Source organism: Brachionichthys hirsutus, chromosome 5 (genome assembly GCF_040956055.1).
Source record: "Brachionichthys hirsutus isolate HB-005 chromosome 5, CSIRO-AGI_Bhir_v1, whole genome shotgun sequence".
NCBI classification, from domain to species: domain Eukaryota; kingdom Metazoa; phylum Chordata; class Actinopteri; order Lophiiformes; family Brachionichthyidae; genus Brachionichthys; species Brachionichthys hirsutus.
In genome coordinates, this window is record NC_090901.1 from 13,974,194 (window position 1) to 14,246,612 (window position 272,419).

A 272,419-nucleotide genomic window follows, 5' to 3' on the forward strand; every position below is an offset into this window, starting at 1 on the left:
TTCATCCTCTCCTCTTCGTTGGTATTAAAGGGTAAACTATCCGTCCATCCGTCCATCCATCCATCCATCCGTCCATCCATCCATCCGTCCATCCATCCATCCATCCATCCATCCAACCACTATATGTTTTGATGCAGCAAAGCAGTTTAAACAATGTCATTACTTATACCTGATCCTAATATTAAATTCAAGCCCGTTTAGGTTGGCAGAAAGAAATTGGACCAATTAAGGGTTGAAAGCGGGCCGAACCCGGGCAGCGCGTCCGGGTGCAGCTCGGCGCCTTTCTGCCTGTGAAAGGAGACAAAGAGTCGGAGGAGCGGCCCGCGGCTCGGCCCGCATCACCCGCATCACCCGCATCACCCGCAGGCTTTGTGGGTCGACTGCCTGCCTCGTTAGCAGCGGCTCGTTAAAAACATCGCGACACAAAACCGCGGCGGGGAGTCCAGTTTGACATAAAGGACAAGAGACATAAAGGACTCTGTGGAACACACCGACGACAATAGGACACTTTCATTCACTCCTTCGGCGGGCTGAGAAGACGAGCGCTGCAGCCGGACACGGCGGAGGACACGGCGGAGGACACGGCGGAGGACACGGCGGAGGACACGATGGAGGACACGGCGGAGGACACGGCGGAGGACACGATGGAGGACACGGCGGAGGACACGGCGGAGGACACGATGGAGGACACGGCGGAGGACACGATGGAGGACACGATGGAGGACACGGCGGAGGACACGGCGGAGGACACGGCGGAGGACACGGCATCTGATTGAGGTTGTTTACAAAGCATAGCTCTCCTCCTCCGACAACAACAACAACATAATAAGATAACAATAAAATAACAGAGATAATCTTAAAATAATAATAATTATTATTATTATTTTAATAAGTAATATAGAAAATATAATAGTTACTGTTATTTATTAATTAACAAAAAATAAGAATTGACAGTTAATTAAAAGGTTACTATTATAATATTATGTATATTATTTATATTATTATTATTATTATTATTATTATTATTATTATTATTATTATTATTATTACTACTACAATTAATAATACGACTTAAAAAAATAAGGGTGCTTTTCGTAACAAAAATAATTACATTAAACAATAAGCAACCTATATAGTTAATAATAACAACAACAACAATAATAATAACATTAACAGTAATATTAGCTGCTCTAGAAATTGGCCTGAGTTGAGGCTTAATTCATCTAAACGGGAGTCGAACTCGTAACCTCCTGACTTTAGGAGGACGGTGGGAAGCAGTGAATTTATTCTGTGAGCATTATGATTTTGTCTTTGTCCTAAATGATGAGTTTACAGGAAGTGCATTTAAACAGCAGGCAGGACACACACAGAAAAACAAAAAGGTAACTTCAGGAAACACAACCCGCTGGTTCCGACGGCGGTCCAGCACCAACCCTTCAGGTGGATCATCGGGAGACGCGCACGCACGCTCACACACACACATACACACACACACACACACACACTGAAACGGTAAAAAATCGCATGTTGTGCTGAATTTATTGTGAGCTGATTAATCATGCAGTTAATTGGCTTCGACCTAATTAAGATGTTAATTATCATCCGATTTAATGAGCTCATCCATTAAAGCGGGCGTCATCGTCCCGTACACACCGGCCGTGCGTTAAAACAACACACTCTGAGACGCGTCCTCTTTTTGTCACGCAGGTTTGGACGTAAATCCACGGCCTCCACGAGGACGCGCAGAGGCAGACAGAAGGCCTTCCTGAAACGTCTCACTTTAATCAGATCCTAATTTTGCAAATTACCTCACAAACATATTTTAATCTATCACTAATAAAAATAAAAAAGGGACATCCCTAAATGACTAATGAACTAAAGATGATTGAAGTTATTCATTGTTTAGTCCGGGCTGAACTTTAACGTGAAGGACGCGGGACCCGTCTCGGGGCAGATGGGGTAAATAAAAAGGCGCGCAGACTGTTTTCAGTGATGTGTGACGTCACTAACTCCTGGATGAGACACGTGTATTCACTCCGCAGCTCCGCGTCCGTCACGCTGCCCTTCCTTCGGTTTCACGTGGAGACTCGAACCGCCGTTCTCTCCCGGTAACAACGCACGCGTCCGGACACGGAGACGCGTCCACGCAGCAGCCAGCAGGTGCGTGTCCCTCAGTCAACCCTGCCGCTTCAGACACGAACAGCATCTGATTTTACAATCTATCAGGATGATTTTGGAAGCGTTATAAGATATTAATTACTGATCAATAATTACAATAAAGGAGCCGGAAGGCTGACGTCACTTCTCATACAATGGAAATCTATACCTGCTTAAATCCAAAGGAAATCCAAAGTTCCTGTCCTCTTTCTGTTTGAGCAGCAGCTTCATGTCTGAGGAAGGACTGATGTTGTCCCAACTCACTCTCAAGCCTGTCTTCAGTCCTTTCCGCTTGTCCTCCTGTTTGCTATTTTGTTGTTGTGTCCAATCATGTCTTTAGAAACCTTTTCCATCTTTCTAAGCCAGGTTCAGCATCACCCTTTTCATTTAGCCCTTGTCTGCTCTACAAACTATGTTTTAACGTCATACTCAAGCTGATGGAGAGAGAGAGGGAGAGAGAGAGCAAGAGAAAGGGAGAGGGGAGACAAAGACAGGCAGAGAGAAGACGCGGTTACCTTTTTGTGGCATGCTGAAGAGAAAGTTTTGGTTAGTTTAGTTTCCCAACAGCTCCTTTCTTCTATTCTTTCTTCCAATTAGTTTCTCCTTGACTGAGAAGACAAGTGCAGAGAGACGGAGCTGCTCCTCTGAGGAGGAGGGAAAGTGGGAGGTCCGAGAGAGGAGGAGACGATGGGGAGAGTGGGAGCAGAGGAGGGGAAAGGATGGAGGGTTTGAGCTAATGGTGAGAGCTGAGTCTGATTGTGTGCGTGTGTGTGTGCGTGTGTGTCTGTGAGAGAGAGCGAGAGTGAGAGAGACCCTCTCTGTGATCACTCTCCCACACTTGATCTCTTTCAGCTTTGGTTCAGTTCACTTTTCCTTGGCATGAAAATGGCAAACATTGACGATAAGATGAATGGATGGATGATGGTTGGATGGTTGCATGGGTGGATGGGTGAATGATAATAATAATAATAATAATAATAATAAACATCATCATCATCAATAAGTCCCAATTTAATCTAAATGTATTTTAATATGGTCCCTAAAGACATTTGAATTTGAATCTATTTTAATTTTTAATCACCTCTTTTTTTCAGCATCACTTAGTTCTTGTTTGGGAATAAATGTCACGAACTGTTGAACCTTATAGAGAGTTCTGTTTCATTCTTCTTCTTGTTGTTGTTTTTTACTTTAATTTAACTTATATTTTACCAAGAAACTGTTATTGAAGTAAAAAAATAAAAACTCAAAAGCATCCTGGATGAAATGGTAAATGGACTGCACGTATACATGTATAGCGCTTTTCCACCGCTTTGCGGTGCTCAAAGCGCTTCACATTCACCCATTCACACATTCACACTCCAGTGGGCGACTGCTTCCATGCAAGGTGCTGCCAGACCCACTGGGAGCAATTCGGGGTTCAGTGTCTTGCCCAAGGACACTTTGACATGCAGACAGTCAGACGAACCACCGACTTTCTGATCACTGGACGACCCACTCTACCAACTGAGCCACAGCTGCACCAGGCAAAACAGCCTGGGGCGGCTGAAACAGGCAATAGCAAACAAAAAGAGGAGTAAACAAACAGAGTGGTAAACAAACAGAGAGGTTAACAAACATAAACAATATAGAAACATAAAAAATATATTTTTCTTTTCTAACCGCTTATTCCGCTATCGGGTCGCGGGCCAAGCTGGAGCTAATCCCAGCAGTCAATGGGCGAGAGGCGGGGTACACCCTGGACAAGCCGCCAGTTCATCGCAGACATAAAAAATATTAATTCCACATTTGTGAAAAACCTCTGCATTCAAACAACCACAGCCGCGTTTCTCGCTCAATGTCAGGGGTGTCAAACTCATTTTCTACAAGGGCCACACAAGGGCCACGACTGCTCTGTCATCCACTCCACAAACATGGTTGTGAAGTTTGCGGCGACACCACCGTGGTGGGTCACATCTCCAACAACGATGAGACCCACTACAGAGAGGAGGTCCAGAACCTGATGCTGTGGTGCTCGAGGAACAGCCTTGTTCTGAACACCAGCAAGACCAAGGAGGTCATAGTGGACTACAGGAGGTCCAGGAAGACTTAACACGCCCCCCTGTGCATACGAGGGGAAGCAGTGGAGCGTGTGGAGAACATTCCTGGGCATCCACATCTCCTCTGACCTCTCCTGGACACTCAACACCAGACACCTGGTGAAGAAGGCCCAGCAACGGCTCTTCTTCCTCAGGAAGCTGAAGCGGGCTGGACTCTCCTCTGTGCTGCTTGAGAACTTCTACCGGGCCACGATAGAGAGCATCCTGTGTCTCAGTGCGACCGTGTGGTACGGCAGCTGCACGGCGCAGGACAGGAAGGACCCATCACGGGTGGTGAGGACAGCTCAGGGGATTGTGGGTCACCGTCTGCCTGATTTGGACTCAGTTTACACCTCCAGAGTCCAGAGGAGGGCCAGACGCATCGCCACAGACCCCACCCACCCGGGCCACAAACTGTTTGTCCCGCTTCCATCGGGGAAGCGGTTCAGGACAATAAGAAGCAGCACTGCAAGGCTCAGGAACAGCTTCTTCCCCCGAGCTGTGAAAGCAGTCGTTCCCTCGTAGCGATTGCTGCTGTTGCTATTTTGCACTACTGCCTGTGATTCTCACTCTCTCTGTGTGTATATATTTTGTTTCTTTAAGAGAGAGAATTTAGTTTTTAGTATGATGTGTGCCTTAAGCCGTGGGCCTTCTCACGATTGTTCGCATAATGACAATAAGGTATCTTGAATCTTGAATCTTGAATTTTGAATCTTAGCCAAATGTAAACCGTAACACGGTAAAAAATGTAACTACCGTATTTTTTGGATTATACGTCGCTCCGGATTGTAGGTCGCACCAGCCAGAAAATGCATAATTAAGAAGAAAAAACCATATATAGGTCGCACTGGAGTATAAGTCGCATTTTTGGGGAAAATTGATTTGATAAAATCCAACACCAAACAACATATAGCACAAAGAACATGCTAACACGTTTACCAAAATATCAGGTTTTATTCCGAATCACGAAATCCAAGGAAATCTTCATCCTCGGTGTCACTTTTGAACAACTCCCCCAACTCGGCAGGTAGACAAGACGCTGCTTCCTCTTCTACGTCGCTTACATCAGACTCGTCGTCAGTTGCAGTTCCAATTATTCCAGCCTTTCTGAATCCCGACAGGATGGTTGCGGTTGTCACTGAAGCCCATGCTTTGTCGATCCATTCAATGACTTCCAGGAAAGTTGCATGGCGCAATCTCCCGGTTGCCGTGAAGCTGTGCTCTCCATCCGTCATCCACTGCTCCCACAGGTTACGCAAAACTGACTTAAAGCTCCTATTCACGGAGATATCAAGTGGCTGGAGTATTTTGGTTAAGCCTCCAGGGATGATGGCAGGTATGGAGTTGAAAATTTTTTATTTATTTTTTAACTGTGGTGTGATGTGCGCTCTCATGCTATCCATCACAAGCAGAGCTTTGCGTGCTCTAAAGAAGCCATCCGGTCGCTTATTGTAGCACTTTGTAAGCCACAAGTTCATCATTTCTTGATCAATCCACCCTTTCTCGTTCACGGCGATTTCAACTGAGGAGGATTGGATTTTTGGCATGGTTTTTCGTTTGAAAATGACCATCGGTGGCAGTTTTGATCCGTCTCCACAACATGCCAGCACCACTGTGAAGTGTGATCTCTCATGACCAGTTGTAACGATATTCACACTTTTTTGCCCTTTCTCTGCAACACTTCGGCCCATGGGGATGTCAAAAGTGAGGGGGACCTCGTCCATGTTAATAATATGATCCGGTGTCACGTTGTGATCACTTACATGCTTGTCAATGAACGTGCGGAAACTGTCAACCTTGGCTTGGAAGTCCGCTGGCAGTTTTTGGGACAGTGTCGTCCTAGCTCTGATAGAGAGGCGTTTGCGCTGCATGAAGCGGTAACACCAAGAAGGTCCTCCCGCAAAGCCGTTTATATTCACCTCCCTGGCAACCACCTGGGCGTGGAGACGCAACTGCACCGTTGACAAACCTCTTCCAGCAGCACGTTGTTCAAGCACCCATGCGTGAACTCGTTCCTCCAACTGTGGCCACCTAGCTTGTCGCCCGCGATTAGCTTTCTTTGTTTTCTTCATTTCAGTAAGCATAACCTCCGCTTTTTGCCAGTCCCTTACAAGTTTTTCGCTCACTCCAAACTTTCTTTCTGCTGCTCGATTGCCGTTTTCGGCTCCATATTTCACTATCTGAAGCTTGTAAGCCGCAGAATATGACTTTCTTTTCGGCGCCATTTTCAATCAGCCCTTCTAATTGGTGTTTTTAGATAACAGGTGTGACAGATAAATATGAACCTCCAGAAACCGCGACAGATTCTGACGGGTCACAGAGTTCCCTGTAACACCTGTTATAGAAATGTGTAGGCTACTGTCTCTGCGCTCACAGATTTTGTAAAAAAAAACATATATAAGTCGCTCCGATTTATAAGTCGCACCCCCGACCAAACTATGACAAAAACCGCGACTTATAATCCGGAAAATACGGTAAATGTAAAAAAAATGTAACTACTCCTTAACATGCTGTTAAATAACTATTATTTTTTTTATTTAAGTATTTAGCCACCACAGTAATTACAATAAAATATTCAGTTTTGATATCACTTTTTTAAAAGGTTGTAACTTAAAAATTGTTAGAGATAAAGCCATACTGTAAATGAGAAAAATCATAAGTATGAACCAAAGTTTGTGATGGGAATAAATTAACACATCTAATTATGTGGAAAAGTTCCATTCAAATGCAATCATCACGCAGGAACAAAGATAATCAATACAAAATCAAAGAAAAACCAAAAAGCCACCACCTTGTCTTGTCATGGACATGCTGAAACCAAAAAAACCAACTAAAGTGGGCAAGATAAAGAACATTCCCCGAGTCAAAGAAAGAAAAGACGGCACTTTCAGGATCAGCACTGTACAGCTCCATAGGTAGCCGACTACCTATGGAGCTGTCCAGTGCTGATCCTGAGTGCCATATGTAGCCGGGATCAACATTTCAGCACATGCTGGAAAAAACAAAAAAGTTCAAATAACTTTCAATAGTCACCTCCAGCAGATTATTGATTTCCTGACTGCAGCGTGTTGCTATTGTTATTGCTATGTTGCTGAATTTTTCCGTTTGATCAGTTCACTAATTAAATTACAAAGATTGCATATTCAATTGTATAGTTGTAAAAATATATGGATAGATTATTGCTGTAACATAAATCATTTCAATTGATCAGGTTAAGAAAACCACACTACTCCACCGATCAATAATCAAACTTATTCAAGTAAATAATATAAAATAATGAAGAAAGAAAAATATCATCCAACACAAGTTATGACATTAACTTTGTCACATTTGAACAAATGTGGGCTGTTAAGAACATGTGTGAGAGATGCAGCATTTTACAAAAACAAATCTCTGCACACAGCTCTCCCAGGCCACAAAAAATGCCTTGGGGGGCCCACATTTGGCCCCCGGGCCTTGAGTTTGACACATGTGCATATGTGGAGCGGAAAGAAGGAAGCAGACCCAGAATGAATAAGCGCAGTGGACAGGGCAGTCCATCCAACCCAGACATGCCACACTCATTGATAGGCAAGTGCTTTCAGATTCCTGAGCGACGGTGTGGACCGAGTCCAACGTGGACAACGACTAAGACTCATGTGTCACCTAGTAGGAAACGGCATTCTCTTCCGTCACGTCACACGAGGGCACACCAAACTCGTCTGTGCACTTCAGGGACAGCGCAGAGGACGTTCGAGCTCTGTCACTGCCATGAGCGCGACCTGCTGTTTTCTTAGAAGTGACTGCTCTCAGCATCTGCTAAATATATTATTAAGTGATGTACATTTGGTTGATGTTTCTCAGACATGGACCGGTTGTGCTATCGTAGATCCTCAACAGATGACGGATGTAAAATAACCTTTTATTTGTAGCTTGCCGTCTTTTTTCACTCACATTCCACCAGCCTACATATGAATAAGACATGCCCATTGTCTTACATAAACGTAAAGGTGGCTGCAACACGCCAGGAATTCAACGTCAGCTGATCAACAGTCTGAGGTCTCCGTGCTTTTATTGAGCACCGGGACTCTGTGACGCTGCTGGGAGGCAGAAGGATGTGGCTTCTTCGTCTTCTTCATCTTCACCTGCTGGAAACAATAGGACACCCTGAAGAAGATGTCACAATTCAATTCAATTCAGTTTTATTTATATAGCGCCAGATCACAACATAAAGTCATCTCAAGGCACTTTACAGGATTAGCAGGGAAAGACCTGCAGGGAAACACAGAACCCAACTTGACCCACAAGAGCAACGGAGGCAAGGAAAAACTTCCCTTTAACGGGCAGAAACCTTGGACAGAACCTAGGCTCATGGTGGACGGCCATCTGTCTGGCCGGCTGGGTTGAGAGAGAGAGAAAGAGAGAGAGAGAGAATGGCAGGTCGGAGACGAGTCAAGGAGATGGATAGGGAAGTGATAGTGAGACAGAGCAGGAGCAGACAAAAACTAAATGCTAATGCTAGCGACGTGGACTTCAGTGTTGAGGGACACAGGTCCAGGTTCTGCAGCACCACGGACAGAAGGACCTGAAAGAGAGAGAGGGACAAACAGCGGGAGAGAGCGAACAAGACTACGGGGAATAGAGACATATTGCACACATCTATTTATAACATAAATAATCAGATAAAGGGGGAGGAGCTCAGTGTGTCATGATGTTAAGCCACCAATGCTGCCTAATGACAGCAGATTGATTATACTGATTACTGCATTGATTAGTTATAAGCTTTGTTGAAAAGGAAAGTCTTTAATCTACTCTTGAACATAGAGATGGTGTCTGTCTCACGAACCAAAACGGGGAGCCGATTCCACAATAAAGGAGCTTGATAACTGAACGCTCTGCCCCCCTGTCTGCTCTTGGAAATTTTTGGAACCACGAGCAGGCCAGCGTTTTGGGACCACAGGGTCCTAGTGGGGCAATACGGGATAATCATCTCTGTAAAGTATGGAGGGGCCTGGCCAGTGAGGGCTTTAAAAGTAAGTAGAAGGATTTTATATTCAATCCGTTCCCTAACAGGAAGCCAATGCAGAGACGCCAGAACAGGGGAAATGTGTTCTCTCAGTCTGGTCCCCGTCAAAACACGAGCTGCTGCATTCTGGATTAGCTGGAGATGTTTAATAGACTTTTTTGGGCAGCCGGACAGTAAGGAGTTGCAGTAGTCCAGTCTGGAAGTCACAAAAGCATGGACTATTTTTTCTGCATCTTTTCGGGTTAGTAGGTGCCTGACTTTTGAAATATTCCGAAGGTGAAAGAACGCAGTCCTTGAAATATGCTTTATCTGGGACTGAAATGACAGGTCCTGATCAAAGATTACACCCAGATTCTTGGCAGTGGTGCTGGTGGACACTGAGACGCCATCTAGTTCAACTACAACACTAGAACAGACATTTCTGAGATGCTTTGGCCCAAGAACCAGAACCTCAGTTTTATTTAGATTTAATAACAGGAAGTTCTCGGTCATCCAGGAGTTAATGTCCTTAAGGCACGTCTGAAGTCTAACTAACTGATTGACTTTGTCTGGCTGGACTGACAGGTACAATTGAGTATCGTCCGCATAGCAGTGGAAATTTATGCTATGTTTCTTAATAATGTTACCTAAGGGTAGCATATACAGCGTGAACAGAATAGGTCCAAGCACTGAACCCTGTGGAACTCCATATTTAACTTCAGTGTACGTAGAAGATTCATCATGAACACGTACAAACTGAAATCTATCAGATAAATATGATCTAAACCAGTTTAATGCAGATCCTCTAACACCAACAGACTGTTCCAGCCTCTGTAACAGAATCTGATGATCTATTGTGTCAAAGGCTGCACTGAGATCTAATAAAATAAGCACGGAGACAAGTCCATTATCAGACGCTAGTAAAAGGTCATTGGTGACTTTAACTAATGCTGTCTCTGTGCTATGATGAGCTCTGAAACCCGACTGGAAAACCTCAAATAACTGATTGTCTTGTAAGAATTCACACAGCTGACTGGAAACTGCTTTCTCTAAAAGCTTTGACAGGAATGGAAGGTTTGAAATTGGCCGATAGTTAGCCAAGACATCAGCATCTAATGTTGGTTTTTTGAGAAGCGGTTTGATGACTGCTGTTTTAAAGGACTTGGGTACATAGCCTGTGAGTAGGGATAGATTAATTATATTTAGCAAAGCAATACTGATTGAGGGGAAGACTTCTTTAAGTAGCTTAGTTGGGACCGGGTCTAAGAGACAAGAGCACGGTTTAGATGAGGCAATAGCTGCACTCATTTGCTGCAAGTTAATGGGGGTGAAGCTATCCAAGTAACCATCAAGAGTAACAGTCGTATCTCTACTTCCATTGCTCAGGGAGGGGTCAATGCCACACGAAGGCAGACGCTGATGAATGACGTCCCTAATCGATTCGATTTTGGTACTGAAGAAGTTCATGAAATCTTCACTACTGAGACCTATCGGGACAAAAGGGTCAACAGAGCTGGCGCTTTGTGTCAGCCTAGCTACGGTGTCAAAGAGAAACCTCGGATTAGATCTGTTCTCTTCTATTAGAGATGAGTAATATGCACCTCTTGCCTTGCGGAGCGTCTTCCTGTACATTTTCAGGCTGTTTTTCCAGATTAAGCAAGACTCCTCCAATTTAGTTGAGCGCCACCTTCTCTCCAGTCTTCGGGATGTTTGTTTTAACAATCTAATTTCAGAATTGAACCACGGAGCTTTCCTTTTTGGTTTTAGTTTTTTAATTCTTAAGGGGGCGATGGAGTCAAGCGTCGTGCGCATCAAGTCCCCAGCACCACCTACAAGATGATCTATGTGGGAGGGGCTAAAGTTACCACACGACTCCTCAGTAATGTTAAGGCTTGATAAAGAGTTTAATGCTGACGGGATCACTTCTTTGAATTTAGCAATAGCACCATCAGACAGACATCTAGTCAAGGCAGTTCTGTTTGATGGAACGTAGTCCAATAATACAAACGTAAAAGTGATGAACTTGTGGTCTGATAAAAAAGGGTTCAGTGGAAATACGATTAATTGATCAATATCAATACCATACGTGAGAACCAGATCCAAGGTGTGATTAAAGCTGTGGGTGGGTTCGTTCACTATCTGGGAGAAGCCAATTGAGTCCAGTAATGAGAGGAAGGCAGTAGCAAGGCAGTCGTCACTGACATCTACATGAATGTTAAAATCTCCCACAACAAGTATCTGTTCTGCTTTCAGAACTAAACTTGTTAAAAATTCTGAAAATTCTGACATGAAATCAGAGTATGGGCCTGGAGGGCGGTAGACTATAACAATCAGGACTGGCTGGCTTGATTTCCATGTTGGGAGTGACAGACTAAGAATAAGACTCTCAAAGGAGGTATAGTTTAATTTAGGTTTAGTGTTAATCTGGAGCTCAGAGTTATAGATGGCTCCAACTCCACCTCCTCGGCCGGCGTCTCGAGAAATGTGAGAGTTAACATAACTGGGAGGCGTGGCTTCATTTAAACTGAAATAATCTTCAGGACCCAGCCAGGTTTCTGTCAAAGAGAAAATATCAACATGCTGATCTGAGATCAGATCATTTATTAAAAATGCCTTTGACGCCAAAGAGCGAATATTCAAAAGTCCACATTTAATGGTTTTACTATTATTAATTTCTGTGGCAGCAGTTTTTATTTTTATAAGGTTTCCAGGAGTAACACGTCTCCTGTACAATTTAACAACCTTAGGGGGTCGGGGAACAGACACCATCTCTATAGACACCATCTCTATGGGGTTCCGTGTGGGGTTCTGGATGGGGTTCTGGGTGGGTGACTGATCCAGAGGACGCTCAGAGATGGGTGTAGGACTACATCTCTGACTCCTGGTCCCGACTCTGGATTGTCAGGGTTTTGGTTGTCTAACAAACTCGGTCAGATTGCTAGAAATGAGAGCTGCGCCAGCAAACGTAGGATGGACACCGTCTCTCCTAATAAGACCAGGTGTTCCCCAGAATGTCTGCCAGTTATTTACGAAGCCCACGTTGTTTTCCGGACACCACCTAGACAGCCAGCGGTTGAATGACGACATGCGGCTAAACATATCGTCAGCAGAGCTGTCCATGTAGCGTTAGCTTTAACGGAGCCTTCACAGAGGTGCAGGTCATCAGTGGACGCTCTTACCGCCTACGCATCAACAATGTGCAGGACGCCCATGTCCGTCTCTGTCAGGACAGAGTAGTGGTGAAATGCAAAGACACATTTCATGACATTTCTCTTTCTCTCTCTCTCTCTCTCTTTCCTCTGTCTCTGTCTCTGTTTTTCTCTGTCTCTCTCCCTCTCTCCCCTGTCGTCTCTTTCTGTCTGTCTGTCTCACTCTCATTAAGAAATATTTTTTTAATGAAAGCCTACAATTTTAACAAATGATAAATGGCAAAAAGTAAAATTATTTTTCTAAAGGTCATCATGCTCTGATTTTTGTGTATTCATAAAGTCTACAAGTTATATAATACTTTGGTCTAAGTTTAGATCGGGGTCGGCAACCTTTTTCATGACGCGAGCCACTTTACAATAGACTCTACCCCAACGTGCCAGTGGCGTTCCACTTTGGGACTCAAAAGGTGTGAACCCCAAAATGTGGAGACGGAGGTGAGAGAGTCAGGTTGTCAACCCCTGGTTTAGATGCTGCAAAAATAATTGCACACGCAAGATATTTTGCTGTTGTAGAAGTGGACATTTCTGTACAATCGGCTGACTATAAGCAACTAATTGTAATAAAGAACCGGTGCATCGGCGGACGTTAGACGCTCATGGGCTAAAGTCAAGGTCTGCTCCTTAAATGAAGTCACATCGAAAGGCTGGACACGCGTCTCTCGTCTTTCACTGCGTGCTGAAAACACACATTACATGTCTTTCAAAGCAGCAGTTCTGTGAAGCATCAATAGCTGATTAGTAAAGATTAACGAGGTGATTATTACATTAGCCTGAGACAATGTGATTGTGTGTGTGTGTGTGTGTGTGTGTGTGTGTGTGTGGCAGCCAATAAGACAATAGGGCAGAGGTTTGATTCTTAGCCAAAACAATGCATTGATTATTGTTAATGTTATGATTAAATTTAGGGAGTTTGCTGTGTCCTCTAACTGCGTGCATCTTGTCTCAGTCAGTTGCTAGAATGTAATTTTCTTAAATAAACACAATTGTAAATCCTCACAAATGTTTCGATAATGAGAATTAATAGGAAATTACATTAAATTAAAAATTGTATGTGTTTAAATGTGTCAAATATGGTTGGGTATCAGACCCATTGTCCAAAGATAATATAATTCTTATTTCCGAAACATTGATCCTCATTACCGACATGGCCTTCTCATTACCGCAACCTGGTCTTGTTTTACAAATTAAGTAATAATTATATTATCATATTTTGTTTTAAAATATACAGAAAAGTTATACAACACTAGTTATTTAGTGACCGAAACATACAAAATGTGTATGTTATCTTTTACAAAAGTAATTAAATAAACACAATTGTAAATCCTCACAAATGTTTCGGTAATGAGAATTAATACGAAATTACATTAAATTAAAAATGGCATGTGTTTAAATGTGTCAAATATTGTTGGTGTCAGACCCATTGTCCAAAGTTGTGTTTTTAATATAATTTATATTAAAAATAATAATTTAATATTTATATAATTATAAATTAAAAAACGTTTCCATTGTTATCAGCATTGATTTGAGTGTTTTTAGATGCTGGAACGGATTCAATTGTTTTTAGTTATAATATATGGGAACATTGATTTGAGTTACGAGCTCCGTCCAGCGATTTCTACTCGTATGTCAAGGTATTACTGTACCAGCAGTTATATGAGAAATCATTTCTCTAATTACATCACAGGAATGACTGAACATAACAACAAAAGCGATGTAAGTGGGCCTCTAAACATTACCACCTGACTCGAGAGAGGGGGGGGAGGCAGCATCACTGTCATCAGAAAGTAGCTCCGTAGCAATTACTGCTGCTGCATCTCTGCAAATGAAGGGGAGATGAATTCAATGCCATGTCTGATGGACAGCAGCTGAAAGAAGAGACTTGACCCCGTCTGACGGAAACACATACCAACACTCTGCCCTTTGTCGTCTGATCCATCATCTCCATCTCCGTCGACCCCCTGCTAATCCTCCCACCTCCTCTTCTGTCATCTTCACCACTCCAACCTCTTCCACCCATTTTCCTTCCTCCACCCCGACATCCTACCCCCCCCCCCCCTCTCCTGTGTCACAAGCTTAGTTTCTGTCTGTTCGTGACAGCTAACCAGTAATTACAGGTAATCATCTAAATGGACAGTAATTACTTCAAGGAGGGCGGGGCCTCAGATTGTCTTTACAATATTGTGAGTTGAAGTTTAGCCCACTACTTGCTTCTGTAACCCCCCCCCCCCCCAAGCACCATAAACCCGCACACAAACACACACAGAGCTTGATTGATTAGGAACAAAGTCACTTTATAGGAACAACTTTAAATACATTCACTGACTGAATATTGGGGACCCTGCATTAAGGGTTGTATGCTGCCTCCAGGCCGTCAGGAAGTCAGTGATCCACCTGCAGAGGGAGTCAAGCTGGAGCAGCTTGTCCTGGAGCAGTCCTGAGAGGATGGTGTTGAACGCAGAGCCGAAGTCCACAAACAGGGTCCTGGCGTAGGTTCCTGGGGAGTCCAGATGCTGCAGGGTGAAGTGGAGGGCCAGATTGACTGCGTCATCTACAGACCTGTTGGCTCGGTATGCGAACTGCAGTGGGTCCAGGAGGGGGGCGGTGAGGGTCTTCAGGTGGTGGAGAACCAGGCGCTCCAAAGACTTCATGACCACAGATGTCAGCGCCAACGGTCTGTAGTCATCGAGTCCTGTGACTTGGAGGACTTGAAGCAGGTTGGCACATGACAGGACTCCAGGGAGGTGTTAAAGATGTCTGTGAAGACAGGAGTCAGCTTACTGGCACAATGTTTCGGGGTGGAGGGGGAAACATTGTCCGGCCCCGCAGCTTTACGGGGGTTCAGCTTCATGAACTGTCTGTGCACATCTTGCTCGTGGATGCAGAGGACAGGGGGGTGGGGGGGGAGTGTCTGTGGAGGCCTTTGATGGAGTGCCCTCCGTGTTGTGGGGGGTTACTTGAGAGTCCAGGGGGGGCTTGTAGTTGGTAATTGTCCTCAGACCCCTCCATACCGCTGCTGGAGTCTGCGCGAATATGCTCATTTAGCATTCTTCAGCTCCCTGCTAAGCCTGTATTTCACCTCCTTATAGCTGAGCCTGTCGCCGCTCACAGTATCACACTATCCTCACACTCTCCTCACACTCTCCTCACACTCTCCTCACACTATCCTCACACTCTCTTCACACTCTCTTCACACTCTCCTCACACTCTCCTCACACTATCCTCACACTCTCCTTACACTCTCCTCACACTCTCCTCACACTCTCCTCACACTCTCCTCACACTCTCCTCACACTAGCCTCACACTATCCTCACACTATCCTCACACTATCCTCACACTGGCCCAGACATGGGCAAACTAAGGCCCGGGGGCCATATACGGCCCGTTAGGCTTTATAATACGGCCTGCCGAAGTTGTCCAAATAATATCATTAAATAAAATGTTATTATAAACCTCATTCATTTAACATTTTTCCCTGTAATGCTACCTGGAAAAGGCCAACTCCTTTCATGTAATGGCTTCTACATGTAATTTATATTAGTTCACACAAACACTCCATCCATCTGTTCCTGGCCCGGCCCCTCTGTCAAATATTAGGACCCATTGTGGCCCATGAGTAAAAAGGTTTGCCCACCCCTGCACTAGCCTCACACTAGCCTCACACTAGCCTCACCCTAGCCTCACCCTAGCCTCACACTAGCCTCACACTAGCCTCACACTAGCCTCACACTAGCCTCATTTGTCAGCAGATTTCAATCTATGCTATCTATCAACCCAACCTCTCGCGCATTCTTTCAAGCTTGGTTCCCATGTCAATTGGGCGCACACACGCACACACAGACTACCGGTACAAGCCCCTTTTTTGCCTATGTGTATTCCATGATGTTGATGATGATTCAGTCACATCAAAACTTGCAGCTCTGTTTGATCTGAACTTGTCTGGAGTGGAGGAGGAGATTTTGATTTTGGCTACCAGCAGCTACTGTCTGGACTCTGCAACCCTGGCTGATTCCATTCAGTTCATCAGATTAGGTAACGGCCAAAAATTGTTGTGCCTTAGGGTTCAAGCTGTTAGGGAGGATACACCAACATATTTTTTTTTACATAAACACTGAGTTCACCTTATATTTACAATATATATGTTTAGCATGTTTGATGGTCGATCATTTTTAGTTTATCATTTTGAAAGTAGCTCTCAATCCAGAAAGTGTGGGCACCTCTGCTCTACATAATATCAATCAGGTACATTTTATTTAGATTTAAATTAATTTTCCTATTGATAATTATTTTACTGGCAAAGAGATCAATAAAGGTGTATAAATCATGTCCTCCCTTCAAGCTCGAGCCATCGTGCTCTTGACACTGAGAGCCATTAGTCTCCTTTAGAGCTGAGCTGTCTCCTGTCTCGGTGTGACGGGTGATCTCTCTCCTCACTCTAATGACGATTATCTTTAATTCGCAGCGTCTCAATTAACAGCTTACTGCAGGTCAGTGATTAACAATTAGCTGATAAAGACCCTGACAGGCTAACAGGCCAGGAGACGGAGGATAATGGGCCACATCACAGGACATTTTCAAAGTTATGCAGGATGTTTATATTGAGAGAAATCAAGAGCACATTATTATTAGCATTTACAGAATTGTATTTCTTTTTCAACAGCTCAATTCTGGATGCATAATGTAAATAATGTGCCCAAACCTTGCTGCTCATCTTGATGCCTCCACCATCTCCCCTCTAACGAATAGGAAGCCAATCAAAAGGCGAGATACAATGGATAGCGGCCGCTTGTGGCCGAGGGTACGAAAAAGCTCCCACTTGCTGTTGCATCGGAAAAGGATGTCAAACGAAAGAAATAAAGAATGATTGTGTTGCAATTATTGTGTTATATGAATGTGTTCTAAGTACATCAAGTTGGGATCAAGCCATGGGTGGCTTGCGATGCCAAATCAAGCTATGCTATGCAGAGAGGAACCAGGGGATGTGTGTTGTCTTCACCTCTTATGAACGCAGACAGCAGCTCCTGAAGAAGAAGATCACCATGGTTGGCACAGTTAGAAAGAACAAGCCTGAGCTCCCACATGCACTAATTTGCATCAAAGGAGAGAGAGGTCTTTGTAAAACACGTACTGTGTGCTGCAGCTGGAATAAATAGATTTGCATACTACCCTACATGGGCTAATTAGTTGAATGAGTTATGTTGTTTGGTTCATGTGTTCACATTTTTCTATTGTATATTTTTCTTAAACTGACTCAATAAAAAATCATTCAAAACTCCTTTTAGCACATTTCTATTCTTTCTTAAGATATAGAAATACTATACTATACTATCTTTCTTCCCACCAATACAGGAAACAATAATACAATTGACAGTGTCTTAGCAACGAGTGGTGTCTTGAATAAATGCTGTCTTTCTGCCAGGTGGAGAGGGAAAGCTCAGGCATTCACACAATCTGTGGTGAATGACAAGCAAAATAAGATTTGGTGTTTCAAATTCAATTAAGCTGCTTATATTGGGGTTTTAATGAAGATAGGTCATTTACACCCGGGTGTATACAGAATATGAGGACATATTTCAAAATACGTAATCCAGAATCCAGGATGTCTTCTGGATCATCACCAAAAATGGAGTACGGTAGTCTTCTCCTGGTAACATTCTCAACATTTCCTGGGTATTTCATCAAAATCTGTCTGAAACTTTTAGAGTTGTATTGCTAACAGACAGACAGACAGACAGATTTTTGTTGCCTACACGTTTTTACACATTTGACATAAACTAAAAAAATAACAATAATAATGTACACGGTAATTAGTGGACTGTAAATATGGTAGCATTTTACTGACCCACCCCCCATCACCACTAACACACATGCATATACATGGTCATGCAAATGTTCATGGGGAGATGGAGAGCACAGAAATCAGCCCCCCCCCCACCCGCCCTGTCACAACGTGTTCACCCACACACTCTTAATAGCTGTTCAGAAATCACATTTGGTAAATTGCATTGTGGCACTAACCTTTTCTCTAGTAATTAAATGAGTGAGGAGAGGAAGCCTGCATTAATGAAGTCAGCAGTTTACTGTCTCTCTTGCTCACACACACACACACACTAATCCATGCCAGTCGATTGGTTTTGATCAGCTCATGAAGTTTCATGTCAGGATACTTTTATTTCTTGTAATCACATTTGTAGAATATTTACTGGATTACTGAGAACGTTGGACATCTGCTGGAAGACACGGGATAGGAGAGGACCGTGAGGACTGTGGTGCCACCATCAGACAGGGGTCACCCTTGTCAGGTGTGTGTGAACGCCATCAGGACAGGGTCACTACAATTAACAACAGCGCTGTTCAGTATTGTTGCGTCTGTGCTCAGTGTTGTTTGTTAAGGAAGAATTGGAGTTATACAAAATGAGTTTCATTTTGAGACTGTTAAATGTTGGTTTGGCTTCTTCAGGTGTGCTCCTTACTTTACATAGTTGTTTGGAGAGTCTATTTCCGACTCTAATAGAGCTGTGTGAGTCGATGTCCCATAGAGCCTGTGAGAGCTGTGTGCAGACATTTGTTTTTGTAAGATGCTGCATCTCTCACATGTTCTTAACAGCCCACATTTGTTGGTTGTTCTGCAGTTCTGCCCCTCTCAACTGTGATAAAAGAGTTTTGAACAAAGTTAATGTCATAACTTGTGTTGGATGATATTTTTCTTTATTTATTATTTAATATTATTTATTTGAATACGTTTGATTGTTGATCGATGGATTAGTGTGGTTTTCTTAACCTGATCAATTGAAAGGATTTATGTTATAATAACAGCAATAATATATACATATATTTTTACAACTATACAATTGAATATGCAATGTTTGTAACTGTGAATGTTTGTGAACTGATCAAATGGAAACATTCAGCAACATGGCAATAACAATAGCAACACGCTGCAGTCAGGAATTAATAATCTGCTGGCGGTGACGATTGAAATTTATTTGAACTTTTTTGTTTTTTCCAGGATGTGCTGACATGTTGATCCCGGCTACATATGGCACTCTGGTTCAGCACTGGACAGCTCCATAGGTAGTCGGCTACATATGGAGCTGTCCAGTGCTGATCCTGAAAGTGACGTCTTTTCTTTCTTTGACTCGGGGAATGTTCTTTATCTTGCCCACTTTGGTTGGTTTTTTTGGTTTGTGCATGTCCATGACAAGACAAGGTGGTGGTTTTTTGGTTTTGTTTTGATTTTGTATCGATTATCTTTGTTCCTGCGTGATGATTGCATTTGAATGGAACTTTTCCACATAATTAGATGTTAATTTATTCCCATCACAAACTTTGGTTCATACTTATGATTTCTCTCATTTACAGTATGGCTTTATCTCTAACAATTTTTAAGTTACAACCTTTTAAAAAAGTGATATCAAAACTGAATATGTTATTGTAATTACTGTAGCGGCTAAAGACTTAAATGAAAAAAAAATAGTTATTTAACAGTATGTTAAGGAGTAGTTACATTTATTTTACATTAACTGACATTACATTTAGTTACATTTTTTATTGTGTTACGCTTTACATTTGGCATTTGGAGGGCAAAGATAATGCTAATGTGGCCCTTGGAGAAAATGAGTTTGACACCCCTGGTGTGGATAGATAGATAGATAGATAGATAGATAGATAGATAACGTGACAGGAATGAACTTGTAGTAAGAACATATCCTACTGTATTGTGACCCTACTGTAACGTGTGGGGTTTTATATCATGTTTATGGGGGGACAGGTGTCTCCTTTCCAGTGAGGGGTGCTGATGCATGAATGTAACATGATGTTGGTAAGTAGGTTATATTAGACAAAATGGGCCTTTCCAGAACCCCTGGATGCAAGTACAACACTAACTCTGAGACCCCAAATCCCCAAATACATCTTTTTGTTTTCACAGGCCTCACAAATGACTTTTCCCTTTTGATTTTGTTTGCTTCAAAACATGAATAAGCCGCATTTAGACACATTTGGCCCGTTCATCAATTTGCAGTTATTTTTGTTCCTATCTTGCTTTAATCTGTTGTACTTATTAAATTATATTACATTTCTGGACCAACACAAATTATTTCCTCTCTGTAAATTATTCACCATTCCTGCTTCTGCTTCTAAAAGACCATTTCATTAACTTTATCCATTTAGTTCAAATTTATAAATGTAATTGGGTTGTGATATCTGTGCATGTACATATTTGTCAGACTTTTTGTGTGTGTGTGTGTGTAGATGTCCGGTGTAAAAAGAAAGCTTTTAATTGCACTGTTCTTTGATCAAGGCATGTTTATTAGCGTGTGAAAGTCACATTAACCTTTCCATCGGCCCTGACATTTCCACTCCCCCTAAATGGAGAATTAAAGACCATTGGAAAGTCATTAGTGAAATTTACGACTTCTGTTGGCTGGTCAGCCATTTGTGAAGATGCAGGACCACAAGAGGACTGTTCACAATCTTCTGCCAAGTCACTTTTTATTCCGTAAAGGAGATGTCTGCAATGATGAAATGCTTTTCCTCCAATGGAGGAGTCTAACATAGTTGATAATTACAGTTTGATGGGGGGAGAAGAACAACACAAATTTATTTTTTACATTTCTGATGTAGGGATTTCACCTACTTTTTAGGAGAGCTAGCAGCATCAGAGGAGCTGAACAAATATCATTTTCTACCAAGTTTAAAAATCCTTCTCATCCTTGCACTGAAATATATGGATCAGCAGATCAGGACTGTATTTAACCCTTTAAAACCAAGTGTCAAGGCCTAAGGCAGGTAAGAATGCGAGGCGGTTTGAGTGGGAGTCCAAAGTCAGAGCTTTATTCTTTCATTACCAGGTAGTCTGTCCAGAGCAGCAGACAGATCAGGTTTGGGGCGGGCAGAAACAGGTCCAAGGGGCAGGCGAAGGTCATACACCAGGCGGTCAGGCAGGTCAGGCAGACAGGTCCGAGGTGGGATTCCGGGATCAGGCAAGGTCGGTACACGGGGAGGCAGGCGCTGGAAGGGTGCTGGAAGGAGTGGTAACATGACATTACAATCTGGCGGGGTTTTGTTGTCCGGGCTGGGGTTATGTAACGTCAGGGCTGATGAGGGATGCGTTGCAGGTGGTGATGGGAGCACAGGTGCCAGGAATTAGCTGATGGCAGGGCGGATCTGTGGAGGCGGGGAAGTGGGTGTGGAGAGTGGCACAGGCTGTGACACCAAGTGCATCATATTTAATACACTTGGCCTTTCAGGATTTTGAGACTTATTTTTTTGCCTTGAAAACCCTTATGTATACATTCAGATACGTGCATGTATTTCCCATGCAAACATTTTAAATATATTCCATTTAAGCACAAATATACAAAAGTATGCTAATTATTATTATTTATTTTTTACAAATTTGAAAAAAGCTTCCATTAAGACCTTATTTTCCAAATTTTCTTTTTTTCTGGCAATTATTACACTGTTCAGGTTTTTAATGGTTAATGGTTAAAGCTAAACCCTTACACTTTCATTTCCACATTAATTAAAAGCTAGGTCCATCTCACCGTGAGGAAACAATAAGTTGGTTAGTGGGAGAAGATCATAGAAGAGGACTTGTATGCTGGTTTGAGCATTCCCTGCATGTATAACGGGCCATTCCTAGTGTTGAAGGAAAGCACGAGTTCCTATATCAGAATGTAACGGATGCTGATAAGTCAGTCTTGTTTGGGAGAACCGCAGGAGAGAAAGCAAGGAAGAATGAGCCCTGAACAGAGCCTTGTGGGATACCATGTCAAACGCTACCACTACAAAGTACAGCATGAGGATAACATCTTGTGTTTTTTAATGCAGAAGGAGCACCTTAGTCAAGTGGTCTGCCTTGAAATAAACTTGTGGGGATAATGGTGGCTGCTCTGGAGCTATGCAGGCAGATGAGGGATGTGTTTATAGTTCTTATCATCTGAATGGTTACATTTATCTCAACTAGGTTACAGTCTTGATGCTTTTCAAGTATTTAGGACATGACCAGTTTGACATAGAGGTGCCAGCAAAGGTGGTGAGGACAGACCACAAAGCCAACTTTTTTCAAAAAGCAGGTTCACTCTTGTTGGAATCTGAGTCACAATGTAAACCCATTAAAGAGCTTCGAGGTCGTCAACTGCCATCTTGATTATAGCTGTTAACTGGGAGGAGCATGCGCATAAGAAAAATGTGTGACTTGCCAACTTCCCACGGGTGGATGCCTTTCCACCATGTCCACCCCGGTCATTTATGTATTTGTTTGTGTATGTGTGGCCCTGCAATGAGCCGGCGACTCCTCCTTCGGTTAACGGATGAAGATGAGACGATGGCAACCGTCTCATTTTCAACAAGATGAATTATCAGTAGATTAATGCTTGTTTCAAGGATCCTTGAATTTAAAATAAGTATTTGATTAAGTCCTGGTTATCCCCAATCAAGGGGAGCATGGAAGAGAAAATCCACAATTTACTGAACTGAGATATTTTACAAATAACATTTTCCTGATCTGAAAAAACTGACGAAGGTGGTGCCTTTATTTTCAAGGTAAATCAAGCCTGAGTAAAAATGCATTAATTAAACCCTATTAAACAAGTTATCTGTTTCTGAACTGTTGAATTCAAACAGTTAAACTAGAGTCCGTCTGTCCAGCCATCCATCGATCCGTCCAGCCATCCATCGATCTGTCCATCCATCCGTCTGTCCATCCATCGATCTGTCCATCCATCCGTCTGTCCATCCATCATTCATCCATCCATCATCCGTCCGTCCATCCATCCACTTTCTTGTAGATGACATCAATCATCCCTTCTCCACTTGCTTTATCCACCTTGCGGGTCACAGTCTGAGCGAGAGGTGGGGTACACCCCGGACGAGTCACCAGCACATCACGGGACACTACAGAATCTAAGAATAAATGAATCTAAGTGTAACGAACCATCACACAATGTATAACATATAAAAAATATATAAAGTTATATTTACAACGACATGAAGTCTCCTTTATCGTGATCCGATCTTAATGATCACTGACGGAGGAAAACAGATCTGTGGCCACCCACAGATCTGTTTATCCTCCTGCTAAACTGATCAGCTGTTTTTGACCAGGAAGAGATTCTGGCTATAACAAGTCAGTCTGACCCCGCAGGTTTCCAGTCAGGTTTAGTCTGAACATCTGCCTCTCTGAAACTGTTAATCCTGATAAAGCTCCACGACAGTGGGTGGCATGTCATCTATAAGAATGCCAGTTGCACACAACTGTCCCACTGGGACTGAGCTGCCTTCCACTGGGTTGGTACTTCTACTCCGTTGATGATAGTATTTATAGTATTGTACTTCCCTCCAGTGGACTAACATTGAAATGGCCTCCATCACTTATACTTTTAAGTATAACAACAATGTAAGAGGCAATTTTTTTCTTTGAAATATTCAAATGCTTGCTGTAATATTTGTGTGTGTGTGTGGGGGGGGGGTCTCTTAGTACATCGAGTCTAACAGAGACCCATCATTTCTAACATAAGAAAGCACATGGCGACAGTGGCGAGTAAACGCAGTACAAATGTAAACTCATGGTTGTAGCACTCTGCTGCCACCAAGTGTGCACTTCTATCAAGTACAGTCAACACAACCCCAACATAAGATAGGTAAGATATATTTAGAACAATTTTTTTGTCATCACATAAAGTAAGTATCGACAAAGGCGTGTATTTTGGCAAGCTCTCTTGATAGCAGCAAATTCTCAGTCCTTCAATCAATCAACAATCAATCAGCATTTATTGTCATTGTCAAATGAATAACAACGAAAATAGGTTGGAGCGGCACACACTGCATAGTTCTACGAACGTGCATAATATACAGATAATAAATAGTTAAAAGTAAAGTACAAACGTAGACATAGAATGATAATAATAATAATTATCTCAAAAAGCACTCAGAGAGCGCACGCAGACCTTCACCATGCAGCCCATTCCCAATGTTGGCACAGCCATCTTAAGAAGCACTAGTTCCACGGGACGGAGGGAAAAGAAGCAACACAGTCTTTGGTGGGTTTGATCGGCAGCACAGCTCCTCAGAGCAAGCGGCAGTTATTTATTGCCAATCTGCAACACCTGCGTGAGTATAACTCCTCCCACCTCAGGTCAATTGGTTCAATGCAAGAACACTCCCAGCACCTGAATAGCAAAGCTCAACCCCCACTTGTTCAGTACAATTCTTTACAAATATTTATACTTTTTGTTTCTTTTTTCTTATATACACACCAAAAACATGACACACATATTTGTCCAATCTGACTCGAGTTACAGGCTTTGTTAGAATATCCGCCACCAAGTCGGCTGTTGGACAATATTCAATTGTTATTTTTCCATCACCATGTGCAGATCAAACAGTGATATCTAATATCAATGTGTTCACACCTTTGACAGCATACAGGATTCTTTAACAGGGAAATTGTGCCTTGATTGTCTTCATAAATTGTCACTGATGCATATTGTATTCTGCTTCACATGTGGACAAAGCAACAGCGGAGCGTGTCTGAGACTTCCAGGAAATTATAGGCCCAGCCTTAGTTAAAGTCTATAACAGTGACACTTATTTTGTCATTCTGATCTGCTGCCCAGTCTGCATCACTATATGCCACACGTTTGAGGCTATACTAAGGAGAAGTAAGTATTTGTGAGCAGCAGTATGGCTTTATCCCGAGGAACACTACCACAGACGCAATGTTTGCGTTGATGCCAGCAATGGAGAAGTACAGGAAAGGTCAGAAGGAGCTGCATTGTGTCTTTGTATCTAGAGAAAGCCTATGACAGGGTACCCAGAGAGGAACTGTGGTACTGCATGAGGAAGACTGGAGTGGCAGAGAAGTACATCAGAGTAGTTCAGGACATGTATGACAGTTGTACGACAGAAGTGAAGTGTGTAGTAGGAGTAACAGGGGAGTTTAGTGTCGAGGTGGGATGCACCAGGGATCAGCTCTGAGCCCCTTTTTGTTTGCCACGGTGATGGATAGACTAACAGATGAGCTGAGACAGGAAGCTCCTTGGAATATGATGTTTGCAGATGACACTGATCTGCAGTGAGAGCAGGTAGAGAAAAATCTAGAGAAGTGGATGTCTGCTCTAGAAAAGAGAGGAGTGAAGGTGAGAAGGAGTAAAACAGAGTACATGTGTGTAAATGTAAATGAGAAGACAAGAATGAGACAATGAGAGGGACAGTGAAGGTTAGACGTTTTGGAGACAAGGTCAGAGAGACCAGACTTTGATGGTTTGGACATGTCCAGAGGAGAGACAGGGACTATATCGGTAGAAGGATGCTGAGGATGGAGCTGCCAGGGAACAGAGCTAAAGGTCGACCCAGGAGAAGATACATGGACGTAGTGAGGGAGGACATGAGAGTGGCTGGTGTTGGGGAGGACGATGCAAAGGACAGGGTGAAGTGGAGATTGATTTACTGTCTGGTGATCCCTCACGGGACCAGCCGACAGTACAGTCTCTGAGTTCTGGCTCTCATCATCATGATGATGAATATATTTATTAGATAGAATGTTAAAGCAGTACAAATACAGTCAAACAATAGTATGTATTACTGTACAAGTACAGTCAAACACCCTGCCTAACAGGAGCATTTCAAAAAAGCCCTTGCGGTTTTGTTTCCGTTGAAGGTCCTTCGTGCATAAATCATCGACATGTAACAATACCAATAAAAATACAATGAATTACTCCAATGATGCAAAATAACAATAAATAATAAAAGACACATAATATGTACAACGTAGGTGGACAAAAAGAGGGGGGGGGGGGGGGGGGGGGTGATTGATCTGGAGAGAGTCGTGATGACTATCTCCGTTTCTGCCCCCCTGAAAGGTGTATTTTTAGGGCCGTTTTGAAGGAGGCCAAAGAGGTGCATGTTTTGAGGGCAGGAGTCAAACAGTTCCACCCTTGGGGGGCAGTATTGTAAAACGATGATTTCCCCATGTTTGTCTTAGAGGAGGGTGTAACCAGGTTGTTGTTTGAGCTCCCTCTAGTATTGTGGCTGTGGGTGTCACTAAATCTTTGAAGGTGTTTATTCAGGTATGCAGGGATCATCTGGACTAGCGAGAAACTCCTTGGCCGGAACCTCATTTGACGGCGCACACAACAGTTTGGGGATTGTTTTTGGAAAAGCTGAGTTACAGTATGTGAACAGAAACACCACTTCCTTCTGTTTCCTGCGAGAACTGACCTCCAACCCCTGCATCTTGCTCCCAGCATCGAGTCAGACACATGGCGTCCCCCAGGGAGTTGGACAGCATGTGCTCTGCAGGGTCCCTGCTTTCCTTTGCCCGATTCTCTGTGTATTTTTTAACTCTTAAATTCTAAAAATAGAGCTGAGTGCGGATGTTGCTGCTGGGTTACATAAGCCTGGGGGGGCTGAAGTGTCAAGAATAAGAGGTTGTACAGAAAGTTTCAGGATCTTCGTTCTCACAAAGTAAACAATCATGGAAGAAAAGACAGTTTCCTGGAACAGCTTCACGCATGGAAATCTGCACAGAATTCACTTCAAGTGTCAAGATTTGGTCACTTTTTAATAATAAACTCAAGAAGAAGTTTTTGTTTACTTTACCGCACTGTAAAATCTGAGAGCAATGACGTCAGTATCTCAAAACATATTTAGTCTTATCTTAGTATATTTCCACATTTATTGATGTATTTTAACCGTGATACTGCTTCCACATGCAAGTACTGTCTCCTCAAATACATCTTGGCGAATGTATTTGTATAAACACTGCTATTAGTAATAATAAAGATGATAATGTATCTAAGTATGTGAAATCATAGGTTGTTGTTTATCGCACAGTTTTATTTATTTATACCATATTATACACATATAAAATCAATAACCATGTGATAACAGGAGGAGAGGAAAGACTTCTGACAAGAAGAAAGGACGAGACACAATGGAGCAATGAAGACACACTACTGTATAAAAAACAAAGAAACAGTATACAAATATTCTAATTGGTCACTCTTAACACATAAATATGTACAGATAAAAACTAGTGACCTAATTTCCACTAGATTTTTTGGTGGGGGAGTTTCAGCAAAGCCGGGACTCGTCTGTCCTCTTTGAGAGAAGATATTTATACCGTCTCTCTCATTGATGTTAAAACAGTAGCATTAGCTTGATGTGATTTTTTTATTTGAGAAATATCAGAGCTCCATGTTTTCGTTTGTTTTAATGTTGGTTTTTCTCAGCGGTCTTCTCGTCTGTTTACTTGTTTTGGTCAGCAGAATTATGGAAACAAACAAAATACGACGGAAGGATAAAGTGTGGAACAGACAAGAAGCTTTGCACTCTGTTGCAGATGTGTGAACGTTTTACTCTGGTTTATAACATCAAGGTCAGGAACCTTCACATTTTTTGTCACATGACACAAAAGGTACGACACTGTTAATGTTCGTATGATATTTTCATCTGTATTTAGTGCACATCATGAAAGGCGAGGGTACAGCTTCCTGTCTAGCGTCTTCGGAACTAAAATAGGATGAGAAATGAGTAACTGGAGAGAGGAAGCGAGGGAGAGAGGGGGAGGCTGGCTGTGCATTGGGGTGCTTGATCTTGTACTGATTACAGTGGAGTCGGGGGCCGAGGTTGTGAAGGAGGCCAACTCGTGTTCATCACAGTTTTTTCTTCGTTGTCTAAGTTTAGATCTTGGCTCGCAGTCAACTTCTCAAGTAACCAGACTGGAGACTCACTTCAGCTGCTGCCGACTGAGACAGAACTCCACACGGCGCTTTAAAGGGCGACACGCACGGACAGGAAAGTGGTGACAAAAGTCACAGGAACCCAGGCGAGGACGCAGAAGAGCTACTCATGGTAGATGCTCTCAAGTGATGCGACACTTGAAACAGGAGACGCATTTGAAAGCAGAAAACGCAGCGATTCCAACTCTTCTGTTCGTCTCTGCTTTCGTCTACTGAGACAGGGCAATGACAGAAGAGGCGTCCGGGGGAGTTGACTCACCTGCCGGCTCCGGGTCTGAGCAGCAGGCTCCACATTTCCTACAAGACGTCATCTTCCACGGCAAGTTTAAGGTCAGTTTCTCCGAGACAAACGAGTAGCAGACAAGGATGATGATGATGATGACGAGGAAGGATGATGCAGACCGTTGGTTGTATTCGTCTTTACATAGTCATTATTTTATTGTACGAGATATTATAATCACATCAAATACATTTTGGTAAAAATATGCAACCAAAGCAACAACATGGTTTGTTCTGTTCAAGAGCAAAACAGTAACGTTTAACTCTTTGAGTGCCATTCACGTCTAAAGACGTTTTCTGAAACCAAAACGTTCACTGCCATTTCTGACATTGAAATCTGCCTCTCTTCAATGGCCAATAACTCCAGAACAAAAATGAGTTATGAAAGAAGAGACTTTAATCTTTCATTTGCTACGTTCGGGCTTGGAAAATCGGGAAAATGCGCAAAAACTGGGGCACTCAGAGCCGAGCTGAGAATGGTTTGCGATGGTGAGTTAATGGTGTGTTTCTGGTTTAAAATGTTCTTGACTCTGGACATGTTGATGAACTACATATAGAAGATGAAAATCACTCTGCAGCTAACGCGCCCCCTTCTCCGGTGGTCGAAGCAGCAAAGAGCCCATAAAAGCGTCGGACAGTCATAAAGCAACGGAGCCTCTTTCACCAAACACATATTTAAACCAAACTTACGCACAAACACATAAATGACTCTTTTCTTAGGATGTACCCATAAACTGTGACGTCGCCCGAGTGTAATAGACCTCAAGCAAATCATGCCACATGTTCATTTTAGCATTCTAGTTGCCCAGTAGTCATTTTAAGGACTTGTTTTCAAAGAGCAGAGCAGAACGGTGACTTCAGACACGACAGGAGACAAAAGACTCCAATTTAATATCAGTAATGGCCATGTAGCGGCTCATCGTTGCAACATTCTCAAATGTTTTGCATGTATTTCCCGTGTCCTGGTCTCATGATCTTTGCTTGGCAGCTGATGATGTGTTTTCAGGTTGCTAATTTTATATAATGCTGCCATTTTCATGTGAATGCATGTGTGGAATGGTGTCAGCACTAAACAGAGTCAAGACTCCAACGTATGAATTATATTTATAAGGATGCTGCAGTTCGACACCCGTGGGCGGGTGAGAGGCGGGGTTCCACCCCTGAAGCGTTGTCAGAGCATCGCGGCGCAACACCCAGACAGAGAACCAGTTACGCATGCGCTACGGACAATTTTACTTTTTCATCGGTGTTAAATTTAAATTTATATTGAAAACATGTTCGAAAAATGTTTTGTATGAGATCAGCGGCAGCTGACGACGACCCCTGCTGATATTTGTTGCGTAAAGATCAGTTTGCGGGTGCAGTGAAGGAGAAGACCCCCGAAAACATTGCTGAAAAAAGACAAAAACCACGTCACTTTCACAGTGAACGGGAGAAGGAGTTCTTTTTTCTTTTTTTTACCACTGTGAAAGATTCCTGTGTGCTTCATTTGCGGGGCAACTGTGGCGATGACAAAGCGGCTCAATGTTTAGAGACATTTCTGACTGGGTCGAAACATTTTACCCCGCTAACTCCCCGCCGTGCCGTGTTTTATTTCAGAAGTGTGTATCAAACTGGTAGCCCTTTGCATGAATCGGTAGCCAGAAAGTAGCCCTCGGTTTCAAAAAGGTTGGTGACTCCTGATTTAGCTCCTTAGCTTACTTTACTGGTGCAGATTGTTCTTATTTAGATAGAGTTATTGCCTTCGTTAAAGCAGCCTCTCGGACGTAGACCAGTATAAAGTAAATTGATGTAAAAACTATAAATGTATCTAGAATGTGGAAAAATATTAACTTTTAACATTAACACCTGTTTATGGATTCAATAATCTGTTAAAAAGTACACACCAACCCTGATTCACCTTTATCTAGAACCTTTTTGTGATGATCCAGATCACCATGTGAATGGTGTAAATCCAGTCAGGAGGGGAGTGAGCTGATTGGAGGAGGTCTGTGCTCTCCCAGTGCTTTTCTAGTTCATTCATTCATTCATTATTATTATTTATCCACTTTTGCTCGGTGTAAAACAAACACACCACAGCAGAAGATAATGCTCACTGCACGCTCTCATAATTAAAGTTAAAAGCACACTACATATCGCCATGAAAGCAGCACTGCCACCTACTGTAGCGGACGTGTAATTACATTATATATATAGTATGGCAATTACGAAGCAAACCGTAGTTTGACCATGCATGTTCCCCGGGGTCACACATGTCCACCTCCCGGGCATTTCACCACCACACCAATTGAAAACCACTGATATAATGTACATGCTACATAAGCAAAATAAACAGTATATTCCTGATGACAACAGAGACGTATTAGCGCTCTAAAAATCAACATTCCGTGGATTAGAGCAGGAATTTCACACAAAAAAATCCAGCTAAGTGCATGTGGCAGAGGATTGCAAGTAGAACACTTGTGTTGCACCGATGAAAGGATATACCACATTTTCAGCTGTTTATGAGGTGCTTTTCTAACAATATCATCGATTATAAGTTTGCCTGTAGTAGGAGCCCTCCTGATCAAGTCAATATTCATGGCATGACCATCGGGAGGTGTGTGTGTGTGTGTGTGTGTGTGTGTGTGTGTGTGGATGAGGTTGTTGTGATGAGGAATAAGTAAAACATATAAATATATATAAATTAGCTATTTACGGCATTACTGTTTTTTCCTTAGACCAAAGCAGAATTAGTTGATTGTGAGAAGATTGGAAACAAACATATGTACGTTTTAAAGCATCACAGCGTATTTATATTGACATTGGATTTGGTTATTATTTAACTGTAAGCGTTTAATAATACTTTGTCTTGTTTTGTGTTTCATTTCTTCTGTTTGTCTCTTCCTGAATGTTTCTATCTATGTTTAGTGTCACCTGTGTGGTGACGTGGGTCCGGTGTAGCTACAGGGCATCGGTGCAAGGCTTCACCCCCGTAGAGCATCGTGGCGGCGCTGCTGTCGCAGGCAGTGATCCAGCCGGGCCGGATACTGAAAACAAGATAGACTCCTTCAAGAATTTAATTTAATGTCAAATCCAGTCGGTTTTCATTCCTTGTGGAGACGTCTCTATACTGATCTCGGTGATAGGTAAAGCCCACAATGGCAATGTGGGCTTTAACGAAACCCAATGCTGGGATGTTGTTTCCCGCTTCCTTAATGATCTCTGCTTTCTTTCTTTGTGCTCAGCTGCTGAAGTCTATCACCCCAGAGGAAAACACCAACTGCCAGCATGGCCTCTACTTTGAGGACGGGCATCGGCGTGTTGACTATGTCCTCACCTACCCAGTGAAAAAGCCAGCAGGGGGCCGCTCCAGTCAGCAGCCTTCACACTTACTGACTGAAAATGCAGTAGCGCGCCGCCTACGCCGCAGCCCCCAGAGGCAGGGGCCCCAGAGCCAAGATAAAAGCCATTTAAGACATCATCATCATCCAGAAAGTGGGAGAGACTTATCATCACCGGCCATCGACATGGAGCTGGGCCTTCCGGGAGAGACCCTCAGCAGCCACGAGGACCACAAATCCTTTAGGAGAGAGGAGTTTGAGAGGAAGCTGCTCGACGTGGGCCTTGAACTGGAGAAAGATGAAGATGTGAGTTCACATTCATGTACTGTTCTAGAAACGCATGCGGTTCCAACGTGAAGCTCTTCTTAAAGCTCTTCTTAAAGCTCTTCTTAAAGCTCAAAGCTATCTATTTTATGAACAAGCAACATGGTGAGTGCAAAAATACACAAGCTCAATCCGCAAGGCTGAACTGAGTCGGCTCCACAGCTGGAATGATTCTGATCGGGAACATGCACTGCTGTATTACAAACCACACACGCATGCACGCACGCACACACATGCACAGACACACAAATACACAGAGTTTATGATCTTTTTTCTGACCTAAAGCATGAACTGCTGTGTGTAGCAGAAACAGAACTTGGTGCGTGTGAAACACCAGCGGCTCTGAACCAGGGTTATAATAGTTTTGGATTTTTAATTATAGTTTAGTTTTAGTTAGTTTTGAATTTGTTTTCTCTAATTCAGTTAGTTTTAGTTAGTTTTTAGAGTAGATTTGTTAGTTTTTATTAGTTTTAGTTTTGTTTTTATTAGTTTAATTTAGTTATTATTAGTTTTAGTTTTTCATCCTTTCAGTTATTTGTCAGATGCAGGATTAAAATATAATAAAATAATACAACTCAACAAAAGATAACATATAAAACATTTATTCAGTAATTTTAAACAACCAACTGTAACAGTCCGCAGCATAGCTGCTAACGTGCTACAATCTCAGACTTAATACTTCATTTGCCGCTAATGATTTGCTCTCAGCGTGGACGAGCTTTCTTGCTCTTGATATCAGTGAGTCAGTATTTGGCTACTTCAGGCAGCGTTCAGGGTGAGCTGAAGGGGGAGAGCCAGACATGGATCCTCTGGAACTTGTTGTTTTCTCCATCTGGCAGGTCAAGTTCTGAGCAAAAAGAACAAACAAATGTAAAACACGCAAAGAATAGTACAGTTTAATAATTATTTATGAATTAGGACTGTCTGTAATAACCCTTGTTTTTACAGCAGGGATAATAACGTTACTTGTTTCATGATATTTAATTTCTTACACTGTTAGCACCCTAAATTAGTTTCCACAGGATAACCCATTTAATATTGTATATTTATAATGAAGCCCAATATTAGATATGAAATCATGACATGACAATAACGATGATTTCAGTGTGACAATTATACATTTCAGGTTTTAGCAGATGGAGGCTCTAACATTTGTGATTGGCATTTTAGGTTTTGGATCCGAATGAGTAAAATAAATAATTTATTTCCTCTCCTTTTGGGGCTTTATGGGGTTTTAATATCAATTAAAGTTTACAACACTAATTAGTTACATTTTATATCAGCATAAAAGGTCAACAAGACTAATGTATTTGGGACTAGAACCACTCACCAGGTGTTCAGTGTCCTCGTCGTCTGTCTCTAATCCAATCCACGGTTCACGCAGACCATCTCCAGGGCCTCCTGGCTGAGGGGGGCTCCATCAGGGGGCTCCATCAGGGGGGCTCCATCAGGGGACTCCATCAGGGGGGCTCCATCAGGGGGCTCCTCACTTTGGGCTTGGCTCCAAGCAGCTCGTCTTCTTCTCATGTCTCATTAATGCAGCGAGCCATGCCCCCCCCCCCCCAGTGTGTGTGTGGGGTGCTCCAGTCGGTGCAGGTTAAACGCAGTCCCTTATTGTTGTCTCCTTCGCGGTGCTAACTGCTAGCCGGGGGGCTGCTTCTCTTACGGGGGGGCTAATCGCAGTTAGCTTTCTTGTTTCTCTCCGTCGTAATAAACAAATCCCACATGGGGCTGGAGCGCTCGGCGCTTCCTGCCGGCTTCCGTCGCTAGTGACGTCACCAACCCGATTCTCAACGAGCAGTGACGGGAACAGCCGGACGGAGCCGCCGGCTCACGTAACTCCGAGCAAAATAAATCAATTTCAAAATCGATAAAGACGAAAACGAAGGGATTAGTGTCTTTAATTTTTATTAGTTTTAGTTAGTTTTGTGAACGGACAATACCGTTTTAGTTAGTTTTCGTTCTCTCTTTTAATTCTAGTTTTTATTTAGTTCTAGTTAACGAAAATGTTTTTTCAATTCTAGTTTTCGTTTTTTCGTTAGTTTTTGTTAACTATAATAACCCTGCTCTGAACACTGAATAAATGCTACCTGTAGCCACGTTGAAGTGTTGTCAACAGCCCAACAGCGCTCTGCCCAGGAACAAGCCTCTTACCGGGAATAAAATGGTAGCGGGCAAGGATGATTTTCCTTCTTTGTAACGACGTCTTCCCTCGGGTTGCAGGTTCTGATGGGATGTTATGTCATTTTATTGCTGTTAAAGGGCAGCTGGTGGGGCAGCAGGGGCATATTTTGCTGGCTCTCAGTTTTGTTGAGGGAAGTAACTTGGCTGATGTGGCTGAAGAAGCAAAGGCAGCTCATTTCAGCATGAAGAGTGGTCGACAGCTCTAAGCTTTTCCATGTCTTGCTTGCTGTTGGGACAAGAAGGGTTGCTCCAGATGAATTGTTCGATTGGTCACACCAAATCGATGGGATGGGATAGAACAGACACCCTGTCGCTTCCAGTGGGTCTTCTGCAACGGCAGCCGAGAACTCGGTAGAAGGAGCTCACCATTTAGAGATGTGATCTCTTGTGTGTCAGTTTGTTTGGAAGTTGTTATGATGTCGGTTTTTATAAGGTTTCCAAAGATAGGCTTCAGTCAGACCTAATGTAGCGCCCAGGCCATTCTTTGCTTCAGGGTCCAAACCATGCAAATGAAGCGCATCACAGATGCACTGGTGCTGAGCCGGTGAGGAGTCGGTGGTTCCTGAATGCTCCAGCGATCTGTCTGGTGCTTCACATGGCCGAGTCTTAACTTGCATCTATAACTGCAGCGATTAACTGAGTTTACCGCCAATGGTTTCAACGTGTTTGTGAACCCACGCAGGAAGATCGTTCAGAGTCAGGCAGTAGCGTTGCAAGGGCCTCTTAGGGCTCCAAGCAAGAAATCCCTGGGGCCCCCACCATGTTGTGGGGTTGGGTGGGGGCCCGGTGTGGAAGTATTCTGAAGTGGAAGACAAAAACCTTGCGATTGAGCTGCTGTTCTTTTTATTTAAAATATTCGTATTTAATGTTTCCTGATGCACTAGTCCAATCCAAAGTAAAAAAAGTATTTTATATGTATATTTATTATTTTATGTATTACATGACATTTATTTTGGTATTGCTATGACTGATTTCCATGAACGTCTCATTAGTGACGTCGGTAACACAGATAATCAGGGGTTTAAGATTGCCCGGGGCGAAGCCCCACCTTCGGGGGGATGGACTGAAATGATGACGAAACAGGAAGAGTCTTCATTCGAAGCATGGGGACCACTCGAACCATTCGAAGACACGAGAAGCAGGTCGAATCTCAGCGCTGATATCTGAACCAACATGTAACTGATCTGCTGATTATATAAGTCTCTAAATCTTAACCCACATTCTCCTCATTGACTACGCACCCACGAAGGGTGACGAAGAACCGGTAGAGGGCTTAGAAAAACCCTATCAAAATAAAAAATACGGGACATCCTGGATCCGTTTTTCACTCGTCTTTATTTTTTTATGTCCTCAAACATTAACTGTGACTAAACTTTGCTTATAGATGTAACATAGATATCCCTGTCATCTGAGCCTGGCTTATAATAGCTGTCGTTAATATCGTCACTAAGGTGTGCACTTAGTGAGCATGTTATAGTCAGTCCTTACTTCGGACATGCTCACTGACCTTGTATAAATTGTTTTTACTAAACCTCGAGCACTAAAATCAAGAGGAGCATGGACTACAGGACAAGAGACAACCACGTCTCTATAGAGAGGAGCATGGACTACAGGACAGGGGACAACCACGTCTCTATAGAGGAGCATGGACTACAGGACAGGAGACAGCCACGTCTCTATAGAGGAGCATGGACTACAGGACAGGGGCCAGCCACGTCTCTATAGAGGAGCATGGACTACAGGACAGGGGACAACCACGTCTCTACAGAGGAGCATGGACTACGGGATAGGAGACAGCCACGTCTCTATAGAGGAGCATGGACTACAGGACAGGAGACAGCCACGTCTCGATAGAGGAGCATGGACTACAGGACAGGAGACAGCCACGTCTCTATAGAGGACATGGACAACAGGACAGGAGACAGCCACGTCTCTATAGAAGAGCATGGACTACAGGACAAGAGACAACCACGTCTCTACAGAGGAGCATGGACTACGGGACAGGGGACAACCACGTCTCTACAGAGGAGCATGGACTACAGGACAGGGGACAACCACGTCTCTACAGAGGAGCATGGACTACAGGACAGGGGACAACCACGTCTCTATGGAGGAGCATGGACTACGGGACAGGAGACAACCACGTATCTATGGAGGAGCATGGACAACAGGACAGGGGACAACCACGTCTCTACAGATGAGCATGGACTACAGGACAGGGGACAGCCACGTCTCTATAGAGGAGCATGGACTACAGGACAGGGGACAGCCACGTCTCTACAGATGAGCATGGACTACAGGACAGGGGACAGCCACGTCTCTATAGAGGAGCATGGACAACAGGACAGGAGACAGCCACGTCTCTATAGAGGAGCATGGACAACAGGACAGGAGACAGCCACATCTCTACAGAGGAGCATGGACTACAGGACAGGAGACAGTTACGTCTCTATAGAGAGGAGCATGGACTACAGGACAGGGGACAGCCATGTCTCTACAGAGGAGCATGGACTACAGGACAGGAGACAACCACGTCTCTACAGAGGAGCATGGACTACGGGACAAGAGACAACCACGTCTCGATAGAGGAGCATGGACTACAGGACAGGAGACAACCACGTCTCTACAGAGGAGCATGGACTACGGGACAGGAGACAACCACGTCTCTACAGAGGAGCATGGACTACAGGACAAGGGACAACCACGTCTCTATGGAGGAGCATGGACTACGGGACAGGAGACAGCCACGTCTCGATAGAGGAGCATGGACTACAGGACAGGAGACAGCCACGTCTCTATAGAGGAGCATGGACAACAGGACAAGAGACAACCATGTCTCTACAGAGGAGCATGGACTACAGGACAGGAGACAGCCACGTCTCTATAGAAGAGCATGGACTACAGGACAAGAGACAACCACGTCTCTACAGAGGAGCATGGACTACGGGACAGGAGACAACCACGTCTCTACAGAGGAGCATGGACTACAGGACAGGGGACAACCACGTCTCTATGGAGGAGCATGTACTACGGGACAGGAGACAGCCACGTCTCTACAGAGGAGCATGGACTACGGGACAGGAGACAGCCACGTCTCGATAGAGGAGCATGGACTACAGGACAGGAGACAACCACGTCTCTATAGAGGAGCATGGACTACGGGACAGGAGACAACCACGTCTCTATGGAGGAGCATGGACTACGGGACAGGGGACAGCCACGTCTCTACAGAGGAGCACAACTTAACAGACGACCCGTTTGTGTAAAGCGACTTGCAAGGTTGCTCCTATTTGTTTGTTCATCAGCCGTGTAAACGCGATAACTGATATTCTGCCTGTGTATGACATGTCCTCATGCCAGCATATAAATAGAAAATTAGCTCTCCACCGCAGTGACGTGAGGACATGACCCAGGATCACGCATTCACACCTTACTCCTAGTCTGACTGGCATTTCTGTGTGTGAGAGAGAGAGACAGAGACATGTCTCACACTTCCTCCTCTCTCACGCAGATGAGCCTGAAGTCGTGGTATAGTTTACAACACGAATCCTTTGAAAATACTAAAATGATTCTAAAATGATTTTCTCTTTGTTCTTTGTTTTCTGCATCACTTCTTTCTCAGCTGCTTCTGGTTGTGCAGCGGCTTTACTGAGGACAATATCAAAATCCAGACTGAGTGATTCTGACTATTATTCAGCCATTTCACTCCTGGAATGTGGGACAGGTAGATCAAGAGTCCTACCACCCCCATGACCCTCTACCAAAAGAATGATCAGGTCGAACCAGTGCCGTCCAGAGTCTCCATTTTGCACTGAGGCGATTTCTCTACGACTGCGAGAGAAGCTCAGCTCGTCTAAGACTTCAAAAATTGAATGGCCAAATATGAATTGTTGTGCTACCTGTCATTGAATACAAACGCATTAGAACACTTTCATCTTGAAGACCCATTTTGGATTTTACAAGTGAAGTAAAAGACAAACTGAAAACCGTTTCTTGGTATTTGCTTCTATTTGTTAATTTATTACTACTGTACTTTGGGCTTATCCTTGTTTGATTTTCGTGCCCCTTTAGTTTTTTCAATCATTTATTCTGTTGTCTCGGTCGACAGTGAAAAGGAACGGGCAGAATTTACTTATAAATAAATTGACAGGTTTTATGATGTAGTGCAATGTCCATCTCCTCTTGGAAACATCAGAGGACTTTTTAGATGAATAGAGTCTGCATCGGAGGATTTTGATTGTATCATGTCCAGCTTCAGGTTTCACCTGGAACACTACTTGGGATCTGAAGGTTTTAAAGCAATCTGCCTGTTAAAACTAGTTTTAATTCAAGAGTTCTATTGTCATACCGCCGCTTATTGCCATAAATTTGCTTTGATGATGATGAATATATTTATTAGATAGAATGTTAGAGCAGTACAGTCAAACAGTAGTATGTATTACAGTATAAGTACAGTCAAACACCCTGTCTAAGAGGAGCATTTCAAAAACTGTATCACAACATCACTGCATCACAACATCACTTTATCACAAGATCACTGTATCACAAGATCACTGTATCACAAGATCACTTTATCACAAGATCACTGTATCACAACATCACTGTATCACAACTTCACTGTATCACAACTTCACTGGATCACAACATTACTATATCACAACATCACTTTATCACAACATCACTATATCATAACATCACTATATCATAACATCACTGTATCACAACATCACTGTATCACAACATTACTATATCACAAGATCACTGTATCACAACATCACTTTATCACAAGATCACTGTATCACAACATCACTGTATCACAAGATCACTGTATCACAACTTCACTGTATCACAAGATCACTGTATCACAACATCACTGTATCACAAGATCACTGTATCACAAGATCACTGTATCACAACTTCACTGTATCACAACTTCACTGTATCACAACATTACTATATCACAACATTACTGTATCACAACATCACTTTATCACAACATCACTGTATCACAACATCACTGTATCACAACTTCACTGTATCACAACTTCACTGTATCACAAGATCACTGTATCACAAGATCACTGTATCACAAGATCACTGTATCACAAGATCACTGTATCATAACATTACTGTATCACAACTTCACTGTATCACAACATCACTGTATCACAACATCACGGTATCACAACGGACAAGCGCGGGACATTGTTGACGTCTCACATATTCATCAACAGCCACACTGAAATCCGGAGTGTCTTTGAGCCTTGATGTTTGATGCTGAGATATCTTTTCTGACATTTGTCTCCTTGAAACTCGAAGTAGACAGATTTGCAATAATGGGAGAATCTGTGCGGGAGGGCACAAGTGGCCAATGGCTCTTCCAGTGTCTCAGTTCAGTTACAACAGGCATTTGGTTCATGGCTCTCACACCTGTAGCAGGTTTTTTGATTCGTTTTGGGTGTTTTGGGTGAAAGATAAAGAATCCGCATCATTGTTCTGAACCCGGACTTCAAACTGAAGTAAGAGACAACACAGCAAGCCAGTGGTGACCCAAAGCATCCAACTTGGCTGATGTAAACACGTTTTAGGTTTGTCTGTCCTCACCTCAAAATTTCCCTCTCTCTCGGGTCTGGGTCATTATCTGTTTTTCAGACTTTTCACCTTTTAGTGTTTTAGTGTAATCACTGCTTTATCACATTTAATAACATATAATGACATCAATTTATTATTATTTTTTTTTATATTTGAAGACTTTCACATAATATTTTTTATGCACAACTGAGCAAAACATGAGTCCTTTGTCTCGCAGGCCAAAATTCCAGGCGTGGGCTTTCTCAAGATTCATGCTCCATGGACCGTTCTCTGCCGAGAGGCTGAGCTGATGAAGCTGAAGATGCCCACTAAGAAGGTAGGATTTCCTTGCACTGTCAGCCAATCGGTCTGCTGCAGACACATGCACAAGAATCAAGATAAAACAGAAACAGGGATGAGGGAGGAGAAACAGAAGAATGCATAACACAAAATCAAGACATCGACACAACGTAGGCATCACATTCTGATCCGGCGTGAACCTTGACCTTTACCCGTAGCCAGCTGAGATAGGCTCCAGCAACACGCGTGACCTGCAAGGCAAATAAGTGGCTGAAGACGAGATGATTACGATCACTGTCATAAATGCTAATTCACTAAACATTGCTGTTACCTGTGGTGTCTAAAAGCAAAATATATCGATTAACTACAACAAAATGGTTTAGGCCTACTGGAGAAACAGCTGGTCGCGAGCTTCAATGTTTAACTGATCGTTTTATTGTTGTCATGGAAACAGCTTAATAATGTTAAACATCAAATTACTTGCATAGATTTAAAAACCATGAGCTTTTCTTCTGATATCCAAGCAGTAAAGAGTAACTAGCAGTTCTGTGACACAGCCATAAAAAGTGAAATGTTGAAGTGCTGCTGTGGTGTTAAGCCTAGTTTTTATTTTGATCAAAGTCATGTCACAGATATCTCACAGGCACCACAGTGAACTGTGTTTACACAGGAAATATGATGTCATGTTTTAAAATGAGTCCAAGTCACAAATTAGAATATCCATCCATTTTCTTGTAGATGAGACAATCATCTCGTCTACAGCTGCTTTTCCACTTCGCAGGTCACGGGAGTTGCTGGAGTCTATCCCAGCTTGCTATGGGTGAGAGGCGGGGTTCACCTTGGACACGTCTCCAGCTTGGACATCGCGGGGCCACACAGAGACAGACAGCCATTCACGCACACACTCATATATACTAGAGACAATTTGGAGTAATCAATTCACCTAAATTGCATGTTTTTGGAGGAAACCGCAGAAAACGGACACGGGAGAAAAAGGATTTCCTCCACACAGATAGGATTTGAACCTGGAACCTTCTTCCTGTGATAGGGCAGCGCCAACCACTGCGCTACTGGGCCGCCAAGTCCAAGTCACAAATAAGAATATGACACGGGCCAAACGCACTTCATAAAGAAAACTACTTAAAATACGTGGCCGACACGGCCGAGAAGGGCCAAACACACTTCAGAAAGGAAACTTTAATTATAAAAATGATGCAACCTCAAACACAAGTCTAAGCAAGGTACAAAAACAGGAACATGGTGCAAATGAAAAAACGTGCTGAAGTGATGAAGAATAGAGATGATAAGGTGTTGAAGCTAGTAGTGTGCTAGGAAGATGGAAGAATTATTTTAGAAGGGCAATGAAGAGGATGAAGAATGTTAAGGCAGTTGGACCGAAAGACATACCTGTGGAGGTGTGGAAGTGTCTAGGAGAGGTAGCTGTAGAGTGCTTAACGGGGTTATTTAATACGATCCTAGAGGGGAAGAAGATGCCAGAGGAATGGAGGAGAAGTGTGCTGGTGCCCATTTTCAAGATGAAGGGAAACATACAGAGTTGTGGAAACTACAAGGGGATAAAGCTGATGAGTCATATGATGAAGTTATGGGAAAAGGTGGTTGAGGCTAGACTAAGGACAGAAGCAAGTATTTGTAAGCTGCAGTATGGCTTTATGCTGAGGAAGAGTACCACAGATGCAATGTTGGCATTGAAATAGAAATAGAAAGCCTTTATTGTCCTTGCATAGCGGCTACACAATGAGATTAGGAGCGCAGCTCCGTCTGGTGTTTAGTAACAACCTAAAATGCAAGTAATACTGACTAAAACAACACAAATTTAAAGTGATAAAACAGTGCATATAGAGAGATTGTCCAGTACTTTGCATACAGTAATAGCATACATTTGTTATTGCACATGGTGAGTAGTTGTCCTGTTTAGTCCTGGTTGTTGTTGAGAGCTCTGGTGGCTCTCGGGAAAAACTGTCCCTGAGTCTGTTAGTCCTGCTCTTGTGCAACCTGTAGCGCCGTCCTGAGGGCAACAGGTTGAACAAGGGTGGGAGGAGTCTCTGGAAATGAAGGTGAACAGCAGTAAAACGGAGTACATGTATCCTCCTACCTGTCATTCTCTCTCTCTCTCTCTCTCTCTCTCTCTCTCAACCCAGACAGATGTCCGTCCACCATGAGCCTTAGGTTCTGTTCATGGTTTCTGCCTGTTAAAGGGAAGTTTTTCCTTGCTTCCGTTGCCAAAGTACTTGCTCCTGTGGGTCAAGTTGGGAGTGACCAGGTTGGATAGGATTAGAAATGAGGCAATAAGAGGGACAGTGAAGGTTAGACGTTTTGGAGACTTTGATGGTTTGGACATGTCCAGAGGAGAGACAGGGACTAGATCGGTAGAAGGATGCTGAGGATGGAACTGCCAGGGAACAGGGCTAGAGGACGACCCAGGAGAAGAGACATGGACGTAGTGAGGGAGGACATGAGAGTGGCTGGTGTTGGGGAGGACGATGCAAAGGACAGGGTGAAGTGGAGAAGGTTGATTTGCTGTGGGGACCGCTGAGGGGACAAGAAGAAAGTAGACGAAAAGAAGTTCACAATGCAGTAATGAGAATGATGTTTATAATTTTGTATTCTATGACATCCTCACAAATGAAATGAATGTTAGGCCGTTAGCATGTCTCTCTCACTGTGTGTGTGTGTGTGTGTAGGTTTACGAAGTAAAGCAGTCCCGCAGTGTAATGGAGAAGATCACTTGTCTGGTCAACAAAGTCCTGGAGCCTCTCCATCCTCACGTTGAGGAGAATCAACACAGTTTTATCAAGCGCCTCTCACACACTTTCTCCCGGGAGAAGCAGCACCTGTAAGTACCTGCTAGCTGTTGTTTAAATGTTGAAGTACAAGTTTGTGTTTCACAAGGAGTAAGAAGAATGCCAACCATGGCTTCAGGTTTTAATCACATTGTCTCAATAAATGGATGTTACAAGTGACTAATATTTATTTACATCGGAGCAAATACGTAGATATTTAACTGAGGAGGCGACTGTGTGTGTGATAAGTGTCTGAGGTCACATCAGCCTTATTCTGCTCGCTGGTCCAGTCACTATAAGCAGCATCAGAGTCTGTCTGTTTGTAGAATCACATTTCTGTTGTTTTAATCTGACACTTTCTGTTCAAATCAAACTAAAATATAAATCAGTCAATCAGACCTAAGTTCAAACATGCTCTGAACTGTCAGTCCAATGCTTCACTTACATTCAATTGATGGAACATATTTTATATTTCACTGATGTAAATCTAACTCGCTATTCCATGGAAGACCGATGAGACTTTTTCTTGTATCTTAACTAAACACTAATTGTGATTCGTAAACTTGTTAGCGGTAAAGCAGGAAGTAGCCGTGAAGTTTGATTCGTTGCCGACACATCCAGACGGCCAGTGGAGATATGAGACCAGTGGAACAGAGAGAAGTCAGTGCTCTTGAATTATCTATATTTTAGGGTCATTGCTGATGATTTGGAGAAAAATATTCAAGCCACAATCTATTATTTTCTCCTGAATCGGTCCCGTTAACTGTCGCCTGTTTGCTCAGGCATGCTCTGGTATTTATTTGCAGTAGAGACACAGTGAGGTGGGACCCAGCCTTGGAGTGAACTGATGAGGTTTGATTCAAATAAACAGCATCAAATAGGTTGGGGGTTTCAGCCCCAGTGCCTCAAGTCTACATGCTGATGTATCCTTGAGCAAGATGTAAGACTAATATGGTCAAAAAACTTTATTTCATAGGAAAAAAGGAGAATAGACTAATGGGACAAAAGCCTTCATGGCCTTATTTTGATGCTTTGTTCATTTATATTTCTTTAAAATCCTCTTTTTCTAATCCTGAATCATTTTCAGGATTAGTTACAACATTGAAAAAGAAATAAATTATGGTTTGCATGACACATATCAAAGGCAGGACAGGGTCTAAATAGCAAGCAGTAATGAGCTGAAAATGAATGACAGGTGAGCCTCCAGGTGTTTCGCCGACGGCCCCACAGCCACGGCGACACTGCTAAACAAGGAAGCAGGATCAGAATGACAAATCAAATGGGAGACCATGGCAACGCATCCCTTATGTAACTCCAGTCTGACTTATTATCTGCTGTGTTCTGATCATCAAGACATTTAATTTAAGGTTGAACCACCTGGCATTTTATACAATAGTCCTTTAAAAAGGTATTTCAGGTCAAACTATTAAAATGTTGAGTCAAATAATAATAATAAGCAAATGTCAGAAACAAAAAACCTTTAAGCCATAATCAAAACATGGTACCTCTCTCTCATGGTGTGTGTGTGTGTGTGTTTTAACAGGTTTGACCTTTCAGACAAAGACTACTTCTTTGACAGTAAAACCAGGAGTTCCATAGTAAGTCCATAAACCAGTGTGTGTGTGTGTCATATACTGTATTCACCAATAGTCAAGCATCAGAAATATACTTAGAATAGAAAGCCTTTATTGTCATTGCATAGTGGCTACACAATGAGATTAGGAGACTGGAGAGCATGGAGCCGCTGCACGCACGGGCGCCGCCATCTTGAGGAAACGATAAGCGCTATTGCCTCACAGAAAGGAGAACTTCAGCACTGGATCAGGATCAGCACTGGACAGCTCCATAGGTAGTCGGCTACATATGGAGCTGTCCAGTGCTGATCCTGAAAGTGACGTCTTTTCCGCGGCATTGACTCGGGGAATGTTCTTTATCTTGCCCACTTCGGTTGTTTTTTTTTGGTTTGCGCATGTCCATGACAAGACAAGGTGGTGGCTTTTTGGTTTTGCTTTGATTTTGTATCGATTATCTTTGTTCCTGCGTGATGATTGCATTTGAATGGAACTTTTCCACATTATTAGATGTGTTAATTTATTCCCATCACAAACTTTGGTTCATGCTTATGATTTCTCTCATTTACAGTATGGCTTTATCTCTAACAATTTTTAAGTTACAACCTTTTAAAAAAGTGATATCAAAACTGAATATTTTATTGTAATCACTGTGCTGGCTAAAGAGTTAAATAAAAACATTTATAGTTATTTAACAGCATTTTAAGGAGTAGTTAAATTTATTTTACATTAAATGACATTACATTTAGTTACATTTTTAACTGTGTTACAATTTACATTTGGCCTTTGGAGGGAAAACATAATGCTAATGTGGCCCTTGGAGAAAATGAGTTTGACACCCCTGATCTAGAACCTTTTGGTGATGATCCAGATCAGCATGTGGACGGGGCGGATCCATTTAGGAGGGGAATGAGCTGCTTGGAGGAGGTCTGCGCTCTCTGAGTGCTATTTTATTGGAATGTTGATTATTAAATATGCCATTTGACCCTTATCTTTTCATAGTAATGTTGACTTTAATTCATTTCCTCTGTGTTTGTTTCCTTTTAAGGTTTTTGAAGTACTAAAAAGGACAAAATGCAAAGCCAAGTACAGCATGGGTAAGCGTGTTAAAAATACTGATGAGATATTGAAGTTCTATAAATATATATACCGGTATATATATTTTTTACAGTGTTTCTTAATCATAATGCAGTCCACATGTGTCTGCTTCTCATCACTAAGAGAAGTAGTTCTATACAGTGTGTTACATGAATAGGAAGTCTAGACAGTCGCCACCGTTCATGTCCTCAGACCTCATCTACTGGCTCTCGGGACGCCGCCATGCTCAGTGACAAATCCGTTTCCTCCACATCGAGCCATTCATGTTGAACCAGCACAATAAATCAGTCAACAAAGAAATGATATGAAAGTGTCTTAGTTTTTGATGCAAATCAATCTGTTTCTGGTGCAGATAGAACTTCTGACTCGTTACAGATTCATCGAGCCATTGAATTACTGTAACTCTCCTACCTATAGGAGCAGTGTCTCCTGTCCCCTCCTCTCTATTACTGTGGCCCAAGTTAACACATATTGACCCTCTAGAATAGGTCATTGTGCTGATCTTAATCCATTGTGGTTCATCGTGTTTAATTAATCGTGTTTAATTAATCTCCTGCTCAGTTATCGATAATGTCAATGAAATGCTGACTAACTAGCTCAATTACAACAATTAAGCTTTCAACACGACACTGTAGAGCCATCATTCTGTCATCACCCCCTCTGCACTTCATCAATCCATTGATCATCCCTTCATTCACCCATCCATTATCTGTCTGTTCATTCAGCACGGCATCCATCTACCTATCAATCACTCTTTCCAGCCATCAATTCTTGAGTCCATCCATCCATCCATTCTATCGAAAGGATCCAGCACTCCTCTTCTTCTTCATGTTTAGCTCAGCAACGCTTTCCAGCTCATCATATTGAGACATGAGCTCTCTAATCCCTCCTCCCAATTCTGAAACTGCCCCAGGTTCTCCTCCAAGGTGGCATTCTGACCAGATGATGAACGCCATCGCCTGTGTCCTTCAGACACGAATGAGCAGATGCTTTACCCCAAGCTGTCCGATGTCTTAGCTCCTGACCCCATCTTTAGCGCTGAGTCCAGCAGCTCCAGCGACAGACTGTGTTCTGACTAATCCTGCTGCAGTGCTCATAACCATGGCCTGTTTTCCCTCTGCAGGCATCACCAGTCTCCTTGGGAGTGGTGCATATACAGCAGCGTACCCGCTCCATGATGTAAGTTTTGCAACAGAAATAGATTAAACGTTAATCAAGCAGGTGATGGTATTGTAGTTTACAACTTTACTTATTGTGCACTAACTTACTTTTCTATTTAAATTTTAGGGAGATAATGAGGAGGGTGCAGAGTCCAATGACAGAAAGGTGAGAATACATTATCAAAACTTATAGAATACAGAACAGAATTATAGTGATTGCAGTGTTTTTTTCTGCATACATACATTTGGGCTTCCTGAATATTATGATGATGTCTCCAACACAAAGATCTATGGATAGCTGCTGCTGAGTTGCATTGTTGTTCAAAACAATCAAAGGCGAATCATTGTGTCATCATGAGTCACACACACAGTGTGTTTTAGTGTGCCACTGAAAATAACCATATATTCAATTCAAGTCATTTTTTATTTCTGTAGCACCAGATCACAACAGGAAGTTATCTCAAGGCACTTCACATGTGTAGCAGGGAAAGACAGAACTTGTCACACAAGAGCAAGCACAAGAGCAAGCACAAGACTGAGGCAAGGAAAAACTTCCTTTAACAGGCAGAAATCTTTGACAGAACCTTAGACTCATAGTGGACAGCCATCTGTCTGGACAGGTTGAGAGAGAGAGAGAGAGAGAGAGAGAGAGAGAGAGAGAAAGCAAGAGAGAGAGAGGCAAGGAAAAACTTCCTTAAACAGGCAGGCCCCTTTGAAAGAACCTAAAACTCATAGTGGACGGCCATCTGTCCGGACCGGCTAGGCTGAGAAGAAGTGAGAGAGACAGTAGAAAGACAGAGAGACCACGAAAGAGAGGGCGAGACAGAGCAGGACAGGTCGGAGGAGAGTAAAAAAGAGAGGGCGAGAGAGAGATAGAGACAGAGAGCAGAAGCTGACGAAAGAATTATGAACATACAATGCGACCGGTGGTTCACAACATGCAGATTAAGCTGCTGAGCAAATCAATTACTAAAGAGCTGCTCTACAGGAAATACTGAAACTAAAACGATAGCTGCTAATGCTAGCAATGAAGGTATGACAGCCACAGGTCCATGTTCTGCAGCACCACGGACAGAAGGACCTGCAGCCAGAGACAGAAAGAGGGACTAACAGAGGGCGAGAGAGCACAAGACTACAGGGAAGAGAGAGAGATTACTGACATATATTTATAACATGAATAACCAGATAGAGAGGGAGGAGGTTAAGCCACCAGTGCTGGCCTGTGACAGCATATTGATTATTGCATTGATTAACTATAAGCGCTGTTAAAAAGGAAAGTCTTTAGTCTACTCGTGAACATAGAGATGGTGTCTGCAAAATGCAGAGGGAAAGGTGCCGATGGAGTGGGAAGCGTTGATCATACGACTGGTCGCCGGGGTGATGGTGGGAGCTATTGTCTGTAGGAGGCTGGTTGCGAGGGGTACAGTGGGCATGAAGTAGGATGGCTACATGTGAGGAGTTTACATACTTTGCCCTCAGTGAGAGGGGTAAATGGACAGACCAAGAACCGAAGGAGACTGAGAGCATGCAGTAGGGTGGCTGCTGGTTGGTGCAACTAATAACGAGGGGCAACTCACAGAGACAAGAACCGTGGTGAAATGGCCTGATGTATGTTAGCTCTGAGAGAACTGCAACCATCTGCCAGAGAATGATAGCCGGGGTATTTATGCTGAGTGGAGGATTTGATGACGAGATCCAGGTGTGCATCCTGCAGCCGCTGCCTGCACCTGGAGCCGAAAGAAGGTGTGGATGTGACAGTATTTATAGATGGAGTCCTTGTTTTCTCATGGGAGGGGGAACCCCAACTATTAATAGTCGATAGGGTGTGTGCTACAACTAAAAAAATGACAAATTAAATAACAAAATACTTTTTGTTGTCTTCATCAGCTGTTGTATGAGGAGTGGGCAAACTACAGTGTTTTCTACAAATACCAGCCAATTGGACTTGTGCGGTAAGAACATGTTGTGCACGCAATCAAGCCTTCCTGTTAGCGCATGGCAGTAAGAATAAAAACATCCATTGCAAAATAATGAAAGATGGGTTTATAGACACATACTTAGTATTGCACTGGACCCATTGCTAAGGTTCAGCGGGCCTGCAGCCCTTATGGTGCATGGGATTTAAGTGTCTGGCTCAAAGATACATTGGCATTTAGACTGGGAAATTTGGGCTTGGAACTAAATGGGGTGCCAGTATCTCTGTCCACAAGGACTTGGCTTGGGGACCAGAGATTGGCCGGTTCAAGTCCAGCGTGGACTAAAGTCTGGAGTGTGGTTTAGGGTTAGGGTTTAAACCCCAAAGCAGGTTTAAAAAAGGTCATAAACTATATGTGTGTGTGTGTGTTGAATAAATCAAGTGTAAAAATAATTTACTCACGGGGATTAATAAAGAACATTAAATCTTGAATCCTAAAATCTTAACCGTCCAACAAAGGGACATGGCTCTAAACATGCTCCTGTAGAAAAGATATTTGTGTTTTAAAGTTGCCTTTGACTTGTATAATAACATTTTGTGTTCTTTAGGAAATACTTTGGTGAAAAGATTGGCCTCTACTTTGCCTGGTTGGGTCTATATACCCAAATGCTGATACCTGCCTCACTAGTGGGGGTCATTGTCTTCCTGTATGGGTGTGCAACAGTTGATGACAACATCCCAAGGTAAGCACACAATGGTGCTCATTGTTGGTGCTCATCGTAAGGTAAAACCAGCTGTAACAGTAAATGTAATTGTTGTTTAGGTGTTCTGGAGTGAGTACTGAGCCTCAGGAGGAAGTGACAACACAAAAATAACTGCTTCTGTACATGAGTATCTGAAGTGGCAGTGCTCATTATTAGTAATTAGGGGTGTAACGGTACGCTAAAATGTAATTTCGGTTCGGTTAATTTTCGGTACAAAAAAATACAGAAAGAATTTAAAGTAGATCAATTTGTCAGAATTCTTTTATTCTGGCGAACTAAATGGCTATAATGTTCTAATGATACTGTGAACAAACTTACCTCAGTGAACAAGTCTGGAAGCTTTCTAGGTGTTACAGTGCAAGAAAAAAAGCAAAGTTAGGTTAACTTTAGCGGAATTTATGCTTTCAGACAACAGCTATATTTCTTAAATATTAACATATAATATATATCATTTATCAGTTTGAGTCCTAAAAATACGGTAGTAACCTGGACAGGGGTAGATGAGCCCAGAATGAATAAAGATTAATCAAAAGAGGAAGATACAAAAAAGGAAACTGCTTGATGAATGACAGGAACGCCAAAATCCTCCTGTCCTTCCTCTATCTGCTTCGCATCATCCTTAGAATATTATGACACGTGCCGCCGGCTCAGGTTCAGACAGCATCCATGCTCAGTAGGAGTGTCGTGCTGTTCCCTGCCCATACATTGAAACAAAGCAGACCCTCCATCTTTTAGAAAATGGTGTCCTTACCAAGGTTGTGTCAGGAAGTTGCTTCAATGAGACAATCTGACTGTGTGACAATGGAAATTCAAATATCTCATCAAGGCTTCTTATTACTATTGCACAAAAAAGCTCTACATTTGATGGGGTGTGCCAATCAATCATATTCTTATCAATTTTCAAGACAAGACTACAGGAATATAACATGAAGATCTGACACCCTGAATCCAGCCAGAGAGAATTACATTTTATAGCTGGTATTCTGGTTTGACTAATTTAAGGAATGAGAATGAAAAGCATGCGTATTTTCATGCTAACTAACAGGGCGAAAAGGTAATGTTCTTTTATTCATTAAAAGTTGGTGATACAGTTATCCTGAAAGCTAAAATAAAATAATACCAATTCTTGTAACCATCAATAATAAGTATAGGCAACAAAGAGCACAGACCTGCACTAGGAGTAGTTCAATACAACTATGGCAACGCCACGCCTTCCCTACTTTCATCAAGATCCAACGCCGGTGATTACATCACCCCTGCTTTGGTGGCGGTAATAACACTCAGGACCATGACGGTTATGATGATGATGTTTTTCATGTTCATTCATTCATCTTCTGAACCGCTTTGTTTGTTACCGGGTCGAGCTGGAGCCTATCCCAGCAGGCGAGAGGCGGGGTCCACCCTGGCCACACACACGCAAACCTAAGGATAATTCACCTAATTAGCATGTTTTTGGTGGTGGGAGAAAGCCGGAGAACCCGGAGAGAACCCACTCAGACACGGGGAGAACAAGCAAAATCCTCACAGAAAGGCCGTGAGTCGGATTTGAACCTGTGACCTAACTTCTTGCTTACCAACTGTGCCACCGTTCATTCAGAGTGTATAAATCCTGGATCATGGATAGTCAGAGAATATCTTTGCTATGACATGAACCAGAGCTGCACGAGAAACCAAAAGCACCTCCTGCTTCTCCAGGACAGTCTCTAGATTGGTGCAGTTTCTGTTGTAAGCATAACTCAGTCCGCAACAGTAGCATCATGTGACTTCCAGACAATGATCAGCAGAACGTTTAGCTGCAGAGTCCGGAGCGGACGTACATGCGAAAGAGAGTTATGAAGTGCAGGATCCGTATTTTTACTTCAGTAACTTAAAGCCTAGCGTTGTTATGCTTGACAGACAAATGTACACTTGCATAAGTGCATTGCAAAGAAAACTACTGAAGTGATAGACAAACTGTAACACTTGTTAAGCCATTTCCTCACATGCAATTTGACTATTGTTACATTATTTTTTCTTATTTAGTCATTTTTGCACTTCCATCTAGGATCTCCCTCTCTCTCTCTCTCTCTCTCTCTCTCTCTCTCTCTCTGTTCTCCAGCATGGAGATCTGTCACCCCAGGAACAACATCACCATGTGTCCTCTCTGTGACACAGTGTGCAGCTACTGGAAGCTGAGCACCGCCTGTGGAACGGCCCGGGCCAGTCACCTGTTTGACAACCCAACCACTGTTTTCTTCTCCATATTCATGGCTCTCTGGGGTGAGTAGAAGGTTTACGCCTAAAATTATTTCGGATAATTGTTCATCGATAACATCAGGTCTGAAACGACTACCGGTAAATGTAGTGGTTATCCAGAATTAAAAACATTCATATCTCTACAACTTGATTGGATGTCAGCAGAAGCATGTAGTCTATCACAACACGAACACAGTAGCAGTGAGATTGTATAAATCACACGGACACTCTGTATGTCTCTGTATGTCATGTAATGCTTTACAGTGAATATAACTCATTCTAACAGTGAATGATGTCTGATTTAAAGTGGGACAAGAGCCCAAAGAGGCTGCTGGTGTCCCTGCTGGTTATGATGGTGGTGATGATGATGATGATGATGATGACTCCCTCTTCAATTCATCCACTATGGTGGAGGGACATTGTTCTCCAGTCTGGGAACTGGGGAATAGGATAGGGTTTATTCCACTAGGACAGGGGTATTCAACTAAAATGTAAAGATGTCCAGTTAGAGAACATTTCCTCAATCAAAGGTCCAGAAGATCATGTTGTCTAATTATTTAGTATGATATATATATACATTTAAGTAGCCTCGTTGTAGGATTATGGTGAATATATTTATGAGATAGAATGTTAGAGTACAAGTACAGTCAAACAGTAGTATGTATTACAGTACAAATACAGTCAAACACTCTGTCTATGAGGAGCATTTCAAAAAAGCCCTTGCGGTCTCTAGTCCATCCGGTTTGCTGTAGTGTGCTGGGGCAGCAGACTGAGGGTTGTAGACGCAAAGAGACTCAACAAACTAATCCGTAAAGCAGGTGATGTTCTGGGGGTGAAGCTGGACTCCTTAGAGACATTGATGGAGAGAAGGATGTTTCAGAAGCTATGAAGCATCCTAGACAACACAACCCACCCACTCCATCAGCTCCTGGTACAACAAGGGAGCACTCGGACAATGAGACTGAGACCACCACTCTCAAAAATTGAACACCATAGAAGGTCTTTTCTTCCTGTGGCAATTCAATTATACAAGGCATCAGTGTAACCTTCTATTGCATTTTTAATATTTCTTAATATTATAGTTTTCTATTTATATTAATGCACTATGTTGCATACTGTCAATTTCGTATTCCTGATTTGGTTGAGTCGAGCACTGTCGATGATAGAATTTCCTCCTGGAATCAATGAAGTATTCTGATTCTTATTCAATTCACCTTCACTGTGTTTACTTGTTGACTCTGTCATTCTTAGCTGCCATGTTCATGGAGCATTGGAAGAGGAGGCAGATGAGACTGAACTATGAATGGGACCTGACTGGGTTTGAAGAGGAGGAGGTAAGGAAGGGACATATCAAAAGAGCGTCTTTTATTTTACACTCCAATCAAAGCTGAAGTACCACCTATTGATTTGTGGGAGGGCTAACAACAGTGGGCTGAACTCACTCATGGTCACCTGAACTATACTCAGCTCTAAATAATCCCCAAGAAGTGCTATTAGCTATTAGAAATTTTGAAGGACAAGTGTTAAACCAGAAATAAATATTTTACCATTCATCCTATGTGGGGGTGCGAGGGGCTCTCACTGCTAATTTAGGCTCAAGGGGGGGTTTGCCCAGGACAAATCAGCAGTTCATCCCGTTAGATAGAGAGAACAACCATTCATGTTGACATGACCAACAGAGAGAACATGGAACTTAGTACAGAAAAGCATTCTTGTGCATTTCAATCACTTCCGGTCCAAATAGAATGTCCTTCAGAATTTTCCCAGATAAAAACTCAGAATAAGGATGATGATTGTGAATGAAATGTTTCCGGCTACTAGGAAGTCTTCCTCTTGACTGTTTGACATAAATAATGGGGCATGTACATTTACATTCATGTAAATGATTGAAAGGAGTTGACTTTTTCAATGACACTCCCACTTCTGTGTGCTCCCTTTTTTCTCCATCTATTTTTTCAAAGGAAGCGCTCAAGGTTTGGATGAATTCTTATTACTAGATAATTTCCTTATTTTCTCTTTGTGACCTTCCTCCTGCTTCCTGCTACCAACTCTTCATCACGTCACACAGATGTGTGTCCGTGTGTGTGTGTGTCTGTCACATTCTATCTCATACTCCAATCTTCTATCATAAATGTTCAAACAAACTTACAGAGCAGATTCAAAACTATAACCCAAGTCGGATAATCAAGAATGATTAAATAAAAACAAATCAGTTATTTCCTGAAATGGAAAATAAATACAAAGTGAAATTCTTATACGTTTTGTCATGCTCAGGCTGGTGTGACTGAAGAGACTGGATGATTGGCTGAGGGAAGTCTGGGTTGATGGTCTGAGCTTTGGTGGGTGACACAGAGAAACAGGAAGTGACTTTACAATGGAAAGTGCAGATAAAAAGACAAAATATATATTGTTGGGAGCCTAAAATGCAGCACTGAATGATGAGTTTGGTTTTGCATTATTAGTAGAGAACACAAACTACACAAACATTCACCACAGATGCAAAAAAAACAAGAATGTATTTTGACACTGTTAAGTCAAAGCTCATCAGTTTTCAGAAAGTTAAAAGGGAATTAGCGATTGACAAACTGATCACCACTCTGTTGCTACTGTTTCTCTGTCTGACAGTAGATGGCGCGATAAACTACAACCAACAGGGCAGACACAACCATTAACGTTTGTCCACACAATAATAATATAGACAGAGATGCACACATGGAATCCTTTTTACTTCAGACTGCATGATATACCTGCTGGAAAAGTGACCTCACACAGTATCATCAGTCAGACGTCACCACAGGTTGCAGAGACTCGGGCCGGCGATTCTTCCTCACCTTGCACCTCAAACGTTTCCCTCCTGTTCACTTTTCTTTCTTTGAATGCATCTGATTTAAAAATGTGTCCAGCGGTCCAGACGCGAAGTACAACCATCATCTATTAAATGCTGTGTCTACTTGTTCTCACCTCTGACATCGCAGGACCACCCGAGGGCCGAATATGAGTTCAGGGTAATGCAAAAGTCTCTGCGCAAAGAGCCGAAATCCCAGCACAAGGTAACTCCGCGGTTGGGTTCACACGGTTCTGGCTATGTTTGCGAAGTGGCGGTAAATGCTTCTGCGCATGTGTTGACGACCACAACAGAAGCGTAAAGTGAAAAGTGCGTCTGCTAACTACTAATTTCCTTTCGCGGCTTTGTTTTTCATTTTGCCCTGGTATTTTCAGAGTCCCTGCTTTAGTTTTAATTTTCCTGTATGCACAGATTTCCCCTGTACTAATTTCCACGGTATGCCGTACTGCTCAAAAATCCGGTTTTCCCACACGGAAATACGGGAAAACCGTATTAGTTGACAGGTACGGAATAAGATTCAACACAACTGATGATGTTAGTCCTTTCTCTAGCACGTTAGCATCTAAACAAAAATTTGCATCCCAAAATGCAGCGAATGTGTTTCATTTTCAGATGGAGAAGCTCACATGTCGAGACCGCCTCCCTGCCTACATGACTAATATTGTCATGATGCTATTAATGGTAAGAAGAGCCTGATTTCCACACGCAACACATTACTGCAGACTTTTTTATTCCACTCTCTCTGTGAAACTTCCCATTTTCAGATTGGTGTTACCTTTGCCATCGTGTTTGGTGTGATACTCTACCGTATCTCCACTAAAGCTGCTCTTCACATGAGCTCCAGTCCAATCACGAGGAGCCATGTACAACTGACCGTTAAAACCACTGCAGCCATCATCAACCTCGTGGTCATCCTCATACTGGACGAGGTGTATGGAGCTGTGGCACGCTGGCTCACTGTGCTGGGTAAGTCTGGTCTGGTAAAGTCACGAGACTTCCTGTCAGTGTAACATTCAGGCCTAGCAGAGCGGCTGAGTCATTCATTCATTCATTCATTCATTCATTCATTCGGATTGTTTTGTCTTCAGTCGCTTATCCAAATCCGTGTTGCAGATTTACGCTGACATTGGGTGAGCGGCGAGGTACACCCAGGACAATTCACCAGTTCATCACAGACATGAAAACAAGAAAACACAGCAGGCTCATGTTGAGCATTTATTGTCTCAGCCTGGCTTTAGTAATTGTCATCGTCCAATCAGGAGAGGTTCAGCCTCCATCACACATCATCATCGTCAAATTTTAGAACCCATTGTGGCCCGTGAGTCAAATAGTTTGCCCGCCCCTGATCTATAGTTTCACACCTCCCAGGTGCTGTTTGTTTAGTGTGTTCAAATGCTGACACGTTCTGGAATACAAGGCCGTTTTGTATCAATGTTGTCACCATCTTGAAATGTACAGATGCGGAAGCACTTCTTTGAGCAACAGACCCGGCTGATAACCAGCTTTGAGAGACGTCTCGTTCATACCGCCAGTGCCTGACATATCAATAACTCACATACTGAAATCAATGTGTTGCATTAATGCTCAGTTGTTCATTCAGAGGTTCCTAAAACAGACAAGAGTTTTGAGGAACGTCTCATCTTCAAGACCTTCATTCTAAAGTTCGTCAATGCGTTCAGCCCCATCATCTACATCGCCTTCTTCAGGGGAAGGTTTGTAGCCCCATAATATCTGTTCTTTTTGAGGCTTTCATTTATAAGGATGTTCAGGTACATTTTTTTAAATCATACTGTATTTATCCAGTCCTCTAAATTATTAAAACCTATGAATGATGAATAATTTAAGCTGCCGTTTTTCCTCTAGACTGGTGGGAAGGCCAGGCAGCTACCTGTATGTGTTTGAATCCTACAGAATGGAAGAGGTGAGCTTTACATCGTTTACCGACAAGAGAAACCTTTTGTCTGACCATATCATAATTGTATGCATATTTCCAGCTCTAAGCTGTATAAACCTGAGTGCTTAGTTGATTTAAGCATATCAGTTGATGTGTATCTGTGTAACGATGGAGGGTTTGGCTTAAGGAGATTGTCGCCCTATATCAAGTTGACTCTGAAAAGACAAACATTGTAAAAGGTATTTCAGAGGGATACCTTTTACCTTCAAGACTGAAGAAGCCTCGGATGAGATGTGAGGAGATCCAACCTTAAGCAAGTCCAACTAGCACCTAGATCCGCTTCGACTCAGACGCCAGCAAGGTGGATTTCTGATATGGGCTGGTGTTATTAAAGATGTCCTAGTTGGACCGTTTTGGGTGGAAGATGGACTGAAGCAGTGGTATAGGAAAAAGTATTTCAAGAAGACCATGATTTTTATGCAGGACAATGTTCCATCACATGCATCGAAATACTTCTGTTAGGTTCCACGAAGGAACTAAGGAAAGAGGACCCCAAAATCCAGAGTTTTTCATAATATGGGACCTTTAATGAAAATACTGAAATGTTATATGGAAGTTACTGAAAGAAAATGCTTTTGTGTGATTGATTAAGTTGATGTTTATGTAATAAAATGTATCTTGTCTCTGGTTGCTGGAGTTGGTCCTTCCGTCCTGACAGTTTGCCGACTGTTGCTGTGGATTGTTTTACAGTGTGTTGCTGTGGATTGTTTTACAGTGCACTCATGGAGGCTGTCTGATGGAACTGTGTATCCAGCTGAGCATCACCATGTTGGGAAAGCAGCTGATCCAGAACAACCTTTTTGAGATTGGGATTCCGTAAGTATGCACCACTTTCAATGTAGTATTACACATCGTCAGTGTTTAGTGATCAACAAGTAAACAGATGTGTTCTACCCACTGCCATATATTATTATTATTATTATTATTATCCATCTATTTTCTTGTAGCTGAGACGACCTCGATCGTTTCATCGACAGCCGCTTTACCTACTTTATGGGTGACGGGTGTTGCTAGTCTGTCCCAGCTGACTACGGGCTAAAGGCGGGGTACACCCAGGACATGTCACCAGGACATGTCACCAGCACATCGTGGCGATTATTGTTACTATTATTATCATCATCCTTATTATTATGAAAGCTAAAAGATGGCTCCATATGATGAGTTTGTGGCTCCCGTTCATATGTGTGTGTGTGTGTGTGTGTTCCTCAGCAAGCTGAAGAAGCTGATTCGATATATTCAGTCAGCGCACGGGACATTTCAAGAGGAAGAGAGACAGAAGAAGCTGCGGAGATATGAAACCGACCACTTCCTGGAGCCATTTGCCGGGTTAACTCCTGAATATATGGAAATGAGTCAGTGCCATCCACAACATCTCAACATGCACGTGTTCACTGTGTCTCTAGCAAAGCCAAGCCATCATTAATCCGATCAGGAATTACAGTGTATTTACTGACATAAATAAAGAAGACAGTGCTCTTATGTCACATCATTAAAATACAACCGTTAATGGGGGGGAAAGCCACGGCAGCAAGGACAGAAAGTAAAATCTGGGTCAACTAAAAATCCAATATAAAGCGTTCGTCAACATGCACTTCTTCTGTTGTTGTTGTTGTTTCTGTGCTCTCTTGCCATTATGTCTTAATTAACCAGTAAACAGGCGAGTTGTAAAAGAAAAGATTCAAATGTGTCGCGATGTTGTGCAATTTGTGTAAAAATAATAATAGGAAAAAATTGTCAAAAAGCCATATTTTGATAAATTACTGAAATAAATATATATATATATATATATATATAAATTCAACTAAATCTAATTTTGTCACATCAATAAATACCAGTGTTCCCAGAACCACTGGAAACTGACCCAGCGGCTCCACCACATTCTAAAGATCATAAATTTCTCTCAGGATCAATAAGAATACTTTTCTCTCTATACGTGTCAAGGTTTGATCATAAGTCTTTTCATAAGACGCCTCATTAATAAATGACATGCAGTAATTCACTGACAGCAGAAATACTGCATGCTCATGCCTAGTCAAAATCTGATATAATATTATTTGTCCTACAAGGCCTGTAGCACCGCATTATGTGAAAATGTATTAAATTTTCACATCATTATGTAATAACGTGCCGCATTTTGTAATAACTTCCCACAATTTGTTACAAAATGTTTTAATGCAATATGTAATAAAGTTTGCTGCATTTTGTAATGCGTTGTTACGTATTGCACAGGTTATTACAAAATGCAGATGATGCATTATGTACCAAAATGACATATCTGCTGCATTAACACATTTATTTATTTATTTTTGTCTTTTCTCTGCTTTTTAATCACATAATATTTCTTTAACATATTCCAGATGTGTGCATGTCTCCTGACATTACAGTGCACTGATGTTTGTGTCCGTAATGTGCATTTTGTGCACTTTTTGTCTTAACTTTCAAACACACTGTATTATTATAATAAACAGTTACATTTGAATACGTTTAGACTAATGAAACATCTCACTAGTTATTAAAACAAACTCTCAGTGATGAGTCATGATAGAATGCTTAAAATCAATGTTCTAACATTATTGTGTTTTTCTCAAATTAAGACATCAATTTTGGTGGTTATTACATAATGCACCAAATTATTACATTTTCTTCATAATATTTTTTAACATCTGCCTTTTGTAATAACCGGTGCAATATGTAACAACGTATTACATAATGATGTGATAATTAATTATATTTTCACATAATGCAGCATTATTACATTATGTGGCGTTATTACATAATGCAGAATTATTACATTATGCGGCGTTATTACATAATGCAGCATTATTACATTATGCGGCGTTATTACATAATGCAGCGTTATTACATAATGCAGCGTTATTACATAATGCGATGCTACAAGGTCCCACACATTGTTGTTTCACACATTGAAAACAGACTGTGTGGTGAGTAAACCAGCAATCCTCCTGATAAATCCTGAGCAACCAGTAGATGTAACATCTAAGCCAGATCAATAGTGTGCAACATAGTAACATATACAAGAGTTTGTGTGTGGTGTGAAGTCACAGACGCACATTCCTCTGCAGAGCTGCTGCTGAGTGTAGCTCAGGAACACCGACATGAACACACAGAGCTCCAACCTCATCCCCACGGAAAACGACTCCTGCTTTGGTGGAACATAGCAACAAGGCTTGAATTGCACTTCCCCCGGGTTTAGCATAGAGGCCATTTAACATTACAGTATTCCATTTTTAAGCATGTGGAACGACTTCTAGTTAATGTGTTGGAAAATACCTTTTCACTTTTTCTTGAAGGACTGCACAGGACTTCAGTATGGACAGTATGCCGCTATTTACATCAGTGTCGACTGAATGTCTCCCTTCTGCTTTCAGTCATCCAGTTTGGTTTCGTGACTCTGTTCGTGGCATCCTTCCCTCTTGCTCCTCTCTTCGCTCTGCTCAACAACATCATTGAAATCCGACTAGATGCCAAAAAATTTGTCGCTGAGTTGAGAAGACCAGTGGCAGCAAGAGCCAAAGACATTGGTGGGTGATATTCAACATGCAACAGAAAAAAGTCATACTTGGTTATTTCACATTGATGATGGTCATGATTCATGAAAACATATTCCTTAAATGCAGATGAAAGAAAATGTATAGTATCTGTTCTTTATGTACAGGTATATGGTACAACATACTGAGAGGGGTGGCTAAAGTAGCCGTCATCATTAATGTAAGTAAAAAAAAAAGAATAATCTCTAATGTACTACGTCACATCACATTGTCCCCCTTCCAGTGGCTTTATATCGCTAGTTCTCGTGAATAAACCTGAAGGACATCCAGGGTTTGGATCCTGGTACTTGTTCAGTGTGTCAAAGACATACACTTGGTGTAAGTTACATCGGGCACATGTTGCCTGTGTGGACAAGACAACAGGAATCCAGGAAACATATTGTTGTGTTTTGATTCATTTATACTCGAATGTGGGTAGCAGATCAAAGTCTATGCTGTACCTCAAGAGATCTACTACTGTCCTTTCTTCTTGTCCCCTGAGGGGTCGCCTCAGCAAATCAACCTTCTCCACTTCACCATGTCCTTTGCATTGTCCTCCCCAACACCAGCCACTCTCATGTCCTCCCTCACTGCGTCCATGTATCTTCTCCTGGGTCGACCTCTAGTCCTGTTCCCTGGCAGTTCCATCCTCAGCATCCTTCTACCGATAGAGTCCCTGTCTCTCCTCTGGACATGTCCAAACCATCACCTCCTTCACCTCCTTTCCACATTCTCTCCATCACTCTGGGTACTAGCACACTTCTCCTCCATTCCTCTGGCATCTTCTTCCCCTCTAGGATCATATTGAACAACCCCATTAAAAACTCTACAGCTACCTCTCCTAGACTTCCATACCTCCACAGGTATGTCGTCCGGTTGAACTGCCTTCCCATTCTTCATCCTCTTCATCGCCTTTCTAACTTCACTCATGCTAATCTTTGTCACTTCCTGCTCCACAAGAGGTTCCTCTACTCCCCTTTGTTCTCTCTCATTTTCCTCATTTTTCAAAATAATTCTTCCATATTTCTAGCATCTTCCTCCTCTTCTTCATCTCTGTCTTTGACCCACAGTCATTTCCAGCAGTGTTTCGTGGGTTAACAACGCTGCTGCCAGTCTTTAACCCCGGCCTCGACCGATCCAGTATTTCTTTCTTATTTACGGTGATTTGCATTTTGTATATTGGCAGATTTTTATGCCGGATGCCATTCCTGACTCAACCCTCTCTATTTATAGTGCTATGTTAGCTCCTGCTAACCGCACTACCCGTACAACCCATGAGGCTGCATTAGTCCCTCTAGTCTAGATCATATGTGTCAAACTCAAGGCCCGGGGGCCAATGTGGCCCGCCACGTCATTTTTTGTGGCCCGCAAAAGCTTTGTGCAGACATTTGTTCTTGTAAAATGCTGAAGAACAAAAGTGAATCAGAGTTGATGTGTATTTGTAACTGATTTTTAATCTGTAAATGGGGTTTTAATGTTAAAATTAAATATTTGTTGCTGACTCCATTCTGGATCCAACCCAGATGATATTCAGTGGTGAGATAGAGGCCCCCACCCTACATGACTATGTTAAATTCCCTAATTATCGGTCAATAATCAATGGAGATATTGAAGAACAAATTACAGACAGACACCGGCGATTACATAACCTCGGCGGATATTTTTACAGCAGTAAGGTATTGATATATTTTTATAATTTAATTAAGTATGTAGTAGTAAATACAGTTATTTAGCAGCATGTTAAGGAGTAGTTACATTTTATTTACATTACATTACATTTAGTTACATTTACACGATGCTACATTTACAACTGGCCCTTTGAGGGCAACCATAATGCTGATGTGGCCCTCAGAGAAAATCAGTTTAACACCCCTGCTCTAGATCTTGATCATCTAACGAATCTTCCTCAAAAAATAGTAAACAGAGAGGCATCCCTATATTATTTGGTCATTAGGAGCTGTTGTTGTAATCATAAAGTCCTCAAGGGTTCAACGAAAGAAGCTAAACAGTCTTGAAATTAAAATGTGCACAACTTACAGATCATCATCATCTTCATCACAGTGATCATCAACTTGTGACATAAGTATTTCATTACTCGTAGCTGACAAACTGACTGACTGATTGATTGAAAGTTAAGGAGGGAAGAGCAGAAATCATGGTAGATCTTGAGTTAGGCTGTAGCATCTAATGGCATGTGTCCCTGGGTGGTGTTGGTGGCTGGATGTAAAATGAGTCAGTGCTTTTGATCCAGGCGCTTACGTAAGCGGATTCTGGCAGAGGATGACATTTCCTGTACTGCTCTCTAGGTTTCATGACTGTAGAGTCAGTTGCATTGCATGAGAGCAATTTGTTCATTCGAATTGTGGCTTTTTCTGATTTCCCTACGGGCAAAATTAAAGCTCTCTCTCAACTCAAAGAAAGCTATCTTAGCTTTCTTTGTGATGTTTAGGATTGTGGGTTGTGGGGAAAACAGAATCATACAAAATTAGATCTAGGTCAAAGACTGTGTAGAAAGTTGAATGACATAGCAGAAAGAATGAGGGAGTGTTGAATCTGTGAAAATACACGAGTTCTAACCTGCATAAGAAATGAATGATAAAAAAAGACAAAAAAATACAATGGAAAATAAGCAGTATTTAAAAAAATACTACAAACATTCTGGCATCCATTGTGAATAGATGCCAGAATGTCCTGAAGTTTCTGCACAATCTGAACTTGTAGGAACATTTCTATAATGAAGTGGGAATATCCATCCGATTGCAATCATCTACAGCCGCTTATCCGCCTTGCAGGTCAGGAATCAGCCAGAGCCTATCCCAGTTGGCTATTGGCAATAGGCGTTATACTCATACATACAGCTCATACTTACACCTACGGACAATATGAAGTGAACAGGAAACCCGAGAACCCATGCCGACATTAGAGAATATATAAACTCCACACAGGAAGGAATCAAACCCAGAACCTGCTTGGTTTGAGGCAACAGCGCTGCCTGCTGCACCACTTTGCCACATGTATATGGGACGTGTTCATGGTAACAAAAGGTCAACGGAATAATAGAAATAAATGAATAAAGACCTTCAAGAAGAACTTCGGGTTGTTTGTCTTGTGTCCTCACCTGCTGCAGTTCAGAGATTTGTTTCACTCCACCTACACATTGTACGTTTTATCATTCCACACCATCTTGTTTACATTATATAAGATATTGATTCCCACCAGCCTTACTCCCATTTCTGTCTCTAATCTCTCACCCTCTCACCACACTTTGTAGGCATTTGTCATCTCCTTCACCTCAGACTTCATCCCTCGCATGGTGTACCAGTACATGTACAGCCCTGATGGCTCCATGCATGGATTTGTCAACCACACGCTGTCTTATTTTAATGTCAGCCACTTCCAGGAAGGCAAAGAACCCATGGATCCTCTGCACCTCGGCTACCACGTTGAGACCTGCAGGTGTGCCATCAGAGTAACTCTTTATTCTAACTTAGAGCTATCCTAAAGCCACTCTATGAAATGTATCCTGCATGAAATTTGGCAGTTTTGCTTTTGGCAGTATGTGAATAGCCTTGAACATTAACATCACCTCCCAATCATCAATTTGGTCCCACTAGACGTGAATATTATTAGTTTAATAAATGTGTTTAAATGATCTACATTATTAAACGAATATGTTCGTAATGTTTTGAGATAGCATTTACACCAACAGACACAACAACAGGTGGGTGAACACATGAATCCACCTTAACTGCCCTCCACTTTATATCAAAAGTGAGACGTAAAGTGTGTCTGCCCTGTGGCTTGAATCAGCTCATGGCTTGTCGGCCTTTAACAAAACCGTCCATCAGGTTTCCGTGTAATACGTTTTCACATCATTCTGCTGACAAACAGAAAAAACAGTGGTTGTGATCTTCAGATGCGGCTCAGACAGTTGGTGCATCAGAAAGTTAGTGGCACCTTAATTAAAAACCTCCCATTGGTTGTGTGACGTACCCTGCATGTTCGTCTCTGCCACTAATGTGTGAAAGACTAAAGACAGTAGAGTCGACTGTTGACTCAATAGTCCATTTATCATTGACATTTCCAAGTAATGCTTTTATACTTTTTGATGTATTTTATAAAAACACATCCTGCTCTGGTGCACAGTACATAAAAAAAACATAAAACACAATCAGACACTGTAACCATTGGGATTATGAATGCATGTGCAACCTTGATGCTCCATTATCTTTCATGTTACATACGTTTTGTATTTTCTTGACTTGTATTACTAAGCAAGAAGACAATCAATACGAGTTCCTGATAAGCTTAACTCAAGCAAACATACATTTTCATTTCTTAATTACAAAGATTGAACAAAATAAATCACAACGAGCAAGACGGAAAAAGAGACAACATTAAAAGTTTCAAAATGAAGCACTTTCTGCAAACTGATCATAATACGACATAAAAACATGAAACTTAGAGACTCAAGTTACATTCAAAAAAGTTTTTTTTTTAAGTTTCCAAATCTCCAACATCACCTCAACAGAATCAGTTTGCGCTTCTATAGAAGGATGCAAAGCTACGTGGCGGACGGAACCTAACCGAGCTTCTTACAGAAGTGATTCAGCTTCAAATTTGTTTGGCATCTGCAGCAGAAAGGATGAGATTATGAAAGCATGACATAAATGAATACCACACAATAAACAGGTGTTTGTGTTTCTGAAGGTATAAGGACTACAGGGACCCTCCTTCATCAGCCGCTCCATACGAGATCTCCAAGGAGTTCTGGACAGTGCTGGCAGTCCGACTGGCCTTCGTCATCGTCTTCCAGGTATGTGTTCATACATGCAGAAAGTAGATGCTGCTGTTTCTCTAATCAAATGCTCCTGAATTATTTGAAGCATTTAATTTTGCACTCATGTTGGATTTCACAGTTAATGCAACTTCATGGGTGGCACGGGTAGTGCAGTTAGCAGGAGCTAATGTAGCATTGGCAGTTTCTCCCGTGTGCCGGTCTCAAACCTGGATAAATGCAGAGAGTTGCGTCAGGAATGGCATCTGGCATAAAAATCTGCCAAATTTAACATGCAGATCAATGTAAATAAATTCATACCGGATCGGTCGAGGTCCGGATTAACAACGACCGCCAGCAGCGTTGTTAACCCACAGGATGCTGCTGGACATTGGATTACTGTGGGTTGAAGACAGAGACAAAAAAGAGGTTGAAGACTGGTGCATCAGCAGTGAGAGAAGAGGGAATGGAAGAGTTTAGGAGTGACTGTAGGGACTTTGAATGTCGGGACGATGACTGGAAAAGCTAGAGAGCTGGTGGACATGATGATGAGGAGAAAAGGTTGATGGGTTGTGTGTCCAGGAGACCAGGCTAGCAAGGCTAGAAGCTTAGAAGCAGGATTAAAGTTGTTTTATAACGGAGGAGATGGAAAAGGGAATGGAGTAGGGGAAGAGGACAAAGTGGTGGAGGCTAAAGAACAAAGACTGTTGTGTGGCTTTCAGGGAGGAACAGAGGTTAGCTAAGAAGAAGTGGGACATTGAGAGGACAGAATAGAGTAAACAGGAGTACAGGGAGATGAGACGCAAGGCAAAGGTAGAGGTGGTAAAGGTCAAACAGAGGTCGAATGATGACCTGTATGCCAGGTTAGATAGTAAAGAGGGAGAGAAGGATCTTTACTGGCTGGCCAGACAGAGACAGAGATGGGAAGGATGTTCAGCATGTTAGAGTGATGAAGGGTAGAGATGGGAAGGTGTTGACAGAGAGCAGGAGTGTGTAGGAAGATGGAAGAAGTATTTAGAGGAATTAATGATTGAGGAAAATGAGAGAAAACAAAGTGGAGTAGAGGAACCTGTTGTGGAGCAGGAAGTGACAAAGATTAGCATGAGGGAAGTTAGAAAGGCGATAAAGAGCATGAAGAATGGGAAGGCAGTTGGACCGGATTACATACCTGTGGAGGTGTGGAAGTGTCTAGGAGAGGTGGCTGTAGAGTGTTTAACGGGGTTGTTTAATACAATCGCAGAGGGGAGGAAGATGCCAGAGGAATGGAGGAGAAGGGTGCTGGTGCCCATTTTCAAGATGAAGGGAGACATACAGAGTTGTGGAAGCTATAGGGGGATAAAGCTGATGAGTCCTACGATGAAGTTATGGGAAACAGTAGTTGAGGCTAGACTAAGGACAGAAGTAAGTATTTGTGAGCAGCAGTATGGCTTTATGCCGAGGAAGAGTACCACGGACACAATGTTTGCGTTGACGCTAGCAATGGAGAAGTGCAGGGAAGGTCAGAAGGTGCTGCATGAAATGCAAGTCGTCACATGAAGTCATTTCATTCCATTGACTTTGTATATATTACCGTTACATTTGTTGTAATCAGTTATAATTCAGTTATTTAGTGCCAAAAACACGCTCGTGATGAGACGAATGATAATAGTGGATACAAACAGACTGTAGATTTGAGGCCCTTATTGATGAGAAGGGTCAGGATTTCTTCATGTATTCCTGTGATATCATTTTCCCCTGTCACTCAACATGGCAACATTGTTCACAATTAATTAATTAAATTGCATTTCTCTTCACTAGAATGTTGTGATGCTGATGAGCGATATTGTGGACTGGCTAATTCCAGACATCCCCAAAGACATCAGCCTCCAGATTCACAAGGAGAAGATTATGTTGGTCGACCTTTTCATGAAAGAAGAGCAAGGCAAGATCCATATATTTGAGAGAAGGTTGTCTACAGGGGGCAAGGAGCCCTGCAGCAGGGGCAACAACAACACAATGGCTCACCCACGTTCTGTACTGATGACCAACAGCGATAAACATGTCTAAGGCTAAAGGCCATTCATTATTAGGCCAGTCTCTGTTGTCACTCAGGCCAACCTCAACTTTTGTTCTTGTTGAAATCATTCCAACAGCAGAGAGTGAGCTGGCTGATGAGGAGTAAAGGTGAATGTCTGGGTCCAAATCCGATGTGCTGATTGGTCGGGAACCTATATCTAAATATATATGGTCAGTCGGGCCATACCATCCAAATGTCCTACCTTTACATCGATGTCGGGTTTCAAATTAAGCTATGGATATTTGTAGTCTGACATCATCAGTAAAAGTTAAAAATAATAATAATAATGTGAATTTAATTATATATCTAATTAAATAATGCACCAATCACATGCAGGGGCAAAATACATGAGGTGATTGAGACGTCTGAGGGCTCCCCTGGTGTCACCACCAAGGTTGCCACTGTAAATATGTCGAACTTATTAAAGATGGGATACAATAAATCTATAGATCTGAATAATCTTGCATTTCTGAAATCATTAGCAATTTTAAGGTTTTGCACTCATGCCGGATTTGACAGTTGAATTTGTTCATGAATAAAGATTAACACTGAGAGACAAGGGGAGGAGAGATGGAGTGTGTCCATCAACATACATGTTACAATTCTCTATGTTACATTAGGGACTGTTTGGTATTAACGAGGAGGGCGGGGCCTGATGTGAAATATGGGTGATAATTCAAGTCCTTGTTTGACCAATGCGAGTGCAGTTTGTTGTTTGTTGTTGTGGCTTTTTTTGGTGCAGGGGAGGAAAAAAAACTGATTGTGTTCTGTATTTTTTAAACATGTTTTTGTTTTGTTTTTTTCAAAATATGTGGATTTGGTTTCTCCACATATACAAGTGATAGAGATTAGCCTCCACCCCAACATTTTAACTGATAGGACATTCAACCCTTACTCCCCCTAGATTTGTAGATGCACATATATATATATATATATTTGAGACTACCGGTATGTATAATAACACATGCTCAGATTTATTAAGTATACACAAATCACCTGCATACGATTAATACATGTGTATAAGCAGTACAAAATAATACAAATATGTATTCAAGCATCCAAGTGTAAATGGCTTAATAATAAAAGAGTTTAAAGTCTGATCATTCATGAATCCCAGATAAAGCATATTTCAAGGACTGCGTTCATTCACCTTTGCAATATTTAAAAAATCAGGCACCTATTAACCCAAAAAGATGCAGGAAAAAGTTGTCCATGTTTTTATAACTTCCAGACTGGACTACTGCAACTCATTACTGTCCGGCTGCCCCAAAAGGTCTATTAAACATCTCCAGCTGATCCAGAACGCAGCAGCTCGTGTTTTGACAGAAACCAGACTGAGAGAACACATTTCCCCTGTTCTGGCGTCTCTGCTTGAGAACAAATTGACTATAAAATCCTTCTGCTCACTTTTAAAGCCCTCAACAACCAGGCCCCTCCTTACCTTACAGAGCTCATTATGTCATATTGCCCCACTAGAACCATGCGATCCCAAAATGCTGGCCTGCTCTTGTTTCCAAAAATGTCCAAGAGCAGACTGGGGGGGGGGGGGGGGGGGGGGCAATGGAACTGAGAGCGTCATACCTGCTGGCTAACGTGTTTATAAGGCTAAGAAACCATTCACTATTGGTGAAGAATCAAGCCTTCCCCCGACTAAAGACATTGGCTGTGAGCTTTTCGGAGATGCTGCGGATCACAATGCATCAGGAAAACTGAAATGGTCTTTTAGTGTCGGCACATGCAGACAGAGCTGTTGCCATGACCGGACGCCTCTCTGCTTTCACTCCTCGGGTTAAGGTTGCACCTGAAAGTGCACAGAGAATGACGGCATAGCCCAGGAATGGCACCAGAACTTAACAGCGGATTGAATTATGTTGTTAAAAGTTATTGTCAGGAGGACGCTGCTAATAAAGTTACATACAAGTACACAGTGGATTCACGTTTATTATTACATTTACAAAATACCACAGTTTTTGTGTTGGTCGCATCCTTTCATTTTGTTGTAATTATCCGCCACACCTTCAAGGCCGGACTGTGAACCTATTGTCTGACATTAAACCGGTTCGTGGCTCTCGACTCGAAACCAGTGAGTTTCATGTCAAAGCAACAACATCCATCCAACTTCGAACCACTTATCCAGGGTCGGGTCATGGGGGCAGCAGCCTAAGCAGGGAAGCACCGACTTTCCATTCCTCTGCAACCTCTTCCAGCTCTTCCGGGAGGATCCCGAGGCGTTCCCAGGTCAGCCGAGAGACAAAGTCTCTGCAGCGTGTCCTGGGTCTTCCCCGTGGTCTCCTACTGGTGTGCCCTGAACACCTCACCAGGGAGGCGTCCAGGAGGCATCCTGAATAGATGCCTGAGCCACCTCATCTGTCTCCTCTCAACGCGGAGGAGCAACGGCTCTACTCCGAGCTCCTCCCGGATGACTGAGCTTCTCACCCGATCTCTAAGGGAGAGCCCAGCTCCCCAACAGAGGAAGCTCATTTCGGCTGCTTGTACCCGCGATCTTGTTCTTCGGTCACTACCCAAAGCTTGTGACCACAGGTGAGGATAGGAACAGAGATCGACCGGAAAATGGAGAGCTTCACCTTTCAGCTCAGCTTCCTCTTCACCATGACGGATCTGTGAAGAGTCCGCATTACTGCAGACGCTTCACCGATCCGTCTGTCAATCTCACGCTCCATCTCAACTCCTCCACTTGGGGTAGGATCTCCTCCCCGACACAGAATATATGTAATTACACTAACAAAGGTTTACAGTAACAATTTGTTGTTTACAAGAGAAAGAGGGGAAAAAATCAAGTTATAAACACGACAACTCATTACGATAGTTTTTCATTATTAAAATGTGACATTGAGAAAAGTTTGTTACAGGGGCAGCAATATGCAACCAAACAAGTCAGAATCCAGAGTGTAAAATATGGTGGACTAGGAGAAGGGAGCAGGAAAAGAGCTTTTACTGCATCCCCTCCGCTCCGTAAACAACTGTCGGTACGTTCTGATGGCTTCCAGAGCCGTCGCCTGAATGACCCGTCATCAGTGAGTTAAAAAAATGGCAGGAACGTCCTGTCTTCCACTAAAGAGCGTGAGAGGTTCCTCAGTTCCCGAGCGTGGTAGACTGTCTTGTATCCAAGGAGATCAAGAATCTGTTGGCAGGCGGTCTGAGTGTAGACCACCATGTCAAAGGAAAGCTTCACCCTCCAGTTCTCTGCATTCGCAGCAGAATCCCGAACTGTGGTGAACTTCTGCCGGGATGAGAGGTCGCTGCTGCCCCGAGTGTTGTTCAGGATCCAGTCCTCCACACTCTGATCCAGAGCCAGACCGAGGAAACGATAGAGCTCCCTGGTCTTCTGGAGCGGAAACCTGGCCAGGTCTTCATACCTGAAGGACAAGAGCTCCTTAATAAGTGTGTTTTTTTGTCTACATTTGTGCTCAAGAGTGACAACATAGATGACGTTATTCACTGCTAGAGTTTTATGCAAAAAAAATGTTTCCTACTGATTTCCTTAATCAGTACCAACATTTGAATGAATGAGCAATTAAATATACTATTATTAGCCATGTACTGTGTGTGTGTGTGTGTGTGTTGTGTCTCTTTCTCTTGTCATGGCTACACCGCCTGATTTGTGACAGGAGATTTAAAAAGTCGACAACAGAGTCAATCAGTACGAATCCAGAGCTGGAAGAAAGCCCGGTTCCTCGGGATCAGAGTGGTTCATCAGTGTCTCCTGTAAGTACTGCCCCTGTCCTTCTCACCTGAGCAGAAGGTAGCGCCCTCTGAGCCAGGCAGGCTTGGCAAGGCCTGTGGACACAGACCTGAGGAAGTCCTCACACACTGTGTTGATCTGCCCCAGGTCCAGGTTGTGGGGTCGACGTCCCGTCGCTCTCCAAAGACGCCACAGCCGGTAAGTGTCTCGAAAGGTCTCAATACGAGAAGCGAGGATACCACGTGGATCTCGGACAAGCTGGACAACCTGATGAGACATCAGGAAGACAGCTTGCGTTTAAAGCTTCCATGGGAGCGCCCAGTAAAAAACTAACAAGACGAGGGTAATTGACAGCAGCAGCTGGTACTTAAAGTACAGCTGGTACATCAACTACAGTGGTACTTAAAGTACAACTAGTACATAAACTACAGTGATACTTAAAATACAGCTGGTACATAAACTACAGTGTTACTTAAAATACAGCTGGTACATAAACTACAGTGTTACTTAAAGTAGAGCTGGTACTTAAAATACAGGTGGTACATAAACTACAGTGGTACTTAAAATACAGCTGGTACATAAACTACAGTGTTACTTAAAGTAGAGCTGGTACTTAAAATACAGGTGGTACATAAACTACAGTGGTACTTAAAATACAGCTGGTACTTAAAGTACAGCTGGTACATAAACTACAGTGGTACTTAAAATACAGCTGGTACATAAACTACAGTGTTACTTAAAGTAGAGCTGGTACTTAAAATACAGGTGGTACATAAACTACAGTGGTACTTAAAATACAGCTGGTACATAAACTACAGTGGTACTTAAAGTACAGCTGGTACTTAAAATACAGCTGGTACATAAACTTCACCTGGTGCATAAACTACAACGATACATAAACTACAGTTGGTACATAAACTACAGCTGGTACTTGAAGTACAGGTGATACATAAACTACAACAATACATAAACTACAGTCGGTACATAAACTACAGGTGGTACATAAGCTCCAACTGGTACTTAAAGTACAGATGGCAGATTATAATATACAATCAATAGGGGTGGGACGCGACACAAATTCCACGAGATTGAGTTTACGAGATCGAGACGAGACGAGATTTAAAATCAATTTGAATAATATGACATGAAACTAAAGTGCAGCGATGCTAAAGGGACACGCCAGACTAGCTAAATAGCTGAAGCTTTATTATTCCACTTGCACTGAATAAAGACGTCCTTTTCACTGGCTACCTCTCGCACACATCTATCCCCGCTCTGCGCATTCAGCCCCCCCCTCTCTCACACGGGGGAGGGGCGCACACCTTAGCAAGCTGCACGCGCACTCACACAATGAGCTACCTATCCTAACACAGGATAAGGTTAAAAATAAATGACGCACACATTGGTGGCTCCTGACAAATATTCTGAGTGCAATCTAATCTTTATTACCTTTATTGCACCACTCAACAGTAAACTATATACTGAATGCGACCAAGTAAAACAATATCTAAATAACTAAATATCGTGACGAGAAATCTTGCGGCATTTTGATCTCGCGAGCTCTGGTGGCACACTTAAATAGACGCTCAGTTGAATCACAGCCGATCATAAGTCGGCACCGTGTCTCTACCTTCAGATTGAGCTTTGGGTCCTCAATCAGGGCTCTGAGGTCGCTGACTTGTGGAATCCGGACAGTCTTGATGGCTGTGTGGCGCTTTGCTCTGCATGCGTCAGCAGCGAGCGAAACATTGAGTGGCCCACATCTCCTGGCACACTCGCCCTCATCAGCCAGCGCCAAGCTCTGGGCCTCTGGGCCCAGCGAAGCCTCACACACAGGGGGGGAGCACAGAGATCGGCCTGCGAACAGAACACGTACAGCCAAAGTCACTGAAGCGGAGAGTAACCAGAGGCCAGCAGGTTGGATGGCATGTCTCTTACTCGCGCCTCGTCTGAACAGCTTGTCGGTGGAGTGGTTGGCGGGACGGGGTCTGATGTAACTCTCCAGACTGTTGAGTTGACAGTGGCACAGGGAGCGCAGCAGGTCTCTCGCCGCCCCCAGCATCGCCCGCCTCTCAGCCAGGTTCCGGCTCTGCGCCAGACGAGGAAGCAGCGCCAGCTGGACGTGGTAAAGTGGCTCAAACAGGTAGAAGACCTGGGACAAGAGCAAGTCTAAGCACGAAGCAAGAGGTGCAACTTCTGCCAGCAAAACATTCTGTGGATCATCTTTTTGGAAACCAAATGTTTTTTTTCTGACGCATTTAATCATGTCCTAAAACCTTTGAAGTATATTTAACAGCTTTCAGATTAATTTAAATGAGTAACTTGTAGTTTTGCTTTCATTTATAACCAGATTTAGTGTCCAGAATGTCCAGACGGTCTGAAGTATCCAAACTTTTTTTTTTCCTCAACAAATGTTGAAAAAGTTTCCATTTCAAATGTAACTTTTTATTCCAAAATTAAGATTAAGATAATCTTTATGTTATTGGAGTAGGGACATTATAGCCTCCATCTGTGATCAGACGTTTCCATTAAGGCCAGTTTTCATTCCTGCCTTTCAATTTACTTTATTGAAATACTCTTCTGTGTCTTTTGGTTTTATTGTATGTAGTATTTCTGTCTGTTTCTACCGCAGAGGGGAATTCCCCCTTGAGTCAGTGAGTTTGGTTGTATTTTAATTTCAGGTTTCTTTTCACCATTGACTGAGAGGGAAGGACGCTGGTAGCTCGTAGGCGTGACTAATCATGGCATCCTGGCAAGTTGTCATATTCAGGCTGTTGCTGCTTAGTGTTCAAAGTTTACAGTTTTAACTTGTTTATTTATAATTGTATTAAGATTTTTAAATTGTTACAATAGTTTATAAAACTCAGTCTCATTTATTTGAAATATTTTTCAGCATTTTTTCATTTTCTAACCGCTTATTCCGTTATCGGGTCTTGGGCCAAGCTGGAGCCAATCCCAGCAGTCAATGGGCGAGAGGCAGGGGACACCCTGGACAAGCCACCAGTTCATCGCAGGGCAACACAGAGACAGACAACCAGCCACACACACACTCACACCTACGGACAATTTAGCGTCACCAATCAGCCTGGGCCGCATGTTTTTGGTGGTGGGAGGAAGCCGGAGAACCCGGTGAGAACCCACGCAGACACGGGGGGAACATGCAAACTCCTCACAGAATGGCCACAAGCCGGAGACGAACCTGCGACCATCTCGCTGTGAGGCAACAGTGCTTACCACTGCGCCACCGAGCCGCCCCTTACTTGAAATATCACCCAAGTTATTTACACGAATTAAATTGTTTTCATTTTTTTTTTAAATGAAAGCATTTTAAATTGTTTTTTTTCTGTCTTTTTTGTACCGAAAATTAGCGAACCGAACCGAAATGACATTTCAGTGTTTCGTTCCACCCCGAGAAAGTAGCATCATAATTCGTCTCACCTCAGGGTGCTGGTTGAACAGCTGACCGACAAACGAGGATCCACTTCGTGTCGTGGCCAGAATGATGATGTGGGTTCTCTTGTTGGCATCGTAGGATGGGACGGGGGCAGAAGAAAACGAGGGGGCGTTGGTGAGACTCTCATCACAGCCTTGTTCCGAGGCGGTGAGTTGGGTGCAGTTGACAGCGTGACCCGGGGGCGCCGGGCCCACAGAGCACCGCAGACTCACGGGTTTGGGGGAGAAGGTGCGGATGGCTGTGTATTGGATGGCTATGGAGGCTAACGCCAGCAGCACCACGGACTTCCAGGAGCACTGCATGGTGGGTGGACAGGTGCATCAGGAGGTCCCAGGACTGCATGCAGACAAGGTGAGAAAGGCAGGAGACAGGGAGGACAGGGGACCGTTAAGACCAGTATGAGACAGGGAGGACAGGGGACCGTTAAGACCAGGATGAGACAGGGAGGACAGGGGACCGTTAAGACCAGGATGAGACAGGGAGGACAGGGGACCGTTAGGACCAGAATGAGACAGGGAACACAGGGGACCGTTAAGACCAGGATGTGACAGGGAGGACAGGGGACCGTTAGGACCAGGATGAGACAGGGAGGACAGGGGACCGTTAGGACCAGGATGAGACAGGGAGGACAGGGGACCGTTAAGACCAGGATGAGACAGGGAGGACAGGGGACCGTTAGGACCAGGATGAGACAGGGAGGACAGGGGACCATTAAGACCAGGATGAGACAGTGAGGACAAGGGACCGTAGGATGAGAATGAGACAGGGAGGACAGGGGACCGCTAGGACCAGTATGAGACAGGGAGGACAGGGGACCGTTAGGACCAGTATGAGGCAGGGAGGACAGGGGACCATTAAGACCAGGATGAGACAGGGAGGACAGGGGACCATTAAGACCAGGATGAGACAGTGATTAATGGACTCAGTATTGATCAATAACTGTCACATGATGAAGTAAAAAAAAGAAGAAAACATATTAAATTGATAAACATCACGTGACCCCCCCCCCCCCCCCCCCGCCTGTCTGTCCGACCCTCCATCCTTCTGTCTGTCTGTCCAGACGCGGTTTCAGTCCGACATTGACCGTCACCATTCAGTCCTTTCTCTCGGTACCGATGCTGCCGGTAACGGGAGCTGCGTCCGTCATACCCACCGCATCCACCGAGCCGCTTCATCCGCGTGGATCATCAGCGGGGGGGGGGGGCGATCCATCGGTCTGACGTCCACACGGGCAGGACAAGGACAACGACGTTACAGGCACAAACATGACATCAACGACCGTGCGAGATCCCGTCAGCACCGGCGGGCGCGTTCGGCTGCATCATGGCGCGTCTTCATCGCCACGGACTGTGCGCGTCTCTCATCTCTGCCCGCCCCGTCCTCAACGCGTGCGTGTCAATCACACGCAGGAGCCATCACGACTGCTGTAATGCGTCTCTCGACGGCGGATGTGACGTTTCAGCCGCTCAAAGGTGTGAATCAGTCAAACGGGCCGGTCTCCTCCTCCGTGATGCGTCTTTACATCAGCACCCTCCGCCAGGGGCGTGCCTAGATTGCAGCACTGGGGTGGCCAAAGCGGCTCACTGACTGATGCCGTGGTGGCACACAGATCATCCATCCATCCATCCATCCAGCCATCCATCCATCCATCCATCCATCCATCCATCCATCCATCCATCTTCTCGTAGACAACCTCTATCGTCTGTTCTCCAGCAGTTCCATCATAACCTGCGACTTTTAAAATCCTTCATAGAACGCAGGTGGCTCCACTCGAGGTGAAACTATTAGAACTCAATTTTCAGTCAAGTTAAAGTTTAGTGTGTGATCCATGTTCCATTTGATCTTTAACTTGCTACACTGTTCAAAAATAAAACTATAGTTCCCATAATAAATAATGTAAATTATATGAATCTGTTCCTACGTAGCAGATAAATGGTCATTTACATACCTACAATTATATTTATATGTAATTACATGCATCTAAACAACAGATAAACACATAAAAGGATAAATAGTAAGAAAAACAAAAGCATAATAAAAGTTAATTTAACACAATTCTGTATCATTTACATTCCATTTCGGCTGCGGTGTCGGGAGGGAGGGGGGAGGGACAGAAGGAAGGGTTATTCCTTTGAAAGGGAGTCCTCCTCCATAAAATGACTGGGTAACTGTCCTACCAGGTTTTATTCCTTCTCTTTCTCTTTAGCTCAGTTTTCTTAATAAAAGTGTAAATCATTGATTTCTCCATCCCGTACTGCAGCAAGATTCCAGACGCGGACACCGTTTTCATATTTGTCGATTATTTCCTTGTTGTTCTCACTGCTTTTATCTTTTCTCTTCCCGTAATTTTACTGCTGGCTTTCTTTGGATCTGTGATTAAGAGCTAAAGAGAACAAAGTGAGAAATCAGCACCGTCTTTATCCTACCTACTCAGGTAGACTCCGCCTTCGGTTCGCCTCGGCTCCACTCGTTTGTTCGAACTCCGAAAATATGTTCGACTTCTGAAGCATTTTAAACAAAAAAAAAATTGTTCAAAAAACGGAGTTGTTCGAGAACCGAGGTTTCACTTTATTAAAAAATAAATAAACATTGATATATAGATATTTTAGATATTTTGTTGTTTAATTGGTAATTGTTGTTATTTTATTTACACCATTGCAGAACAACAAAGAGACTAGTTCGATATAAATGTCTGTGCTCTCTTCAGGTGGATCCATGCTCGTTTCAGCAGGCTGCACCTTCCTCCTGTTCCTGAGCTTCAGCCAATCAGCTATCATTGCCCTGCAGTGTCTGTTCTGTGGATGTCACAATTCAAACGTAGCTGCGTTTATATGGACATATTTACCGGTAATCCGATTAAAAGCCTGATTGGAATAAAAATAATTTATGTATACACACCCAAATCAGATTACTCTGATCGAGGGGTGGTTTATACTGATTGATAATCCGATCAGGGTGCATCAAAACACTTATTCCGATGTTTTGGTACAAGCCGTCCTTACTGCGCATGTCTGTGACGTCAGATAAACGCGCTTCTGTTACTCCCGGAAGCGAGTTGGAGCAGAGCGAGCGAAAGACAGAACTGGTTAATATCTGAGACTCACACTTTGCCGGAGAAATTAAAGGAGGAAACTAACAGCGCAAACGGGACAAATGCACGAATTAACGCTGACGTTTCAAGCAGAAAAGGGCTTGAAAAATATTTCTTCCTTTATTTATTTATTGCTTGCACACTTTGTTAATTACAGATGCATGAAAGTGTGTGTTTATTACCTTTCCGTTGTGTTTTAATGTTGTATTTATCACTAAACAAAGACAAAGCAACTCTTGATTGCTTTTTGATGTACTATAAATCTAAGAATATATCTACGGTTTCCTCCCTTTTCAAAAACATGCAGCTTAGGTGAATTGTTTGCTCCAAACTGTTTGTTTGCACAAGTGTGTTTGTGATTGCGTGTGTTTCGTGTGGCCCTACGATGCATTGGAGACGCACACCGGTAGTCGGCTGGGATAGGCTCCAGCAAAAACCTGTGGCCCGCAAGGAGGATAAAGCAGAGAGACGATTGAGGCAGTGTACAAGAAAACGGATGGAACTGCTCGTATTTATTTATCCAAATGTCATTTTTCAGGAAAACTGTTTGATAAAGAATTTGACATTTCTGGTGGCAAAGGATGTAATGCATGAAAAGGTGTCATGTACAATCAGAATCAGAATACTTTATTGATCCCTAAGGGGAAATCCCTTAAGAAGACAAGCAGACAAATTTAAGTAACAAGGTCTTCAATGAAATAAAACCACTTCCTGGAAGTAATTACAATCTTCCATCGGACTTGATTTAAATTGGAATCAACTCCACTAATGACAAAAGCAGAGCTTCTAGATCGCGGCGGATGAAATAGCTGCGATTACATTAGGTTTCTTGTTTCACCCCAGAGGACAGAGTCAGTTCATCAAACTCTTTTCCTACACACCCATCTATGAGTGTTCATTTTAATGTGTTGATGTTTGTTACAATAAGAGCAGCGACCTGGAGTTTGGCAACAGTGTGATTTTATTTGTTCACATCTGTGCACATTATGTGTCTGAAAATGCTGTGAATAATTCAAGACAAGAAGCCATAGCTTGTTCTTTGTTTGATCATTCACTATTTTGAATGGTCTTTTGTGCAGAATGTTTTGTTGGTCTTCATCTCAGTGTATTTGTGGCTCTGATCGTTCACGCAAATAATATGACACCATCAATGCACATTGAGCAGCTGCATTTAGACAGCAACTAAATGCTTCGTAATCAGATCTGATAGTGACATGAAAATCAATTTAGAAACATCTATCTGGTTAGAGATTTATATTCATGCAAACATGTCAGAATGCTGCAGGAAACAAAAGGTTTCCATCGTTTTCCATTTGTCTGCTGCCAAGGGAAAAACCAGGGCAGTCAGTTGCTCACGCAATAAAGTATCCCTATGAAGTATATATTTGACTTTCGAAATTAAGTATTTTTCGGGCAACTCGGCCGATTTTCTCCAATCTATTTCACGATACGAATTGTATGTGGGGATCTTCAATCAAACAATGAAACAAAATGTTAATGTGCAGAATAGTTTCAATGTAGCTTCATCAAAATCACAAAAATTGAATCAACAGATCTAATGTACGGGTATAATAGCTTTCTTAAGGTTGACATATAACTGTTAAAGATGAGGTGGAATATTAATAGATTGTGCCTGTCAGCACAACCAACTTAAAAAAAGTCTGATTTATTTTATGGCAGTTGCAGGAAATGAGTGTCAGTGATATACAGAAGATTGTTTATTGCTTGTCGGGAACTGTAAGATGATAAAGCGGATTTTGAAAAGTCTTTCACTGCTGAGTTATCTGTGATGAGAGCAGACTGGTGTCATATCTTCATACGCGTGCTGACTCAAATGTCTGACTGAGAAACCAATTAAAGATCTCCTGCTGGTTCTGTAGCCTCCACCTGATGTTAGCTCTGGTCCGCTCCATGGCCTGTTCCACTGCGATTGTGGCTGAACCAAACCCTGCTGCTTTATGCTCCTCCACAAACGCTTCCAGCTGGCAGAGAAACATTGAAACGGGTCAAAGGCTAGTATTATTATTTAACCATGGCCTGGCTGACGAGTGCATACCTGTTGTAGTTCAGTAGGTGTGGAGAACCTTGCTGTTACCCCACTTATCAGTGTGGCAAAGGAAAAAGAGCCCACACCATATCTGTATAAACACAAGTAACATACGATCAGATGCTAGCGTTTAGCTTTAGCATGTTAAGTTCAGATAATATGATGAATAATGACAGCATTAATTATTGGCAAACCAAAAGGTAAGGGTAAATTCAGGAGCACATATTATTGACTGGGGAAGCAGTGGTTAGCGCGGTTGCTTCACAGCAAGGTCACAGCTTTGGATCTGACTTGGGCCATTTCTGTGAGGAGTTTGCATGTTCTCCCCGTGTCTACGTGGGTTCTCTCTGGGTTCACTGACAGTACAGGTAGGAAGTACTTCCAGCTGTTCAGCGAGTGGGATGAGGATGTTTCTTAATCGGAAAAAGGTGGTCTGCTCTCTCCGAGTCGGCGGGGAGTCTTTGCCCCAAATGGAGGAGTTCAAGTGTGTTGGGGTCTTGTTCACGAGTGAGAGAAGGACACAGTGATGGCTAGGTCTTCCCCGAAACCTCATCTCAATGGGACGTGCCTGGAACACCTCCCGAGGGATGCATCCGGAAAACCTCCTCAGCTGACCCCTCTCGATGTGGAGGAGAATCAGCTGTACTGCGAGTTCTTCCCTTGTGACTGAGACCTGTCAATCGAGAGTGTTGCCTTTCGGCTCAGCTCCTTCTTCACCACGACAGACTGATACGAACAAGACCCCAAGATACTTGAACTCCTCCACTTGAGACAAAGACTCCCCACCGACCCGGAGAGGGCAAACCACCTGTTTCCTGTTGAGAACCATGGCCTGGGATTTGGAGGGGCTGATCCTCATTTCATTCATTTAGCACTTGCTGCAAACCGCCCCAGGACACGCTGCAGGTCCAGGTTCAATGAGGCCAACAACATCGTCTGCAAAAAAACAGAGTAATTTGATATCCTTTGGTCCCCAAACCAGACCCCCTTCAATGCCTGGCTGCACCTAGAAATTCAGGACATAAATTTTATGAGCAGTACCGGTGATAATGGGCAGCCCTGCAGGAGTCCAGCATGCACCTGTAACAGGTTTGACTTGCTGCCGGCAATGCGAATCACGCTCCTGCTTTGATCATACAGGTACTGGACAGCTCTCAGCAAAGGGCCCCGGACCCGAAACACCCCCCTCCCCACAAAATACTACAAGAAACACTGTCAAACGCCTTCTCCAAATCCACAAAACACATGTGAACTGGTGTGGCGAACTCCCATGAACCCTCGAGCACCCGATAGCGAGTGTAGAATTGGTCCAGTGTTCCCCTATGGTTCCCTTGGCAGGTAGTAAGTCCGCCAGAGATCGGGCCCATGTCGCCCTTTCGAGCTGATCCCGATCGGGTCCTGTGTGCAGAGGCTTGGCCACCGGGCTCTCGTAATCAAGCCCCCGAACCCCAGGTTTGGCTCCAGGGTAGCAGTGATTCTTTTTTTTTTTGCATGCAGATCTATGGACAATCGTTAAAGACTTTTGGCTTTTCATTGGTTGATCAAGTGAAAAGCCATCATGATCATCAGAAATAACTGGGATACTGTGCCTAACATACTCAGGATGGATGCTAAGGTTATGGATCAGTACTTTGGCTGGAGGAGTCTTGTTAAATTCAATTCAATTTTATTTATATAGCACTAGATCACAACAGAAAGGAGGTTTTTCCTTGCCTCCATTGCCAAAGTTCTTGCTCTTGTGGGTCAAGTTGGGTTCTGTCTTTCCCTGCTACTCCTGTAAAGTGCCTTGAGATAACATTCTGTTGTGATCTGGCGCTATATAAATAAAACTGAATTGAAGTGAATTTGGCTGCCATAAACTGACATGTCTCCTCACTTGCATTTATTTACTTGTTGTGTAGTACTCACTGTAAAAACATGTATTCCCAATGCTCCCTGACAAAGTCCCAGGCAAGAGTGTGCCCCACTCTGTTGCTGGCAACAGACGTTATGACAAAGGTGGCGTCCTGCTTACGGATCAGAGTTGCGTTCAAGGTGTAAGAGAGATACCTGCGAGAAAGAAGACAATATCTGTATTGTCATATGCATGCATCACGCGTAGTACACACACACACAATGAAATTACTTTTCCACCCTACAACGGGCCCTCTAAACAAACCACACATGCATATGCATATACAGTATGTCGGGGCAAAGACAGATGTAGAGCCAGATGAAGCACCTTTGATGCTAAATTGATTATTTTAGTTGTCAGTTATTTGGTGTCTGCTATATGCAGAATAGTACACAATTGAGATTTGAAATCTTACAAATAATACTTGTGTGAGTTTAAAGCTATGGGGTAAATACTGGTGAAGTGCATTGTCCCTACTTAATGAAAAACAACTACAACAACAATAATTACAATCTAGAAATGTCAAGCTCATAAAACTGCATGACTATTAGATTTTACTAAGATCATTTGATGACCAAATAACCAACAACAAACAATCATTTTACCTTCCTCTGAAGCCATCTCCATTAGATTAGATTATATTAGATATGGCCACTCAGAGAGACATCCTGGATCAGCTGAAAGTGAGGATGACCTTTTGACACTACTACGGGACCCTCCTTATGTCTTTGAAGGATTGGCGGCTGCTCACCTCGCCAACAACGGTTTCTTGTGAGTACAAGCCAGAGCAGACATGAGCCTTTTGGTCTCACTAGCTGCTGTGGCATTCCTAAACTGTGACCAGCCAAACTCCCACACAGTCTCGTCACCTGCAGCCATAGAACTGCAGTAAACCGGTGAACGCAGATTGGGATGGATCCTGAACATAACAGAACGCCTTAGTTATCTATAAAACAACAGAGATTGGTGGGTTAGACAATGTTTTAATTGGACCAACATGTTGTGCTGCGGATTGTCCATCCATTGTTTGAACCAGATGTAGGTCAGGTCCTGGCATTCTGTTACTCCCGTCCTACACGCTGTGTAGATAGCATTCACCTGACTCAACCTGCACAAAACAAAAAATAATAACAACATTAAAGGAAAATTGTCACCTATGGAATGTTTTATAACATATTTATGACCAAAGTGTTTTTTCTTTCTACATGTCCACCCATCTCTCGATGTTTCTGCTTCCAACAAGGTGGTGGTAGCCACCTTCCTAATATGAAACCTTTATTAAATTAAATCTCTAGTCCATGTTCCAGAAGAATTGGGAGCCTCATTCTACAGACATCGAGACTTGCTGTGAATTTAACCCCGAAAAGGTGGTTTTATATGTTTATAGCAAAGATGAAGGTGTCACCAAGGCAAGATCACAAAATCCTTGTGTTTCTAGATCAGATAGACATAGCTGGCAAACACTTCAGCCATCTGACATTATTTGATTCAGCTAGTTAAGTAGCTGGTGGGCTAAAGTAATATGACAAATATGATGCAGGCAGAGCCTCACCTGCATCATGGAGAGTCAAATATGAACAAATGATGAAATAAATGATGGAACGTAACAGAACATATTTTTAAATTTCATAAAGCCCATCGTAACTCTGAGTTGTCGTTAAACGAGTACATTGTTAAGTGAGGACCATCTGTAATCTAAAAAAAAACTTAGATGCAGCATAGCTCTATGATGTATAAATTTAGTTAAAGTTATCAAAATATATTGTTAAAACGTTTTTGATATTTCATTATTGATAAAACTTTACAATGCCTTAAAATATTACTGTCTATTAAACTTGTTTGTCTGACTCGCCGATTTTCCCTCCAGATCAATCAAAGTACATATATTGCAATTTGAATTTAATATTTTGCCTACAGAAACATCTCATGAAAAGTAAAATTGATTTGTGTGCAAAAAAAGGAAGGTTGTGTGTGTGTGGGTGTGTGTGTGCGTACTCACTGGTCAGTGTGTCTCTCAGGAACATGAGTCCAGTCTGATGTTATGTTCTTGAAGTACAGGAAAAGTGGAGTAACCGTCTTCTTCATGTAATCCTAAACAATTCTAGATAGGTGAATCCAGGATGCTTCGCTTTCTGTAGGTACTCTTAATGACTACTTCTAAAGACTTGCAGTAGTAGATCGATAGTAACACCTGCATAGGCTGGTAGACCTCGGTCCGGTCCAGCATAAGGTCATAATAGTGCAGATTATCCAGCGCTGACTGCCAGGGCATGTATTCTGTCTCCATAGGCAAATAGGACGTTGTCCTCAGTGCCAGAGTGGTGGAAATCAGCTGAGCCCTGCAGAGTAAAGCTGTTTTACCTGTTTTGAAATATGAAATTTGAAGTTAGGATGTTTATGATGACTATGCACTTAGCTGGACCAGTCCAGGGTTCTGGCTCATACATACTGAGAACAATGGAAAGAGGGTAGGAAAGAGAAAAAAAAAAGGTGAAGACATACCTGGCCAGATTGAAAGCATCATCTACAAGCTGAGCTCTGTTTATTAGTGGTAAAACCTGCACGGTAGAGAGAAATACATGCCCGATTAGACATGGATGATACCTGAAGAACAATTAAACGGCAACAACAGTTTAAAAACTAGGAAGGCACTCGAAGAACGCAAACCATCGGCAAGCAGCTGAAATTGGATTTTCACTGTCCACATGATGATCCAGGTCATCATCAAAAGGTTACAAAATGTTCTTACTTTCTTTATACACCAACCATGAAAAGTAAAAATGATTCATAGTTGATGTGTTGATTTTTTAACCCATAAATTGTTGTTCAATTTTAAAAATGTATATTTTTTCCAGACCACATTCTGGATCAAATCCAGAAGAAATTTTGCATGATAGTGCATATTCCGGACTCCCTTTGTCTGAAGCCACTGAAGGTAAGAACCCAAAAGCATGACAGGAAATGGAAATGCGGTAACAGAGCTTTAACTCTTTTGAGGCCACAATTGCTTCAATAAAATATTCTGTAACATTCCATGTTCCAAAACCAGTTTCTGTAGCTGAGGATGACACTGTCAAGGCCCCTGCCTTGGTCTACTGCCCTATCCGCATTGCACAGGACCCTTCTGCCTCCTCCTGTGGGTGGTGGGCCTATGGAACAATGAGCCATTATCACCATTTTGGGTGATGGTTTGAGGAGGAGGTTTTTCCATAAACCTGCTAACAAATGCGCAAATAGACAAATGCTGTAAAATCATAACCTACTTGGCGAAGGTAAAAATTATTCTGAGTGAGTACCTGGTGATCTGAGTGAAGTTGGGAGAGGAGTCGTTCCCAGTTTCCAAGGTCATAGTTCACCCGGTAAAAGCCAGTTACATTAATGTTTGCCAGAAGCCAAGAAGCACCAGTCTTCATCTTCATGTTCACATCTGTCACAGAAAGAGTGAAAGAAGTTTGATGATTAATGAACTTAGAAACATTAAGAGAAGATCAGGTTTTTATTTTATATGTGTTAACATTATTTCTACAAAGGTTTTTATCAGCATTACATGTTGGTAGGATTATTATAATACACCTTTCTTCTCCATCAGCCACCAGATGTCTGTCTGAACCTCATCAGACTTCATCCACCTCACAGGAACCAGCCACTTGTAGCTAGTGGAGAGAATAAATTATCAAAAGGTAGCAGTCCAGTGATGATCTCTACATCACAATGACAGGGTCAGGTGATCTTACTCCACCAGGCATCTATGGAGGTTCAAAGTGAAACAGCATTCTGCCAAACAGCTGAGACGAGTTTAACAAATACAACAGGCTTTCAGAAATGTAAGAGTATGTATTTAGTGAGAAGGAATCTCTGTTACGACGAGCTGGACGCACTGACTGTGTACCGGTAGATGTGAGTCAGTATGTGCATATGTACAGTATAAATGGATTCACATATGTAAATATAAAAAAAATGAGACACACAAAAAGTCGGGCAACGTGGGTTTAATTTAATGACAAAATCGTTTCGTGACAGGGTCTTCGGAATGTAACTCCATTGTTAAGAGAGGACCAACTGTATAAAATGTGTGACGCTTACTTATAAGGTGATTCCACTGTGACTTTAGACTCTGGGTCCAGGAGAAAGTGCTTCTGGGACACCTGTCCTGTGGCAGTATCTATGGTAACCACAGGGAATCCCATTTGGAGCACCCAGTGGTTCATGATCTCATGAACTGAACTTGGAAGTGAAACATTATTGGATGCCACTGCCTGTGGGGGAGGCACACAGAATGCATTTCAATAATAATGAACCAGTAGCCAAACACTTTCTTTCTTTTTCATATTTCTTTTTATGTTAATAAGGATACAAGAGTGGTATTTTTTTGGGGGGGTCGCAAAATGTTTGTTTCTTCCTTGGGGGGTTGTAACAGAAAATAATTGAGAAGCACTGCATTATAGTAAGCTCACACAGGGCTATGAATTAGATCTTAAATGACTCGCTGTAACACGGGGACTTGGTTTGGGAATTGGAGGGCGGCCATTTCAAAAAATCAGTGCGGATCACAGTATGGAGATTGGACTGGTAGCTGGAGAGGTGCCAGTTCACCTCCTGGGCAATGCCAAGTTGCCCTTGAGCAAGACCCCAAACTGATAAGCATAGTTCTATTGAACTTACCATTTGCAGATGTTGCCACAAGTCATTCCCTATGGTGTTACTGTAGGCAAAATGATGGAGGTAACTCTACACACCAGAGATAAGCACAAATTAAAATGAGCATGCTGTCAGAAATAATACAATTACACTGTGCTGCAACAGAATGAGGGATGATTCTAAAAGACGTTCACATTAAGATATAATATTTAGGTTGTTATTATTATACACATACATTTAGTCCCTGGACAAAGACAGGCTCTGAGAGGACATCAGACATCATCCTCAACACTGCGGCACCCTGATGGCCGACACACACATATATAGGTCAATTTATAACACAAGGAAGCATAGCACAGAATCATAAAAATTAAGAAACAAAATACTGCAGGATTGCTAGTCCTGTTTTTAAGGAGTTCACTAAATTCTGCCACGTTAACCTGAGGCAGACGGGTTTATTCTATCAGATGTTTCGGTACCTTGCTGTATGAGATGGGGTCAAACTGCTCAGTGATCTGGTCAGGGAGGACAATACTGGCTTCATCAGAAGACAGAGGATGAGAGGAGGCCAGAGAATCTACGGCAAACACTCGATGGACATCATGAAGTACTATCAGGTCTTTCTAGAACAAACAGGGATTTCACATTTTGAGCTGATGTTGATGGCAGCCAAATTCCTCAATCATTAAATTTGGTTTCCAATACCATTTGGAGGTCATTTGCAAAACGACATGTACACCCACGGCCAGACGTTTTGGGACATCCAATGCAGTCCCATAGCTTTTCTAACCAGCTAAACTGTGTTCAGCTCTGCTAACATGATTGCACAGGGTTTTCTAATCGTCCATTAGCATTCTGATGCAATGAGCAAACACATTGTAGCATTAGAACACTGGAGTGATAGTTTCTGGAAATGAGCCTCTATACACCTATCTAATGTACCGTATTTTTCAGACCATAAGGCGCACTTAAAATCCTTACATTTTCTCAAAAAAACGACTGCGCCTTATGTATTAATTCTGGTTGTGCTTACTGAACTCGAACCGATTCTATGTGGTACACGGCGCTCAAAAATCAGTCCAAATGTTTTAGTACGAATGCTTGTGAATGAGTTGAATAAAGTTTGACTTATCTGACGATTAATGTGCCTTAAATCCCAGTGTGCCTATTGTATGAAGATAGAACCGTCCGTTGATATTGCGCCTTATAATAAGGTGCACTTTATAGTAGGAAAAATATGTTATATTGCACCAAAAACCAGACATCTGCAGCTAGAATAGTAATTTGCCACAATAGCAATGTAGAGAGAGTATTTCAGATTAGTTTAAAGTTATCTTCATTGAAAAACAGTGCTTCTCTTTCAAAATCAGGACATTCCAAAGTGACCCAAAACTTCTGGCAGCAGGTGTAAGCGAAGACACTTTGCAATGTGTAAATTCTGCGGTGCACTATATTACTCACCGAAACTGCTGGCACAACGTCAAACTCTTATCGACACATTGAGAGGAAGCATAAAGACAGGTAAAGTAACTGCTAATCGGCTACGCTGGGAAAGTTACAATCAGAACATTTCAACACATCATTTTAAGACAATGAGCGAAAATAAGCTATTTTCTTCCCGTGGTCATTTTTTGACCTTCCCTGATGGAAGCGGTACAAACAGTTTGTTGCCTGGGTGGGTGTCCGTGGTGATGCGTCTGGACTATGGGAGTTGTAAACTGAGTCCAAGTCAGGCAGACGGTGACCCACAATCCCCTGTGCTGTCCTCACCACCCAGGATAAGTCCTTCCTGTCCTGTGCCGTGCAGCTTCCATACCACAAGGTCGCACTGAGACATGCTCTCAGTGCTCACAATAGAGAGACAGATGCTCTCTATTGTGGCCCGCTAGAAGTTTTGAAGCGGCACAGAGATATTGTAGCCACAGCTGCCCTGGTGCAGACCGACAGAAACAGGGCTGCGAATGTGCGCCATCGGCCCTCCTGACCACCACCTACATTCAGTCGCTCACTACATTCACACAGAAAATGTAGGTGAAGTGTCTTGCCCAAGTACACAACACCAGTGTACACTGTACACACGTGCAGGAACCGGGAATTGAACCGCCAACCTCTCGATCATAGGCCGACCCACTCAACCCACCTTTGCCACAGTCACAATCTCTCTCTCTTCCCTGTAGTCTTGTACTCTCTCTCTCCCTCGGTTTGTCCCTCTTTCTGTCTCTCAGTCTGCAGCTCCCTCTGTCCGTGGTGCTGAACCTGGACCTGTGTCCCTCAACACTGATGTCCATATCGCTAGCATTAGCATTTATAGTTTTATGTAGCAGCTCTTTAGTCAGTATCTTGTTTAGCCGCCTATATGCTACATTTTGTTTTTGTCTGCTCCTGCTCTCTGTCTCTCTATCACTCTCTCTGCCTCTCTTTGTTTTTGACTCTCCTCTTACCTGTCCTTGTCTCTCCCGCTCTTTCATTGTCTCTGTCTTTCAACCACTGTCTCTCTTTTTGTCCTTTTCAACCCAACCGGTCAAGACAGATGGCCGCCCACTATTTTCGTTAATTCCTTCTCCAAAGTGGTTGCTCTTGTGGTACAAGTTGGATTATCTCTTTTCCTGCAGGTATTTCCCTGCTACACATGTGAAGTGCCTCGAGATAACGATCTGATATGATCTGGCGCTATAGAAATACATTTTAATTGAATTAAAGCATTAAAAGATAGATGATTAACATTTCACAACACAAAATGGAACTCGGATTTTATTGGATTTTCTTGCATCTTTCCTAAAGACAGTATGGTGAATACTGTTGTAATTTAGCATCCATGTTTGTCTGCATTAACAGGGAACGTGTTCTCACCACGTTCCATGAAGGCTCAGCATTGTCCGCTCCCAGGTAGGACACATATGTCGCAAAGCCTTCGTTCAGCCAGACCTCGTTCCACCAGCGCAGAGTCACCAGGTTCCCAAACCACTGTGACATACATGGGTTCAGTGAGTTAAATGACTAATCCGTGAGTATTCAGCTAATACTAATAATACAAACTAAGGGGCTCACCATGTGGGCTAGTTCATGAGCTATGATTGTGGCGGTGGTCTCCTTATTTCTGTTGGACGAAGTCACAGGATCATAGAGAAGGTTGGTTTCTCTGTATGTCACCAAACCCCAGTTTTCCATAGCACCAAAGAAGAAGTCAGGTAGAGCAATTTGATCTGTGAGGTAATTCATCCATGAAAAAGGCATGAGAATCAAGTGATCAACAATAACAATATCACAACATAAACTAATGATGTGCATGTTTTGTTATCTAAACCTCCAGCACTTAAGCCAAACGCAAGAGAAATATTTTTTTCTAATATAATAAATGGGCACCCAGGAAATGCAATAGGGCTCTACATAACATAGGCACTCCAAACTGCCAGAAACTGAAGAGTTGCACAAAGGAGTTTGAGGCCAGGAAAATAAACTCCATGGAACCAGCCAAGGTGTTCTCTCAGTGGCAGGTAAATAACAGCAGATCTGCCAAGAGTTGAGGTAGAAAAATACTGGAAGGACACATCAGAAAGAGAAGTATCAAACAGCACCGATACCCAATGGCTAGTGGACTGGAAAATTGACCACAGCTACTTCCCAGCACAACCATTACCCACCTCAAGGCAGACATCCATGAAAGAGTGTCACAGCACTGGGCCCTGATATGATCCATGATCACTGGCTGAAGAAGCTAACAGCTTGAGCAGCTGACGGTACTGCACAAAGGCTGAGCAGCACAAATGAACCAACTGTTAAGGGTTGGGAACCACCTAGAGTGGCTACCAAGACCAGGAGTGTCCTAATCATGAAGAACCTACAGAAGGGACAAATCCCATTCAAATACCAGCTGATAACCTGTCTCTGCACAATATGAAAGCTATCCAGTATCATGGCAGCTAAGATGGCTTGGCACATGAGCAAGGCACAGAAAGGGATTGGCAGTAACGACAGAGAAGCCAAGCCCATTGGGATCCTGAAGAGTAATGGAAACTATGAGGACGTCAACCACAATAAAATACCTCCAGTTAGTATAAGGTAAGTCCTGTAAAGTCAATTGAATTTGTAACAACAAAGTCAGAGCCATCAGTAAGAGAGAAAGAGAGCAAGAGAGAGACCACAAACTTGTAGTAACGTGCTCACCTGATTTGCTGAGTGGGTAGGAGATGTTATAGTACAACTGGAAGAAGTCCAGTATGGATCCAGTCACGTTAAGCGCATATTTCCCCTGATCCATGGCCATCCTGCGAGTCCAAATACGAATCTGAACACAAAAAAAGAAACTTGGGGAAAGTTCAGTTAGGAAAGATATTTTGTGCAGGTTCTCTGAATCACAGGTACTGGTACTTTTCTGCTATTCTAGAGTATTTCCTAAAAACTCCTTCTCCTCTAATCCAATTACAACCTGTTACTTTTTCGTGTTAGCCAATCATAAACCAGCTGTCAAAATTTTAAAATGCGTTGTGTGTCTTTCTGCTTTCATTTCATTTATTTTGGCATAGCAAGTTCCACAACGCACCTCCACCCCTGCAACACCTCAACCCGTGTTACCTGGCCACCTGCAACTGAATCCTCCCATCAAGAAATCTCATTCATTCATTCATTCATTGATTCATTTTCTTCACCAATTATCCTATTTTGGGTTAGAGGACGCTGCAGCCTGTCCCAGCTGACAATGGACAGGAGGCAGGGTACACCCTGAGCAAGTCGCCAGTTTATCACAGGGCCACATAAAAGACAAACCACCTTTGACCTTTGCATACTAACACTAACAATGATGTTAACAATTGCTATTGTTTTTTTATTTTTTATAAATTGATGCTTTTAAGTTTGACCCATGTTTCTGATTAGGTTCCTGATAAAAATACGGCTTAATCTTTTACTTCCAAGCCCCCAAATATGGTACAATGATGAAGTTGTGCATTTTACATTCAAAGTAAAATGCCATAAGAGGAATTAATAACGATACAAAATATCAGTAATCTCAGAGACAGTTACCACAGTGTCTCCTTGGTTAGCACTGATGTGAGTATAGTCAGAGATGATGACAGCCAGTAAGTAGGTGGACATTTTCTTTGTGGGCTCAAACCTGGTCAGAGTCACAGTTTCTCCATCAATAGTAATGTCAAGAATATCTGAAAAGACATGAACAGCAGTATGTCACCCACTTATCAGACCGTTGGGAGTTCAATCCATAGCCCATGAATTGTAAATAACAAGCTGTCCATGATATATATATATATATGTTCTAGTGTTAGAGCCGAAAAGTTGAGAGCTGCTTTTGGGTACAGGAAAAATATAGTGGATATACAGATAGGCCGAGACACAGACAAAAATACATGTGGGAAGTGCTAACCTGTTTCCATGCCATTGGACAGGGCTACGGTTCCACGGGGGTGGATGAGAGTCACGTAGAAAACAGCTTTCATGGCGGGCTCATCAAAACAAGGGAAGGTCTTTCTGGCATGAGTTGGATGCATCTGAGAGGTGGCGACAATCCTAAAGAAATATCCTATATATGTGTGAACACATATTTTATATTCAGTCCCAGAAATGTGTACTGTAGAAGGATGTAGACAACTGACTTTGTGACTCCGTCTTCTTCGTATTCACTCCTGTAAAAGCCTGCTAGGTCGTCAGCCAGTTCTCCGGTGAATTCAGTGTACAGCTCATAATGGTGTCCTTGGGTCAGTTCACTATTCAGTTGGACCACCAGGTACTGGGTCTGAGACTGGAGCCAGGATGATGTAATTTTGGGAGCAGGTCCACCACCTGAGAGAGAAACCGAACTCATGAGAGAAAAGTTGGTCTATGAAGCCCAGACCTGACACACACAAAAGGACCACTTTGGGCTATGGATACTGTCACCAGTGGTGACCTTTGTGCTTTTGTTGGTTATTAAGAGCTGTTTATGTAGAAAATGGTTACTGATGTGTGACAATTTGCACAATGAGTTAAATTTGTCACAGGTTGATGACATCATGCTTGGATTGGACAGTTGTGTCCCCCTGTTACACTAATACACTTTGCAGCATAATGAGAGTGAACATGTCAAACAGTGCAATAATAACAAGAAAACTGAGTTGTGCCCACCATTTACCGATATACTTCTCTGATTCTGTCACATAGCTGACATACTACCTGGTACTTGCACTATACTGTGGCATTGTACTGTACTACTGTCCTGTACCTGCAGTGCTGAGCCTGACGAAGCATTCATGGTCCAGTTTAGTGTAGTTGAGTTTGTTGGAGTGAATCAGGATCACATCAGTTTGTTTCACACACTGAAATGTCACAGTGGACTGACCTGATGGACACATGAACAAATACATCGTCTGTACATATATACCATACCACCATAGTCTATTTGGCTCATTTATTATGTCTATATGTGAATCATACCATTATTATTAAGGGAATAATTAAAACACACATTGGATCTTCATAAAAGAACTTTCAGGTTCATGTGATTCTAATTTCAACTCATAATGTGCCTCTGTAGCCTGTCCGGCCCCTGACTGTCTGTATATATTCCAAACATCTGGGAAGGGGTGGATGGTGGTCTAGTAGATTTCCTCTCAGGCTTGGATCAGTTCATCAGTGAGGATTTGGGTCTGGGGAACAAGCATCAACGCCTTACTTCACCCAGGAAGTCTACACAATCGGACCACATAAAGCTTGGCATCCGCTTGCACCAGGGGGAACCCAAGAGGAACCCAGGAGGTATCCATGGTCCACTACACCAATGTAAGGTCTAACAGCTGCTCTGAAGATTTCATCCTGATTCCAAAGAGCAATCAGGGTATGACTCACCTGGGAAGGATAGCAGGTTTAACTAGATTAACTAATACATCAACTTTTTAACCTTTTTTAATTTGAATTGTGTTAAAACTTGAATATATTACTTAAAGTATTCACTGTGATCATACTGTATATTGTTTTACCACGAATTTTCCATCTGCGAGACTGGGCTGTTTTCATCATATAAATGTATTCCATAAAAAGATACATGAAGGTTGGGAATCGTTTTAATTCAGCATTTAAACACTGTTAGGTTTAATCAAACCTGAATAAAAAAAATTCACTCACAACTAGAAAGTCCCCCGCAAGAAATGTACCATACATAACACTTTTTATCACCTGTAAAGATGTAGAGGCCAGTGATTGGTTCAGGGCTGAGGCGGGGCCACAGGGTGATGTTGTACACATCAGGGACCAAATCAGTTGAAAGACGATATCTAAAGGGAATAAAAAAGTATCATGTGCAAGGTTAAATGATTGGCTTGAGCTACTTAACTAACTAATTTGGTGCTGTGTGTATTGTATACATCCTGTCCCTTGTGCCGGTCTCAATCCCGGAAAAATGCAGAGATTTGCACCAGGAATGGTTTCCAGCGTAAAGAAATTAAGCAAACCAATTTAAATAAGAAAGACACACCGGATCGGTCGCGGCCCGGGTTAACAACGACATCCAGCAGCATTGCTAACCCCTGGGACGCTGCTGGAAATTGGATTACTGTTGGTCAAAAGACAAAGACAAAGAAGAGGAGGAAGATGGGTGCATCAGCAGCGAGAGAAGAAGGAATGGAAGAGTTTAGGACTGTGAGTAGGGACTGAATGTTGGGACAATGAGGGGAAAAGCTAGAAAGCTGGTGGATGAAATGCAGCCTCATGGGTAGTACCGGTAGTTTTCTTTTTCTTTCCATTAGAAAAGAAGAGAAAAAAAGCAGGAAGTAACGTAGCATTGGCAGTTTCTCTCTTGTGTTTGAGACCGCCAGAAAAATGCAGAAAGCTGGGTCAGGAATCGCTGGCATCCGACGTAAACGGAGATAGTCATCACGACTCTCTCCGGATCAAACCCCCCCTCCTTTTTTTTGTCCACCTACGTTGCACGTATTAATTGCTTTAGTAATTTATTGTAATTTATGTAAGTTATTTATTGTCATTTTGCATCAGTGGTGTAATTTATTTTAGATTAATTGTTAGTTTGCACTGGCGGTGTAAAAACATTTTATTTTTGTTTTTCTAATGTTACGTTGCATCAATTGTGTAATTTAATATTGGTTTTATTTTTATTTGTATTGTTAATTGTGGATGATTTATGCACTAAGAGGACTTTCAACGGAAACAAGCCCGCAAGGGCTTTTTTGAAATGCTCCTCTTAGACAGGATGTTTGACGTTATTTGTACTGTAATACATGCTACTGTGTGACTGTACTTGTACTCTAACATTCTATCTAATAAATATATTCATCATCATCATCAAACATTTCCAAATCTAACATGAGGATCATTGTAAATAAGAAAGTCATACTGGATCGGTCGAGACCCAGGTAAACACCAACGAGGTGGAAGACGGGTGCATGAGCAGCGAGAGTAGAAGGAATGGAAGAGTTTAGGACTGAGAAGAGGGACTTTGAATGTTGGGAATGATGATGGGGAAAGCCAAAGCTCTGGTGCACATTATGGAGAAAGGTGGATGTTTTGTGTGTCCAGGAGACCAGGTGGAAAGGAAGCAAGGCTAGAAGCTGAGGAGCAGGATTCAATTTGTTTTATAACAGAGGAGAGGAATGGTTATCTTGAAGGAAGAGTTGGTGCAGAGTGTTCTAGAGGTGAAGTACATGGATGGTCAGAAGGAGCTGCATTGTGTCTTTGTAGATCTATAAAAAGCTTATGCCAGGTTGTCCAGAGAGGAACTGTGGTACTGCATGAGGAAGTCTGGAGTAGCAGAGAAGTATGTCAGAGTAGTTCAGGACATGTATGAGAGTTGTACGACAGCAGTGAAGTGTGTAGTAGGAGTAACAGGGGAGTTTAGTGTAGAGGTGGGATGCACCAGGGATCAGCTCTGAGCCCCTTTTTGTTTGTCATGGTGATGGATAGACTAACAGAAGAGCTGAGACAGGAAGCTCCTTGAAATATAATGTTTGCAGATGACATTGTGATCTGCAGTGAGAGCAGGTAAAGGTGAATCTAGAGAAGTGGAGGTCTGCTCTAGAAAAGAGAGGAATGAAGGTGAGCAGGAGTAAAACAGAGTACATGTGTGTAAATGAGAAGGTCCCAGGGGGGACAGTGAAGTCACAAGGAATAGACGTAAAGAAGGTAGAGGACTTCAGGTACCTCGGGTCAACAGAGCAGAGTGATGGAGAGAATGTGGAAAGGAGGTGAATAATTGTGTGCAGGCAGGCTGGAACGGGTGGAGGAAAGTATCAGGTGTGCTCTGTGATAGGAGAGTGTCAGCAAGGATGAAGGGAAAGGTCTACAAGACAGTGGTGAGGCCAGCCATGATGGATGGCTTAGAGACAGTGTATCTGAGGAAAAGACAGGAGGTGGAGCTAGAAGTGGAGGAGATGAAGACGCTGAGGTTCTTGGGAGTGACCAGGTTGGATAGGATTAGAAATGAGACAATAAGAGGGACAGTGAAGGTTAGACGTTTTGGAGACAAGGTCAGAGAGACCAGACTTTGATGGTTTGGACATGTCCAGAGGAGAGACGGGGACTAGATCGGTAGAAGGATGCTGAGGATGGAACTGCCAGGGAACAGGGCTAGAGGACGACCCAGGAGAAGATACATGGACGCAGTGAGGGAGGACATGAGAGTGGCTGGTGTTGGGGAGGACGATGCAAAGGACAGGGGGAATTGGAGAAAGTTGACTTAAGATCACAATTGGTTCCGAAGCTAACAATAAAAATAAAATTGCATGAAACTCTAGCAGTGACTAACATCATGTATGTTGTCACTCTTGAGCACAAATGCAGACAAGAAAAAAAGTAAAAAAGGAGAGAGAAAAAAAAGGGATTCTCCTGTTGGATCTGAAGACAGGTGCAACGCGAAAAGTAAATGCCAGAAAAAAAGCGAAGGACAGGGTGAAGTAGAACATTGATTTGCTGTGGCGACCCCTCACGGGACAAGCCAAAAGTACAGTAGTAGTAGTAGTAGTACTCTATGCATATGTAACCCACACATACACATGAACTCTTTCAATTGTTTAGACAGGAGGATGATTCTAGACTAACTGGCCAATCATCACTCCAACAAACATTCTTACAGGGGTGACAAGGAACCGCCTGCTCAGTAAGAGCAGTAACCCTTCACGCCAGTGACACACACACACACACACACACACCCCAGTGGAACAGATACTTGGAGCAGTTTACGGTTCAATATCACTGAACTTTGACATGAACACTGCAGGAATGAACCATCAACTGTCTGATAAGAAGCTGACCACTGAGCCACAGCAGCAGTCTGTTACCGGAACATGAATGTTAATGAGACTCAAATCATGCCTCCAGTTAAGAGTTACAGTCTGTGGTGAAGTCATGACATCTTAATCCTGTTGTGCTGCACCTTTTTACCATCAACGGAGGGTTAGGGTTAGGCACAATTGCACGATTTTCCTACCTACCTGTCCCATGGAGCTGTGACATCACCACCACCATCTCCTCCTGTCAGGGCAGCAGTCCACAGCAAAACAATGGTTAACACAGAGGTCAAAGCTAAGACTACACACAGAATGCATAGTTTGCTGAGCCTGCAGCTTATCCCCATGGTCGAACAGAAAGATCCACAGATGACAGGTCCACAAATATATCCAAGCTGTGATGCTGAGAGGAAAACTAAAACACCTTTATCCTATGTTTTACGGCTTTTAATACAGATGCTATGAGACTGAGTGAATCTAGGTAGTTCAGTCTGACACTCAGATTGTAAGAACAAACAACAGTAACTGCCAATATTTAACTGCACTCCCCACCCCCACCCCGCCTCCTTGAAACCCGTAGAGAGGAAGTGCGTAATAAGAACAATAAATAATCTAGTTGTCCTGGACATTTACGCAGATGTCATAAAACACTGCTGAGAATTCTATTGGAAAAATGTTATAGTCTTGTGTCTCATTAGGCAATCCTGTTCGGGAGTTGTCTCAGAAAATAACACACATAATGCAGTTGAAACCAGAAGTTGACTATATAAAACACACAAATGATTCTTTTTCTCATGGTCTGACATAAAATCAGAATAAACTTTTCCTGTTTCAGCTCTTTGGCCGCCAGAGTTTTTACAATAAAATAGTCAGTTTTGACCTCACTTTTTTAAAAGGTTGTAACTTGATAAAGCCATACTGTAAATGAGAATAATCAGCCCGGCCGCCACCTTCCCCTTCTCCCCCTTCTACGCTCATTCTCCATCTATCCACAGCGCACAGCCGGAGCTCACAGCGTGGCAGAGAAGTGTCTAGGGGGGGGGGGGGGGGGGGGGGGTAGATGGGCAAAAAGGAAAAACATTTAGATGTAATTGTTACGTATATTTTAAGTTGAAAACTTACGTTTAATGTAATAGTCAGCGATTTCATTAAAAATAATGGGCAAATATTAGTTAAAGTAAATTAAGTGTCACTCATACGTGGTTTGTTTTCTCTCGCTAAAATGTGCTCCCTTGCTGTCTTACTCCAAACACTATAATTTCTCGTCTCCTCTCCTCGACCGGGCGGCAGATCCGTGCACTCTATAACCTAGTAACTATGTACATATGTGGCTCAGGTTGAAGTGGCAGATGTCTGCCATCTACTACATGAGGCCCCATATTTTGCTTGTCGTAATTTTGCGACTTTGGTGCTGAAGGCAGTTATTTTCTTTTATTTTTTTTATTTCCAAATGATTTATGATTGCTAAATGCCACAATAATGAGAAGATAATTTAAAAAAAAAAGAAATGTATCACTTTTTTCAAAGTCAGAAGTCTACATACACTAAGATCGCTATGCCTTCAAACAATTTGGGAAAGCCCAGATGATGATATCCTCTCTTTGGAAGCTTCTGATCATTTATTTTTTTTAAAGGCACCCCTGAAACAAACTGCTTCATTGTGTAACATCATGGGGAAATCAAAAGAAATCTGTCAAGACATCAGGAGGAGAATTGTGGACTTGCACATGTCTGGTTCATCCTTGGGTGCAATTTCCAAATGCCTAAAGGTGCCACGTTCATCTGATCAGACAATTATACGCAAGTATAAACATCATGAGAACGGAGGAAGATGCCCCCTATGGTGGCTTGGAGCTGGTACGGATGCACCTGCCACCTGCAGAGAGGGAGCGTAGATCATGGCAGAACTGCTGTCTGTATTGTGACCAGTCCGGGCCAGAGTCAAGCCCCTTCACGAGAGCCCACTAATGGCATTCCCCATGTCTTTGCCAGATCGGTAACGGCGTGTTCCTACCTCCAGCACTCCAATTCTGATTCATGTGTACTTAGCCTGTCCTTTTTTGGATTTTGTCTGATTGTCTGCCCCTGTTCGGACTAGTCTGCCTGATTGGATTGATTACCTGGTTTTTGAACTCTGCCTGTCTCCTGAAATGTGTCTAATTGTCTGCGCCCCATCCTGATTTGTCTGCTGGTTTGGACTGACCACCTGTGTATATACATTAAACTTTCACTACTGGATTGCCTTCTCCTGTTCTGCTTTTGGGTTATCACCTTCAGGGAATCGTGACAGTGTTTGATTTTATGGTGTATGTGTATATATTCTTACTGCCAGAAGCGAGACAAAGAAGCATTAATAAATGCGTTTATTCTGCTTTCCATTATAGAGTACACTGTCATATTTAAATATAAAACATTTCCAGTGTCAGCAGATGATGGGAATGAAGTGTGGATTTGTCCAAATACGCTTGAAGCGTGTTATTTTTGAAGTAGTAAAACCAGATACCACAGCATATCCTTCCATCTTAATCATTCTGCTTTTTAAACCAAAAATAACACTCAAGGACATTTATAAAATAATGTTATTCTGAGTTGTGAGAGACAAACTCAGCTCTCTCAGCTCTGAGCTTTAACTTTGAGCATGAGCAAATGCTTTTTTAGGATCACCTAAAGTTTCTCCATCATATGCTGTCCGAAGAAATTGTGAGAAATCCATGTGTGAGGCAAAGTTTTCATTTTAAAGCATTTTAAATTATATGAACTTCAAGTACAAAGCTAGTGGAAGGAGGGTTTTGTTTCATCCTGGAACCAAGTCAGAACGTTCTCTTTGTTGTCTGCAATCCATTTAATATTGGCAATGGTTCTTTCGATGGACTGATCCAATGCCAGTGTCCCAGAGCCGAAACCAACCTCGCTGTTGTCTTCCTTAAACTGCCTCAGCTGTAATGACAAACGAAACAGAAATTAGGCTCTTGTCTTAACGAGGTAATTTTGAGGAGCAGCAGCAACAAATATATTAAAACACAGGAACAAAATCAAATGTGCCACTGGATTAAATTCAATACGTTTTAAATATATGAACTCATTTCTGTTTGTTTTTATTTAAGTATAAACAGGGTTGTGTGCTATGAAGGGCCGAGACGATGCAGGATTTACGTCCAGCCGGTCACTAAAGCAAGGGATATTAATTGTCAACACCTCCTTCAATTTGAGAGAAGGAGCTCATTAGTGCAATCAGCTGCTGGAGAGATGGTTGGAAAGAAAACCTGGAGTGTTTCGGCCCTCCATGGCACGGCTTGGACACCTCTGGTATAAGACAAGACATGATAAATATATATATATATATATATTGTCTTGCCCACCCGGACGGTATGGTGTCTCCTTCAAGTTCGGGTCCTCCACCAGAGGCCTGGGAGTTGAGGGTTCTGCACAGTATCTTAGCTGTTCCTAGGACTGCGCTCTTCTGGACTGATATGTCGGACATGTTTCCTGGTATCTGCTGGAGCCATGCACCCAGCTGGGGCTTACTGCCCCGAGTGCCCTGATCACTACTGGCACCACTGTTGCCTTCACTCACCATATTTTCTCCAGCTCTTACTTCGGCCCTTGGTATTTCTCGAGCTTCTCGTGTTCTTTCTTCCTGATGTTGCTATCGCTCGGGATTGCTACATATATCACTACCGCTGTCTCCTGATGTTTATCCACCATGTCTATGTCAGGCTGGTTGTCCGTGACCAGTTTGTCTGTCTGGATCTGGAAGTCCCACAGGATCTCAACCAGCTTTGGAGGTGTCCTCCATCTTGACTCTGGGGTCTCCAGTCTGTACTCGGTAGAGTGGTTCCTGTACACTATGCCTGCTACCTGGTTATGTCATTCCATGTATGCCTTGCCTGCCAGCATCTCACACCCTGCTGTGATGTGCTGCACTGTCTCAGGGGCTTCTTTGCACAGCCTGCACCTGGGGTCCTGTCTGGTGTGGTAGAACCCTGCCTCGATTGATCTTGTGTTAGAGCCTGTTCTTGTGCTGCCATGATTAGTGCTTCCGTGCTGTCTTTCAGTCCTGCCTTTTCCAGCCACTGGTATGTTGGGGAGGTTTAGGCTTACGCAGAACAGCAGGGGGGGATAGAGCATCTCTTGGTAGATGCCGTACTTGATGCTCTGTGCAACTGGCTTTGACTTAGCTTCTAGAGTTGTCGTCAATAGCCTCATTGAGTTCTGGAGGAAGGCTCTTCGCATCCTGCTGATGTTTTATAGTTTCAGGCATTCTAGTATCCATGTGTGTGGCATTGAGTCATAGGCTTTCTTGTAGTCAATCCAGGATGTGCACAGGTTGGTGATTCTGGCCTTGCAATCTCTGGCGACTGCCTTGTCAACCAATAGCTGGTGCTTGGCTCACCTGGTGTTTTTGATCATCCCTTTCTGTGCCCTGCTCATTTATTGCCATCTCATTTTGGCTGCTATGATGCCTGACAGGAACCATTGATGTTGTCCTATTGGCTTCTTCGAGCCTGGATCTTCAGCGTCCACTGGGGTGGTTTGCAGCTGAGTGTGAAGCAAATTAGGTCAGCACCTCCAAACCCGAGGCCATGGTTCTCAACCGGTGGGGAGTCTTTATCTCAAGTGGAGGAGTTCAATAATTTTGGGGTCTTGTTCAGGAGTGAGGGAAGGACGGAGCGTGAGATTGACAGATGGATCAGTGCAACAGCTGTAGTGATGCAGTTGTTGTATTGGTCTATTGTGGTGAAGTAGGAGCTGAGCCAAAAGGCAAAGCTGTCGATTTACCGGTCAGTCTACATTCCTACTCTCACATGACCAAAAGGACAATATCTTGGAAACAAGCGGTTGAAATTAGTTTCCTCCACAGGTTTTCTGGGTGCACCCTTAGAGACAGGGTGGGAAGCTTCGTCACCAGGGAGGAATTTGGAGTAGACAGGAGTCAGCTCAGGTGGCTGGGGCATCCGTTTCGGATGTCCCCTGGACACCTCCCTGGGGAGGTATTCCGGGCATGTGCCACTGGTAGGAGACCTCGGGGAAGATCTAGGACACTCTGGATAGACTATGTCTCTCGGCCAGCCTGGGAACACCTCGGGATCCCCCCTGGAAGGGCTGGACGAGGTGGCTGGGAAGAGGGACGTTTTTAAATCCCTGCCTAAAGTGTTACCTCCTGGAACCAAGTTAGAACTTTTTCATTGCTGTCTGCAAACCATTTAATATTGTCAATGGTTTTTTTTGATGGACTAATCCAATGCCAGTATCCCAGAGCCAAAACCAAACCCCAGATAAGTGGTGGATGGACGGATAGATGGATGGATGGAAGCTATTAATAACAACACATTGGGATGCCTTCTAATACTGGCTTTTTAGGATTTGTAAAGGCAATAAAAGTGGTATCCTGTTCTACTTCCTCTCTTTGTAAAATACCATTGAGAGTTTATTATATAAAAACAAAAAACTGTAACAAAACTGTTGGCCTCCAGTATCTCACCTGCTGAAGCTCAAATTCAGTGGAAAAGCGTTCTGTGACGCCATTGATGAGGTTGGAGAAGGAGAAGGATCCACCACCATACCTGTGAATGAAACAAACCAATATACGGAAATCAAGTACTGGTTCCTGTTCCTAGGCAGGCCGATCTATACAAAGACTGGATTTGGTTTCAGCAGCAGAGGTTTACCGGCTACTGCAACCAAAGCAGCAACTGCGTGAAGATGAGGCACAAAGGCAAGATTTGATTACATATTGTGTTGTAGCCACTGTTAAAGGTTAACTAAAAGAGGAAGAAAATTAAAATCGTTGGAAATCCATCACCATGTGACGGGGGCGCTTTTGATTTATGGACTAACTGTTTCTGCCACTGTTAATCTGTCTATCCCAGTTCAGGTTTCATGTTCATGTGACTATTGTCGAGAGCAGAAAACAGGAACTGAAGGGGATTTCTAATCAATCGTGACAATATTTTCTTCTCCGGTCATTTTGCTTGTTTCAAGCTGGGTTCTTCTTCATAATATTAACAAATCAAAGAAAACTATTGCTGTAACTATTAAAGAACAGGACTTGGTATGATCCAAGAAGCAATCACACTGAATATATTTCTGTTACTGCCTGAGATTCTTTATGGCAAACCAATCTGTCCAACCATATTAGTACCTTAATATGCTGTTTTATCATTACATCAGTTCATTCCAGGGTTAGGGTTAGTTACAACCATTGTGGAAAGTTATATCAGACACCTTGTTTGGTTCTATTTAGAAAAGATGATTACCAGACACCCCCGCTGCTTTACAACAGCTATAAGACACAGCATTCTTGTCCTGTTCTGTGCTCAGTCAGAGTGCATCCTTCAGGGCCAAAGGTAATATAAGCAATTTAAGAAATGCTGAGCATGCTCAGCTCATAAAATATGTCACTGATTATAAACCTTCATCTTTTAGTGGCTGACTCTCTTAATAATGTGGTTTTACTTGATGCATTACCTAACAGACAAAATGCATGTATTTAGAACATGTTTTTGGCTATTGCTGGTCCCGTCTCTGGCTTCAGGGTGACACCAGCAACTGAACTTAGTGTGTTATACTCACTGAGTGAAAATGTATGACCATCGAGCCCTGACAAAGTCCCACGCCAGAGGCTGACCAATCACATTTTGGGCAATGTAAACAATGGTGGAAGTAGCATCTTGTTTTCGGATCATGGCTGGATCCAGAGTGTACTCCAAGTACCTGAAAAGGAAGAAATAAAACAAGGTAGCAGCCAAATATTTGTGTGCAGGTCAGTTAATAAGTATTTATGCTGCCTGTAGCCTGACCTGTTGAGCAGCCAAGATTTCTTTGTGCAGGCAAGAGCAAAGCGGAGTTTATCAGCCTCTGTAGCAATGGTGGCATTCTTAAACTCTGACCAGGCAAACTCCCACTCCTCAGAGCCACCTGCTGCGATGGCATTACAGTACACAGTGGAACGCAGGTTGGGATGGATCCTGAAGGGTAAGGGACACACATATTATGATATGTTGAATTCATTTATATATTGTGGCTCTATACAAATTAGGCACCAGGATGATGTATATACTCACTCGTTTTTCTTTGTGTCCATCCATATCTTGAACAAACTTGATGTCAAGTTCTGGCATTCCTTGAGGCCTGTCCTGCAAGCCAGGCTGATAGCGTTCACCTGATTATACCTGGATGAAGAAGCACCAGGAAGGAGAAACAGGAAGCTGTCAAAATACTGTCAAAGACCTTCTTGTTGGTGTTATCTCTTTTATAACTCAGTCGGTAGAGCTCCCACTCTACCGCTATGACAAAAACGTCGGCCTGTCAAGCTTCTTTAACCGCAACCGATGACCTAGAGCCCTCTGTTCCTCCTGCGCTGACCTTTCCTAGGCAAAATTGGCAACCCGTCAAGCCACTTTGAATACTGGATTTGTTCCTGTTAAAGTTGGATTTTTCTCCCCAATGTTTCCACGTTCTTGCCCATGGAGGATTATCTTTGTCTCCAGAATGAAGAGTCCATCTAGATTGGCTGTTCTTATAAAGTACCTTAAGATTAAAATAATTTATTGTGGTGGAGTAGAATATAAAGTACAACTCCCTGAAATTGTACATTAATTTGGTGAATAATCACATTCAATGACTGCAGAACAATGCATTTGTATTTATTCATGTATTTGACTTTACTCACTGGTCCATATGTCCCGTTGGTATGTGGTTCCAGTTACCAGTTATAGACTTGTAGTGATTAAACAGAGGGGTGACTTGTTTCCTCAGATAATCCTAAAATCAAACCACAAAAACCACAGAACGAAAATTATGAGGTTAAAAATGTGATAAAGAACATTAGATAATTACATGAAGATTAGTTTATCATTTTTGTTTTGGACTGTTTTTATATTTAAGTCTGTCTGAAAGAAAGTGACCTGCATGGGACCATAAATCTCACTGCGGTCAAACATGAGGTAGAAGAAGTCCAAGTTGTTAATGGCCGACTCCCAGGGCATGTAGTCTCTCTCATTGTTCAGGTACTTGGTGGTACGGAGCGCCAACTCTGTAGAGATGATCTTTGCCCTTTGGATCAAAAGATTCAAAATGAACAGGACACAAGTTACTTCATATTGTATCACCGATGTAGAGGAGAAACAGGAATGGACAACACAAAGTCAGACTGGAGACGATGCTCCTGGATTCGAGTGATCCAGTTGTAGCCCAAGCTGCCCCCCCATCATGGCCACCGGGAGGCAGTGGACTCCCTTGGCTGTAACTGAGCGGCTGAGGGCAGCCGTTAGACAGAGTGACATCAGTGCGCCGACCTGGAGCAAGGCCACTCCATCGCAGAAACGCAAGAGGGTGGCCCAAGAGACGCGTCAGAAAGAGGAAGCAGGAAGGTGAGCACAAGCACATCATCGAGAAATTATCTTTCAGAATTACGCAAGAAATTAAGTTGAGTTTGTTAATTAAACTCAGATCATTACTTATAAAGTAATTGTTCTTGATAGGCTCTTTGTGTTTTTAGTTTGCAATGCTTATACAGTGTAATTGTAATAATCATGTAATTTTAAACAACCATTTAACTCTTTGAGTGCCGTTCACGTTTTTTGAAACCCAAACATTCACTGCCAACCCTGCCATTGAAATCTGCCTCTCTTCAATGGCCAATAACTCCAGAACACAAAATAGGAACACTTTTTTCCTTATGAAAGACTTTGAAAGACTTTAATCTTTCATATGTTAGGTTTGCCGTTTGCAGAGTCATAGTAAAGAATAATCTATGGGGCTTGGAAAATCGGGGAAAATGTGCAAAAACTGAGGCACTCAGCATATAGCTGAGCTGAAAATGGCCGGCACTCAATAAGTTAAACATAAACCTTGTTGATTAATGTACAGAGGAGGATATTGTTATGTAATAATCAATGTTGGCTTTCCTAAATCCGAGTCATAGTCTCATTGCCAGTTCATGCTCTGCTTTGTAATGGAGCAATTATCTCCATCCTTGATTGTATCTTCTAAGATGATGGATAATGTGTACAATGGCTGGACAGAAATGCCACGTCTTCACCATAAGACCGAGCATGCATCAGGGTCTGCTCTGTATCCAACTCATAATACATTCAGAGAATTTGTAGAAAGTCAGGACTGTCTGATAACACATAATAAAGATGCCGATTGATCTAAGATCCGACTACAGCTAAAACTGTGCTGTGCTAATATTGGACAATTAATTAATTATTAATTTGATATTTTGATTGTAACCCAAAATCAAGTGAAAAGTTAAAAAATATATTTTCTAATTGTGGGAAGAATAAAGCTGTTTCTTCTTCCCCGATGCTGAAGTTTCAGGTCACATGATCATTCCTGTCATTTCTTTTTAGCATACCGTATATATATATGCTGTATTAGCATGAATTACCTCGCCAGGTTGAAAGCATCATCCACCAGTTGAGCTCTGTTGATGACCGGAATATTCTTGAAAGACAAGTGAAGACACTGAGTTGCTACGACTAACTCTCAGTACAAATATGTGGTGATGCCATAAATGTGGCGTACCTGGTGATTGGTGCCCAGAATATTTAGGAGTTTGTCCCAGTTGACCTGATCATAGTTGACTCTGTAGTATCCCACTACATTTAGGTTTGCCAGAACCCAGTCAGTACCTGACGTCCTCATGACATCCATTGTGGCTGCAGCATAAAAGAGGTAGATACTACATTATATACAGCACTTCTTAAATCCAACGTGTGCAGGTAGAAGAGACATAGATTTCCATTTAAACAGTATTAGCATCCTGGCTAACAAAGTTGTGAATGGCATTCAGTCTCTATAAGCACAGGGGAAAGTCAATGGAGAGGGTGACACACCAAACGCAAGTAAGTAAACTTGTGGAACCAGCAGCAGGCTAGCATTTTGGGACTGTGGGGCTCTAGTGGGGCAATATGGCATAATGAGCTCTGTAAGGTAAGGAGGGGCCTGGCTGTTGAGGGCTTTAAAAGTGAGCAGAAGGATTTTATATTCAATTCGTGCTATAACAGGAAGCCAGAGCAGGGGAAATGTGTTCTCTCCAGCTGCTGTGTTCTGGATCAGCTGAAGATGTTTAATAGAGCTGTTGGGGCAACCTAACTGTAATCCAGCCTGGAAGTTACAAAAGCATGGACAACAATAGGTGCCTGATTTTTGAAATATTGTGACGGTGGAGTGAGTGAATTATCTGTTAAAGTCAATAAAAAGGAGAATGCAAAATGTTGTTGCATGACAGCTGTTGACTGCAGTTGCCTCCTCTAAGCTGATACTTGATAAATAATATTCTATAAAGCAAATAATTTCTGACTGCCTGTAATTCACCTTTTGGGGGAATAATTCTTCTACTTCGGTCTTGGCATGTGAGATTTATGGAAGGCCATGGGGAACTGAGAATAGGGTGGCAGCCAGTGTTGTTACAATTCAATCAAGGAATGGTAAATATTTGCTTGTTTGTTGTTGGTATTTATGAGCGACATTATGACAACCTCCTCTACTGTCATCATATTTGTTGTTGATGAGACTCTTGACGTTTCACTACCACAACGTTTGATACAGATGTGTCTCCTAGCAACAGGATAAATGTTAGTTCTGCTGCTGGATGTTACCATCATGAACACCGCTGATGGCAGTCAGCCGTTCAGGATAGCTGGATAAATTACAACCCAACTCTTCTTCACTTATCTGGAGTTGACATATTGTGAAATCTCCAAAACATACTCATGAGAAATCACCTGGTCAAAAAAAATGTGTATTTTTTATTACTCTTATTACTCTTATTATAAAATCAGGATAAAAAGGTTGCACATGAGTTTGTTGAAAAAGATTTGAAAAATATGAACATTTCAGTCTCTCAATAAGAAACTGAGCTCATGTTTGTCAGTCTGCCGCCATCCCATTGGTCGGCACTATAGGTTCCTGTCAGTGTTTGTACCGCCTACCTGACTTATTCTGCAGCCATTGCTGTTCCTGCACAGCCCCAGTCTTAGTCCACCTCATTGGAATAATCCATTGATAGCTGTAGAAGAACAACTGCATTAAACGTACACACAGGGATTTTAGCCTCTTGTAAAGGTTTTTCAGTTTTATCCTAATTTTATTGAAGTAAAATGTTTGATAAATGTTTAGTTTTGTGACAAATCAGAGTTAGGATGAGCTTTTGGAAGTATATAAAGAGAGAGAGAGACTATACAACGTGAATTAACTCAATGCTTTAAGAGAAATGAAGTATGTAAGAAAGGTATGCTTCGTACTTGAAGGGAGATATAGTAGTGATCTCAGAGTCTGGGTCCAGGAGAAAGTACTGCTGGGACACAAGCCCAGTGGTGGTATTTATGGTAACCACAGGAAAGCCCATCTGCAGCACCCAGGTGTTCATGATGTCATGGATGGTTTGAGGAAGTACAGTGGCACTAGCGTCAGCAGCCTGTAGACAACAAGCAGCATGTAAGCAATTGGCGTGTACAGGATATCCCTTTGTTTAATGGATTCAGAGCTACAACAATCATGGAAAAGAACAAACCTTTTGCAAATGATTCCATAGGTCTGTATAGATGGCATTCCCGTAGGCAAATTCACCCAGGTAAGTCTGGCAGGAAGAAAAGTCATACAGGAGTTAGGTTGCTTTGGAAGTTGTCATTACACATGTGCACATACCTACGTGTCTGACATATACCATGTCTAAGCTATGCCTTGTGTGGAGCAGTTTCCTGTTGCATTTCCTCACCAGCAGGCTAAAGTGCACAAAGACCTGCTAGCTGCTACCAGTAAATGCATGAAGTCCAGGGTCGGGTTTTAGGCAGGACATAAGTAGGCAGTGAGAGGGGCACACTTTCATGCTACTCATCTGAATGTACATGCAGCTGACATTTGTTTTCCTCTCCTCCTGCAGATTGCTGCACAAAGGAGCGACTGCTGACAAGTTGCAGAGCAATGCAACATCGATGATGGATTCAAAGAGCGACTTAAGGCTATTTTGACATGCTATCTAACAAACAATAGATTCTGGTAGAGACCCCAGTCCCAGTTACCTCTCCAGCCCTGCTAACTCTGCTAGTGACAGCAGGCTTGACTTTTGATCAGCAAAAAGAGCTTCTCGCAGTACAACTTGAGTACATTAAATATGCGTTGAATGCTGGCTGTTGAGAGGGCGCTGCAACAAACAGAATGTGTGTCATTGGAGATGGAGCAGTCTTATTTGCAGTATAGGAAAGAGGGCAAGTTAGCAGCTGTTTGGTCTCAGTAAAACGCTTTCTCTCTCAGCTGCTGTTAGCGGTTAGCACTTCACAGACTCTCATGACTGGCTGGTTATTGTGCTAAAGGCGGGTCAGGCGGTCATTGATTTTGCAGGCGTGCTGCATTGACAGACGCCACCTAAAGGCAAAGGCCAATGTGGTGGCAAATGTGTTGTCCCTGTCAGATTAATTATTTCTCCTTGGATATCGTCTTGCTACTTTCCTTAAATTGCCTTATATAGGTGTACCGGTCACTGATATGGGAGGTGGTGCAGGAGATGGACCTCAGGAGGGGTTAATAGTTGACCTCAGAATATATTTAAAAAAGAGATTGTATTGTTCAAGTCAATATTGTTTGTCCCTGAAAGGTCTTACCTTGAGTCCCATTGTGAAGACATCTTCAGTTAGGAAATCTGACAACATCCTCAAAACAGATGCTCCCTGAGGATATGAGGAGACATTTAGATGTTGGCATGATCTGAATCAGAGCTGACTGTTTCTGCTGATTCAAAGAGGTTACCTTGCTGTATGAAATGGCATCAAACACCTCACTGATCTGTTCTGGTTTCTGGATGTCATCTTCATGAGAGGACAGCGGGTGAGAGGAGACCAGGGCATCGACAGCAAACACCCGGTGGACGTCATTGAGCACAATGAGGTCTTTCTGTCAGGAGACAAACAACAATGTACAGTCAAAAGTCTGCTGTGAAGGGCCATAATTGACGGCTTAGAGACAGTGTCTCTGAGGAAAAGACAGGAGGTGGAGCTAGAAGTGGAGGAGATGAAGATGCTGAGGTTCTCCTTGGGAGTGACCAGGTTGGACAGGATTAGAAATGAGACAATAAGAGGGACAGTGAAGGATAGACGTCTTGGAGACAAGGTCAGAGAGACCAGACTTTGATGGTTTGGACATGTCCAGAGGAGAGACAGGGACTATATTGGTAGAAGGATGCTGAGGATGGAACTGCCAGGGAACAGGGCTAGAGGACGACCCAGGAGAAGATACATGGACGTAGTAAGGGAGTAGCTGGTGTTGGGGAGGACCATGCAAAGGACAGGGTGAAGTGGAGAAGGTGGGGTTGCTGTGGCAACCCCTCAGGGTACAAGAAGAAAGTACAGTAATAGTCAAAACTCCACTGTCTCACTGTCCCTGTTATCCAGCGTCGAGCTCTGTGATAGAAACACATACCACGCCCCAGGTGTCCTCAGCTTCATGGGCTCCCAGGTATTCAACATACGATGCAAAGCCTTCATTTAGCCACAAGTCATTCCACCACCTCAGTGTCACCAGATTTCCAAACCACTAGAGGGTCAGCACAGAGATCAGACGTGAACTACTTCATAAGGTCCACATAACTATTCAACTGGTAGCAGTAATGAACAAGGTGAAATGTTTGCAGAGCTTAAACCGAACCATGTGGGCCAGTTCATGAGCGATGATGGTCGCGATGCGCTCTTTGTTGGCGTTGGAGGAGAACGCTTCATCGTAGAGCAGCGCTGTCTCTCTGTATGTGATCAGACCCCAGTTCTCCATGGCTCCAGCATTGAAATCTGGTAGGGCTATCTGATCTGCAGGAAGACAGAGATGATTGATTACTGGAGGAACGTTTGAGTTTCCTGTTCTACATTTTATGCATGTTTCACAGGCCTTGCTGTCAAAACTTTGTCTCTCATAAATTCCTCTAATATTGTATTATGTTACTGTCTATTTTACATGTAAGTGAACAATACTTCTGCATTTGGGTTGTGTCTACTAAACCCAGGCTTTTATTGTGTATAAATTCCAGCTTTCACCCTGCTGGAACTGAGCGTTTGGATATTTACCCTCACCGAAGGGGAGGCGAGTGTATTGCAATTGGGTCTGTTTGTCTGTTTGTTTGTCTGTCCACGCGCATAACTCAAAAACTAGTAACCCATTGACTTGGAATTTTTACACAAGCAAGGCTCTGTCCGTGGCTCGGTCCTCCCCGAGAATGGCGTTGATCCGGATCTGGATCCAGATTCTAGAATTTTTTTAAGGATTCTTTAATATTGCGAGATAGGGCACTTGGAGGCGAGGGTCTGCAATCTCTGATTGTTCAGCTTGTTACTGATGTGAATCCTATTTCTTATGTTTTAGAATTCAAAGCACGACTAATTACAAGTTTTTTCAGGGTTAATGTAAGATGTCACACTTTATGAGCCGGAGTAAAAAGACAGTCGGTAAAGATTATGCAACAACTAAGCTATCAGGTTAGAGCTGTCAATAATTGATCAGAGGATCATGACAGTCCTGTTCCTAAAGTCTTGCCATAAAAAACACAGTACCGGTAATCACTGTAATGAGCGGCGATAAGGAGAGGATGACCGTGAACCCACGCATGATGACGCAACCATTGTTCGATCCAGTGACACTTCACTGCTGTGTTATAAATGTTTAAACAAGCAGGTGCAATAAATCTTTTTTATTTTATTGAGTTGATTGGTTACAGAATGGAAAATCCTGGTGATGATTCCAAACTACCGAACGTAAGTCACCACCTTCCCCCCTGTAGGAAGGGTTGAAAGTGGCAGCACCAAACTGAAGACCCCGGTGGCCCCATGACAGACGTTTAAAGTGAAGTCTCAACAGAATTGTTGCATTATGGCCTACAATGCTGCCAGTCTTTACATATGACAGTCCTGGATTATGTGAGTAGAAGGACATTAATTCACATTGGTTAGTCTTTTCTATAAAATGATCCCCTTCGCTGAACCAATAAATTATTTCAAGGAATCAAACAAACCCTGATTTGGAAATATATGTGGATGTCGCTGTGGCCTATGTTTGTCTTTGACTAGTGCACTCACCAGACTTTGGAAGAGGGTACTTAGAACTGTAGTAGTTCTCAAAGAAAGTAAGGATGGGTCGAGTTATGTTCAGTGCATACTGTCCTTGATTGGCATCGATAGCAGACTTCCGGGCATAGACTCGGACCTAAAGGCAGATATACGCACAGAAATACACATTACATAATCCAATCATATACCATAAAAAATTAATAATGACTGTCAACTACATTTGGAATGTGCTTCAAACACGTAATGTATAGCAATATAACAGGTGAAATTAATGATGATAATATTAATCAGTATCACATGCTACCCTGAACGGCCTGAAACTACGAGCGAATAAACCAATACGTGTGTTCAAAAAACTGGAACATAGAATCGAGGCTTGGACTGTTGTGTCCATAGAACTGAGGGTAGGTCTGTCGAGTCTGTAGAACCGAGAAAAGGTCTGTCAAGTCCGTAGAACCGAGGGTAGGTCTTTCGAGTCCGTAGAACCGAGGGTAGGTCTGTCGAGTCCGTAGAACCGAGACAAGGTCTGTTGAGTCCGTAGAACCGAGGGTAGGTCTTTCGAGTCCGTAGAACCGAGGGTAGGTCTGTCGAGTCCGTAGAACCGAGACAAGGTCTGTTGAGTCCGTAGAACCGAGGGTAGGTCTTTCGAGTCCATAGAACCGAGGGTAGGTCTGTCGAGTCCGTAGAACCGAGACAAGGTCTGTTGAGTCCGTAGAACCGAGGGTAGGTCTTTCGAGTCCGTAGAACCGAGGGTAGGTCTGTCGAGTCCGTAGAACCGAGACAAGGTCTGTCGAGTCCGTAGAACTGAGGCTAGGTCTGTCGAGTCTGTAGAACCGAGTAAAGGTCTGTTGAGTCCGTAGAACCGAGGGTAGGTCTTTCGAGTCCGTAGAACCGAGGGTAGGTCTGTCGAGTCCGTAGAACTGAGGCTAGGTCTGTCGAGTCTGTAGAACCGAGTAAAGGTCTGTTGAGTCCGTAGAACCGAGGGTAGGTCTGTCGAGTCCGTAGAACTGAGGCTAGGTCTGTCGAGTCTGTAGAACCGAGTAAAGGTCTGTCAAGTCAATAAGATACAGTCAATAATTACAGCATTGTAGTTGCATGAAGAAAGGGAGGGACAGAGTATGTTTGAGTGTTCAGTTACCAAAGGTGCACTATCGTTGCTTTGAATGAACCCAAAATCACTGACGATGAACGCCAAAAGATAGGTGGACATTTTCCTTGTTGGCTCAAAAATGGTCATCAGCACATCCTGGTCGCCAATGGTGATGTTTTTTGACTCTGTAGATGACAAATTATATTTTATAGTGTAATGATAACTTTAACAAACTTTAAAAAATTGGTTCTACTTTCTGGCTATTGTTTAAACTTAATCAAATCCTGATAAGGCCTCGTTTCTGTACGAGACTGTGAATTTAATCCGGTCTCTGTAGTGCAAATAACCTTTTTCTTGTCCATTGGACAAGGCAACAGTTCCGTGGTCGTGGATCAGAGTGATGTCAAAAACTGCTTTCATCGCTGGCTCGTCAAAACAGGGGAAAGCCTTTCTGGCATCTGTCGGCTGCATCTGCGTTGTGGCAACAACCCTGAGCAGAAAAGTGAAGCCTGAAGTTTATAGAGAACAAGAGGCATTGTTTGTAGTAAGTCCTAACCAAGAACCGAATGATAGAAGTAGAAATAAAATGAATCTCTTTTGGTCCAACATAGAGTGAGATGTATGATGTGCTTCAGAACTCAGAGATTGAAAGACATACTTTTCCTTTCCATCCTCTGTGTATTCACTCCTGTAGAAGCCCCCCAGGTCATCAGCCAGCTCCCCAGTAAATTCTGTGAAGAGCAGGTACTTCTGGCCTTTTGTCAGATTACCATTCAGCTGGAGCACCAAGTACTGAGTCACAACGTGCAGCCAGGAACACTTGATCGAAGGGGCGTCAACGCCGCTCAGTGAGATGAGCTTAGCCAAGTAGCCGTCTTGTAGGGTGTAGTTCAGCTTATTGGAGTGGATGAGAATCAGGTCAGTCTCTTGAGAACAGTTAAACTCCACAGTGGACTCACCTGAAATGACATGACACACGTGATCAGCATCACAAAAGACTCGGATTCACCTTAATCCTACACATTGGAAAAAGTGGCAACGGTTTAAATCACTTTTGATTAATAATGTCACAGGCGTCAGCGGCAATGACGGAGCCTTCCAGGTGATGCAACCGATGATGCATTAGACACTAGCATCCCATCTAGTGTTACTGAGTAGGATCCTTTTCGCGGCTCAGCCAGACGGACCTCTGGATTGCAGAGGTGTTGACTCAAGTCATGTGACTTGGACTCGAGTCAGACACGAGTCATTAATTTGATGACTTTAGACTTGACTTGACAAAATGTTAAAAGACTTGTAACTCCATTTGGACTTTGACAACAATGACTCGTGACTTGACTTGGACTTGAGCCCTTTGAATTGAAGATACTTGCTTCTTTCACCAAAACACAAAGATTAAAATGTATATTAATAACAAACGCTCTCGCTCTCTCTGTATGTGTGTGTGTGTGTGTGTGTGTGTTTGCATGTGTGTGATCTGGCACACCATCCAATCAAGTTAGATCCATGTTGTTTTGATCCGACAGCATCCAATCAAATTGCAGAACACCCAGCGAAGTAGACACGCTAACCAAAGTGCCAATTTACAAAAATTATACCGAAGATATTGTCGTTTGTGTACAAAAATGATGTCGTCCCTCAGTTACACATTGGAGTATATCACATCCATGGGACAGAGTAATGGAAGATGAAGGAGGCAGAGGGTCCATCAGCCAAACAGGACATCCATTAACAAATATATGCGTGTCTCTGTTTTGTAATGTGCCTGGTGGTATTTGTACAAGAGTGGCAGATACTCAAAATACACACAAAATGATTCAGACACTAAATTAAACTCAGGAACATGCCCTGGCCTATATGACCATTTATGCTTACGGTACATTAAACTATATATATACTGATATAATTTTTACAGAAGGTCCAAATTAATGTATGTCTATAATTAACATATCATTAAAATACAAATATATCTCATACACTGAACATAAAATGCAATCCAGAAACGCTCAAAAAGAAGCACACAGCCATGTTGTGTCTGAAGATGTCAAGCTCTTTTCCTTCTCCCCTCATCTCATGCCCCATAAATATCACTTTTAGTGTGACTGACCGCTCCAATGTTTTCAGAACGAGCCAGCATTCACACGATCTTCCCGTGGGGACAGAGGCTACAGGCATCATCGCTCACGAGAACACTTTCAGACCAGTGGAACAGTGTCTGGCTGCGCCTATCCCTGCAAGAAGGCATCCAGAGGGGTGGATGTGTCTTCTTTTCTGTTTACAGGAGAGCTCCAAATAAACCCCTTTTCCTGACATGTCAGCTGTCAAACTCCAGCAGACTAGAGTTGACAAAGGAAGGTATATTTTCAGCCTGAAGCTCACATGCATGCATCTGCTTTGTAAGAAGAATGACATCTGGCAGTGAGAATTACGGAAGCCTTACCAGTGAAGATGTAGAGTCCAGTCGTCTTGTTAGGAGTCAGTCGAGGCCACAGGGTGACATTATAATGTTCTGGCACCAGATTCGTGGGTAGCCGGTACTTGTCCCAAGGCTCATTGGATGGAGCAGGTGTGACAGAGGGTTCAACTGTTGTTGCTGTTGTTGTTGCTGCTGTTGTTGGTGGTGTTGGCAACATGTCATTCTTATTTTTAGCCTTTTCCTGTGAGTAAACAACAGAGAGAGCTATAATTGTTGCCAGGGCCCCTGCACCCAGGACCACAGCCACCACCCCTACAGATTTACTGATGTAGAAACCCTTCCCCATGTTGCTGCTCCACAGAGACACCGGATCAATGGTGGAGGTGATTTTTTTTTTATATATATAGCCTTCGGGAGCATCTCTCCTCTCAATTATTGAAGCAGGTGATACATTAACAGGAAGACTGTAAAAAAAAAAAACTCTCTCGTCCCAAACCTTCGAGGGATAATCATTGATTATGATTTTAGTTTTGTAGGAGACAAAAACCCTGGAGCTTGTCATGTTTCTTTTGTAGTTCAAACAATAGAGTTATCTATACTGTAGATTCTACAGTGTAGAGCTTCTTCCAAAATATGCCAGATTCTGCATTTTGGCATAGTGATTCATCCATTCATAAATAGGGACAGCTGTCCCTAGCCATCACCAGAAAAATGTACATCTACTAATGCTGGTTCTGGACGTTTTTCCTACGCTCTCAATGAGAGATTATGGTGTTGTTTTTTGTATTTACTTCCTTTACTGAACAACATCTCAGTGGATCCCCGTCTCTTCCTCTAATTCACAATCAACACCTTGGTTTAGCTGACTTTCAGAATGAGGTTGCTGTCCTGGCACCAAGTCGACAGGACTTTGAAGTATGTGAAGCTGCCTATCTGCACATCCTGGGTGCGTGGATGGATGGATGGATAGATGGTTGGAAGGATGGCTAGATGGTTGGGTGGATGGATGGATTGATGGTTGGAAGGATGGATAGATGGTTGGCTGGATAGATGGATGGAAGGATGGCTGGTTGGATGGATGGATAGATGGTTGGATGGATGGTTGGTTAGATGGATGGATGGATGGATAGATGGTTAGAAGTATGGATAGATGGATGGAAGGATGGCTCGTTGGATGGATGGATAGATGGTTGGATGGTTGGTTGGATGGATGGATAGATGGTTGGATGGATAGATGGTTGGAAGGATGGATGGTTGGATGGATAATGAGACTCGGCTCCTACTCCATAGCCACATGTGTATGTAATTTAGTCTTCAGTCCCTACGGGATTGACACAATGAAATGTTTGATGTTGAAGAGCATCATTTGTCTTCGGGTGAAAGACTGACAAAGTTTGTGACTGTTGCTTGAAATGTTATGCAAAAAGATGATTGTTTGACTTCATGTTATTTTTGCAGTTAATGCACAGCACACATCGATATCATCTATAGTACAGAGATCCAATGCATAAAGTCTTTTTCTTGAATTACAAGACGTAAGAAATTCAGAAGATGATCATGATTTTGTTGTTGCATTCCTCTTCCACATTCTCCAAGTGATTTTCTCTCTTTCCTTTCTGTAGTTAGTCTTTAACAGAATGGCACTTTTTCATAATCATCTTGTTTTATGGTGCTGTAGCTGTAAAGTCAGAATAAGAAAGGGAGCTGAGAGGCATTTGAAGCTGCTAACCCGTCCAGTTACTGCACTCCTTATCTCCACATTAACCCTCTGCCCTCATTCATCACTAGAATCATATAACAAAGGTCTTTGTTTCTTCATTGCATGTTACCAGGAAATACATTGCAGTACATGGCCATCTCAACTTGTTTGTGGTCTTCAATAAGATAAGATACGAGTCAAAATAAAATTCAAATTACAAAGCACAAGCAATGAAATATAGTTTGATTCTTACCAGAGGTGCTTTTAGCAGTAATTAAATAACAATATCTACATTACAGATTATATTACAATATATACAATTGCAGTATATACAGTAGACACATGATTTTACAGTATATACCTCCCTAATGTGCAATTACTAAATGCAAAGTACTGGACCATCTATCTCCATGCACTGTTTATCACTTTCAATTTGTGTTGTTTTTTTCTACTACTATCTGTATTTTATATTGTACCTAAGCACCAAATGGAGCAGCACTCCTAATCTCGTTGTATATCCACTATGCAATGACAATAAAGGCTTTCTATTCTATCTATTCTATTTCTATTCTACAGACTATTCTACAATTATACAGTGGGTGTGGTATGAAAGACTAAATGTAAAGTATCTGTCAGTATTTAATGAATATTTTCCAGAGACAGGGAATGATAGTCCCCATCATATCACCGGTATCAATTTATTCTGATAGCATGTTACTATTATTATTTGAGATCCATATATTTTACAGTGCAACTGCAAACTCTCAGTATTTCCCCCTCATTCTAACCAAAGTCATGTTAAAGTGTTTTGGTATCACACTGTAGGTTTAGCCACCCAACTTCAGAGAGACCATTACTCAGTCCATGAATCAGTCCTGGTAAAGTACTGGAGCCAGTAACCAGGGTCCAGCATGGGGGAAACTCCTTAAATCACATCCTGTTAAAGGACAAGCTGTAGCAGAAAATTGTGACAGATACGTTTTTCAAAACCATGAACTGATAAAGAGTATATGACCACAGATTGTGGCCTTTGTCAGACTTTATCATTCAGTTTATCTGGAAATCGTGATCTATTATCACCCACAGTTCTTTTACCGCAATATGTAGGTTCCCTACGAAACTTTAATTATCCTTTATCCAACAATGGATTCAAGCTTTGTACCTTTCTGTGCAAAAGATATGATGGAGAGTGGAAAAAGAGCCAATGTTTTCTGAGAATTGACCCTGAGGGAAGTGACAGACACAGGGTTGATGTTTTACAGTATTTACTGGTAAAAGTAAGATAAAAAGGCACAGGTGTAGCTGGCAAGAGCTGGGTAGAAGTCATAAAAAACACTGTAGAGCTGATTCACTGGTGGCTGATACTGACAGCAAGGCAAACATGAACTAGATAGGTGAACTCAACAGGTGGGCCGCGGGCAGACGCTTATTTTGTGGCCCCCACCGTGCCTGGTTATGAATGCAATAAGAAAGAAAAAATTATATATTTTAAATAAATATATACCCAATAAATTCAGACTTATTATATTGCATTTATTTCTCCTTCACATTTTCTTTCAAAATCATGTGAAAACTCAGTTTTGTAAAGTTGTTTTCCCATTCAAATGGTACTCTCTCGTCCACTCTCTCATTCATTAAAAATGACTAGCAAGACAGTATATTAAACAGCAGTCGAGACCAGATTTTGTAGAGGGTTGCTTAATGGAGATTGTAGCCAGCGGTGCCTCGATTGCCGAATCTCAGGAGGAGAGAGAGAAAACCAGCCCCACCACCTGCACCTGAACTGCAGGAGAGTCGAACAGAACTGGGAGGCAGAAAAACAGAGGGACAAAAAAAAACAAAGCAAACCTACCACGACCCAAGACCACAACATTTAGCCCAAGAACAGAACGTAGAGGATCTGAACAAGGCAGATGCAATGAGGAAGATACCGCGTAACCAGTGGTGATATTAACTGAATCCTGCATAGCAGCACAAAGTTCAGGGACAGAAGGAGATATTATAGTTTACCATTTTGGTATGGTCCCAAAATAAAATAAATTTTGAAATACTGCAGTTCAAATACATTTTATTTGACCATCTAAAAGCACTTACATCACCAAACAGAAGAAAGAAGAAAACAATGTCAAACTACACCACACAATAGATTTGGTCTTCTCTCCCAACCTTATACCTGTTATCTAACCTGACCAAAGCAAAGTGTCACGTACAGCAAGAAATACACAGAAAGGCTGTGTATTTCTTGTCTGGATGGTACTAGCACATGAATGAATATGTTCCGTCAAAGGCTGATAAAATATCGTACAAAAAAAAAAAACTTTAACACAAAGACATATTACAAGTCTCCAGTGGACTCACTGCTCTCTGAGAGAACCATAGGGGACGGGTGCAATGTGGATTTGGTGGCAGTCGATATCAGGATAACCAGACAGAGACTAGCTGTTAGGACCTGGAACAGCTTGTGAGAGCGGTTGAGTGATACCGTCTATATAGTTGGCCTCACCTCCACCCACAGCTTGGGCTCCGGAACCCAATCACTCGAGAGGGTCTGGACTCTGCATTTCTCTGGCGTTGCCCACGGTGAGAGGTGGTGGGCTAGTGTGGGCTTGCTTATAGCTCCACAGCTCAGCCACCATGTCTTGGAGTTTACCCCGGGGAACGAAACGGTCGCTTCCCTGCGCCTTCGGGTCAGGGACTGGTGTCTCAATGTTCTTTCGGCCAATGGGCCGAACGGAAGTGCGGCGTACTCGGCCTTCTTGGAGTCACTGGGAGGGGTACTGGATAGTTATCTGGCTGGGGACTCCATTGCTCTTCTGGGGGATTTCAACACTCACGTGGGCAGTGACAGGGAGACTTGGAGTGGGGGTGATTAGGATGAACGGCCTGGCCAATCTGAATGTGAGTGGTGGTCTGTTAATGGACTTCTGTGCTAGACACAGTTTTTCCATAACAAGCACCTTGTTCAAGCGCAGGGATGTCCATAAGTACACGTGGCATCAGCACACCCTAGGCCAGAGGTCAATGATCGACTGGCCTAGGGTGTCATTGGACACTCGGGTGAAGGGATGGGCAGACGGTGGCGCAGGTGGTTGAGTGGGTAGTCTTATGATCGAGAGGTTGGTGGTTAGATTCCCGGCTCCGGCACATGTGTTCACTGTAGTTGTGTCCTTGGGCAAAACGTTTCACCCACATTGCCTGTGTGAATGTAGTGAGCGAGTGAATGTCGGTGGTGGTCAGGAGGGCCGATGGCATGAGCTTAGTTTGATCACTCCTGTCTACTGATTGTTGGAACGCTTACCAACCGTTAATGAGCAGTGGTTGTTTGGATGGTATGAATGCTGGCTTGCAATATAAACTCCAAGCAATCGAGCATATATTAAACATTTAGAAGGCTGTTATCAACATGCAGTGACTTTAAATATTAAGGGTAAATATTAAGAGAAACATATCAGTTGAAATTTTTTTAAAGTCATCTTTAAAGTCCTGTGATTACATGGGTGTATTTCTTACGGACAATCAAAGTAGTGACTCCCTTCACATCTTTCAGGCGATCAGAGTCAAAGTTCACCAGAAGGTTCCTTATCCCGGTCCGCATGGGCGAGAAGGAAAGCTTGACTTTTACTTTCATGCCTGGAGCTACATCACCCCTGAAAAAGAGGATTGAGTTTAATTTAATCCTATTTTTGAAGTCATGAACACTAGTGTTTGATGAACTGGTCAAATACTGCCTCTTTCGCCTAGTTTTTCACTCAGTGTCATATCCATTGCTCTGATACACATTCTTTCCATTCTTGGAATGATGTTTGGCTGCTGGAACAGCAACCATTTCTGATTGTGGTAGGATATATGCAGCCATGGACAGAATTATCATGTCTCTGCACGTCTCCCAGTGTAGGTGTGGCACTCACTTACTTTACATGGATCTCAGTGGCTGATAGTAAGCCAGCCCCCTCCACTGTGAAAACACCACCCTTCAGTGGGACTGGTAGGGGATTGGTGAAGGAGATGTAGGCTGTCATTTGTTCCCATACAACAGCCTTCCCCAGCACCTGGAGAATGAAAATAATCTGCTGTATGAGTGTATGCAGAAACGGGTCATTAACACTATTACACTAAAACCGAGCTACATCGCCCCTGAAATAGATGGAAATTGGATTACTGTGGGTCGAAGACAGAGATGAAGAAGAGGAGGAAAAATGTGCATCAGAGGGAATGGAAGAGTTTAGGACTGAGAGTAGGGACTTTGAATGTTGGTAAGATGATGGGAAAAGCTAGAATGTCACACTTGCCATTTTAGAATAATGATTTGCCCCAAACTCATAACCCTGCAGAATCACCTTGGGAGAGGATTGAACAAGTTTGTAGATGGAGGACCTTACCCATTTCCAAAGAGTATGGTTGGATATTTTTAACATGAAAAATATATATTCCTATATCGTCAATCATCACAGCCTGACAGAGTGTCTGAACATAGTGCGGACTACGTGTCCGGTATGTTAATGTGCTTCATTTGCATGCTAAACTTTTCTGAATATCAGTAACTGTTAATTTGTTTTGTTTTTGCTTGCGCAAAATACATTTCCTAAAAAAGTGAGACGTATAGTCTGGAAAATACGGTATATATAATCTCGAAATCTTTTTACCTTGTATATTCATGTCTGTTATTAATTGTATTTCGTTACCTTGTACATGTGTAATGACAGTAAAGTTGAACTTAACCTAACCTGACGTGTGCTCACTGTGTGCTCACCTGTATGAGGAGTTCCGGTACACTGAGTGGGATGTTAGCCACTCTCATGATTGGTTCGTTCCCCCCCAGAGCCTCAACAAGGGCTTTTACTCTGATCACGGGATGCTCAGAAGTACACCGGGCGTAATTGTCAAAGCGCAGACGCAGAACTTCTCTATGGGCTGAACACACACACACACACACGCACATTAAAATACATAGACAAACATATATAATTATTTCTTACAAGATATAAAATCAGTTTTGTTTTGGGGCCGCCAATGTTGTATACATTGCAAGGCATTCTGGGTGTGACGTGAAACGGCTGCAGCACTGAGCTCACTGCTATTGATTAGTATAGCAGCGATCAGCTAGCAGCGATCAGCCTTTACAGTCTGAACCACAGCGTCAGCAAAGACGTGAGGACAGTGAGGACGAAGCCAGAGATGAAGATGGAGATGCTTTCTCAGCTTTAGCGGGTCAGGGAAGTTGCCGAAGTCTGTTTCAGGGGAGAGGTGGAGTTCTTTGCATCAGACGCTCTCTCTATTTATGTCTTATAAAAAAATAATTATAGGCATTGGAGTCTGCCTCAATAGTGTGTGATTGTTTTTTATAATCAATTATACTTTACTTTGTTTGAATGTTGCTTTAATTTAAAACAAAACTGGTCAGGACTCCCTTGAAAAGAGGTTTTAAATCTCAATGGGATTTTCCAGGTTAAATAAAGGTGAAATAAATCAATACAATGTTCTCTCCGTGTCCGCGTGGGTTCTCTCCGGGTTCTCCGGTTTCCTCCAAAGACATGCAGCTTAGGTGAATTGACTAGTCTAAATGGTTTATATTGTATGAGCATGTGTGTGTGAGTAGTTGTCTGTCTCTATGTGGCCCCATGATGGGCTGGCGACGTGTCATGGGTGTATCCACACGCTCGCCTGTAGTCAGCTGGGATAGACTCTAGCAACTCCCCTGACCCATAAGGTGGATAAATTGGCTGCAGACAAGACGATTGATGTCGTCTACAAGACAATGGGTTGATGATGGATGCGATTTTGAACAGCCATGATTCAGCAGTATATCCTCCTGAGACCCAGCCCGTTGACATGCGTCCTCTGTAGTGGACATTTTAAGATGCAAATATATAGAATAAAGATAAGAAACCAAATGATAACTGATCATCTTCGGTTTGTCATGCAGTAAAGCCAATTTTGCCCACAAACCACAGGCATTCTGCTAACTGCTAATGAACGCCGTAATCAAAATGTATATATCCAGTCTAAAAGCATGAGCCATATTTGTAGTTATCTAGCTGTTCAGGCCTCAACAGGAAGAGTGTCATGTATTTTTGAATAAAGACCCATTTTTAGACACTGACTCCCTCGGAGGCCTCTGTGGGTTTGAGCCACTAACCTTTACGGGCCGGGACTGAAACTCTGGCGGTTTGCCTCAGGCACTCCCCACGGTGGAAAGAATGATAGGTTACTGCCACGACCAGCATGGTCAGCTGAGCATGAGCATCTCTGTCTCCTCCATTGTTCACCTGTGAATAGAACAGATTCCTGTTGTCAATGCAAGTGGATGCTAATAAACCCACACAGATCCATCCATTCACTGACCCACAGCCTGAGCCCCACGTACCTCAACAATCACATCAAAATCTGTCCCATAAACAGGCCTAGCATGCTTGATCGACAGCTGCAGTTGTCCTGGATCTGTGCCGTCGTTGGTCAGCTCTGTGACCCGGTGTCCTGCCTTCTTATAGACCTCCCTCTCCTTCTTGGAGCCTGTGGAGTTTTATATACTTTATTAGAAGGATGAACCCCTTCAGGTAAAACATCAAGCTGAAATAGCCATGAAGCACAACACACAAACACAAGCATTCATGCATGCAGACAAAAGGATGTTTTATGGATGGATGGTAAATAACTGTAGAACTGGATGAGTTGTTCCAATCAGACGAATTTTTTAAGTTAAAGGGGTGTTCTCTCTGTGTCTATAAGCTAGCCTCGAAGTCATATGGATAACCGACACATTTAAAAATAGATTGCAACCAATAAAGATCTGTTTTTCAGCATTAACCAATTTAAAGGCTTTTATTAGGGGCGGGTGACACGGTGGTGCAGTGGTTAGTGCCGTTGCCTCACAGAAAGAATGTTACTGGGTTCAACCTTTTTATTTTTATTTAACTTTTGAACCACAGTAATTACAAAAAAATATTCAGTTTTGATATCACTTTTTTAAAAGGTTGTAACTTAAAAATTGTTAGAGATAAAGCCAAACTGTAAATGAGAGAAATTATAAGTATGAACCAAAGTTTGTGATGGTAATAAATTAACACATCTAATAATGTGGAAAAGTTCCATTCAAATGCAATCATCATGCAGGAACAAAGATAATCGATACAAAATCAAAACAAAACCAAAAAACCACCACCTTGTCTTGTCATGGACATGCTCAAACCAAAAAAACAACCGAAGTGGGAAAGATAAAGAACATTCCCCGAGTCAAAGAAAGAAAAGACGTCACTTTCAGGATCAGCACTGGACAGCTACATATGTAGCCGAATACCTATGGAGCTGTCCAGTGCTGATCCAGAGTGCCATATGTAGCCGGGATCAACATTTCAGCACATGCTGGAACAAACAAAAAAGTTCAAATAACTTTCAATAGTCACCTCCAGCAGATTATTGATTTCCTGACTGCAGCGTGTTGCTATTGTTATTGCCATGTTGCTGAATGTTTCCGTTTGATCAGTTCACTACTTAAATTACAAACATTGCATATTCAATTGTATAGTTGTAAAAATATATGGATAGATTATTGCTGTTATTATAACATAAATCCTTTCAATTGATCAGGTTAAGAAAACCACACTACTCCATCGATCAATAATCAAACTTATTCAAGTAAATAATATTAAATAATAAATAAAGAAAAATATCATCCAACACAAGTTATGGCATTAACTTTGTTCAAAACTTTTTTGTCACAGTTGAGGGGGGGCAGAACTGCAGAACAACCAACAAATGTGGGCTGTTAAGAGCATGTGAGAGATGCAGCATTTTACAAAAACAAATGTCTGCACACAGCTCTCACAGGCCACAAAAAATGACTTGGGGGGCCACATTTGGCCCCCGGGCCTTGAGTTTGACACATGTGCTTTAGAGCTAGCATGGGCAAACTATGACCCACGGGCCACTTTTTAATTGGGCCTGCCAAAATTGTCCAAATTATATCATTAAATTAAATGTTAAATTATACCTCATTCATTTTCTCTTTTCCTTGTAATGCTACATGTAAAAGGCCAAATCCTTTCATCTAACATGTCATTTATATTAGTTCATACAAACACTCCATCCATCTGTTCCTTGCCCGGCCCCTCTGCCAAATTTTGGAACCCATTGTGGCCCGTGAGTCCAAATTTACCCACCCCTGCTTTAGAGTCACCTGGTAATATGTGATCACATAGAAAGTGTGGAGAAGCAATGGAATATTCTTTTACTCCTTGGTGTTGATGCTCCCAGCTCACCTTCTGGGTATTTGTAGTGCAGAGTGACATCTTCTCGGAGGTCGCTGTAAACATGTTTGGTGCTGATGCTCCTCCCCACGCTCCCCCAGTCCTCTCTGATCTGTAGCAACAATCGCCGTCATCATTGCTGCTTTTTATATCAAGCAAACACGAGAGACCCTCCAAGCTAAAATCGGTCACCTTCCGACGTTGGCCATCCCCTTGTACAATCCAGTAGATGATGTCGGCATTCACCTCCGCAAATACAAATGGAGCGTCATACTTCACTTCCAAATTCCCCTCCTTGATGGCTCTCACTGGACACGGACCACAGCAAAACTCGCCTGAGGAACATGACATCATTGGATAGACGATGGAGGGGCAGAAACCAACATCTGATGGTTTCATTATGATTTGTTTATGAGGAAACACCAAGAAGCTTAAAGTCTGTCCATAGTCGTATCATCTGCCATCACGACAACAGCTCACACTTATGGAGGAAAAGATTAACAGGTGGGACATACCGGTACATGCTGTGGATTACAGATATGTAGAAGACGAAGGGGAAGAAGGAATGTCTAAAAAAATGAGACGTATACCATCACTCAGTTCTTGAGGGGTGGGGTCCAAAACCTGCCAGCCATCATTTCCTACGGGGAGATCATCTCTCCTCATCCAGGATTCAACCCAACAATGGAAGTTCCTAAAGGGATGAAGAGAGGAGACGGCACGAGAGGGACTCCTTCGTTGTGTTCGGGTCTGTATGAATGTGTGTGATGATATGAAGGAGTCAGCACGAAGCACCGTAAACAACAAGCTGCTGTTCCATTCTCAGAAAGGAGAAGACAAGTGGAAGCTAAATGACCTGAATGCTGGAGAATCCTTTATGGCAGCGGGTCAACGGAAATGCCAGTGTTTAGAAAGACTTTCAATCGAATGACGAAGCAGCAAAAGTCAAAGGTAATGAAACCCTTTTCACCGTATTGGATTTTATTCTGGTAATCAGTAGCAACTATAATCGATGAGCTGATCTGAAATGCATGAAAGACAGCGATAGTTATTTTCCCGTGATTGGATGCTCTCCTACCAGCTGCTGTCTTTTCCACCAAAGCTCTCCAGTTGTTCGTTCACCAGGACGTCTATTGAGAGGCTTGCATCAACATCGTGGGCTGAACAGAAGTTGGTAATGAGGCGTGTTGGGATTCCCAGACAGCGCAGCACTGTGAACACGAGGCATCAGACTGACTTCCCATTTCTCTTTGAGCTTTTTGAGAATCCAACATTTAATGTTTCTCCTTGAAGTGAAACTTGTGATGTCTCACCTGTGCAGGCAACACCTGCAAACACCCAGCACTGGCCATATTTGACCGGCATCGCTCCGGCCTTGCTCCACTGCCGGAGGATCGGCACGCTGCCAGTCCATCTATAGGGTGGAACCCCATCGGAGTACTGCTCATCCCACCGGCCGCTCAAAACACCTCTGTCACCGTCAGAGTTCACCTGGACATGATCTGTTAGTCACTGCATGCGGATGGGATCATTTCATTTCTTTATTTTATTACTTTTATTTCACTCTGAATCACTCCCTCGCTCGCTCTCCACCTCTTTGTCTTTGACTCTCTTCCTACCTGTCCTCGTCTCTGTCTCTCCCTCTCTGTCATTGTCTCTCTGTGTTTCTACCTCTGTCTCTCTCTCTTTCTCAACCCAGCCGGTAAAGAAAGATGGCCGTCCGCTATGAGCTTCAGGTTCTGTCCAAGGTTTCTGCCTGTTAAAGGGAAGTATTTCCTTGCCTCCATCGTTATAGTGCTTGCTCTTGTGGGTCAAGTTGGGTCCTGTCTTTCCATGCTACACCTGTAAAGTTTGTAGAGTCACTAGTAATCAATCAGTGAGTAGAAAAGATCATCACCATTGCAGTGATTATTCTGCTGACATAGACGGGGTTAGATCTTTTCTCAATGTCCATCTCCAAGCTTTTCTGGGATTCCTTGGAGTTGTCCAAGACTTCAAAACAGATGTCCATCACATTGTCCTCAAACTGAGAAGCAGGAGTTTGAGTGACAGCAGAGAGGGAGGGGAGGCATTTTAAAGACAACAGAGAAGGAGGAAGAAAAATGAGGAACGAGAAGGGCTCACAGAACAACACAAACGCCATTAGACGCCGACACAAGTCCCAACAGTATCGGTTAATATAAAAGCGATGTGGCTGCCTTCGGGGTTCCCACAATGTTAAAGACAGAAAAAGAAACCTATTCATAGGTTCATCAGATGTCCATGGCCACTCTGTGATTCAACACCTGAGTAGATGGAACCACCTGGCATCATCAGCATCGTCGTTGTCAACATGTTTTAGGTTTATTATGATGATGGTGTGCGTGTGTGTGTGTGTGAGAGAGAGAGAGAGAGAGAGACCTGTCCGTAACTCCAGGGAATACTTGTGATGTAATCCCAGGCCCCCGTGTAAATGATTCCATCTTCATTCATCACATACTCCTGGAGCAGATTCTCGTTTGGCAGGTACACCACATCGTCTGGCACAGAGAGGACATGAGGACAGCTCAGTCGTCAGTGGAATCAGTTCACCTCCCCTCCTCACACCGCCGGAAACACTGACAGGACGTGTCTTATACGCTTCCTTCATGAGACAGACGAGTCTGCTGTCTGTTCCACACTGTCGCCCCGGCTGGGACCAATAAGAGTGAAAGGGTCGGTCCTCCCACACCTGACTTTGACTTGAGGCTACTTTGTGATGTTGATGCTCCTGTTGACGTATTATTTGATCGGATATGTCCAAATGAAAATCAAATTAAAACCGTCCAACAGAGCAGCCCTTCTTATGGTATACTGCGCTTATAGTATTAGACAGAAACGTTTCAACCAATGTTAAACGTGACGCATTACATTGCAAACCTGAAACATCAAATTCACTATCCGTTTCGCTTTTTTCTCTTTTTTTTTACGAGCGTGAGGAGCTACCAATACTAAAGGTGCATGCTTCCACAGCGCCATCTACCGATGAGGAGTGTGTTACATACATCCCATACTTACCTTTGCACCATGGGTTGAAGAGCATGTGGAACCGAATTCTGTCAGACCTCTCTACTATGTGTCCGTCTGGTGACATCATCAGCAGAGATAGATAGTACCGGCCAATGGCAGCGTCTGCTGGACTGTGCAGAGTGAGCAGCATTTCATCCTGCGCTCGCTGCTGGTGAAACCACCATGTGTCTCCGGTTTGGGGCTCCTTCCGAACCAGAATCAGCACCTTGTCACTCTCACCTGGAGAATCAGTAACAATCCAGAACGTTTCAGCTGGGTCAGCATCACCAGCTGTAGCTGAAACCCGCTATGGAGGACACTATGCGCCGCAGAACGCCATAAGTTCATCTTAGGAATCTTGGTTAGATAGTTGAAAACAATGCTTGCATGCCATTGTGAAAAGCATTTCTTGTTTTAGTAGTCGAAAAATCATCATCCTAAATATATCCTGCATGTCACGGCCCACTCACCAAGATACAGGGCCGGATCAAGGGAGTGCTTTGGAGGCACGCCATCAGAGCACAGCACAGTTATGGAGAAGGACTGCCCCCTACGGACAATCAGACGCCCCCGATCAATGTCCTTGGTGCGATGAGCCAGGTTGTTGGCATGAGTTCTGAGATCCACATTAGCAATCAAACCTAACAGAGAAAACAACAACCAACCAGCAGCTAGTCTTTGTTCCGTCTCCTGATGCGAAATGAGCATTGATGGTGCAGCTCTCATTTCTAGCAATCTGGCTGAGTTTGTTAGAGAACCAAAAGCCTGACAATCCAGTCAGGACCAGGAGACAGAGACATAGTCCAGAGTCAGGACCAGGAGACAGAGATGTAGTCCTAAACCCGTCTCTGGGCGTCCTTTAGATCAGTCACCCACCCAGAACCCAATAGAGATGGTGTTGTTCCCCGATCCCCTGAGATTGTTAAATTATACAGGAGAGGTGTTACTCCTGAAAACCTTGTAAAAATAAAAACTACCACCACAGAAATTAATTATAATAAAACCATTAAATGTGGACTTTTAACCCTTTATTGCCAAATGTATCATATTTGAGACACGTGGCCTTTCAGGATTTTGAGACTTCTACTAGATGTTTGGTTTGTTTTTCCCTGCAAAAGCTGATAGATACAAGCCAACACATGGAACTGCATTTTCCATACAAAAATTTTGGATTTTGCAAAAGTTACATAAATTAGAGCACTTGTATAAAAATGTATGGGTTTTTTGCCAGTGTTATGACGATTACTTCATGGTGTGGGATTTAAAGGGTTAAATATTCGCTCTCTAGCACCGAAGGCATTTTTAATAAATAATCTCATTTCAGATCAGCATTTAGATATTTTCTGTTTGACAGAAACCTGGCTGGGATCTAACTCCTCCCAGTTATGTTAAAGGAGACATACTATGAAAAACTCACTTTTCCCATGTTTCTACACTATTATGGTGAATTTTGGGTCCTTATCAACCCGAAAACAGCAAAATAAACCATCCAGTCAATCCTTGGTAGTTTGGTAGGTCTGTAATCACCTCCTGACACACGTCTGGAAGGAATCTCTCCCCTTCTTACGTAATGAGGGGGAAACCTGCAACAAAATGTGCGTCCACATGCGACTAAAACAGTGAACTGAAGTAACAAGACAACTTTCATTCGGTCATTGCCAGTGTGGAGCCTCAGTCTGGGTGTCAATAATAAAACACATTGATTTTAAAGTCAGTACAACACAATGACTGTCTGATCAACCGATATCTTCCTCATCTCTGCTCTACACAGATGCAATCGTTCTTTCTAGCATGACCTTCATCAGTGTGAGCAGAATGCATCGCAGCCCGAAATGGTCCATTAAATACAACAAATACTCCAAGTTAGCGAATTTAACTGGAAACTGTGTATAACTAGGATATCCAACGAACAGAGGAAAGACACATATGACTGAAATTCTGTTTTTGGATACAAACTCATGTCCCAGCTGGGCTTGGATGTGTTTCAGGAATTAGGATGGGCCTCATCACACCTCTGCATCAGGTCCCGCATCAGCACATGATCCAGCCACACCATACAGGCAGGCAGACAGACAAGCAGGCAAACAGGCAGGCAGGCAGACAGGCAGGCAGGCAGGCATGCAGATAAATTACCCTTGTGGTTGGCCATTGCAGATCTTTGTCAGACAAGAGGGAAGCTTCCTTCTTCTGTTTCGGCTCTGTCTCTATCAGTCCTGTATTTATACACTAGTGCCCCTCCCATCCGTCTGACACACGCACTCGCCCCAAATCAGTCACCCACCCCACCTCAGGTCACATCTGTGACCTCTGACATCACCACTGTGACATCACTAGCCAACCATGCGTGTTTTTGCAGCGACACAGGGGCCTTTGTGACTGTCTAAGTTTTAGAAAGACAAAAATGACATTCATCATTAATCTGCTGACGATCACCTGATTCATTGATTCATTATAATGTGTCCCCATATTTTCCTCCCCCTCAAAACATCATTAAAGAACCTTCAGAGGATCACTGGTGATGCCAGATACCATTTTGCAAAACCTTAATTAATTAATTTGTTTAAAGACTAATTTTAGAATATCTATGATTGGATAATAAATGTTCTGCCAAACCGAGACAACGTAGACTGTGTGATGTCAAATTGTCTCTTTTTTTTTTTTTGCTCAAGGAAAGTCATGTTAAATAAATGAACACATTCCTTTATGGACTTCTTTTATTGTGAAGGAGCTTTTTTAATTGTGTGCCACCGTTTTACCGTTAGTGCTTGTGGACAAACATCCCACCGCGTACATCACAACGGGATGTAACGTTGCACAGAGCAAATATCTGGTTTGGGTGTAAAACATCTGCTTTACTGGAAAGCTGAGTTCAGATCAGTTTGATGTTGAGCTGTGGAATGCTGGGATGGTCATGTTTCGGGAAAACGAGGCCTTTGACCTCAGCCTTGCTATCGCACCGAGGTGTCAGTAGGACACTGAGGCGCCATGCTGCCATTCAAGTACAGGAACTGAAATATGAGTTGAGCTGAGCAGCCAGGGGGGGGGGGGGGGGGGGCGGAGCTTTCAGTTATCAAGCTCCTTTATTGTGGAATCAGCTCCCTGATTCGGTTCATGAGACAGACACCATCTATGATCAAGAGTAGACTAAACAAAGCTTATAGTTAATCAATACAATAATCAATATGCTGCCATAGGCCAGCACTGGTGGCTTAACCTCCTATGACACACTGAGCTCCTCCCTCTCTCTGATTATTCATGTTATACATATTTGTCAGTAATCTCTCTCTTCCCTGTAGTCTTGTGCTCTCTCTCCCTCCGTTTGTCCCTCTTTCTGTCTCTCTGTCTGCAGCTCCCCCTGTCCGTGGTGCTGAACCTGGACCTGTGGCCCCCAACACTGATGTCCATATCGCTAGCATTAGCATTTATAGCTTTATATAGCAGCTCTTTAGTCAGTATCTTGTTTAGCTGCCTATATGTTACATTTTGTTTTTGTCTGCTCCTGCTCTCTGTCTCTCTATCATTCTCTCTCCCTCTCTTTGCTTTTGACTCTCCTCCTACCTGGCGTTGTCTCTGTCTCTCTGTCTTTCTAGCAATTCAATTCAATTCAGTTTTATTTCTCTAGCGCCAGATCACAACAGAAAGTCATCTCAAGGCACTTTACACAATTAGCAGGGAAAGACAGAACCCAGCTTGACCCACAAGAGCAAGCACTTTGGCAACAGAGGCAAGAAAAAACTTCCCTTTAACAGGCAGAAACCGTGGACAGAACCTAAGGCTCATGGTGGACAGCCACCTGTCTGGGTTGAGGAGGGGGAGAGAGAAAGAGAGAGAATGACAGGTAGGAGGAGAGTGAAAAACAAAGAAGATGGACAGAGAAGTGTTAGAGACAGAGAGCAGGAACAAAATGTAAGCGAGTACCGGCTGCACCAGGTCATTAATCAGACACACAATCCGACCTTTCTATTGGGCTGCATTTTAACTTCCTGGAGGTAGATTCCCACGCGTGGATTCTCTTATGCCAGACTTGGGTGGACAAACAAGCTAAAAGTATAATACATGAATGAATGAAATAATAGAGGCCGGGTGGGGAACCACAAGCTCATGCAGATCGCTTTGTTATACTTTTTGAACAGACGATGAGCTGGAGCCGACCCCATCTGACAATGGGTGAGCAGTGGAGTTCATCGCAGGGTCAACATCACATCTACTTCCTGTTTTAGCGGTGGGAGGAAGCGAAAACCTGGAGGGAACCCACGCAGATATAAGGAGAACCTGCCCCCTCGACGCCGGTGGATTGTAACCTAATCAACTCTGATTCACCTTTAATTTTCATGGTTGGTGTATAAAGACACCAAGAACAATCTAGAACCTTTTGATGATGATCCAGATCACCATGTGGACGCTGTAGATCCAGGTAGGAGGGGAACGAGCTGCTTGGAGGAGGCCTGTGCTCTCAGAGTGCTTAGTTCAGTCTAATTTTCTCTCCGACATTTTGTAGAAGCAGATCTCAAATGTCAAACGCAATTTCAGACATTGATCATATTAATACACATTAATAATCTCTACTATTTTATTAATACATCCTGTTAAACAGGTGCATTTAAGAGGATCTTTGTGTAATTCATGCAGTAAATAATTGACAGAAATGCCCTCAAACTCCTGAAGCCGTAATCGAACTATTAACAGCAGCACTGCGTTGAGACCGTCTATTGACGAATCCCTCGGCTGTCTGAAACAGATGGATTCATTAAACAGACCAATTCGGATCCGTCCCAGACAGCTCATCCACAGTGGGCTCCTCCCGTTATCAGTGTCAGGAACAATTCCACACCCTGCTAAATAAAGAAACAGAATCCATCACATTCGTTTTAATTAAAAAGCAAAACAACGAAAATCATAGAAAACAGGCACAAAAAAAAGAATTACGACTCAGCCCTCGGAGGCGGGCGGAGCCACCCCGCGCACAGCCCTGGCCAGGGCCTGCTGGATGACGGGATACAGTTTATAGCATCCTTCTATGCAGGTCCGAACCCCAGCCGTCAGAGTGTCCGCAGTCAGTTCTCCATCTGACTGTAGTCCAGAAACTTGGTTCAGACTGGGGAGGAAGGCGACCGTCAGCCCACCCTGGTTCTCCTCACCGACCGAGCTGCAGCCCCTTTCCTCCGTGTACAAGGGGTCGACCACATAGGAGCGACCATTCTGAAGCATGGAACAGCCAAGCACCAGGTCGTACATTTCAATCCCTGCGTCAGCGAGCGCTAGAGAAGCACACGTGACGGCGTGCGCCAGAACCGAACCGCTGTTCTCCAGGACCATCACGCTGACCTCGATTTGAGCTCGAGGGTACCTGCGGAGGCACACCGCTGGCTGGAGACTCTCGTGCAGCATCAGGGAGTGGTCCCTGTCCTGGAGGCCCTGGATCCAGGAACCCCTCTCCGGGCAGGAGAAGGGAGCGAAGCGCATGTCAGTGGTCAGCCTGCAGAGAAACAGATGGGTGACCCCTCACCCCTTTGCTGCGCCATTCACACGAGCATCAACAGGCAACGTGAGCAATCAGACGCCAACGGCCACACTTACAAGACAGTTCCTCTAAATTTCACAGAGTAACGTTAAACATTTCCACTATTTTTTTATACTTGTACACCATACATATACACTCAAACTACTACTACTCATAAAGAGTAGCATCCCATTCTTAAACCAAAAGATGTCAGCCCGTCATTTGAATCTACAACAGTGTCAACTCTTCTTCTTCTAAGAATGTGCTTATTCTTCCAGAAGGGCATTTGTTAGGTCAGACACTCGGGGTGCAACGGTTCACGTGATGTATTGAACCGTTTCGGTTCTGCACGGTCGGTTTTAGGCATGTTGTCATTAAATTTATTACTAGTGCAATCGTAGCGCTCAGTGCGGAACTAAAGTCCTGGATGAGTTTCCGCACGGACGCATCTGAGTGTCGGACACTCTTGCCTGAGGGGGGAGGCCGCTGGAAGCTCGCAGGCGTGCACACACAGCAAAACTCTCAAAGCATTAGCTCTGTATTCCAGCTAGCTCTGTTGCTAGTGAGCGGGTTTTCTCCTCCGCTGGAGCTGTTGTCACGGCAACCAGATATGCACTTTCTGCAGAAAATGTGGAGAAGTTCATCTTTGTAGCCAAAACCTTTAAGCTTGAACAGTTAGCAGGAGTTACATTTGTCATATTCAGGTTTTTGCTGCTCAGTGTCAAAAGTTTAGTTTTATCTTGTTTATTTATAATTTTATTGAGATTTTTACGTTGTTACAATAGTTTTAAAAACTCGGTCTAATTTATTTGAAATATCACCCAAATGGGTTTTTATTTATTTATAGAAATTATATTGTTTACATGTTTTTTTTAATAAAAAGTACTTTTTTCTGCCTTTTAATGTACCGAAAATAAACCGAACCGAAGTGACATTTTAGAGTACCGTCACACCCCGATCAGAGACCGATGTTGGACACAAAGCTGGCAGTCCTCGCTCTAACTCGCCCCGAAGGCGTCCTGAGGGGTTGAGGTCAGGACCCTCTCCAGCACCAGACTCACTCGTCCATGTCTTCATGGACCAACCTTGCTTCGAACACTCCAGAACTGGAGGAATGTGCCCAGAAGCGGCTGTCCGGATGTACATCCGGTTTGCAGCTGATCGTAGCGGCAATGAACAGCAAAGAATCTGAGATCAATCAGTAAATTACTCTGATATATGCTGGATTTAAAAATATACTTGATTGATAACCGGGTAACTCTAATTTGCCTTTGGTCTCATTGATCTACAACCCAGCTAATGCGCGTGTTGACTGGTGTGGAGAAAACCAATCAATAATCAATCAATCAATCAATCCCACAACATCCCTCCTACACACCTCCCGCATTTCATGTCGGTCTCGTCTTTGTGCTCCGTCTCTCTGGGGCCGAACACGCAGCTCATTAGCTTGGTGTTCCCAGCTTCCATGTACGCGGAGCCTTTAGCCTGGCTCACCAGCCCGGTCCGGATGAACACGGGCCGGACATCCACCTGGTCCGGGCGGCGACCGTCGGCCCTGCGGCAACGAGAAGCCGGGACGGCCGCCGGGGGGCTGCGGAACAGAGACGGACTGTGGGACACTTCTGGACCGCGTAGACGTTTGGAGTCGGTCGGCATGGCGCAGCAGGAGAAGGAGCGACAGGAAGTCAACGTGTCCAGCAGTGATATAGTTCCCCCAGAAACAGGAAATGGTAGCGAGGTTCCGCTGCTGGGTGGTATCGAAATGTAAGATCCCGCCCTCAAACTCTCAAGTCAAAACCTCCTGAGCTACACCCGGATAATCAATGACTAAAAAGTAAAGTTAAATTAATTAACTAAACATTAATCTCATAATAGAAGCAGTGTCTTCCCCATTGCGTCAGCCACGCCGCGGAAGTCAGTCCCGCTGATGTGGCGGGCTGGACGAAGATTGACGGGAGGATTATCCAATCGGGATCGACATCGGATCCCCCAATGAGCGTCCGGACCAATGGGCGGGTGACATGGGCGGGTTCACTGCCACTGTCTGCCTGCCAGGCCCCTCCAGTCGAGCAGCGCGGACCGAGGCGGTGCAGTAGTTCATTCTCTCCGACGGAAGCGTGACTAACGTGAGTATTTATTCATTAAAGCGTTGTTGGAGGAAACAACGCGCCTCTCCGCGGCCGGTTAAATGGGCCTGTCTGGCTGAGCTTCCGCTTGCTGGCGTCGGGTTTGACTGCGGGCATTTTCGCTGTTATCCCGTTGGAGACTGTCCAATGCGGGTTGTGTTCGCTAGCATTAGCATTTGTAGTTTTATATAGTAGCTTGTTCAGCAGCCTGTACGTTACATTTTGTTCTTGTCTGCTCCTGCTCTCTGTCTCTCTATCACTTCCTGATCCATCTCCTTGTTTCTCTTTCTCTCTCGCCCTCCTCAAACCAGCCGGTCCACCATGAGCCTTAGGTTCTGTCCAAGGTTTCTGCCTGTTAAAGGGAAGTTTTTCCTTGCCCCCGTCTCCAAAGTGCTTGCTGTTGTGGGTCAAGTTGGGTTCTGTCTTTCCCTGCTAATCCTGTAAAGCCCTTGAGATGACTTCCTGTTGTGATCTGGCACTACAGAAATTGAATTGCATTTTGGTTCTAGACAACAGTACAGGCAGATGGGAGGAAACAGCATTTTAGCTCGCTTTCCTAATGGACCGTTGCGCTGCGCTATTTACATTTGCGTTGTCCCGGAGGGGACTTATGTCCGATGCGGGCTGTGTTGCGTTGTTGTCCCGGAGGGGACTTATGTCCAATGCGGGCTGTGTTGCGTTGTTGTCCCGGAGGGGACTTATGTCCAATGCGGGCTGTGTTGCGTTGTTGTCCCGGAGGGGACTTATGTCCAATGCGGGCTGTGTTGCGTTGTTGTCCCGGTGGGGGACAGTTTCCGTCCCTTCCCCGCCCTGTAGTGTCTTCAGTCCCGGTGGTGTGGTCGTCATGGCAGGGACGGCGGTTGTTTACCGGCCGCGGACGCCAGAGAGCTGCACACACCGGCTGTGGAGTTTCCGCTGCTCGCGCACCGGTGCTCCCACTGGTGGGATCTCAAGAGCAGCGTTTCCTGTGACGTCTCTGTAGGCCGGTGCACAGACGCACCACATTTTAATTAAAAATATATGGTTCTGGGTTCGATTCCTATCAAGGGACGTGGTTTACCATCACCTGGAGGACGGAGAACCCACAACCAACACACGTCTGTGTGGAGTTTGTGGGTTCTCTCCGAAAACATTCCGTTTAGGAGAATGGATCGTTCTTTAGGCGTTCTGAGCGGGCGTTCTGAGCGGGCGTTCTGAGCGGGCGTTCTGAGCGGGCGTTCTGAGCGGGCGTTCTGAGCAGGCGTTCTGAGCAGGCGTTCTGAGCAGGCGTTCCGAGCAGGCGTTCCGAGCAGGCGTTCCGAGCAGGCGTTCCGAGCAGGCGTTCCGAGCAGGCGTTCCGAGCAGGCGTTCCGAGCAGGCGTTCCGAGCAGGCGTTCCGAGCAGGCGTTCCGAGCAGGCGTTCTGAACAGGCGTTCCGTCAGAGTTGCTTTAGGTGAAGTTCCAACTCTGAAGAACACGAAACGGATTTGAAGATGGAAGTTCCCCGTCATCGCTCCGATTTAGACTAATGTGCATCTTTTGTTTTTGTTTGTGTGTGTGTGTGTGTGTGTGTGGGGGGGGCAGAGCAGGTGTGGAATGGATTCCTCTTTGAGTGCCGCTCAAATCCGTGAGAAGTTCATTGATTATTTCCGTCGCCATGACCACGCGTACGTCCACTCGTCCGCCACCGTCCCGCTGGACGACCCCACGCTGCTCTTTGCCAATGCTGGCATGAACCAGGTACGCACACAAGCCCCCCCCCCCCCGGCTCCTTCACCACACTAGAACCATTATGGCTGCACGCCCCCTGCTGACATTCACCCGGTCTTTGCAGTTCAAGCCCATCTTCCTCAACACCATCGATCCGTCCCACCCGATGGCCAAGCTGCGTCGCGCCGCCAACTCCCAGAAGTGCATCCGAGCTGGAGGCAAACACAACGACCTGGACGACGTGGGCAAGGACGTCTACCACCACACCTTCTTTGAGATGCTCGGCTCCTGGTCCTTCGGGGACTACTTTAAGGTAGAGCCCGTCGGGCACCGTTCAATAAGTGCAATAATCAATAATCAGGAATCAATCAGATGGGTCTATTCACTGCTGCGGTGTCTGAATGACCTCGGACGTGTGTTTGTGTTTGTGCTGTTACTTATTAGCCAGCAGGTATATCTGGATTAAGATCATATTGACTGATTGTTTAAATACGCTTGAAGTACAAGTACACGCATACTGATGCTGATGGTAGAGACTAATACAAACAATACACACCAAACATCATGAGATACGCGCAAAGAACTGTGGTATTAGTACACTAGTTACTGCTTCACTGCAGACGGGCTGAGAGGATGAGCAGAGACTTTAGGAAGTGGAGACAAACCCTTAATTTCAAAATAAACACCTGCAGAACAGAATTTGTCTTCCACTACAGCTCAACCGTATTCATTGTAGAAAAACAAAAGACAATATCTTCTTTCTTAATGTTCGGTAGCTCATGAGACTGATTGATCCGAACTGATAACCGGTGTTGTGCGTTGGTCTGAGCTCCTGCCTGATCTCTTCCTGTGCAGCACCTGGCTTGTAAGATGGCCCTGGAGCTGCTGACCCAGGAGTTTGGGGTTTCCATTGACCGGCTGTACGCCACCTACTTCGGTGGGAACGCCGACGCCGGCTTGGAGCCAGACCTGGAGTGCAGACAGATCTGGATCGACCTGGGGTGAGCCTGGCTTGCAACCGATGGCGTTTAAACATCCTTCACTGTGCTCATCCGCCCACCGTCCAGCAGGGCGTCTCCTCGTGTTTCGAGTGGGTGCGGGATGCCGCTGGGGCGAAGGCGGTCCCCCCGCCCAGCTTCGTGCATGGGGAGTCGTTCCCAGACGGCGAGGACGCTTTCGGTGCGAACACACTCGTGTTCCTTTTTAAGATGATGCCCGTTCGTGGAGACCCGTCGGGTGAAGTGCAGGGGCGCTGCAGCATGTGAACTCGGTGGGGGCGCAGTATCCTGCTCCTCGCCGAGTTTCACCGGAGGGCGGTTAACGGTGGCTGCCGTGTGGGGGGATGGGCCGTCGCGTTATTATATGGATAACGACGATTTCATGCAGCTGAACTGGGCTTTAATCGGATTCAATCGATGATCCTTTTACATTCATGGTCTAAATCAGGGGTCCCCAACCACCGGGCCACGGCCCGGTACCGGTCCGTGAGGCATTTGTTACCGGGCCGCAAAGAAAGAACAACTAATGTATACAATTTCCGTTGTATCGATCACTAGCGTCTAAAAGGTGTTTTATTTTGAAAAACGACTGAATTTTATCCAACGTAACAATCGCGTCTTGATACGTTGCTAAAAAAAAACAGCCGTGAACTCACGGAAATTAATAAAAGGAAACAAAAGTCTTTGGAGAGCTTCTTTGCTAAGGAAAAAAGTCCAACTGAGGAGGAAGAAGAAGCGCCGACGACCTCCAAGAAGAGAAACCAGGACTAAGACTTAAAAGACGGGTATTAACAGCTGATTCTCTCCGTTAACGAGCAATGAAGGGTTCAAAACTGCTTCGGAACATTGAGACCAGAACCCGGATTAAAAGACAAGAACCCGGATTAAAAGACAAGAATGTGGAATTTATGAAACAAAAAACCATGAAGGACAGAAGTAATTATTGGGACCACAATTTATGGTGAGTAGATAGTGTGTAACTATTAATTATTTATTTGATAGTTATTGCAAGTGCATAATATAAAGTTTATTGGTAAGATTATATTCCTCTTTTTAAATTTAATTACCGGTATACCCCCCCCCCCCCCGGTCCGCGAAAAGATTTCACGGCATGAAACCGGACCGTGGCAGGAAAAAGGTTGGGGACCGCTGGTCTAAATGATTAATGGTAAAGTCTGTTCTGTAGTATAAATCCATACATTGTTTTTTTAATAGCCAGCACATTATAAAAATGTTAATTTATTGAATGCACCTATTTTGGTACTGACCCGTAAACTGGCCAGCAGTCATTGGCTCGTAATGGGCGACATGCATCTGGTAGCAGAGCGCGCGTGTCCCAGTTTACACGCCGCTGACTTCCTGTGTGATCCTCAGGCTGGAGGAGGCTCGCATCCTGCCCGGCAGCATGAAGGACAACTTCTGGGAGATGGGAGACACGGGCCCGTGCGGCCCTTGCAGCGAGCTCCACTACGACCGCATTGGAGGCAGAGACGCCTCTCACCTGGTGAACATGGATGATCCCAACGTCCTGGAGATCTGGAACCTGGTGTTCATTCAGTTCAACAGGTAAACCGATGGAGGACGATGCGTGTCCCACGTGATGCCTCGGCCGGCTGCAGCATTAACCACATCAGCACTTATTACCCTCGCCGAAGAGGAGGCGAGGGTATTGCAATTGGGTGCGTTTGTTTGTTTGTCTGTCTGTCCGAGCGCGTAACTCAAAAACTAGTAACCCAATCGACTTGAATTTTTTACACAAGCAAGGTTCTGTCCGTGGCTCGGTCCTCCCCGAGAATGGCGCTGATCCGGATCTGGATCCAGATTCTATAATTATTTTTACATCTAGAATTGTGCCTCTGCTCTAAACTGCCACTTTAAGAGGGAGGGAAACGAATGGCATGATGGGAAAAAGAGTCCAGAAGGAGTCTTGTAGTACGTTCCGGAGCAGCAAGCTAGAGCAGGTTTGGCCCCTCTGATCCGGAAGCCCTGTTTACTGTCTCACAAGATCCAATAGTCTATTGGAGTCGAGGGTCTGCAGTCTCTGATTGTCTTTCTAGTTTACTGTTGTTAAAGTGTCATTGGATAGATGTTGCTCCACCGTCGGATCATTGCCTCGTTGGCAAAGTCGGCAGTAAAAGAATTTTAACCTCGAAGGCCCGTGGAAGGCAGGTAGCGCATTCTTGTTAGCGCAGGGTTAAATCCCCATGGATACACGTGGTCATTGATCTGTCACTGCTTAACATCACGTTGTCGAGCTCTTAAAGCTGGACGCACGATAGCACCGAGAAAGATTCCTAGTTTGTGAATTTGAATCCTTTCACTTTCAATAAATTGATTCTGATTCCATCGTACGGTTTGGGAAAACTCCCCGGGTCTGCCCACCCGGCTGCCGCAGAGCCCATCAGGTTGACTTGCCTGGTGTCTTCTGTGTCGGAAACTTCTTCACACACTTCAGGAGGATTCCTGCCGACGCGACTTCGGACTCGGAAAAAAATGTTTTAGAAAGAAATGTTGGTCGAAGGCCTTCGATCTGTAACACCGTGTGTTCGTGGCTTTGCTGAAATCACCATTTGGACAACACATCAGGATCACGCTCTGAGGAGACCATCAATAACTGCAGATGAAGTGAAGTAAAAGGCGAGACCTCTAACTGCTTCTCTTTCCATCCTCAGGGAGTCCGAGACGGAGCTGAAGCCGTTACCGAAGAAAAGCATCGACACGGGGATGGGTCTCGAGCGTCTCGTGTCCGTACTGCAGGACAAGATGTCCAACTATGACACTGACCTCTTCGTGCCGTACTTTGAAGCCATTCAGAAGGTACTCGTATGTCACAGATTAGACAATCGGAGGTGGAGACAAATATAGTCAGCAGATGTAAATATAAGCTGGTGCATCTTTAATGCAGAAGTCTTAGATACTGATGTAAAGTAAAATGTCGGGGGATCATGTGGTTGAGCGCTCTGTTTTCACCCGTCCCCTGTGGTTCCCTCGGCGGATGGTGAGTCCACCGGAGGCCGGGCCCACGTCAACCCGGCCACCAGACACTGTCTTACAAGGCCCGACCCCAGGCCTGGCTGCAGGGTGGGGTCACGGTCCTTGCTTTTAATTCTCTCATAGGGGCTTTTGAACTGACCCATCTCCTGACAATAGAGCCCCTGCGCACTCGAACTCCCCCACCGCGATGAGGGGGCAGTTCTAGGGGGGGGAGGTCCTAACTCAACATAAATTTGTTTCAGGGTACCGGCGCTCGGTGTTACACCGGTAAAGTGGGAGCTGAGGATGTTGACGGCATTGACATGGCTTATCGGGTGCTGGCGGACCACGCCCGCACCATCACCATTGCCCTGTCCGACGGTGGTCGGCCTGACAACACTGGAAGAGGGTGAGGCATGTGTGGGCCGTCGTCCTACGGAGCTCGTTTGGTGTACAGCAGAGTGAATGCAGTGTGTAAATCGGACCGCTGTGACACAAACGTCGGGCAGCAGCTGTGCAACGGGGCGCTGAATTGTCATGTCGTTCGCTGTCCCTGGCGTTTAGCTATGTGTTGAGGAGGATCCTGCGTCGGGCCGTCCGCTATTCCCACGAGAAGCTGGGAGCGCAGAAAGGCTTCTTCGCCTCCCTGGTGGACGTGGTGGTTGATTCCCTGGTGAGATTTTTTAATTTACATTTTGTGCTCGTATCCTTCGTTATGGATTTCCGTGTCTGTTTAGTACAATAAGCGCTAACATCCAGGTGATGAGCTATATCATATGAAGGCTTCTGCATTTCTCGTCCACCTGTCACTCTCCAGGGCGATGCTTTCCCGGAGTTGAGGAAAGACCCAGAAATGGTGAAGGATATTATTAATGAGGAGGAGGTGCAGTTCCTCAAAACACTCAGCAGGGGGCGCCGTATACTCGATCGGAAGATCTCAAGTCTGGAACGTTCTAAGATCATTCCTGGTGAGATGAATTTACCAACGGAATATAGGATATACTTATAATTATAGATTAAAGGACTTGATGTTGACGCCCTCCCCTTGTTGCTCACAGAGGGGGGGCATCAACAGCCTCCTGAGTCCCCCTCGCCAGCTTTGCGGACGCATACTGCCTCGGATTCAGCGAACCTTGTGATCTGATCTGCTGTGGGGGGGCTCCCATAGTATGCAAACTGGGGGGGTCCAGGGCTTTATTGTCTCGTGGGAGAATTTGCATCTTGGCGGAATGATCGCACAGACGCCTCTCCTGCGTGTGACGGGTTCCGTCTCTTTGTGTCGGTGCATTCAGGCGACACCGCGTGGCTGTTGTACGACACGTACGGCTTCCCTCTGGACCTGACCTCCCTCATCGCGGAGGAGAAGGGCATGACGGTGGACTTGGTGGCCTTTGAGGAGGAGAAGAAGGCTGCACAGGTGAGGAGGTCGCAGGGAGGTCCGGGGAAGCTGAGCCGTCAACCATTCCCGTTATTAGTTGTCCGTTATTTAGACTGTAAGTCGCCGTCAGGAGCTTTAAAATAATTCACATCTACTTTACAGGCCCGTGTTCTGCCATTCTGCTGCGCTAGTTTACAACCTAACACCTTTCCTGCAATCCGTCGTCATCGTTTGTGTCAAACTACTCGCAAAGGGTTCATAAAGCTTTATTCGTACTTTATCGCAATAGTTGTGTCTTTAATATTTCCGCTCTCTGAAGCTTGGTCAGCTTCTCCATAGTAAACCTTGAGACTAGTACTTCCAGGTGTAGACAGAGCAAAGGAATGGAAGGTTCAGATACTGCTACTATGTCAGGGGGACGAGGGACGCTTGGGACGCATGCCAGCGAGAAATCATTGAGCGCAATGTCCCGAAGAATAAAGTCAGGAACAAGGGAGTTTTGAAAATGACTGTCACTAAAGGAAGAAAACTTCTACACCATCTTCATCATCGTCTTCATATATCTTCTACATTCAGGAATGTAGAAGCAATAGTTCCAGCGAAGCACAAAAAAACATCTGAAGCCAACTGAGAAGAAATAAGTGAAGTGAAATGAGTTTATTTCAGTAAATACATGAACAACTCTGTCACCATGTTTATTCTTGAGCTGTAAATAATTCACTCTAAAATTGTGTGTGTGTGTGTGTGTGTGTGTGTGTGTGTGTGTGTGTGTGTGTGTGTGTGTGTGTGTGTGCGTGTGTGTGTGTGTGCGCGTGCGCTCGCACAGGTAAAGTCCCAAGCAAAGGGCACAGGAGGCGAGGATCACATCATGTTGGACATCTACTCTATTGATGAGCTGAGAAAGAGCAACGTACCGGCCACCGAGGATTCTCCCAAGTACAGATACTCTGCAGGTCCAGACGGCCAGTATGGTGAGTGACAAACTGACCCCAGCTCAGCTTCGGTGGCTCTATTCTCAGTTCGTGCTCTGACCGTCAGCCTGTTGACTCGCGCAGAGTTCCAGCAGGCCTCTGCCACGGTGTTGGCCCTGCGACGCGATCGCAGCTTCTGCACCGGCGTGACCACGGGTCAGGAGTGCGGCGTGCTGCTGGACCAGACGTCCTTCTACGCTGAGCAGGGCGGACAGACGTGGGACGAGGGCTACATGCTGCGTGAGGATGACGGCACGGGGGACGTAAGGGCAACGAAACTGGACAGTGGGTGATGGGTGGTACCGGTCCCTTTAATGCAGCGTCTTTGTAAAGCCCCGTCAGACATTACTATGGTATCGGGGAGGCGGGGGCATGTTTCTCATGGTTCTCGCAGGCAGAAGCAAAGTCCAGCTTTGTGCTGCAGCCAAGCCGAGATCGCTTTATTTTGGAAGGAACGACAGCCAGTATCTTTACTGGCGTAAACACCGTCACCGTCTAAAAGTGACCTGACGACACGCTGCACACGTATCGGCCATCTTACGACTGCAGAACAGACCCGGTGACCGTCTGTCCTTCCACCTGTCTTTCTTCTCAGCGGATGGAGTTCACGGTTAAGAACACGCAAGTCCGAGGCGGTTATGTTCTCCACATGGGCACAGTCTACGGCGCGCTGAAGGTCGGAGACCAAGTCACCTTGCATATAGATGAGGTGAGAGGGTCAGTCAGTGAAATGACACAACAGTATTCTGTTTCGGTTCCACTAGGTGGCGCTCTGAATCATTGCTGACGCTCAGCCGTTTTTCCCGCAGGCTCGCCGGAGGTCCGTCATGAGCAACCACACAGCCACACACATCCTGAACTTTGCCCTACGAGGGGTTTTGGGGGAAGCAGACCAGAGGGGTTCTCTGGTTGCCCCGGACCGTCTGCGCTTTGACTTCAGCGCTAAAGGTGCCCTGAGTACGGGGGAGGTCCGGCGCACCGAGGAGATCGCGTGTGCCCTGATTAGAGAAGCCAAGGTCAGCGAGGAACAATAATAATACACTTTGTGGTTAGCCGTTTAAGCTAGCAGCTAACGTCCCTCTGTGATGAGAAGCAAACTCAAGTTAGTTTACCTCTTTAAATTAATTATTCGTTGTCGGGCTCAAACAAATCCTGGAATAATTGGATGATAATTAAGCAGCTCAATAGAGGAGCAGAGAAAAATCAGGAGGTGCAGAAAGCTTAACACTGCAAACGAGACGACAGGAAAGCGTATCACGAGATTCACGACGCACTAAAAAGTAGTCGTAGTACGATACTGTGTGAGCTTAACGCGATATCATGTCATCGATGCTGCATCAGGCAAAAGGAAAAGCAGCCAGACAAAAACAACTCGACTCGGCATTATTTATAAATAACAAAAGCTGAGCCAAGGCAGCGGCAAGGCGTTCCAAAGCTTGTCGGATGTGCAGCGGGAAGGCGTTCCAACGCTTGTCGGATGTGCAGCGGGAAGGCGTTCCAAAGCTTGTCGGATGTGCAGCGGCAAGGCGTTCCAACGCTTGTCGGATGTGCAGCGGCAAGGCGTTCCAACGCTTGTCGGATGTGCAGCGGGAAGGCGTTCCAACGCTTGTCGGATGTGCGGCGGGAAGGCGTTCCAACGCTTGTCGGATGTGCAGCGGGAAGGCGTTCCAACGCTTGTCGGATGTGCGGCGGGAAGCCGTTCCAACGCTTGTCGGATGTGCAGCGGGGAGGTGTTCCAACGCTTGTCGGATGTGCAGCGGGAAGGCGTTCCAACGCTTGTCGGATGTGCAGCGGGAAGGCGTTCCAACGCTTGTCGGATGTGCAGCGGGAAGGCGTTCCAACGCTTGTCGGATGTGCAGCGGGAAGGCGTTCCAACGCTTGTCGGATGTGCAGCGGGAAGGCGTTCCAACGCTTGTCGGATGTGCAGCGGGAAGGCGTTCCAAAGCTTGTCGGATGTGCAGCGGGAAGGCGTTCCAAAGCTTGTCGGATGTGCAGCGGCAAGGCGTTCCAACGCTTGTCGGGTGTGCAGCGGGAAGGCGTTCCAAAGCTTGTCGGATGTGCAGCGGGAAGGCGTTCCAACGCTTGTCGGATGTGCAGCGGGAAGGCGTTCCAACGCTTGTCGGATGTGCAGCGGGAAGGCGTTCCAACGCTTGTCGGATGTGCAGCGGGAAGGCGTTCCAACGCTTGTCGGATGTGCGGCGGGAAGGCGTTCCAAAGCTTGTCGGATGTGCAGCGGCAAGGCGTTCCAACGCTTGTCGGATGTGCGGCGGGAAGCCGTTCCAACGCTTGTCGGATGTGCAGCGGGAAGGCGTTCCAACGCTTGTCGGATGTGCAGCGGGAAGGCGTTCCAACGCTTGTCGGATGTGCAGCGGGAAGGCGTTCCAACGCTTGTCGGATGTGCGGCGGGAAGGCGTTCCAACGCTTGTCGGATGTGCGGCGGGAAGCCGTTCCAACGCTTGTCGGATGTGCAGCGGGGAGGTGTTCCAACGCTTGTCGGATGTGCAGCGGGAAGGCGTTCCAACGCTTGTCGGATGTGCAGCGGGAAGGCGTTCCAACGCTTGTCGGATGTGCAGCGGGAAGGCGTTCCAACGCTTGTCGGATGTGCAGCGGGAAGGCGTTCCAACGCTTGTCGGATGTGCAGCGGGAAGGCGTTCCAACGCTTGTCGGATGTGCAGCGGGAAGGCGTTCCAAAGCTTGTCGGATGTGCAGCGGGAAGGCGTTCCAAAGCTTGTCGGATGTGCAGCGGCAAGGCGTTCCAACGCTTGTCGGGTGTGCAGCGGGAAGGCGTTCCAAAGCTTGTCGGATGTGCAGCGGGAAGGCGTTCCAAAGCTTGTCGGATGTGCAGCGGCAAGGCGTTCCAACGCTTGTCGGATGTGCAGCGGGAAGGCGTTCCAAAGCTTGTCGGATGTGCAGCGGCAAGGCGTTCCAACGCTTGTCGGATGTGCAGCGGGAAGGCGTTCCAACGCTTGTCGGATGTGCAGCGGGAAGGCGTTCCAACGCTTGTCGGATGTGCAGCGGGAAGGCGTTCCAACGCTTGTCGGATGTGCAGCGGGAAGGCGTTCCAAAGCTTGTCGGATGTGCAGCGGGAAGGCGTTCCAAAGCTTGTCGGATGTGCAGCGGCAAGGCGTTCCAACGCTTGTCGGATGTGCAGCGGGAAGGGGTTCCAACGCTTGTCGGATGTGCAGCGGGAAGGCGTTCCAACGCTTGTCGGATGTGCAGCGGGAAGGCGTTCCAACACTTGTCGGATGTGCAGCGTTCCACAGTTTTGGAGCAGCAACAGAAAACGCTGGATCCCCTCTGAGTTTCCGCCTCGACGTTGACATAGCGCATAGGAGCATAGCGATGAAGAAGCTCTTAAAAAGAATCTTAATATTAAAAGCGGTCGCTCTTACGCGCTCCGGTTAGAAGACCAGCAGCAGCATTTTGACTTAACTGGACGGGCGGCTGGCTCCAAAATAAGGTTTATTCCAGTAATCCAGCCGAGATGATGAAGGCGTGGATTACTATTTAGCAGCAGAAAGTAAATGAATGAGTGCAGTGATGCTGAACATCTCTGTCCTTGTGTAACATGCTCTTTCTTCATATTAAGTCTCTGGTATAAACTAGTAGTGACTGTTTAATATTAAGTATTGCTGCGATTATTATTAACATATCATCCGTTTCAAGGCCTCGCTCCTCAATTCTTTTCTCAGACGGTGTACGCCATGGACTCCCCACTCGCTCAGGCCAAGGCCATCCAGGGTCTCCGTGCTGTGTTTGATGAGACCTACCCCGACCCGGTGAGGGTGGTGTCTATCGGCGTCCCTGTTGAGGAGCTGCTGGAGGACCCCGACAGCGCTGCTGGCGCTCTCACCTCCATTGAGTTTTGTGGTGGAACGTGAGTTCATACTTTATTTCTCCTACATTTCTGCTTACCGTTGTCAGGTGATGCAAACCACCCAATCACAGTGATGTAACGCAGTTAATGAGAAATTATCCGATACCTCGAGATGTACATTAAAATAAAAAACGTGTGTAATTATAAAAAGGAAAACAAGACAAATACATTAATAGAAAATAAATAAATAGATCCCATCTATGCAGGATTTAACTGTACTCCTATTTACTCCGTTACAGCATTACGGTCTCACTGCTAGCATGTAGCACAGTTAGCTAGGGATTGATCCGGATAACGGCATTGTTCAGACAATTCGGCTGGTATATACTGTATTTAGTACTTGTATAGTATATAGCATGGGTATGATCAATGAAGAAAATGTTAGCTTAATATCAGTACTAGACATGAGACGATATGATGATTATATTATTCGATGGATTGTTAGAGCAGTACAAGTACAAGAGGAGCATTTCTAAAAAGCCCTTGTGGTCTTGTTTCCATTGAAAGTCCTTCGTACATAATTCATCAACATATAAGAGTAACAATAAAAATAAATTACTCAATTGATTCAAAATAACAATAAAAAATTAAAAAGACAAATAATATGTACAACGTAGGTGGACAAAAGAGGGGGGAATGGGGGCAAGGTAAGGTAAGATATTACATTAGTATAGCTCTAACTAAAGTAAAGTCAATTCAATTCAATTCAGTTTTATTTATATAGCGCCAGATCACAACATAAAGTCATCTCAAGGCACTTTACAGGATTAGCAGGGAAAGACCTGCAGGGAAACACAGAACCCAACTTGACCCACAAGAGCAACGGAGGCAAGGAAAAACTTCCCTTTAACGGGCAGAAACCTTGGACAGAACCTAGGCTCATGGTGGACGGCCATCTGTCTGGCCGGCTGGGTTGAGAGAGAGAGAAAGAGAGAGAGAGAGAGAATGGCAGGTCGGAGACGAGTCAAGGAGATGGATAGGGAAGTGATAGTGAGACAGAGCAGGAGCAGACAAAAACTAAATGCTAATGCTAGCGACGTGGACTTCAGTGTTGAGGGACACAGGTCCAGGTTCTGCAGCACCACGGACAGAAGGACCTGAAAGAGAGAGAGGGACAAACAGCGGGAGAGAGCGAACAAGACTACGGGGAATAGAGACATATTGCACGCATCTATTTATAACATAAATAATCAGATAAAGGGGGAGGAGCTCAGTGTGTCATGATGTTAAGCCACCAATGCTGCCTAATGACAGCAGATTGATTATACTGATTACTGCATTGATTAGTTATAAGCTTTGTTAAAAAGGAAAGTCTTTAATCTACTCTTGAACATAGAGATGGTGTCTGTCTCACGAACCAAAACGGGGAGCCGATTCCACAATAAAGGAGCTTGATAACTGAAAGCTCCGCCCCCCTGTCTGCTCTTGGAAATTTTTGGAACCACGAGTAGGCCAGCGTTTTGGGACCGCAGGGTCCTAGTGGGGCAATACGGGATAATCATCTCTGTAAGGTAAGGAGGGGCCTGGCCAGTGAGGGCTTTAAAAGTAAGTAGAAGGATTTTATATTCAATCCGTTCCCTAACAGGAAGCCAATGCAGAGACGCCAGAACAGGGGAAATGTGTTCTCTGTCTGGTCCCCGTCAAAACACGAGCTGCTGCATTCTGGATTAGCTGGAGATGTTTAATAGACTTTTTTGGGCAGCCGGACAGTAAGGAGTTGCAGTAGTCCAGTCTGGAAGTCACAAAAGCATGGACTATTTTTTCTGCATCTTTTCGGGTTAGTAGGTGCCTGACTTTTGAAATATTCCGAAGGTGAAAGAACGCAGTCCTTGAAATATGCTTTATCTGGGACTGAAATGACAGGTCCTGATCAAAGATTACACCCAGATTCTTGGCAGTGGTGCTGGTGGACACTGAGATGCCATCTAGTTCAACTACAACACTAGAACAGACATTTCTGAGATGCTTTGGCCCAAGAACCAGAACCTCAGTTTTATTTAGATTTAATAACAGGAAGTTCTCGGTCATCCAGGAGTTAATGTCCTTGAGGCACGTCTGAAGTCTAACTAACTGATCGACTTTGTCTGGCTGAACGGACAGGTACAATTGAGTATCGTCCGCATAGCAGTGGAAATTTATGCTATGCGTTGCTAATAAATATAATTAGTGAGGAAGATGTTAATTTTTCGAGTCATAAGTACATTTGGTCACAATTTGGGTTTTAGAGCAGTATCATATAAAAATAATCAATCCCTAAAACCCTGATCTTCCCCAAAGGCACAGCAGCTCACCCGGTTTTTAGGGGCTGATCAGGTTATGTCCTTATGGGGCAGGGTGGTCTGTTCATGGATGCTTCGTCAAGACCATCGAGGTATACATTTCCTCACTGACATTTGTAGGAGCATTTAAACAGAATAACATGGGATTAACCCTTTCACCCCGGTGCAGGTGGATCTGTCGGGAGGCCAGCGTCAGTGAAAATGTTGCTGCCGTTGTTCCTCCCACGGTGGTCGGCGTCCGTTCACACACCGCATGTTGTTTCTCTTATTTGCAGCCATCTGCAGAACTCGAGTCACGCTGCGCCATTTGTCATCGTCTCCGAAGAGGCCATCGCTAAGGGTACCCGCCGCATTGTTGCTGTGACGGGAGCAGAGGCCCAGAAGGTCTCTCTTTAACACACACACACACATTTCGCTGCTTGCTGCTTGATTCTTTCTCTTCTGTTGCTTCCATTGCTCACCCCCCCCCCCCCCTCTCTTTTTGTAATAGTTCTGTGTCTTCCTCTCACCAGGCCCAGAGGAAGGCGTATTCCCTGCAGCAGGCTTTGGCCATGGTGGGAGACAAGGTGAAGCAGCAGACGGCTCCAAACAAGGACGTTCAGAAGGAGATCGCAGACGCGACGGAGGTAAACTCGGTTCTTGCTGTCCTGTTCAAAAGAAAATCTGCTCGCTGTGGCAACGGTCGCCGTTCCCGCGAGAAATCGTTTTAAGCCCGGCAGAGCGGATGGAGAATATAAGTGAGCACGAGTTCACAGCAAATAATGGAAAATATATTTTTTTTACATAGTTTACAGGACGAGAAATACAATGCTCCAGAAAATGGTGGGAATATTTAATCATCACAGTAAAACAGCAAGTCATTTAAGCTTCAGGGATATCAATCGGCCCATTCAGGAATTAAAGAAATCCGTTCCACCTCTTTCGGTTTGGTCGCGTCCCTGCTGGTAGGATGAGGTACCTGCAGCCCAGCTAGTCCAGCTTTCCATGATGTCAGAGCCGTATGTGAAATCCCAAGAAGGTTTCTTCCGTCTCCCAACCTGGAGGCCACAGAAGACCATGAACCCAGGAGGAGTTCTGCCAGAGCCATATAAGGAATGACCTCTAGCAGGTTACTGGTTGCTATTTGTCTGACCAAACTGTTAGTAACAGACTTTATGAGGGTCCGATGTCCTCTAGTGGGACCTGCTCACGGCCCAGCATCATGCAGCTGCAAAATACCCAGACCGGCAGGCCCATCACGGGCGCCACATGCTCAGATTTCAGTCGGTTCACAGGCTGGTGGGGGCCAGACACACCACTGAGTCGCATTAGGAGTTGCTTTGATGAAAGTTGGCTCAGCATGTGATTTCAATTTCGACGATTGTTTTGGCCTCGCTCAGGCATGTGGCCTGGATCGGCCACGCCCCTTCTTGCTGCATGTGCCTGACCCAAAACGCCACAATTTACTCGGACCTGCTCTTCTGTGTTGATTTTGGCCATATCCATGGCAACGCTGTAAAAATAATGGCATGGGTCTAATTTTCTTTTTTGATCGGGACCACATGACGGAATGTTTTACCAAATTTCATTCTATTCTGCCAAAAATATTTGGCTCCCTGTACTATTACTTTTCTTGTTCTGTACGGGGCGCTGTCAGGAGCAAGCACCTTGGCAACGGAGGCAAGGAAATACTTCCCTTTAACGGGCAGAAACCTTGGACAGAACCTAATACTCATGGTGGACGGCCATCTGTCTGGACTGGCTGAGTTGAGACTCCCTGTGCAATTATTTTAATCGTTCTGTACGGGGCGCTGTCAAGCCCATTGTCAAAGATAATTTTTCAATTTTCAAAATTTGGTTTTGATCGTGCAAACGGGGGACATTTTTATTGTACGGAAAATCTTAAAATCCTACCTAAAATTTGCAGCTTCGGAAACCGTAAAATGTATCCAAAAAAAAGTGATATGTCACATTGCCCTTTGTCTTCGCAGGAACATTCTCATATTTCTTGCTCGCCTTGCCCTGTCTCTCTTTCACACCTTCTTTAATCAGAATTAGGGACTCGTTCCAAATGAAGACGCAGAATGGGGGGGGTGAATATTTCCTGTCTTCTAAAAAGAACCATGTTGTGGGCTTTGCGTGTGTCTCATTTGCCGATAGTGGGGGGGGGAACTGATTGATATGTCCATCCTGTCTCTAGTCAATTGGCACGGCCGTGATCTCCCAGTGGCAGAAGGATGAGATGAGGGAAACCCTGAAGGGCCTGAAGAAGGTCATGGATGACCTGGACCGTGCCTACAAGGCCGGAATACAGAAGAGGGTCCTGGAAAAGACCAATGAGGTGATCGAAAGCAGCCCCAACCAGCCGCTGCTCATCATGGCAATGGAGACCGGAGCCCCTCCTAAGGCGAGTCGTGGCGGGGCTGAAGTAGCTGGTTTTATTATTTAATGTGTTGAACGTGTTCCTGATTTCAAAAGACCCATTTCTGGTCCATTTCCACTTTTAGTTCGGTTTAAATTGTAAATGTGGAGCAGAGCAACGATGAAATGGTTTCTTCTCGCTTTCTGGAATTGTTCAAAGTGTGTTTACATTCCAACACGACCATTTTGCCAGATCACAACAGAAAGTTATCTCAAGGCACTTTACAGGAGTAGCAGGGAACGACAGAACCCAACTAGACCCACTTTGGGGACAGAAGCAAAGGAAAAACTTCCTTTTAACAGGCAAAAACCTTGAACAGAACCTAGGCTCATGGTGAGAGAGAGAGAGAGAGAGAGAGAGAGAGAGAGAGAGAGAGAGAGAGAGAGAGAGAGAGAGAGAGAGAGAGAGAGAGAGAGAGAGAGAGAGAGAGAGAGAGAGAGAGAGAGAGAGAGAGAGAGAGAGAGAGAGAGAGAGAGAGAGAGAGAGAGAGAGAGAGAGAGAGAGAGAGAGAGAGAGAGAGAGAGAGAGAGAGAGAGAGAGAGAGAGAGAGAGAGAGAGAGAGAGAGAGAGAGAGAGAGAGAGAGAGAGAGAGAGAGAGAGAGAGAGAGAGAGAGAGAGAGAGAGAGAGAGAGAGAGAGAGAGAGAGAGAGAGAGAGAGAGAGAACGAACAAATACTGTGCATTCCTACGGTTTTGTATCATGTCTCCAAAAAGGTCCATGCTACTTCTCTGTATCTACATTATTTGGAGATAAAAGTATGAAACGAACATTTTGATTCAGGAGCATCACCGAAACAAGAGCTAATCAATAACCCGAACCCCGTGTTTGTGACGTGCACACGCCTTGAATGTGCCGTTTCCCTGCGGTAGTTGATGTATCTTTGATGAGAGCCCATCGCCTCGGTGGCCTCCTGACTGTAACCGGCAGACATCTGATCGGTGCTGATTGGAGTTCTCTCCCTCCTCCCGTCAGGCGCTGAACGACTCGCTGAAGCTGCTCAAGTCCCACTCCCCTCAGACCGCTGCCATGCTCTTCACTGTGGACCCCGAGGCCGGCAAGATTACCTGTCTGTGTCAGGTCCCACAGGTAATCTCCCAGTTCCTTCTGTCAAACAGCCTGCTGGGGCCGCTCTAAGCCAAATTAAAGGTCCCGTATTACGAAAAACTCACTTTTCCCATGTTTCTACACTATTCTGGTGATTTTGGGTCCTGATCAACCCGAAAACAGGTAAATAAACCATCCAGTCATCCTGCGTAGTTTGGGTAGGTCTGTAATCACCTCCTGAAACACGTCTGGATGAAATCCCTCTTTTGCTTGATGTCATGCCGGGCTGAAACGTCGCCTCACGGTTACCATGGTAGCGTTCATGCTTGCTATGAACGTACTTTTGCTTCCGGGTATAGAGCGTTTCTGGCACAGCGCTTTGACACGGAAATGACGGACGCTGTCCTGCAGAATCTGTTTGATGTTTAGACCAAAGACTGGGACAGATATTTCATACAAGGGTAGAATATGGGACCTTTAACGCACCTGATCTTGATCCATCCCCTCTCTGCAGGATGTGGCCAGTCGAGGCCTGAAAGCCAGTGAGTGGGTTCAGGAGTTGTGTCCACTTCTGGATGGCAAGGGAGGCGGCAAGGACATGTCGGCTCAGGCCACTGGCAGGAACGTCGACTGCCTGCAGGAGGCGCTGCAGTTGGCCAATGACTTCGCCCGCCTTAAACTGGAAGAGAACTAAGAGAAGAAGTGGCGGTTGGGAGGGTTTCACAAATAAAGTAGGGAGTAAAGTGGAAATCGGGTGGATTTGATTCATCTCAAATAAAGTCCTGGTCACTGAGCAGAAAAGTTTCCTCTCACCTGTTTTTGAATGAGAACGATTTTGTTCCCGCTGTAGGGTCTGCCCGCCTTCTTAAAATCATCTCTGAATGCACGAAAATGTTCTTTTAATGAGAGAAAGGACGTGATCTGAAATCGGCCTGTTTGTCCCGTCAGTTCTTTATGTTTGTGTACAGATGCGTAGAACGTTTGGTAGGAGAGGACTACCGAACGGGAGCTGAACTGCTGCTCTGAGCATGGACCCTGAGCTCCCTCCTGTGGCTGGTCGGGTCGGCGCAGTCCATGCAGTGAATCCGGGCCTTGCTTTTCAAACCCGCCACACTGTCCATGAGTTTCATGTAGTGGAGGAACTGATCACAGATCATGAATAGCGTTCAACATGTCTTCTATCGTAGCTGTAACCATGTCCGAGAGGGGTCGCGTGTGAATGGAATAAAAGTGGGGGTTGTTGGTTTGTCTCAGCAGGACTACTTCATGGGTCGTCATTAAAGTAAATGTGTTTGTGTACCAGTGTCGATCAAAGTGCTGCACAACAAAAAACTAATGTAATCCATTAAAACACATTGAAACTAGGAATCACAGAGCGCAGACCTCCACCGAGCAGCTTGTTCCCCTCCAAACTGGATCTACACCGTCCACATGGTGATCTGGATCAGCACCGAAAGGTCTTGCATCTCTGCTTCCTTGCAGATCCTTGTTTCAGGGCCTTGGTAATAATCTTTTTGAGGGATCCAGTCCAGTTTTCTAAGGTCCAATAGATCTTGCAGGATGTGCCGGATTCTGGCTGACGTTTTTCCCCTCGATGACACAACACCTTGGGGAAGTAATGGTCCATTTGCCGTTTGGGACAGTCAACTTCCAGGGTCTTGCCAGTCAGGGAGAGCAGCTTGCACAGACACTCCAGTGATTCCTCATCATGGCTCTAGAGTAGCTCAGAAACAGATAAGTGCACTATATGCACCGAACACTTTAGCTTGGGAGAGTTCTGCAATGAAACGGACAACGCCCAGTGAGCGGCGGCGGACCTCCAGCTCTACATTAAGGCGACCACGTTCTTTTTCTTTGGCCTATTCCAACACTTCTCGTTCTTATGCCCAAAGGAAAAATTATTAATTCCATTTGGAAATTCTCAACGGAGCGGCCCGGGTTCAACTCCCGGTATGGGAACACCTATCTGGGGGTTTTTATAGACTTTCCTTCGCGATAAATGAATCAATCAATCAATCTATCTATGATGAGGTAGCTGGTTACTCAGTGCGGGTCAGTGGTTCTGGATCATGAAGTTAGGTGTCGAGCTGCAGAGTCAAAGTCCTGGAGGTCCACTTCATGGGCTGCAGCTGGGCCGGTAACCTCGACCCAAAAGTCCTCCCAGTGCTGATGACTCACTAGCTCTGCAGCAGACCAATCACAGCTCTGGATCCTTTTTGTGATCAATGGGATTAAGATTCTAGGGGCAGGTTTTCCTGGTCCAAGAGTCACATGATGAGGCTCAGCCAATCAGTGGACTGATGGTTTCAGGGGCAATGCAATGTTGGCAGTCCACATGAGACCCCACACATGTGAGAAGCCTTACAGTTGTAAAATGTGTGGGAAACATTTTAGATGAAGTGATAAATTGACAGTCCACATGAGTATCCACACGGAGAAGCCTTAAAGTTGTAACACATGTGGGAAACCTTTTAGACTAAAAGTTCAGTTGACAGTCCACATGAGAATTCACACAGGTGAAAAGCATTACAGTTGTGAAACATGTGGGAAGCATTTTAGGCGAAGTGATAAATTGACAGTCCACATGAGAACCCACACAGGTGAGAAGCCTTATGGTTGTAAAACATGTTGGAAACTGTTTACCTCAAGTGGTAAATTAAAGGTCCACATGAGAATTCACACAGGTGAGAAGCCTTAAAGTTGTAACACATGTGGGAAACTTTTAGACATAATGTTCAATTGACAGTCCACATGAGAACCCACACTGGGGAGAAGCCTTAGTTGTAACACATGTGGGAAACTGTTTGCCTCAAGTCGTAAATTGACAGTCCACATGAGAACCCACACAAGTGAGAAGCCTTATGGTTGTAAAACATGTGGGAAGCATTTGACATAATGGTCAAGTGACAGTCCACATAAGAATTCAAACATATGAAAAGCCTTAAAGTTGTGAAACATGTGGGAAAATGTTTACCTCAAGTGGTAAATTAAAGGTCCACATGAGTATCCACACAGGGGAGAAGACTTAACAGTTGTGAAACATGTGGGAAAATGTTTACCTCAAGTGGTAAATTAAAGGTCCACATGAGTATCCACACAGGGGAGAAGACTTAACAGTTGTGACACATGTGGGAAACCATTTAGACCAGCGGTCCCTAACCTTTTTCCTGCCACGGACCGGTTTCATGCCGTGAATTTCTTTCGCGGACCGGGGGGGGTGTATAATTACATTTAAAAAGAGGAATAGAATCTTACCAATAAACTTTATATTATGCACTTGCAATAACACAACACCGACTCACCATAAATTGTTGTCCCAATAATTACTGGTCCTTCATGGTTTTTTGTTTCATAAATTCCACATTCTTGTTTTTTAATCCAGAGTTCTTGTCTTTTAATCCAGATTCTTGTTCTCTATGTCCCGAAGTAGTTTTGAACCCTTCATTGCTCGTTAACGGAGCGAATCAGCTGTTAAAACCCGAGTTTTAAGTCTTAGTCCTGGTTTCTCTTCTTGGAGGTCAACGCCTCCGGTTCTTCCTCCTCAGTAGGACTTTTTTCCTCGGCAAAGAAGCTCTCCAAAGACTTTTGTTTCTTTTTATTAATTTTCGTGAGTTCACGGCTGGGTTTTTTTTCGCAACGTATCAAGACGCGATTGTTATGTTGGAGAAAATCCGGTCGTTTTTCAAAATAAGACACCTTTTAGACGCTAATAATCGATACAACGGAAATTGTGTACGTTAGAAGGCATTTGACTGTGTCCCTCGGGGAGTCCTGTGGGGGGCTCTCTAGGAGTACGGGGTTTCGAACCACCTGATATGGGCCGTCCGTTCCCTATATTCCCGGTGTCAGAGCTTGGCCGTAAGTAAGTCGGACACATTTCCAGTGCCGGTTGGACTCCGCCAGGGCTGCCCTTTGTCACCGATTCTGTTCATAACTTTTATGCCCCCCCAACACACACACGCACACGCACACACACACACACACACACACACACACACACACACACACACACACACACACACACACACACACACACACACACTGTTATGCAGAGATCCATCCAGTTTGGGGGTTGTGGATTTTGGGGACAGTGGTCAATACTGCATTGTTTGTCGCTGATAAATTGTCTCGGTGTCTTATCTTTTTTTGTGTCAAACTGGAGAAACCATCCGTAAATAGAGGAGGTTTAAGACACCATTTATCAGCAACATACAATGCAGTATTGGCCTCTGTCCCCAAACTCTATGTCCTTCATATCTGCATGCAATACACAAAATAAGACCATAATCTAAAAATTAACAAACGGATCGATACTTCAACAATTAAATACTCCAAGTCATTTTATCCAGCCTTCTTGTTTATTATTTCTATTTCTCATTCATCTGACAGCAGTTTAGTACATTTGTCCCACAGGTGGCACATTCTAGGCTTGAAATGGTTTTTGATACGGACACTTATATTAGATTGCCATTATATATACCGGTAAATAAAGCTCAAATTCTACTGGTGCCCCTCGCCATTGTAAATATAAAATACAATTGGTGTATCGGATCAGGCTTTTTATATTCCATAAATCAAATATTTTATCATTAACTGTAGATTAAGTTTAAAATAAACAAAACAGGTTAGAAGTGTCCTACATCTGTCCCCACTGGTGTCAGAATCACAAACATAAACATGAAATAATGAGAATTGTGTACCTGAATAACACACTGCTATCTGGTAAATAAATCCGGTTCCAAAATCTGCACAGTATGCCACATTTTGTGTTACTTCACCTTTTTGATCAATTTTTGAATGTGTATCGTGTGTCGGGGGTAAGTCAGGATGCATGATTTGTACGTGTCCACTAGGTGGCAGTACAAGCCATGTAGTCTATTGTCAGATGTGTAGCTAGCTAGGGTGTATTTCTTTTGATACAGAGAAGCAAAGCCTCAACAGATTTACTACCGTGAAGCATTCTCCAAACAGGAATCACTTCAGTTTTCACATTTCTCTTCAGCTACTGAATGACTCTCATCTCAGCACTGCATCAAAGGCTAGCTTTCCTAGCAGCAGAGGACACTAGGCTTCTGTGGAGGTGAGCTGCACACCAGATTTATGTAGAAAAGAAAGGTATGCCTCAGAGACTGAAGTACTCCACAGATTACTTTAAGAAGTGAGATTGTCAGGGACACCACTCGGTTGTCTGGGTTACTGTCTGATATCTGCATCTTCTGCCTGCAATCCTGCAGCACCGTTGTTAAAGGTGCTTTGTAGGGGTGTAACGGTTCACGTAATGTAATGAACCGTTTCGGTTCTGCATGTTCGGTTCGGTCCACTTGCGTACCGTTTCGTTTTTTCGCATTTTTTCTCATTAAGTTTATTATTTGCGCAATCTAAGAAACTTCAGTCTTAAGATGTGTGTAGACAAGGACTTGGATTTTATGAGTTTTTCCTTTAAAAAAAAAAAGAACAAATCAGTTTACATAACTAACATTATTTGCCTTGACGAAACCACCTCAGAAAAACATCAACATCTTCTCTGTCGGGTTATTCAGGGACACAATGTCACTGTATTAACTTTGACTGGTAGATTATAGCTTGCTGGTCAGCTGTGGGTGGGTCTGGGGACGGCTTGACCCAGGGAACCCCCCATCAAAGGCAGCGTTCAGAACTTCATCCAGGTTTTGGGTGGTAATGATGTCAAGCTGAGCTCGGACGTCGGCCGGGAGCTCTTCGAGGTCCTTCTCATTGCGTTTAGGAAGGATGACGTACCTCAAACCGGCCCTGTGTGCTGCTAGGACTTTGTCCTTGATCCCACCCACCTGAGGAAGATGGAACAATCCAGCATGTTTCAGCTGTGGATGTGTTTTCATTTTATTCTGAATGAAATTTAGCCGACTTACCGGCAGCACCAGCCCTCTAAGTGTGATCTCTCCTGTCATTGCAACGTCAGATCGGACCAACTTTCCACTAAACAACGACGCCAGGCAGGTGACGATGGTGACGCCTGCAGAGGGGCCATCCTTGGTGACAGCCCCAGCTGGGAAGTGAAGATGGATGTCGGTTCCCTCTAGTGGATCTGGACCCCCAACCACTGTACAAAAACGTGGCGTGTAAATTTCTGTTAATGAGCTTATTTCACATGCGCAGCCCGCAAATCTACCAACTCACTGTTGGTGAGCTGATATTTCCTTGCATTTGTCCTGAGCCAGCTGATAGCGAGATGGGCCGATTCTTTCATCACATCTCCCAGCTGACCAGTCATCGTTAGCTGACCGTCCCCCTCCATCCGACTAGCCTCCACAAACATGATCTCCCCACCGAGGGGGGTCCATGCCAGGCCCAGAGCAACGCCGGGCAAGATGAGCCGCTCAGACACCTTCAAACAGAAACACAGAACATCTGCAAAGCTGCATTTGCTGAATAATTCCATAACTGGATGGACAGGGCGGCTTTTGGTATCACTGCCTCTCCCGTTTCAGTGATCAAACTCACCTCTACTCAGACCGCTCTGAGTAGAGGTGTGAACAAACCAAAGCTGTACTGAATGAAAAAGAAAGATTAAAAAATACAGTCATAGGTGGCCCAGGACACGTTCAGAGGAGTTTCAAGTCAATTCAGTTTATTTTCTACATCGCCAGATCACAACAGAAAGTCGTCTCAAGGCACTTTACGGGAGTAGCAGGGAAAGACAGAACCCAACTTGACCAACAAGAGCAAGAACTTTGGCAACGGAGGCAAGGAAAAACTTCCCTTTAACAGGCAGAAACCTTGGACAGAACCTTAGACTCATAGTGGACGGCCATCTCTCTGACCGGCTGGGTTGAGAAGAAGGGAGAAAGAGAATGACAGGTAGGAGGAGAGTCTAAAACATGGAGATGATGGCGAGACAGAGAGCAGGCGCAGACAAAAACAAAATGAAACATAGAGGCTGCAAACAAGATACTGACCAAGAGCTGCTATATAAAGCTATAAATGCTAATGCTAGCGATATGGCCATCAGGGTGCACAATCTCAGCCCATGTTTCCAGGTAATCTAGGCCACCAGTGTTAAAAACGCATTGCAGAGCTCAAAAGTGACACCTGGTCAAAAAGGGGCTGTGATCTCAACACAGCTGTAAATGTTGCGAGGCATCAACATGGTTGTCACTTCACATGAGATCATTATTGAATAAATGTTTGACTTTGAGACCAGCTTGAACGTTTCCTGGTACTCCTCTTGGAGCCGTCAATAAATGAACCGAAGAGGGCGTCACAATCTCTCTCCACAAAGTGGAGACATTCAGAAAGAAGCAACAGAAGACCAACTGTTCCCTCTGACACGTGGCTGATGATGATGATGATCAATATATATATTAGATAGAATGTTAGAGTACGAGTACAGTCAAACAGTAGTACCGCATGTATTACAGTACAAGTACAGTCAAACATCCTGCCTAAGAGGAGCATTTCTAAAAAGCCCTTGCGGTCTTGTTCCCGTTGAAAGTCCGTAGTACATAAATCATCGACATTTAACAATACAAATAAAACTAATATTAAGTTACTCAATTGATGCAAAATAATAAATAAAATAAGGCCATTACCTCCATCTCATACAGTGGCGGTCCCAGGATGTCTTTCAGCGCAATTTGGTCAATCACAATGGGCATCTCTGGAGGCATGGCCTTATCTAAACACAAGAATTAAAATGTTCATCTTGACAAATTCAGTAAACACACACATGCAAAGAAAACCACACATTTGTGAACAGCATCCTCGCGCATGCTAGTGACACCAGTTTCTTGCAACAATGACAGGTTTCGAATGAATTATTATAGCCTGACAGATGGATTTTCTTCAACGTAACATTCACATGTGAATGTTCTTGGTCACATGATAAGTCACTCAAAAAATAAACTTGTAACCAAGCAAAATGAGTACAAAACAAACGTCTTTGGAGAACTTCTTTACAAAGGAGAAAAGTCCAACTGAGGAGGAAGAAGATGAAGAAGAGGAGCTGACGACCTCCAAGAAAAGAAAGACAATACCAGGAGTCATACTTAAAACATGGGTTCATCAACAGGTGACTCGTGTACCAAGTCCAATCTGCATAATATGTGGAGACAAGTGAGAAAACGAGACAATGAAGCCTTCAAAACTGCTTCAACACAGAGGCCAAGAACCCTGGATTAAAAGACTGAACTTGGAATTTATTAAATAAAAAAACGTGATCATGAAGGACAGAAGCAAATATTGCGACCACATCTTCAACAAATGTGTGTCAGTAGATATTGGTGTAATAATCCTTTAGTAGTTATTACAAGTTCACTATATTCTTAGCAGCTCTTAGCAGCTCATTGAAGGAACAACTTGTACCCAGTGTGTTGAAGAAGGCTGTGACTTTCGCTATTTCTAAAGTAAGCAGACGTGAAGGCCTTACAGACAAATGTCGTTGATGACAAGGCAACAAAAAAATACAATTCTGGTACGTCACTCGGAGCTGCCAAAAAGGAAAAAAAAGAATGAAAGAGGGTGAGGCAAAAATGTCATCATTTAACAAGGTCCAAAAAAACAAAATCAGTTGTCTTTTATAAATATACAAGTCAGGAACAAGAAACACAATAGAACAAAGTGAGACAGCGACTTCCTAAAAATGCATGTGAGATATAGCAAGTGAAAGTCCAGGAATGGTCGGGTGGTCCCTGGTCCCCTCCCAGCACCGAGTAGTCTAATGCACCAGAACACAGACAGAACACAGGCTCTAACCTCCCAGTTTTGTCGGACACTCTGGGATGGAAGCATCGGTCTCGGTGATACCGTGGCATTCAGCTACCTTCAGAGCCACTGCTCGGCAGATCGCACCAATCTTCCTCTCGAGGGAGCGCACACCTGCTTCACGGGTGTATCTTAAAAAAACAAAAACAAAAAACTGTAAATGGACTATACTTTCATATCACTTGTCTTGTCCATCCATCCATCTTCAAACCGCTTAGCCGGGTCGCGAGGGCAGCAGCCTAAGCAGGGAAGCCCAGACTTCCCTCTCCCAGCCACTTCTTTTAGAAGAGGAGGTCTAGACTTCGTGCTTTAATTTTGCAGAGGATTTTCAGTTTGATGGATGGATGGATCTTGAGTTTCAACATGAGAACCAACGCGGAGACAGTGGGCAAGAGTTCACCTGTGTTTTTTTTCAAAAAAAATAGGAATGGGAAAAAACCTTAGCTATTGATGGGGGGACTATCTGCCTTGACATTTGAGCCGTACTGGCTCTTTAACAGGATCGTGGCCAAATGCTGTCCTATATGGTCACTCTTTCATCATTCACTAGCAGGTGACAAAATTAACATTAAAGCATCAACAAGATCTTTCATTTCTGCGGACTCAGTTTGAGGTCAACATGGTGACAAAGCTATTATGAAAGTATAATCCTTTTGATTGGAAGTAAAACTGTGATATGTCTTTTGGGTATTAACTTGATAAAGCTTGTGAAGTCTGGTAAAAGTAAGCTTTCGCAGGGCCGTTATAACAAGTTGCTCTTTCATGGTGAATGGTATTACAATCCCACCACAGTCCCACCACAATATGAAATTAATACCTAATGTAAATGAACTGTAATTCACTGCTCAATGCATTCTTCCCATTGCCAGCAGGTTAACCTGGCTTAATTATATTTAGGCATGTGAATGTTTTCAGGTTGGTGCTGTTATTCGTCAAACTAATGACCATGAACACACACACATGTTTAGCAATGCATTGAGAGGACCTTCTGATTATAGTCTGCGTGGTGTCCTGTGGTATATGCAGCTGTTGAGGCGTTAACCCGTGCTGCTCCAGTTGGTTTGGTATGAGATGACGGTGCGCTATCTCCACTCTCTCCTCCTGTGTGTAGCCTGAAACACAAACACGCAGACAGTTACACTGTACTCATCATTGCCTGACACACTGACAACTTTAAACAGTAGCGTTCCATACTTGACAGTCTTCGTGAATGCAAAGAGTGGTTACACAAAATATTGCTTTGTTTTACATTTGCGGCTGCACCTGAGCTGAAATAACTTAATTTTTAAATTATCGGCCTTTCGGATTAAAAAAAAGAAGAAGGGCGATACAGATACACGTCAACATTCCAAATATCAGCGCCACAATCAGTCGGCCTCCAATATAATACGACTTCAAATAGTCTTTGCAAGGGAAGAACTGGTGGCCCTGTCAAGGACACGACATGGAACAAAACACCCAATACTTGCCAAACTACAAAAGCCATATAGTGGATGTAGAGCCCGTACTGAGCTAAAGACAAGGAAGTGGAGGCTCCAGACTTTTCTGCCCTCTGATGTCATGGGGAATGTTAACTCACTGCAGAATATGTGTGCCAAAACTGGAAGTGCTTGTTAAGAACCATCGGGAGTACAGAGAGTAAAGTCTAACTCCGCCAGGGCTGCCCTTTGTTACCGATTCTGTTCAGAACTCTTATGGACAGAATTTCTAGGTGCAGCCAGGGCGTTGAGGGGGTTCGGTTTGGTGACCTCAGGATTGGATCAAAGCTTTTTGCAGATGATGTGATCCTGTTGGCTTTATCAGGCTGGGCTCTCCAGCTCTCACTGGATCGGTTCGCAGCTAAGATATCGCAGTTAAGAATCAGCACCTCTAAACCCGAGGTCATGGTTCTCAGCCGGAAAAGGGTGGAGAGTAAGCTCCATGTCTGGGAGGAGATCCTACCCCCAAGTGGAAGTGTTCAAGTACCTCGGGGTCTTGTTCACGAGTGAGGGAAGGATGGAGTGGGAGATCGGTTCGGTACATATTTTACAAGATATGATTTTTTCAAAGCCTCCATTATAAGCAAATGGGAAACTCCAGATGTTTTTGTATCCAAACGGGTATCCTGATTTAATAGTATCTAAATTAGACCAAGACCCATCTTCAGATTATATTTTCATCAAGATCCATCCAGCAGTGCACCTTTCATGGATTAGATAATCAGAGAAAGAGTTGGTTCTCAAGCCGAAATGGTTCCTAAGACTCGCTCTCTACATCCAAACTCACCTGGTACCTGCAGCACCTCCATCCGGTCCAGCAAGGCAGGTGGTATGGTCACGGTGGTGTTTGCAGTGGCAATAAAGAGCACTTGAGAGAGGTCAAAGGCCACATTAAGGTAATGGTCTGTGAAACTGTGGTTCTGCTCAGGATCCAAGACCTAAAGGAACAGTTAGAGATTCTAGAGTGTTTTTTCCATTTAATCAAGTTGTTTTCAGAAAAGAAAATCTTGGTGAGAAAAAACAGTTTTTGAAATGTCATGTCATATAACCTGAAAAAGAGAAACAGACCTCCAGGAGTGCTGCTGCAGGGTCTCCTTGGAGGCTCTTTCCAAGTTTGTCGACCTCATCAAGTAGGAACACGGGATTATTGACACCCACTGTCTTCAAACCATTGATGATGCGGCCAGGCATGCTCCCTACATAAGTCCGCCTGGAGGAAACGGTAGATTTAAACTACAGACCCTGTAACGAACTGTATTCCACAGTGACAAGGTAAGAGCAGAGGGATCAATTTAAGTATCGATTGAGGCTTCTCATAAAACTAGACCAAATATAAAATAAATATAAAACATGAAATTCAACATCCTGAATAAAGGCTGAATGTGCAAAGCCTGAAAACTGATGATCCTGGCCTCTGAGACAGGAAATGGAATGTATGTGCTTCCTGTGCGCGTCACACCGAGGTACGTTTTTAGCTTTCGGACATCGCAGAGAGTTGAGATTTCGTTCCCCTCTCATCCACAGTGCCAATAAAAGAATATAACAATAAATCAATCAATAAATTGTAGCTACTGGACATTTATGTGTTGCACGAAGTGTGTGTGGCTGTTTTTCCCTATTACAGCAGCATGAAGAGCAGTAGTAGTCCAGCGCTGCATAAAGTGGCTGGTGCAGCCCGTGTTCAGTGTGTGAGGGAGCGAACAGCTCTTGGGGTGACAGGGATCAACATTTAAAAGGTCTGAGTCAGGAGTTCCAGAGTGCAAGGGGACAAAAAGGTGAGAACATGGAGAGTTGAACCTCCAGACTGAGCGAGCTGTATGATGGGTGGGTCACCAGAAATACAGTGGGCTTTGTGGACGAGGCGGGCGCTGCAAATGTCCTGGAGGGAGGGGAGAGAGACAGCCATGATTTCTTTCAGCTGCTCTCACAGTGATGCAGGCAGCACTCTCCTCGCTTTGCAGAAGAAATGGAGATGCCGTTGAGCTTTCCTGGCGAGCGATGCATCGCTGCCAGTCCCGGAGGAGTCCTCCGTCACCTGCATGCTCAGGAAGCTGGTGCTACTGGCCCTCTCCATGGCAGCACCGAGGATGGAAGAGGAGCATGCTGGGTGTCTGCTCTCCTGAAGTCCACAACATGTCTCAAAACAAAGACTTTGGACTCTGCACCACATGGCCTAGAATCCTCACCTCAGTCATCGCCATCAATGAGACCCAATACTTTTGTCCACAACCTTGACGAGGTTGGAGCTGTGTGTCTGTGTGCAGTCATGGGTCAGCAGAATGAAGCGGAGGGTCTTGGTCACCCCCCCCCCCGCTGCTCACTGGAGACTGGATGCTTTCTTTTCTTTTTCTTCATAAAATCCTCTGAACTGTCGTTTATGTTTAACCCTTCCCACACTGAAGGATTTCATTACCTTCTTCCTCATCTCATCCAAGCGTCTTTAGAACGACGAGCTACTTCCTTCTTCTGCATTTGTGATTTAGATACTGGACAATGCGTCTCTCTCACGGTCTTACCTGTGCCCTCGGATGTCAGACTGGTCACAGATGCCTCCCAAAGCGATGCGGTGAAACTCTCTACCCAGAGTCTTGGCTATGGAACGTCCCACACTGGTTTTACCGACCCCTGGAGGCCCCACAAAGCAGAGAATGGGGCCCTAGAGACCAAGCATCAGCAGAAATCACAAATCACATGTAAATCTGTGTCATCCTACAGAAATCCCTCTACGTGATGTGTGTCTAGCAGATCCTTGCTGTCTACACGTCCCATTAATATCTTGGGCTCGTATGCAGAAAGAGTTTAAGACGCACCTTGAGTGAATTCTTCAGCTGCCTGACAGCCAGGTACTCCAGCACTCGCCTCTTTAGCTTGTCCATTGCATAGTGATCGTTATCCAAGAGAGTTCGAGCGGCTCGGATGTCCAGGCAATCTGGCCAGTTTGAACAACGTGGATGGATCCAAGCATGGGAGACAAAACACTCGTTAGTAAAGGTGGAACAGTAAGGCGGGGCTTGAAGGACCAGGATGGGCAACTTGTCCTGGGAAACAGAAGAAGAAACGAGGGGGTGGTCTCCTAATTTATTAATTTAACTACTTCTGCTTTGTTTCATGCAAATATTTTTACCATGAACTCTGACTATGCAATTGAAAGAATCCAACTATCAATTTTGATAAATTGCCTGTCCTCAGCAAAGTATTTATTCCATTAATGCCTGTCTGCAAGTCCTGTTATTGGCCGATCTTTAAATTAGTGGACGTTTACACGTTCAACCCATGTCTCAGCTACATCGGCCTCTGACGCACGACCTCTAGGTGGCGCTGTAATTAAATCAAGAACAGCTCGACATAAAATCCAACGGCTTCATTATTGCCATCCATCCATCTTCTTGTGGAAGCTGGAGCCCATGTCAGCTGACTACAGGCGAGAGGCGGGGCACACCCCAGATGAGACGCCAGCTCATCACGGGGCCACACAAAAGACAAGACATCCATTCACAATGTTCAACGCTCACACCTGGAGAAACAGGAGAAGCCAGAGAGAACCCGCAAAGCCCACCCAGAAAGGACTCAAACCCAGAACCTTGTTGCTGTGAGGCTACAGCGTAGAAATAGATGTTCCAGGTTAAAAATAAAACTTGACTCTTTTTCTCTAAACACAAAAGACAGCATGATGGATGAGTAGCTAACGAAGATCCAGGCAGACCCTGCACAGCAAAGCAGCTTGGCCTGCAGCAACATTCGTCTTCTATATTTCTCCAAATGTTTGTTAAAGACAAACGAAAGCCATTTGGGCTTTCAACGGAAACAAGACCGCAAGGGCTTTTTTGAAATGCTCCTCTTATACAGGATGTTTGACTGTACTTGTACTGTAATACATGCTACTGTTTGACTGTACTTGTACTCTAACATTCTATCTAATAAATATATTCATCATCATCATTTCTGTGTTTGATGAAATCCACTTTTTATTTACGGGTCTAAAAAAGGGTCTCCCACAGACGCCAATAAACAGCAATGTTGAAAACACTAGCATTTGGGATAATTGTATGTAGAGCGAAGAAGGACCAGCGATCCCGCTACTGCGTCATTGGTGTTCTCTTCATTTACCTTTGGTGCTTTTACTCCATGGTAATTCCACCATTAGATCCAAGTAGTTTCTGGTCAGGGCATAATCAGGCATGGCCTGAGGCATCTTCTTCAATCTATAAGACAAACACGGGTAAATCCTCTTTTTACAATACTGCCTCCCGCCCTCAAAACATGCACCTCTTTGGCCTCCTTCAAAACGGCCCTAAAAATACACCTTTCAGGGGGACAGAAACGGAGATGGTCATCACCACTCTCTCCGGATCAACTCCCCCCTCCCTTTTTTGTCCACCTACGTTGTCTTTGTAATTTATTGTAATTTATTGTCATTTTGCATCTGTGGTGTAATTTTTTTTTTATTTCTTTGTTATTTCGCATCTGTGGTGTAATTCTTTTTCATTCTATTGTTATTTTGCATCTGAGGTGTAAATCTTTTTCATTTTATTGTTATTTTGCATCCATTGCTTAATTTAGTATTGGTTTTGTTTTTATTTGTTTTGTTAAATTTGTATTGTTAAATGTTGATGATTTATGTATGAAGGACTTTCAATGGAAACAAGACCGCAAGGGCTTTTTTGAAATGCTCCTCTTAGACAGGATGTTTGACTGTACTTGTACCCTAACATTCTAGCTAATAAATATATTCATCATCATCATCATCATCAGGGGGGCAGAAATGGAGCTAGTCATCACGACTCTCTCCAGATCAATTCCCCCCCCTCCAGATGTAAAGAAGGTAGAGGACTTCAGGTACCTCGGGTCAACAGTGCAGAGTGATGGAGAGAATGTAGAAAGGAGGTGAAGAATCGTGTGCAGGCAGGCTGGAACGGGTGGAAGAAAGTATCAGGTGTGCTCTCTGATAGGAGAGTGTCAGCGAGGATGAAGGGAAAGGTCTACAAGACAGTGGTGAGGACAGCCATGATGGACGGCTTAGAGACAGCGTCTCTGAGGAAAAGACAGGAGGTGGAGCTAGAAGTGGAGGAGCTGAAGATGCTGAGGTTCTACTTGGGAGTGACCAGGTTGGATAGGATTAGAAATGAGGCAATAAGAGGGACAGTGAAGGTTAGACGTTTTGGAGACAAGGCCAGAGAGACCAGACTTTGATGGTTTGGACATGTCCAGAGGAGAGACAGGGACTATATCGGTAGAAGGATGCTGAGGATGGAGCTGCCAGGGAACAGGACTAGAGGATGACCCAGGAGAAGATACATGGACGTAGTGAGGGAGGACATGAGAGTGGCTGGTGTTGGGGAGGACGATGCAAAGGACAGGGTGAAGTGGAGGAAGTAGATTTGCTCATGGGACAAGCAGAAAGTACAGCAGTCGTAGTAAAATGCTCAAACATTCCAGTGGGCAAGAAGTCTGGGCCTTCAGGGAGGTCAGTTTAGCAGAATGTGGTTCCATTGTGTTGCTGAAATACACAAGACCTGAAATAGAAGTTGTCTACGTTGCTCCAGAACCTGACTATATGTTCAGAAACAAATGGAGCCTTTACGGATGTGCACGAAGGACTCCTACATCATCATGGATGCTGTCATTCATTCGGTAAATTAATTTATTCATGACCAGATGTGACCAAAACATGAAAGAAATGAAGATGCAAACTCCACCTGCTACATTCAATGATCACAGAGCGGAAAAAATGACAACTGATTATATTTGTTTTAATATAAAAGCTACGTAAAATGTCGCAAGGGGAAACCCCACCTCTTAAGCTCTTTGATGCAAATTCGAAGAGCAGCGTTCGGCATGTTGGCGCGATGAACCTTCCTCTCCAAGGCTACAGCGTCATCACCATCCTCATCTTCATCTTCCCCATCGAGATTGATCTGCCGCCCGGGGAACATTCCACCTTTATGTTTTGATGACACCTAAAATCGACGAAACACAAGGAGGTGAACCGGCATAGAAGTTCATGCATTGCTGAGAGGAAGAGAAGTGCAGATGGTTGTTACCCTCGTCACATCGTCGGGATTTAGGTTCCTTGTTTTTTGCAGCATTTTCAGCCCCTCTATCTGTCTGGTCAACATGGGAAGGGCTTTCCTAAACCGTTCCTCTAAGCTCACTGCATCCAGCACCTTCACAGCATTGGATTAGAAGATACACGATTTATATCGATCCTAACTTAATATTCACAGCGGGTAAATGTTGTCCTCTTTGCATCATGCAGTGTTGGATTTAAGGACAGTGCACCCGCATTCATATATGTCATCTGCTTAATATAATTAAAAACTCTAAACACAGTAACGTCCTATATTGTTTGCATTGGGTGAAACAAGCCTCGTTGCGTCACCTGTAGCTTCTCCTTGTTTGAGAAGCGGATCATGGAAGCGACCACATCGGGTAGAGTTTCTCTGGGCAGACTGTCCAGGATCCGCTTGAGCTTGGCCACCAGCGGAACAGAAAGGTCCCACATACCTAACAACTAGAAACACATGGTGGGGTAAGAACTGGAGGCAAACATCGGAGGGAAAAGACTAATTCCCTCCGCTTTGAATTTCAGAATAAAATCTGACACCGTCTAAAACAAAATACCTAACGTGTGTTTTTTTTCAATACTATGAGACAACTTACCAAATTTCAAGTTGATCAAAAACAAACCATCAGAGTTTTATAGTTATTAATTACAATACCTAAAACGGCCCTAAAGATTCACCTTTCAGTGGAACAGAAACGGAGATAGTCATCACGACTCTCTCCGGATCAACCCCCCCCCCCCTTTTTTTGTCCACCTACGTTGTACATATTATGTGTCTTTTTAATTTATTCTTATTTTGCACCTGTGGTGGAATTTTTTTTTTTCTATTGTTATTTTGCATCAATTGAGTAATTTAATATTGGTCTTTTAACAGACGGGAGTCAGACTTAAAACACAGGTTAATCTACTGGTGACTCATGCACCAAGTCCGCTCTGCATTAACGAGGCAATGAAGCCTTCAAGAACTTGGAATTATTTGAAAGGGCCGGACAACATTGGGGGAAGACTGCTGAAGAGCTGTGCAGAGCAATTGGTAGGCATCTTCACTTTTATTTTCTTTTAAATCTCTCCAGCTCTGTAGGGTCCCTCGTCTTTGGAAATACTCCATAGTTGTGCCAGTGCTCAAGATTAAAAACCCCAAATCCCAGAATAACCTTCGCCCTGTTGCACTCACTTCCGTTATCATGAAGGCCATGGAGCACCCTCACCCTCTGTGACCGACCACAGAGGGTGAGGGTGAACGGGGTTTTATCCTCCACTGGCATGTGTGTCCTTTCACCACTTGTGTTTATTTTATACACAAATGAGTGTAAAAGTCAGCATCTGGACAGACACCTGGTTAGGTTTGCTGATCGTGTCACTTCTCAGTAATCTGGACACCAATCACGGCCCAGCGGTGAGTGAATTTTTAAACTGGTGTGAGAGATCATTCCTGAACATTGATGTTAAGAAAACAAAGGAAATATTCATTGATTTTAGGAGGAAGCCCCAACCAATCCACCCTGTTTTTATTCATGGTCAGGCAGTAGAAACGGTACAGCAGTACAAATACCTGGGTACCATCATTGATGATAAGGTGACATTTGAGGCAAACGCCGATGTTGTTTGTGCAAAGGCATGTACTTTTACTGGAAGTTGAGAAGTTTTAGTGGGGATACCTCCTTTATGAAGATATTTTATTGAGTCTGTTTTAACCTTCTCTTTTATTTGCTGGTTTGGGTCCCTTACTGTGAAGGACAAAAACAGGCTGAACTGCATCACAATGAGTTGTAGGAAGATGGCGGGGGTCAGCTTTAAGGAGTTCTCTGTCCTGTACAGAGCCAGAGTAAAACAAGAAGGCACAAGCTGTCCTGGCTGACCAGACTCACCCGCTGTCCTCTGAATACAGGCTGCTGCCTTCCGGTCGTCAGTACATGGTACCAAAGTGCAGGACAAACAGATTCCAAAAGTAATTTATTCCTGCATCTGATGGTTTTATCAACAGCCTGTTATCACCAGCGTCGGTGCCACGTGCACTTGTTATGTTTTAATTGCGTGATGACTGAATTGCTGTGTCTCTCTGCTGGCTGTGCAACAAATTGCTCCTCATGGGGATAATAAAGTTTTTTCTGATTTCTGACATTTTAAAAATTTTATCATTTTCTGTTGCCACATGGTGGAACCACGGGGATTGACATATTTTATCACACTTGCCCATCGCTATTTTTGATCACCATATCATATGTAAATTTACACTTTGGTTGATTTTTTAACAGTTTTGCAAGTAATTTTAGGCCTTGAAAAACATTGTTCATTGCAGAAAATAATAATTATTCTAAAAAGGTACAGAACCCACGATTGTCTCATGAGAAAAAATGTAAACAGAGTACACAGATTTTCACACTTCATGCAAACATTAACTGAGCAATCATGGCTTTATTTAGAGTATATTAAGATATACACACCTGCACCACAGACTGATAGAACTTCTTGGACAGCTCACCCAGCGCTGCATCTTCTGCTGCCATGCCTTCTGTTGGGGGGGATGTGTATCCATCCAGTTTATCCAGCTGCTCCACCTGCACATTGTGTTAACACACTCATATTGCTGTGTGGCGAAATCCCACCTGCTTCGATGCAAAGGGAAGGGTTTGATTATGGTGGCCACAACGAGTCGCTCTCTCCTCATCCTCGACCGATTCTCCTCTACTTCCAGCTCTACTACTATTACTACTACTACTACCTTCAGCTTGTCCCCTGAGGGGTCACCACAGCAAATCAGCATTCTCCACTTCACCCTGTCCTTTGCATCGTCCTCCCCAACACCAGCCACTCTCATGTCCTCCCTCACTGCGTCCATGTATCTTCTCCTGGGTCGTCCTCTAGTCCTGTTCCCTGGCAGTTCCATCCTCAGCATCCTTCTACCAATATAGTCCCTGTCTCTCCTCTGGACATGTCCAAACCATCAAAGTCTGGTCTCTCTGACCTTGTCTCCAAAATGTCTAACCTTCACTGTCCCTCTTACTGTCTCATTTCTAATCCAACCTGGTCACTCCCAAGTAGAACCTCAGCGTCTTCATCTCCTCCACTTCTAGCTCCGCCTCCTGTCTTTTCCTCAGAGACACTGTCTCTAAGCCGTCCATCATGGCTGTCCTCACCACTGTCTTGTAGACCTTTCCTTTCATCCTCACTGACACTCTCCTATCACAGAGCACACCTGATACTTTCCTCCACCCGTTCCAGCCTGCCTGAACACGATTCTTCACCTCCTTTCCACATTCTCTCCATCACTCTGCACTGTTGACCCGAGGTACCGGAAGTCCTCTACCTTCTTAACGTCTATTCCTTGTAACTTCACTTTTTATAGCACACACAAAAACAAGTTTTCTCTCTGCTACCTCACATTGCTTCTACCTTGTAATCTGGGTGTGATGTCATGTCCACCAGACGTAATATTTACGTTCCTCTTATCTTCTAAAAGCCTAACCAACTGCCTGTTCCTCATTTAATGGGGACATATTTAACTCTGGTTAAAGCTACATGTTGTAACTTATTAGCTAGCTGCTAGCAGAATACAAAGAGGGACTCTTAGTTCAGAGCTATAAGATATTTGTCTCTGTGTGACATGTAGATGAGGGAGAAGTGTAAAGTAAAGCCTTCATGATTCAAAGCATTTTTATTACGATCTGAGATTATTTGAATCTCCTCACCGTGTGTGTGTGAACTGTCTCCCCCTTTTGCTACCATTTCTGAGAGAGCTGTTTGAGACAGAAATTATGGACGCTGTCCTGCAGAATCTGTTTGGGAACTACATTAACTTGTGGAAAAAGGGTAGAATATGGGACCTTTAATCCTTCTGTTCTGCCTAAGCTTGTGTTGCAGCACTAAATCAGGTGAACAGGCAAAGCTGCAGACATGAAGACACCCTGAGACGTTTTATTACTGTGTTTTCATACTCTTCCCAAAGACCGGCGGACCATCCAATATATATATATCTATATCAATATTCTATGTCTGCAACCTGTCTGTTTTTTCTGTTCCATTGGAGTGGAATGCCCGGTGTGTGTTTTCTTTCTGACCTACTCGCTGTTTAGGACATTTCCAGGCCATCGCATTTTTTGGCGCGCTTCTTAATCATAAACAAACGACTGACATTAAAGGTGTTTTACCTCTGCCAAGACAAATGGTCGCTCCTTTAGCAGACTGGACACACGGAAGCGGCACACACCGGCGATGAGGAGGGTGTAGTGGGGCTTTGGCCAGTTACTGCCCACCACCTGCACCGCTAAGCCAGCCGTACCAATTCTACAGAGACAGAAGAGGTGATGAAGGGCGACATAACGGAGTACGAAGCTTCATAGACACTAAGTATTGGATGGCTTCACGTGTGATCTTCAGCAACAGCCCCGTCATGTGGAGCCCTTTATGACCGTAATGTTTGAATCCATAAATGGGTTTTAATTTTAAGATTTAATATTTGTTCCTGACCTCATTCTGGAGCAGAGCCAGAAGATGTTTTTCATGATGGTTCACATCGGACCCCTTCATGACTTATTTTTGGTGAGTGAATTGAAAGCAGATTTTACAAGATATGATTTTTTTTTAAAGCCTCCATTATAATTTAATGAGAAAATCCAGATGTTTTTGTATCCGGATCACTCCCAGAATTTAATTGGATCCAAGTTACTCCAAGACCCATTTTAAGATTTTTATTCATCAGGATCCATTCAGCAGTTTTTCTGTAATCCTGCTTAAAAAAACAGACAAACAAACATCAAAAACAGAAACTCCTTGGTCGAGGTAATTAAAGCAAAAGGAAATAGAAGTAATAATATAATATACTACAATAATAGTACAAGTGAATCTGGAATCTTGATGGATAACTCATGAGGAGATATTTCTAAAGTTTTATCCATCATAATTGATGTGTTACAACACCAGTGAGCCCAGTTGGGGGCCCTGGCTCATAGACTAGAGAGAAAAGCAGAGGCGCAGGAAAACAGAGTCCAGCGTACCTCACTTAATGTCCCGCAGCATTACTGTGGTCCAACACGACTGACTCCACCAGTAAATAATAACTGCATTATCAACAGAGCGACTTCTTCTGTTTTTCACAAAATCACCTGCACTGTTTGTTCATGTTTAAAGTGGGTCTGATGCAGCTTCATTCCACCGTGTAGGTCTGCAACTCGGTGACAGAGTCATGGTTCTGCCTCAGAGCCACAACGGTGCAACCACAGCTCGCACTGGGCTGACCGCCGGAGGTGCGGCGCGAGTGTGAACAAGACAGTGGTGCAAATGATGGCCCCAAGTGCAAGCGTGACCAAGGGGATGACGGAGGCAAACATTAGCTACTGAATAACTGGGCTGGTGGACTGCTGGACAAAGGTTCAAGTCCAGCTCTGGGTTCGGGGGGGGGGGGGGGGCTGTGTCTGTCCCAGTGATCCACAACACTAACATTCAAGTTCCAGTTACCTCTGAGATCAAATCATTAATGATCTAAAATCCAGCCCCTTTAATCTGAGATGAGGCCTAATCCTCATTATTCTCGGTCACGTTTAGGGACAGCAACACTTCGATCTGTAATCCGGGACTAAACAGACATTACTTGTGGAGCGTCGGGAGGTCGTCGCCGCTCTGATCCGGGTCTCTGGTGTTGGGAATGACTCCGATGAGGGTGCTTTGGAGCGACGTCCCCTTAAGCAGCCGCTGCCTGACCAGCTGCATGTTCCTCGGGGAGTCCACGCTGAACCGGAGCGTGGATCCCGGGAGGAGGACGCCTTCGTGCGCCAGCAGCAGCGGCAGACGGCCCGGCAGCTGGAGCCCAGCGTCGGACGACATCGTCCGATGTTCGGACACCTGCAAACGAGCACAGACCTCACTTCTAGTCGAACCTAAATACTGCCAATATACTTGTGGAATACTAATGAATACAACTTAAAGTCCTAAGTTGTGACAGGAGCAGAAATACTCTTCTTCTTCGTCTTCTTTTTCTTCTTCTTTTGTTTTTTGTCGAATGTCGAGATTTGAGAAGTCCCACTGCCACCTAGCGGCACCGGAGGTGACACTACGCATTTAAAATCAGGTTCATACTCAAAGCAGGAATATCACTCACTTTGCCACAAAAATAGATTTTATTGTTGCCTGTTTATTGAGCAACTTTTATGTTTTCAGGACTATTGTGTGAGCTTTAGAAAAAAAAATATGAACAATACAGTGTAACCTTTAAAAAATGTTTCAAATATGATTGGAAAATAATCTGAACCTAGTAATAACTAGAAAAGCACTCGGATATCTCCACCAAGCAGCTGTATTGTGATTTACACCAAAGATAATGGCCCTACATTTATTTTATCTCTATTTTTAGATTCCTTAACCATGACAACAAACCTTTAGCAACTGGATTCACATTGATATTATTACCCTCGCCAAAGGGGAGGCGAGGGTATTGCAATTGGGTCTGTTTGTCTGTCTGTCTGTCTGTCCGCGCGCATAACTCAAAAACTAGTAACCCAATCGACCTGAAATTTTTACACAAGCAAGGTTCTGTCCGTGGCTCGGTCCTCCCCGAGAATGGCGTTGATCCGGATCTGGATCCAGATTCTAGATTTTTTTAAGGGATTCTTTAACATTGCGAGATAGGGCACTTGGAGGCGAGGGTCTGCAATCTCTGATTGTTCAGCTTGTTATTATATGAGAAGCTATTCACACTTTCAGTCATGGTGGATTCTTCTGGATCTAGATCCGCAGCTTTTGAAGATACAAAAAATCCATTTGCCCACTACTGATTCCACAGTGTCTCGGTAAAGGCAGCAGAAACAGAACCTCCTTTTTTTTAAATTATATTTGAAAAATCGCAATAATAACCGCAGTGCGGTGGTAAGAAATTGATGGTGAGCTAGAGGAACCCCACCCTGCAGGACCGTGTCAACACACACCCATAAATATTCATCCAAAATCAACTGAGATATTGAGGAACACATTTTGAAGCTGCATTGACTCCAATGTCAAATTTCAAAGTAATCCGGAATCCGGGATTTATTCTGGATCATCACCAGAATTTAATCTCTTCCTGGTAACATTCCCAACATTTCCTAAGAATTTCATCAAGAACTGTCTGTAATTTATTGAGTTATGCTGCTAACAGACATAGACAGACAGACAGACCTAACCCTAACATCCTTGGCGGTTAAGCAAGCTGCTCTCAACCGAGTTTTGGGATGTTTTGTAGCAACAGGAGCTTGTGTCTGCACTTCGTTATCAATAAGGATCATTGCTTCAGGGAACACAATAATGAATGAAGTCCTTGAAATCCAAAGCGGGCGTTGTTTAACTGCATTTGGTGAAAGGCAGACATTGATTTTGGATCCTTAGCAGTCTTTAAAACATCAGCATATCAAAGTGCGGTGTTTGTGGGTAACAGTAAACAGTTTAACAAACATCCTGCTTATTAAACCTCTTATTAAAGCTTATTCTGAACTTTGAGCGAACGCCAGACTCACCGGATCAGTTACAAAGTTGCTAGTCAGGATCAGTTCTAGGGTCAGACCTTCAGGGCAGGGCAGAGTCCAGAGGTTTTTTTGGTGTCACCATGTGAAGCAGGCTGAAAAAGGATTTTTGTTTAACAGAACTGCAAAACAGAAATCAGCATATTAGCCATCAATAACTGTTTCGGTTGGAAGCCTCTTTTCTTTTCTTTATGTGCCAAACGTATCCTTTCAGGATTTTTGAGACTTCTACCTGTCAGCTTCCCCCCCCCCCCGGAAAAGCTGACAGGTACAAGCCATGAAAAAAGTCTGCATTTTGCAAAGGTTAGATAAAAAATTAGAGCACTTACATAAAAAAATATTATTATTATTATTTTGACAAATTTGTCAGAAGACTCCATTTAGACCTTATTTTCCACAAATGAGAGTGTTCTGACGATGACTTCACGGTGCGGCCTTTAAAGGGTTAACTCAAACCGGGGTTACAAGCCAAAATGTCAGAAAGGGTCTGAAACAGCCTTTTTTTGCGAGGCCAAATGAGCACATCTTATAGCCTTAGTATCTATGCAATAGACAATGAATGAGGTGATACTGTGCACGTGCGTCTGGCAACAAGTCAGAGATTTTGGCGTCGTGATACGACTGTTACTCTTGATAGTTACTTGGATAGTTTCACCCCCATTAACTTGCACCATCTAAGTGCGGCTGTTGCCTCATCTAAACCTTGCACTTGTCTCTTAGACCCGGTCCCAACTAAACTACTGAAAGAAGTGTCCTGACAGGAACCAGACTGAGAGAACACGCTTCCCCTGTTCTGGCATCTCTGCATTGGCTTAGTGTTAGATCAGGAACTGAATCTAAAAGCCTTGACCAGTGCCCTGCGAGGTGGACAAAGTGGCTGCAGGTCGCCTCATCGACGAGAACATGGACGGATAATTTCACGTGAGAAACGATCTCATGCCAAAATGCATAAATTGGATGGCTAAATGATGCCATGAATATTCCCAGGCTCAGTTCTCTGTCTTTGCTTATGACCAGCTCGTCGTGGAACGGTTTGCAGTGAACAAACCTTCAACGGCTTTTAAAAAATCTAATATGGGGCCGGTCGTTTCGGATATAACATTTTAAAAACAGACTGTATGTAAAAAAAAAAAAAAGGGATAGAAGAGAAAGCGGTCGTCCTTAGCTTTAATGTTATTTGACAGAATATTCATGGTAGGCACGGTTATGGTATAAATATTGTGCGTTTTGTATTTTGTCATGTTGGTTCCACAGATCACATTGTGGCTTTAGCACCATTTGATTTATCGGATTTTCCGTTCACCCTAATAACAAGCAGCACCCACTAAATACAAAAAGGAAAAGGTTTTTGTACAAATATAAGCCACACCTGTCTATAAGCCACAGGTGTTCACGTTGTAACATCAGATATTTACACGGAAATATATTTTTTTCTTTCTTTTTTTTTTACTTTTAATTAAATAAATGCTTTTTTCTGAGCAGTAACCTGTAACACAGCAAATACAGTAGCCTTCCAGAAAAGTCATTGACCGCTATCTTCATCTTCCTCCTGCGCTCTAAAACCAACAAAGTCGTCGTCTTCAGTGTCGGAATTGAACAGCTTCAATATTAACTCTTTGCGTGCCATTCATGCCTAAAGGCGTTTTCTGAAACCCAAACATTCACTGCCAATCCTGACATTGAAATCTGCCTCTATTCAACAGCCAGTAACTCCGGAACACAACATGGTAGGAACACACCTTTTCTTTTCTGATGAAAGAAGAGACTTTAATCTTTTATTTGTCAGGTTCGGCGATTGCAGAGTCATAGTACAGAGTATTCCGTGGGGCTTGGAAAATAGGGAAAAATACTCGAAAACTGGGGCACTCAGTGAAAATGGCTGGCACTCAATGAGTTAATTCATCACAAGAACTCAGTCTCTCTTCTGTCGCCCTTAATGTCCCTTCAGCTCTTCAGACTGTCGTCTCCAACGCCTCGCCATCGACTCGTTGATGACAAGCTGACATCCAGCAGCGGTTTCCTTCTTTGCCTGGTCGATCGATCGATGCATCCTGTGATTTCTTTCTGTTTCCCATGAGAAGAGTGTGTGTGTGAAGCGCAAAATGGCCAAAGAATGTACTGTGTGTTTGATGTAATTTGAGTAGTTTCATTGGTCCACTGTGACCTGTTTGAGCATTTCATTGGTCTGATTGGCGACACTTAAGGCTGTAAAAATCCATAAATAAACCACATCTTTGTAAAAGTGGGTTCAAAGCGTGGGCGTAAAGGAAGCGGCTCATAGTCCAGATATTACGGTGGCCTTTGTAACTGATCCGGCTCGCCTACAAATGTAGCCTCTCCTTTCATTTGTTTGAAGATATGAGGTAAGGGAGTGCTGCTCTGTTAAATAAAATAAATTTAAATAATACAAATAAAATAATGTGATATACTGATCACGCGCCAATGTAGTGTGTACATGAACAAATTATGAACGTCACATCCGAGGCGTCCTCGCTCAGTATTACAGCCTTCTCGACATCAGATCGCTGCAAATCTTATTCTCTTCAGAGTTTTTTGCAACATTAACATTTAATCCCAAATAAATCGTATTTGATTTTAGCAGAAAGTCCATCTGAGGCCATAAAGACTAGTTTGCTTGACGATGATATCAATCTTTTATCAGTATGATCAAGAACATCGTCGTCCTGTTGCCTTTGTCTCCACTTCATTTTTTCTTCTTCTTGCCTTTTCTCCAGTAAGACGCACTGCAGTCTGAAAGAGAGAAGAGGGGAGACACTTGTTCAGGCATTTTAATTCCTCCACAGTCACCGTTGGTTTGATTCCATAAGTAATCAGTGTTCACAGATTACTTCCAGGTCTGAGTTGCGCTTTGTTGCGTGATAGGCCCCGCCCACAGTCGTGTAACAGAGATCCAACGTGTTCTCCTCCCTGGTGGGGCAGTGTCTGTATTTGGGATGTTCCTGGATCAGATTTCCCTTGTTAAAGTCACCAAGCCCAATAACAAGAGTCCAGAAAGGGCCGCTCTACACATAAAATCTGTTCCACGAGCGCCCGCTGAGCCTCGTGCGCCTCAGCAGGATGCGAGCAGCTGCCAGGATGAAAGAAGCGAACTCACGTGGAAAGTAAAATGGGTTACAGTTTATGATGAAGTATTCCAGAGCAGGAGAACAGTGCTGAGCGATCACAGCCACGTTGGTGCTCCAGCCGTTGTTAAAGTCCCATATGATGGAAAAACTCACTTTTCCCATCTTTCTACACTATTATGGTGAGTTTGGGTCATTATCAACCCAAAAACAGCCAAATAAACCATCCAGTCAATCCTGCGTAGTTTGTGCAGTTCAGTAATCAAGTACAGAAACATTTCTGGAAGAAATCTAACTTACTGTGATATCGCAGTACGAAAATGAGAACAAGATGCACATGCAGGCGTTTGAGACAGAAATGAGGGACGCTGTCCTGCAGCATGCGTTTGAGACAGAAATGAGGGACGCTGTCCTGCAGCATGCGTTTGAGACAGAAATGAGGGACGCTGTCCTGCAGCATGCGTTTGAGACAGAAATGAGGGACGCTGTCCTGCAGCATCTGTTTGAGACAGAAATGAGGGACGCTGTCCTGCAGCATCTGTTTGAGACAGAAATGAGGGACGCTGTCCTGCAACATCTGTTTGAGACAGAAATGAGGGACGCTGTCCTGCAGCATCTGATTGAGACAGAAATGAGGGACGCTGTCCTGCAGCATCTGTTTGAGACAGAAATGAGGGACGCTGTCCTGCAGCATCTGTTTGAGACAGAAATGAGGGACGCTGTCCTGCAGCATCTGTTTGAGACAGAAATGAGGGACGCTGTCCTGCAGCATCTGATTGAGACAGAAATGAGGGATGCTGTCCTGCAGCATCTGTTTGAGACAGAAATGAGGGACGCTGTCCTGCAGCATCTGATTGAGACAGAAATGAGGGACGCTGTCCTGCAGCATCTGTTTGAGACAGACAAGAGGGACGCTGTCCTGCAGCATCTGTTTGAGACAGAAATGAGGGACGCTGTCCTGCAGCATCTGTTTGAGACAGAAAGGAGGGACGCTGTCCTGCAGCATTTGTTTGAGACAGAAATGAGGGACGCTGTCCTGCAGCATCTGCTTGAGACAGAAATGAGGGACGCTGTCCTGCAGCATCTGTTTGAGACAGAAATGACGGACGCTGTCCTGCAGCATCTGTTTGCTATTTTGACCAAAGACTGGCAAGACTGCCTGAGATCTGCATGAACTTGTGGAGAAAGGGTAGAATATGGGATCTTTAATGTAGAAACAGACTCCACCGCCTTTGGTTTTGCCAGAGAGTGCCGAGCCCTGATCAGCGCGGAGGAGCCGGAAACGCTCCAGCTGTAACGCGCTGGCCAGGATCTGTCCCCAAAACCAAGTCTCCATAAAGCACAAAACACAAGAGGATGAAAAGGCCTTATTTCTCCTCATCAGCAGCTCGTCCATCTTGTTGCTGAGGGAGCAGACATTGGATAGAAATATTCCGGGTAAGGGCGTGCGAGATCCGCGCCCGCGGAGGCAAGCGACTACTCCTTCGCCCGTCCTTCTCCTCCAGCTTCTCACTCTTTTGGCAAATAAATTGACTAATTCTGCAGCAGAATCTAAAACAAACTGGCAAATGATCCGTGGGAGTGGTTGATCTACAGTTTAGTAGCTCTTCACGGGTGTAAGAGCATGCGGACACACAATTAACGTGAAAAAACAAACAAAACGATAGCACCAGGGCGACCGTAGGAGGCGCCATCTTAGAACACAGTTCAAATGTAGCTTTTTTTGGTCATAATGAAACAATAAGAATAAGAATCAGCATCAGCCGAGAGACATCGTCTCTCCAGCGTGTCTTGGGTCTTCCCCGTGGTCTCCTCCCGGTGGGACGTGTCCTGAACACCTCCCCAGGGAGGCATCCAGGAGGCATCCTAAATGCCGGAGCCTCCTCATTTTGCTCTTCGCTCGACTCCAAGCTCCTCCCGGATGATGGAGCGTCTCACCCGAGCTCTAAGGGAGAGTCCAGCCCCCCCACAGAGGAAGCTCATTTCAGCCGCTTGTACCCGCGATCTTGTTCCTTCGGTCACTACCCAAAGCTCGTGACCAGATGAGGGAAGGAACGGAGATCGACTGGTAAATGGAGAGCTTTGCCTTTCGGCTCAGCTTCCTCTTCACCGTGACGGCTTGCGGCCGCGTTACTGCCGACGCTGCTCCGATGTCTATCTCCTGCTCCATAAAGCGTCTCGTTCAAAATGTTTACCACACACTAAAACATTTTCGCCGTAACATTACCACCAAAAATAATCGTTATGCAGGGTAAATGCCGTAGAGCGTGGACGGGCAGAACGCAGACATGGGGACGAACGCACGCATGTGCACGTTTGCCCCGCTTGACGTCAAGACGGGCGCGATTTCTTCCAGATGTGTTTCAGGAGGTGATTACAGGCCAAACAAATTACGAAGCATTGACTGGATGGTGTTTTGGGGTTGATAAGGACCCAAAAATCACCATAATAGTTTAGAAACATGGGAAAAGTGAGTCTTTCATGATATGGGACCTTTAAGTAACACCCCAGATAACAGATACTATTAGATATAACAGATGAGAAATGTAAACATTTTGCCTAACCCCAACTCTTCACAGCTCTGTTAGACTGTCCATTATTAACTCATTGAGTGCCAGCCATTTTCAGCTCAGCTGTATGCTGAGTGCCCCAGGTTTATCTCATTTTGCCCGATTTACCAAGCCCCACAGAATATTCTTTACTAGGACTATGCAACCTACCAAAAGAAAGATTAAAGTCTCTTCTTTCATTGTGTTCCTAACATTTTTTGTTCCAGAGACATTGGTCATTGAAGAGAGGCAGATTTCAATGTCAGGGATGGCAGTGAATGTTTGGGTTAGAAAAAAAACCTCTTTAGACATGAATGGCACTCAAAACGTTAAGCCTAAACATGCAGCTTGTCTCCATTCTGCCTGTCTGCAGCATCACCTGAGAGCGCATGTGCTCACTTAACCACTGTGTCTGTGTTACATTTGGTGGTTTTCTGCGGTCCAGAATGAGTCGGTGGAGGACAGAGTGCTGTCTGAACAAAGGTCAGAAACACACCAGTGTCAGCAGACGCAACAATCTAAGCAGGGATCTCCAGACTTCCTTCTCCCCAGACACATCCTGCAGCTCTTCCGTGGATCAAAAGACGTTCCCAGGCCGCGGAAAACTCATTTCGACTGCTTGTATCCTGAATCCTGTCCTTTCTGTTGTGACCCAAAGCTCATGACCACAGGTGAGAGGAGGAGCGTAGATTGACTGGTGAATCGAGAGCTTTGCCTTTCGCCTCAGCTCCTTCTTCACCATGACGGACCGATGCAAAGCAAAAATAATGGTCCTTGTTTCCTCATCGCCATTGTCCGGGGATAGTACGAGTAGTACATCTCAGTAGTCATCTCTGCTTTTTGCGGATGGTGCCGTCCTGTTGGCTTCTTCGAGCATGTCCCAGGGCGGTTTGCAGCCAAGTGTGAAGCGAGTGGGATGAGGATCAGCACCTGCAAATCCGAGGTGATGGTTCTCGACTGGAAAAAGATGGTTTGGCCTCTCCGGGTTGGTGCGGAGTCTTTGCCTCAAGTGGAGGAGTTCAAGTATCTTGGGGTCTTGTTCACGAGTGAGGGAAGGATGGAGCGTGAGATTGACAGATAGAATGAGTTTCCTCCACAGGTTCCCTGGGCGCACCCTTAGAGACGGGGTGAGGAGCTCAGTCAGAGTAGAGTTACTGCTCCTCCACATCGAGAGGAGTCGGCTGAGGTGGCTGGGTGGCATCTAATTCAGATGCCTCCTGGACGTCTCTCTGAGGAGGTGTTCCGGGCATGTCCCGCAGGGAGGAGGCCATTGTCATTGGGGAATGTTTAACACTTGTTTTGTCATACTCACAGTTCTGCTGCTGTTCTGTGTCGTCGAAACATTCTCTGAAGAGGCAGTGCATGGTGTGGCAGAAGATGTCCATGAGGTCTATGGGGGAAACAAATCTCCATCTGGACTCCAGCACTCGGTCAGGCTCTTCTGTTAAGTGATCCCATGCTTCCTGGATAGTCTCTGGAAGTTCCTGCAGAAACACCTGCGAATGAAAGACCAATGTTAAACTCGGTTAGTAAAAGTGGAAGGACACATGAGGTGCTGCTCAAATCAAAGAAATAAAACAACAGAAACCACGCTCGAAGGCGGAAAGCTCCACAAAAATCACTTATGCAGAAAAAAAACACACACAGAAATACATGGGGGACTCAGCAGCCCTAAAACTAGTGTAACTAATCAATAACCCGAGTGGATGGCATCAAAGTAGTTGTGTAAAGTGCATATCCAAAGTGAATCACAAAAAAGGAATGCCCGTTGCTCCTTCCAACATATTTCATTAATTTTATAGTAAAATGCCATACACACACAAAGAGAGAGAGAGAGAGAGAGAGAGAGGGAGAGAAATATTTTCAATAAACATGTGAAACACGGGTATTTAATGTGAACACACATCAAATGTTAAAAATGAAACATTGCTTCCCATTGTAAGTCACCTTAAATGTCAATGCCGTAGAATTTATGAGAGAATAGATATTTATCTGTGTTCACCAGGAAGAACAAATTGGTTATTGATCAAAATTCAGTCATCTGATTGCTCTGTGACTTGCTAGCTGCTGACACAACGCCAGAGGGCATTAGTTACTATAGAGACACCTTTGTCCCTTTAAAATAGCTTGACTGTCATTTGGAAACTAGGCTATAACGTGACATTTTGCTAATGTCACAGGGCTAATGGGCCTGATCGCAGAGGTCAGAGAGGATGTAGATTCAAACTCTAGAAGCTAGCGCAGAGGTTGGCAACCTAAGACACGTATGTCGCGCCTGGCACGCGAGGGTATTTATGTTGACACGTTGAAACGGAGCACGCTACGCATGCGTGGGAGTGATCGTCCTTGAGTCAGCGCATCACCTGAGGCTCTGTGTTTCAGTTGACTATCTAGCAGCATGATTTTGTTAATAAAGTTCATTTACAAGTATATCTAGCAGCATTGTTATCGTGGCAAGTAAACCTAGTTTCAGTTGTTCTTTTCAACACAGCTGAACAAAGGATAATGGATGTATTTCAAGAGCAGACCGGGCGATATGCAACTCCAGTCTGCAGCCCTCTCATCTGAAATACGACTTTTGGAACCATTTCGATTTTGAACCTTATAAATCGAAATCGAATCGATTCTAGCAATTGGCCATGATGTCCAGCCCTAATTCTGAGTAACAACCTGGTTGGGAACCGACTACAGGCTGGCATTGTGTGCGATGGACGGCTTCTTGGTGAGTAAATTAATTCATTTGGGTTAGTCCTATGATGTGCGCCCCCAAATACCATCCAGTCTTCAAAGCATCAGTACCAGTCAGTGGTCAAATTTAGTGACTTCCTGTTTTTCGCTGGTTAAAATAGACATTCAGGTCTTTCCAACAAGCCCCTGATTGTCTCTGTGTGCAAATAGCTCATGTTAATAGCTCATGTTAATAACACCGTGCGTAAAGTGTGAAATGTCTTAGTCAGCCTCGCACACGCTCCCCCACTTACTCCTCTTGTGCGTACTGCTAGTACCGGAGGTCAGCGTGCCAAACAGTATATTTTTGCGCGCCTCCACTTCAGTTGAAAGCATCTACAACTTTCTTTCAGTAAAGTTTCTCTTTTTTTTGGGCTTACTCAACCTTTTGTTTAAATTTTTTGATTGTGCAGCCATGGGAATCTCAGGTGCATGGGTCATTTAAATATGATTTGCATATGTAAATCGTGGTGTTGGCAGGGGCGGAGTTGGCTACGCCACATTGATTGGGATGTATGAAGGAAATGTGCTTGGATTCCTGCGTACATCTGGATTTATTTGTGCGTACGACGTTTTCTGGATTTGAGCGTACGCCATGTTTCAGTAGGAAAACTACCCAAGTCTTGATACATGAGGCCCCTGCTGAGGACAGCATTCTGGTGATTGTGTGACTTAGAAACGTGAAGCTGGCGATTCCAGCGGCCATAGTGCGGTGTATCCCTGGGGCCAGAGCAGGCGATAGAGTCAAATTTGAAGCTGCTGGCAAATGCTAAACGTAAATACCGTAAGATTGTAATTTACGTCGGCACTAATGACATCCGGCTACGCCAGTGGGAGGTCAATAAAATTAACATTGAGTGTATAGTTTTGCCAAAACTATGTCGGACTCCGTAGTTTTCTCTGGCCCCCTGCCCAATCTGACCGGTGACGATTTGTTTAGCCGCATGCCGTCATTCAACCGCTGGCTGTCGAGTAGGTGTCCATAATATGACGTGGGCTTCATAGATAACTGGCAGAGGACATGCTAACTGGTGGGCTGGGTCTCAGGAGGATATTCTGGGGAAAACCTGGTCTTATTAGGAGAGACAAACAAAACAAAAAAATAACACAATATATGTAAAACAGTAAACACAAAATAGACATGCGAGAAAATAAAATTGTAAAAATGTATGAATAATAAAAATTTTAATTAAATCAAATGTGGAATGGGGAAAGGGGTAGTATAGCGCTCAAGTGGGACATCTTGCTTCTCAAACTATCCATTGTGTTAATTTTGACAACATGTTTTAATTTAACTTTAGTCTTTTGTTGAGAATATAACTTCATTTTAATTTCATTTTAGTCAAAATATAGTTCAGGTCAGACAAAAATTCTTTATAAATTAATGAACAAAACACAAAGTTTCTCTTTGATTAAAATCGTTAGATAGATAGTTCGTTAGTTAGATACTGTACACAACCAGTCAAGAAGTGGCATTTACTCACACAATAAGTGTTGCCTGCCGCCGAACATGATTGAGCTGTGGTACAGATGCATGAACTTGAACTTACCTCAGTGGGATGCGACTGGACAAAGACTCCCTCTGCATCCTTGAATCTTCTTTCCAATTCAGCTGCATATGGGCGTGACGGATGCTTCAGAGGCATGACCCGGATAATCTGCAATACATTTTAAAATATTCTTTCAATTCATCTTTTGGTCAGGACAACTTAGAGTTGCCTTGAAACAAATGTGATTTTTAAAATGCTTTTCTTTCTAACTACTAAACATAACTTACAGCGAAGTGTTCACGGCCCGTAAATATGAGAAGGACTTTCACTGCACATGCACGAATGCAACACACCTGTGAATCGGTTCACTTTTTTTAACACTTTTTTATTCCAAATAAAAGCTAAACCACTACCCAAACCAAGCATTTGCTTCAGGGAGGCCACATTCTTACAGTGCAGGTCAACAAAAACATTTTTTTTTCATATGTATTTGAATATCAGCCAGCCGAGAATGGCTCAGGGTAGACAACAGGGTTAAACAACTCAAAATGGGATTGGCATTTAAAATAGTAAATGCGGCCTGTGTGCAACTTGACAGCGCTCGCTACACGGAGCAGATTGACAATTGTCTGTCAGAGTTTGACAATCGCTTTCAATACTTTTCTTTGATCGAGCCAGTCGCTACATTCATGCGCTATCCTTTTCGGGAAGATGCTGATGTTGATTCACTCGCATCAAAAATTGCAACACTGTTTCACCTGAACTCTTCTGGAGTGGAAAATTAGATTTTGACTCTTCAAGCCGACATCGAACTGAAGTCAAGACCTCACGGAGGAAAAGTACCCCAACATGAGGAAATGTGCTGCCTCCTTGACTGCATTATTCGGCTCCACTTATTTATGCGTCAGCCTTTTCACACATGAAAATCATTAAGTCCAAGTACCGTTCTACCATGACTGATGAACATTTGGAAATGTGCTTGAGACTGGCTGTCAGCAGTTACTGTCCGGACTATGCATCCCTGGCTGATTCAAGTCAATGCAAGTCATCAAAGTAAAATGTTCATAGTTAATTAAATTGTGTTATGCAATATTGGCTCATGCGGTTACGCAGGGTACATCAACATACATTGTAAATAAAGAATCCTCAATATATTTGAAAATAATTCTATTTTTTGTATTTTTTAGTGGGTAGACCTTTGTGACTTGGTCATTTTATAAGTAGCTTGCATACTGAAAAAGTGTGAGCACCCCTGCTCTAACAATAATCCCCTAAGGATCATTACAATACCCTTCTATAAGACAAACATGGGTAAATCATCTTTTTACAATACTGCCCCCCAGGGTGGAACTGCTTGACTCCTGCCCTCAAAACATGCACCTCGATGGCCTCCTTCAAACAGCCCTAATTTTGTCCACCTATGTTATACATACTAAGTGTCTTTTTAATTTGTTATTTTGCATCAATGGAGTAATTCATTTGTATTTTTATTGGTATTGTTACATGTCGATGATTTATGCACTAAGAGGACTTTCAATGGAAACAAGACCGCAAGGGCTTTTTTGAAATGCTCCTCTTAGACAGGGTGTTTGACTGTACTAGTACTGTCATACATGCTACTGTTTGACTGTACTTGTACTGCTCTAACATTCTATTTAATAAATATAGTCAGTGAGGTAGAATTTTGAGATTCCTTGTACACCAGAAATTGCTCCCGTTCGCACATACACACTCCAATCACTTTAAAAGTGAAACTTTGACAATCTGCCTCACAGCGCTCCCTACAGAACAAGAACAAAAATTGAATGGGAGTTACAAAAATAGTTTGCCAGAAATTAATGAAATTTTGCAGAAAATTCCTTCATGATGTCCCGATCAAAAAAGCCAATCGTAATCATGTCCTTAAATTGACGGCGTTGCCACATGTTAATCGAATGCGGCCGACAAAAAAAATCAACAATGTTACGAAAAGGACATTTTAGCATGGAAACGTCCCAAATTTGCCACATACATTCTCACACACATGCCAGTCGAACAAGTCAACAACATCCACACTGTATTTTTTACGCTGTTGCCATGGCAATGGCCAAAATGTCCCATATTATCCCAATACAGATTTGACTAAACTGTGAGCTAGTCATGCAGCTCAAATATAAACACTTATGAAGCACTCGGGCCAAAAGCGCGTGTCAGCTCATCGGCCCGGGAGGCTTTAATTCTTATTCTGAATTTATATTTGCTTCAGCTGTAGACAATGAATTTCAGTGACCAGAAAGCTACAAACCCAGTGGAATATGACTCCCAGCTAAAGACCCATAAGCCCGTAAAGATTCTGAGATACCACCGCAGAGCCACAGTTACTGAGGTTTTGAGATCCCACAGAAATAGTTGAGCCATCACAAATTGCTGATCTGATGAAACCAGTAACGTTTTTTTTCCAGTTTTTCTCAGTCGCTTTGGTGCTTTTCTCAGATCAGAATGAAAATTCTCAGAACTATTAATTTAATTTCAATCCCATTTTATTTCTATAGCGCCAGATTGCAACAGAAAGTTATCTCAAGTCACTTTACAGGATTAGCAGAGAAAAGGCCTGCAGGGAAAGCCAGAACCCAACTTCTGATTGTGCACTTTCAGCATTGTGTGCTGAAAGTGCACACAATGTCTTCCAGAAGTTGTAATCCAGTTACTCAAGGTAATTTACAGACATCGTTGTGAGTAGGCGTTTCATATTGGAATTATTTTCTCCTTTTCTCATCACATCAGGGTTATTTAATGTTATCTGTGAGTCAGTTACCATTTTTATACAGATACATTTATTTCAGTAACAACTACAGGCAATATTTGAGAGTTCAAACCCGTTCAGACACGAAGGAATGGTTTTATTTAACCTCTGTTTAACCAGGAAATTAACCTGTTGAGGTTAAGAACCTCTTTTTAAAGGGGGTCCTGGCATGAAGGATAATTTGCACTTAGCTATAAAATCTAACATTGCATTGCATATATTCTTACCTTTTTTAAAACACCTTGGTTGACCAGGAACCACAACCTCTGAAGAAAAAAGCCCTCCACCTGTAACCTCTGATGAGTTGGGGAAAAAAACATAGTTGGTTTTTCAAATAATGTGAATCTACGACATACAGAATAATAATACAGATCACAGTTAGTGTATTTCAGTGTGTTAATAGCTTTAACACACAGTTCTCTGTCATATCAAAAATATTTATCTGTCCAATTAAATATTTCATCTGTATGGGGAATCACCACCGGCCAACAGATGGTATGGATAAAACACGCCGCTGTCACCGTGTCATTTGGGGAAAAAGACCACAACAGTGTATTGCAGGTCACTTCTTGAGTTTTGCAGTTCTAAGGATGTTCAGAGCTGGAGTCCAAAGTAAAGCCAAAAAAGCAGGATAAATAATAAATTTTAAAAAATGACCCGCTTGTGATTTGGCATCGTCTCTGGATAGGACACCAGCGGGAGGCAATGCAGCTGATTGCTTGACAATGGCCCCAGTCACCTTCAAACACTGGCTGCGTTTACATGGACAAAATCAGACTTTAAAATTATGATCGGATGCACTGTGTTCACGGACCCTAAAATATTGATCCGAATAGGACTTGCGTGTTCATGCACTACTCTTTCAATCAGAATAAATTATTTTGACATGAGCAATTTTACTAAATACACCGGAATAGGAGTAGAAGAAGCCGTAGCGACTTCCGTTGTAAACAAAACATCGCTCCGCCCTATTTTGTTTGAAACATTAGCTTCATTTCACTCATTTTTCCGGTTTGTTGCGCTGTTACTTTCCTCCTTTAATATCTGTATAGAGCTTTTCTACTCTGATTAATCAAAGCACTTTACAATAGTCACATTAACCCTTTCACACAAATGTTTATACAGTGGTGGCGACAGGGGCCACCTGCTCGTCAGGAGCAGTAACCATTCACACCACTCACACACCAGTGTGGGTGGTTGCTCCCAGTAGAGCCACTGGGAGCAGAATAAGGTTTGGTATCTGGTACCCACCGACCCACACTCCAAATGCAACACTCTCTTGCAAGTCCATAATGATCTTATATTCCAGTACTCACGAGACTCAGTGAACACAGAACAGATGTGAGACAGACTGAGTTCAGGTAGGGCAAAAACAAACATGTGGTCAGGTACAGAAAGCAGAAGCAAAATCCAGTGGAAAAGCTACATCTCCACCACGTAATATCAGCCCGAATCGACTCGACTCTGCATGGTTTTCTGTTGATCAAAATTTGCATTTTTCCTAAAATCCGGCAAATTTACGTCTATTAGATGCGTCTGTATAGATGTTCATTAATTTGCACTGTCCCTATCAAATAAATGAATAAATAAATAAAATATATGTTAGCCTTAGTAAAATTAATTATTCCCCTATAGTGATAAAGTGTATCCTGTCACATCCTTCCTATCCTATCCTACAAGCTTAATTTTGCACACACCTTCCTTCATGCATGTTCATCACCAGCCTTACTGTTGGTGTGCCCCAGAAAGAGGTATGTGTTATAGGTAAAAGGTTTCTTTTATCGTTCTTGAAAATATAGTAGAGCGTGTTCCCTTCATCCCCAAAGAAGGTGGGATTCCTCATGTACCATCTCTGGGGCAACTGGTCATACCATATCTATCTTCAAGAGTAGACTAAATAATTTTATTTAGTTAATTAATATGCTGTCATAGGCCAGCACTGGTGGCTTAACCTCCTATGACACACTGAGCTCCTCCCTCTCTATCTGGTTATTCATGTTATAAATATATATCTCTGTCTCTCTGTCTCTGTGTTTGCGTGATGTGGTTTGGCTTGTGGAGCGTGTGAGGGTTAGAGTCAACAAGGCTGGAGATATGCGTTATGTGTTTTGGCCTCTTGTGGCCAGTTGCAGCGATGGTTCGATGGAGACTTCTTTACATGTGGCCAAGGGAATGTCTCATCTATCCAGTGATGGCAGAAGAGAAGGGAACTGGAGCATCACAAAGGTGCATTAATGAGTATCAAGCAATGGTGCACGATCCATGGATTCAAGACCTCAATAGCACGGTTAACAGGTCTATCAGAATTGTATCTGCACAGATCTTCTCTTACAGTGGTCCCCCATACAGAATATGAAGTTAGGAGGACAGATAGTCTCATCATTCAGTGATTAGTGCTTATAACAGAATTTATAGCTCATTACCATATAGCACTTATAAGTATGAAAGTATGTGTGTAGGGAGGGGGGGGCAAAGAAGAGCAGGAACTATGAATGTGCAGGTTTATTTGTCTCCATAGTTAGATGATTGACGAGTGAAATAAAACAACAAAAACATCATCACCATCATCCTTCACAATGAAAACAAACGCAAGAGAAAGTAGAATGACTTTTACCATTTTGCTTATGTTTGACAGTTTAAAGACTTCATAAGAATGAACTCTTATGGTGTAGTTGATGGGAAAGTTGTGCTTCTGTAATGAAAAAAACAATTATTAGAGACAGTTATTACATCTATTCCACAAATCAGAATGCCATCACATTTATTTTAGTAAAATTTGTTGAGACATTTTCATCAAGTCAACTCAATTCAATTTTATTTCTATAGCACCAGATCACAACAGAAAGTTATCTCAAGGCACTTTACTGGATTAGCAGGGAAAGACAGAATCCAACTTGACCCACAAGAGCAAGTACTTTTGAGAAAGAGGCAATGAAAAACTTCCCTTTAACAGGCAGAAACCTTGGGCAGAACCTAACACTCATGGTTGGCGACCATCTGTCCGGACCGGCTGGGTTGAGAGAGCGAGAGAGAGAGAAACAGGAGCAGACAAACTATAGAAAAATCTCTTTTCACACAAAGAGCAAATGTTTACACACAAGGTCACCAAAATGTTAGGCTGCAGGATGTTACACTGCTGAAATCGAAGATGAAATATCAGAGATCAACGCAATGTTCGGTTTTGGGGGTTTTCTCTTCTTTTTTTTTACTGACTAAAATGTTCTTCTTATTGTAATAATAATTTCTACTTTGTCAGAATTTCGGATTTCAGGCATTGAATCTTTTTCATTGACACATATTAAGAACTGAAAATGTGTGCATCATTTGAGAGGAAAAAAAAACGTTAATAAATATAGCGTCAGTCTTTTGCTTCTGGATTTTGCTGCCTGATCGTACTGATTACCTAGTCTGTGAACGCTGCCTGATTTCTGGAACTGTCTTATTGCCTGCCCGTATCCTGATTTGTCTGCTGGTTATTTGTACTGCCCTTTGGTATTTGAAAATTAAAGCTCTGTTTTTTTTTTATTCCCCTCTTCTGTCTATGGAACTAGATGCTGGTTCATTCATTTAGGCCAGAAACTGTCTGAGTGACCTCTTTGTCGCAGGATGGACGGGAGGGGGCGTGATACGGAAAGGTCAATTGCTCATCCATTTCTATTGTTCATTTCTTACACTTTAAATAAAGCACACTCATTCATGAACACATTTCCTTTTAATACCATTTCATTAGTTTGTTCAGTCTTTCGTACTGCTGGCTAGATCGAACTAGCGCGAGCTAGCCAGCTAAGCAAGATGCACCCGATGGCAGACAATGCTAATATGGTCAAACTGAATTTGCCTTCCATACAAGGAGGAACTCAAAATTAAGCAGCATCAAAATTAAACACTCTGAAGTTTAAATACCTGTCATATCACTAAATCATGTTTCGAATAACAGTAAGTAGTAAAAAGACTGACTTTATCGCTTTACACTCCAGATGTGTAAATCATTCGTAAGTTCATGTCTGCTATAACAGCAGCTGACCACTAGATGTCACCAGTAGGGTCTTCATTTGAAATCTTTTTACGGTAGAATCAGGAAGAAGCGCCTTCAAAGCGTCACAAGGCTTCATCCGCCCATCTCTAGTTTAAACTACTGTGGAAGGAAACCGATAATAAACAACTGAGGAAAGGACCGGCCGGAGTCCGAGGACTATAGAAACAAAAACATAATATACAAAACTACAAGGCTAACTGAAGCATGAGCAAACTATGCCTCAGTAATCCGCCGAACTTGTCCAAATTGTATCAATAGATTACATCTTATTATAATTAAACCTCATTCACTTGACCTCTTCCGTGTAATGCTACCTGTAAAAGGCCAAATCCTTTCATGTAATGGGTTTTATGTGTCATTTACATTAGTTCACACAAACACCCCATCCATCCGTTCCTGGCCCCTCTGTCAAATTTTAGAACCAATTGTGGCGGGCGAGTAAAAATGATTACCCACCCCTGGGCTAACTGATTGGTAAGCACCAAAACAAAAACAAAAACTACCAGAATGATGAGCCATGACAAGAAAGCCTGCAGCTTGCAAGATAGTGGAACTGAAACTGAGAAGAGCAAAGAACTAGAGAACAGGATTGTAAGCACAGGGAACAGACGAATCAGCATGCCACGCTCCGGAACAATAATCCGACAAAGAATGGTGGGGAGGGCAGGAGCTAAGAAGCCACTGGTGATGACTGAATGAGCGTCAGGTGAGTGGAGGCCGGTTCCACCCATCCACCAGCTGCAGCATCAGGCCCTCATCAGGGCAAAGCAGAAACACGTGCGAGTCAGGAGAACAGGAGAACAGAACGTCAACGTCCAACCCTCGGACTTGGTGCAACAACGTAGGTCTTTCCAGCTTTCCTGGTTTGACAAAGTTGTCTGGCTGACTGAGGTGCTGTGACAGAAAGCGTACTGTTGGCCGTGCCTCTGGATAAAACCATCTCAGTGATGTCTTGTCTGGTCAAAGCTGGGTTTGGGGATCTGTCTAACTTTGACCTGGCATATAAAATGTGTGAACAGACAATGGACGTGTGAATGCATGTGCAAGGTTATGTGCTTGTTCAGGTTTGAACATGCAATCAATATTTGTATTTTATTTTTTCAATTTCTTTTTTTGGGGGGGGGGGGCATGCGATCAATAAAGGCGCTCAAATCTACACAATGAAAATGTAAAAACAAAAAAAAATGTGACTTTATAGCGGTGCTCCCAAACCTTTTTCCTGCCGCGGATCGGTGTCATGCAGGGCAAATGTTTCACAGATAGGGGGGTAATTAAATTAAAAAGAGGAACATAAAACATAATCTTACCACTAAACTTTATATTATGCAGTTGCAATAACTATTAAACAATTATTACATCAATATCTACTCACCATAAGTTGTGGTCTAAATAATTGCTTCTGTCCTTCATGGTCACGTTTATTTCTTTTTTTAAAAATTCCAAGTTCTTGTCTTTTAATCCGGTGTTCTTGATCTCTGTCTTGAAGCAGTTTTGAAGGCTTCATTGCCTTGTTTTCTAGCTTGTCTCCACATATTATGCAGAGACGAATTGGTGCATGAGTCACCTGTTGATGAACCCGCATTTTAAGTATGACTCCTGGTATTGTCTCTTTTCTTAGAGGTCGTTGGCTCCTCTTCTTCCTCCTCACTTGGGCTTTTCCCCTTTGTAAAGAAGTTCCCAAAGACGTTTGTTTTTTACTCATTTTTGCTTGTTGACCAAGAAGATTCACAGGCGATTGTGACATTGGAGAAAATAAAACACCTGTCAGACTCTAATAATCAATACAATTGAAATTGCATAAATTAGTTATTCTTTCTGTGCAGCCTGGTAACAACGGACCGGTACCGGGCTGCGACCCGGTGGTTGGGGACCCCTGATTTAGGGCACAGGATAAGAGTAGTGAATCATCCAACAAGGGAAATTTCAGGGAAATTGCAGAAACATTATCTAAAAATGACTCTGTTTTGGCCACAAAATTCGAGTCTGCAGACTTTTGATAATATTGCAGATGAGAAAACGGTAGATGACACATTGGAAGTGTGCCAACGATTTTGTAATGAAACCAGTGGATTTTAGGTTTTGGTCTTTGATATGGTCCTGAAGAGGCTCATGGACTTTCTGTACTGCAAGATACAAGGAGAAGGGGGCTTTCCAAGCTGTTTATGCCAGAGCAGCAAGAATCACTCTCTTCTCTTCAGGATCCCTGGAAGCGCTGTAGAAATCTGCTCATGGCCATCGTTGATTATCTCATGGAGCAGCATTCGCCTGCAGTTTTCAATTTGGATAGCTTAGAATGATTAAATTCAAGGAAGTCTGATAACATGAAAGAAGTGGTGCCAGAGGAGGCATTCCAGTGTCCTGGAGATTTATGACCTTTGATTTCAAGGAAACTGAGGTCTGAACTTCAAGCTCTGTATTAAAATGGGGACTTGCAGGATAATAGGGGAAAGCCATGTGACTTTTTCTGAAAGACATGGAGCTGGACAGTGCAATGTCGCAGCTGTACGGTTATCATTAGCAGCAACAATTAGAACCACATATGTGGCTGCAGAAAGGACCTTCTCCGGAGCTAACATAAAGGCTAAGTTACCACACATCATACAACAATGCCATTGCTGATTGCCCTGGCACTGATGGAAAACGTTTGCACACTGGCAAACAAACTGTCATCTCTGATGAAGACCCAACGTGGAGCTACAGAGGATCCGCTGTCCCCCTTTATTATATAGAAAACACAATCAATGCCGTCATGTCAATGAGGCATGTGATTAGTGTGCTTAGCTGTTATACAACTTCAGGATCATTGCTTGTCTTAACCATGACGACTTCTTTTGTATTGCCCTAATATTTGTCCTCATTCCCACCTCTCAGAGGGATCGATCTTTATTAGATTATAGATTAAGCTACATCTTGAGAAGCACTGCCTTAATCAGAGGCATTTGATACATTCATTTGGCTCCTCTGCTAAAAACAGAGCTGTTTCTAATTCACCATAGTCAGACAGATGTGGCAGTCTAATTCCCCCTCTACACAGATGTAAGGCAGAGTGCCATATGGAGAGCCAATTCTTTTTTTTTTTTACCACAAACCAGAATTAGAATAGTTATTAATCACTGCAATAAACTGGCGGCTTGTCCAGGGTGTACCCCGCCTCTCGCCCATTGACTGTTGAGATAGGCTCCAGCTTGGCCCGCAACCCGGTTCCGGACAAAGCGGTTGGAAAATGAATGAATGAGTTATTAATCAGTAAACCAAACAAAAGGCTACGATATCAAATGCAACAAATACGTGAAGGTTAAACTGAGGTCAAAAGTCACACGCCTGTGTTCCTTGACTGATGAATCCTGGTTTGCGAAGCCCGTGGAATGATGAAAGATGCTGTTGCCATTCGTCAAATACAGGCAATGCAAGACGTCAAGCACAACCAGCCCGTCTGTGTCCTGGAGTCCGTGATGACGTCATCTTATAGGCTGGCTTGGAGAGCAGATCCAAAAACATCGCGCTCAACGGGTCCAAAATGTAAAAGGGGAGTGAAGTTCTTCAGCTGATCCTGAGATATGTCCTGAAAGCTCTCCGCCCTTCCAGTTGATCCCGGAATCATAGGACCCTGATTTTCCAAGGATGACTGGCATAAAATAAAAAGGACTTTCTGGAACAAGCCATCACACAGAGGTTAGACCCAGTAATATTTCTTCAAAAGGTTTTAGGGGAGAATTAAAAATCCTAAAGTTACTGAAGACCTCTCAGACACACAGCAAAAACCTTCTTTTTTTTAGGATTGTATGCCAAGTACCAACTTGGTATACCAACTTTGCAGCCAACGCCCACCAGAATGGACACAGGAGGCCAAAGGCTTGGAAGCTACAAACTGGGATGTGATCTGGTTAACCGTCGGGGACGACGTCAACGCCCTGTATTTCATACAGTCGGAACGGGACGAGTCAATGATGATATTCTTCCCTGGCAGTGATCTCAGTTGAGACAGAGATACTTTGAAAACTAAAGATAAAGATAAGGAAAACTTCAATAAACAAGTTATCAATGCTTTTATTCTGAAACAGCATCACATTGTTTTGTGATGTGTTCTGTACTTTTTTGTTTGTTTGTTTTTTGTAACTTAGTCATTACTGTTACATGTTGCACAACTTCACCGAGAAAAATTCCTCATCTGTGACCCCTCATTGACAATAAGCACCTTCTGATTCTGATTCTGACATGGATTTCATTTTTAAAGGAGATATATTATGAAAAACTCACTTGTCCCATGTTTCTACACTATTATGGTGGTTTTGGGTACTTAACCCAAAAAACCCAAAATGAAACATCAAGTTAATCCTGCGTAGGTCTGTAATCACCTACTGAAACGCATCTGGCAGAAATCCCTCCCCCTGTGATGTCACAGAGGGAGAACATGCACAAGATGTGCAAGCATGTGCAAGCATATTCAATGATCCTAATGAACTTAGTTTCGTTTTCAGAGCCTTTTCTGACAGAGCTGTTTGAGACAGAAATGAGGGACGCTGTCCTGCAGCATCTGTGTGAGACAGAAATGAGGGACGCTGTCCTGCAGCATCTGTTTGAGACAGAAATGAGGGACTCTGTCCTGCAGCATCTGTGTGAGACAGAAATGAGGGACGCTGTCCTGCAGCATCTGTTTGAGACAGAAATGAGGGACGCTGTCCTGCAGCATCTGTTTGAGACAGAAATGAGGGACGCTGTCCTGCAGCATCTGTTTGAGACAGAAATGAGGGACGCTGTCCTGCAGCATCTGTTTGAGACAGACAAGAGGGACGCTATCCTGCAGCATCTGCTTGAGACAGACAAGAGGGACGCTGTCCTGCAGCATCTGCTTGAGACAGAAATGAGGGACGCTGTCCTGCAGCATCTGTTTGAGACAGAAATGAGGGACACTTTCCTGCAGCATGTGTTTGAGACAGAAATGAGGGATGCTGTCCTGCAGCATCTGTTTGAGACAGAAATGAGGGACACTGTCCTGCAGCATCTGCTTGAGACAGAAATGAGGGACGCTGTCCTGCAGCATCTGTTTGCTATTTTGACCAAAGACTGTCACAGATATTTAATATAAGTGTTTGGCAACAGAAGTACTTTGGGAAGTAGTTTATTGCCAATGTCAATGAGGGTTCACAGACTAGGATTTTTTCTCGGTGAAGTCGTGCTACATGTAACAGTAATGACTAATTCAGATAACATACAAGTACAGACACATGACAAAACAGCAGCATCGGGAGTTGATACACAGATGTATATTAGCAGCAGTAAAACTAATATAATGACGCAGTGCAAAGAGAACGGTGCAAGTTACCGGTAGTAAAATGTTCAAGAGTCCGGGCCAGAAAATTAATTGTTCATGAGTCTTATAGCGGAGGGGAAGAAGCTGTTCTTGTGGCAGGAGGTTCTGGTCCGGATGGACCGTAGCCTCCTGCCTGAGGGGAGAGGGTCAAAGAGTCCATGTCCAGGGTGAGAAGGGTCAGCTGTGATCCGACCTGCATGCCTCCGAGTCCTGGAGACATACAGGTCCTGGGGGGATGGCAGCTTGCAGCCAATCACCTTCGCAGCACGTACAATGCCTGTGTCTGTCCCTGGTGGTGGCGGAGGTGATGGAGGAGGTGAAGATGGACTCAACGATGGAGGCGTAGAACTGCACCAACATCTGGATTGGCAGCTTAAGCTTCCTCGGCTGCCGCAGTAAGAACATTCTCTGCTGAGCCTTCTTGATGAGGGAGCTGATGGTCGGTTCCCACTTGAGGTCCTTGGTGATGGTGGTGCCCAGTAAGCGGAAATAGTCGACAATTGAGATGGGGGTAGGGGAGTCTGTGAGGGGGAGGGGGGACAGTGGGGGTGTGACTTTCCTGAAGTCCACGATCATCTCCAATGTTTTCTGGCTGTTCAGCTCCAGGTCCACAGCCGGTCCACCTCCGTCCTATATGCAGACTCATCACCGTCCGAGATGAGCCCGATGAGGGTGGTGTCGTCCGCAAACTTAATCACTTTAACGGACTGATGGCTGGAGGTGCAGCAGTTGGTGTACAGGGAGAAGAACCAGGGGGAATGTACACAGCCCTGGGGGGATCTGGTGCTGATAGTCCGAGTGTCCGAGACCGTAGTCCCCAGCCGCATATTCTGCCTCCAGTCCGTCAGGAAGTCAGTGATCCACCTGCAGAGGCAGTCGGGCACGTTGAGCTGGAGCAGCTTGTCCTGGAGCAGTCCTGAGAGGATGGTGTTGAACGCAGAGCTGAAGTCCACAAACAGGATCCTGGCGTAGGTTCCTGGGGAGTCCAGATGCTGCAGGATGAAGTGGAGGGCCAGATTGACTGTGTCGTCTACAGACCTCTTGGCTCGGTATGCGAACTGCAGCGGGTCCAGGAGGGGGGCGGTGAGGGTCTTAAGGTGGTGGAGAACCAGGCGCTCAAAAGACTTCATGACTCCAAATGTCAGCGCCAACGGTCTGTAGTCATCGAGTCCTGTGATCCTTGGCTTCTTGCGGACAGGAACAATGGTGGAGGACTTGAAGCAGGCTGGCACATGACAGGACTCCAGGGAGGTGTTAAAGATGTCTGTGAAGACAGGAGTCAGCTCACTGGCACAATGTTTCAGGGTGGAGGGGGAAACATTGTGGTTCAGCTTCATGAACTGTCTGCATGAACTGGATGCAGAGGACAGTGGGGGTGGGGGGAGTGTCTATGGAGGCATTTGGCGGTTTGCCTTCCATGTTGTGCGGGGAGGAGGGGGTACTGGAGAGTCCGGTGGGGGTGTGGAGGGCTGGGTAATTGAAGCGACAGTAGTGCATATTTAAACGCTGGGCAAGCGGCAGGTCGTTCAGACCTCGGGGGGGGGCTTTGGGCTTGTAGTTGGTACTGGCCTTCAGGCACCTCCATACTGCTGCAGAGTTGTTAGCAGAGAACTGCTGCTGGAGTCTGCATGAATATGCTGATTTAGCATTCTTCAGCTCCCTGATAAACCTGCAGTTCACCTCCTTATAGCTGAGCCTGTCGCCGCTCCTGCGGGCTGCCTCTTTCTCATTTCTAATCTGGCTGAGCTTTGACATGAACCAGTGCTTACCAGTAGCGTAACTCACCCTGGTGCGCGTTGGTACAATGCGCTCCTCATTGTAGCTGATCCATGAGGTCACTGTGTCCGTGTACTCGTCCAGGTTATCCGTAGCAGCCCTGAATATGTCCCAGTCTGTCATCTCCAAACACAAGTGGAGCTCCTCAACAGCCTCACTAGTCCAGATATTGGTCGTGCTTGCTACAGGTTTAGCAAATTTCAGTCTCTGTCTGTATGCAGGGATGAGGTGGATGACCACGTGGTCTGATAGTCCGAGGGCAGCACGTGGTACAGCACGATAGGCCCCGCTCACCGTCGTGTAGCAATGGTCCAACGTGTTCTCCTCTCTGGTGGGGCATTTAATAAACTGTCTGTATTTGGAAAGTTTCTGGCTCAGATTCCCCTTGTTAAAATCGCCAAGAACAATAACAAGAGAATCAGGGAAAGTCCGTTCCAAACACTAAATATTTTCCGCGAGTGCACGTTGAGCCTCGTGCACGTCGGCGGCCGGCGGGATGTAAACAGCTGCCAGGATGAATGAAGCAAACTCACGCGGGGAGTAAAATGGATTACAGTGAATGAATAAATATTCCAGAGCAGGAGAACAGTGTTGGGCGATCGCAGTCACGTCGGTGCACCAGCCGTTGTTAATATAGAAACAGGGTCCACCGCCTTTGGCTTTACCGGAGAGCAGCGGGTCACGATCTGAGCGTAGGAGGCAGAAGTGCTCCAGCTGTAACGCGCTGTCCGGGATCTGTCTGCACAGCCACGTCTCCGTAAAGCACAAAACACAAGAGGATGAAAATTCCTTATTTCTCCTCATCAGCAGCACCAGCTCGTCCATCTTGTTTCTGAGAGAGCGGACGTTGGAGAAGAATATTGCAGGTAAAGGCGTGCGAGATCCCCGTTTACGGAGTCGGACGAGAGCGCCGGCACGCTTCCCTCTTCTCCGGTGTCTCACTCGTTTGGCCAAAACATGGACTAATTCTGCAGCAGAAACTAAAAAGATGGGTAAAAGGTCCGTGTGAGTGGTTGATCTAAAGTTTAGTAGCTCTTCACGGGTGTAAGAGCACGCAGATGCACAATTAACATGAAAAAACAAACAACACACAGCGCACGAGAGCACCAGGGCGACCGTAGGAGGCACCATCCGGAAGTCAAAATCCAGCCAATCGAGATACAGCCATTCTGGGACAAAATGCATAAGACTCTAGGACAAATACTGCACTATTCTATTCAAACAGACCCAAAAAGTAGGTATTTGGGGATCATACCTGAGAAAGTAGTAGAAAAAGGGGACGTTTATTTGTTTAAGATCTTAATTATGGTATTGTAAGAAGGCCATTACTAGGAGTCGGATGAAAACTGATCGCCTGCTACTTGGACATTGGATGGACATTATGGATGAAATTTATCTTACGGAAAGACTAACGTAACACCTGAGGCTGACAATGCCTACCTTTCATCACAAATGGAGGAAATGGATAAGGAGGAGCCTGAAGCTGACTAACATGACTTTATGAACCTTTTTGTTAACCACTTGGAAAATATGGAGCAAGTGCTTCTCCTCATGTTTCTTTGTTCTGGTTTTTCAATTTAATTTTATTTATTTATTGTTACACGAAACACGACTTAGCCGCTGGAGCGCATCTAACCGAGCACTGCCGGCAACACCACAATAGCCCAGCATTGGGCCGGCTATTATAGTTATTATTATCTATATTTGAAAAATTTGAAAACAATTATTATCAAAAGAAATTATTTAACTGTTCACTGAAAAATAAAGTTAAAATAAATAAACAAACTTATTTGATTTTAAAAAAAAAGTCCATATCACAAACTATCCCAATACATTTCAATATTTCTCTGGTTTGTTTTTTTTACCTTGGTTGGTTTCAGCTCATTCAAGCAAGAGCCCTCAAATCTTATTTATAGTCCATTTTCCAAATAATGTGTCCATCAATTCCCATAGACTTCCCATCTTCTACAATGACATCAATACATCCACAATTGGAATGTGAAAGACTCGAGTCTTGTCAACAAAAAATATGGTTGAGGAGGTCATGATGATGTACCTAGTAAATACAGAGTCAAAAAAACGTGTTTCGGTACACTGCGTGCTGTAGGGAATTTCCATATTAGATGGAATTCCACAACATGATTGCTGTTTATATAAATCTCTAAATCTTAATCCACATTCTCCTCATTGACTACGCACCCATGAAGGAGAACAAAGAACCGGAAGAGGGTTTAGAAAAACCCTAACAGAGCTTTTTACTGTTTGACATACAGTAGCTTGTATCTGCACTGCTGTGGCTGTCCGATGAATTTGTATATGAAAGATGTCTGCAGATGCAGACAGCTTTGTCTGCAAAGAACACAGATGACATACAGGAAGTTGTGTTCATATATTTTTCAAGGTTTCTGTCCGTTAAAAGGAAGTTTTTTCTTGCCTCCTTCCCCAAAGTTCTTGCTCTTGTGGGCCAAGTTGGGTTCTGTCTTTCCCTGCTACACCTGTAAAGTGCCTTGAGATGACTTCATGATTTACTACTACTGTACTTTCGGCTTGTACAGGGGTCACCACAGCAAATCAACGTTCTCCACTTCACCCTGTCCTTTGATCCTATAGAAATAAAAATGTAGAATAGAATATCTGTACCCATCTTTAATGGAGCACATAAACATGGAGTAGATATCCACTCTGAAGTGTTCCTTAAAATAACAGTAGTCTTTGAGAGTGTTTCATATTCACCGCCATCGCCATGGCCCTTCAAGACAAACAGATAGTTTGACCACTACTACTGCCGGTACGTCACGCATGCAAACACAGTAGCAGCGTCATTCTCTTACCATGTATCGTTGCCTGTGGCTGAGGCTGTAGTTGAGTGTCTTCAAGGGTGTGCACATGCTGGCTGGTGTCTGGTCCATTTGAACAGATACTAGCAGAAACAGGCCTGCAGAGAGAGAGGAGTGGTATATAATGAGAACAACTGCACAGCATCAGCACCATTGATGTTTGTACATGACATAGAACTCCATGAAATGTCAACTCTGATGTCCCCATCACTAGCATTAGCATTTATAGTTTCATATAGCAGCTCTTTATTCAGTGGCTTGCTCAGCAGCCTCTATGTTACAGTATGTTTTTGTCTGCTCCCGCTCTCTGTCTCTCTCCTTCTCAATCCAATTGGTCAAGACAGACATTAAGTTCACCCGTGAAGATATTAAAGATGTTAAGAGGTGTACAGAACCCCCCCCCCACATCGACCAGTAACGTCTTTTTGATTTCCACCACCCACTGCAGGACAAATTAGCGGTCGTCAGAAACCTGAACCACCAGGCCCAAAACATCCCCACCAGAGCGGAAGGAAAGGCCAAAGAGCAGAAACACATCCGCAATGCTCTGAAGACGTGTGGCTGTCCAAACTGGGCATTTGTGAAGACCAACAAATATAACAACAAAAACAACCAGGAACAGGAGAGGGAAGACGTCCCCTAAATTGCTGCTGTTTCAGAGAATTTCAAGAGAATTTTCAGTAAACACAAGATTCCCAAAAACTTCAAACCTGGCAACACCCTGAGACAGATGCTGGTCTACCCAAAAGACAAAACACCCAGACACGAATAGAGCAACATGAATGCTGTCCAGTGAAGAACACAGCAACCGGTACATTGGGGAGACCAAACAACCGCTCCACAAGTGTATGGCTCAACGCAAGAGACACAACTCCTCAGGACATGACTCAGCAGTCCACCTGCACCTGAAAGACACAGGACACTCATTTGAGGACAGGAATGTCCAGGAGCCTCATGTATCAAGACTTGCGTGGATTTCCTACTAAAACATGGCGTATGCTCAAATCCAGAAAGCATGGTACGCACAAATAAATCCAGATGTATGAAACCGTGCGTACGCAGGAATCCAAGCACAATTCCTTCGTACATCCTAATCAACGTGGAATTGAGCACACATATTGGAGTAGCTAACTCCGCCCTGTCCACGCCTCCATTTACATACCCAAATCAGAATGATAAATGACGCCTGCACCTGAGATTCCCATGGCTGCGCGATCAGAAAATGAAAACAAAAGGATGAGTAAGCTGGGAAAATGAGAAACGACACCAAAAGTAAGTTGGAGACGCTTTCACCTGAAGTGGAGGTGCGCAAAAATATATTGTTTGGTACGCTGTCCTCCGGTACTAGCAGTAAGCACAAGAGGAGTGAGTGGGAGAGTGTCACGACCCGAACCAGGACTTGAACCCAAATGCAATTCAATTCAATTTTATTTCTATAGCGCCAGATCACAACAGAAATCATCTCAAGCACTTTACAGGATTTGCAGGGAAAAACAGAATCCAACTAGACCCACAAGAGCAAGAACTTTGGAGACAGAGGCAAGGAAAAACTTCCCTTTAACGGGCAGAAACCTTGGACAGAACCTAAGGCTCATGGTGGACGGCCATCTGTCTGACCGGCTGGGTTGAGAGAGAGTGTGAGAGAGAGAGAGAGAGAGAGCGATAGGAGGAGAGTCTAAAACAAGGAGATGGATAGATAAGTGATAGAGAGACAGAGCAGGAGCAGACAAAAACAAAATTTCTAAAACTATAAATGCTAATGCCAGCGATATGGACATCAGTGTTGAGGGACACAGGTCCAGGTTCAGCACCACGGACAGAAGGACCTGCAGACTGAGAGACAGAATGAGACAAACAGAGGGAGAGAGAGCACAAGACTACGAGGAAGAGAGAGAGATTACTGACATATATTTATAACATGAATAACCAGATAGAGAGGGAGGAGCTCAGTGTGTCATAGGAGGTTAAGCCACCAGTGCTGGCCTATGACAGCATATTGATTATTGTATTGATTAACTATAAGCTTTGTTAAAAAGGAAAGTCTTTAGTCTCTCTTGAACATAGAGTCCAGTTCAATAACGTTTAAGTAGTGATGTTACGAGATGTGCCGAGGCTTCGACGCGTGCATCGAGTAATGAAGGGGACGTTTCCGGGAAGCACGTATATCAAGGCTTGCTTCGCTTAGGGGAGGAGCCAAAAATGATGACTTTCGAAGCCTCGCTGTTGTTGTTGTTTCTTTGTTTTCTGCTCCAACAAGAGTATAAGTAATAATAATGATAATAATAATAATAATAATGCGTTGATCTTGTATAGCGCTTTCCTGGACACCCAAAGACGCTTCACATTGTGCATTATTCATTCACTCCATACTTGGTGGTGGTGAAGCTACTAGCCACAGCTGCCCTGGGGCAGACTGACCGGAGCGAGGCTGCCAATTTGTGCCATCGGCCCTCCTGACCACCACCGACATTCACTCGCTCACTACATTCACATCACTATCTAAACTCTCTACCATTCTCTCAGAACTGAAGCAGCCTCTTGGATGAGAGGTGTAAACCTACACAGATAGAAGACAATTATGGTAGCCCCTGTGGTCGGGACGGAGCTGAGCTGGCATGGTCTGTCACTCCTCTGCCGGCTGTAGCGGTTTGGTTCCGGTTGGTGATCTGGGTGTCCCCATGGTCCCCTCCGTCCTCCCTGCCCTCTCTCCTCCACTCTCCCTCTGCTCCTTGGTCCCGTCTCTCGTCCCTCCTTCTGGATAAATTGACCATGGATCTAAAAGTGCTCTTCTGTGCTTTGGGGGACCGTGTGGTGGCACGCCCCCCCCTCTCTGAGAGAGTTCTGTACGACGCCAGGTCCTATCTGTCTACCAAAATAATCCAAGGACATGTCTCTCTGACTTTCCACACACATGAACTCTCACACACACACACACACACACACACACACACCCCTCAACGGCTCATCTGCTCTCAGAAACCTTCCTACTCCTCCCCGAAGGACAATTCTCCAGACTTGCCTGGTTCCTACTTTTCATTAAAAAAATTCCTGCGCATTACCCGTGCATCGTGTCGTTCCCTTCTACGTGTGTTGTCCTGTGTACCTGATGCTTTCTGCACCTTCTCGAAGAAGAGTTGTTGGCAGCGCGATTTATTTGCTGCAGCCGATACTCACTCATCAAATCTTGTTTCAATGTTGCACTGTACTTGTACTGTGATGACACTGACAATAAATGCTTTCCATCAGTTGTGTCGGAGACTGTCGCCCTGGGCTGGTTCTTATGTGGGTGGCTCTCGTGGGGACCCAGGGGTTGTTCTCAGGGGTGCTGCTTGGTGTGATCTGGGGGGCTTGTGCTGCTGTTGTTGGGCCCGGGATGACTGCCCTTTCCTTAGGTGGATGTTTCACGCATGCCAGGTCCACCACACCAGCACCTATCAAAACTCCTCCCACCGGTCTCTGAGTCAGTGGAGGTTGCTGGGTTAGTGTCTGTGGCTCTCACTATGCTCTCCCTCTTCTTCCTCAGATCTCCTGAGACATTGGTGATTCAGACTTTCCTCTAGAGACAGATGAGAACCTGGTGTTTAGGGATAATTCTTGGATATGGTTGGATGGAAGGGATAGAAGTAATAAGCACAAATAAATCCACTGCAGTTTATCCTCAGAACACTGTGTATTTGTCACTTTTTGTTTGTCCATGTTCCATGTTTCACTGTGGTGTGCACAGCCCTCTACGGCAGAAAGTAGGAAATAAAACTTAATAAAATATCATAGGCTAGCCTGCCAAGAGCGCAGGTGACAATCACAATCACAATTTAAAATATTGCATAAAACTCTAGCGGTGACTGAAGTCATGTATGTTGTCACTCTTGAGCACAAATGCAGACAAGTTAGGGAAGAAAAAAAGAAGACCATTGTGGTTAAATGCTATCAGATGGAAGGACTGGACTGAGACTATCATTAAAAATGCTCGGGTTTGCAGCACACGCTTTACGTCAGGTAAGATAAATGAAATGTTTGGTGATGGCTACAGAGTCCAAATGAACTAAATCGTACATTAATAACAAAAATGTCCAGTTTACAGCCATTATCCAGCAATAGCTAATTCTAAGTAAAGCTGCTCATCTGCTCTTTCTCACCGGGATCACACAGTCTCAAACTGGAGGAACTTTTACTACTGGCACTGATGAAACTTAGACTTGGTCTTAGTAACAGAGATCTTGCCTACAGGTATGATAGGTTGAAAAGCAAACTATCCAAAATGTTATGGTCCTGGCTTGCTTATTCTGGCAGCTGTGCTGAAACCTCTCACTAAATGGTCCAGGAGGGGTGCCGTCCTCAAAAGCATGCCAAAAAGGTTCAGGCGGAATTTCAGAAGATGCAGCAGCACCTGATATTTCTTGACAGCCGAGCTCAAACCTGGTCAATCTATAAACATCATAACACATCATAACACAATGAAGGACAGAAAGGGGGGGTTCCTTTCTGTCCTCCGGTTGGGGAGGCAGAGTATCAGACAAACACATAACACTTAAATCAGGGTTGTTAAATAAATTGCAGCCAGGAGATGAAATCTTTGCTGACCAAGGATTTCTAAGAAGGGAAGAGCTAGCTTGCTGCATATGGTGCCACTTTGTGCATTCCAAGTTTCACTCAAGGAAATAACCAGTTGCCCGAGAGTGAGGTACATTCTTCAAGAAAACTTTGTATCATGTCCGCATTCATGTGGAAAGTCATAAGCAGATGGAAGAGCTTGAAAGTTTTACACTCTGTGGTTCCGACCTCCCAGGTTGACCCACTTGATGATGTGGTAACTGTTTGTTAACTTACTGATCTTTGTAAATCTGTTGTGCCTAAGAAGGACAAAGTGTGTCGTGTTCAAGTGTTTCATGAACTACTATTGAATTGGATTTGAGAAATATTTTGTTGTGAATTTATTGTAGTATTTAAATTGTCTGAACATAAATTAACACATTTGAGAATGAATAATTTCTTTTCGCAAGAGAATACACTTCTGTTAAAATGCAAACGAGTCTCAAAGTGAATTCAAAACATACTTAACATTTACACATACTTATTATTTATTTACTTGTCTAGTGTCAAGTTGTAAAGACCCAGTTCATTGGTTCGAAAACATTCACAAATACTGCAGTTTCTGAATTTCATTGTGAACAATAAAGATTAAGTAACAACGTCCAATACTCGCTAGCTGCCGCTTGTAAACATAGCATCCAGTTGCCACTTTTGCGCCCAGGTAAGCCTCACCCACCCCAAAATAAAACACGTCACAATGTTTACAAACAAGGAAAGGGTCTACATATATCACAGGGTGGGGTTAGGGGTTACCCTACATATATCACAGCGTGGGGTTAGGGGTTATCCTACATATATCACAGCGTGGGGTTAGGGATTACCCTACATATATCACAGGGTGGGGTTAGGGGTTACCCTACATATATCACAGCGTGGGGTTAGGGATTACCCTACATATATCACAGGGTGGGGTTAGGGATTACCCTACATATATCACAGGGTGGGGTTAGGGGTTACCCTACATATATCACAGCGTGGGGTTAGGGATTACCCTACATATATCACAGGGTGGGGTTTGGGGTTACCCTACATATATCACAGGGTGGGGTTAGGGATTACCCTACATATATCACAGGGTGGGGTTAGGGGTTACCCTACATATATCACAGCATGGGGTTAGGGGTTACCCTACATATATCACAGGGTGGGGTTAGGGGTTACCCTGCATATATCACATCATGGGGTTTGGGGTTACCCTGCATATATCACAGCGTGGGGTTAGGGGTTATCCTACATATATCACAGTGTGGGGTTAGGGGTTATCCTACATATATCACAGGGTGGGGTTAGGGGTTACCCTGCATATATCACAGCGTGGGGTTAGGGGTTATCCTACATATATCACAGTGTGGGGTTAGGTGTTATCCTACATATATCACAGGGTGGGGTTAGGGGTTACCCTGCATATATCACAGTGTGGGGTTAGGGGTTACCCTACATATATCACAGGGTGGGGTTTGGGGTTACCCTGCATATATCACAAAGTGGGGTTACCCTGCATATATCACATCATGGGGTTTGGGGTTACCCTGCATATATCACAGCGTGGGGTTAGGGGTTATCCTACATATATCACAGGGTGGGGTTTGGGGTTACCCTACATATATCACAGAGTGGGGTTAGGGGTTACCCTACATATATCACAGGGTGGGGTTAGGGGTTATCCTACATATATCACAGGGTGGGGTTTGGGGTTACCCTGCATATATCACATCATGGGGTTTGGGGTTACCCTGCATATATCACAGCGTGGGGTTAGGGGTTATCCTACATATATCACATCATGGGGTTTGGGGTTATCCTACATATATCACAGAGTGGGGTTAGGGGTTATCCTACATATATCACAGGGTGGGGTTAGGGGTTACCCTGCATATATCACAGAGTGGGGTTAGGGGTTATCCTACATATATCACAGGGTGGGGTTTGGGGTTACCCTGCATATATCACAAAGTGGGGTTACCCTGCATATATCACATCATGGGGTTTGGGGTTACCCTGCATATATCACAGCGTGGGGTTTGGGGTTACCCTGCATATATCACAGCGTGGGGTTAGGGGTTATCCTACATATATCACATCATGGGGTTTGGGGTTACCCTGCATATATCACAGCGTGGGGTTAGGGGTTATCCTACATATATCACAGAGTGGGGTTAGGGGTTACCCTACATATATCACAGAGTGGGGTTTGGGGTTACCCTACATATATCACAGGGTGGGGTTAGGGGTTACCCTACAGCAGGGGTCCCCAAACTTTTTCCTGTGAGGGCCACATCACTTTTCCCTTCTCTGATGGAGGGCCGGGGTCAGTTTGTACAGGAAAAGTGTGATGATGGCAGGGGTGCCTAAACATTTAGGGGCCGAATGTGGAGGCAGGCTGCAGTTTAGGGTTCATCTCACCATCACAACTACACACAGTGACATGAATCGAGTGTCACGCACGCAATGTCTCTCACACCCAAACTCAGTCTCTCTCCAGCATTATCACAAAGTGCAGAGGCGAAGAATGACTGGATCAATCAGCTGATCCAATACAGCTGCAGAGGAGCAAACAACAAACCTCAAATTATTGTAAAAAACCTGAATGCTGCACACCTCGGTTTCGAACCCAGGATCTTCCAGCAGGGAGTCAAGCGCACTACCCACCACACCACCTAGATGTTACCCCATGAAGCATTAGGATAAATAGACAGTAGCATTGTTGACTTTAGACCGGAGGCACTGGTTTTGAATCCAGTACGACGTCACCTGGTCTGAGACACGCCCACTCCACATAACACAAAAGGAAAAAGCACAACATAGCAACACAACAACATAGCAACACAGAACAACACAACAACACGCTGTGGTCTGAGATATCAACTTATTATTTGACAGGTACGACTTTAGTAATACCTCAAGCTCCCTCACCTATACGGTGGCGTGGTCGGTAGGGTTGCCGACTCACAGCCGGAGGAACTGGGTTTGCATCCAACTGTGGGAGCGGGGGTGGGGTAGGGGCGGCAGGGCAGGCCCAGGGCCTTACCTGGGTGGAGTGAACTGGGCCACTGGTCCGCTCCACTCCGCTCGGGTGCGCCCTGGACCTAGCCTGTTGCCCCTGCTCCATCTCATTCCCGTGGGATTCGATACCAGGGCCGTTTTGCCCCCCTCAACAATGCTGCCAACTATGCCACCGTGGAGGTGAGGAAACCTGCCCTGTTATTACAAAGTAATTACTATGTAATAAGTTGATATTACAGAGCACCGGAACATTAACTTTCTGGCCATATGTGACCATCATTAAAAATAAAAGGGAGGCTACTCATGTTGTATGGAAAGGAAAATAAGTACATTTTATTTTGGGTCTCTGGTATTGTTCAGGGGGCCAGGCCAAATGTGGAAATGGGCCGTAGTTTGGGAACCCCTGCCCTACAGAGTGGGGTTTGGGGTTATCCTACATATATCACAGAGTGGGGTTAGGGCAGACATGGGCAAACCCAGGCCCGGGGGCCATATGCGGCCCGTTGGTCTTTTTAATCCGGCCCGCCGAACTTGTCCAAATTATATAATTAAATATAATTGTATTGTAATTAAACCTCATTCATTTGACCTTTTCCCTGTAATGCTACCTGTAAAAGGCCAAATCATTTAATGCAATAGCTTTCATGTGTCATTTATATTAGCTCACACAAACACTCCATCCATCTGTTCTTGGTCCGGCCCCTCTGTCAAATTTTAGAACCTATTGTGGCCCGCGAGTCAAAAAGTTTGCCCACCCCTGGGTTAGGGGTTACCCTGCATATATCAGATTGGGGTTAGCTACACCCCACATGCATTGCCAGCATTACGGGCCCATACACAGACAGACAACATTCACGCACTCACACACTATGGGCAATTTAGAATAATCAATTCACCTAAATTGCCTGTTTTTGGAGGAAACCAGGGAACCCGGGGAAAACACAATCTCCACACAGACAGGATTCAAATCCGGTACCTTCTTGCTATAAGGTGAAAGCGCTAACCACTACACCACCGTATCACTTGAAAATTATTCATTAAACATTATTATTTTTACATTGGAACAAAAACAAAATCATCTCAGCACCATTTACAAGATGAAACAACACTGCACACACACGCAAACGCACACATCTTACCCAAAAGGCCTCCGAGCAGGCAGACTGGAGGAGACAGTTGGACCATTGTCCTGGACTCAATTCTTTGGTGTTTTAACCTTAAACACACCAATGGGCAGGCCACACACACAATCCTGCAACTCTGGTGTCCGCCACTTTTCAGTGCGTGTGTTCAATAGGACACACATGGAAAATCAGGTTTCTGGTCTTCATGGTGTCGTTGAGCATCTTGGAAACAGCAGCTCTCTGATGATGTCGGGCTGAAAACAAGCAACATAAAAGTGTCAGGCAGCCAGAAAGATGAACACAACAGCCCCGTCAAGTGTGCTGGTGGTCCATGTATCTTCTCCTGGGTCGTCCTCTAGCCCTGTCCTTTGCATCGTCCTCCCCAACACCAGCCACTCTCATGTCCTCCCTCACTACGTCCATGTCTCTTCTCCTGGGTCGACCTCTAGTCCTGTTCCCTGGCAGTTCCATCCTCAGCATCCTTCTACCGCTATAGTCCCTGTCTCTCCTCTGGACATGTCCAAACCATTAAAGTCTGGCCTCTCTGACCTTGTCTCCAAGACGTCTAACCTTCACTGTCCCTCTTATTGTCTCATTTATAATCCTGTCCAACCTGGTCTCTCCCAAGGAGAACCTCAGCATCTTCATCTCCTCCACTTCTAGCTCCGCCTCCTGTCTTTTCCTCAGATCACATCAACCAAGTTCAACAGTGCCTAAAATGTCTTTCGAGATGGCCTCTTCACTTGTCCAGCCTGCCCAGACTTTTGTTTTTATAGCCGATGGAGATGATAACAGTCACTAACTGAATTTGAAAATCCTCTTTCCATGGAAGCTACAGAACAGAGACCATGGTCACAGAACAGCCGTGTGACCCTCAACTTTAATTTTCCCACTTCTATTCCAATTTCAATAATTTCTTAAGTGGCATGAACATCTCGGGGGGAAACATCAACCAGTAAACAAAGATCGATGCTACATTTAGACATTCATGAAAGTCTCTGGTCACCTGTTATTATAGTCAAAGATGACGAAATAAAACACATTGGGGTGGGGATAAAATATTTTTTCAAAGTTCATTGCAGCTTTGCACTAATAAGTACATATACCTTAAAATTACTGTGTTTTACTGTATAACAGCTACAACTAGAGCGATGTAATCCTGAATACTCTGATAGGGTTGTGTGCTGCCTACCTTCTCATTTCCAGCTGCTCTATGGAACTACATTTGTTCAGAGCAAGTTGAGTTTGAGTTCGAGTATATTTAAACAGGGACAATACATATTGATGAACGTTTACATGTAAATATGTAAGATTATAGCCAATGGCTAATTTCCATCTTTAGTCCCTTTTACATCAACAATAAAACATCAGTCATAACAAGTAGAACAATTCTACTAAATAATACAAAATAATAATGAGGATGAAGACATTAACGGTAAACAAATATATCAGTTTAGGCATGGTTGTGGCTACAATGTTGCTCTTCCAATAGCCATGCTTTAAATTGTTTGGAAAATGAGGTCAGAGTCGGGAGTTCACGTATCGTGGTAGGTATGGAATTCCAAGTGTGAGAAGCACGAACAGAAAAAGTGGCTTGACCAAAGGCACTTTTTCTGAATGGAACTACACAGTCACCTCTAGAGCCTGTTCTTGTTGATGTGTTTGAGTTTATTTTGACAAATTCTAGTAATGGAGGAGGTGCTCTGCCATGGAGGATTTTATAAATCAAGATCGCATCGATGTGTTTAACTGTGTTGTCCCAGCTTAATCGCTCATGTTTCTTTAATATATGACAGTGATGATACATATTTGGCTTTTTATCCAACGATTTTAGAGATCGTTTATAAACAGTTTCAATCGGTTGTAGTGTCGTTTTACAGGCCGATGCCCAACTTGTTACACAGTATGACATGTGTGACATGATCATAGTGTCAAAATATAATTTTGCTGACTCAAGGGTTAGATTGTTTCTGATAAACCTAAAGTTAGACAAGTTAAACTTAATTCTATTCACAGTGTTTTTTATTTGTTGTTTAAAATGAAGTTGTGAGTCAAGAGTCAACTTGCCTCCATACAGAAGCTCTATCTGGACTCAGCACCAGTTCTGCATGAGTTATTTGTTAATAATGACAGAGGTAAATCTGGCGATCAGGGGATCATGGAAAATCAGGTTTCTCTTCCAGCTGATCAGGATGAACGATAAAGCCATGTTGAGTTCTATTTCTGAATGAGAGCATTCACATGTACGGTGAAAAACCTGCTGGCGGAGGTGAAGTCTGCTTCTCTCTCTCTCACCGACTGTCTCGCCTGTCTTCAGATTCATGCATTAGGATTGTTATATTATATAGATTGAGTACTAAAAGGAAGCAGAGCGGCTGTACAAATCATTATCACATGGTAGTCAGGAATGAAATCCAAATGTAATGAAATGGGTTAAAGTCCAGGATCTGAACGTGATCCCAGTATAATAACTTCTCGCCCTTGAAGAACGCTGGAAACCCTAACATGCATTTATGGCTGTTACATGCTCGCCTTTCATTTAAGCTGCCAAAGCAATAATGTCCATTCATTCAGTTAAAAACTCTGCATATCATCAATAAGTAAGATACTGTCACTTTTTTAAATGTTCTATAGGTTTTGTAAAACAGTGAAGCAGTTACCGTATTTTCCGGATTATAAGTCGCGGTTTTTTTCATAGTTTGGTCGGGGGTGCGACTTATAAATCGGAGCGACTTATATATGCTTTTTTTTACAAAATCTGTGAGCGCAGAGACAGTAGCCTACACATTTCTATAACAGGTGTTACAGGGAACTCTGAACCTCCAGAAACCGCGACAGATTCTGACGGGTCACAGAGTTATCTGTCACACCTGTTATCTAAAAACACAAATTAGAAGGGCTGAATGAAAATGGCGCCGAAAAGAAAGTCATATTCCGCGGCTTACAAGCTTCAGATAGTGAAATATGGAGCCGAAAACGGCAATCGAGCAGCAGAAAGAAAGTTTGGAGTGAGCGAAAAACTTGTAAGGGACTGGCGAAAAGCGGAGGTTACGCTTACTGAAATGAAGAAAACAAAGAAAGCTAATCGCGGGCGACAAGCTAGGTGGCCGCAGTTGGAGGAACGAGTTCACGCATGGGTGCTTGAACAACGTGCTGCTGGGAGAGGTTTGTCAACGGTGCAGTTGCGTCTCCACGCCCAGGTGGTTGCCAAGGAGGTGAATATAAACGGCTTTGCGGGAGGACCTTCTTGGTGTTACCGCTTCATGCAACGCAAACGCCTCTCTATCAGAGCAAGGACGACACTGTCCCAAAAACTGCCAGCGGACTTCCAAGCCAAGGTTGACAGTTTCCGCGCGTTCATTGAAAAGCATGTAAGTGATCACAACGTAACACCGGATCATATTATTAACATGGACGAGGTCCCCCTCACTTTTGACATCCCCATGGGCCGAAGTGTTGCAGAGAAAGGGCAAAAAAGTGTGAATATCGTTACAACTGGTCATGAGAGATCACACTTCACAGTGGTGCTGGCATGTTGTGGAGACGGATCAAAACTGCCACCGATGGTCATTTTCAAACGAAAAACCATGCCAAAAATCCAATCCTCCTCAGTTGAAGTCGCCGTGAACGAGAAAGGGTGGATTGATCAAGAAATGATGAACTTGTGGCTTACAAAGTGCTACAATAAGCGACCGGATGGCTTCTTTAGAGCACGCAAAGCTCTGCTTGTGATGGATAGCATGAGAGCGCACATCACACCACAGTTAAAAAATAAATTAAAAGTTTTCAACTCCATACCTGCCATCATCCCTGGAGGCTTAATCAAAATACTCCAGCCACTTGATATCTCCGTGAATAGGAGCTTTAAGTCAGTTTTGCGTAACCTGTGGGAGCAGTGGATGACGGATGGAGAGCACAGCTTCACGGCAACCGGGAGAATGCGCCATACAACTTTCCTGGAAGTCATTGAATGGATCGACAAAGCATGGGCTTCAGTGACAACCGTAACCATCCTGTCGGGATTCAGAAAGGCTGGAATAATTGGAACTGCAACTGACGACGAGTCTGATGTAAGCGACGTAGAAGAGGAAGCGGCGTCTTGTCTACCTGCCGAGTTGGGGGAGTTGTTCAAAAGTGACACCGAGGATGAAGATTTCCTTGGATTTCGTGATTCGGAGTAAAACCTGATATTTTGGTAAACTTGTTAGCATGTTCTTTGTGCTATATGTTGTTTGGTGTTGGATTTTATCAAATAAATTTTCCCCAAAAATGCGACTTATCCTCCAGTGCGACCTATATATGTTTTTTTCTTCTTAATTATGCATTTTTTGGCTGGTGCGACCTACAATCCGGAGCGACGTATAATCCAAAAAATACGGTATATTCTAAAAAGCTTTTTATAGGTGTCTAATTCATTTAATCAATTATATGTGCACTCAGCGACCGCAGTCGACTGGAATGCAGACAATAAAGCTCTCAATGTGATTACTGCTGACCCAACCACTTGTCTCAGAACAGAATTAACCATTCAAGATCTGCAGCCGTGGAGTTCACTTACAACTCAATGAGGCCCAGTTGCTCAGATTTCCTCCGAGTGAAAGGCCTGACCCTTCGCCCAATAAATAAAACCAACTACATTTCAATGATTTTTATTGTAAATTGTAAATACAGGGAACGTTGTGACCTCTGCCGAGCACCTCAGTCTGTTGTGATTTACACCAAAAATCATTTATTTTATCGATATTTTTACAGTCCTTAGCCATGAAAACAAACCTTGGGCCTGTTGTTGTTGTTGTTGTTGTTTTGCTTGACGTTTCTGACAGAGATGGGGGTGCCTGAACTGCAGCTGGCTGGGATCACCTGGATCATCCTGGCTCTGAGACTCTCCTCCACCTTAGACGCCGGCCTACTATGCTTTATGTCTTTGGTCATTCTTGACCTTTTTGTAAATAGTTTTGCATATATTTTGCAATTAAACACTTTTTCACTGCAAGTCCGATGTCTCTCGTTTGTCGTGGCTTTGGATTCACACTGATATCATTATTAGTTTAGAAGTTCTTATATCATTACCTGCTTTTTGGAGGTAATGATAAGAGAGATACTATTGAAAGGGTCTAAATCAAAAGCGTGGATCCAACTGGATCTGTCTCCTCAGGTATTCAGGACAGAACAAATCCGTTTACCTGCTCTGATGTGGAATCAGCTCAGCTGTGAGACAACGCTTGTTGTCACAGCCACAGGCCTCGACAACATACCCACCCGATTCCTCAGAGTCGCAGCTGTCTCTATCGCCCCCGTGGTAACCCATCTGATAAATTTATCCATCAATCAGTGCCACGTCCCACAGGAATTCAAGATGGCGCGGATTATCCCTCTATATAAAAAAGGAAACAAATCAGAACCTGGCAACTACCGCCCTGTTTCCATCCTTTGCTCCATCTCAGATTAATCCAGGAGCAAAACAACCGCTACCTCGCCGAGCATAACCTGCTCTTTGAATTCCAATCAGGCTTCAGAACATCCCACTCCACTGACACATGCCTCATATATCTGACCGACTACGTCAAGCGTGAAGTAGACTCGGGCAAATACTGCGGCATGGTCATGCTGGACCTCCAGAAGGCCTTTGACACCGTTAACCATTCAATCCTATTGAATAAACTAAGGGCGATTGGTTTTGATAGCGCATCAGTAAACTGGATGAAATCGTACCTTGAGGGACGAGAACAAATGGTAGACATAAACGGAACCTTGTCCTCGTCCCTCCCGGTGAGCTGTGGGGTTCCTTAAGGCAGCATTCTAGGGCCGTTACTGTTCCTCCTATACATTAACAACATGAGTGCTGCCTGTAACTGCAAATTGTTCCTGTTTTTTGATGACTCAGCACTCCTGATTTCGGGAGAGGACAAAGTGCAGGTTGAGGAAGCTCTCAGCTCTGAGGTCACTGAAATCCGTATTTGGCTTACCGATAACAAACTGTCACTACACCTTGGTAAAACAGAATCTATTCTTTTTGGGTCAAGACACTCTCTAAGTGAGATAAATGTTAATGATTTCAAAGTTGATAACACAGTCGATTCCCTATTTGGGCTGTGTTCTTGACAAATACCTGTCTGGCGATAGTATGGCAACTGAGGTGATCAAAAAAGTCAATCAAAGAACAAGATTTTTGGGCAGAATGTCTGCTTTTGTCAACAAAAGTGCTCTCCGGACTCTTGCTGGAGCCCTCGTTCAGCCCCTTTTTGACTATGCTAGCACCTCCTGGTACTCCAACATCAAAGTGTCCCTGAAAACCAGGCTCCAAACTTCACAACACAAACTCATTCGGCTACTCCTCAATCAGGGGCCCTTGACCCACCTTCTTCCTGGACATTTTGCTAGCCTAAAATGGTTCAGGGTAGAAGACAGGGTTAAACAACTCAAAATGGGATTGGCATTTAAAATAGTCAATGCAGCTCTGCCCTCAGTCCCCTCAATCCCTGCATACCTGACGGAACACCTCCACAGATTTAGTGACACCCACAGTCACAACACTAGAGGGAGCTCAAGCAACAACCTGATTACCCCCTCCTATAAGACTAACATGGGTAAATCATCTTTAAAACACTGCTTGACTCCTGCCTTCAAAACATGCACCTCTTTGGCCTCCTTCAAAACGGCCTAAAAATTCACCTTTCAGGGGGCAGAAACGGAGAGTCATCACGACTCTCTCCGGATCAATCCCCCCACCCCCTTTTTTGTCCACCTACGTTGTACATATTGTGTGTCTTTTTAATTTATTGTTATTTTGCATCTGTGGTGTAATTTATTTTTATTTGTATTGTTAAATGTCGATGATTTATGTACGAAGGACCTTCAACGGAAACAAGACCACAAGGGCTTTTTCGAAATGCTCCTCTTTGACAGGATGTTTGACTGTACTTGTACTGTAATACATGCTACTGTTTGACTTGTACTTGTACAAATAAATATATTCATCATCATCATCATTCAGGAATCTCTAATATTAAATACACAGTAGGCCAAAAAACACATTTTCAAAAAATCTCGAATAGATAATATCCACAATCTGGATCCTGATGAAACTCTGTGGTAAAATAGAGCCCCCCCACCCCCCCCCCCCCACCCCCACCCCACACACACACTATATGCTGATCCCGCTTGTGCCCACTTAAATGTACACGTCACCTCCTCTGAAATTCCTTTGACTTCTCTGATGAGGAAAGGATTCTGGCTTTGCAGGAGGAGTTGCTGTCAAACCAATCATCTTGTTCATGAAGTCGACATAGGGACTTGTCTAAACGGCAGGAGCGTCGCTCCTGCCGTTTAGACAAGCATCACAGTTGCCTTAAACATCTTCGTTGAAAATTCCCAGCTTCCTCTGGAAACAGTGAATAGTCGTCATCAGAAGCATACAGTATGTTTCGTATTTTCTCAAATCATTATCCTTATAGCATAATTGCCTATTGATTACAGGCAATTATGCTATGAGGCTAACCAAATGCTGACTGTTACGACCTCGCACTGGGGTTAACTAAAAAAATAGACGAGGTTTTGCTCCACGAGCCTTTCCACGTTATTCTGGCACTGTGAAGGCAACCGGCACATTGTCTCGATAAGTCTAGTCATGCCTCTAAAAAGTTCATGAAATCATCAGAAGTTGAATTTGTACTTCAAGAGAAGTACATTGAAAGTACGCTGACGTTTCAAGCAGAAAAGGGCGGAGCCATGTTTTGTTCACAATGGAAGTTGCTACAGCTTCTTCTTCTACTATTTCCTGTATATTTGGTAAAATTGCGCATGTCAAAATAATTTATTCGGATCAAATAATAATTTATTTAATAATATTGGATTAAATAAATGTTGTACATGTAAACGCAGCCAGTGTGTCCTTGTTGGGACTTTTCTGAGAGGTGATTCTCTGGAACTCATTACCTTTAGGTACCTCTCCTGAGACCACCTGTTTCATATCAACACCCCCACTTTCCCATTATCGCCTTAATTGCTGCAATATGTCCCCTCCCTCTGTCATACAACGAGTCTTTCGACTCGAATTACCTTCACAGAGTCCATTACTAATAATAATGCGGTGACACGGACTGTTGTTGATGTTGAGGGTCTTTTTTTGTTCATGCTTGGCATACCATAATTCTCAGGCCAATTTTATGTAGGAAACTTGTTATGGCTGCTCATGGGAATGAATATTTCTAGAAACAACATTGTTTATCTTTCTCTGTTGTGGTGAACATTCATGGCTGTGCGCCTAAGTTGGCTGGCAAAGTACCAAAATGTTAAAGTTAAGGACCCATGTTCAAGAAAATAATGTTTGAAGCTTGGGCACCAGGGTGGAGAGTACAACAACACTACAGTCAATCACACACACACACTCACCAATTCACCTAATGTGCTTGTTTTTGGTGGCGGAAGGAAGCCGGAGAACCCGGAGAGAACCCACGCAGACACGGGGAGAACATACAAACTCCTCACAGAAAGGCCACAAGTCGGATTCAAACCTGTGACCTTCTTGCTGTATGACTCACCCTTACTTTCATGGTTGGTGTATAAAGACACCAAGAACAATCAAGAAACCGTTTGGTGACTATCCAGATCACCGTGTGGACGGTGTGGATCCAGTTAGGAGGGGAACGAGCTGCTTGGGGGAGGTCTGTGCTCTCTGAGTGCTTTCCTTGCTCTTGTTGTTGTTCAGACTCAGGTCCCAGTTCGAGGCGTACAACAAAGTTCTTAAAACAGAACACGTTCATTCTTAAAGCAGAAACACATTCATTCAACGCAAAATGTTTTCCTTCTTGTTAATATGTTACTAATTGCACACAACCCAAATAGCAGCATCCAACAGTGTAACATGAGTCCCCTTTTTGATCTGGCATAATCCACCTCAGAGTTATCCACTGTTCATAACTCTCACAGCATCAGGGAAGAAACTGTTTTTGAACCTGGTGGGGGAAGATTCACGTTGACTGCTCTGGTTGGGGTCTCCTAGCTGCAAATGGGATTCTGTTTTAAACACACAATTTCAGTCAGTACAAGAGATTAATAGAAGAGATCCTTCAAAATAAAAGTGTATTTTTATTAGGGACCTCTTGGTGTAAAGAGCTATCCCAAGAAGACCATGTTGACTAAATCTGTACTCGGTGAATTCTACTGCTCTGTACGGTGTGCCTTGTTTGTATTCCAAGCCTATGGAGGACTTCAGCTCGTGTTCGCTCCACAAGGGGGTCAGCGGATCAGAGGAGGCATGGCAGCTGGTTGTGGATCAGTTGGGAAGGAGAAAACAACAAGACGCAGAACTTCAACAAGCATGTGACTCCGCAACCTTTTTAGATGAACGTCATCATGTCTCAATAAAGGAGGTTAATTCCAGAATAAATTCAAGCTGGGAACCAAAGAAATGCTGCAAGTACTCCAGACACGCCGGGGTGAGGGTGGCCTTGTGTTCCAGTGCAGGGACTGGTCCTGTGACCCAGGATTTGCTTGAGGCAAAGGCATTCTTTTAAAGATGGCGTTATGATTGCTTTGTTGCTTAACAAAATGTCAAAAGTGTGTTTGGGTGCTGATCAGCCTCGGCTGAGGTAATCATTTTTTTTTAATTACTTTGTTTTTCATTGACAGTACAATCACAGACTCTCATCCCATCTCATTGTTGTCATGAGATGCTCTACAACATCGCCTACAAATGATTAATTTAAAGGACACATATTCTACCCTTTTTCCACAAGTTATTGCATTTCCCAGACACTTCTATGAAATATCTGTGAGAGTCTTTGGTCCAAACATCAAACAGATGCTGCAGGACAGCGTCCCTCTTTTCTGTCTCAAACAGCTCTGTCCGAAACGCTCCAAACCCGGAAGCAAAAGTACGTTCATAGCGAGCACGCGCGGAGCAGCGCTACCATGGTAACCGTGAGGGACGTTTCAGCACACACACAAAATTTTGGGGACATTTTCGCCGGAACATTACCAAAAAAAAGAAACTTTATCTGCTCTGCTCTTCTTCTTCGACGCATGCAGGAGATAGAGGGAGAGCTGGACTTGCGGAGCGCAATCAGGAGAAGTTCCTTGCGGATGACAGAGCGTCTCACCGGATCTCTAAGGGAGAGCCCAGCTCCCCTACAGAGGAAGCTCAATTCATCTGCTTGTACCTGCAACCTTGTTCTTTCGGTCACTACCCAAAGCTTGTGACCACAGGTGAGGGTCGGAACGGAGATCGACCCGTAAATGGAGAGCTTCACCTTCCGGCTCAGCTCCCTCATCACCATGACGGTGAAGAGAGCGCAGACAGGGACGCACGCAAGTGTTGTGCACGTTCCCCCTGCTTGACGTCAAGCCGAGAGGAATTTCTTCCAGACGTGTTCCAGGAGGTGATTACAGACCTACCCAAACTACGAAGGATGACTGGACGGTTTATTTTGCTGTTTTGGGTTTTATAAGGATCCAAAATCACCATAATAGTGTAGAAACATGGGAAAAGTGAGTTTATCATAATATGGAACCTTTAAAAAGTTTTGACCCTGAACCCTGACGCTGGAGACATTTGGTGTTTGTGTTGCTGTTGTGTCTTTATCAGGAGATGGCAATCCTTGAAGAATCTCATGCTTTAGGGATTGAAGATGTTCTCTCTCCAACTCAAGAGTCTTCTTCAGTTCTAACTGGCCTGTGGCTCAAACTAAATATTTTATTATCAATATATTAACAGTTGAATAAAAAGGATGAAAATATTGGCCGTGACTGTGTCAGACAGTTAATCTGAAGAAGACTCTTGCATAAGCGGTGAGACATCTTCAAACACAAAACTTTAGCCTTCAGGGATTCTGGGGATATGAAAGAGTTTAAAATCAGAAAGAACTGCAATTTCAAATTTAAGCTTTTGGAAAATTAGTACATTGCAAACTAGAAAAACACTCTGAGAGCACAAACCTCTGCCAAGCAGCTCATTTTACATTCCCATTTTACAAGAATTTTTCAAAAGCCTTCATTATAAGTAAATGGGAAAACAATTCCGTTGACCTGCTCCGATGTGGAACTGACTCAGCTATAAGACGATGCTTGTTACAAATCTCTAATATTAAATACACAGTAGGAAGAAACACAAGTGTGCCCCCAATTTAGTTCAAAATATCAATAATATCCGCAATCCAGATCAGATCCAGATGAAATTCGGTGGTGAGATAAAGATCCCCAACCTACATGACTGTCTCAAATTCCATAAACATCAATCAATAATCAACCAAGATATCGAGGGACACATTTTGAAGCTCCATTGACTTCAATGTTAATGAAAGATTCAGTGATCCAGAATCCAGGATCTCTTCTGGATCATCACCAAACTTTAATCATCTGTTCCTGGTTACATTCCCAACATTTTCTGAAAATGATCGGGTCACACGAGCAGACTGTCGCTGCGGAGCTCATTGGTTAATCCTTTAGAGCTTTGTCTTTTGAAACTGACGGCATCATCCCAGGTGTCGCCATGTAACAGAAAAGATGTTGACGGTGTCGTAGGTGCAACGCTCACCTACCCTAACCTTGCTGCCAAATCTCTGACACTGTCACACATGTGTATAAATCCTGCACAACGACACACAAATCTGTGATTAATAAAATACTGTATTAGATGTTTGAACAAGCAGTCTTGACCTTCATCTTGTGATGACTAAAAATATCAGACCTGTATGTCTCCAGGACTCGGAGGCATGCAGGTTGGATCACAGCCGACCCTTCTCACCCTGGACACAGGCTCTTTGTCCCTCTCCCCTCAGGCAGGAGGCTACGGTCCATCCGGACCAGACCCTCCCGCCACAAGAACAGCTTCTTCCCCTCGGCTGTAAGACTCATGAACACTTAATAATTCTGTCTCGGACTCATGAACACTTTACAACTGGTAACTTGCACTTTTCTATTTGCTCTGCGTGATTGTGTTAGTTTTTAATGCTGCTGATACACATCTGTGGATCCACTCCAGATGCTGCTGTTTTTGTGGTGGGCTCTGTATCCATATGTTTTCTTAACTGTATCCATATGCTTTTTTGTTTACTATTTTACGGCATACCCTACAGCATGTTGCATGATTGCATCGAGAAAAAATCCTAGTCTGTGAACCCTCACTGACAATAAACCGATTCTTGACATTTATCTTGTGATGACTGAAACTATCAGAAACAATGCAGGGCGTTTTAGAATTGGAAGCCGAAACCTAAGATCCTACAGAGATCAGGCATAACCAGACACAATCAAAACCTGCCTGGGTGACTTCCTCTGTCTGTTCCCGTCAGCCAACAAGTTGGTACCAGACTGATGTGCATGTTGGCCAAATTTGCAGTCGCAGAGACTGTTGCCCAGCAGAAGTCACAAGCATGAGTTAGCAGTTCCAGTTCACTGAGTATTGTGTCTAGAAAACCGTCATTTTTACAAATCATTCATAAGAAAGTAGCATAAATCTGGCGCATTGCTCCAGTTGAGATCAGTGGATGGCTAGATGCATATTGTGAAGCCTCATTCATTGAAAGACCGCTTACAGTTTTACAATTGATTTGATTTAAATTTATAAATAACAAAACAAGTCTTTCTGCACAAACTGCGTTATGTTGCATTTTCTTTGGGCCTTGTCGGATTCTGTACCTGAACTGTTGATGCCCAGACGCCAAGATCATCATTAAGTCAGCAACTTTAAAAGACACCTGAAGTCCGTTCAGACAGAGCAGCAGTGTGTCCCTCAGAACCTCATCAGTATTAATCAGCACGCACACACACACACAAAGAGAGAGATAAGAGGTACCACGCACCTCAAGATTGTCGGTTCTCAGGTGTGTTCGGAGCTGTCAGGTTGTTACGAGTCCTTGATTTTAAAAAAATGACAGAGGCGATGAGAAAGAATCCAGTCATGAAGCCAAACACAGGACGTCCATCCGCGCAACGTCTGCCAGCGTGCGGAACTCCTTCCAGACCCACTCGCTCACAGGATGCTGACAAGATTGAAGTCCTGTGTGTTAGTTATCCTATTCTCTCTCTCTCTCTCTCTCTCTCTCTCTCTCTCTCTCTCACACACACACACACACACACTCACACACATTCCATTCAAAGCTAATTGGATTTAAACCAAATAGAGTAAATAAAGTCACATCTGCCCTTTGGCTTCTTGGCATGCAGCATCGCTCTCACCACACAGAGATGTGACTGCATTTGTAGGAGGTTGTCCGATCACAGCAGAAAGTAAACTATATTTCATTGCTTGTACTTGTGACATACTCAATGACAATAAATGTAATCTTATATTATCTTAAACAACTAAATACATACATAGAATCCTTGTCATTCCACCTTTCAGGGTTGTTGTTGTTTTTACCTCAGCCAAGGAAGTAATGTTTTATACACCGTTTGTCTGTTTCTGCCTGTTAGCAGGATTACAGAAAAACCGCTGGATGGATGTTAATGAATGCAAAGCTGAAGATGGGTCTTATGGAAGCCCAAATGATTCAAAATTAAATAAATAAAAACATCATTTTGAAATAAATACCATCAGACAAATACAATATGGCCATAAGGTAATATTATTTTGAAATATCTTTTTATTATCATTTAATATCTAATTATCTTTTTATAACTCAATATTTCATAAGGATTATTTTAACAACAACTTTTTAAAGCAATTACTTTTTATTTATTTTCCAAGATTTTATAACATAAAACAAGTTTTTTACAGAGCCAATTTTTTGTTCATAATGTCCTTTTTATTTCATAATTTCGTTTTTCAGCAGAAACAGACTGTGGGTCAAAGACAGAGATGAAGAAGAGGATGTAGACGAGTGCATCAACAGCAAGAGAAGAGAAAATGGAAGAGTTTAGGACTGAGAGTTGGGACTTTGAATGTCGGGACGATGACAGGAGAAGCTGGAGAGCTGGTGGACATGATGATGAGGAGAATGGTTGACATGTTGTGTGTCCAGGAGAGCAGGTGGAAACAAGGTTGGTGACTGTAAGGGCGTGGTAGGAGAGAGTGTAGCCAGCCAGCATAGGCTGGTGGTGTGTAAAATGACTCTAGTGGTGAAGAAGAGGAAGAGGATGAAGGCAGAGCAGAGGACAAAGTGGTGGAGGCTGAAGAACGAAGAGTGTTGTGTGGCTTTCAGGGAAGAGGTGAGACAGGGTTTGGGTGGACAAGAGAGGCTTCCAGAAGACTGGAATACAACAGCTAAGTTGATCAGGGAGACAGGTAGGAGAGGACTGGGTGTGTCTTCTGGAAGGAAAGGAGATAAGGAGACCTGGTGGTGGAACCAGGAAGTGCAGACGTGTCTACAGGAAAAGAGGTGAGCTAAGAAGAAGTGGGACATTGAGAGGACAGAAGAGAGTAAATAGGAGTACAGGGAGATGAGACGCAAGGCAAAGGTTGAGGTAGCAAAGGTCAAACAGAGGAGATATGATGACCTGCATGCCAGGTTAGATAGTAAAGAGGGAGAGCTAGAAGTGGAGGAGATGAGTGACCAGGTTGGACAGGATTAGAAATGAGACAATAAGAGGGACAGTGAAGGTTAGACATCTTGGAGAGTCGAGTCTAGGTCCACCAGCCCCCCCCCCCCCCCCCCCCCCCCGCCCCCGTTAACGGGCTTTGAGGAAAGCTGGCACAGCTTTTCAATTTTTGTTCCCGAATTGGGAGATAGATTGAGATCAAACATGTGGGACTGGAACAGGGACATGAAGAATCATCTTCATCAGAGAAAAGAGAAGTTATTGTTGATAAAATTCTGCAGAGAAATACCAAGAGTGAAATCAGCGTGCAAGAAAAAATATTACCAATGGAAGTCTGCACTTCCTTCAAGAGAAAAGACAACGGAGATTACGGAGAGGACGATCACATTCGCTTTTATCCAATTTAGACATTGATCATAGTGATATATTAATTTGTTCATTCCTATATTCGTAAATAGATTGTTATTTCACCATCAAATCAAATAACTTTATTGCCATATTGCTGTACATACAACTGTAGTGCAGGCAATGTGAAATTACATTTCCCATTTGCATCCATATATAAAGCAACACCATTTAAAACACACTTGATATCAAAACAGTGTCTTCCTCTATGGTTCTCGACAAAGAACTGGGAATGATAGAAACTACTATAATACTAATAAGATAAGGGACAAAAAGAATATTATATCCGACAAACGTGGCGGAGCTGTTTGGACAACACACTAAAATTGGAAGAGGAAGCTACAGTAACAGTGACATTACTGTTACAAAATCAGACCCTCGGGCAGGAGCAGACTCATCTGGAGAAAATGCTGCGGCATTTACAAGTCTCAGGAGGAGAAGACTGTGATGAGTTCAAAAAAGATTTTAAAAATATATAAAGTAAAACCTAGTGGAGTAGGAGAAAGTCTCAAGACTTATTTAAAGGAAGTGTGGAGCTTGCTTAAAGCATGGATGGAAACATGCTAAGCAGCAGTTGTGGCTGTCATCAGGAACCATTGATCCAATCACTGAAGGAGAATTCGTGTAGGCCCATTATGCCAGGCTGGTGTGGGAAGATGATGAAGACGAAGACTCTCAAATTTTACGGGAAAGAGAAAGACTGGGATAGGGTCAGAGGCTGACCCAGGTCTGGCCTTAATTGAAACCAGTTCTAAATTCCGTACGTTTGTGAAAGCATGCAGGTCATCCCTGGATGGAGGCGACACCACCTTTCATCAATTTCCAAACGGTCACAGCTGGATGTGGCTGTTGGATTTTGAAGCAGAGTTACTACTCCCCAAAAAGGAGGATAAGTTAGGTGCAGGTTCTGAGTGGACTCCAGATGCAGAGACGGTTGTTGTAGGTTCCTGGGGGGGCAGTGTATCGGTCCCATCGTTCAGTCACTCATTATCCAAGACAGCATTGTTGAATGACTTGATTCTCCATACCCTCCTGAGACCCAGCCCATTGACATGCGTCCTCTGTAAAGGACACATGTCCACTACAGAGGACATGCTAACAGGTCTTAGGAGGATAGAACACTGCATCTTGCCTGTTGAGAACCAAATGACATCTGGAAGAGCTCAGAGCAGTAAATAAAGCTGTAACTCTTCCAGGCTCAGCTCAACCACATGATGAAGCAGTGCGACGGGTTCCAGCCGACTCCTGCTGGTTTACTGCCGGCTGCCGCTCAGGTTGGGAGCCAGAGGGTTAGCGGTTCAAATCCCAGCCCAGCCAAAAATATGGAAAGTGGACTGTTGGCTGGAGGGGATCCAGTCTATCTCCAGGATACTGGCGAGGTGCCCTTGGGCAAGGCACCCCCCCCCCCAAAAAATGCTCCAGGCTGACCATGGCGATGCCTTTACCCTTTGTCCTCTCTGTATGTTACCCTACAGGTATGCATGTGTGAGGATTGTGTTAAGTCTCACCTCTACGGACGGTCGGAAGGAGGAGACGGATTCAAACCTTTCTTTAATGAGGCGCAGCCGGTCACAGAACTACATGCTACATCGGCGCACAGAACAAGCTAGCGTGACTGCGGAATCCAGGCATGGACCAAATACATTACAGATTGTTTACAGGGTCCCATTGTAGGGTGTAAATGTCATTTCATTGTGTGTGTACTGTGTATCATGCAATGACAGAATAAAGATGTATTATTACTGTTGAGATAGAGAGACAGATAGATACCACACAGCTTTAATCAAACCGCTGATCTTGTTCTCACATATGGTATTGATATTAATCAATATTTCCACTGAACCCTTTTGTATCAGACCACAAATTCATCACTTTTACATTTGTATTATTGGACTACGTGCCATCAAACAGAACTGATAGTGATATTGCTAAATTCAAAGACGTAATCAGCTTTAAACTCTTTATGAGGAGTCGTGTGGTAACTTTAGCCCCTCCCACATCTTGTCGGTGGTGCTGGGGACTTGATGCGCACAACGCTCGACTCCATTGCCCCCTTAAGAATTAAAAAACTCAAACCAAAAAGGAAAGCTCCATGGTTCAATTCTGAAATTAGATTGTTAAAGCAAACAGCCCAAAGGCTGGAGATAATATGGCGCTCAACTAAATTGGAGGAGTCTTGCTTAATCTGGAAAAACAGCCTCAAAATGTACAGGATGATGCTCCGCAAGGCAAGAGCTGAAGAGAACAAATCTAATCCAAAGTTTCTCTTTGACACCGTAGCTCAGCTAACGCAAAGCTAGAGCAGCATATTACTCATCTCTAATAGAGAAGAACAAATCTAATCCAAAGTTTCTCTTTGACATCGTCGCTAATCTAACACAAACCACCAGCTCTGTTGACCCTTCTGTTCTGATCAGGTCTCAGTAGTGAAGATTTCATGAACTTCTTCAGTACCAAAATCGAATCTATTAGGGACGACATTCATCAGCATCTGCCTTCGTGTGGCATTGACCCCTCCCTGAGCGATGGAAGTAGAGATACGACTGTCACTCTTGATAGTTACTTGAATAGTTTCACCCCCATTAACTTGCAGCAACAAAGTTCAACTATCTTCTTCATCCAGACATTGATGAGAGCAGACATTTATTCTCTCTCTGTTCCTGCTTCCTCCCCCATCCGCATTCTCTGTCTCGTCTCGTCTGTCTGCATTTTTTCTTGGACCCGCTGCATCCTGAAATTGATTAACTGGTCTCTTAGTGCGATTGATCACATTTTTTCAACATGGCACCCCGGGGGAGCTGACCTGTCCAGAGAGGACCCACGCGGCACTGCATCCTTTCATCTCAAGAACATAGCTCGCCTCCATCCATCACTCACCTTCTGCTGCTGAAACCCTGATCCATGCCTTCATCACATCCAGAATCGACTACTGCAGTAGTACGCTCTATGGTACACCATCACAAACCCTCCATAAACTGCAATACATCCAAAACTCCACTGTTCGCCTCCTCACCTACACCCGTGAACACATCACCCCCATCCTTAAAAACCTTCATTGGCTCCCGGTCCCCCAACAAATACAGTTCAGTCCTCCTCATCACATTCAAAGCTCTCCACCATCTGGCCCCCCGATACCTCACATGATCTGCTCCACCATCACACCCCATCTCGTTCCCTCCGCCCCATGGATCCATGGGAGAAATGGAGAGTGGTCTGTCTCACGGTCCTCTCTGTGTAGAGGATGTGGAAGATATTTGGCTGTTTGTCTTACTGGTGGGGGGGCATCTGCTAATTGGGACAGGAGTTACCCTGGTGTACCGGAAAGTCTCCAAGACGGCGGCTTTCAAAGTTCTTGATAAATTGACCTTGGATCTAAAAGTGCTCTTCTGTGCTTTGCGGGACCCGTGTGGTGGTTCGAATCTTGGACCTGAACAGAGAGTTCAGGGATCGATGCAGCAGAGAGGTTGAGAAGGATGAGCAGGGATGTGGAGCCTGAGTCAGAGGTCATCAGGAGGTCATCGGTGACTCTGATGAGGGCTCTCTTTGTGCTGTGAGAGGGACAGAAATCGGATTGGAATTTCTCATTACAGACTGTTTGATTTAAGGTGGTTATGCAGTTGAATCCTTGAATTCTTTCAAGGATTTTGGAAATGAAGGGGAGATTGGAGATGGGTCTGTAATTTGACAGAGGTTCAGGGTCAAGAGTGGGTTTTTTGGGGAGGGGCTTGATGATTGTTGTTTTAAGGGTGGCCCGCACAATGCCAGATTTAATATATAATTTTTGTTATGAGATGGCTAATGGAGGCAGCATGTGCGGCTGGGGACTAGGGTCCCGGACACTCGGACTACCAGCACCGGATCCCCCCAGGGCTGTGTACTTTCCCCCTGGCTCTTCTCCCTGTACACCAACTGCTGCACCTCCAGCCACCAGTCTGTTAAACTGATTAAGTTTGCGGACGACACCACCCTCATCGGGCTCATCTCGGACGGTGATGAGTCTGCCGATAGGAGGGAGGTGGAACGGCTGGTGTCCTGGTGTAGCAGCAACAACCTGGAGCTGAACAGCCAGGAAACAGTGGAGATGATCGTGGACTTGAGGAAAGCCACAGCCCCACCGTTCCCCCTCGCCCCCATCTCCATCGTGGACTCTATCCGCTTCCTGGGCACCACCATCACCCAGGACCTCAAGTGGGAGCCAACCAGCTCCCTCATCATGAAGGCTCAGCAGAGGATGTACTTGACGACGGAGGGAATGACGACGGATGATGTTGCCAAGCAGGAGGATGTAGAGGACGAAGAGGAGAGGACCAAGCACTGAACCTTGGGGAACACCTTGTAATAAGGGGGCTACAGAGGAGGAGCAGTGGTTGATGTGAATGAACTGTTGTCAGTTCGTGAGGCAGGACTGAAGCCAGGACAGAGCGGAGCCAGTGATGTTGAGGGTAGTCTTGAGGCGGGATAGGAGGATGGAATGGCTGATGGTGTCAGATGCTGCGTTGTGGTCCAGAAGGATGAGGATGCTGAGATGGCCGGAGTCAGAGGAGATCATTGGTGACTTTGATTAATCCTGTTTCAGTGCTGTGTGGAATGGTTCAAACAGACTGTTGGAGTTGAGGTGAGTTTGAAGTTGTGCAACTATGATGCTCTAGATAGAATTTTAGACAGAAAGGGGAGGCTGGATATGGGCCAGAAATTTGTGAATTTGTCAGGGTCTAGACCAGGTTTTTTAAGTATTGTGGTAATAGCTGTCAGGTTGAGAGACTGTGGAACAGAGCCAGAAGTGAGTGAGGAGTGGGCCATTAGGTCACTGACTGATGAAGCTGGAGGAGAAAGGAGCTGGCCGAGGGAAGTGGAATCAATGTTCTTCAGGTTTCTAAAAGAAATATGGCGCTGTGATTTATTGGGGGATTTTGAAAGTGACTGTTTGGTGGTCCGAGACACCGATATCCTGGACGTTAAAGTCTGTAAGAGGAATGGTGTCAGTGATAACAAGGTCCAATGTGTGACCCTTACCGTGCGTTGGGCCACTGACCACCTGGTGGAAGTCTAAGCAGTCCAGAACCTGTTTAAAATCAGCAGCCAGTCGACAGGAAATCGAGTTCACGCGGCTGTTGAAACATACCCAAGGGGGCAGGCTTCATTTAGTGCAGCATAAACAGAAAACCCACACGGCGGAACCTTCTTGCTGTGAAGCGACAGCGCTACCCACTGCGACATCATGCCACCTGCTGAGATCTGAATGATTGAGTTCCTGAAAACTCAGAGAGCAAATAATACACAAACACTGGATTGTTAGGTACAATAAAGTTTATTTACAAAAAACAATCCACTGGCCACAAACCCCCGACCTCAATGACTCCTGTTGTTTGACTATAAAACCCACTTGATTAAAGTGATGGCCAAAATGAGCTCAAAACATTACGCGTGTTGAATCCTAACAGGTTCAAATGCATACAAATAAAAACACAATTGTGTTACGAAAAACATCTTCTAGCAAAATGTCAAACAGAAAAAAGTTCATTATGCCCACCGTGATGCGTTTGGCTTATCAGTCCGTGCAGACGGTGCATACAGAAACCCATCAGATCAAAGCAGTTTAAAGCGTGTGATGTCGTGTACGTGACTGCGTCTGAATGGCGGTGACTGTCCAAAGCCTTTATGGGTCCGTACATATGGTTGATCCGAGTCAAAACGGCATCGGCAGGACATAACAGTCACAAAGAGATCCTCCTTTCACCCCGATTACCCTTAGAAGGCATAACGGGTGCGAATGTCCTCCAGTTTTTTTGAGACCTCAGGTGGCGTTCGGTCGAGCTCCTCTGCCACACTTTTCTGCTTGTGAGGGTCCATACTGTTGAACTGTTCGCACAGATCTCCATCGATCACGTTCTGGAGGCAGATAAGTTAAAGGAAAATAGATCACTTCACCATCACAATGTCCCAAATGCCCAATCAAATGGGTAGAACAGCCTCCTAACCACAACTGAGTAAACGGGTGATGTGAAACTGGAGTGAAACCAGATACCAACCTTTACTGGGAAATAGTAGGATCTAAAGCTGAGATGGTCTCTGCCGCACAGTGGAGGGAACTCAGAGCGCATGTGCATCTCTAAGTGCTGGAAGAAATCATGGTCCTGAACAGAACACAGAGCAGATATTAAAGACGGGTAGCAAAGATGAGGAGGAGAGGAAAAGGCAGGAAGCGCGTCTCTGACTGAAGCAACGGTCTATTAGAGTGGTGTACCTCGTGTGAGGTGAATGGGACCAGTATGCCGATGCCTCCTGAGAGGGTGGTGTAGACCAGAGACTCCGAGCCTCCAGGGATCAGAGTGGTTTTCTGGAGAGATAACACCGTTTCTCCCACATGGTAGTTCACCACCACCTCAGCCTAGAGGGCAAACAAAGGCAAGTTTTAGCTTTGTGTGCAAGAACTGCATAAGGAGCATAAAGAGGACGATCGAATGGTGGATCTCAGTACACCCACCCCCCCCTCGAGTGCAGAGAGCTGACCAGACCTAAACGCTAGATTTGGAGAGGAGGCAACAAGGTCTATGACAAAAAAAGGAGCAACGCAAAGCACCCAGTCGTTAGCAGTGAAGACGTTAGCAACTTAGCGAGCCATAGCAAAGCTCTTTGCCAAACTAAACTGGAGAACACCAATTTCCGATTCTCTAGATAAGAACTATAATGGTCCGTCTCTCTTATTGCCTTTTGTTTTAACTGCCTTTTTGCCACCAATGCAAAAGCAAACCACTGCTCCCTGTAGCACAATACTGTCTCAGAAATGCTTAAGATGTTATGGTATTCCAGCCTGTTTTAGCTGTGCTTCTATTGCAGACCAAGAGTTTGGGAGTAATCAACAAAGGCATTTGAGCTGTTCATTTTATTTTAAATATTCATATTTAATATTTCCTGTTGCACGAGTCCAAGTCCAAAAATGAAACAAATATTTTACTTATTACTTGAATGTTCCAGCTATGTCACAGAAGTGCTCTGTTTAAGAGTTAAATGTTGAAATAAGATGAACAAAATAAAAAATAAGGGACATCCTGTATCCGTTTCTTCACTCTTCTTTATAAGTTATAAAGTTAATGAGATCAGCCATGTGGCTTACAAGACTCTGACCCCAAGTCAGAATGAAGACATACTCCATCAAATCCCGCTTAGAAGCAATTTGTATAGAAAGGTCAGCGCTAATCAAATAATAAGCATCAAAGAAGAGCTTTGTAGCAAAAATATCATTAATACAAAGGCCGCATTGGAGAGTCACAAAACCCCTGAGCAAAATGCGTAAAAGAGTTATGGCACAGCGATCATGAGACCAAAAAACAAATGCCACAGTAAAATCAGGCCCATGAGTAATCCTTCAAGAACGTGGGCCGGGGGGGTGGGGAGCACGGCAGCATTATGCTTTTGACAAACATATTCAAGTCATCACACATGCAACAGCCAAGGAGTCAAACCTGCCAACTTCTCATTTCAAGGAAAAACTGGCTTCGTGAACAGGTTCTTACTTTGTGTGATGTCTGATAGGAAATGGTCTTCTCGTCCAACAGTTTTCATATATGCTACACATAGCATAAACAAGACGCTGACTAGGTGTCCGGTATGTTAATGTGTAAAACACAGTCGCCAACAAAGTGCTTATTTATTTATTTTCCTATTCATGGCAAATTTATTGACTAATGCGACGTATACTTCGGAAAATACGGTACATGTTTCAACTCGTTAAATAAATCCAGTGCAATAATCCATCAGTGCAAAAATATTAAAACAACAATTATGAGCTTTTGATTATCCCCACCTGTATGTATGGTTGGCTGGCTAATGTAAAACATGACAGAAATCACTTTAACTACATGAAATTAAAATAAGATTAAAAGGATTGACATTTAGGTTAAGATGGCACGGTGTTCAGCTTTTCCCTGAGAGGTCCATCCACAGCTCAAATGGCAATTCAAATGCTCTCCAATACTTTTCATCAGACAGAACATCGAGGAGGGCCAACTGTACCCAGCTGCTGCTGCTGTTAACTTGACTAAAACCTTCAATCAGATAAAGGTTCAAATGAAAAAGATCTAAAAAGTGATAACTGGACATGTTTCATGGTCTTCCATATTGTCAACAATTTACACTGTCTGTGATATGCAATCGATTCTCTTTGTTTTTCCAATATCTAAATTAATGTTAAACAAAAACCTTATAAAAAGACCTAAACCAGGACAAAAGAAAGAAATAGACACATTTATCAGGCAATGTGTTTGGGCAAACGTTGGCTTTACCTTCTGTGACGCTCCATTTAGGAGGCCTCTGTCCCACAATGCTTTGTTCCCTGTGGGGTCTTCATCCACATCATCACTGGTGTTGGGAGGCAGACGCACCTATGACAATGTTAAACAGACAAGGCTGTAGGGTTATGCAGTAAAAACAGATCAAGAAAAAAAAAACGTTCCCCGTTCCCTACCCAGACTGGGTACCGAATCTGACGCCGTCTTGGACAAAAAATGGACCAACGCCACAGCATAAAAAAAAAACTGGCTCAAGGTCCTCGGGGAGTAGCATACCTGAGGTTTAGTAGCTCTTCACAGATTCACAATTAACATAAAAAACAAACAAAACAGAGCACACGATAGCACCAGGACGACGGTAGGAGGCGCCATCTTGGACTTGGATAAGAGGATCATCACTCCCTACTTCTCACCCTCAGTCGCTCCAGCGGGAGATCATAATGGGAACAAGGATGCCTAATAGAGCCTAATCTGACACATCTCCATTTGCATGATGAAGTGTATTCTTATTTTCTGCAGCCCCCCCCCACTGAGACTTACAATGCTGATGTTTCCAAACTTGTCTGCAGACGCCATGGTGTCATAGTCCAGCAGGCAGGCTGTGGTCACCCAGCGGGGATACGTGTCATCAGCAAAGATGATGAGCTGGTTCTCGTTGCGCCGATAACGAACCCAAAAAAGGCTCTCCTGGACATCAGACACGATAACTCGCTGGCCAATGATGTAGATGCCCGTCACCAGATTGGGAACGTGCTAAAGAGAAGAACAAGTACGTTAGGAAAACACAACACACATACAGAGGAAAAGGAACAATGCTGCCTGATACTGATTGGTGGATTATCCATCACAAATGATTTAACAGACCTCGTGTTTTCTGACATTACCGATATGGGAGGCACAAAACTGTCCAATGCAAAGCCTCCTGTCACACTTTTTCGTGAGCTTGTATGTAAATAAGAACAAGAGTGACAGTGCTGCATGCTGGATTTGCAGAATTGAAAACATGAAAGAGGTTGGCAATGAAGCCCTGAGTTTAAACCATCTCTCGTTCAAACACTACTGTTCTTCACACAACACTGATTGAGGCGTTGAAACAAACAAAGTGAGATAGTTCTCTAAGGGCGTAGATGCGAGGCGTACGCCTCGACTTACCTTGTTCTCACACTTGCGCAGTAGCTTCTTCTTTCCAAGGTCATAGATTCGCAGCAGTTTCCCAACTCCAACGAGGACTCGTCCCTGGAATGGAGCGATGGCGAGAGGGATGTCCTCAACTGGCGTCTGTCAAGCAAAGACAAGGAATGTAGACGTGCAATTACATGCGATTTAGACGATGGTCTCATCTACGGCCGCTTTGCGGGTCATGGGTGGGGCCGGAGTCTATCCCAGCTTGCTGCGGGTGAGAGGTGAGGCACACCCAGAATGTGTCGCCAGCGCAGAGACAGACAACCACTCACGGACTCGAAACATTCTTGCTGTGTGGCGACAGCGCTAACCACTACGCCGACCAGAGAGGTAGGGTCCAACATATTAACAGCTGTCTATGTCTAGAAACAGATTTGAGGTGATCCTTTCTTTCATCGACTTTGTAAATAATGATGAACGTGTAAACATCTGTAAAAGTTATGTAATCAATACGGCCGCTGCCTGGTGACATAATATGCAAAATAGATTAGTTAATTTATTCCCATCACATACTTCGATTCGAACTGATGATTTTTCTCATTTGCAGCATGGCTTTATCCAACAGCTTTTAAGTTACAACTTTTTAAAAAAAGTTATATTTTATTGTAACAACTGGCGGATCTGATGCCTCAAAGCTGTTCTGGGGTAAAGAGGGAAGCTACACAATATTAAACAGAGTATTGAAGTAGGGATTGTTTTTTTTTTAAAGAGTTAAAAGAGAATAAAAAAAAGTACTGTCTTTGTTTTCTCTGGTTATATAACCTTTTAAAACATTTGTGCCTCTACAGTACAGTTCCTGGGCTGAAAAGTCAAAGTTCAGGTAAGCGTCAAACTTACCTTGTGCACAAACTCGAGCTTCTCCCCTTCGGCAGCGAGGCGATAGGTGTAGATAAAGCCCCCGCCAACTGACCTCGGGTTCAGAATCATGTCCCTGGCGACGCCCACCAGGACATACCAATCATCTCCTGTGTTGGGAAAACGGCACACTGCAACGCTGAAAGACAGTAAAGCGTTAATCACATAACGTAAAGAAGGCTTTCTGGTAAACTCAGTGATGAATGTTGGGAATGTTACCAGGAACAGCCGATACATTCTGGTGACCACCCAGGAGAAATCCTGGATCAGTTTGAAATGTTTGTTAACATTGCAGTCAATGGAGCTTCAAAATGTGTTCCTCATTGATTATTGACCAATGTTGATGGAATCATGTAGGGCAGGGGTCCCCAACCACCGGGCCGCGGCCCGGTACCGGTCCGTGAGGCATTTGTTACCGGGCCGCAAAGAAAGAACAACTAATGTATACAATTTCCGTTGTATCGATTATTAGCGTCTAAAAGGTGTTTTATTTTGAAAAATGACTGAATTTTCTCCAACGTAACAATCGCGTCTTGATACGTTGCTAAAAAAAACAGCCGTGAACTCACGGAAATTAATAAAAAGAAACAAAAGTCTTTGGAGAGCTTCTTTGCTAAGGAAAAAAGTCCTACTGAGGAGGAAGAAGAGGAGGAAGAAGAGGCGCTGACGACCTCCAAGAAGAGAAACCAGGACTAAGACTTAAAAGACGGGTATTAACAGCTGATTCGCTCCGTTAGAGCAATGAAGGGTTCAAAACTGCTTCGGCACATTGAGACCAGAACCCGGATTAAAAAACAAGAACCCGGATTAAAAAACAAGAACCCGGGATTAAAAGACAAGAATGTGAAATTTATGAAACAAAAAACCATGAAGGACAGAAGTAATTATTGGGACCACAATTTATGGTGAGTAGATATTGTGTAACTATTAATTATTTATTTAATAGTTATTGCAAGTGCATAATATAACGTTTATTGGTAAGATTATATTCCACTTTTTAAATTTAATTACCCCCTGCCATCTTCTCACTTTTCCTGCACAAACTGAGCCCCCCCCCCCCCCCCCTGCCCTCCATCAGAGAAGGGAAATGTTATGTGGCCCTCACAGGAAAAGGTTTGGGAACCCCCGGTGTAAATAGACCTGTTCACCAGTACGACGATGGCATATTTCGTATGATTTTCAACCTAAAATACGAGGAATACGGATCTGAAAGACAGAATAAGCTTTTTAATCCCCACCCCCACCCCAAGCCCCATGATGATTTTCTATCATACCAGCGGCAGTGTGAAAACGGCCTTAGTCTGGATCTAAAGGCAGTCAAAAAGATCAGTTCTGTTCTGTGTGAATCCCACTGAAATCAACCCACTAGTTTTTAAATAGAACACGAAGATGCGCTTCATCTCCTCCGCTCGAGTGCATCAGTCACAGCTACGCTGGCACCCAGGACTCAGGCTGAACCTCGGTCCTTTCTATTCAAACCTGTTTCTGCATTATTCTGTTATCCATCTCAAAGGGATGGATAACAGAATAATGCAGAAACAGGTCGGAATAGAAAGGAAGGGAAAACAACAGACAGGAAGTTCATCCCAAGTCCATTAATGTGAAATGTCTCCAGTGACCAGAACATCAAACACGCTTCTCCTGCACACGTGAGATACGGGCAGAAAGTTCCGATATAGTAGAAAGATGTTTTCATGAAGTGATATTTGACGACATTCCAGCATCCACGTCCACCGGGTCTGTCTTATAAATATTTTGGACAAGTCCCCACACACTCATTCTCATGAGTCATGCTTTGGGACTAAAACTTGACAGATCGAATCTATTTTGAGCCCCCCCCCCCCCCACTGGCTTGGTTCATGGTTCATGGTAAGGTAATAAAGGGGCATCGAAGCTTTGAGGCCAGTTGGGGTACATTTGAGTCATTCAATCTTCCTGCCCCAACCACAGGTCAGTAATTCCTACCACATGTGCTGAGTAACTGGTCTAACAAGGTAGTAGTGGTCTCCATAGAAACGGGGCCAATGAGGTTTCTTTCAAACTGGGGTGGTGGCAGAATTTAACTTTAAAGTATTTGTCTTTACTTGTATGAATTATATTTACACAATCTAATGTTCCATCTTGCACACAAAAGTCCTCTGAACATTCCATGTGTCTCCTGAGACAAACCTTGAGACCATGTTTTGTCTCTCCTGGGATAGAAATGTTTCCATCTTTGCCCTGACCTGCCCTCTCACTCACCCCTCCCTCCTGCTGAGGATCCACATGTCGACGCCTTTCATGTAAATATTGTGTGCCTATGTTGAATCTTTGCACACTCGTGCAACGACCATGTGCTCGTCACGACACGCGCCCAAAGCGGCTCTGATTAGTTACTCACTTTTTAATAAAGTAAGAAAAGACAACTCGCCGCTTTAATTGCCACGACACTGGACTGCTGAAGAAGAACTACCGACAAAGTCCAGCCAATCGGGTTAAGCCTTTCATTCATGTCTCCTGCCAATTGTTATTCAAAACTCTTCTAAAATCAGCACAGTCAGGAGATCTTGGTTTTTCAGCATGGAGGACAGCAGCCAGTCATAGTCAACCGTGGCAATCCACAGGTCGCCGTCACCCAATTGACACGAGAAGTCCCGGGACAGAGACGGTTCATCTCAGCCACAGTATGCGAGATAGTGGAGCGTGCATGTACATGCTAATCAAGAGTTGTAAAGATTCCGCCAGTCCTTTCATGACTCAAACTCTTTGAGGCAAATTATTTGCCTGTTGGTGTAAAATGAGTGCAAGAACTGGACCCCGGATCACTGCGTTGCCTAAGATATATATATATATATGTGTATTATTATTTTATATATGTATTATTTGTACCTTCAGGGGCCAATCTGTTGAACCATGAGCTTCATTCATGGTAAATAGACTCCACTTACATCGCGCGTTCGATACCACCACGGTTCCCAAAGTCTCACATTCACACCCCAGTGGGCGGTTCGTGCAAGGACACGCGGACAAGGATTTGAACCGCTCACCTATCGGTCACTGGATAGGTGAGTTTCGCTCTCTTTCACACACACACAATTTGTTTTTATGACTAATCCTTTTGTGTTTTTGCTTTTCAGAAAATGATCTCCACCAGAAAGTCGATCTTACTTGCCTTGGAACACTCGAGTCTCTAATCCTAAAGTAAAGAGACGCAGCTAACTAGGCTAAACAGTTTGAACCTGACAAACCGAGTACCGTAAGTTTCAATTCGGTTTTGATCATCGATTAAATTATGCCTGTATTCACTGGTATAAAATCCTGAACCTGCTCACCTGAAGGCAGCTTCATTTTGCTCCAGCTGCACCTGGTCCAATGTGGAACCCTGTATGGGGTTGATGAGACGGACCAGTGAGGACCACTGTCCTACTCCGGCTTTAGGGGCACCAAAAATGGCTTCTGGGAGATTTTCGTTGAGGAAAGCAGCTGCCATCTCAGCCGCCAGTTCTCGTTCGTCCTCGCCAGCAGCCTCGACCATCTCCTGCAGAGGTGAGGAACACAGCAAGTCAGCTGAAGAGCGCCAACGTAAACCCTCATCCTCCTCCTTTTACCTGAAGACAGCCGAAGAGAACAAAGTCTGCCCAACAACTCAACGGGGGTTTAGGCAGTTCTGTGTTTGAAATGTTTAGTAAATGGTTATATTCTAATTGGCTGACTCATCCTTCTTACATGTCAACCAGATCTTATCAATCCACTTGGTGGAATCCAGCTTCTCACCCATTTTTGACGAGTCCTAATATGAAGCAATAATTAAACACGAAGCCTACGAAGTTAACCAGGAACCATCCAGTAGCTGCTCCCTCCCATTGGGTCTATTATTATTGGGTCCATCATCGTGTTTAGCCACATACCTCAGCCATCTGCTGCTTCCTCTGGGCTTTGGTCGCCTCTGTGTAAGCGTTGTGGTCGGACTCAATCAAAATGAGGTTGTTGGTCTCTGGATGGATCACGAACCTCCTCGGAGTGTACTGCAGAGGAAAGGCCACCTGGTTGAAGACGGCCCCAAGCTTCTCCAAAGCCAGGATCCTGGGGGTGGGTTATTGAGGATGGAAAAGATGAGGGCACTGGTCCAAATCATTCGAGAAGTAACAACCTTTACAGATGATCTACTGAACTGTTCCGTTAGTCCTGTTTAAGAGTTGAACCCCCCGATATCTGTGTTACGGTAATATTGCACCGCAGACGGCGAACAAAAGCGCCGGTCAAAGAGACTGACTTTGACCAGCAGGTGGTGCTGGTGCTACGGCCGTAACATTTCAAAGAGTTAGTATTTTCACAAGATTCATTGGGCTTCAAAAACAGTGATATTTTTGAGGAGCACTGATATTTGGACATATTTGGATATAAATCCACTTTCTATTTCTTCATAAAACTTGACTTGCTTTTATTTATTGCCTTGGCACACTTGAGTCTGTAATCCTAACAACCATACATACCTGAGTGTGTTAGTGGAAATAGCGACGATGCCTTCCGGGCACTGCTCGGAGGCGAAGCCGGAGGCGTACTCCAGAGTCTCGTACGACAGCGGGGTCAAGTGGAAGCGAGACTGGTAAGAGTAGCTGAGCCAGGAGCGACTGGACATGGCCAGCACCTGCCAGAGAGACGACAGTTCCACTCACGCCAAGAAAGGATTTATCAAACCCTACAGCTTCCTAAGGTGCTTTCACACTGCCACCGTTTGCTCCCCTTTAAACGGACCAGAGTTCCTTTTCTCGGATAATCCGCTTCTTGAAGAAATCAGACCTTTCAACTAATTATAAATGCAACAATTTGCTCCCAATCAAACCGAGTCCTCTTGGCGCAGTGTGAAAACGACCATTGTTTTACTTTTACCCGAATGAGCCAATGACGTCTACGGGCATCAGTTGGAATCTAAAAACAGGATTCAGGAATGGAGAGCCGTAGCTGCCAGACTCCCATACCGCTTCCTGTCCTTGCATCCTGACTCTGAAGAGCTTGACAGGCCGTGAGCCCAGGTAGCGTGTTCTGGTGTCCGACAAGTCCCCCGTCACTGGGTCCAGCACGGTCCTCAGGAGCACGCCGTTCTGGAGACGCACACACGGTTTCAGATTATATAGTGTACACTATACATAATGCAGCGACGCGTTTACTACGGCTTTATCGTGCACAGAGCTTCGTCTGTTTGCTTTTATACGAGGGGACTGGGAAGCAACACGATTGGCGCCAGAGTACCTGAAGGCCGATGTTGAGGTAGAGGAAGCCGATGGTCCCCTTCTCTCCGAGTTCGTCCTGTTTCTCGACACCCCCCATCTCCACAATGCACAGACTCTCCGGTTGGGCTGGCAGGGCCTGCATGCTCAGCGGCTGCAGGCAGTCCTGAACACCGAGACGTTTCATTGGAGAACAGTTCGGCAAGTCGTGAACGTAAAGCGCAAACAATTTTGAGTCACTGATCATTCACATAAAGGAGGCGGTCCCTGTTAACTTGCTTTTAGAAACTAATGATAATTATAATATCACCCGTGTGGGTCACGGGTGTTTCTAGAGTCCGATCCCAGCGGGCGAGAGGCAGGGCTAATCAGTGAAAATAAACCTCAATTTCACCCGTGTTCAGGAGGAATCCGTCGGCTGTATGAGACCCCATAAAGGAGGGGCTAAGCCCCGTCAACCAACCGCTGCGGCCGCTCATACCGAAGGGTCCAGGGAGATGATCCGCACGGTGTTGTCGACCAGCCCCACGGCCAGGAAGCGGGAGCGTTGCTCGCCAGGAGGAACGTTGGCCAGGCTCATGCACACCACATCTGCAGACATCTCCTTCCGCTCCGTATACTCGTTCAGCTGCCCGGACTAGACAGAGACAGGCAGTCATCACCGGGGAGTTCTTAGTTCACCAGGGGGTGTTTGACTTTGACTGCTCTCGTCTGTTACGAGGTGTTTTCACGACATGCCGGGGAGCGAGCGAGCGAATCGAGTGCACGGCTGTTTCTGCGGCCTCGCCCACGATGTTTACCGAGGACGTCGTCTCTTTCTCTGCCGATATGTTCCGTACCATGACGCAGCATAATACACATTTAACAGTGGTCATAAGTCCAGGGATTTTAAAGATGTCAAATTTAAAATAGTAGGAACTTATTTAATAAAGTGTTTATGGAGAATGGTTCCAAACGCACCCCCCCCCCCCCCAAAAAAAAAAAAAAACCATGGTTCTTACCGGGTCCATTTCAAAGTATACGAGCTCGCCGCCAGTGAGTGCGATGACAACCTGTCGCTGGTTCACAGCGCAGCGGGCGATGGTTTTCTTGCCCGGCGTCTTCCACTCGTTCACACGCTTGTCTGCTCGGATGTGGCGGATACCGTCTGGGTACACCTGTGCGAGGAAACGGTGAGGAAGACAACTGAAGGGTTGGGATGGAAAGAAAGGAGGCAACTAAAACGCACCACTGTGTTCACATGGCAACCGTTCCTGTTGGATTAACAGAACTCACATCTCACCTATGAGGACCGTTTTCATGAAAATATTAGGATGTGATAAAAAAAAAAACAAGGCGAGATGACACTTTTGGAGTAAAGATGTCACACAATCAGCGCATCATGCGTTTACACCCAAAGTGATTATGCAGATGGTTAGGGGTGTAGAAAAAAATAGATTCTGCAATTTATATCGATATTCTATGGAATTAATTCAATCCGAGTCACTGGAACACTGACGAGACGTCACCAAAATCACTTTGTCCCTTTAAAGTCTTTCAGAAAACGATGCAAGTGCATCGTCTTAGCGAGATTAGCGTATCGCTACAGCCCTACAGACGCTGCGGTCAGATGGGGGGTGTCAGCTGTCTCTCCCAAAGGCAAAATGCTTCACTGACCAGTCTTTCTAATCGTCCAGCGAGCTCTCAGGACATTTACTCACGTAAAAACAAGACAATCTTCTATGCTCCTAAAATAAAACTTCCATTTGATTTCAGCAATTGGCTATAATTAATCGCGCTCCTCATGTGGATGACGCCAGTCAAGTCACGATCTCATGAGGACAGTCTGTGGAATTTAACTCTTTGAGTGCCGTTCACATCGAGACATTTTTTGAAACCCAAACATTCTCTGCCAACCCCGACGTTGAAATCTGCCTCTCTTCAACGGCCAATAACTCCAAAACAAAATGGTAGGAACACACTTCTGTTCCCTGATGAAAGAAGAGACTTTAGTCTGCGTGTCATAATAAAGAGTATTTTGGGGGCACTCAGCATATAGCTGAGCTGAAAATGGCCGGCACTCAATGAGTTAATATTCACGTGCAGCGTAAACAAACTAGTATAGATTTGTGCCAATCAAAAGCAGCCCCGAGGAAGTGGTGTAACGTCATCACATCCGAGTGAAGAGGACGACGCATGGCACCCACCTGCACCAGGGCGTCTTCACCGAGCAGTGAGCAGGACAGCGTCGGCGTTGTTCCCAGAAACCCAGAGTCTGTCACTTCCTCTACGGTCTCGCCAATGGAAAGGACCAGAGTGGCGTTCACGAAAGACACGATGATGTAGGCATCGAACTCGTCTAAAGGAGAGGATCAGCGGAGACAGAGACACAATGCTGACGTCAGTCAGATCCAACGGTTACTCACAGGTTCCTAGACCAGACCAGACTCTCTAGTGGAACGGAATATCAGAATGAAATAAAACGTGCGGCAACCAGAATGTTTAAACGCAGTGCGATCCGTGCTAGTGTTGAAGTAGCCGCTGTTTATCTCAGCAGCTTTTACGCTACTCGCTAAGCAGCGTCAGAACGGGAACATGGAACAACAGAACGGCTCTGCAATGGAGAACAACTCGTCACGTCTCAAGCAAGACGGCATTTTGAAATGACAAATCAGTGCACTGTGATGTCAAACATGGACCGGTTGGCAGGTCTCCGAGTTCGAGTGGGCTCCTTGTGCGTGCGTGTGAGTGCACGCACGCACAAACACACACGGCCTGGAATCCACTCCAGAAAGAATATTTAATATGTTTATTTATTACATATCAATACAGAATATTCAGAGTACAATAACTATGCAAACACAGAACCCGACAAATGAAATCTTAGTCTCTTTTTTCATCATGAAAAAAAAATGTGTTCCTACTAGCGGTGTAACGGTTCGCATAATGTATTGAACCGTTTCGGTTCTGCATGTTCGGTTCGGTCCACTTCGTACCGTTTCGGTTTTATTCATCTTTTCTCATTAAATTTATCACTGACATGATCTGAGCGCTCCGTGCGGAACAAAAGTCTTGGGCGAGTTTCCGCACAGACGCCTCTGATTGCCGGACACTATTGACTGAAGGGGAGGCGTGCTGGAAGCTCGCAGGCACATAACAATAGCAAAGCATTAGCTCTGTTGGTAGCGAGCTGCTGGAGATGTTGTCACGGCGACCAGATCTGTGCTTTTTGTAGAAAATGTGAATAAGTCAATCTTTCTAGCCGAAACCTTTAAGCTTGAATAGTTAGTAGTACAGTAGTAGTACTAGTATAGTAGTCGTTACATTTGTCCTATTCAGGCTGTTGCTAATAAGTGTTCAAAGTTTGCAGTTGTAAATTGTTCATTTATAATTTTATTCAGATTTTGAAATTGTTAGAATACAAAAACAATTTTAAAAACACTCTAATTTATTTGAAATATCCCCCAAATGGGTCGCAATTATTTATTTATACAAATTCTATAGTTTGCTTCTTTTTTTTTTTTAAATAAAAGTATTTAAAGTAACTTTTTCTGCCTTTTTGTGCAGAAAATAAACAGAACCGAAATGACATTTTAGCGTAAAGTTACACCCCTAGTTGCTGCAATTTCCCTTTCCAGAGTTATCGGCCGTTGAAGAGAGGCAGATTTCTATGTCAGGGCTGGCAGTGAATGTTTGGGCTAGGAAAAAGACGTCTTTAGACGTGAATGGCACTCAGAGTTAATCAGAAATCCCCCCGCACCCAACTGTGAAGTGACATTTCCCCACTTGCTTCCTGAGAAGGTGACTATAGGATGTGTGAAACAGAGAGGCCGGTACCTTCCACATGTCTGCGCACCGTCCACACAGCGTTGGGGTTGCCAGGCAGCTCAGACACGGCCATCTCCGACACCTGACAGAAAGAAGGCAGCAAATGTCACCGGAAGGTCTTCGGGGATCCATTACGACACATCCAGAGATCATCGGTGTGTGAAGCACTTTTCGTGCAAACAAGTTGTTATATAATGATCTTCCTCCAATTGTAACAAGATGGTACACAAGCTGAGTCATGGCAGCCAACGAGTTTCCTCACACACGTGATCGTCACAGTGGCACTGCACAATATACACAGAAATCTAGTGTGTGTTAAAATGGGCATTTAGAAGTAGCTTCCATGGTGACGTCTAAAATAATCCTATTGTCCAGCCAGTATCTTTGCATGCAGCAGCCTTCTGGCCAATGGGTCGTCTGATCGAGGACCAGCGTTCACTAAAACAGATTTAATGTGTGAACAGACTTCAAATGATAACGTTTACTGTCCAAAGTGACATTTTATTTCAACCCATGAAACATGAGGAGCAAATGCAAAAGTAGCTTTTATTTGTGCCTGTCCACTTTATGGGTCTGCTGCAGCCTATCACAGCTGAGGATGGGGTTTAGACTGCACCATTATGGCCACAGTGTTAATCACAATTATTTGTTTTTATGGACAAAACATTTCTATCGCAGTTTAACATTTAAATCAACAGAGCACTGCTTCCACATCCGTGTTGTGCGACATTCTTGCTACCGTTTAAATATTTAAAATAAGACTTAAATAACTATATTCTTCACCTGAATTCTCCTAGAGGCTTTTACCCATCTCTCTGTGTCTCTCTCTCTCTCTCCTGTGATCTGCTTCCACAACATTCAGTAACGTTTTAGAGTTTTTCCACAAGACAGGCCCCCCTCGGCCAGGGAACACCAAAACAGCTCCATCGCCCCCTGGTGGTTGGCGGTTCGCCTAGAACAGGGGTGTCAAATTTGGCCCGCAGTGTAATTATATTTGGCCCCCCCGGCACGAATGTGAAGCGCCGCCCAGGATGCAGGTATCTGGCTTGGGCACATCAGATTAGATCAGTGTGTTGCAGACTGAGCAGTCATTAACGCTTTCTTTATGCACGTTTTCTTGCTAGTCCAAGGCTTGAATGGTTGGTTCAGTCGTTATTTTATTTTCAAATTTATTAGCCTGCGGAAAAGTTTGTTTTCATATTTACCTCAGAAGGCTGCAAATAAAAAAAAAACAACATACAATTTCTATCTAAAATGCCATTTTTTAATTTGAAATTTGATTTTGCATGTCTTCATGATTAAATTACAAAAGTGTTGCTTGTTCCAGCCTCAATGTTAAAGCAAAACTTGTTTGGGTCCATATTAAAGGTTCATTTATTCAACGTTGGCCTGTGGCTTTGATTAATTTTAAACTCTGGTTTCTCTTAATCTTCACTGACTTTCGTCTTTTGTCACTTATCTACAGGGCATTTCAGTAAAATCCTGCCCAAGGATTTTTTGCTTCATCCTCGCTTTCAGAATCTTTCTTAGGAACAATAAATAAATCTTAATTTCACAAATCAATTTGCCAAAAAAGCACAAAACATGAGCACAACAGAGATGCTATCGCAGCAATCAGGCGGGCACTGGCCATTGGCCCATCTTTCCGTCCTCCCAGTCGTGTGCTCTCTCTCTTTGTTTGTCCCTCTTTCTGTCTCAGCCTGCTGGTCCTTCAGGAACCTGGACCCATGACTGTCCAACTGCTACCATCCCTGCTAGCAATAGGATCTATCAGCAGCTTCCTTCGACATGGTATGAACCACTGATAGATTGTGAACGCATGATGCTCTGTCTGCTCCTGTCTTGCTCCCTTTTGCTGTGCCATTGTCTCACTCTCTCTCTTTTGTCTCCCATCTGTCCTCGTCCGTGAATGTCTCTGTCGGGTGGCCGCCCAGCAGGAGCCTTAGATTCTGCTCAAAGCGTCTCTTCTTCGCTGTTTAGATGTATGTACTAGTGTTCAAGAGTTTGCGTACCTCCAGTCCATGTCGCAGGACCCTCAGAGTGGACCGGGGTCCTCGTCCACAAGCAACATACAACTGAGGTGTATCCTCATTGGCCAAATCAGCAATCTATCAATCAACAGGAAGAGAAGAAATTATCCAGTCATGCAGCGAGTCAATGGGGGGGGGTCGAGCACATGGACGCACTGACCTGACAGGACATGATAGGGGACAGGTTCTCCTGTTCGTCCACCAACACGAGGTTCTTGAGGGGCCGAGGTTGGAAGAAGAACGTGTCGCCCTCCTCCAGCGGCATTGCAGAAGAAAACTCGGGCTCCTCGTCGTCATCGCCCAGGTGGGCGATCTGGTAAAGGTAACTGGAGGAACGAGGAACAAGCTGAAGGTCAAACCGCCAGGCCCAGAAAAAGCAAACAACGGAAGCTGCGTTTGTGTCTTACTGGTTTCCAAACTCGGACGACACAAACAAGAAGCCAGTCTTCAGGACACACATAGCCGTTGCCACGGGGATGGTGTCAAAATACTTCAGCCTGATCTCTGTGACCTGAGAAACAACACAAGCATGAGCAGGGTTTTTTTTTGTGCATCCCATTGAGTCGCAGGTCTGATTTCGCCAGTGGCTGCTTCACAGAAGTTGACACACACACACACACACACATTTCAGAAAACACACACACGCATTTCAGGAAACACACACACATTTCAGAAACGCGTAGACTTCTGTTTACTTCCCTCTGGAAATAATCCCGCTGTAATTCATCCAATCAGCATTCCGTCACACCCCCTGTCAGCAGCAGAATTATGGGATGTGTTGGGCCGCTCAGCCCCTGGAAGCTTTGGGGCATGTTCCTCCAGACAGGATGCTGTGCAGCAGAAACGCTCCCAGATGATCGATTGATTCCTTCAGTCACGCCTCTCTCTTCCTGCCGCTCGACGCTTTACTTCACTACTGTCCAAGTATTCCCTCCAAAAAGAAGATGGCTGAACTTTGCCACCTTATACTGCTCGTCATTTACCCGAGGATCAAACTAAAATAATTTCTACAACGTACAACCACTGTCGCCTGTGATCGGCTGCCCTGCAGGTCTGCAAACGGATGCGTGGGATTCCTCTGGGACAATGGCTGCTGCAAGCAAGCATTTACCGGTCTGGTAGATGACTATTATATTATATTGTAATATTATTCTTGCCATTTCAAGTTCAATTGTGATTGTGAAATGTGTGTTCCAAGAAGAAAGGTGCACACACTCCTGTTGACTGGAGTCGCTGTCGGTTAAAATCAAGGACGTAGAGAACAGTCTCCGAGGTGGGGCTGCACGTACAAGATGAGCATAAACGTCGCGACATTTGACGTTTAAATGGGTACGACTCACGCCGCCACAGCCCTGCGGAAAACTACCGGCAGCAAGGCGCGTTTATGTTGAACCGAACAACCGAGTAATTCCTTCATCGTGGGACCGGAATCAAAGCGACCCAGCTCAAAATGTCCCGAACAGAGACGAGAGGCGGAGGAGGGAGCCACGTCCGACCGCTTTCACCCACTTCGAACGCAACTCCGGATCTTTAGGAAAGTTAAATAAAGTGACGCCGTCCTTGTGTGCATTTGAATAAAATCCTGCAACACAACGCGAAGGCCTTCCGAGCACTTCTCTCCGTGAAAAACGTAAATACGTCCATGAGGTCACCGGTCAAAGCCGCTGTCAACAAGCCGAGCTTCGTCCTCCCACGAGCTCCCCAAAGTGCAATAGACCATAAAAACAAATGACGTGAACTCGCTGTGGATTGTGCGTAAAGACGCGTCGCCCCCGCTGCGTCCTCGTTCACGTACCATCTCCTCATCCGTTTCCAGTGTAACCTTGAAGATGTCGCCCTGCTCGGTCTGAGCGAGGAAAAAGAACATGGACTTGGTCTTGTGGGTGGCCGAGCAGACAAATATCATCCCACGCTCAGGGTCATCCAGGTCATTCTGTGGGATGCAGCAGATAGAGGGGAAGTTTAAATCCCTAGTGAAGAGAAGCAGACGCATCCAACAACAAACACATTTCTACTTTACCCTGCGACGTGGGATGGGACAGCGAATGTCGGGCTGGTCTCCAAAATTCTTGTAAGTGATGTAGTTTTCAGAGCAAATGAGAACTCCACTTGGCCCATCTGAACCACCAGGGACTAAACAGATAACAGAAATGAAGCGCTGCTGAGAAATCTAAACATCAAAGAGTTATCGACAAGCTTTTAGAAGCTACAACGCAGAATTTGGAAGATATGCTCCAGACAGGACTGATTGAATTTCCGTCGTTGCCGTGACAGCCATTCATCTCCACATACCAGTGATGAGGAAATTTCCGTGCTCTTCCAAAGCCTCGCTGTACTTGCGGACGACATGATTCAAACCAAGGTCCAGCTCGTAGAACGTGAGCGTCTGCTGCGTGTTGGCAGCAGCTTCTCCTGTCGGGTCGTTGTCGGCTTCCTGCGAAGGGGAAGCACCAACATGCAGGATGAGTTCAAAGCCGCGTCAAAAGCGCTTTTATCACCAACCACTGTGGCGCGTTCAAGGAACGTTGACCGTAGGAATTTCCATTTCCATACATTACACCACCCACTTCAAAACAAAGAGTGCCTCAAACGCCGTCAGAGAAACCAGGAAACACACGGAAGCAAATGACGACCGTGCAATTGTTTATTTTTAGTGTTTAAAAGCTTGTGAGTGCAGCAGCCCGGGTTGGAATAAAAGGTTCACTGAACTTCACTTGTGACCCCCCCCCCCCACCCCTTTTTTTGCATGCAAATCTCCAATCCAACAGAAGGGTCTGCTTCTATCATGACACTTGTGTCATTGTATGCATCAAAGTGTTGAATTTAACATTTATATAGTGATTTAGAGGAGAAACCACAATATCGAGATTTATATCGTGTATCGCGATAAAGCCTAACAATGCTGCGATACTGGCTTTAGGCCACATCGTGCAGCCCTATTTGAGAGTGTGTATTAGTTGTGTTTCTCTAATGGTCGGTTCTGACTGGACGAAGGCGACTTGGATGTATTCACGCTAGAAAGACTGCCTTCGGATATTCAATTCGTGATTATCAAAGCAAGTGGTAAACGGAATATTCACGTAGACACACACACATAATGCACGCATGGACACCGAGACAAAAACATACCTCGTAGTCCATTTCCAGGCAGGCGAACATGGGATTCTCGAAGCCCACGTCGACTCCGACGACGTGGTAGACCAGCGTGTTGGCTTTATGGGCTTCCAGTGGCGAGGAGATGGTCAGCCTGGCAGCAGCGTCCCTGTTCAGAATGTAGACCAGCTTCTGCTTCTCTATTGCTCCTAAACAGAGGAAGAGCAGCCTGTAAAACGTTGCCTGTAACCTGACGTCGCTTTGACACGGCCGCCGAGGAAACAGCTTCCAGTGGATTAACAATGCTTCTGAAGCGTGTTGATGCCTCAGAGCTCAAAGGTCCAGATATTTCGATCGGGGGGGGCGGACGGACGGACAAACGACTTTTTGACTCACGGGCCTCAAAGGGTTCTAATATTTGACAGACGACTGACGACACCAGCCTGTATCGGACCGGAAAGGAAACCAGTGCTATAGAACATCACTAGCAGAGAGGAACCCAGCGCACGCCAACAAAGGTCATTGTGTGTGGAGTGCCCCATCTGCTGGGGAAGCGCGAGCACTACAGGGAAAAGGTTAAACCAGTTAGGTTGAATAATAACATTTACTTTAATGATATAATTTAGGCAAGTTCGGCGGGGCCGGATTAAAAAGCCCAAGGGGCCGTAAAGATGGATGGAGTAACGCAGCAATCCTCAAACCAGCATCCGCGTGTCGGCCTCACCACTGCGACTAGCTCAGGTGTGATGAAAACATCACATACAGGAAGCACCTACAGCTCGTCTAAGGTTCTCCCATCGCAGCAGCGGGCGGGAGGCCACGCCCCTTTAATGATTACCAGTAGCCTTTAGCCCTCCGACTGTTAAGCTAAAATAAACTCAATGCACACCGGTGGTTCAGAAAAAACTGTTCCAGACACCGCAACCGTCCGGTTAAACAGAAAACACGGACGGACGGGTGGCCCATTCGCCCGGCGCCACGTCCTGGTACCTATCATAACAGCTCTGCCTTTGGGGTCAACAGCCAGGAACTGTCCGGGGACGATGCGCCGGCAGCCACTCTTCCCAAACGTTTCCTGGTGAATCTTCTCAAACATGTTCTTAGACGGGTGATACTCCAGGATGACAATACGACCGCTGTCACTTCCAACAACGATGTAGTCTGCAAGACACAGACACACACAAGCAGAGCCATGCATCACACTTTCATACATTCACTGATCCATTCCCCGCATGACAGTAGACTATTGGGTGCGTACCTTTAGTGCCTCCCGTGAGCCTGAAGGCCATCAGCGACCGGACGATACCGAACACCTCCACGGTGAGCAGAGTGTGCACCTTCCCCGTGTTGGCATCTGGCCGCAGCAACTCCAACATCTTTCCCCTGGAAACGACAATCTCCTGCATCTTGGTTCCTACCAAGACACGACCCATCTCCTGTTCAGCATTCAGCGTTCACACTGAACAGAAACGATGTACGACACTCCAGCCGAAGTTCAAGTTAGGAGGGCGTCAACACGAGCCGGGTTTCTCACAACGTCTGTGCAACCTCACAGAACCGAAAATAGTGAGGAAGGTCAGCCTCGCCAGTTTGGAATATTATATGAACAGTCATATAATGTAGCCAAATCCAGACTACACAGCTGGATTTGCTATCTTGTATGTATAAATACATACTGTATACATAGTATACAGTACTACATAATACATATTGTATGTATAAATACATACAAGAGGAACAAAATAACATACAAGTGCTATGCCGAATCTGTACATAAATGAAAAAAGTACAATCAACAAATCACGACTCCAACACTTCTGCTTTCGCTCCTGCGTTGACATCCGGGTCAGACTTTGCGGCTCGAGTCCCACTGGACCCCCGACCTCGAGCAGTTCCAACAGGTTTTCAGAGACAGGCTGTTTGATGTACAAACAAAAAAAGCATCCTGCAGCTCTTAACAGAAGAAAAGAAGGTTTCCCCCCACCTGAGAAGTTTCCATGGATGGCATGGGTGATGCCAGTGGCGCGCTGGAGGGTGATGTTGTAAAGAAACATGGTCCTTCTTCCTTTTACCTCCCCGCGGGGGTCTTCAGGGACCGTGGACCGATCACTTAGCGTGGAGGGAACGCAGTAGCTGAGAACAAAAACTGTACAGCTCAGTATCCAGTAACGCCAACGAGCTTGGTCATTAGCATCGTCTGGATCGATTAGCACTGTGCTCGTAGCACGACTTTCCGCGGATGCTCGTAGGACACGCGCGAACGTGTACTTCGTGTAAGCATCCCACAGACGGGACAAAGCAGAAGGCTGGATCCTCGCCGGATGCAAACTAAACTCGTGGTACTAATGTTTACAGCGCGACGAGCGCAGCTAACTTAGCCCCGTTAGCTTAGCAAACAGAAACCAAATGCAACTATGAGTGTAAAAGTCAGTTCCGTGTGTTTATCTATGCACGTGTTGGCCAACAGAAGCGGGTTCGGAGCCCGCCTGTAGCTAAAGCTGCACTTTGTAGCGTAGCTAAAGCTGCACTTTGTGTGCTACAGCTAGGTCCCATTCATTGAAGCCGCTAGCCGCTAGCTCTCGCGTTCAGGCTAGATTAGCCGACGCCGTTCACATCACACGCTCATACGATGTCCGACGGGCCGCTAGCAAGCCGTACGCATGCAACGCAACATATTTACCGACGTGCACGAAACGATGATTCAGATTGTACGCGGATGGACTTTGTTTCGCTTGCACCTCGTCTACGGGATAAATCGTTTGTGTGGGTCCTTCATCACCCAAAATGACGTCATGTGAGAGTGCCCACGCAGCGCCGGACGAAAAAGTGACGCGCTGCAAATAGCAACCGATCTCCAGCGGATGTCGACAAAGCGCCGGGAGAAAACGCGTCCGTGATCGTAAAACGTAAAGCTCGCACGTCCTAATGGTCAAATACTAAATAAATAAATACATAGAAGCTGTGCTCTCAGAATCAGACAAACAAAGCCAGTAGAATTAAAAAAAATAAAAAAATAAATCCTCGAATCATCTTCTTACATTTATTTTTGCTATTTTCTTTCTCTTTATCTTATGCATGGAATTCATTCGCAAAACATTATACCATAATGTCATTCTGGGTTAACATGGTGCTTTTTTTTTTTTTTTTTACCATTCTTCTTTTAAGTTTATGCTTATATTACTGATTAGTCTTGAAAAAATTGTCATCGTTCGGCAGAAACGGGAACAGGAAAGTCGTCCGCCGTCGGCGATCAGCGGGATCCACATGACCGAGCCGCCCGGATCAGCGACGCGGACGCGCCTCCTGCCGCCCGTCCTGAGGGGAGCAGTCTGCGGCGCGTACGCGTCTGCGTCCGCGTTGCATGGCGAGGTTCAACCCGCTCATGTCTGCTCGTTCATTCCCCGAGTTATCTTAAATTCCTCTGCTGCGAAGCTTCTCATCCGGACGTAACGGAGATTAAAGCAAAGCAAAACAAACCCGCACGTTTATTCCCAGACGAATGGTGGAGGGTGACGTCGGCAGCGCGGGGACTGGAGCCCGATGAAGGTGAGGCTCTGGGGCTCTGAACGCAGCCGGACGGTCGGAGGCCGCCTGTCTCTGACCGGCCCGGGGGTCGACATGAGGAGCGCGCCGGTTGTTTCGAACCCATTTTAGGTTTCATAGAGCGAAAACGTTCGAGTCAAGCGTTCATCATGACGTCAGGTCTAACGGAGACAGCGCAGTGCTTGTGTCAGTTGGTCCAGTGATGGGGGGGGACATGTATACGTTGTTTGTCTTTCTCCGTTCATCTCTCCCCCCCCCCCCCCCCCCCCCCCTTGTCCCCCCCTTTGTCCCCCCCTTTGTTGCCCCCCCATCTCTCTGTCTCTTTCCCGTCCATTGGCCTTCCTGCAGGTGCTGCTGAGAGACACCTGCAGACGGCTGTGATGGAAGGACAGAGTAGATCCGCAAAAGAGGCGACGACTGTCGGCTTCTCTTTGCTTCTCCCGCTGCATGCTGGGAGTTGGAGTGTGTGAGCGTGTAGAGGCGTTTGGGTTGTCTGCGTTCAACCTTGAAAGCATGCCCTTTCTCAGAATGTGAATTCAATATTTGTGGATTCAAGTTTGTCTCTGTGAAGTTTGCAAACAGTTTGAGCCTGTCCAGTCTCTGTGGAGACAACTGTTCACGTCCCTGATCGATGTCCTCCGTGTTGACATCAGAAAGCCGTCTCTCAGGCTCCTACGCTGTATGCTATAGTTCAGGTAGGACAGGGGTGTCAAACTCATTTTATCCAAGGGCCACATTAGCATTATGTTTGCCCACCAAAGGCCAAATGTAAACCGTAACACAGTAAAAATGTAACTAAATATAATGTCAAATAATGTAAAATAAATGTAACTACTCCTTAACATGCTGTTAAATAACTATTATTTCTTTTATTTAACTCTAATTACAATAATATATTCAGTTTTTATATCACTTTTTTAAAAGGTTGTAACTTAATAATTGTTAGAGATAAAGCCATACTGTAAATGAGAAAAATCATAAGTCTGAACCAAAGTTTGTGATGTGAATAAATTAACACATCTAATAATGTGGAAAAGTTCCATTCAAATGCAATCATCACGCAGGAACAAAGATAATCGGTACAAAATCAAAGCAAATCCAAAAAGCCACCACCTTGTCTTGTCATGGACATGCGCAAACCAAAAAAACAACAGAAGTGGGCAAGATAAAGAACATTCCCCGAGTCAATGCCGCGGAAAAGACGGCACTTTCAGGATCAGCACTGGACAGCTCCATATGTAGCCGACTACATATGGAGCTGTCCAGTGCTGAAGTTCACATTCGGGATCAGCACTGGACAGCTCCATAGGTAGTCGGCTACATATGGAGCTGTCCAGTGCTGAAGCTCACATTCAGGATCAGCACTGGACAGCTCCAGCCGACTATATATGGAGCTGTCCTGTGCTGATCCTGAGCGCTATATGTAGCAATTGAGCAATTGTCAACCCGTGGGGCGACTCTTTGGAGCATACACGAAATTTATTTTGCCAGTTTTCACTCTGTTCTTCTTCGTCGACTCATGCGCGAGCCACAGGTAGAACGTGGACGTGCGTAGCGCAGACACGGGGAGGGTGCACGCACACCTTGTGAGCGCGCCCCTCCCCCTCCCCGATTTGACGTCACAACGGGGAAGACATGTTTCAATACTTGATTACAGAACTAAGAAAACTACGCAGGCTTGACTGGATGGTTTTATTTAGCAGTGTTTTTAGTCGGTAATGACCCAAAAGCAACAAAATAGTCGTGTCGAAACATAATATGTCCTCTTTAAGCTGAGACCGGAGCTGGTGTTCGTCACCTCATCAGCACAACAGGGCAACACTTCAACTTGGCTAGCGTGATACCCGGGGGACAGATTCACAGGACGCTAAGTGGGTTAGCCTTCTGTCCTCATCCCGCCTGTGTCTGTAGCTTCTGTCTTAAGATTCTTAAGCGTCCTGTTGTAGAACACCTGCTGTGGAAACGGGGTCAGAGTACGAAACACACGGGAGAGTTTTGTGATGTTACTTCAGCTTGACGGTGGGTTTGATAAAATAAAGTTACCACAGACCTGGTGTCACGTGTTTTAGATAAAGTCATTCCAGACATGGCTCTGATGAAAATGTCATCTACGAGGAAAAGAAGAGAACATCTAATTAATCAAAGGGAAATATTTATCCATAGTGATTGTAAGTGCAAATGTGTTGTTTAAAGGTAAATGAGCCTGCTGCTATAACTGAAGAAGAGCAAAGAAAGAATAAACTGGACCTGCTTAACTCTTTCAGTGCCGGCCATTTTCAGCCTTTCTGTCTGTGTAAGCACACACCGTGCATACACAGACAGAAAGAACGATTAACATCTCTTCTTTCACCAGAAAAAAATAGTGTGTTCCTACCATTCTGCGTTCCGGAGTTATTGGCCATAATAACTTTGGATTGAATTTGAAAATCCGTAATTTGCAATGCATTTCTATCTCATCGATGACCCTTCAGCACCCAGATTGTTCAAAATGGCCAGGAAGGGGTTAAAATCCGGAAATCCCTGTCAAAAGTGGTTTCGTGTGACTCAGGGGTCGCCTGAAAGATGTTAATAAGTACAAATAGAGACATTTACAAATGGACAAATGACAGGTGGACATTTTTGTCCACTTGAAAGGTCATGATAAACCACCATAATCCTAATAATAGTTAATTGATAACTAATACTAATTATTATTATATTAGGTATTCCAGTCAGATTTCTCTGAAGACAGCAGATAATTGTCCATATTAGAGATCAGTTCATCGGTTAGAGGTGAAGGTCTGACTGTGGGAGGGGAGGGGAGGAGGCTCCAAACTGGTTAAAGGTTAGCGGTGATGATATTTAATCTGCGGTTAACCGCTGGTTCTTTCTGTGTCCACAGGTTCTTCACTGGAACGGGGAGTCTCCGGCGGCACATGCACAACACCCACACACACGTTTCACCATGCACTGGTTTGGGCCTTAGGGGTCAGGGGTTAATGTGTTAAGGTGAGGCAAGGAGGTGACCCTCAGGCAGGAAGTGGACATTGCTGGTGTCTTAATCTCTAAGTGATGAATTAGAGCCACGCTTCATGACACGTACGATGACCTTTTTTTTGTCAACGTGGCCTAAATGCAGAACTGACACTAGAACTGACGACCACCGTCCATCGCTAGAATGAGCGATGCTCCGCTGGGATTGGATCCCGAGGTCCCCTGCTACTCTCATCGGTTCATATCCATCCCAAAGAAACGATAGTCCTATCTCCCGGACTGTTTTAACTCACTGTCTGTGTGGGCACGCATGCTACGTTTCTTCACGATAACACGAGTCCATGGACTGAAAGACGTAGAGGAGTGACCTTGAGAAAGAGATGAGGCCAAAACAGGATGGCAACCAGACGAGGGACTCGTGAGCTGCTAAAAGAGAAGAGACACGGATTTACTGGATGGCTAGACATGTGACGGACCAACACTCAGGGCGGGCCTCCTCCTTTCCACTGTTCCTCCTCCCTGTCCTCCTGCGATCTTCCCCCCATCTCTCCGCTGCTCTCAACTGGGCTGCATCTGTTCAGTTCAACAAGAAGGTCTGGAAAAAAAAAGTGATTGAGAAGACGAGAAGGACATGCTGCATCCATGGATTTCATGAAAGATGGCCTCTGCAGATGATCCAAAGGCAGATGGGTGGAAGTAAAGACAGGATAGGCAAAAGAAAAGAGACTTAGAAAGTAAGGGAGGGGGTTAACAGCAGTCAGGTGTGTGTGTGGGTGCGTGATACAGTGCATGGTAGTCAGAGGGTCTTCCAGTCACACGAAGCGGAGGTGGAGGTTGTAGTGGGCTGGTGACAGTGGCAGGCCTAGGGGTGGCGTCATGGCCTTGGGGGGGCCGCATCCCGTCCTCCACCCATCGTGGAGACAGGCGGTGGGGATGGGGGATCTTGGGCAGGAGTCCCTTCAGGGGGCCCCCCAGACTCTCAGAACTCAGGCCCTGGCTGAACGGGACAGCAGCTGGGGTGGCAGGGGGTGGAGCTAGTTGTGGGGGAGATGTAGGAGACAAAGGAGGTGGGATGAGATGTTCCCGCAAAGTCTGGATTGTCTTTGGGTCCCTGGCTCTCGTCTTTTTCACCTCACTGTTCTTCTCTGTGTCACTCCGCGGGGGCGTCGGCTTCAACTACCTAGAGCCCCTCCGGTGGGAGGAGTCAAGGCGTGTGAAGCTGGTGCCCAACTATGTTGGAGCACACCGGTTGGCACCCCCCGATGCCCTACAGCAGAAGACGTGCGCCTGCCGACGCTGTGTTGGTGACCCCGGCGTTTCTGATTGGTTCGATGAGAGCTATGAGCCAGACATGTCCCCAGTCTGGACCAGAGACAACGTCCAGCTGCCCCCCGACGTCTACTATTGGTGGGTGGTAAGTACCAGCATGATGCTATGCTACAGTGAAGAGTGATCAACTCTAAATGTGTCCAGGGAGGCTTAGCGTGTAGCGCTGGTGCTCCATAGCTAGCATGTGTCCAGAGCGGCAGGAGGGTTCCAAATGAGAACCTGGGACTTTTCTGTGTGGACGTTGCATGTTCTCCCATGTCTCTGTGGGTTCTCGTCAGACTTCCTCCCACCACCAACAGCATGCAGCCGAGATCAACTGGTGATTCCGAATTGCCTGAGGGCTGAATGATTATCTGACCAGTTTGAAACCCACCTCTAAGTGTGTCCAATCAGACTCCAGTAGGTCTCCATCCATCAATCTGCTTATCCACCTTGTGAGTTACGGGTTTCACTGGAGCCTATCTCAGCTGGCTATGGGCAAGAGGCGGGTGGACACCCTGGATGAGACACCAGGTCATCGCAGTGGCCACAGGAAGGAACAACTACACTCACACACACTCGCGCCGATGGACACGTTGGTGTGACCGCTTCACCTAAGATGCATGTTTTTGTCGGCGGAAGGAAGCAGGAGAACCCGGAGAGAACCCACGCAGACATGAGGAGAACATACAAACTCCACACAGCAAGGAATCAAACCTGGAACCTTCTTGCTGTGAGGCGGCACCACAACCCACTGCGCCACCGTGCTGCTGGGTTTAAAAGAATCATTGAATATTTTGAGAAATTCTCCTTGTTTCCCAGAATCGCACGTGAAGGCAAGCGTTTATCTGTTGGTGTAAAACAGCGACTAGACTGATTCTAACCATACCTCCTATTTCTCTGTAGATGTTGCAGCCCCAATTTAAACCACACAGTATCCAGCAGGTGCTGCTCAGGTTGTTCCAGGTACGTTATAGTACTAGTTCATCCATTTCTATTATTGTGATACTTTTATGCTTACTAAAAAAAGCAATACATTATTCTTTTGTGCATTATTAGCTCATTGTAAAGTCAGGAACACGACCTAACTGCGCTGATAGGGGGTTGTAGCTGGACCATATACACGTAGACCTGATCACTACCAGACTTATTAAGGCAGTCAGGGTTTAAATACCATGTTCAGAAGCAGCACGTTGTGCAATAGGTCTCACCAGTAGGACACTGGCTCGAGAGACTCTAAAGACACTCAGAGGAATTGAAGAAGGAAGTGATTAAATACATCATTCTGGGAAGGGTTACAACTGGGTCATGCAGTATGGCAATAATCCCAACATCAGAGTAAGTCCACCTCTGAACCGCTGCAATGAGTAAAAGATCTGGAGAGGTCTGTCCAAATCTGGATCTAATCCCCGCTGAGATGCTGTTTTGGGTCCAAATAGACCCGTTAATATTATCAGACCCTCCAAGTTGGATGTACTGAAGCAGTTCTGTAATGCAGAGTGGCTAAATATTCACCACAGAATGGGCTCTTCAGCTATAACGAAGTATAAAGTTTCTGCTGAAGCTGGAACAATTAGGCAATGCTGTACGATTAAGTGCATGATGACATTTGTAAAGCTAACATTGAAATCTGTATTTTACTGGCGTTGTTTTATGCTACTTTGAGGATCTGAGTGAAGGACCCTCTGAATGAAAGTCAGGAAGTCCAGCACTGCTCAGTTTCATTGCTGTCTGTTGCAGGTGATTCCTGGGAGGTCGCCGTACGATTCGTGGGATCCAGAGCGGTGCCTGCGCTGCGCGGTGGTGGGTAACTCAGGAAACCTCCGCGGGGCCGGTTATGGGGCGACCATTGATGGACACAATTACATCATGAGGTGATCACTCTAACATGCTGGACATCCTTCCCATCTCTGTCTCTCTGTGTGTCCAGCCCGTGCAGATCCTTCTCTCGCTCTTTACTGTCTAACCTGGGAGATAGTAAAGTCACATCGCAGCTCTGCGGGGCCACTGAGAGACTCGAGTCGGGCTCTGGTGGAAAATAAGAGACAGGTCAAACCATTTTCTTCTAAGATGGGGGTAAATGGGCAAAAACGCAAAACAATTATATTTACAAAAATATACGTAACAATTAAAAAATTGTTACGTATATTTTGAGTTAAAAATTAAGTTGAACTCAAACACAGCTACATATGGAACTGTCCAGTGCTGATCCTGAAGGTGAATTTCAGCACTGGACAGCTCCATAAAAAGGCCAGGGACAACATACCCGGTTGTCTCCCCCCCGTCGAAGGGCTTGCCCTCAGCCCCCAGCTATTGCAGGGAAAAATAATATCGTGACCATCACAATGATTTAATAACATTACCTCAAGAAATGCTTACAAATTAAAAGCATGGACAGGTTGTCTTAAAATGTGAAGACAAAGAAGTGATGAAGCAGCTGAGAGGTAATATTCCAGTCAAGTGAAGTTTTGTACCGGAATGAGCTACGCAAAACAGGAAAGTGAACTAAGGAAAGTCTTAAAGCAAGATCATGAAGGTTTTACCGTTTAAAATCCACTTTTAGATTACAATAACTGGAATAGTGTCTGAAGTTCAGGTCCTGCCTGTCCTAAGGTGGGGGTATTTGTGTAAATTGCTATGTCACCAACATATAAATGTGTTTTTGCTTGATATCTTTACCCAAAACAGAAAAAGGCAACAAAATGCCCGGGTCTTTATATTGGCAGCGCCTAATCTCTGGAATCAGTTTCGCCTTCCTGTTAGACCTGCTGAAGACTTCTACTCACTGACCTTCAATTTGAATTGAGCTTCACAGCTTGACTCTACTCTTGACTCTTTAATTGTTTTATGTCCTCTGTTAGTTTTACCATCCATTGCATTATGGGTTGCTGTTTGTCTGACATCTGTTCTTTGTTATTATCAGCCTAAGATATTGGTTCTTTTAAATGTCCCAATGTGGCCTGCTGACTCACGCTACTCCTCTGTGACCTCAAGGATAAACCTGGCCCCCACAGTGGGCTACGAAGGAGATGCTGGCAGCCACACCACCCATCACTTCATGTACCCGGAGAGCGCCAAGAACCTGGCAGCCAACGTCAGCTTTGTCCTGGTTCCCTTCAAAACGCTGGATCTGGTCTGGATCACCAGTGCTCTGTCCACCGGCCAGATTAGATTGTAAGGCACACACACACACACACACACACAGGGGCTGGGACTCCTGTCAATCATCCAGGATTGACCAATCACAAAAGGTGTACATTGACTGTCTCTCTGTTACAGTACATACGCTCCAGTGAAGCAGTTCCTCCGTGTAGATAAAGACAAGGTGTGTATTTACAACACACACACACACACACTGACCCTGTTGTGCTGTAATTACATCACCCCCTCCCCACTGTTGATGAAGGATTACAGCAGATTATAAACCTTTGTTTCAAATCATCTCTACCTAATCCCTGCTACGTGAACACCGAAGAGCTTTGCCTGTTCTGAGTCTTTGGAGCTCAGAAATGGTGGATTTATAAGCCTGACTGTGGTGAGCAGCCTGAAGACCAGTTTGTAGGGAATAAGGGCGCATGCCAAATGTGGAATTACTATTCATTGGGATGTCATTGCTTTTAAACATGTTGCTACTCGCCATCTCACGGGCCTGTGAATAGAAACGTGACTGGGGTTTAACCTCAACACTTTAATCACTCTACGGGGTACCTCATTCAGTCTCCAACACAACACAGAACGACAACCAACCGACCAACCGACCTCACATTAACACCTGCTTGAGTTTCAACACAACACAGAACGACAACCAACCAACCAACCGACCTCACATTAACACCTGCTTGAGTTTCAACACAACACAGAACGACAACCAACCGACCTCACATTAACACCTGCTTGAGTTTCAACACAACACAGAACGACAACCAACCAACCAACCGACCTCACATTAACACCTGCTTGAGTTTCAACACAACACAGAAAGACAACCAACCAACCAACCGACCTCACATTAACACCTGCTTGAGTTTCAACACAACAAAAAAAGACAACCAACCAACCAACCGACCTCACATTAACACCTGCCTGAGTTTCAACACAACACAGAACGACAACCAACCGACCAACCGACCTCACATTAACACCTGCTTGAGTTTCAACACAACACAGAACGACAACCAACCAACCAACCGACCTCACATTAACACCTGCTTGAGTTTCAACACAACACAGAAAGACAACCAACCAACCAACCGACCTCACATTAACACCTGCTTGAGTTTCAACACAACAAAAAAAGACAACCAACCAACCAACCGACCTCACATTAACACCTGCCTGAGTTTCAACACAACACAGAACGACAACCAACCAACCAACCGACCTCACATTAACACCTGCTTGAGTTTCAACACAACACAAAAAGACAACCAACCAACCAACCGACCTCACATTAACACCTGCTTGAGTTTCAACACAACACAAAAAGACAACCAACCAACCAACCGACCTCACATTAACACCTGCTTGAGTTTCAACACAACACAAAAAGACAACCAACCAACCAACCAACCTCACATTAACACCTGCTAGAGTTTCAACACAACACAGAAAGACAACCAACCAACCGACCTCACATTAACACCTGCTTGAGTTTCAACACAACAAAAAAAGACAACCAACCAACCAACCGACCTCACATTAACACCTGCTTGAGTTTCAACACAACAAAAAAAGACAACCAACCAACCAACCGACCTCACATTAACACCTGCCTGAGTTTCAACACAACACAGAACGACAACCAACCAACCAACCAACCTCACATTAACACCTGCTTGAGTTTCAACACAACACAAAAAGACAACCAACCAACCAACCGACCTCACATTAACACCTGCTTGAGTTTCAACACAACACAAAAAGACAACCAACCAACCAACCAACCTCACATTAACACCTGCTAGAGTTTCAACACAACACAGAAAGACAACCAACCAACCGACCTCACATTAACACCTGCTTGAGTTTCAACACAACAAAAAAAGACAACCAACCAACCAACCGACCTCACATTAACACCTGCTTGAGTTTCAACACAACAAAAAAAGACAACCAACCAACCAACCGACCTCACATTAACACCTGCTAGAGTTACCGATTCACCTCCACTTCAAGCCAACAAAGGCACGAGAAGAAGATGGAGACTTCATACGGAACAGAGGGAAGAGTTAGAGAATAATATTACACATTCAAAGTATTTCTATGTGTAACACAATCTGCCTTTTCCATCTGCTCACAATCCTTCTTGTTGTCAAATACATTTTTCACATTATACAGAGTTCATACACTAGACTGGCATTTAGTAGTACATACAGTATATCTGAATATATGTGTACATATAAAATAGTCAAAACTACGACGACTATACTTTCTTCTTGTCCCGTGAGGAATAGCTACAACAAATCAGCATTCTCCACTTCACCCTGTCCTTTGCATCGTCCTCCCCAACACCAGCCACTCTCATGTCCTCCCTCACCACGTCCATGTCTCTACTCCTGGGTCGTCCTCTAGCTCTGTTCCCTGGCAGCTCCATCCTCAGCATCCTTCTCCTGATATAGTCCCTGTCTCTCCTCTGGACATGTCCAAACCATCAAAGTCTGGTCTCTCTGACCTTGTCTCCAAATCGTCTAACCTTCGCTGTCCCTCTTATTGTCTCATTTCCAATCCTGTCCAACCTGGACACTCCCAAGGAGAACCTCAGCATCTTCTCATTTACACACATGTACTCTGTTTTACTCCTGCTCACCTTCATTCCTCTCTTTTCTAGCCTCAACGCAAACATTGTGTCCGTGGTACTCTTCCTCGGCATAAAGCCATACTGCTACTCACAAACACTTACTTCTGTCTTTAGTCTAGCCTCCTAGACTAGCCTCCACCTTTTCCCAATAACTTCATCATGACTCATCAGCTTTATCCCCCTATAGTTTCTACAACTCTGTATGTTTCCCTTCTTCTTGAAAATGGGTACCAGCACACTTCTCCTCCATTCCTCTGGCATCTTCTTCTCCTCTAGGATTGTATTAAACAACCCCGTTAAAAACTTTACAGCTACCTCTCCTAGACACTTCCACACCTCCACAGGTATGTAATCCGGTCCAACTGCCTTCCCATTCTTCATGCTCTTTATCGCCTTTCTAACTTCCCTCATGCTAATCTTTGTCACTTCCTGGTCCACAACAGGTTCCTCTACTCCACTTTGTTCTCTCTCATTTTCCTCATTCATTAATTCCTTAAAATGCTTCCTCCATCTTCCTACACACTGGCCTCTGTCAACACCTTCCCATCTCTGTCTCACTTCTTCCCTGAAAGCCACACAACACTCATCGTCCTTCAGCCTCCACCACTTTGTCATCAGTCCACCACCATCTGTCCTTCTAGGTTCCTGTCCTGAACACCAAACTTGTCCATCACTTCTTCATCTCCTCTATTTCCTGCACCAACATGCCCATTGAGGTCTGCTCCAATCAGGACTCTCTCACTGCTAGGATGCTCTGAACCACTTCATCAAGTCACTCCAGAACTTCTCCTTCTCCTCTAACTCACCTCCTACCCGTGGAGCGTAAGAACTTTTCCTTCTCCTCTAACTCACCTCCTACCTGTGGGGCGTAAGAACTTCTCCTTCTCCTCTAACTCACCTCCTACCTGTGGAGCGTAAGAACTTCTCCTTCTCCTCTAACTCACCTCCTACCTGTGGAGCGTAAGAACTTCTCCTTCTCCTCTAACTCACACCCTACCTAACGATTTTCATTTCGTAGTTTGGCAAATTATGATGCCATTCCAGATGCAACTCTCTGCATTTATCCGGACTTGAGACCGGCACAAGGGAGATACTTGCAATGCTACGTTAGCTCCTGCTAACTGCACTATCTGTACTACCCAAGAGGCTGCATTATAAAATTATTATAAAATAGTCAAAACATGTAATAAAAATGAAATTATCTCCTTTTCTCTGACCACTGCCCAGGTCCAGATCTTTAACCCGGCTTTCTTTAAATACATCCACGACCACTGGACCAGACATCATGGCCGCTACCCCTCCACTGGGATGCTCGTGCTGTTTTTTGCCCTACATGTATGTGATGAGGTCAGTTAGCGCTTCTTTATTTCTGCTTCACACTAAGTCCTGACATCAAGCTGAAATGACCACATTGAATCCCCCCCCCCCCCCCCCCCAGGTGAATGTCTTTGGTTTTGGGGCGGACAGTCGGGGAAACTGGCACCACTACTGGGAGCAGAATCGTTACTCCGGAGAATTCAGGAAGACCGGCGTCCATGATGCGGACTATGAAGCCGAGATCATCCAACAGCTGGCTAAAGCTGGCAAAATCACCGTGTTCCCTGGGAAGTAGTTCAAAGAGTTCAAAAGAGTTGACGGGAGATCAGAAGAGATGCTGCTGACTCTGTTAAGGAGACTCATTATAGACTTTGGTTCTCACGTACCATTTGAAGGTGAGACGAATGCTAATCCACTAACAGGGAGGCTGACCAATGGCCAAGTCTCATATTGAAAAACTATGATTAGAAGCCAGGATCAGGGAACACCCAGACGTAGTAACGGTCTCTGTGAGGTTTTACCTCCAACGCACCTATTTTAAAGTGCAGCTTCAAACGGTAAAGGGATGGACTTCCACAACCAATCAGCACAAATACAAAATGTGATTGGTCACTTCTGAGGCCGATCTCTGAAGACAACTTGTTTTAGTCCCCTGGGCCTGCCCCCTTCCCACCCTATTCGTACTCACCTGGAGGGGGTGGCACCACTGGACATCTGAGGCTTCAGATCCACAAGATGCACTTCCTGTTCATTATCCCCGTTTGTTTTTTGCTGTTCTGTACTGGCTTCCACATTTGCTGGATCAAGATTAGGTTTCTGTACAAAAACCAGAAACATCAGTGAAAACAAATCAAGATAAATGTTTCAGGTGAGGCCGTAGAGCCGTCTGAACACGATGTTGCTGTACAGGTGTGCCGTATCTCTGGATAATATCATGTACTGTTACTCTTTGCACCGTAGCGACTTATTTCTGTATGGATTTAACGACTGCTGACTCGTATTAATGACTCAGCGGCTGACAGCTCCTGCTGTTATGGATTGTTTTAACTGATAAATCAATTAGTTGAGCCTCTGCAGACCTGATTTACCGTTTTAGATATTTACAGATAATTGAAATAAGCGACATTTAGACTTCTGCTAAATTGTATATGGCATAGCATGTCACTACTATTGTCTAAGCAGTGCCGTTGTCACTTCACCCCTATCAGATGTTGCTTCCATCGGTGGATCCATGTTAGTGTTGGTGTTAAAATCAGATGAGATCACAAAATACGAAACAAAAAGGTTCATAGGTTAAATGACAAATGCAAACAGAACATCGTCCGACAGTGGAATGGCAGATTAACGCAAATACACAAATTGAAATTAGCCTGGTTAAAGGGAAAAACATTATTGACCAAGCTTTCCAATCAATCACAGTTTTCCAGTGAGGTAATAAGTGATTAATCATCTAAGTTCTAATTACAGATAGATGAATCCCCACCACAGGACCGGTAACATCACCCAATTCTGTTTCAGTCATCAGCATCTTCCACAGGTTTGGAGCTGAATAGAAATGTGTCGCTGAGTTCCAACAACTTGATATTCTTAGTATAATTCTAATTTATCCCACCATCGGAACAGATTAAACACACTTTCTATACCTTTGGTATTTGTTTTATTCCCAAAACGACCTGGACCTACTGATAGGGTCTCTTCCGTTCAATTCCCCGGGAACATCCCATGTGAGATGTAAAATAAATGCCCATTTCTCTTTTGTATTTCCAGCATGTGCTGCTGTCGAAATCTACACGATGTCCAATAGTACTGGTGCAGAATTTTGTACTGAGCTCATTTCCACAATGCTTTTTGACTATATCTCCCATCACCAGCCTGAATCAGTTTCCAGTTGTCCTCATTCGTTTGTTATGTTGGTATAAAATATTGATGCGTCATGAGTCGAATATCGATATGTTTAACAGTCTGTGTCTGGTTTTAATGCATTGATGCAATAATGTCTAATTTGTAAATGCATACAAAAATCTAAATTTTCCTAGAATTTGTTCGTTTGGACTAATTCAGACTTGTTGCGCTCACCCAAAGGGCCGGTTCCATTCCTGTTTTGGCCACGGTTTGTGGTGTGAGCTGTCATATAGTGAGCCTTTGCCCAGACAGCTACACAGTGCTTTCCCGGGGTCGTAGAGGAGTCCTCAGCCTATCAGATGGTCGCTGGTTCCACTGGTGTGAGTGGCACCTGGTCATACTGTTGGGATTGTACGTGTTGCGCTTCGCTCTTTTGTCCGCATTCCCGTTTTCATCCCTGAATCCCAAAACGCTTTTTCGAGTCAGTACAAAACATATTCTGACTTCTTCTAGCAAATGTTTTAAACAGGCTTTCAAATGAATGTTTGTCCTTTCCATATTTCTTCGAGGTCTATTTCTAATTTCTTATTTTTCTCATGGGTGTTTTGGCAGTAATTTGGTCTCATGTTGGTTTAAATGAACAGAAAGAGATCCTCAGCACCACCAGCACTGTCCTCTCGGTTCATCTGCATTTCAAGTAATAGAGTTTGATTGGGGCGTGATCTGACCGGGAAATAGGGCTACATCACTTCAAATGATATTGCTGACTAAGTACTTAGAGATTAGAATATCAATTCCTGAACAGAACTTGTGGTCATGCAAAGAGAATGTACATTTTCTTTTTCTTGTATTGATTAAATGCCTTGCTCCAATCAGAAGGTTTCCCTACAAACAGCGTTTTTCTTTGACAGGTCGTAGGTTACAGTTTGCTGCATCTGCTATTTAAAGGAACGCAGTGCTGTGCTTGTGCTCTTAGAATGTTTTGCTGCTTTAGACTTATTATATTTTTGGTTCAAGCCTTAACTCTTTGAATACCCGCCATTTTCAGCTCAGCTATATCCTGAGTGCCCCAGTTTGCGTGCATTTTTCCAGATTTCCCAAGCCCCACATAATATCGTTTTCTATGACTATGCAAACGTTCTACATCCTCCCAAATAAAAGATTAACATCTCTTTCATTAGAAAAAGAAAGTGCGTTCCTACCATTTTTCGTTCCAGAGTTATCGGCCGTTGAAGAGAGGCAGATTTCAATGTCAGGGTTGGCAGTAAATTATTGGGTTTCAAAAAACGTATTTAGATGTCAATGGCACTCAAAGAGTTAACAATAAACACATTAGCTAATATTTGAACCTGTCACGGACCAAGGCAGAAAAAAACCCAAACGCACGACAGTAGAGTGGGAATCCAAAACCAGAGATTTATTGTTCGTTACCGGGTAGTCAGTCCAAACCAGCAGACAGAACCAGCAGGCAAAGGGAAGGTCTGATTGCAGAAGCACCGGGAAGGGAAGAGAGGGAGAGTTAGTGGGGGAAGGACACAGGCCCGCCTCACGGCGTGACAGAACCACTGAGCCACAGCACAGTCCATGCTGCAGTATTGTTATTGATATTTATAAGTTGCATCGGATGTGCCTACAAGGTTCTCTGACGGCACATTTGAGTCCACCCACCTGGGCCACAGATTTTCCCTGAGACTCCCGCTGATGGACATTTGACATCAGCTTTAGCTGCGCCTCAGGATTCATCTGGACTCTTCTGGAGGATGGTGGCTTTGCTCTAATCTCTTTCACTGTTTCTGGGATCATTTGAATATCTAACAGAACGTAGAACACTCACTATTAGATCGCATCAGAGATTTTAAATCATTAGGAGTTAAGCGGCAACTCTTTTGGAAACTGTGCCTTACTTTCCACCATTATGTGGGGCGGTGCTTCTATGTCGATAACCTTCTGCAGAGTGTGCCCACCCCTGAAGAAGCACGGGACTTGGTCGACAAGCTAAAAGCCCTTTTGTCTTCGGCTGGATTTATCCTTCGTCAGTGGGCTAGTAGTGAACCCAGTGCTATCAGTCACCTTTCTGAAGACCTCAGACCGACCAGTGCAGAACTGTGGCTTGCTCAAGACATAACAAAGACTTCTGAGCCGACTTTAGGCCTTAGCTGGCACTTCCCCACTGACACCCTAGCCTACAAGCACTATAGTGTACCTACCATGAGGAACATTTATAAAGTTCTTGCAAGCCAGTATGACCCGTTAGGCTTCATCCTGCCTTACACCACCTGGGCCAAGATGCTGGTGACCAACCGATGACCCTCAGCTCCCACCGGAACTACTGCAGCTTTGGAGAACCTGGGAAGAAGAGTTGCAGTTCCTCTCTCACGTCCTGCTGTCCCACCCTTTCCTGTCGCAGCACCTTACTGAGTCTGTCAGAGAAAGGGAGATTCACGTCTTTTGTGATGCATCTGAACAGGCTTACGGCGCTGTGGCCTACCTCAGAACAGTGGTGAGGGATGGGAGAGCGCACATCTGGCATTCCTGCTGGCTCGCTCAAGAGTTTCCCCCAAACATGTGCTCTCCATGCCCAGACTTGAGCTTGTGTGGTGGCCTCTGTGGAGCTCATGTTTCCAGTCTCCTCAAGCGTGAGCTCACCCTGAGCACCAAGAGAACGGTGCTGTGGTCTGATTCCACTACAGTACTTACCTGGCTGAGTTCAGAGTCGTGTCGTTTCAAGGTCTTTGTTGGCACCCGCGTAAAGACGCCTCTTGTGGAGTTTCTACCACAGCCAACACTGCCACCCCGAGCTTCATTGGGTCTGCCACACTGATGCAGGTGTTGGATGCTACCATCAAGCAGTTGCACGGGGCGGCCATCAGAGACAGAACAATCAGCTGAGGACTACCGTCAAGCAGTCCTGAGAAGAGCTCAGCAGGAGAGCTTTCCCGAAGAGTTTCGTCTCCTCAAGCCCCCCCCCCCCCCACACACACACAAACACATACACACCAAACCTCACAGATTTAGACAACAGGGCCATGACACGCATTATAACCTCAATAGAAGAGGACATCACACATCCACTAACACCCATCTCCCCCCACTCCCCTCGGGACGCAGGTGCAGGTCACTGCTTTGGGACGAGTTTGATCCCTGCTGCCTTAGCGGCCCTTAACAAAAGGCCTCGCTGAACAGGCCAGTGTGGACCTTAAATATTAACATTGTTTTGTTTCTTTGACTTTTATTGTCTCTGTACTGTTCGGTTCTTGTGCTGTGGCGTGGAATGGAGACGGTGCTGTGGAAAGAATTACCCCAAGGGGACCATAAAATAATTGATTGATTGACTGATTGATTGATTGATTAATTAATACTGTAAAATATGTTTGTGCCGTCTGCAAAAAATATTAACTTTCATAATTCAGATACATTAAAAAGGTCATTTATATTTTATAGTATATATTGAATAGCTGAGCACCCAACACTGACCCCTGGGGGACACCACAAACATTACATACTGAGGTTGCCTCTGATTCCATATTTTTCTAATTTATTGTCTAAATTTAAGTGATTTATGGAGTCAAATGCCTTTTTTAAATCAATGAATATTCCAACCGGATGTGTTGTTGTATCCAGATCATTTGTTATTTCTTCGACCGCTTGAATTAGTGCCATTGCTGTTGCTTTTGTCTCTAAAGCCGTATTGTGCTTCATTTATTATTTGATATTTGTCTACAAAAGCTTCTAATATTTACGAGAATTAAAGAACGTTTCTAGAATTTTGGAAAACTGTGGCAGCAAGGAGAATGGCCTAGAACTTGCATATTTATGCTTATTTTCCTTTTTGGGGGAACACAGCTTGTTTTAAATGACAGATTACAGATATATTGGAACGGTTTAAGATATTGTTTATGACAGTTTTTATTAATGTCATATCTATAATCATGCCAGTCTGTGGATCATTTACACTATTTAATATCTCTTACTCAAAAGTGGTAGATAAAAACAAAGATTGGGGTTTAGCTAAAGTGGTGAATTTCTTCATTAGGGATTTGAGCTGCCAACTCTGGACCAACATTCACCAACAATGTATTGAAGCTGTTAACTATATTTTTTGAGTCATAGTTTGGAGCATGCATGTCATCAAAGTACTCTGGATATGCAGTTTCAGGAGATCCATAATGGACAGGAAATACCATGATATATACCGTATAATGTTTCTTATGAAAGAAATGGGAGAAATACAAATAAATACTTTGAAACACAACTGTTCAGAATACTTATTTTGACCTGTTTTTGTTACAATGATTTACAGTGGCATTGTCCAATATCCACTATATTAATGTGAACTGTTGATTTCGCTGACATTATGCAGAAACTGAATCTGCGCACTTCTTAACTCTTTGAGTGCTGTTCACGTCTAAAGATGTTTTATTGAAACCCAAACATCCACTGCCAACAGACATTGAAATCTGCCTCTTCAACGGCAAAATAACTCCAGAAAGTGAAATGGTAGGAACACACCTTATTTCCCCGATGAAAGAA

The 272,419-nt window shown here is 44.2% G+C and overlaps 12 protein-coding genes across 12 annotated transcripts in view; 3 read left to right on the forward strand and 9 right to left on the reverse strand.

Annotated features, from left to right (window-relative positions):
- LOC137893564 (paired box protein Pax-6-like) overlaps nucleotides 1-2,685 on the reverse strand; it is a 13,121-nt gene extending 10,436 nt beyond the window's left edge. The window contains exon 1 of the mRNA XM_068738975.1: nucleotides 2,673-2,685. Coding sequence (XP_068595076.1) covers nucleotides 2,673-2,685 — 13 coding nt within the window. The remainder of the gene's footprint in view (nucleotides 1-2,672) is intronic.
- Nucleotides 2,686-28,394: 25,709 nt separating this feature from the next.
- LOC137893626 (anoctamin-1-like) lies at nucleotides 28,395-68,338 on the forward strand. Its single transcript, XM_068739041.1, has 25 exons — nucleotides 28,395-28,499; nucleotides 31,685-32,077; nucleotides 40,089-40,187; nucleotides 42,853-43,004; nucleotides 44,495-44,549; nucleotides 45,571-45,619; nucleotides 46,744-46,799; nucleotides 46,908-46,946; nucleotides 48,668-48,732; nucleotides 49,304-49,438; nucleotides 51,558-51,718; nucleotides 52,946-53,028; nucleotides 53,656-53,667; nucleotides 54,670-54,744; nucleotides 55,152-55,220; nucleotides 55,304-55,505; nucleotides 56,140-56,251; nucleotides 56,403-56,460; nucleotides 57,209-57,309; nucleotides 57,703-57,845; nucleotides 59,883-60,035; nucleotides 60,170-60,222; nucleotides 63,313-63,497; nucleotides 64,752-64,857; nucleotides 66,616-68,338. Exons 1-25 carry the CDS (start codon nucleotides 28,395-28,397, stop codon nucleotides 66,862-66,864), a joined length of 2,910 nt encoding a protein of 969 aa, XP_068595142.1. The 3' UTR covers nucleotides 66,865-68,338.
- Nucleotides 68,339-69,914: 1,576 nt separating this feature from the next.
- Nucleotides 69,915-74,333, reverse strand: chst1 (carbohydrate (keratan sulfate Gal-6) sulfotransferase 1). The gene is made up of 5 exons (XM_068738977.1): nucleotides 74,016-74,333; nucleotides 72,516-72,729; nucleotides 72,208-72,434; nucleotides 70,627-70,844; nucleotides 69,915-70,251 (listed from the first exon to the last, which is right to left on the reverse strand). Exons 1-5 carry the CDS (start codon nucleotides 74,331-74,333, stop codon nucleotides 69,915-69,917), a joined length of 1,314 nt encoding a protein of 437 aa, XP_068595078.1.
- Nucleotides 74,334-78,936: 4,603 nt separating this feature from the next.
- On the reverse strand, nucleotides 78,937-96,271 carry LOC137894351 (aminopeptidase Ey-like). Its single transcript, XM_068739833.1, has 23 exons — nucleotides 96,129-96,271; nucleotides 92,863-92,960; nucleotides 91,913-92,029; nucleotides 91,308-91,494; nucleotides 91,079-91,221; nucleotides 90,721-90,857; nucleotides 89,866-89,986; nucleotides 88,750-88,904; nucleotides 88,552-88,665; nucleotides 86,181-86,324; nucleotides 85,937-86,002; nucleotides 85,726-85,791; nucleotides 85,147-85,319; nucleotides 84,637-84,716; nucleotides 84,360-84,490; nucleotides 83,566-83,621; nucleotides 83,255-83,402; nucleotides 83,063-83,154; nucleotides 82,061-82,171; nucleotides 81,815-81,982; nucleotides 81,078-81,218; nucleotides 79,179-79,260; nucleotides 78,937-79,104 (listed from the first exon to the last, which is right to left on the reverse strand). Exons 1-23 carry the CDS (start codon nucleotides 96,269-96,271, stop codon nucleotides 78,937-78,939), a joined length of 2,841 nt encoding a protein of 946 aa, XP_068595934.1.
- Nucleotides 96,272-98,272: 2,001 nt separating this feature from the next.
- LOC137894298 (aminopeptidase Ey-like) lies at nucleotides 98,273-114,829 on the reverse strand. Its single transcript, XM_068739777.1, has 21 exons — nucleotides 114,508-114,829; nucleotides 112,726-113,026; nucleotides 112,415-112,557; nucleotides 112,116-112,252; nucleotides 110,987-111,113; nucleotides 109,572-109,726; nucleotides 109,347-109,460; nucleotides 108,678-108,821; nucleotides 108,533-108,598; nucleotides 107,446-107,511; nucleotides 107,177-107,349; nucleotides 106,865-106,941; nucleotides 105,456-105,589; nucleotides 105,319-105,374; nucleotides 103,832-103,979; nucleotides 103,597-103,688; nucleotides 102,989-103,096; nucleotides 102,725-102,892; nucleotides 102,498-102,638; nucleotides 101,407-101,488; nucleotides 98,273-98,861 (listed from the first exon to the last, which is right to left on the reverse strand). The coding sequence occupies exons 1-21, from the start codon at nucleotides 114,827-114,829 to the stop codon at nucleotides 98,697-98,699; spliced, it is 2,919 nt and encodes a 972-aa protein (XP_068595878.1). The 3' UTR covers nucleotides 98,273-98,696.
- Nucleotides 114,830-119,657: 4,828 nt separating this feature from the next.
- LOC137894041 (protein-glutamine gamma-glutamyltransferase 2) lies at nucleotides 119,658-129,601 on the reverse strand. The gene is made up of 15 exons (XM_068739501.1): nucleotides 129,586-129,601; nucleotides 127,923-128,093; nucleotides 127,462-127,692; nucleotides 126,826-126,944; nucleotides 126,323-126,451; nucleotides 125,739-125,916; nucleotides 125,504-125,636; nucleotides 125,016-125,119; nucleotides 124,618-124,760; nucleotides 124,438-124,537; nucleotides 122,547-122,692; nucleotides 122,319-122,448; nucleotides 120,933-121,093; nucleotides 120,095-120,231; nucleotides 119,658-119,829 (listed from the first exon to the last, which is right to left on the reverse strand). The coding sequence occupies exons 1-15, from the start codon at nucleotides 129,599-129,601 to the stop codon at nucleotides 119,658-119,660; spliced, it is 2,070 nt and encodes a 689-aa protein (XP_068595602.1).
- A 2,704-nt stretch (nucleotides 129,602-132,305) lies between these two features.
- On the reverse strand, nucleotides 132,306-134,608 carry exosc6 (exosome component 6). Its single transcript, XM_068739698.1, has 2 exons — nucleotides 134,331-134,608; nucleotides 132,306-132,928 (listed from the first exon to the last, which is right to left on the reverse strand). The coding sequence occupies exons 1-2, from the start codon at nucleotides 134,606-134,608 to the stop codon at nucleotides 132,382-132,384; spliced, it is 825 nt and encodes a 274-aa protein (XP_068595799.1). The 3' UTR covers nucleotides 132,306-132,381.
- A 2,045-nt stretch (nucleotides 134,609-136,653) lies between these two features.
- Nucleotides 136,654-153,972, forward strand: aars1 (alanyl-tRNA synthetase 1). Its single transcript, XM_068739170.1, has 19 exons — nucleotides 136,654-136,797; nucleotides 136,892-137,080; nucleotides 137,623-137,768; nucleotides 139,140-139,331; nucleotides 140,438-140,582; nucleotides 141,002-141,147; nucleotides 141,303-141,411; nucleotides 141,556-141,706; nucleotides 142,031-142,155; nucleotides 142,943-143,087; nucleotides 143,172-143,350; nucleotides 143,683-143,796; nucleotides 143,897-144,103; nucleotides 146,780-146,964; nucleotides 149,519-149,627; nucleotides 149,756-149,869; nucleotides 151,423-151,629; nucleotides 152,617-152,730; nucleotides 153,203-153,972. The coding sequence occupies exons 1-19, from the start codon at nucleotides 136,654-136,656 to the stop codon at nucleotides 153,380-153,382; spliced, it is 2,901 nt and encodes a 966-aa protein (XP_068595271.1). The 3' UTR covers nucleotides 153,383-153,972.
- Nucleotides 153,973-158,177: 4,205 nt separating this feature from the next.
- lonp2 (lon peptidase 2, peroxisomal) lies at nucleotides 158,178-174,789 on the reverse strand. The gene is made up of 17 exons (XM_068739357.1): nucleotides 174,557-174,789; nucleotides 173,118-173,253; nucleotides 171,414-171,527; nucleotides 169,285-169,416; nucleotides 168,947-169,069; nucleotides 168,699-168,862; nucleotides 167,013-167,107; nucleotides 165,716-165,834; nucleotides 165,422-165,561; nucleotides 163,974-164,115; nucleotides 163,693-163,843; nucleotides 162,413-162,539; nucleotides 161,419-161,558; nucleotides 160,257-160,342; nucleotides 158,845-159,052; nucleotides 158,577-158,767; nucleotides 158,178-158,495 (listed from the first exon to the last, which is right to left on the reverse strand). Exons 1-17 carry the CDS (start codon nucleotides 174,787-174,789, stop codon nucleotides 158,265-158,267), a joined length of 2,532 nt encoding a protein of 843 aa, XP_068595458.1. The 3' UTR covers nucleotides 158,178-158,264.
- Nucleotides 174,790-179,160: 4,371 nt separating this feature from the next.
- On the reverse strand, nucleotides 179,161-211,825 carry il34 (interleukin 34). The gene is made up of 7 exons (XM_068738978.1): nucleotides 211,780-211,825; nucleotides 203,042-203,145; nucleotides 191,702-191,779; nucleotides 189,315-189,383; nucleotides 186,366-186,473; nucleotides 183,401-183,584; nucleotides 179,161-179,207 (listed from the first exon to the last, which is right to left on the reverse strand). Exons 1-7 carry the CDS (start codon nucleotides 211,823-211,825, stop codon nucleotides 179,161-179,163), a joined length of 636 nt encoding a protein of 211 aa, XP_068595079.1.
- Nucleotides 211,826-231,949: 20,124 nt separating this feature from the next.
- On the reverse strand, nucleotides 231,950-253,163 carry sf3b3 (splicing factor 3b, subunit 3). Its single transcript, XM_068739742.1, has 26 exons — nucleotides 253,094-253,163; nucleotides 252,368-252,523; nucleotides 252,100-252,270; nucleotides 251,146-251,318; nucleotides 250,309-250,450; nucleotides 250,037-250,149; nucleotides 249,812-249,949; nucleotides 248,424-248,527; nucleotides 248,177-248,342; nucleotides 247,999-248,094; nucleotides 245,996-246,068; nucleotides 244,366-244,517; nucleotides 243,181-243,336; nucleotides 242,661-242,816; nucleotides 242,202-242,345; nucleotides 241,931-242,053; nucleotides 241,445-241,599; nucleotides 240,860-241,034; nucleotides 240,284-240,489; nucleotides 236,955-237,111; nucleotides 236,088-236,213; nucleotides 235,476-235,688; nucleotides 234,930-235,028; nucleotides 232,892-233,035; nucleotides 232,677-232,781; nucleotides 231,950-232,536 (listed from the first exon to the last, which is right to left on the reverse strand). Exons 1-26 carry the CDS (start codon nucleotides 253,161-253,163, stop codon nucleotides 232,396-232,398), a joined length of 3,654 nt encoding a protein of 1,217 aa, XP_068595843.1. The 3' UTR covers nucleotides 231,950-232,395.
- A 5,534-nt stretch (nucleotides 253,164-258,697) lies between these two features.
- st3gal2 (ST3 beta-galactoside alpha-2,3-sialyltransferase 2) lies at nucleotides 258,698-266,342 on the forward strand. The gene is made up of 7 exons (XM_068739743.1): nucleotides 258,698-259,039; nucleotides 259,840-259,899; nucleotides 260,674-260,807; nucleotides 261,928-262,107; nucleotides 262,213-262,258; nucleotides 265,958-266,077; nucleotides 266,169-266,342. The coding sequence occupies exons 1-7, from the start codon at nucleotides 258,698-258,700 to the stop codon at nucleotides 266,340-266,342; spliced, it is 1,056 nt and encodes a 351-aa protein (XP_068595844.1).
- Nucleotides 266,343-272,419: the final 6,077 nt, after the last annotated feature.

Bases quoted from the DNA above. Each gene is read 5' to 3' on its own strand.
- LOC137893626 (XM_068739041.1), top strand. From the start codon at position 28,395: ATGACAGAAGAGGCGTCCGGGGGAGTTGACTCACCTGCCGGCTCCGGG. The intron at 46,800-46,907 runs GTAAGTTTTGCA...TTTAAATTTTAG, and splicing joins CAGCGTACCCGCTCCATGAT to GGAGATAATGAGGAGGGTGC. The intron at 55,221-55,303 runs GTAAGAAGAGCC...TCCCATTTTCAG, and splicing joins TTGTCATGATGCTATTAATG to ATTGGTGTTACCTTTGCCAT.
- chst1 (XM_068738977.1), bottom strand. From the start codon at position 74,333: ATGCAGTGCTCCTGGAAGTCCGTGGTGCTGCTGGCGTTAGCCTCCATA. The intron at 72,435-72,515 runs GTAAGAGACATG...TTCTGTTCGCAG, and splicing joins GCTGTTCAGACGAGGCGCGA to GCCGATCTCTGTGCTCCCCC. The intron at 70,845-72,207 runs GTAGAGACACGG...ATGTCTCATCAG, and splicing joins ACCCAAAGCTCAATCTGAAG to GTTGTCCAGCTTGTCCGAGA.
- LOC137894351 (XM_068739833.1), bottom strand. From the start codon at position 96,271: ATGGGGATAAGCTGCAGGCTCAGCAAACTATGCATTCTGTGTGTAGTC. The intron at 90,858-91,078 runs GTTAGCACTTCC...ATGTCTTTTCAG, and splicing joins GTCCAATGGCATGGAAACAG to ATATTCTTGACATTACTATT. The intron at 85,320-85,725 runs GTAAGTTCAATA...CCTCCCCCACAG, and splicing joins TGTGGCAACATCTGCAAATG to GCAGTGGCATCCAATAATGT.
- LOC137894298 (XM_068739777.1), bottom strand. From the start codon at position 114,829: ATGGGGAAGGGTTTCTACATCAGTAAATCTGTAGGGGTGGTGGCTGTG. The intron at 111,114-112,115 runs GTAACTGAACAC...ATCTGCCTTTAG, and splicing joins GCAACGATAGTGCACCTTTG to GTCCGAGTCTATGCCCGGAA. The intron at 98,862-101,406 runs GTGAGATACTGG...TTGTCATTACAG, and splicing joins CTGAATTTGAGCTTCAGCAG to CTGAGGCAGTTTAAGGAAGA.
- LOC137894041 (XM_068739501.1), bottom strand. The intron at 122,693-124,437 runs GTGAGCTGGGAG...AAAACTCCACAG, and splicing joins GCACTACAAATACCCAGAAG to GCTCCAAGAAGGAGAGGGAG. The intron at 122,449-122,546 runs GTACGTGGGGCT...TTCTATTCACAG, and splicing joins ATTTTGATGTGATTGTTGAG to GTGAACAATGGAGGAGACAG.
- exosc6 (XM_068739698.1), bottom strand. From the start codon at position 134,608: ATGCCGACCGACTCCAAACGTCTACGCGGTCCAGAAGTGTCCCACAGT. The intron at 132,929-134,330 runs GTGTGTAGGAGG...GTTTCTCTGCAG, and splicing joins ACCGACATGAAATGCGGGAG to GCTGACCACTGACATGCGCT.
- aars1 (XM_068739170.1), top strand. From the start codon at position 136,654: ATGGATTCCTCTTTGAGTGCCGCTCAAATCCGTGAGAAGTTCATTGAT. The intron at 141,412-141,555 runs GTGAGATTTTTT...GTCACTCTCCAG, and splicing joins ACGTGGTGGTTGATTCCCTG to GGCGATGCTTTCCCGGAGTT. The intron at 152,731-153,202 runs GTAATCTCCCAG...CCCTCTCTGCAG, and splicing joins GTCTGTGTCAGGTCCCACAG to GATGTGGCCAGTCGAGGCCT.
- lonp2 (XM_068739357.1), bottom strand. From the start codon at position 174,789: ATGTCGTCCGACGCTGGGCTCCAGCTGCCGGGCCGTCTGCCGCTGCTG. The intron at 173,254-174,556 runs GTAATGTCTGTT...CTGTCTCTGTAG, and splicing joins GACCTCCCGACGCTCCACAA to AATTGGTACGGCTGGCTTAG. The intron at 168,863-168,946 runs GTAACAACCATC...CGTCGATTTTAG, and splicing joins ATCCCGACGATGTGACGAGG to GTGTCATCAAAACATAAAGG.
- il34 (XM_068738978.1), bottom strand. From the start codon at position 211,825: ATGGTCCAACTGTCTCCTCCAGTCTGCCTGCTCGGAGGCCTTTTGG. The intron at 203,146-211,779 runs GTAAGATGTGTG...CTCTCTCTGCAG, and splicing joins CCTGCTCGGAGGCCTTTTGG to GCCTGTTTCTGCTAGTATCT. The intron at 186,474-189,314 runs GTAAGAATATAT...AATGTATTGCAG, and splicing joins ACCAAGGTGTTTTAAAAAAG to ATTATCCGGGTCATGCCTCT.
- sf3b3 (XM_068739742.1), bottom strand. From the start codon at position 253,163: ATGTTTCTTTACAACATCACCCTCCAGCGCGCCACTGGCATCACCCAT. The intron at 251,319-252,099 runs GTACCAGGACGT...TCCTCTGTTTAG, and splicing joins AGGCAGAGCTGTTATGATAG to GAGCAATAGAGAAGCAGAAG. The intron at 250,150-250,308 runs GTATGTGGAGAT...TTATCTGTTTAG, and splicing joins CGGAAATTTCCTCATCACTG to TCCCTGGTGGTTCAGATGGG.
- st3gal2 (XM_068739743.1), top strand. From the start codon at position 258,698: ATGAGATGTTCCCGCAAAGTCTGGATTGTCTTTGGGTCCCTGGCTCTC. The intron at 260,808-261,927 runs GTGATCACTCTA...TGTGACCTCAAG, and splicing joins GGACACAATTACATCATGAG to GATAAACCTGGCCCCCACAG. The intron at 266,078-266,168 runs GTCAGTTAGCGC...CCCCCCCCCCAG, and splicing joins CCCTACATGTATGTGATGAG to GTGAATGTCTTTGGTTTTGG.